Here is a 288358-nt window from a genome sequence, read left to right as displayed (position 1 = left end):
ATGAGGAGGGTCTCAAGCTTGACCCTTCCAACTCTGTTCTTTATTGCAATAAGGCAGCTTGTTTGTTTAAGCTCGAGCTGTGGGAAAAATCCGTCGAAAATTGTGACCAAGCCTTAAGTATGCAACCCAATTACACAAAGGCCCTTCTTCGGAGGGCTGCCTCAAACATCAAGGTAATTGGCCCAACTTTACCGTTCGATATCCTTTCATTGGTACTTATGGAATTGTTTAAGCATTTACATATTACGGATTACAGTTGGAAAGGTGGGAGGAAGCAGTACGAGATTATGAGGCCTTGAGGAGGGAACTTCCGGATGACAATGAAGTTGCAGAATCACTTTTCCATGCTCAAGTTGCGTTGAAGAAATCCCGCGGGGAAGAGGTTTATAATATGAAGTTTGGCGGTGAAGTGGAAGAAGTGTTAGGTCTTGAGCAGTTTAGAGCTGCAATATCTTTACCAGGTTACTCTTCTCATCTAGGATGTATAAAGAACAGAAACATCTTCTAAGCATTCTCGTCCAAAATACCATGTGATGTTCTTAAATTCTACATTTGCAGGCGTGTCCGTTGTCTCTTTCAAATCTGCCTCTGATCTGCAAAGCAAGCAAATATCTCCTTTCGTGGACACACTTTGCGGCCGCTACCCTTCCATTAATTTCCTGAAGGTAAATTGACTCACCTACTTGATTGGTAATGGCATTTCAATGAAATCTTCCGCTCAAAACTCTGCTTGGAGAGTCGAATGATAAAGGAAGAAATTTTGACGTGCATTTTCTGGTGTCTGTTCATAGGTGGATGTTGAAAAGAGCCCAGAAGTTGCAAGCACTGAGAATGTGAGGATTGTACCAACATTCAAGATTTACAAAAATGGTAGCCGAGTTAAGGAGATTGTGTGCCCAACTCGTGATGTGTTGGAACACTCAGTGAGGCATTACGGCATTTAGAACTCAATGTCTGTACGGTGATGCTTCTCTGCCCATCTTGCATTTTCTTCTTGCTGCCCAAACCCGGGGTTTGGTGGGAAATCCGCTACAGCCCTTTCAATCTGTCCTCCCACCATAAAAGGTTTATCAGATTCCTGTGACATATTCAGAAACACAAATAATCTCGTTAGCAGCCAATGCCAGGGGAACCCAGAGAGGTAGTAGCTTAGTTCCTTTTGCAGTTTTCATTTATTCATTCATTCCTCATTGTTCTCTGGTTCCATTGTTCTTCCTCCCAGTAATTTCCATCTTTTCCTTTTTGGAACTTCTTTTTACTTCATTTTCATGTAGGCCAGCCTCGTTCTTGTATCCCCCGCCACTTTCGCTGAGAGAATGTTGAGAAGTATGTACCATTTAGTTAAATTTGCTCTCTAGCTACACTTAGGGAGGGAGGGAGGGAGGGAGAGAGAGAGAGAGAGAGAGAGAGAGAGAGAGAGGTGGCTGGCTGGTAGAAGAGGATCTATGTACATGTATATGTGGTGATATATATACAAAGAAATTGGAAGCCATGAAGGAGATTGGATGTCCAGAGGGTTCTTGGGTTAGTGAAAGAAGGAGGATGAATATGTTGCTATTATATTTTGTTTATTGTCTTTATAAATCATTTCATCAATAAAAGAATTCCCATTTTTTCCCCTACAATTACTGCATCAATATATTCTCTCAAGCTCACTGTAATTCGAGCTGCATTCCTTCAATGAGAAAGGCCGAAAGCTCTCTAGCTAGCTTTCCTTCAGTAGGGAGCATTCTGGAAAAACGGTGAGGAAGTGGGAAAATACCGACTTCGTCTTTGCCGAGAGAGTGTTTCTTCAAACGTTGGTTGTTTTTTTCTTATTAAAGGTCGGACTTGGTGTTGTTGACACAATTCATTGCTCTTTTCTTTGAGGTTGACTGTTTGTTTTTTGCTAAAAATTTAATTTATATTACAAAAAGATTATATTAGAGGATTTGAAGTGTGGGGGCAGAGAGAGAGAGAGAGAGAGAGAGAGATCTCCCTGTTCTGTGACTGTGAGGTGGCTGATGTTAACATGTGGGGGGCATTTAAGTTTACAGACTCATAGTCATATCTTTATTAATTAATTAAGAAAGAAAGCTCAGAAGAAAAGTGCAATCGGTCGGTGCTAATACGTGTGACTTGATTGAGATTTTGGAGACGGTGACCGCCCCATTTTGTGGACCTTAAAATCGGGTGATGGGTAGAATTGTACGACGTAGTTGATTGAGGAGGAGGAGGGACCTAAAAAAGTGGGTGATGTTGGAATAGACTCCCCCAACTCAATCCCCTTTACTTTAGACTAGATTATTTGCTAAAGAACAAAATGTTTAGAGCATTCTCATCCGTTTCTTTCAAAAAATTTTATAATTTAGATAAAATTTATATTTTCTAAAATTTAGAACTACTCATATTTTAAAAACTTCCTACATTTCATTCTCTATTACTTTTCTCTATTTTATTAAAATAATATTTTTCTATTCTTTATTTATAATTTTTCTCATTTTTATTTACAAATTTAATTACTCAATATTTTTTCTTATATTTTGAACTATTACTAGTGAATATTTTAAACAAAAATTTAAATTATTTTTTTGCAAGTATGATAATAATATTTTTAAAATTAATTTTTTTTATAATTATTTAAGTTATTTTTAAAATTATTATTTAAAATTACAATAAATATGAGTATGATAGAAAATATAGATGATTGGAAGAAGAATTTATTTTATTTATTAAAATAAAATATTTATATAAAATGATTTAAACCGATGAATAATAATTTTTTATATTTAAAAAATTACTGTTTATATCTTAAATTTTTTTACTTAAAATAGAAATTCGGATGGAGGTTAAGCAAATCCATCTATTATAGGAAAAGGTACCTATGAGGTATCGGCTGGGAATGCTCTCGTAGGATTCCTTTATTTTATGTTTTTGCACCACATGTCAATAAAAAGATAAAAAGAAAAAAGGAAAGGAGCAAGGTGCAGAGAAAGATGCAGCTGCAGAGGTGACAGGAGATCCAATGCGAAGTGATGAATGGTGGTGGGAATCGTGGGATAGGGTAAGGTACCGTACTGTATGCTACAGTTAGTACGGTGTACATAAAATAGATAAAAAAGAAAAGAAAAAAAGAAAAAAGAAATGATATGTTGGGTTGGTGTAGGGCTAATAAAGTCTGATGATTGATATATAGCCGTTGTTGACCAGGAACGATAAGATTTATCTATCTAAGCAAAGACCTGTCGTTTTTTGGTTACTGTGGCTCTGTTTCTTTGTCTCGGGGGCACTGGACCTCAGACCTGGGTCATTGAGGTTCTTTCTTTAGGTTAATGGCGTTTTATGTTTGCATTAATTTTGTGATGTCAATGGTGTTCTTTTCTTTTAAGGTAGAGGTGACGATAAAACTTTGATACTCTTTACGTCAACATAGTAAGAGTACTAATTATAAGCAAGATGTGTAAAACGGGAGTATTTAGTCATTCATAACCTAGATGTGTAAAGACTTGTGCTACGGATTGTGTGATTATCATTTTCCTTACAGGTATTGGTGGGTGAAACTAGTTGGAGTTTGGTTTACTATGACCTATTGCTCTAAATGCTCAAAGACACCATGGCTTGTAATTATCATAGAAAGAGGCTAGAGCGGTGGGGTTGAAGGGGAAATGGCTTTGGAAAGGGTTTCATTGGTGCATGAAACTGCTGGTTTCATGGCATCCGACTCAGAGTGTGTCTCCTAATGCTTTTTGAAAGAGTTTTGGCCCTTTTGGGGTGGGGGGAGAACTATCATGGCGTTTTCTGTCGAAGAAATGGCTTCAGGCAGAAAGTTAGGGAGTGCAACTTTGGAAGTGAATGATTTGGGCTACAATACAAAGGAGATATTGGAATTTTACTTTTGTCGATGTTATACACACTCATATTCTTTAGGCCATGTAGGGCGAGCTCATTAATAGCAATACCCTTTATCCGCCCTCCGAGAGTTTGGTTGCTGGGTAGGCGATAACAGCAATGATTCACATAAACTTCGTTCTTTTTCGGATTTTTTGTTTTTTTGTTTTTTGTTTTGTGTTGGGCGGGGGGGTGGGTTTGCTAATAAGAGCAACCAGCAAGCCATGCTAAAATTTGATATCCTCATACGTCTTATGAAAGAGAGAAATTGTAAAGGCGTAGTTACTTTATTATTTTGCCTTTATGAAATAACCGAAACCGCCATTTCCGTGAGTTCGTCTTCAATTTTTTAAGATGAGGGAGACATTAGAATCAACAGAAAAGTATAAATGCTTTTAATATCAACTGCAGATGGAGCTTAATTCAAGATCAGTCATGCCTTTGTAGCACTGGTCGGTCAGAGCTACTGGCTTTTAGAAAGGGCAAAAATATATGATACATATATGATATATATATATTATATAACATTTCGCCAAATTGATGGCCAAATATATCATACAAGTTTCACAAAGGCTTCCGTGAGAGAAAAACAATTAACCAGCTACAGGAAGCTTTGGGAATACTAAAACTCCAATTGTTTGCAGATCAATTGTTCCAAATTTCCATTTAAAATCAACAGTCAATAGCATACATTTCTTCATACTATCATTCAGGGGGAGCAAAGATTTTCCACCGTGTGTCATCAGGCACCGCTTGCATATAAACGAGTCCACTCCTTTGCTGCAGGGATAGTGTAATTTGACTCCCTGAATTGGTGTTACAATATAAACTGATCTTTGAAGAAACCAAGTGGAGACCAACAACATTACCTGTTTCAACAGCTTCAGCCTCATTTGTTTTCCAATGCTTAGCAATGTTCTCAGAAAGTGGATCATCGGGGTTTGGAGCACTCAGAAGTGCTTGAATGCTAACGAGTAAAACAATGCCAACAAACTAAATAATTATTGGTTCCATTTTTTTCCCATAAACACGTGCTAAAATATAATACCAACCATATCCCCCAAGGTTTCTTTTCTTTTTTATTGGCACCAAGTATAGGGGAACAAGGCCTCAAATAATCCCAAGGAAGCACAGGTCCTTGGCAAAAAGTTTCCCATGCACATCTGATAACTCAACGGGGAATTCCCCTAGTCTAATGGCCCCAAAAGTGTGAATGTGGAGTTTCAAAATCAGGACATCCGGTTCATACGGTTCACCCCAAGACCACTACACCACCCCTTGTGGCTGCCTGATGGTAGAAAAGGAAATTATCCATATTCATATGTTCCCCCTATCTTTAAATGTATTTTCAATTTCATCATCTTTTGCCGTTCATTTAAAACTAGACTGCCAAAAGACTTTTTTTTTTTTTTAAAGCTATTCCCATGGAAATAACACAAGTAAATCAGAACTCTTTCTGATAATTGTGATAAGATCATAGCTATCTATACCTCAAAAGTACAGTTCGTATTTGGAGAGCAGGGCTCCATTTGTCCTTCAGAATATCAAGGCATATCCTTCCAAGCTGCACGAGAAACTTATTCCATAAGAGGCAAAAGATAAAATAATAACTTCTTCCACCTAAAATGAGTAAAAATGTAATATAAAGTATAGCCTACCTTGTCAATGTTGGGATGATATATCTTAGTGAGAAATCGGACCTGTTGCAAGAAATATGTTTAAACACTCAAGTAGTGAAGGCACAGAAGTGGAAAACATGAAAGCTTGAAAGCATGACAGAAACAAATGTACAGCAGTAACCATGACCACATATGAAAAGGGTATAATAAGAAGAAATATATTGACATGCAACAACTTTATTAAATTAGAGCTAGAGATACAGCAATCCATGTTCTTATAAGATGTAATGCTGACAGTCAACCTACTGAAGCCTTATTTTCTCTGGGCCCCCTACTGACTACACAAAAGGATATGAAGATAAAGTATGACAATCAAAGACCAAGTACATACACTGCAGTGGAAACAAATTATACACTGTCCAGCCTATGAGTCTCAAAGGAGTGACTTCTAGGGTGCCACTCTTCACCTAATCTGTCTGCCAACCCTATCTGTATGGGCCTAGTCCCTAGAGTTTGTTTTGCATGAAATGAAACCATAAAGCACCTCAATTCCACCACAAAAACTGTAGTCTGTACATGAACACAGAATACCAATCCAAGCCCTGACTCCTGAGTGATACCAACAAACTCCAACAGCTGTAATTTTCTTTTATACCACATAACAAACCAGGCCACCCATTAATTCAATCCCAGAGCACATGTCAGTCCCCGGCACCAAGATGGGCATACTCACAAAAAATGATCTAAAAGATGTTCAGCAAGACAGAATTCTAAGCATCACAAAAAACCATAGTCATTTCTCAAGATCGAGCCTATAAACCGAATAAGCCCCTGCCCAGTGCATTAATCATTTTGGGATCCCATTTAGGAAAGGAATATTTAAAGCAAAAGGGTGAGACAATAACCAAAATTCATAATTATTAGAAGTCAGGATGGTTTTTCCTCTTCTTTTTTAAAAAAAAAAAAAAAAGGTTTAACACTTATGTGAGCTTATCAAATCAAACTGTACCAAATTCAGTCTTGAAACACTAGATAGTTCATCTTTAAAAAATTTTCTTAGTTCATAAGCAGCACCATCTGAATCGTAGATTCTTTCTTTATCATGTATCATATCATATTGTGCATTTCAAGGTAAAGATGTTACCAGATAGAGGAAAAGAAAGAAACACGTCTCAGTAACACAAGCACAAGGATAATTCATGTAAGAAGCATATGCATTTTATAGAGCTATGCCAAGATGATAGGCGCTCCTCAGTCAGGCATTCGAGCAAATGCTGCGTCGAACCCAAGCTCATCCAAAAATATGGAAACAATCTGCAGCCCTCAGCTCCTATCTTCCTGCCCCTTTTTTCATAGACGGGTTTAGAGTGCAGAGCCTAGAAAGCTATCACAGGTCAACAGGTTAACCTGTTTTTCCCCTTTTCGGGTAAGTGCTAACCTGTTTCTTTAGGAAAGCCCTAGACTTGTGCTCTTCAACATAAGCTAGCCAACAGATTTTATGTTGAATATATATGCCAAACAATCAAGAAAGCCCCACAGACGGTAAAACCTCCAATCCTAGATACCCTCTTTGCTTTCAAGTTTTAAAAATCATGTGAATATCAATTAATAGTTTTGTAAATACAAGATCTGAGGGCATCCTAGTTCTATAACTTATAGATAGATCGAGTGAAATACAGAGATTTTGTAATTCACATTATTAAGCAAATTAAGCTATGGTGTACATTATGGTTTTAAAGCTCAGTGTTGTTTAAAGCACCAGGCTCATACAAGAATCATTTAAGTAACGCGAATTTTTCACATACATGTCAAGTCAATTTTGTGCAAGTCTGTAGGGGCATATTACAACGCAGGATCTTATCATACTTGTATACTCAATAATCATTTACTTACACTTTACAGAAGGTTCTAGCTTTTTGTAATGGAAAACATTAAATGAAATATGCTTTATATTTTTTTTATTGGTCAAATATGCTTTATATTCGACCAAAGGAAACAGCCAAATGTGCAATGAGAACAGAAACATTTCATAAATGATTTCTTTTTACAAGTCAATATTCAAAGGGTTGTGGCTGATGAAGACTGAACTAGTGTCTACTTCCCATAAAGGTAGAAAGCACCAAATGAAAATGACTCCCAAATCAAATTACCTTGGGAGCAGCCATTGGATATTCTTCGGGCAAAAATAGCTCCAACTTGAAAACTCCTCCTGCATGATTTAGTAAATGAGAACACATCATGTCTTAAAAAAAAGTGAATAATACTTAAGGCTCCCAGAGTAACAAGATAAGAACTTCATCTATTCGTTTTGCCTTTGTTTTCATTGACATTTCAAATGCCGTGATAATGATAAGTCCAACCATGCAAAATTCAAGAAACATATAGGCAGGATAAAAGATCATCATCAACATTTCTAAACCACACCACTACTCATTTCTATTTACCACCAAGCCCAAAATTATCACTCAAAAGCAACCATCATCTCTTTTAACCACCCGTAATAGCATTTATACACAGCGAGAGAGAGTCACAACCTTCTCCAAAAAAGAAGTACAGGAAATAATGAATGTGGGGGAGATCTTTTTTTATAGTGGAAGGATGCTTGATGAGTATAATGGGCTATATTTAAGATGATGACTAAGATTTTCCAGCAAGAGTAATTGAAGTTTAAGATGACTAAGAAAGGAGCATCGAAAACCAGTTTTCCAAAAATAATTCTCTATATATAGTTAGATAGAGCTAGAATTTCTATATGAAGATGAAAAATTAGGGCCCCAGTATCGTTTTTGAAAGCCACTAGCTCATATCAAAAGTAGAAATATTACCTCAAAAATAAAACGTTTATAGAATTCCAGAAATATTTCCATTCAAAGGTGCATATCTGACATCTCAAAACAACGTAAAAACATTGAAATCTTTAAGATACTCTAAGCATTCAATCTCAAGAACTAAGACATCTTCAAGAATGCGCTGCCAACCAAGATACAACACCGAGATAACTATGAAGTCCAAATCGCATGCTGTTCAGCTGATTACCTTCATACGGAGACTGTGTTGGGCCAAGGATCATTACATTAAAATATCGCATATTGTCCTCCGATGGCGATGCACTAATTCCTGGCGCTGAAACCATAGATTCTAGAATTTAGATAGTTACCCTTCCCTTACATTACCTCAAAAGGGAATTTAATTTATGATTTTTTTTCACAGTTTTCAAACGTAAAACAAAATTAAAAGAACAGACTTTAACGCAAGAGTGATAAACATAAACAGATGCAGTTATAAAAATGAAAGAGAAATTACTTACCTGGTTCACTCAGGAGGCGCTGCGTTTCCTGTTGGATCAAGAAAAGAAAATGAGCAAATACAGTGACGATCAGATACAAAAACAAACAGAGAAACCCTAAAACTCCGTTCAGTTGCAGAAGAAGATCGAAAGCAACGAAAAAAACCAGAGCAACGAAATCGTAGATTACAGCTCGGTCTAAAGGAGTCGTTCATTTTACGAAAAAAAAACTGAAGGAAAAGAGAGACCTTTCGGTGGTTTTCTGGTGTACCAAGCAGATGGAGAGATCAAAGAAATTGAGAGAGGGATCGAGGAGAAGATCGAGATACAAACCTTAATGATTCTTCTGGGTAGATTGCTGTTGGCCATGTCGAGTTCGATTACAGAGCACGCAAATGCCAAAGGGTTTACTGTCGAGATAGAGAGAGTCAGAGAGACGAAGCGACGGAGTGTGCGTGCGTCGTTGTTTAGAAATGCTTTAGGTCCTTAGGAAATGGCTTTACGATCCTCATCAGTCCTGACTTGAGGCGTTAATTTTACTTTATTATAAATATGAAATATTATAATCTGATTTATTAATATTTAATTTAAAATATTTTTATGCATCAAAATATTATTAAAAAAATATTTTATTTTTAAATCGCACACTTTAGGGCTTGTTTGGATTCACAAGTTATCTCAGCTCATCTCAACTCATCTCAACTCATCTCAACTCATCTCACTACTATTCATTACTATTCAGCAACTTTAACTCATAAATCTCACTACTATTCACAACTCATCTCATTACTATTCACAATCCATCTCAACTCATCTCAAGTCATCTTCGAATCCAAACATCTCCTAATAAAATATTTATATAACATAATTTAATTTGTAATATAAATTCTAGAATTTGATTATTACAAATTAAAATTTATTATTTAAATGATGTGAACATAATACTCTATTATATTCTTATTTAAAAATAGAATAATTTATTATTGTTTTAAAAATAAAGAATAGAATATTAAAACCGCACAAACACAAGCGTAACACTTTTTTTCCTTTTTGAGTTTAAGACTGCGTTTAAACGTTGAGGTCTTAATTTTTTTTTTATAAATAATAGTAAATTTTAGTGAAAAGAATTATATGGAACTTCTCTAAATTAAGTTTAAAATATTTTTAGGAGTTAAAATGAGCTAATACTTTCTATGAGAAGTTTAAAAAGTTATAATTTTCACGTATAAAAATGTGTCTAAGTTAAAAAAAATTATAGATTCTACGTATAAGAAGGTTTTTAGTTGAGATGAGTTTAATAATTTGAAAGTTTGATATTTAGATATTAGACTCAGTTTAAAATTAAATTGAGTTAAGCTGAATCTTATAACCAAACGTAGCCTAAGACAGATCTCCTCATACCAAAACTAGATACATGCTTTTATTAATAGTCTACTGTAATTCATTTCAACTCATTTTTAAATAGTTAAGATGATTTTAAATGAGTTGAATAAAATATTATTATAATATTTTTTTTAATATTATTATTATTTTTAATTTTTAAAAAATAAATTATTTATTATATTTTGTATAAAAATTTAAAAAAATTATAATAATAAGATGCGATGAAATTAAATGAGTTTAGTTCGGTTCCAATCCAAACCGGGCCAAAACCTTGCCTCCAAACTCCGAAGTCCTAACCTTTTCCATGTCAAATCGTAACCTTAATTCATGTCAAATCGTAACCTTAAACGCGGAATACAGCCAGCTTAATTCATGAAGACGCTATGCAGCAGCAGCAGCAGCAGGAGGAGGTATCACCCTCTATATCCCAGCTCCGATCTGGATTTAGAGAAGTTGGCAAGGTAAATAAATGCAAATGGTATGAAAAACATTGGTTTGGAATGGCATTGTCTTCCAAAGACTGTCATGAGTTTTTCAGAAGTTGGATTCACATTTTTTACCACTTTCAAGTGCTTTCAAGAGGTAGATTGATAAACTAAACCCCCTTTGAGGAAGAAGGATTTTCTCATTATTTCACAAACATTTTACAAAATTATTTTCATAAGTCATATTTTCGTATACAATGACCCATGGAAACCTCCCTCTCTTGCTAAAATGATTGAAAGAGGCCGTTTAAATAGTCCTAGATTTGCCTATATATTTTCATCATCATCCTTGAGCTAAATTTAGCTTTTCCCCTTCACCATCTGGCTTGTCTCTGTCTTCCTGATGGTCTTCGCTGATATCCTTTTTAGTTTCAGGCTCGGCTCATCCAGTTGAATTTTCTTCTTCTGAAGAAACTCGACGAGGCCTTGGAGGGAAAACTCAGCATCTTTGCTCTTCATCAGCTCTCCTGCAACTTCTGCAGGGGTGACTTTAACCTCCCCTATAAGCCCTTCAATTGCTTCAAAGAACTGATGCTGGGAAATTCTTTGATAGTTGAAGGCTAATTTCTTGAATGCAGAAAAGGTGCAATTGACATGTGAACGTGCATGTCCATGCGTCCTGGCCTCAACAATGCAGTGTCTAGCCTATCTTTGTGATTGGTCGTGAACACAACGATTCTTTCTTCACCACAAGAAGACCAAAGTCCATCTATCAAGTTGAGGAGTCCGGAAAGTGTCACCTGATTTTTTTTATCTTTACCTGATTCACTCTCAGATTCTCGGTTCTGCAGATTGATACTGCAATCAATATCCTCGATTATGAGAATAGATCGATTCGACATGCTGAGTAACAACGATCTTAACTTAGCATTGAATTGGACAGCTGTTAGATCCAAGTCGTAGATGTCATAATTTAGGTGATTAGCCATGACTGCTATCAAGCTTGACTTTCCAATGCCAGGAGGACCATACACAGTGGCGGATCTACACAGGGGCAGGGGGGCATGGCCCCCCAAAGTTTGAAAAAAAAAAAAAATTGTATTAGTCTTTTTATAATTTAATAGAATTATATTATCTCATGTTGTGTTGATTTTTTTTCTAAAATGTTATCTTAACCTCCTCTACAAAATTATTTTGATCTTATAAATTATTTTGACTCAAAAATAAAATAAAAAATATTTTATTATAATTTTAACTTTGCTCAGCCCCCTATAACAAATTTTTGTTCCGCCACTGACCATACAACAAGTACCCTCGTTTCCAAGCTTTCCCAGTTCTTTTATAGAATTCCTTCCCCTCCACAAAGTTCTTCAAGTCATCCATCAATGTCATCTTAAGCTCTGAATCCAATGTAAGCGTCTTGAAGGTCATTGGGTGATCGAGATTAATCACCCTCGAGTCCCAGCGCCCGTAAACAACTGTGTGAAGCTTTATAGCCTTGCCTTCTTCTTTAATGACCTTTGCTCTGTCCAAAATGTATGGTAAATATGAATTCAGTACCATTTCTCTATGTTTCTGATGGAAGTTTAGCTCGTACGATCTCACTTCAGATCGAAGACGCTTTCCGATCACCCCGATTTCTGATACCGGATGATTCAACCTCCTTGCAAACCAATGTCCAAATTAATGGCACATCTCCATAAACATCAACTATCTCTTCATCTCTATCCACAGTGACCACTAGTTTCGTGTCCCTCTCACCTTTGCTCGCTTTGATTCTTTGAACGTATGGGGTCACTTTAGTGCCCAAGTAGGCATCAACTTCCACAAACATCTCGTTTGTCGAATGCCCTTGAAATTCCTCTATGACGATGGTCAGTTTTGAAGAGAATTTCCGGGAAAATTTGTCGATGCTGGAGGAGAAATAACTTCGGAGTCCATTTGGAATCAAATCATTGGCAATGCTTCGAATAAGCATCGCTGTGGCAGCGAAAGAGGCTGCTGAAGTCAAAACTGTTGATGGATCAGACAAACTTTTGCGTGACAACATTTTCCAAAGCTTTAATAATACAGTTAGGTTTTGCTATCAAATGATAAAGATTGTGGAGTGATGAAATTAGCTTTTGCTTTGGATTGACCGAAAAGCTTTTTTTCTGATTTCTTGCCTCTGCGGCTCTTCCCTCGACGTGTTTTATAGCAGAGTTTAGCCACGGAAAAGACTTCTTCTATTTGTTGTGGTCTTTGGTTGACATTGAAGAATTCCATTTTAAAACAGGGAACCTTTTGATTTAAGTATGACATTGACATTTCAACTTCGAAATGTAAAAACATTTCAACTTCGAAATGTAAAACATAGTAGGCAACCTCATTATAACCTAGACACTGTTTTACATTTGAACTTCGAAATGTAAAACATTGTAGGTAACGTCAGTCATTATAATCTAGGCACTGAAACAGAAACCTAACTCTGAAATTTCATGCAATGCGTGCCCTCCAAGCAATCACGACTTCTTCGTACCTTCATGTTAGCCCTGCACGAAATGTCAATCTTCTGCCACCCCTTTAACTTAACGGTCGCGTGGAATACGTTAAAAAGGTGGTTTGGAATGGTACTCGAAGGGGAAAACGAAAAGTACTTAGTTTATATATATATATATATATATATATCTCATATATATATATGGGACCCTAACTGTACGTTTCTTGGTGCCACAATCCAACAAGCATGGCCATTTCTCATATCTTATTCACACGTCTGGAATTTAGACGATTATGTGTCTTATTATGAATACCAGTTTAAAAAACAACCATGTTATTGTCCGAAAACACAGATATAGCACAATGCTCATAGGACATTTTGTAGTAAAGCATATAAAATGAAGTTCTATCGACTTCAACTCTCGTAAGGCTACAATAAAACTGCTGGCTCTAGTAGCATTCGAGTACAGCTTTATAATATTCTACTAATAACTTGGATCACATCTCGTGGGGCCACGCAGACTTGGATGGTGATGTGGATAATAACAGAACATCCGCCTCTGGTGCATATAATTAATGGACCGAGGCAAACTTTTTGTCCAGAAAAACAGCAAAACGAAAACACTGAACTGCAGTAGTCTAACCAGTGTTCTGCAAGCCTGCAGCAATACCCTTCATGGTCAATATGAGGGTATCCTCTAAACCAGGGGCGTATTCGCTTGTTGGGTTCAGCTTCACAAGTTCGTCAGCCGCTTTGCTTGTCTCCATAATCTCCTTGGAGATGTGTGGCCGCACCTGCACATTATAGTTTGGATCCCTGATTCTCTTCAATGTGTAGGCTTGACATACATTCAGGGTAGTAATGTAGGAATCACGGAGGCGGAGTCTTTGCTTCAAGTATGGGTCCCCTTCAAGAAGATCCCTGTGTCCAGCAATCTATGAGCACAGGAAAAGGAAAACTCAGTTTTTGTTATCACCAATTCATTGGAAGGTCTCATAGGGAGAAATGTAATTGTCTAGTGAACAAAACTCAAATGTGTAAATATATTCTATCCAAATTTATTTACCTGCAGGAGAAGCCTCTTAGTTTCTTCATAATTGACCCTCAACCGCTCTCCAAATTTCCAGAGATCCTCTGAAACAAGGAGCTTGTCATACAAAGCAGCAATTCCTGGATCTCCCTTGGCAAACACCATTTCGACCAAATCAATGGTGACCCTGAAGAAAGGCCATGCATTGTACATCTCCTGCAGCATATGGAGGTTCCTAATGTCCTTCTGAATGACTTGTTTGAATGCCGCTCCAAAGCCTAGCCACACTGGAAGATGAAACCTTGTTTGTGTCCAGGCAAAAATCCATGGGATTGCACGGAGTGATTCAATACCTCCACTTGGCTTACGCTTCGATGGACGGCTTCCAATGTTCATCCGACCATATTCCAACTCTGGTGTAGCCTACGTATATATAAATAGACAATGGTTATTAAGTCAAAGATGGTCTATAACGAACTTGAAAGGAAAATAAGATTGATGCAATCTGTGCAGAATTCTTACAAGGCGGAAATATTCGACAAATCGGGGTTCGTTGAAAACAATAGAACGATATTCTTCTGTAGCAATGACGGCCATTTCATCCATCAAAGCACGCCATTCTGGTTTAGGAGAAACAGGTGGGTGCATACCATGCTCCAAAGTAGCAGCTGTGAATCGCTGGAGCGTTCTAAAACACAAGTGCTCCTCTCCAAATGATCGCTCAATAACTTCACCTTGAACAGTAACTCGGAGTGATCCATGAATGGTTTCCGGAGGTTGAGACAATATGGCAAGATGGGTGGGCCCACCTCCTCTTCCAACAGTCCCTCCACGACCGTGGAACATAGTTAGCTTTACACCATATTGCTTGGCAACCTTTATAAGCTCCTCTTGAGCCTTATATAACTGCCAGGCTGCAGAGAACCGTCCTGCATCTTTACCAGAATCTGAATAGCCGATCATAACTTCTTGTTTCCCATTAATTCGGTTTCTATACCAATCTATTGAGAATAGCCGAACTAAAGCAGCAGGAGCAGCCTCCAGGTCTGCAAGCTTCTCAAACAGTGGAACAACTCTTAATGGTTGCTTCACATGGCATTCACGTTGCAGGAGCTCAACTGCAAGCACATCAGATGGTGCAGTTGCCATTGAAATTATATATGCTCCAAAGTTGTCTGATGGAAGTTCTGCTATGACGTGAAATGTGTCCAGAACATCACAGATTTCCTCAGTTTTAGGAAGATCGGGTCCAAACAGTGGGCGCTTGCCACTGAGTTCAGATAAAAGCCATTCCTGTCGACGTTCTTCTGACCAGTCTCGGTAGGACCCAATTCCCAGGTGCTTGGTAATGGCATCCATGACATCAGTATGACGATCTGACTCTTGCCTAATATCAAGTCTCACAAGTGACAGTCCAAAAGTTGACACTTGCCTCAAGAAGTCAAGAAGGCTTCCATCAGCAATTGCCTGGTCACCGCATGCACAGAGTGATCTGTAACATAGCTCAAGAGGTTCCAGAAACTGCATGCAACTTGAACTTGATCAGTATCTAAACCAATTGAACAATAAATACATGAAAAAGCAATTTGAAACTTCATACTCAAGGAGTACCGCATTATTAGCAAATATTTCCAGTACCAAATCCACCTAATATATCTCCTTTCATTTCTTCACTTCTCAAGAATAATTAAGTACAGGATGATATCATAAAAGATTTAGGTGCCGTTTGGATAGTGAGTTGAGATGAAAGTTGAAAATTGAATAAAATATTGTTAGAATATTATTTTTTAATGTTATTATTGTTTTGGGATTTGAAAAAGTTGAATTGTTTATTATATTTTGTGTGAAAATTTGAAAAAGTTGTAATGATGAAATGAGATGAAACACTTCTTATATCCAAACAGAGCCTTAAACTCCGGGTTGTTTAAGAGGACTTGAGATGGCAACACAATTATAGAAAAATACCTGCTCAACGTTGGTGAAAGTTGCATCCTCTGGGATGTCAGAGTACCCATTGGCTAACAGATTGCGAGAGCGTTCACGCGTTTGATAAAGCCTATCCCTCACTTCACCAAGAATGACACGATAGGGTTCACTGGGAGGAACTTGTTTCCAAAACTCTGTTTTACACAAAAAGCAATGAGTCCTATAACAGTAAAATATTTCAGGCCCCTTAATTGAAAATTCACTGCACTACCACTAACAATAGGGCTGTTTTACAATCATTTTTCAAAGAGTGTCTCAAAGGGATAGAAATAAACTTGAAACAAGAATAAGCTGGATCATGGGGACATGGTTAGAAAGCACATTATCGTGGGAACCACTATTTGCATTTGTTCCTTCCATTTTACTAAAGCTGAAACATTGTGGATCAAACGTGAGGAAATTGGTAAACACTTCAGATTGGCAATTAACATTGAAACACTCAAGTGAACTATGCTTCCACAAATGGGATGAATTTATAGGAAAGACAGGAGAAAAGGTCTCATGCATTGCAGTCTACCTCTTAACAGACAGTTCAATAAAGAATTAGCATTTACGATCTAACAGACATGGAAAATACATGAAAACACCTATATTTCTTGAACTGCTGCATCATATATACAAAATATACAAGAAAAAAACACACCCGACCATAGATTGATTACCTATGTAGTGTTTTGCATCTTTCTTGGAAGACCTGTGGAGTTCATCTGCACGAACTTGAAGCTCATCACTGCAGCGCCACATAGACAACTGTAAGGGAATGAACATATATTAGCTGGTACAGATTACAAGTACGTAAACAATAAATAAGCAACAGTAACCCAATCAAGGCAATGGAGTTCTGTACAGATGATAGCAAGTAGAATACCTCAAACATAAGATCCTCTATTTGGGAATAGTACAAGTTGGCAGCCATCATTCTGGCTAGTAAGCAAACATCCCTTGTGACCTCAGGAGTCACCCTAGGATTACCTGCATCCAATGTTTTAAAACAGTTACTAAACTGAGAGAGAGAGGGAGAGGGAGCTTCTGCAACTGAAATAAACTAATTAGACCTGCCAAATTGAAAAAAACAGTCCTTTAACATTGTTCCAATTAATACCATTAAAAGTAATTAAAGGCTGACTAATTTGAAACCCATTCCAAATTTGATAGTTGAAAGGTGTTTTGTTCATCATTTTGCTCCTTCCCAAAGAACTAAATTTATTAGAATCTTACCATCACGATCACCACCCATCCAAGATGAAAATTGAATAAGTGGGGCATTGTAAGGAACTCGTTCATTAATCCCTAGATTCTTCAAAGCTGTGTCAACACGGCGTAGAAACTTTGGAACACCCTTCCAGATTGTTTCATGGAAGTAGCTCATTCCCGCCCTCATCTCATCTTGTGGAGTCGGAGGGGTCCTCCGGATCTCATCTGTACGAAATGCGGCTTGGATCTACATGATGTCAAATAGCAGAATTGAGTGAAAACTAAGAATACAGTTGAATAAGCCAATATTTGCTTCTTTTTTTCTTTTGTTTTTCGGTTTTGTGGAAAAGCTTCCTGATGTGAATCCATGTTAACCTTCAAGTTCATTCCATAACTTAAGTCTTCAGGGAGTTAACATGTCGTAGGCATTAACTTATGTGGCAATCAATTGGTTTGCTGTAAATTACAGAGACCATCTTCCAAAAATTGTGTGCAACCATGTCTAACAGCAAAATGTGATAGCAAAATATGATGTCTAGCACCAAAATATGATGGCAAGTAAACAATTTCAAAGGATGCTGATATTCACCTCCCTTTGAAGTGCCTCATCAAGCTCTTGCTTATCATCAGGGGTAATGTCTTTGGCATACAATTGGGCCAAACAATTCCTTATCCTAATCATAAAGATAAAAGGGAAAACATTAGGGAAAAACAAAAAAAAGAGAAGTACTACAAGAATGCAAAGTTCAGTACTCTTTCACTGACGTAAACCATAGGGCTTTTCATAAAGAATTCATACGTAAATTAAAGGACGTAAGGAAGTTTGAATGTTGGAATGCTCACCCAATATCTTAAAATAGAACCCCAGAGGGGGATGGAAAAGTTAAAATATCTAGTTGTAACTAATGGACACAAAACTATACTACTATAATGACTCGTGGACAAACCTTCCATGCTTCTGAAGTAAAGACCGACGAACTGATTGCGTAGGATGTGCAGTAAAGACTAGATCCACAGTCTGGTTCTTCAGAGCATCAAAAACTTCTTGTGGAGACTTGTTCAGTTGCCCCACCAGTCTCTTGAGAGTTTCTTCTAGGTCTGATTCGGTTGTTGCAGAGTTTTCATCAGCAAAATCTCCCTTTTTCAACTTGTTCCGTCTGCGGTAAGCAATCTGAACCGCCTCGGCCAAGTTGGCCAAGTTAAGCATATGGGAGAAAGACTTTGCAATAACAATAGAGTCCCCTGGATCCAAGCTTGTCAACACACTTCCAAGCTCTTCGAGCTTCTTAGGATCATGGTTACCTTCATATTCAGCAGAAAGCTCGTAACACTCTTGAACCTATACAGATATTAGTAAGAGAGAAAGAGAGGAAGGAGGGAATCAATAACACTGTTGGTTAATTGCTATAATTCATTCCAGAAACTGAAAATACAAAACAAGTCTGTTTACTTTAAATTTCGGAAGAAAATAAAAAAAAGATCCTCGTGCACCCATCTATCCATGTCAAAGATAAAATTCAAGAATCGGTGTGACCCTATCTTAAACGGCCCTTGGTCTTCCCACTTGTGACATTAATGAATCATATGCAGTAGCACGGACAACACAAACAATAGCTCCTCGACCCCACACCAAATCAGAACTGGAAAAGCCAGATGTATATTTTACTTTACATAATGGATTCTTATAATGACTTGAGACTCGTTGAAAGTTGAAACTACCACATTATGTTGCTGCAGATATTGGACCTCAATGCAAACTCAAAAACTATCATTTCTCAATGCAAACTCTAGAATTGGACCTCACGTGCGTTGATCAAAATGAAATGTAAACTTCTAAAACTGATCAAACTAATAATCGAAAAAGGCCAAAATCAATCACTTACAGTTTCCTTAAGGTCCTCCCCATGTAAATCTTGGAGAATATCCAGAAATCGATCCAATAGCAGAGCGTCATACTCAATCAGCTTGTCATCCTCACTCACTTTCCCCGGAACCAAAAGCCGAAGCTGCGCGTCGATTGATGCCAGCTTCTCAAGATTCCGATTCGCCATTGCTAGCTCTCAGTATCACCCTTTGATCACAAAACCAAGAAAAAACGTGCAAATAGAATCAGAAAGCAAACACCCAAAAAAGCGAGCCTGAAATCTCCGTTTCAATCAAGCGCCAGAAGCCACGGATTCTGATCGGGACCCATAAAAATAGAACCTATGCAATCGAGTATCTGATGGCTAAAGGCCACGTGTAAGGAGAGTCAATCCACACATAAAAAGAAAAGAAAAACAGATAATTTCTAGATAAGTGTGATTTTCGTAGGGACCCAGAAATAAACATTCCGGCAGAGTTGTTTATGGTGGAGTACCTGAATCTGGGCAAGTGAGATTTGATACAAAAGAAGACGACGAAAACTTGGATCAGGGACCGAGTGAGTGAGCGAGAGAGAGAGAGAGAGAGAGTTTTGAGATGCCAGTGGTCAGAGGATGCGACATTATATAGAGTAAAAGCCTGTCCTTGTTGATGTCTAACCAGACTAGGCCTCTAACCAGACTAGGAATCTTGGGATTTCTCGTAAAGAGAATATGCTCACAAAGATTCTTGGACGGTCGAATTATTCTGTAAATTATAAGACTTTCACAGTGAAAGAATGAGTACAATCAAGGTGGGATTGGATTTCCTAGAAAAATACGATTGTATTTGTTTTGGTAACGCCACCACAGTATTATCCATTGTTCCAAAAAAAGTATTATCCAGCTAATTAAATTTATGGTTATAGAAAAATAAACATTATTATATCGAATATTATATATATATATATATATCTTTTTTATAAAAATACTTGAACATGATTGAACTTTGTATATCTATGCTTGAATTTTGTATATTTTTATGCATTTTATACGAAATCATTAAATGTTAAAATATTTTAATCTGATATCTTTACATCTTTCCCATCATATATCTTAAATTTCGGACAAAAACTATAAAAACAAGTGGTGTAGGCTTCAACCGAGGCCAATGGTTAGTTTAGTGTTTGTACAAGAGTAGTAGCATCTCTACTAAGGTTCTTTAGATCAATTGACAACATTTTAATTTTTTGTTAAAATAATTAAAGATTGAATCTTCCTCCCACATGTATCAAAAATAAAAAAGTAATAGCATTTCAATTCATTTACAGTTTTGTTTTAAATGAGAGACAAATTTATAAAATAAAAAAACCTTATTCATATGCATTAATTTTGGAATATGCCCTTGTTTGAATTGCACTCCATCCATTTGATTTATTTTTCTAAAAGTAGTGGTTTAAAACTTTCCTTTAGGAGTTAATTTGATGTTCCTTGTTTTATAATTTCAATATTTGATCATCGCTATCGATCTATAGAGTAATAATACATCTATAACTTATTTACAACTACTCTTGTACATGTATATATACATGTATATATTCTTAAATTACCACCATTTTATTAATTTATATATTGAATTATCACTTTGAATAATTTGCATACTTGATCACAATTAATTTGCCTGCTAATATTCAGCTGATTGTTATATTTTCCATGGATCTCAATAATCATGTCTAAACTATAAATCATAAAAATGAGAATTCAGAATATAAATTAGGGTAAGGCTATTATTATTGTTTTAAAAATTAAAAAAATAATAGGAAAACGGTAAGCCTATCATTACTCTTTTATTATTTATTCAAAAAATCTACTCAACCTCCTACTATTCACACAACCTCCACACTCTACATTATTTTTAATTTTTATTATTTTATTCTTTTATTAAATATTTATTATATGAATGATGAATAAAAAATTTGAAATAATTTAAAAAAAATAAACTCAAAAAAAAAATTTTAAAAAATATTAAAAATTTAAAAAATTTAAAAAAATGTAGAATGTGGAGTGTGGAGTGTGGTAGAGGTTGTGTAGCAAAGCTCAATAATAGGTTCTCTGTTGGAGTTAGGCTTTCTCCCGTACAAATAATTGTCCTTCCTCTGTCCCGACTCACGACTATCAACTATAAACCAACTTTCAAGTTCAAACTTTGGATTGAAAATTAATTATGAGGGAAAAGTCGGTTTGTCGATACTCTCTCTCTCTCTCTCACTTTTAAGTACGAGTGGCTGCCCTTTTTCTTTTCTTTTTTCCTAATGAAAATTTTGTTAATTAGAGTAACAATGCACGTATAATATTTTAAATAATTTTTTGTATAATATATTTTAAAGTAAAATTATTTTTATAAATTATTTTATCAAATAACTTCTGATTTAAAATATAATTGTGTAAAGAGTTATATTATATATATATATTATTTTTCTTATAATTAATTCTTTGTTATTGTTCTTTCTCCCTTGATGCTTAGAAATTATTTTACAGTCTTTTGTAAATTTTTCTCGGTGGCAAAAAAAGTAAATAAATCCTTCTATCTCAAATTATTAGAAATGTAATCATTCATGTATCTTTATTGGTGGTATAGTTTCTGATGTAATCATCCATCTATTTTTTGGTCTTATTCAAAAAATAAAATTATTATTATTAATTTTTTTTATATAGGTGAGGATTTTGAACTTGATTATCTCATTTGGAGACTAAACCTTATGTCACTACACATGTTATTCGTATTTATATAATTGTTGTTGACAAAGATACGATCTACTCTTCGTAGAGACAAATTGAAAATCTGATTCATTAATTGTTATTAGATTTGAATTGGAAGAGCTTATGCAGACTAATGATAAAATTAGCAATTTTGGTGCAAGTGAAGGTGCGATCAATAGAGCTAGATGGCAAAAACCTGGAAAATAAAATTTATAAAGTTAATTGAGATGCCGCTATTCACGTACATGGAGAATATGAAAATGGGGGCTTGGAGTTGTAATTGCCTCGTTGTGTATGCCAATTTTTTTTGTCAAGAGTGCAATACTTGCTGAAGTTCATGCTTTATGGAGGTCTTTGGTTTTCTATTCTGAGATAGGGTTAGATGAGGTTAAGGGTATACATCATCCCGAACCGAACCGGACCGGACCGATTTATCCCCCTAGATGAGGTAATATTTGAAAGTAATGCTTTGTGAGTCATCAAAGATGTTGAGAAGCATGAAGAGAATTGGGCATAGTATGACTAGATGATTGAAGACATTTATAAGCACTTACTAAGTGGAAGACCAAGCTGGAGAATTCAGTATGTCCCAAGAGAAGGAAACATGGCAGCACACAGATTAGCTAGACAGGCACTTCATTATGAGGAGGAGATCGTGTGGCTTGAAGATGGTCCAGATTGGATTAAAAACTGTATTCATCTAGAAAAACCATGTCTTGATTGATTAATTTTTATGAATGAAGTGAAGTTGATTTCAATAAAACAAAATAAAAAATAAAGTAGCCCCACTAATTTTACATTTTCACCTTCAAAGCAAGGGCCGCACGACGAGTTTTACTAGAGAAATGTGAAGGTTTCGCATCATTAATGCATTAGCCCATGTATCTTGATTGTTTGTAGAGATGAAATGAGATTAAAATTAAAAAGTTAAATAAAATATTGTTAAAATATATTTTTTAATATTATTTTTATTTTAAAATTTGAAAAAGTTGAATTGTTTATTTTATTTTATATTGAAAGTTAAAAAAATTATAATGATGAGATGGGATGAAATATTTTCTAAAAACAAACGAGGCGTTCTCCCCCCTAAAATAGTTGGGACGACATGATTTTGTGGGCATCTTATACAAGTAATTTGATCAATTAACCAACACCCGATAGAACTGAAATTCGGGTCTTTAGATCTTGGAAAATGATAGGGTTACTACCCTCTTACTACTCATTTACTACTTTTTTTATATTTGATTTTTTTTATAATTTTTTATTTTACTTAATAGTTAAAGAAGTGATAATTAGTAAATTTATATATTTTTTTAATTTTTTCTTAATGATTAAGGATGTTAAAAAAATACTTAAAATAAAATGATAAAAAAATAAAAACACTACAAGTAGTAGATAGGTAGTAAGCCTATCACTACCCTTAGATCTTATTCAAGAGCATGCATTAAATAATAGCGTATTATTTTTGTGTTACGTAATCATACCTATGTGATTGAGAAAGTCAACACATGGTAGCACATGGTTAATTAGATTAATTCCATGGGCGCGCATGAACGTAACCCACGCATGCCTTCATGTGCATGATTTGAGGCACTGTCCATTTTAGACAATGACATATATATATATATATATATATATATATCGGCCTTTTATATTGCGATACCATTAGCATGATTAATAACGATCATAGAGATATTCAAAAAAAATAATAATAATGATCATATAGAAATAATTATTTTGCAATATTTAATAATTATTTATAAAATGAAAGACGGTAATTATCATGAAAAATTCAAAATTTCAGATCGTACGAAAAACTCAACATGTAAAAAAAAATTACTATTTTTTAATGAAATGGCATTGTCAGGCTGGCCAAATATTGTATAATTAAAAAATAAAAGCTACGCAAAATAATTTAAAAAACGTGCATTATTCATGTGATGCATTGAATATTTTCTTATATTATTAATATTTATTATTTTCTTTACTGAGTCACAAAACCGACTTTTTTTTCTTTTGGTAGAAAGCTCACATCACTGCCTTACTTTTTTTTTTTTTTTCGGTCGGGACATCACTGTCTTGATTAGATGTGCAATGCATGCGCAACAGCGCCTATGACATGATCTCCTTCAATTTTAATATCAATAGTAGTAATTAGGATTCAACTATCCAACATTGTGATAGCGTTATAATTTTAACAACAATATTAAAATTCATTTAATTTAAATTTTGAGAAATTTAACACGCTCTAAAAGGATAATATTATGGACAAATCTTAAATGCATAAATCTTGCACAAAGTCTTTTATAAAAAATTAGACTCCAAAAAAAATATTTTTTAACACTTTTTCGCATTTATTTTTTTATAAGAAATACTCTAACTACAAATAAATTATACAAAATTAATTCTACAAATTGATGTGGCATGATGTGATTCGTCATATTGTAAAGTTACTTTTATTAAAAAGTATATATAACAAACTATATGAAACCACGTCAATTTATAAAATTAATTTTATGTAATATTTTTGTGCTTATAGTAATACTCTTGTTGTAACTTATATATAAAAAAAGTACTCTTGTTATATATCATTAAAACCTTTATGAGTTGCAACTTGCATGCCGTTGGTTCCGACACTTTGTATATTAATTAATTGGGGGTACTACCCACACCATACGGTGTAGGGTAGCCCCTTTCTCGCCTCCCGCCCTGCATGGGCTGGAGGTGGGGTTTTCACCTCCATCCCCGCCCCCGCATCTCAGGGTCGGGAGCGAATTCTCAATCTCTCCTGAGTCCCGCCCACTTTAATAATGGACTACAGTCCATTAAGTCTAAAAATTATTTATGAGTCTAAAAGTGATTAAAAATACGTTTTTGAACTCAAATTATAAATTGTAAATTTAAAAATATGATTATAATTTAAAAATTATGTAATTTTTAAATTTGTTAGTGTATATTTTATATAAGTTATTGTGTAATACAAGAGTCTCACGTTACTTTATAGTGTGAGACTTGAATTGTTAAGATAATCTATAAAAACATCATCCTATTATATTATAATTTACATAAAATATTAAGTAAAAGTTATACTTAATACATATTAATATATTTATATATAATAAAAAAATAAATATTTATATAAAAAAAATTTTGGGTGCAGGGTGGGGTCTCGCTGGGGCCATACCGCCCCCCCCATCTCCGCCAATGTCTTCCTTGCGGGGTGGGGCGAACGGGCCGGGGTACAGGGGCCCGCTGCAGCCCTAAATTATTAATGTAGTTATTATGCGTATAAATTGATAAGGAAAGTGATAAGCTATATAATTCGAGGTAGGTGCTGCGCACAAGTACTTATCTTAAATAACTTATCAGCTGGATTTAATTCGGCATGAAACTTTGGTGATATGATAGAAATTCAGTCCTTATCTGCAAAAATTAAATATTATGTACTGTTTTGACACCCACAATGACGCAAATTGCCTTGCATCTGAGCTCGAGCCTCCATCGACATCATGAAGTTTTTTTCTTTCTTTTTTTGAAACTACTGAGCCAAAGTTAGGTCAATGGGATGAACAAATTCAGTTTTTTTGTTTTATTTTTTCAATATTTCACGTTTCACTGCATCACAAAAGAGCGTTGGGAAGAGGAGGGTATATTCAGAAGTTACATGGGAACTTTTTAAAAATGTAAAATGATTTACACATGATATTTTTTATAATATTTTATATAATTATGTTTTAAATAAATGATATTTTTATAAAATATTTTATAAAAGTAACGTAATTTTATAAAAATACTCTCATTTTATAATATTGTTATGTAATATATTATACAATATGTTTGTATGTATATCATTACTCATTTATAAATTTAAATTTATAATTTAAATTTAAAAATATATTTTTGATCACTTTTAGACTCAAAAATAATTTTTAAATCTAATGAACTATAATTAATTATTGAAGTGGATAGGGGGCGGATGAATTGGCAGTCCACCCCCAACCCCGGGATGCGAGGAGGGGCTACACCGCACAGCACCTAATGATCGATGATATATTTACAACTTTTCTATAATTTATTTTATAATTAATTAATCTAATCATGCATTCCACTGTATTAAAAATAACTTTAATTTCAATATAATAGTACCCTCTATTACAAATAGAGTAGTAAAAAAAACGGTATCTTTATCAGATTTTTTTAACAGCTGAAACCCTTGTGATTGGTGTGGAGTTTTGAAAGAGACATATCATATATAGAGAGAGAAAGTATGATCACTTGGGGGAAAGATTTATGCCTTCTAGCTAGCTAGCTAGCTTACAGGTTTTCAAAAGCCATGAATCTTGCAGGCTTCCACGCTGGATATATACAAAGAGAAAGGAACCTTTAGATAGGAATATTAATTAAGACGCCCATGTGGTTCAGGTTGGATCACGGACGTCATAATATTTGACTTAATTTCAATTATATATATATAGTACTGATCATATAATTCCAAGTGTGACTTTAATTTGTTTTTTGTTCGGTTTTCTCCTTTGCGTGCATGTGAATTAGTTTGCAGTGTGCATGATCGCGGCCTACAGAGGCACGAGTACATGCACAGCCGCGGGACGCACGGCATTTAATTTAAGTGAAGAAAAAACGGATATATAGATTGATGTCGAACACGTGGACAATAAGAATATGCTAGGTGTCTCACCCTCACACACTCTTGAATAGGATTGCAGTCACAGAGCAACTAAACAATATTCAAATTTTTGCAATCAACTCTACCTTTATTTCATTCAATCACCCCCTTTTATAATCAAGGAGATTATAGTTCAAAATTCAAACAAGCTTACATAACCAACATAAATTTAAATTACAAAAATAAACTTGAAATTTAAAAGGTAAGATTAATAGACCGAATCTTTAACCTTGACAGAGTGCTCTTCTACGTCAGATCATCCATCAATTCTCCTTGTTGAAAAAAAACTTGACTTCGACAAGTTGCTTGCTTGGTAGAACTCGTACATATCAAGATTAAGTCGTTGAAACTCCTCAGTGTGCACCCACGAACAATCATCGTAGGGGCAGTTCTTCCACTTAACCAAAAATTTATAATATCCACCGTGGTGAGTAGAAACAATTTGGTCATTAAGAACATCTTTAATTTCCTCTCTAGGCACTGTTTTTATGGGAGCTTGGGAATTGCCAATGGAACTTCAGCTTCTATATGGTGGCCCTCATACAATTGCAAATCCTCAGCATTAACAATAGGGCTGATTTGCAAATCATTTGGCAACTCGAGCACATAAGCATTACTACCCAACCTCTTTAGAATTTTAAATGGACCAGTTTTCTTTGAGTGAACTTCTAATAAGTATGTCGCAGGAAACATTCAGGCCTCAACCTCATCATGACAAGATCACCTTCAGTAAACTCAACGCTCCTACAATGCTTATCTGCTTGTCGCTTGTAAAGATCATTGATGACTGCCAAACGCTGCATAATCTCTTCATGTACTGACTAGATATGCTTAGAAAAATCTTCTCCACTTTCGCTTATCCTGGAATTAATTGGTAAGGGCATCATATCAATAGGTTGTCGTGGCCTTATATCCTAAATAACTTCAAAATGTGAAATCCCAATAGTCCGATTAATTGAACTATTGTATGCAAATTCCGCATTTGGAAAAATTAAATCCCATGAAGTAATGTGGTCACAAACTAGGCAACGAAGTAGATTGCCAAGGCTGTGATTTACAACCTCCATCTGACCGTCCATCTACATGTGAAAGGCACTTGAATACTTCAAACGCGTTCCAAGCTTCGCCCACAATGTCTTCCAGAAATAGCTTACGAACTTCATGTCCCTATCACTAACAATAGTTTTTGGTAAGCCATGGAAACACACGACTTCTCTTAGAAACAATGATGCAATGCGAGAGGCATCATATGTCTTTGAGTAGGGTACAAAATGCGCCATTTTTTAGAACATGTCAATGATAACAAACACTGAATCATGCCCATGAACAGTTTTGGGTAATCCGAGTACAAAATCCATACTGAGGTCGTCCCAAGGAGCGTGAGGGATGGGTAAAGGCGTGTATAATCCAACGTTTGATCTTGAGCCTTTCTCAAGTTGGCATGTGCAACATAACTTAACAACCTTGCTAACATCCCGCTTCAAAGATGGCCAAAAAAATCGATCTTCCGCCAAAGCAGTAGTCTTATCACGCCCGAAATGACCAGCTAATCCTCCCCCATGAAGTTCTCGAATAAAATGCTCACTTATAGATGATTCAGAAACACATAATTTGGTCCCTTTAAACAAAAATCCCTCCTGCAGTGAATATCCCACGTGCTCATCTAATTTGTTGTGATAAAGATCCAAAATTATTTGCCCAAAGAAAGGATCACCTGCATATAACTTCTTTATTTCCTCAAAGCCAATTGTAGAAGAAGATAAAATGGAGAGCACATGGACTCTCCTACTTAAGGCATCGGCTATGCGATTTTCAATCCTCGTTCGGTGCTTTAAGACAAAATTAAATTGTTGTAGCATATCTACCCAGGTAGCATGCTGTGCATTTAATTTCTTCTATGAATTGATAAACTTTAAGGAATCGTGGTCTGTAAATAAAACAAGCTCACGATGTAGCAAATGATGCCTCCAATGCTTTAGAGTTTGAATAATTGCATAAAACTTAATGTTAGACGTAGAGTATTTCTTTTTAGTCTCATTTAACTTCTCACTAAAGAAAGCAACCGGATGTCCTCCCTAGCTTAGAACTCCACCTATCCCAACGTGTGAAGCATTACATGCTACTTCAAACACCTGCTCAAAATAGGAAGCTTTAAAATAGGAACGTTAGTCAACCTTTCTTTGATTTCTTCAAAGGCACGTGCAGCTGTAGAGTTCCACTGGAAAGCTCCCACTTTCATACATTCTGTTATTGGTGCCATGATGGCACTGAAATTGCGAATAAACCTACGATAAAAAGTAACTAATCCATGAAAACTTCTTACTTCATGAATATTCGAAGGTGTGGGCCACTCTTTAATTGCTCGAATCTTCTCAGGATCCGCTAATACCCCTTCACTTGAGACAATAAATCCCAAGAAAGTGACTTGGGAGTTAGCAAAATAAAATTTTTTTCAGGTTTATATAAAACTTCTCTTTCCACAACACTCGCATCACTTGTCTAAAATGTTCCTTATGTTCTTCCATGTCTTTACTATAAATAAGAATGTCGTCAAAATACACAACAACAAATCTACTTGAGAATGGTCTCAATTTTGATTCATCACCCGTATGAATGTACTAGGGGCATTGATCAATCCGAACGGCATGACCATCTACTCATACAATCCATCCTTAAAGCGGTTTTCCATTCATCCCCGAGTCGGATTCGAATATGATGGTAACCACTTCTTAGATCTATTTTTGAGAAGATTGTAGACCCATGTAATAGATCTAACATATCATCCAGACGAGGAACAAGGAAATGATATTTAATTGTTATCTTATTTATGGCCCTACTATCAATACACATGCGCCACGTACCATCTTTTTTTAAGGTGAGCAATGTAGGACAAGCGCAGGAACTGAGGTTGTCCCTGATAAACCCTTTATCCAAAATGTCTTGTACTTGCCTCCTTAACTCCTCATACTCTTTTGGATTAAGTCGATAGGTTGGATGATTTGGTAATATTGAGCCTAGAATGAGGTCAATGGCGTATTGAATATCATGCATAGGAGGTAGTTGACGTGGAAGCTCCTTAGGTGCTATATTCGAAAAATCCTCCAAAATAGAGAAAAATCTTGATGGATTTTATCTTCCTGCATTAAAGAAACCTCACATGAAATCAGTAAAAAAATGGCTCCAAATTCCTTACTTTCCTACTCAATCGACGCACAGAAAGAGTTTTAGAGGAAGAAAAGTCATCCATCTTCTGAAAATCTACAATTCTCATGGGCTTTAGCCGAATCTTCTTATCCCCCCTATTTTAGGGAATATGAGTTTGAATATCCATCATACTGCACCTTCTTGTCGTACAACCAAGGCCTCCCCAATAAAATATGGTAAGCCTTCATTGGCAGCACATCACACCAAACCTTCTCATAGAAATCATTACCTAAAGAGAAGGAAACCAAACACTTGTTTCTAACTAGTATACATGTGTCATCAATCCAGCTGACTTGATAAGGTTTGGAATGAGGCTCCTGCTTCAACTTCATTTTCTCGACCAAATCAAGGGATACAATGTTCATCCCGCTCCCATTGTCGATGATCAAGTTCATCGCCTTGCCTTGATGCTCGACTCTGGTATGGAGGATATTCGTACGCAACCAAGACTTGTCCTCATCAACTCCCTGTTTGTGGCTCATTAAAATCCTTCGGACTACACATATTGGCATATCCGACCCTTCCAACTCAACCTCAAGCACCTCTTCTTCATCATCCCCTTGCATGGCTGCTACCTTGACCTCATTTGAAATTTCTGCAGGTTGCTTCATTAATTCATCTTCTTCACACACAAGTGCAAAGCGTTGGTTCTTCGTGAGGCATACTACAGCAAAATGACCTCTTCCACCACACTTATAACACTCAACTAGCCCTTTATCTGCAATGAGTATTTCTTTTCCCTTGGCAGCATCGTACTCCCCATTCTTCTCAACCATTTTTGCACGGTTTGTCGTAGCTTCACTTCTAGTATTCATTCTTCCAGCAAATGAGATTCCTTGAGCATTGTCGTTACTGCGACCAAATATATTGTTACCTCACCTCAGATTGGACCATTTTTGTTGGGCCTTGATGCGAAGAGCAAGTTGGTACGCCTCTTCCAAACTAAACAGTCGAGCTATAGTTAGCTCCTTCCGAATGTCCTCTCGTAACCCAGCTTTATAACAAGTTAAAGCTTGCCTATTCGTCTTTCTCACATGACTACGTATTGTAAGCTCATGGAACTTGGCAGCATAATTTTCTACTTTTTGGTCGCCATATTGAACCATTCGAAGTAATCTTTTCAATGACATTAACAAATCATGAAAGCTATTTGGATCCAAGCTCCCATGATAGTCAGGTACATCCACTCTGATTCGCTCCAACCCCTCATCAAATTGCTCATGGTCCCTTGGCTGTTGATACTGCCAAGGAAAATGGCCAAAATTGCCTCCCCCCGAGGTGCATTTGGTGGTTGATAATGACCCACCTATGGTCGATGGTTCTCACCATCATTCTCTCATCCCATGTCTATTTCTTGATTTTCATTGTTGTTATGGTTTTCTCCTTCACCACGATTTTCTTCACGATTATTTTGGGTAGGAAAGGCTCGATTTCATACGACCTCCATCTATTGGGTAAGGGCAGTGAGTTGGTTGGTCATCTGCAGCATCATCTCATCACGTTGCTCTTGCGTGAGTCAGCCACCATTGTTGTAGGATCATCCGCTTCTCATACTCATACTGGTTGGTCACCGAAAGAACTTGGGACTGATGCCAAAATTGATGTCGAACACGTGGATAATAAGAATCTGCTAGGGAGTCTCACCCTCACACACTCTTGGATAGGACTAGAGTCACACCAGCAACTAAACAGTATTCAAACTTTTGCAATCAACTCTACATTTATTTCATTCAATCGTCCCTTTTTATAATCAAGGAGATTATAGTTCGAAATTCAAACAAGCTTACATAACCAACAGAAATTTAAAAATTCAAACCAGCTGAAAACCAGCTTACATAATCAACAGAAATTTAAATTACTAAAATAAACTTGAAATTTAAAAGGTAAGACTAATAGACTGAGTCTAGCCTTGGCAGAGTGCTCTCCTACGTCATATCATCCATCATAGATATCATGAGATCATGATGAAAATATGATATCTGAAATAATAATGAATAACATTACTTAGTCTTTATTTTGCATTGTGGTCTTTGACTTGAGAGTAAAAATGAAAACGATGAATTAATTATTAGGACGTTATTGTATTCACAACTGAAAAATAAATAATAAATAAATAAAACACAAGTCAATGTGCATGCAGGTATTAGCGTCTAGTTTTTTTTTTTTTTTTGAAGATGTATTAGCGTAGGTTGTCACTTGTCCGCATCTTTTCTTTTGGGCCATACCGGCAAAAAATGTTGCACATAACCGAGCCCACAGTCCCACCCAAAGTGCTTGGGCTTTTCAGAATAAAAATGATATTTAAAATTTTAGATTGTATAACTTTCGTGTACACATTTTTTTTAAAAATAATTATATATAGGATCCATGTAAAAAAGATATTTTTTTAAGCGTGAACTTTAATCTTTTTTAAAATAAATACACGAAATTTGCATATTCTAAAACTGTATCTAGCATCACTCATTCCATAATTGTTCCATGGCTGCTGGGTCCATATATCTTCATTTACAACGAGGGAAATATACCTTTCAACCATATAATACCATTTCTAAATTTACGATTCCTTCAAAAGAAGATATATTTATAGGTTGCATTCAATGGTGTTTGGAAATCTCATAGGCCAATGTTCTCTCCCTTTTGTCTTTCTTTATGATAAATTCTTTTTTTTTTTTTTTTTCCTTTTCATTTCGTACACCAATGGTCTGATACAAACGGGGAAAATAAGAGATAAAAGACAACCCGACTTTCACCATTCTCGGCTGCTCGCTTTCCTTGAACAAATGAACAAACTAGAAATCCAAGCAATGAGGCCCAAAATTTAATTAACTATCATTTTATTAGCCCAATGCTATGAGTTTGCACTTCTACCTATTATTTTGATGGCGAAGTAAAGCCAACCATTATTTTGATGAGTTAAAATTATGATTAATTATTAAATAATATAATTTGTATAAAACTCTACTCGACTCGAATAAATTTAATTGTTATTGTTTTTAATGATAGTATAGATATAATGACAATATTTATAATATTAAGAGAGATTAGAACAAATTATGTTTTTAGTATTAAACATGTTACTTGAGTTCTTATGAATCTAATTGTTAATATATGTATATATAAATTTCATAAACAAAAAACCAAAGTCTGTTTATCAAAAGTTGTAGATAAAATTATAAAATACAATATAAATAATCTAATACATCTAAATGAAACAGCTAATGAACAAGTTCGAATATTAATCGAGCTATTTGTGAATATAAAATCCAACTCGATGAAAAGTTCGAACTCAACTCGAGTTTTAATAAAAATTAAACAAACGAGACTTAAATATCAATTACTAGTTCAAACTCAACTTGTTTGCACCCATAGCATAAATATTGCCAATTGCCAGATTGAAAATATTTTAGTCATGTTTTTATTCATGATATAAAACTTACCATCGAGAAATAGATGCATAATGTAGATCTTCTTATAACACTTATAATAAATATTTTCCGAGTGAATATTTCAGACTATATTTCATATTCAATAAATATTATATAACCCAATTTATATACTTGTTTAATCTTCCCTAGTGGTGTACTTGCTGGCAGTGATCATGTAACATCGACGCGACGCCTTCCATCATGGTAGTGGACTGGATCGCTGGCATCCTTCCTGTTTTTGCAGATATATTTGCCCAAAAAATATACTCAACCTCCTACTATTCACACAATCTTCACACTCTATATTATTTTTAATTTTTATTATTTTTTTTATTAAATATTTATTATATGAATAATGAATAAGAAATTTGAAATAATTTAAAAAGAATAAACTTAAAAAAAATTTAAAAAAAATATTAAAATTTAAAAAAATTTAAAAAAATGTGGAGTGTGGAATGTGATGGAGGTTGTGTAGCAAATATTTGCCGCTAAGGCTGTGAAGAGTGGACCAACAAGCTGGTGCACAGCATGAGGTCGCCAAAAGCTGCTATTTTGTAACACAAATTAATTACAATATTTATAACTTCGTAATGGAAATCATAATGGATCGATGGGTAAAAGTTGACCGATAAAATCAATAAAAGTGATAAATTCTTTATTTAGTTTTATTTAATAGTTAAAAAAAGTAACTATTAATAAATTGATATTTTTTTATTTTTTAAAAATATTTAAAGATAATTAATAAATAAATGCAATTTGCACTTATCCATGCATGACTTCCTCCATAAAATCCTCGGTTCGAGTAGCCTGGTCCCTTAATTATAATATCTTACGTATTTCAAAAGCTATAAAGACAGCCTTTTCATGATTCATTTATAAAAAGGAGGAACAATATGATTAGAAAAATATTCCTTTTCATTTCCTTTTATTATATTCGAAAACAAATTATGTTTTCTTCTTTCAATTCATTTATTTTAGAACGTCTAAATATAACAGAGTCTCTCCGTTTCATTTCGTTACAATTTATGCACAATACTCCCAAATGAAGTCTGAATTGACAATCTTTTTCGATTATATCTTATGTATGTGACCATTAACCATTTAGAGCGGTGCTATTGTTTATACCGTTAATTATTTTTGTAATTATTTTTTATTTTTACTTTTTTAATAAATTTAAATATTTTTTAAAAATAAAAAAATATATTAATACATATAAAATTACTTTATTCATTATTTAATAAAAAAATAAAATCAAACAGTCAAATAGGACGGTAAATATTGGGCGGCATGGTATTTTTCTTGAAAGTATTTGAGCCGCAGAAGAGATAATTAGAATTCCGGACTGGGAAAAGTCAGTATCTGAGCCCACTGACATTGAGGCAACTCGATCAAATATTAAAATCTTCACAATTTCTTTAGATTTCATACTCTATATTTTTTTTAATTTTATTATTTTTTTATCAAATATTTATTATATGAATAATAAATAATAAATTTGAAATAATTTTAAAAAAATATAATTAAAAAAATTTTTAAAAAAAATATTAAAAAATTGTATAATTTAAAAAAATATAAAATGTTGAGTGTAGTGAAAGTTATGTATCAAAAACTCATCAAATATATCCATTCATAATGCTATTTTAAAACATTTTACATGGGATTTACATAATTTAAATATTAAATGAATAGATCTTATTTGTAAGATTTAAATTTATTTTTTTAAATTAAATTATGTGTGAATAACGTATAATGTAGAGATCCTAAAATAACTTTTTTTTTTTTATCATTTGTTTAAGAGCTGTTTTCCCTCTCTGTAATCAGTCCATTATTTAAGACACCACTATAATTTGGAAGTCTGTCGGTGATCTCAATTCATTTGAATTAAGATAATAATAAACAAACCATATTAATTAACAAGCCTCATTTTTTCATCGATGGAGAACTGAAACATACAACTTTCTTAATGCCGATCTTGAATGTGTCTCATGAAAGTGAAACAAGATCAGCTTCGAACAATGGAGATGAAACGAAGTGCAAAAAACATGATGATCTTTCCCAACTCTTCCCTTTATTCTTTGCAATAACACAAAAACTTTTAACGAATCTTCTTCCTGGGTTCTAGCTTCTTAGTGATTCGGTACCTTGATATAACCTACATGTGTAGAATTCGCGACTTTCGTTAGGGTATTCAGATCATAAGCAATCCAACATTTGGAGTCCTTATTGTGGTAAAAATAGCCCAAGCATTTGCAGTCCGTCGAACATTTCTTGCCGCAATCGTTTTCACTCACGCTTTCTCCGGTGGTGAATTTGCTCATGAAATGATCCACGCCTCCAACCTTGTAATAGTGAAAGTCATTCACCCGACAAGATGTCAGCTTCTCAGGCTTGCAATCCTTACTCCAACCCAGCAACCCCTTCGACAATGGGCAGGCAACACATTGGTTGTCCTCGCAAAGACCAAACTTCCCACAACGCTCCGGCAATTGGCATTCACTCTCGGTCGAGTCTCTATCAAACAGAGTGTATGTCACTTCCCAAGCACGATAATCCACCTTATCATAGTAGGTATAGAACCTAAGATTGCCATCAATTCCGAGACGGAGGAAAGACAGAGTGCCGTTGTATTTAGTCCTACCCAAAATTCTATTCCCACTGTTTGTGGAGTTGGCTACTTCGTACTTTAAGCCTAGCTCGTAAGCATAGCCCTCATCTGTTTCAGGGGAAGAATATACTGTCACATTTTGCAGGTAACCCTCCTGAACCAAAAACCAGTCGGAAGATGAGAAGTAGAGAATTGGCCTCGGAGAGTTCTTGCTCTTATAGTATAAAGACAGTCCTTTAGTCTCCATCACCAAGCTGTAGCTCCCGTCTTTGTTGTCCCTTTCAGAAGCCCGGCTCACGAGTTTGGTTGGACCCCCGACCCTGAGAGTTTGACCCACCAAGAGAGTGTCCGTTGGGTGGTCAAAACTCTGCCAAACAAAGTTGCCCTTGGAGTTATGGAGGACCATGTTTCCATTTGGCAAAAGCTTGAAGCCAACCACGCCTTTGTTGGCCGTGTTGGTCTGCCAAGCGACACGGCCATTGGCATCGGCCAAGACGAGGTTGCCGTTGGCGCCGAAATTCAGGGTGGCGTTTTCGCCAACTGGGTTGCCTCTGTTGGCTTCCCAAACCCAACGGAAGAGCGACTCCGACCGAGTGGTGGCCATTCGTAATGCGAGCGTGAAGGCATTTGGGGTGGTGTTGTAGAAGGCGAGTTGGAAGGGGGAATTGAAAACGGGGAGAACACGGTAGTTTCCATCATACTCGACAATGTACGGCCCAAGTTCTCCTTCGTTAACATACTTGAAAGTTGCATTTGAAGGAACGGAAGCCTGGGCAGTGAAGGAAAGGAGGGAGAAGAGAATGAGGGAAAGCAGAGGCATTTTGGTCATCGTCATTCTGCAGGTAAGGTGGCTTTTGATGTTTTGGAAGAGCTAGGCACGGCTCTATTTATAGTAAGTGGCGGGGTAATATGGTCATTAAACTCTATATATATTTTATACAAGTAAAACTTTTGAATTCAAAATTTTAAAATCTTTATTTGTACTAAAACTTCAAATCATTTTTATATATTTTTTTATGCATTTTAACTATGTCATTTTTCTTTTAATATAAAATAAATGTTGAATTCTGCTACATCAATAAAATACATAAAAATAATTATATATAACAGAATTATTATACATTTTATTATCATTCTCTCGTAATAACCTATTTGCATGTTGCAATAAATATAAAAAATATATATATTTGTAACTATATATTGCGCAGATTTCGCGCATTTTCTAAAACAAAATGAGTAAATATATATTTTTTAGAATTCTCATATCTAGGAAATGTTTTGTCTTTCTTCTCTAGTAACATTATTTCTTTTTAATGGACATGTATATAGTCTATAATGATTAATTTCACGAATTCTTCATCTCTTTCAATATTATAAATTAAATTATGACACATTTATAAGGATTAGAATTCACAGTTTCATTCCCTTCTTTGTTACTAGAAGGAGAGAACATACTAGTCGAGCTATATTTTGTATTCAATCTTGTATATTCATTTGTAACCAATTTTAAATGAAAATAGTAATAACTAACTGAGAAATAATATGGAATAAATATGGAATAAGTGTTAAAAAATTATTTATCTAATGCTCGGTTATATATGTTTGTTAATTGTTCCCAAGAACACTGATAAAAAAACAAAAAAACAAACAAAAACAAAAAGTGTTCCCAAGAACTTTTTTTTTTTTCCAAAACACCCCCTAAGTTTCGAAAATTGTTTCTGAGAAACCAAATTATATTTTTGGAAAAAAATCAAAAATCGAAAACCCAAAAAAAAATGTCGAGTTGCCAAACACTTGCTTGCACAGTGGGTGAAACCCTCTCATTTATATTTCTTTTATTGTTATTATTATTATAAAAATTAAAAAAATTATATACATGCACCACAGTACTACCATTTCGTTTTTATTCAATTATGTAAAATATAATATATTTATTATTATTAGATGATTATATATTAAATAATATTTTATTATTTAATAATAATAAATATATCACATTTAATATAATAAGATAAAAATAAAATATGACGGCGGTGTATGATATTATTGTTGAATGTCCATTGAATACGAATGATGAAAACGACTAGACTTTTCTAACATTTTCCATCGTTTAATTCAGTAGAGCCTACTGCATGTCAAAAGCGTGGTTTGGTTGGCATAACTTCCCGCCTCTCAAATGGAGGTCGGGAGTTCCAAACCCCATTCCTGATAAAGAATAATAATAATAATAATAAATTCAGCCCACCGACTTGGGATGCCAACTGGGATCAACGTCCTGGACTCCTGCACACTGCACTCCTTATGTAAATGATATTTAAATCTTATTTTATGGCAATGTGTTTCTATTAAAAATAATATTTTTCTCGATTAACATAAACGTGTCAAATTTGTCCAGAATGTTTGACTAGATCTAGATGAGGAATTGGATTTCGAGTAATGCTGGATATTATATATTGTGTAAGCGTGCATTCTTTTTAAAAAGTAAAAGAATTTAATATTAAAAAATTAATTTTTTTATAAAATTATATATATATATATATTTTTTTAAAAAGTATTTGACGTTTGCATATTTTATATGTGCATGACACTAATCAAGATCAAAACCCTGACAACACGTGTGGTTTTTGTTTTTTAAATCACTGTACCAACAAAAAAGTGTTGGACCCATTTTCCCTAAATTAAGAAGAGATTTTGTTAAAAAGCCAATTAATTAATCAGAATCTAGGAATTAATTGTAGCACTCAACCTCTAAACTGAGTTAAAGGATGAGTTAAGTACATGATATTGTTCTTAAAGAAATCATTGGGTTATAAAATCATGACTTTCTTATAAGCTTGGCCATTTGTAGCAAGCCATCATAAAACATGAGTATGAGCTTCATTCTATCTTGAACCCACAGCTTTGTGGAATAAATTGTTTTCAATCGATCCTTTCCTGTGATTTTATTGTAAAAAAACAACTACAAAAGAAGTTTGTAAACATTAGATATGTGTTGTTGCTAACAAATTATTACAAGTTATTAAAGTAATAAAGGAAAAATGTTTTTAACCTCACAGTTATATATGCAAACTTACAAATCATCTGTATATATTAATAGAAAATAATTTGTAGTCTTAAAATATGTAAGTAGCACTCATTTTAAAAAAAAATTAAATAAATCTATAATTCATTCGAAAAATATATATTTTTTTATAGTGAATTCTACTGTTTTTTGTTTTTTATTTTAAATAAAGAGTGCAAAATTTGCATACTTTAACATTACTCTATATTAATATTGCTAGCTGATCACAGCCAAACAACAAAAGGCCAAAAAAATGCTTTTAGTAACGTGCATGAGTTCAAGATAAAAAAAAAAAAGAGTATAATTAAAGAGAGGTTATTTAGAAGAGGTTTGGTTGCTCATTCATTCGCACACTATATATTACATATATATTTTTTATTTTATTTTATTCCTCCTAAATTAATTGAATTATTTTATTTATCATTTATATACTACAATTTAGTAAAAAAAATTAAAAATTAGATAAATCATGTATAATATATAGTGTAAAAATGATGAATAAAATTTTTTTATTTATAAAAAATAAAGAAAATGCTAATATACCTCATGCGTTTGTCCTTTCATTTTAACTGTTTATACATTTAAATTTTTAGTATGGTCATTAAACTCTATATAGTACGTGGCGGGGTAATATGGTCATTAAACTCTATATATTTTATACAACTAAAACTTTTGAATTCAAAATTTTAAAATCTTTATTTGTACTAAAACTTCAAGTTATTTTTATATATTTTTTATATTATATTAATTTAATTGACTGTCATTTTTTTAAATATAAAATAAATATTAAATTCTGTCACATTAATAGGATATATAAAAAATACTTAAAAATAACTATATATAATAGAATTTTTATGCATATTTTTATCATTCTCTCGAAGTAACCTATTTGCATGTTGCAATAAACATAAAAAATAATATAATCATATATTGTGCAAATCTTGTATATTCTTTATAAAAAAAAAAATAAGTAAATATAAATTTTTTATAATTCTCATCTTTATGAAATGTTTTGTTTTTCTTCTCTAATACATTATTTCTTTTTAATGGACGTGTATATCATCCATAATGATTAATTTCACGAACTATTCATCTTTTTCAATATTATAAATTAAATTATGACACATTTATGAGGATTACGAACGTACCCATCGTGGTACTTTCGTACAGAATCGCTTCTTTTATTAATGAACTTCGATGCCATAATCTTTTTTTTTTTTAAACGGTGCCATAATCTTTAATTGAAGATGATTCTAGTGAGATCGACTGGTCTACTGATAAAATTTTTATTTTTTAAAAATTAAAAAAAAAATTTAAAGTTGAAGAAAAGAATAATGTTACTCATCATTTATTTTTTTATTATCATCTCATCATCTTATAATATGACAATAAATGATTGAATATTATTTATTATATTTCACTTGTAAACTTATCATCTAATATTAAATTATGAGATGATGAAAAAATAAATGATAAATATATATATATTTTTTTAAAATGAATTCTATGTATTTTTTAATATTTTAAAAAAATTGAAATTATTTACCAATTGGTACATTCTATTGGTAGAACTTTCATTCTCTAGTCTGAGTTTTTTTTTTTTTTGGGAGGGGGGAATTTTATTTAAGTAGATCTAATACACCATATAAAGTAACGTTAGTTTACGTGTTTACTTTTATAGAATTTTTTAATGGATGTAGCTCATCGTTACAATTCTCGTATCTATAAAGTATTTCTTCTCTAGCATATTAATTCTTTTTAATGTACATATATATAATTTATTATGATTAATTTTAGCGATTTCTTCATTTCTTTTAATATCATAAATTAAATTAGGACACACCTATGAGGATCATAATCCACAATTTCATCCCCCTCTTTGTTACTAGAGCATGATAGTCGAGCTATACTCAATCTTGTATATTCATTAATTACAAATTTTAAATGAAGATACTGATAACTAATAATATAGAATAGTAATATTAAATATAATCATAGAGTGGATAAGGGTTGTGTATTCTTTTTGAAAAAAAAAAGAATAAATATGAAATCTACATAAAAAAATTAATTTTTTAATAATGTATCTTTTTTTTTCAAATGGAGTATGCGACGCTTGCATAATCTATGATTGTATTTAACATTAACTAAATTATTTTCTTTTCAAAAAACATAAATATCGGATTACCAAACACTTGCTTGCATGGTGGATGGAACCCTCTCACTGACATTTCTTTTATTATTATTATTATTATTCAAAAACCTACCACTCAAACCATTTCACTAATAAATAATTCTTTTAGTTAGTTATTATTTATTTTACACACTTTATACTCCATAAAAAAAATGTAAAAAAATTTATGAGCTGAGAATATAAAATAAATAATAACTGATAGCATACAAAATTCTTTTCACAAAACACTTGTCATACATCCCACATGCCACCGTACACACACTTTTTAGATGGTTCAATATCAATAAAAAACATGCATCATCAGACCTATTGTAGAAGTTTTGAATCAAGTATTATTTATTTTTAAATTAAAAAATATTGAAAATAATAATAGTATATTAAAAATCGTATAATAATTACTTAATAATGCCCTATAATTTATCTACTATATGTGAAAGAGCGGTGATAATCTGTAGTTCAAAGTAGATCGCTATAATTTAACGTTAGGTCAAAATTATCTTTTTTTATTTTTTTCAATTTTTTATTTATATTTATTTATCATTTTAAAATATTTTTAAAAAATATAAAAATATATCAATATATTAATAATTATTTTTTAAATTATTAAATAAAAAAATTAAAATATATAAAATGAGAAACCAGTTGAATGGATACAATAATATTTTTCTATATGAAATGGTTATGAAATGAGTGTCCGTTGGATACGAATCATGATAACGACTAGGCTTTTCTGACATTCCCCTTGTATCGTTTTCAGCCCACCGATTTGAGATGCCAACTTTGATCAACGTCGTGCAGAACTCTCGATGTAGATGGTATTTAAATTTTATTTTATGGCCTATCGGATCAGGTCGATCGCGGATGTGTTTTTGTCTAAAAAACAATATTTTCCTCAATTAATATAAGCTGGTCAAATTTGTCCAGAATGTTTGACTAAATCCAGATCAGGATTTGGGTCTCAAGACCCAAATTAAAGAGATTTTACGAATTTTTTTTCCCGGTCAAACATTCCAAATTTATCAAAACTTTGACAGCACTTTTGTGCATGACACTAAACAAGATCGGGAAATAATTGTCTAAGATATAATTATGGTTTGGATAGTGAGACAAATATTAAAATTTAAAGTTAAGATAAAATATTATTAAAATATTATTTTTAATATTATTAATATTATTTATTATTTATTATATTTTATATAAAAATTTAAAAAAATTATAATAATAAGATGATATAAGATTAAACTATTTCTATATTTAAATAGGTCATAGCGGATATATTTTTTGTTTTTTAAATCACTGTACCAATAAAGAATGATTGGACCCATTTTTCCTAAATTTAGAAGAGGTTAAGATACGATTTCTTAAAAAGCCAATTAATTAATCAGAATCTAGGAATTAATTGTAGCACTCAACCTCTAACTGAGTTAAAGTATGAGTTAAGTACATGATATTGTTCTAAAAGATATCATTGGGTTATAAAATCATGACTTTCTTATATGCTTGGCCATTTGTCGCAAGCCATCATAAAACATAAGTATGATCTTCATTCTATCTTGAACCCACAGCTTTGTGGAAGAAATTGTTTTCAATGGATGTTTTCCTGTGATTTCATTGTTAACAAAAAAAAAAACAAAAGAAGTTTGTGAAACATTGGAGATGTGTTGTTCTAACAAATTATTACAAGTTATTAAAGTAAAAAAGGAAAAATGTTTTTAACCTCACAATTATATATGCAAACTTACAGATGATCTTCATATATTAATATGAAATAATTTATATAGTTTTAAGATATATAAGTTTGTAAGTCCCAAACATTCATTTTAAATAAATTATAGTCAATCCCATTAATTTTTTAAATAAAATGCTTAAGATTCGCATACTTCAGCATTACTCTATGTTAATATTGCTGATCACAACCAACCAAAAAAAGGCTAAAAAAATGTTCTTAGTAACGTGTATGACATAAAAGGAGTATAATTAAAGAGATGTTATTTATAAAATAAATAAATGATCGAATCTTTTTGGTAGAGCAGTCTCAGCTACAGAAATACTTCTAATGATGGCTAAAGCAGCCGACGCAGTCACTTTAGACATTCAATTCAATAGTCAAAACAGTTTAATATTAATTTTTGTAATTTTTTTTTTATGACTAATGTTTGAAGTAAAGGCAGTGCAGTAAAGGATAGTACAGTCAAATTAATAGAGGACCGTACACCTTATCCAGGAACGATAACTTTAAGCAGCCCAACTTGCAAGGAAAGGATAAAGCCAAACTTATCCGGAGCTTGGCATCAATATACATTCCCATTAATTATGCTTCACGTCCGGGAAATAAGACAAATTGTTTACACCTCACTATTATTTTATTTTATTTTATAAGATGTGATAATTTATAATTATTAAATAATACATAACTATCTAATAAAATATTATTTAATAATAACAAAAATATGGTATATAACATTAATCCTATAATAACAGATCACAAGATCAGCACTCAGATAAGGCTCAAATGGTATCGACGGATCGTGGAGTTTGACTGAAAACTGGATAACGTGAGAATGATTCGATCTAGGTAGGAAGATGGTGGGAAGCAGTACTGTAATGTCATTTGTGACACGGTCTGTTTTGGCGTCTTTGAAGATTGAGGGACCGGCCGGTAATGGATATGATTGTTTCCATATACAGCTAGCTGTATCCACCTTATTATACGTGTCCCCAGGCGGCCAAGCCTTTTTTGATGGTTGGCTGACTAGCCGTCTCAAAATGTAAAAAATTGGACATCCTCATGTTTTGTGTCGGCTTTTCTTTTTGTATTTTTTTCGTATATATATATATATATTTTAAAGTTTTGTATAAAAAAAAAATTTACTATATAATAATTATTATTTATTCTCATATTTTATATTTATAATTTTTTTATAAAATATGAGAGATTTTTTATAAAATATAAAGATATTTTTTTATAAAATATAATATTTGAGATAGTGAATAATAATTTATGAGAATAATTTAAAAAAAATAAATAAAAAGGAAAAAAATCTACCAGATGGATAATCACAAAACTTGTAATAATTACAAGAAAAAGAATATCCGTGTACCACTTGGTCCACTTGCCACAAGGGAACTGAATTAATTGGTCCATTCCTACTAAGTGTTAATTCACATAAATGAATCTATTCACAAGCTCAGCTAAAAAAAAAAAAGAAAAAACTAGTTGAATTCGTTGTTTAATATTTCAAACATGACAGCTAGCTAGCTAGACTGGCGTGTAAGTCTCATTGAAGAATGCACATGGCACCTCATTGTTAAAAAGTTTGGGAGGCGATCACCAGGCCAAGACCGTATTAAATATTGAATATTTCAGATCTATCTTTAGATTTTTCGCTATAATTCTGTTTTTATAGACGACATTATTATAAGGACGGCTTTAATCAGTTCGGATCCCACTTAAAAGAGTGCGTACTCCACGTGGTAATTTTGAACCTGATTGCCATGGACTTGATCGAGTACTTTCATCACCTAACTCAATCTGATCTATATATATATATATATATATATATATATATTTAATTTGGTTGGTAAGCTTTAAATTGACATGGTCCGATGCAAATTAATGGACTGATCTGTTCGTACGTACGTACCATATTGCATGATGCTGCACAGCTAATTGAAATAATGTCTCCTCATGCATTAATTCATATTTTATCAGACACACCTACCCTCTTAGAAAACAACTACACTAAAAATCTTTATATATATGTATGCATATATGCTAGCTGATCAACAAATTGACTAAGATGGCCACTCTTTCTCCCAGCTTTCTCCCAATTCGCTTCTTGCTCATAATTGGCTTCTTGGCCTTTGCCACTCATGGGCAAGTCCCTGCAAACCAAACCTTCAAAATCATAAACCAAGGTGAGTTTGGATGGTATATTATCGAATACGACGCAAGCTACCGTACATTTCAAACTGAGGCTTACAGCTTCTTTACCGTCCCCTTCCGGCTCTGCTTCTACAACACCACCCCAGATGCCTACATATTAGCCATTAGAGCCGGTATTCAACGCGACGAAAGCTTAATGCGGTGGGTCTGGGATGCCAACCGCAACCATCCGGTTCGCGAAAACGCCACACTCTCTTTCGGGAGGGATGGAAACATGGTGCTCGCCGACGTAGATGGACGTGTGGCGTGGCAAACCAACACCGCCAATAAGGGCGTCACTGGCTTCGAGTTACTCCCTAATGGGAACTTGGTGCTTCACGACAAGAACAGAAGATTTATATGGCAAAGCTTCGATTATCCTACTGATACTCTTCTAATCGGACAGTCTCTAAGAATCAACGGCCGGAACAAGCTCGTTAGCCGGAAATCCGACATGGACCCCTCGGACGGGCCATATAGTATTGTTCTTGACCACAATGGGCTCACCATGTTTCTAAACAACTCGGGTCAGCTTCTTACATATGGGGGATGGATAGGCAGTGACTATGGCAGTACTGTAACCTTTAATGCAGTGCCTGAGAATGAAAACGCTACCGGCTATCAGCTAGTCCTTACCACAAACCAAGACACTAATGCTCCACCACCACCGGCTGGCCGGCGTCGCCTCCTACAAGTACGTCCTATTGGCAATGCACAAGAAATCTTTCTAAATCAGCGCAATTACAACGCAACGTATTCGTTCTTGAGGCTTGGCTCTGATGGTAATCTCAAGGCCATGACTTACTATAACAAAGTGAGTATCTTAAGGTGGGAAGAGAGCTTTGCATTCTTTTCGTCCTATTTTGTCAGAGAATGCGCGTTGCCGTCCAAGTGCGGCGCGTATGGATTATGTGACAAGAAGATGTGCGTCGCGTGCCCAAGCCCGAAAGGGCTTTTAGGTTGGAGTGAGAGTTGCGCACCGCCGAAGTTGGGGCCGTGTAAGAGCAGATCAGCAAAGGTAGATTACTATAAGATTCTGGGGGTGGAGCATTTCATGAACCCGTATTTGAAGGATGGCGATGGCCCAATGAAGGTTGGGGAATGCAGGAAGAAGTGCGATAAGGACTGTAAGTGTCTAGGTTTCATTTACAAGGAAGATACTTCCAAGTGCTTGCTTGCACCATTACTTGGGACTCTTATCAAAGATGTAAATATTTCTTCCGTGGGATACATCAAATATTCAAAGTAGATCAGACGGCGTTAGTACTTATGTTGTACTGAGTGGGCTTTGTTGCTGCTTTACTAAAATGGGCAAGGATTAGAGTTCATTGTTCTCGTTGCCAATGAATGTCAAGTTTGTTTAATTTCTACTGAGAATAAAATAATAAATGCAGAGCAAGTGTTTGTGAAAAATTTTCGTATTCTCAAAGTTTGCATATATTTCTGTACACCTTTACAATGACTCATAAGTCATAAGTCTTATTTATACATGAAAAACAGAAATGACATTTACAGATAATTTCATTTGAAATTTACAAGCAACTTTGGACCACTTGCACTCATTTTGTTAGTGTAGAGTACGCCCAGGGCTATTCTCCTGCTGAGCTGGTAGCACAACTGCCTTAACAGTGTCCCGCGAGTCAAGCACTACAGGGCAAATTGTGAGGCTTGATCATAATTGAAAAAAGTGAGCGGAGGATAAATGCTTGATGAAAATATCTGCAAGTTGATCCAAAGTAGGTGGATCATTCAGAAATATACCAAGTTCTTTAAAAAGAGATTACAGCCAAATAAGTTCATAAGTAGTGTTAACTACTGTTTTGTATTCGGTTTTAGTAGAAGACCAAGCAATTGTAGGTTGTTTCTTGGGGCTTAGATCTCAAAGAAAGAAGATGAAAACCAAAGTAAATACAAAAACTACTAGTGGACGTGCATTCATTAGGGCAACCAGCCCAGTCAACATTAGAGAAAACAGATAATATTAGTGAAGAAGATGCACTGAAATGGAGACAAAAATGTTGAGTAAGATTAAGATAATAAAGAATACGTTTTACAGCTTACCAGTGGGGAAGCCGTGGATAATGCATGAATTGACATACTGACCTAGTAAAGACCAAGCATATACGTTTGATAGCAAATGAGATATCTGGCCCAGTAAAGGCCAGACTGCCAACTACACTACGACAAAGCTGAGGATCCTCAAAAGATGAACCTTCGAGTGCTAGGGTTTAATAGTGGAAGACATAGGTGTCATGACAGGCTTAGATCTGTGCATATTGGTGCGCAATAACAGATTTGAGATATATTCTGATTGCGAAATAGACAAACCATTGGCATTCCTAGTGACCTCATTACCCAAAAAAATAGTTTAAAGTATCGAGATCTTTGATAGGGAAATAAGAACGAAGTGCAATAATGAAGTAAAAAATAAGCAAGTTATTTGAACTAGTAACAATAGTATCATCGACATAGACTAAAATATACAAGCTTGACTACAAGACTGAAGGTTTTGGTGTAGTCAAGCCCGAGTTGTTGATGGAAACCTTTGTCCACAAGTCATGCCTTGCGACATTCAAGAGTGCCATTAGACCTACGCTTGGTTTTTAACACCCAATTGGAATCAAGAATGTTAAAATTCGAAAAGGAATGTACCAAAATCCAGGTTTGGTTTTGAAGAAAAGCTTGGAACTCGGCAGCCATGTTTACTTGCCACTCAGGATACGTAGAGGCCTCTGTATAAGAGAAAGATTCCTTTGGAATAGAAAGGGAGGAAGAAGAGGTGAGAGAAAGCGAGGGTCTGGGAGTTGGCCAGGGAATAGTGGCGTCGGATTGGATTAGAGGATCGTGGATGTTTGATTTTGACCGTGTGACCGTAAGATGTGAGGGGGTCGGATTAGAGGGCAGTGGATGGCTGTAAGTGGATGGTAAGTCAGACGAAGCAGATAACGAGATTGTTGAGACAGGAGAGGAGAAACGATTTGTGAGAGACTCAGGTTGAGAGGATGAATACGACGTGAAAGGAGAGTTAGCAAGTAGAGGAGATTCAGGAATATGACTTATAAGTCTTTTTTATACAGTATATCGCATGAAAAACAGAAATGACACTTACATAGAATTTCATTTGAAATTTACAAACAACCTTGAGACCACTGACATCCATTCTATTAGTGTAGAGTAGTTCCAGATTCTTCTAGACTATTCTCCCACCGTGCTGGTAGCACATATGCCTTAACAATCTCGTACACTATTATGATTGTCTCTTCAAAGTTCAAACTATAACATATATGCGATGTATCAACGTCTGAACTAATATTTCGCACTTAAAAGGACGTTTCTCATCGTGGCTAATAATAAGGGTTAGAAAAACTTGTTAACTTCGAGTAAAAGAGAGAGAACATGAATTAATGGTTCATAGGCTCAAACATGACGATTATCCGAATAGTATTATAAGTGTTGATCAGTAAATGTTTTAAGACCCCCTCATATTTATGGATGAGAAACCCCAGAAAATACCCCTAATTTTACAAGAAACAAACACAAATGAAGGAGTAGTTAAGCTAACTGATACGCACACAGAGCCCCAATCCGAAGTAGTTGTCGCAGCCCAGCATGGGTTCCTGAAAGTGGAATTATTAATACAAACGGGCCTGGCCCGTTGTTACTTAGCTTTGGGCTCGATCCAATCCATGCAGTTCCTCGTCGGTCCGTATGTATTCCTTTTGATAGATTAAGGATGTTATTATCATCGTCATAACATTTTCTACAAGACCATCGATCAATGGACACTGACAGACCGTCTGTATTTCTCCTATTTTGGCTTTTTTCTTTTTCCATTTCAGAAAAAAATATTAATAAAAAAGAAAAGAAACACTGATTGTACCATGAAAATAATATACTAATCATATAAGATTAAAATAATATATATTGTATATGGCTTTTTGTGGATTCTTTCAATAAACCAATTGAGATTACTCGGTTAGTCAGTTTGGTGCTCAGTGCCCTAAAATCAACACTTTCTATTAGGTGATCATGCTGACTCTAAACGAATTAATAAAGTGAATATTTTTTTTAAAAAAGTGATTATGACCCGTGAACTTAATTGTAGGAGTAATATTATATATAAATTTAAAGTGCACAACTGTTGCGTAGGCTCTTTGTTAAAAAGAGAATCCTATTAGAAATAAATATATATTTTTTTATTATGTGATCTATTTTTTTTTTATAGAAATATTGTGCAAAATTTATCTATTTAAAATTGGTAAATAGTTTCATTACCATGAATAGGAAAAGTACATGAAGTATGAAAAAAAACCCAATATTTGGAATATTTTTTTTTTTAAATAATGGAATACAAACAGATAATTAATTACAAAGAACTCTAAGCAAATAATCCCACTGTAGCATGATATTAATGTGAAGATAAATTAAAAAAAAATGTTTTGAAAGTTGGAAACCATGTTGGCTAGATTGTTCCTCATTAGCAATGACAATTGTCTCGTCATGCAAATCCCAATACATCATTTGTTGCATAAGTGGCTTTTTCGATCCATCAATATATAATACATATCTACCCAATCTCAAATCTCTCCTGGATATATGGACGATAGATGGTTGGATTACTACCTTTCTTCCCCTAGCTAGCTAGCTAGCTAGATCTACTGAATCAATATTAAAAAATTCACTACTCCAAAAAGAGCTTATCGTGGTTTGAAATCTAGATTGAATTCAGCCTAATTTTAAACATTCAAATATCTGATTTTTAAATCATTAAATTTATCTTAATTTAAAATTTTTTTATATATGAAATTCATAAATTTTTTCAATTCAACATCTTTTTTATATATAAGACTCATAATTTTTTTAATTTTTTATAAATACATCTAAATTCATCTCAATATTCAAATACATCTAAATTTATTTTAGGTAGATCCAAAAAAATCATTCCACAATCTCAACTTATTATTATTTATAAAAAAGTCGACCTATTTCATCTTAACTCAACTCAACATTCGAACAATGACTAAATTAACGTGTGGACCATGATGTTGACACTATTTTAATTTCTTGAATAGTAATAATAATAATAATAATAAAAAGAACTAGGGCATAGAAGTTTGGAGAGTAGTGCTAGGCTGCCGCCTAGTACAATTTCATTTTCTTATATTTTTTAAAATTTTTTATTCATATATTTTTCTATTATTTTTAAATATTTTTAAAAAATATATAAAAAAAATATCAATACATTAATAATTATTTTCTTAATCATTACGTAAAAAATAAAATAAAATATATAAAACGTCAAAATTAGATATCAAATTTAACACTCAATGTAGCTTTTTCCATGTTCATAATATATATATATATAGATAAATATTAAAATAGAATAGGGGGCTAATACCTCGTTAAATGTCATGATTTGCTCTCAATTATTGCAATAGGAAGTCGTCTCCTGATCATCACAAATTTCAAGAACCAAACAAGAAGGATATTGAGGAGATCAGATATAGCAGTACCGTGTCGAATTGATGGCCAAGTAGACTCGAACAAATAATTAACATATTGATCAAACATGAAGGCAATGCTTCTGTCACACCCGGTGCATCCATTGCAGGCGTATTCTTGTGGCCGCAGCTACTCCACTTCACGAAGATTTTGGGTGGCCCATTAATTAATTAGGTGAAATAAAAAGATTCCTATAATCCCATTACCTTTTCTCAAATAAGGGTAATAAGTTTAAGAATGCAAAAATCACTTTTTACTCTTGGGATGTTTTACAACATTTAAAAAAAAAAATAAAAAAATTAGGTGCAAGTTTGTGGCCATAGGGATTTAAGAAGGAGAGATTAATTAACATTTGCTAAGTCCCATATTGGAAAGATGAAGACTGATAGTACTACTGATTAGGGTTGTAATCGAGCCGAGCCAGTCTTTGACTTGCCGAGCTCGGCTCGACTCAAAATATTTGAATTTGAGATTTTTTTTTTATTCTTTATTCAGCTCGAATCGATAAGTTAAACTCTTAACTCACGACATGGTACATTAGATTATAAAATTATTTTTATTATAAAGTATATCTAACGTATCATATTAAATTACGTCAGTTTGTAAGTTTGGAATGTGAGCATATGATTAAGATGCAATATATATTGAGTGCCAAGTCTCACATTAATTAATTCTTTAATAAAAATGGAAATGGAATTTTATAGTGAATTAATGAGAATGATAAATGTTTTAGTTAGTTGCCTCTTTTTCTGGTTTGTTTGTTTTTCCTACAGTACTACTATACTATTTACTTTATTTTTTATTTTTTTATGAGTCATATTAATTTTGATACACCGATGGCGGGGAAGTACTGGAATCATATATAATATCCTATATATTATGATTATCACTGCAGAGAAGACAAATAATTCGATGGAACTGTTAAGTATGCTGACAAATCTGATCATAGACTATAAAACACATGATATTCTAAGTGATCATGTCTATGTCTTAATTAATTAGATTCTTTTACTCCGTGTTGATCAAGATATATCTTGTGCACCGCACTCGTGAAGCTCATAATTACTTGTAACGAATTCATCTTGTGACTGACCAACATGATCAGGAACATAACTACGTACATACTAAGCTTAGGAATTAACTTATAACATAGTAATGATATACGTAACAATTCTTTTTATAATGATCATTTATATAATTATATTTTAAATTTAGGTCGATATTTTTATGAAACGATATTACTTACTTTTACAAGTTATTTTATAAAATATCCCTTATCATTTAAAATAGATCAATTGTATAAAATGTTGTGAAAAATATTATACGCATATCATGAGTATCCTCGGCTTTATTTGAGCTAGCTTTAAGTACTGATTAGCCTTACTATACCTAGTTTTGAATTTTTGTTCTTCTAACGGTATATATCCATGTGAGTGGTGGACTCATCAATATGAAATTAAAGTCAATTAAATGGGTTCTTAAGTACATAAGATTCTACATGTAATTTGTATATATGATCCATTCCTTTAGCTTTGGGATCGAGCATAGCACAAAGACATATCATACAATATGCCTATACCACTACAACAAATCTCGTTTTTTCTGGGGAATGATTGTGGTCAGAAAAAGTTTAGATTTCGTGGGAAATGATATGTTTCCCACCAATTTGTGTGGTGGGAGACCCGTGGCATAAAACTGGTGGGGAAAAATTCATTTTCCACCAAACCACAAGTTCATGGGAAAAACTTTCTTTTACCCATGAACTACCGTGGTGGTTAAAAGTTTTTTTCTTCCTGGCAAATAAGATTTCATTTGGTATGATGTGGTGAGAAATAACACCATTTTCCATGGAAAGAGGTTGAGGCAAAAAGTATTTACTCATGACATGTCTTCGTGGGTAAAGATTATTTGCCCATAAAATACTTTCCTGGGGAATATATATTTTCCACACAATATTTCATCAGAAATACTTATCTATGGAGAAATGTTATCGCGGGAAATAATCACTTCTGGCAAAAAAAATTAGTATTTGCCATGAGTTGCATTCATGGCAAATGCTAAGAGATTTTAGAAAAAAAAATTGTAAAATACAAAAATGAGACTAAGCCAAAAATAATCAAAACAAATAGTCTAATAGAGGCTAAAATAAATGTATCCAAATCTTAGAGATCCAAATTCACGTTTATAATAATATAAAAAAAAATGTAAAATTGTGCTAACATAAGAATTTCTAATTAGAACCTAAGAGAGGAAATTGTCCAAACAATTTATACACATACACCATACAACCACAAAACTTTATAAGTTACAATTCGCTCTACAAAACCACAATCATACAATCCATTCAAGCTTTATGATCAGCTCTCTCTTTAGCCACACCAGCCGGACCAAAAGATCCACCTGCCATCTCCAAAAACGTTATCTTCTTCTCAGATCTCACCAATATGAAGGAAAACACAACCAACTCTTCACCCTCGAGTAATGACTATTAATGTCACTTTGCTTGAGTTGTTATAAGGTTTACAGTGCAGTTGTGTGTACAGAAGCAACTCCCCCACTCGATCTTTTCAATAAAAATACTTTTTTTCAAGTGCATAACTGGTGTAGGGATTGAAACACAACCCCCTTTTTATTAATTTGTTTGACAAAGACAAACATTGCATCATAATTACTATATTCCTTCCTTTTTTAACTGTGGATAAGTAGGTAGTCCAGTATTTTTCCAACTAATTGGATCATCTTCCATGGTTTAGCAAGTATTGCTAAATTCATTATACCTATTATTACAACAATAATGTAATATTACGTACATACATTTGTAGAGAAGATTTCCTTTTCTAGGGAAGATATAGATAAGGACTAATATTTTTTAAGATAAACCTGTATGTCATCGCCACTTTAACAAGGCAATACTCAACTTCATAGTCATAGCCTTGACATTTAAAGCATTTTTTTTTAATATGCACTCTGTGTATATATATATATATATATATTATGCTCTGTTATTCCTAATCTAGCAACATGATCATCCTATACCCCATTATATATGTAATTAACTAAAAATTAATAAATATGTAATTAAAGTTAAAGTTACCAAATTATGTAGATCTTGGTATGTTGACTTGGTTCAATTTAAATGTTTTCATCTAACAAAATTAATTATTCATGCAGGTATCTTGGAATTCGTAATGGATAACGAAGTCTTAAATGAGGTTTGAAATTAATTAGAGCTATTTTCTTTAACAGCCAACACCACCACTAGGCACAGAGGCATACATTTTAAAGAAACAAATTGTAGAATCCAATATAGAATGGTGCCCACACGGGGGGAGGAAGGGAGGGAGAGAGGAGAGAGAGGAGGATTCAAATCAGTCACTAGGTAAATACTCGAAAACAAAACAGAATAGAAATAGAAGGTGCAGCAAGGCATCTATTATCCAAAGAATTTCAAAATAGATAAAAAATATATATATATAAAGTGAATCTTAATATGATACAAAGATAGCTATGTCATGCGGACCAATGGCTTCATTCCCTATTCCAGACCTGAAGTATATTAATGCATAAACTCCAACAGTACCTTTTAGTGAGAAATTTTTCATCTATTATGTTGGAATAGAGCACAACCCTTACAGCAGGCATCGTTAACATCTCTGAACCTAACATAAATGGACCAAGAAGCATTGTCAAGAAATGATTATGATAAGCAGCATGTCAAAAGATAACTACATCAAGGTCAATTCAACAGGGATAAAGAGCACTGCAAGGGAACAAACAAACTTCTACACTATCCATAGCACAAACAAAGTTCAGTCAAAATATAATACAAAGTTACATTGTTGAAGTTGCAACTTTGCTCTGTAGTAGTAAAATGGTAGGTTCCCCACACAAACTGATACTGATCTCCAAACTCATATATGATCATAATTTAATAAACCTTCAAGCTGCCTAGAGATATTCAACATGTTTCGCAAACTTGTATTGACATGGGGACTCCATGGCATGCTTACTCTCTTATATTAGATAAGACAAAGAATACATGTAGCTGTACCTAAACACATGAATGCCTTGTATCCCTTAAGTTGTCGTATCTTTATGCACATACATTTGCATGCATTTGCTTATGTTCCTATCCCAGAACAAAGAAAATACAAATACAGTCTCTAGCAAAAACTGAATATCGTTCAAGATCCTATGGGTTTGTCGTTAAAACCGTCGGATTTGAAAGAAACAAGGGGTGTAAAAATTGAAAATAAAAAATAGAAGGGGGAAAGAAATTTGAAAAAAGATACATCTGGATATGGTCCTATAAACATTTACAAGGTTACACATTTCCTATTGCATACTTCAGAGCCATGCTACTTCTTTAGCTTTATCTTGCCAACTGTTTTCACATAGAAAAACTAGCAAGATATCCAGGCCCTCAAACTTACAGAAGCATGATCAACCCCGAAAATGTCAACTTGCATTTCCAAAGGAAAAATACTCTGGGTATTGGTTTGTTGCACCATGGGGAGGAGTTGTTTATAGTTTTGTTATGCTGATTTGAAAAAATCCCAAATCATCAAGTTCAACTCTGGGCAACCACATTATTGACCTCCAAGTGGCATCGTTGTTATTCACCAAGCTAGGGTCAAAAAAATTTAAAATTGGAACTTCAAGATGGTATAGATTTCTCTCGATTATGAAAAGAAAAGCTAAAATACTCACCCATACACTTGTTATCCAAATTTGAACAATGGACGCAAACTATCTAAAAGGATTTTGGATCTTAAAAGTGCTTTCATCTCCTCAGCTCTCTTTTCATCCACGACTAGCCTAAAACCATTTTCAAAGCAGACTCAAAACCCTGTGAGGTGCAATTTAGTTGAAAACATTTGAAATAGTAAATTTACATAGATACAAATCTGCCTAAGCCCTCAACACCACACCATACACGTCTATATACACTAAAATAATGCACTTGAGACACAAAGGTAGGATTTTTACCATGCATAAGAGCTGGACAACAAAGGAGGCGTGCGGGAGGTGCTCTTGCGTCCATGGGTTGCTCGTGGTGGTGCTACGTCTTCGTTGGAGGCAGAGATGGCGGCTCACGGCGGCAGGGAAGGCCATTGTAATAAGACAACCGTGGGGGGGTGTGCGTTGGAGACCCACGAGAGAGACCGTGCGAGGGAGACAGATGCGGGAGCTAGGGTGGAGCAACATATGGTGACTAGCGGACCCGTAGGGCGGCTGAGGGAGGTGATAGCCATGGCTGGAGAAAGCGGAGGGGCACGAATCTGCTGCGATCCGAGAGGGAGAGAGAGAGAGAGAGTCGGCGAGAGGGTCTGGAGTTGAGGAGGAAGACCCACGGTGGCTTGACAACAAGGGAAGCCGTTCGCGGTGGCGGTGGCACAGAAAGGGGGAGAGGCTCGACAGTTGAGAGGAGAGCGAGAGAGAGAGAGAGAGAGAGTCGTGGGAGTGTTTTGGGGGGGGGGGAGAATGGAGCGGGGGATTTAATTTTATTAGTATTTGCGGCGGATTCTTATCACCGCAAATACTTCTTACACTGCCACAAATACTAACAACGCAGAATTAAAATGTTGGGCCATTTGTGGAGAGAAAAAGTCGCCGGAAAAAATAATAACCTCGTCGCCAAAACTCATTACCCACTAGAGCAATACAAATCTGGTTAAGACTATTTGCGACGAGAAAATGTCGCCGGAAAAAAATAACCTTGTGGCAAAAACTAATAACCCACGAAAGGCGGATATTTTTGGTAAGTTTATTTGCTACGATTTTTAGTCGCCTCAAAAAGTGTTTATTTCGTGGAAAAAAGTTGTTTTCTCATAAAGTTTTACTCGCCAACGTTATCTCGTGGCAAAAGGCTTGTCTTTTTTTCCACGAACAGTTTTCGTGTCATCAGCTTACTATTTGCCACGATCATGTATCTTGGAAAAAGAATTCGTGAAAAAAACTCATATTTGTTGTAGTGTACATATGTGCTTTTGGGCACCAACCAGCTGAATGCTGGCAATATATATATATATATATATATAGAAAAAAATGCATATACACGGACCAAAATTATGTGACATCCACGTCAGTTAATGCTTCTTGGTTTCAACCAAACGGCTAAAAGATTAAAAGAAGAAGAAGAAGAAGAAGTTAATGGAGTACTTGTCTGATCTACTTTTATCTACAACGTCCTAGCTATATATGAGAAGAGCCAGCATGATGAGCAAGCAGCACTAGGGTTAGGGCGGGCCGGATTTCTATTATATCCCTAGAAGGCTTAAAGAAGTAATTATCCATTCTCCGGAATAACATCGATCTGTTGGTTGGTATAAACTTCAAAAAAATTAACGGCTATTAAAATTAATAGTTGGTTGCATCCCATTAGAGCTATGGAATTAAAGTGGTAGTACTATTCGACCTAGTAATTTATTGAGGTATGCTATCCGGATTACATTGTAAATCTAGTTAATTTTATTTTTAAAATTTTTTAAAATTATAATAATATATTTATCAAAATAATATATTTTTTTATTTAATGAAAGATTTGCACATACAATTTCTATTTAGAGACTATAAATAAAATTTCTCTAATTTATATTATTCATTTTACCGTCTTGATATATCAAATGTATGTGAGATGAGTAATGCTACATACAGTCGTGGAATATATAAACATCATATAGTCATTTTGAAAAAGAGTGTAATCTACTATTAAAAATTTATTTATTTTTATGTGAATCTTATTTTTATTTATTTTTTTAAAATGACTATACGATACTTACACACTCACTATTATAAGTATCATTTCTCACTTGAGATTATCAATTTCGTCTGTTTAGAGAGTCATATATGCGAGCTACTATGCTCTTAATTTTTAATGCAGACGTGTGTGTGAATATATTATATATATAATTACAAAAAAAAAAAAATTGACTTTTTACCTGCCAGCTGATCTTACTAACCTACTCTGCTGGCTAGGACCTTTCAAATTTGGAGGGGGTTAAAGAGAGCATCTACAGTTCATGAATATTCTCTTATACATGGTCCTCCCACGTCATCGTATAAAATCAAGAATTTCGGTTGCCCAAAAGCTAAGGCAGCTGATTACATATATATATATATATATATGTTATTACCTATCATGATCATGATGATCTTAATCTTAATTAAGTCGGCATTTTCCAGCTTCATTGTTGGAATTATATATATATTGCCTGCAGTCACCACCAATTATTGGAACAAATCGGTGTTAATTAACACATATTAATTTAATTAATCTAAACAATGGGCTTGGTAAACTCTTGGCTTCCCCATCCCAAGGGGTTCTCCTTGATTGGTAAATGTAAATATCATACGCTCCCTCACGCTTTTTTGTTGAGATCCTAATCCCCTAGCTGTTGGGTCGATTCCTAGATATGCATGCACATGACTCATGAGTATCTACAATAAGATTCATTATCAATTGATTGGGTACTCTATTTAAAGAGTTATTCTATTGTCAAGTCAATTGTATGTAAAAGATATCATAAAAGGGAAGTGTTGGATATAAAAAAAAAAATAAATCGTACAACTAAAAAAAGAAAAAAAGAGTACTAGCTACTAGGTGTAACGTCCACGCAACTTAATTTCACATTTCTTTTTCATCTTAATTCATTTGTTCATATTTACTTGTAGTTCATCTAATTTGTAATTAAAACGAAGGTTCTTACAAAGCAAATTCGTTATTAATATAGTAAAGATATTCATGATATGGGTTTCCATGAATTGTTGGTGGTCTAATCAAAACTACACTACAAAAAAATTACTTATTTGTGACTAGTTATTTCTTGTAAAAATTATTATTTTTTATTAAAATGAGTCTATTTTTATCACAAATAATCATTCTCATCGTAAATAATTCGTCATAAATGTCTGTTATTCTTGTAGTGGTCCATTTAGATGATGGAAGCTTTTCAACAATAAAAATTAATGCTCATACTTACGTACCCACAATCATATAAAAGAATTTAATAATATCTAAGAGTGAACTACTTTCCACATTAAATTAATAGGAAAGATCTAACAAGATCTATTTAAAGGCAGCTTTGAGCGTGCTTCTATCACAATCCAACAGCTGTGTATAATATAATATTGGAGGACAGTTTTTTCCTCTCTTTTTTTTTTTTTTTTTTTGTATTTAGTGAGCATGCAGTACTAATATTTATAATATATATATATATATCAATTAGCAGATAACTTATAAATTTGTTGCTATTAATTAAAGAATAATTAATTGGCATGCACGAACAAGAATTAAACAGCTAGATCTATGATGATCAGTATTTAAATGCGTCCAATTTTGAAAAAACAAGGTGGCCACTTGATTTGTATCGTGTTTTTTTCCCATGATAAAAACAAAGCACGAGTCTTGCTGATCTGAAAGAACACGTATGCTTGAGGTTAGCTAGCTGGAACCGTGTAAAGCAAGCGATTTTGAAGTACTTAAAGAGGATTGCTCATATCGAATATACATAACTGTACAAGATTATTGGCTTGATTGTAAGTGTTGTACGTCGCCGTCGTGATCAAGAAGATGTCTTGGTTCTAAATTCTACAGTTTCATGAGGTAAATCAACAGATAAAAAGTGGTTAATTTTCACAGACGCGTAGAGTCATGTTTTGTTCACCGCAATATTTGATCTCTACCCCTCCAAGATCAGCCCGGTTTAGATACGCAAAATCATTTCATCTCATCTTATCATTACGATTTTCTTAAACTTTTACATAAAATATAATAAATAATTCAATTTTTTTAAATCTTAAAATAAAAATTATATTAAAAAATTATATTCTAATAATATTTTATTTAACTTTTAACAAAAATTTCATCTCATCTTATCTAAACTGCATAACCAAACAAGGCAGTAAAGAAAGAAGGGTTTCTTCCCTGGACTCCAAGGACTCTGTAGTTTGGGTTTCCCTTCTATATGAATGAAGCTTGTTGGCAAAAAAAAAAAGGTAAAAGAAAGAGGGGATTTCCTTGTGTCTATCAGGTTAAGTTTTTGAAATGAGTGGTGTTACTTTGCCATCTGAGTAGCACCGCTCTAAGTGACTGCTAGGTCAAATTGGTATCTTTATTTTTTTTTCAATTTATTTATTTATATTTTTTTATCAATTTTAATTTTTTTTAAAATATAAAAAAAATATCAATACATTAACTAGTCATTTTCTTAACTATTAAATAAAAAAAATTAAAATACATAATATGTCAAAATGAGAGGGCAAATTGAGTGGGCAAAGTATTATTTTTCTTTTAGAATAAGTGATTATTTCATATGATATTAGAGTAGAGATTCTGAGTTTAAAGTTTTGAACTATAACTAAACACTTCATCTATTTGATTATATATTTCACTTATTGTGTCAACTTATTAAGAAAGAGTTTGGCCTATACATAAGTGGAGTATTATAAAGATCACAAATACAAATATTAAAATTTTCATTTTTTCAACATCTTAAACTTTTGAGATAATTCACGATTTTCACAACTTTTTTACCCAAAAGCAGAGAAGACTTTTCCTGTAGGAAATTGGGTTAATTTCTTTTCCTGTCTAAAAGCAAAGAAATCCGTACGTAAAATTGATGTTATGACCCATTTTTTCTTATTTTTCTGGCCAGATGAAGACTTTTCCTACCAATGATCTCTAGCGAATTAAGGAGCTAGACGGCCGGAATAGCTATGTGGGAAAAATTGACACATATGTTTAATATGGGCAACTTAATTATGGATTAAAATAAAATACGAGGTACTAGAAGATCGATGACGATCGACCTGCACAAATAAAATTCCATTAAAGTGAAAGACGTGGTGAGATGGAGACTTTTTTGGCCTCATGTGAAAGATTAACTGCATGCATATTAAACATATGTGGTGCGGTGAGTACATATGAGTACAGCTTGTAGGTAGAAGAAAATAATAAAATCAGAACTTTGCCAACCTGGAGGAAAAAAAAAACATATTAAAAGATAACAAATAAATCTTATTAAAAATATTATTGGGTAATTAATACGTGCAACTTTGATCTATATATGTGGACGATGGCGCAAATGGAAATACCATATATATATATATATATATATATATGAATAAGATCGATCACAAGGTCTAGCTAGCGGCCTGCAGAAAGCTGAACATATAATTACCTCGAAAAAAAAAAGCAAAGAAATTAGGAATATTATAATTTGGAAAAGTTTTAATTTAATTAGTGATACCAAGAGTTAAGGAAAAAGGTAGTAGTACTCTACTACTGTTGATCATGTGATAATTGTAACATCGTTGAGGCCGTAAAGTACTAATTAATTTGTATATAATAAATATGCCTTAGATCACATACTAATAATCATGGTCGCAACATGAGTACTAATTACGACGGTGGAAGAAGTGACAAGAGCAGGTAAAGCAATTCCCCCCCCTCCCCCCGGCCCATATATACAATCATCATTTACCACTCTACCAGGTTAATTAACCCAATTCTGTTAATTATCTGTCGTTTGATCGATCGATGCACTTTATATATATATATATATATATATATATATATATATGTTAATTATGGTTGAGCAATATCTTTGTTTGCTTCTCTTAAAACACGCCAACCGTACGTGCCTTCACTTCTTCAATGCGCTTCAAAGTCTTCCTTAAAATTGCAAGCTAATTACTAGCTCATGAGGTCGCATCGTAATTCGTATAATAGAAATATTGACGTCATGAGTACTGATCATAAGGTATATATAGCTAGCTTTTGAAGGATACGTACGAAAGATTGGCCAAAGTTACTAGTCCAAGTAGTACTTTGGGAACAGATTCCAAGAATACGTATCTGAATTCCTAAAGAATGTATGCCTGGTTTTGATAAGAAGGGTAGAGGAAACTAGCAACAACAAAAACGTTATACATCGATCTAGTACTACCTGTGGTACTTTTCCATTGGACGATTTAGTATTATCACTTAGCACTATTAGCAGTGAGATGGTGCTAGTCATGATGGTGCATGGTGGCTTTCACACATGCATTGAGAAAATTTTGTTATAGATAAGGGACAAGACGGACTATGACAGCCAGGCCAATGGTAGTAATGTGCGCACACGACGGCAAGGAGTACTGCACAAGGGTGCTGGCCGGTTACCTGTACGCAGCCTGCCAGGGTCTTGGCTCTCTATCACCGTCTCTCCTCTTTGACTCTATCTTATTCTCTCTTCTTCGTCTCCTCCTCGTCATCTGTTAGTTGTTGTACTTTTCACTCTCTCATTTGTAACTCTTTATCTCACTCTTTATTCTCTGTCTCTATCTCACTCTCTTTTCTTCTCACCATTGTCGTCACCAATGGCCCATTGTGACCCAGGATTAGCCGGACAGCTATGGGCCAATCCGTCTGCTCGTCCGGCCAGTCGGAGCTATGGACTCGATCGCATATAACAAGATCGGGTGGCGATCGAAGACAAAAATAGGACCCCTGCCCAGGAGTCGGCTACCCGCCCGCATAGGACAGGTAGCAGCCCTAGTAATGCTGTGTATATGTGTCTAGCATTTGATCTAGGTAACTACCCACAAAAACAGACTAAAAAATTGTTTGAAGTTTCTCAAGTACTGTTATGGTATTGCTGTTATATATAATACAGCTAGGGAATTAGATCTTCAAAGTCGAAATCAAATTGCTCAACATATATAATTAGAGTTTATGATGGAGTTTTGAATGATTGTAGTTTTGTATTGTTATATTTATGAAACATTCTTTTAATCAGTTACTATTTATTATCTTATATATCATATCTTATGAAAAATATCTCATATTTTAAAAAAATATAAATATAAAATGTGAAAATAAATAGTGATAATGCATAAAATTTCTCAATATTTATATGTTACTGCTTTAATTCATTGGAGGGCATATATTTAGTTGGGGCAAGCTATCCGCTTGAAATCAGGCGTTGCCTAAAACTAGTCCTAGTAATTAATTATAGAAGCATACTGGTCATCATCTGGATCTAGACGTTTTGAGAAATTAAATTCAATGCTTTGAAGTGATGGCTACTGAGGTAAAGGGAGAGGTAGGTATATAGGGTCATCTTTTTAATTTGTTGGATCGAGTTAATTAATTAATACTGGACTTTACATGATATTAATATTATTAATTAATGGACTTGTGTCTTGTGCCTATGCACACCGGCCGGACATAGATAAGCTATAGGGTAGTGATCGATATTGTAGGAAATTAATGACTAAAGCAGCAATACTACTAATTATTAAGCAAGAAAAAGTACTGTTTGATCACGTCTGTGCTTCTATTCATTTGGAGCCTTCAATATTGGATGCATGTGACGATCGATCGATGACTGTGTGCATGAACGTCCTTCTTATTTTGCTATTTATCATCATCAGATCATAGTATAATATATAGTAGACTCATGTTCATGAGGAGATCAGTACATGATAAGCTGGAAGAAGAAGAAGAAGAAGAAGAATAAACTCCATCACACATGAGCTAGGCTAGCTAGCTAGCTAGCTTGTGACTATTTCAAGTCATTCTTCATTATTTTCAAATATTTTCCCAACAAATGTAATTAAGGATCATATATATTTGCTAATTATTAATTAGAACCTTTCAGGCCGCCCCCCCTACCTGCATATATATATATATATATATATATATATATATATATATCTTCCTTCTGCAGTATATATAAGTTACAGTACGTACGATTAGTAAGACTTTTATATAATATGTTATTGGCCGGAGGCTAATTATTATTGTTATTCTTTTTCTGGGCGCGCTCCTAATTTCTGATCTGTATGTATAATTGTAGGTAGGAAAGGAATCTATACCGTCCATTTTTCTCTTCCCAAATTGGTAAATCCCTGATCACCAGCCTAGTACCCTAAACTCAGGTAAATTAATTAGACAGCTGGTTAGCAAGTCACAATTCTCGCCAATATATGCTTTAAACCACAGTATTAATTACGCTAATGTACTCGATGATGATTGGTTGAAAATGGAAGCGTAATAATAAATATAAGAAAATAAAGAAATATATACTTGAAACAAATTGTACGATTAATAAAGCAAGAAAATAATTTGAGGAGGAAGAAAAGAGGAGCCAAAGCACTTTAGGACCCATACCGTGTCTCCTCAGTAGCCCCATGATGTGATCTACAATTTTTTTCACCCACTAATATTTGTTCTCTTCTCCCTTATATTTCTTCCCTTTCTTGCTATCAAGTAGAGACTGTTTAGAAACTATTTTGCAGGCTAGCTTGATGTCAAGCAGCAAAGGAAAAGATGTAGCAGAAGGATCAAGATCTTCTGCTGCTGCTGGTAGTACTGGTACTGGTGGTGGTAGTAGTGGTGGTGGTGGCGGTGGTGGTGATCAACAGCATCAGCCACCTCAACTGAGCCGCTATGAATCACAAAAGAGGCGGGACTGGAACACCTTTGGTCAGTACTTGAGGAACCAAAGGCCCCCAGTGGCACTTTCACAGTGCAACTCCAATCATGTGCTTGAGTTCCTGCAGTATCTGGATCAGTTTGGAAAGACTAAGGTTCATTTACAAGGTTGTGTCTTCTTTGGACAACCTGAGCCCCCTGGTCCTTGCATTTGCCCACTTAGACAAGCATGGGGCAGCCTAGATGCCCTCATCGGCCGGCTTAGAGCTGCTTATGAAGAAAACGGTGGCTTGCCTGAGACAAACCCTTTTGCTAGTGGTGCTATCCGGGTTTATTTGCGCGATGTGAGGGATTCTCAAGCCAAGGCTCGAGGTATCCCCTATAAGAAGAAAAAGAAGAAGAGAAATCCAATGAAGGCCAACGACGATAACTCCAACTTTCCTATGCAGTAATTTTGGTTTCCTTGCCTATCCTAAGAAGTGGTAATTAAATTTTTCCTCTTGCTTAAAATTATATACATGAAACTTTGATTCGAATCTAGATCTAAACATAGTACAAAACTCAAAATGATGATGCAGGACATAATCCAACAACTGAAGAGTTTACAGATAATAAGTCTTGAATTACTTGATTTAAGTTGTTCAATTTATTAAATTCTCCAGTTCGAGATCGTACGTAAAGAAGAATTGATCAAGAAACACGAAGGAGGCAGCTCCTTGGCTAGAGTATATCACAGTATTGATCTTAAGATTTAGAGCATCTCTTTCCTTTGTAATAAACCCTAGAGGCCAAGGGCTTTAAAACCTAATTAATTTTCCGCGGTTCTTACTTTGGTCCAAATAGCAATATCATTTTACCAGCATCGTAACTTTACCTTAACATCGGTGACAATATGGGAAGCCGATCTCTCTCTCCCTCCCCGGCCCCCCTCTCTCTCTCATGCCGAACTACAGTTTTCTTATCTTGGGTTTTCCAAATTTAATAATCGTCATTAACATGCTTTCTTTTACTGTCCTAGCTAGCTCCTTTAGGACTCTGCTTAGGATCTTATGCCTGCCATGAATGGACACATATAACATATATCTGATTGCCATATATATGTTAAGGCATCAAAGCTGGCATAATCTCAACAAATTCTCATCTTTGAAGATCTCAGGACAGTCTAGGATGACCCAAATACCTGTTCACTTTGTTGTCGGGCTCTTGTGTATAGAATTCTCTTTTGTTTATTTTTATCTTTTCTAATTCTATGAATTTCCGCCTTTGGAATGCTATATATATATATGCAACTGACCTCTGTACATCAAGTTGCCTTGTCTCCATTGGATTTGTACTGATATTGACATCATAATATACATACATAGATACAAATATATATATAGATATGTCTGTGTGTGTAAAATACCTGATATTGTGTACGGTCTGCAGTTGACGGCTAGCGTTTTAAGGATGAGTATCTAGATCTATTCCTTAGCGAAAATAGTCATATGTAAGATCATGTCATGAGCATCTTCATAGGAGTACCGTGTAGATGGGTGACCAGCTGATTTGTGGATCAATAACTTCAAGTATCAGTACCATAACTATAACATGCAGTACATGCAGTTCAGCACGTCCAAATTATTGATAAATATGATGCTTCTAGCTAGCAGTACTACATTTATATCAAATTTTCAGTGCATGGCATTGTATACTCTTATCTATAAAATATTTGTCCTTTTAAGTCATAAGTGTATAACCCATTCAATTTCTAAATTCTGACACATTTCAGGTTCCTAAAATAATTAACTTCGATTCCGGATGTTTTGAAGCTCTACTGTACTACTGGATTGCGATATTCAACTCTTCCTTGGATCGAATCCTTTGATGTTTTTTTATAGCTCAAGCACTGTATTTAATGTTTGAATCATGAGTTAGCTTGAAGTTTATTGGAGTAAAACGTAATTATCTGGTAAGTTCCTCTATTTCCACCATGTTTAGTTTTCGTCGTTAAATCAGTACTACAATATAATATCTTCAAATGTTAGTATAATATATACCGCAAATTATCTCTCCCACGCTTATTTTTATTGATTGATGCATTGATAGCATTTTGCAAATCATTCAGAGTTTTGCAAGCTGATTGGTCGCATATAAAGCACTGCACTATTATATATATATGTATGTATATATATATATGTATGTATGCATTTGAAGCACTTCCGATTTTTATAGAATTGAAAGGATCGACCATTGACGAACAAATGCAAGGATATGTCTCGAAAATTAAGGAGACATGTCACATATGATTTTATGTCCAAGGAATATTAATGATAATGGAAACCAGACTGGTCGAGACATTTTTATTTCTCCCCTGCAGATTCCAGCTGTTGGAATTGCCCACTAATAATTGTAATGTGGGACAATGTAGTAGTTTTGTTTACCTTAATATCATTGGATTCTTCTTTGACCTTCTCAATAATTCCACTATATCTCTTTGACTCAATTAGAGATTTTCCTCGATTTCCTAAAAAAAAAACTGCCATTCTTTTCAAACGGGTGTAATTCCCACAAGCGAGATTAGTAATTCCCTCTCTGATTTAGTGAAATTGCATCATGTGAGCTTAGATCATGATATATAGTACATGAAAAGCAGCTATCATTCTCGAGTATAGAAACATCATATTCCTTTCAAATATTAGATTTTTGTATTGTCATGATGATCATGATCTGTAGGATATTTCAAGATGCAGCATGCATGCTGAAGAATTCTCTTAAGATTTGAGGATGTTTTGTGCCTGGATAGTCGACTAGGCAATATTATAATGCCCTCTAAAAAATTAGAGATATGCTCATTTGTCAATTATTGATCTAGATAAGCTACTTATAATAAGGAATGGGTCGGTATGCCTGATCTCTTAATTCCCATCCTCTCCGCTCCATTATTTCCCCATAATTACGTACCATGCACGCACCCCAAAAAAATACTCAGAAGACATAAACTAAACAAGAGCCCATAAAAGGGAGCTAGTACTATAGCTAGTTAACTATCGAATCACTGGCAAAACTAGATCGACCTAAGTCATGCATATATTCTACTTAGATGCGTATGCATGATGATGTGACTAATTAAGGAGTACTAGTACTCAAACTAAAGCTAGGATTTTGTAGAAACTTGTAGAGCTTTAACCATGGTCGATCTATGGCTGAATACGAAGAGAGAAATGTAGAGTAATCATCATTGGCAAGCTAAGGAACCGGAAGTCATGAGACTGGCATGGAGATCGTAGGAAACGAGGAACAGATTAAAGAGCTAAATAAGGGTGTGCAACTAAGGCTAGTGAGAACATAATTATATATATAATTAACAAATTAAAAAGGGCTACATCCTGTAAAATCTCGAGAACAATTTCCTTATATATATTTACCCAGGAGATCGTAGTCATGATGGGCCATGGAACATCATGGCCATAACGCAACTTGCACAAAACTTATAATTAAAAATTGCAAGTACTTTCTATCAATAATGAGTGGTTCAGCTAGTTGTATTTCGTCAAAAGATAGTTAACAATCTCTTCAGTTACAAGACAATATATAACACTGGCCTCCTTCTGTTGATCTTTGAGTTCTCAATTATTCTTCATCTTCATTATATTGATCAAGAGCCCCCACTTTATAACAATGGTGACTGATTGGTTACTATATGCACTTGATCTGTTGCATATAATTCTTTCTCCTAGTTGATCTCCTTGGTGGCCTAATAAGTAATCCTCACTTGAGGCTTTCTTCCCATCTAAATCAATTGAAACTATTCATGATATCTATATTCTAGAGTACTACTCTGTTTGTTTTCACAACCCTCTCAACTCATCTCATCTAATTATTACAACTTTCTCAAATTCTCACACAAAATAAAATAAATAATTCAATTTTTTCAAAATTTAAAATAAAAATAATATTAAAAAAATATATTCTAATAACATTTTGTTCAACTTTTAACTTTAATCTCATCTACGAAAACAAACAAGGCTAATATTGTTATTAATTATTAGCCAATTGACCGAACCCAAGAAATAAGCTGGAAAATAATTTAGCTACATGAGGATTATATAAAAATAAATCTATAAACTGACTTGGTTTGATGTGATACGTTAGATTGTAAATGTATTTTTATTATAAAATAAATCTAACGGATCTGATGAATTAAGCTACGTCAGTTTGTGAATTTATTTTTATGTAATATTCTCTTTATATTTGTAGCAGTTCTCAAATAATAAATAATCGGCCTTAATCTGATTAGCTTCTAGTACTACTGCAGCTAGAATACTAGAGAAAATAGATGTGTTTAATTGGCGGAGCCTTAGGTCATATGCGTGAAGAGTTTGAAATTATGAGCAAATATCCAGGTTAGTCACAGAGGTTTTGAAGACAAATTATATATATCATGTAGTCTCAACCTGAATATAATATTTATGTGCACATTTGGATTTATAGACTCATGATCCACATCTCTGACCTAAGTATAATTTAGGATGTTGCAATATCCGAAGCTAGCTCGTAGGCTGAAAGGCTACTGATCGATGAAACCCTGGCCTGGTCTTATTTTGAATTGTGATCTTTTTATTAACGTGAGCTCACTGCATTCTGCGTATTAATTGATCATCGTTATCTGGCTGGAATTAATATGCGATGGCTTGAAAATTGTTTGGTCTTATATATATATATATATATTGGTGATCAAGGCCCATTCCATTCTCTATCTGGAAAATGATTACCAGGTAAATTTGGGGAAAGGCTTAGCCGTTGAAAACAGGTGGAAAATGGTCCATAATTATGCTGTGCGGATGGTTGGAAATTAATGGCGGTCGACATGCTTCATTAATCTCTTATAAACCCTATTAATTTATTGCATTTACTTCAGAGTGTGTGTGTGTGTGTGTGTGTATAGTTTGGGTGCAGAGATCAGATCAGTGTAGGAAAATATGGGTTTTCCATAGCCAGATCAGTCTGAGTACTTGGAAAGCTCAGTGTGCAAACACATGATCATCATCAGGACGACACGAGTATTTCTCTGAAAAATTGAGATTGCACATTTCAATATGTATATATGCACGTGTCTGTGTGCGAGCAAAATCTTGAGTATGGCTGCAACCGAATGAATGATGAATATGCATATATAAATATATATATATATATATATATATTACAACAACCAAATGGAGTACTACCGTGCATGAGACCATATAAATATATATATATATATATATATATAAATTATTCACAAGTACTGGATGCTCCATCGGGAATTAAGTACGTACGTACCCGTAAGTGTTAGGGCTCAAATATATAATATGGAAATTTTATGGTTAATTTTATCTTTAGAAAAAGAGTAGCTAGCTATATATATATACACAAGAAGCAAGTTTAAACGGCCTGATCAATTTTTATTCGAACTCATTTGCTAACCGGATTAATGAAGACACGCACCCACCCAGATCACACACAATAATATTACTGCAAGCTGACGTCTGTATTGATTAATCAATTAATTTAAAAAATTAAGAGCCATTAATATTGTTAATTAATTTGAATGATCTGCAAAGTAGTACTACTGGAAGCTGTGGGAATTAAGCTGTCTGCCAAAGTAAGTAGCTGCTAGCTTCTTGTTCAAAATTAATAACAACTGAATCCATCGTACATATCATTATCGGCTCCTACCTACCTATATATAGAGCTAAGTAGGTAGCTAGCTGGATGCAATTAATTCTTGACTGAGATCCAATTAATTTAGATTTAATTACGTAGGTACTACTAATTCTTTGACATATAAAAAATATTAATTAATAATCTAGCTGGCAAGGTCGTTTTGCAAATTAAAGATAGAGCAGGTTCCAAAGTGATCAGACAGTACTCAACATTACAAATAGAAAGTCCTGCCCGGCCATATCATATGCATCGATCATCATCTTCTTGTTAATTTCGACTCTTTTCTGAAATATTTGCATTGTTCAAAGACCATATAATATATATACACACAATAGTCCCTCAATTAAGTTCAGATATTTGTAACCAAATTTTAGCAGCAGGTCGATTAATTAATAAATTAAGTACGTATTATAAATTAATCATATTTATTCACTTTTTTTAAAACGATTATACGGTACTTGTACACTCACGATTGCAACTATCATTTCTCATAAATTAAATTGTTTCACCCCGCGCGATATTTATAAACATGATGAGTACTACTTGATGATGAGACATTTTCTCATTGATCAAATTAATGATCAATTACGTTAGTTTGGTTAAATAGGTATTCTCAGATTCTGATTATTATTTATTATTTATTATATATATATATATATATATATATATGCGCAGTAGTACCCCGTGGTCTAGCCTATTGATCATCTCATTCCACGAACTACGTACGTACCGGCCTTTCTTTTCCTTTCTTTTTATTTTTTTCTGTTTTATAAAAGTGAAACATATATGATTCTAGTTAAAAGGTAGTACTGCTGCTTGGAGATCGAACATATTTGTTTGGAATCGATATCTTCCACACAATCAACGAGTTCAATTTTTGTCTTTGGCTTAAAGAGATCTAGAGCTAGCGGTGGCATTTAGGTCACCGATCAGACAAATTCCTGATGATCCACTTCGATTCTCAGACAGACAGGCTAAGTAGACACAAACTTTCAGCCGGATTCATACTCTTGATTTTCGCAGCACGCTGTTCAAATCCAGTACTTCTCACCTTAAACTATCTTAATCATAAGCACGCTAGCTGTATATATTCTCAAATTATCACACACACGCACACATATGTAGGATCATTGTTCAGACGTTGATCTAACCGTTATGATGGAAAAAAAATAGATGTTATTCCTTAATATTGACGGCTGAATTTAATAAAAGATCCATACAGTGTAACTTTTTAGTAGTATTAATTTGAGTGTGTAATATTATATTACTTTTGGGTGGCATTAATTAGAGTTGAGTCATTCACTAGGTTTGCATGTATCAGATCATCATTTAGATTCTTCTATTATATAATTAACTCTTGAGATCCTTTATTGCATATATAGAAGAAACACGTACGTACGAACTGAAGTGAGCTTTAACTATATATATATATATATATATATTTGGTCTAAAGTTTCTTAATTTATAATAAAAAGGACAAAATTAGGTTATATATATTCACGATCGACTCGAGGGATTTTACTTTCAATCATTTTAAATTATTTGAAATCGCTCAATTATCAAAATAGATTAATAATGTATTTTGTATGGTTTCATTAATATTAATTTGTAGATCATGGAATTAAGTTCATGTATTAAATAAACAGGTCAATCGTGTCAACTTGCGAATGACATGATCATAGATTTGGGTTAATCAAGCTAATGTCAATTAAACAGTACAAACTCGGGTGGGTTGTGGTTGCTTTACCCAACCACCCAACTCGGTCTTCGCCCCAGGCCGGGCTAAAACCTTAAGCCTGATCTTCAAAGAGTTGGCCACAAGCCCGCCAGTCAATTGGTTGTGCTGTAGAACTTATTTATTGCATTATAATTTCAAAATGTTGTGACAAGGATGAAGATTTAGCCGATTTAAGTAACTGCATGCATCTTCAATGTTTATCTTCAAACCTGGCTTGCGCTTGATGATTATTATCCTCAAACTGCCAATTTAGAAACCTCCACCTCCTGATCGTGAGAAGGTGCATATCATAGTTCAAGCTTCTTGCAACTTCAAAAAAATGTGCAACAGCAGCTTCTTCAGGCGTTCTAGCAAGAACACCATCTCTCCTAAATTAAGAATGTGTCCCCTTTGAACCCCGCACACCTCAAGACAGTGAGAAGAAACAATTCTATCAGTGCAGGATTAGCATGCTGCATTAATGGATGAATACACCATACATGAACACTCATTTTTGTGAAGTTACAAATTAAGTTGGGCAAGTCGTAACTATGTCTACAGATGAGATTCATCATGTTGTCCTTGTTACACTAGTCAATAGTCATCTTATCTAAAAACAATCCATGCTTGCAGGCTCGGGTGTCATTCAAAAATTTTCGCTTAGGAATTTTTGTCAAGAAATTATTAAATCTTTATCTACCCTGAGGGATAAACAACTCCAAAAACAGTCAACAATAAGTAAAAGGTGAAAGAAATTTGTTAATAAAACCATCTCACACACCTTTTAATTTCTTCCGTCAGAGTAGGAAGAGGAGAAAATAAGCAAGTACGGTCAATGTTGCCCCGTACGCTGATCTCCCAACCCAATTGTTTCCTTGCATCTTCCATCTCCACTGTCCAGTCAAGCCCAATCACATCGATGCCAGTCCCTTTCATACGCTCAAGAAGGCGACCATTTCCATTAACGTAGAGAACGAGTGGTGTCTGAGGACGCTTATTCTTTACTACACTAACAATCTGCAATTTAGATGACCAATGAATAGAGAGGAAAAATCAATTGTAAAAAAGTATAAAGCATTAGAAATCCTGCAATTTTGTCAACTATTGAACAGGACAAGGCATGGAGTATAACATGTATAGCACTATTTCATTAAAATGAAATGTACGCAGAGGAAAATGATGTTTTCAGTCTATGAATCACTTTTTACCTGCTACAAATTTGCTCTAAAATTTTCTTATACTGCAAACAACAATAATAATATAGATATGATGCACAATGGATGCAGAAAAATTGAGACTTCAAAACTCCACAAGTATGCATATATCATGGCAAAATTAAGTGAAACAACAAAGTAAAATAGAAGGGGGGATTGGGATAAAGCTTTGCTTCCAGTTAATTTGTGCATTGAATTTATTGCTTTCTCAACAAATCAAACATGAATTTTTTTATAGGTAAACAAATCAAACATGATATGAAGTACAGAGTGTAAGAAAATCTTGCAGCTCTCAGATTATCATAATTAATTCTATCCATGACTACAGCACAAAAAACATTATCATTCCAACTCCCATCTTCAATATATAGCTATGACCAGCGTTCCCGCAGATAAGGTGGTAGTTGTGCACCCCATGAGTCAAAAGGTTTGTATGCAATGAGCCGCAGAATCGACTTGGAAAATAATCTAGTGTGATATTGCCCGTGTCAAATGAGAAAGAAGAGCCCTCAATACATGTGGTGCTCTATGCCACATGGTCTTTATGGTTGTATATGTGCTCGTTGTACCCCTTCCACTATATAGTATATACGTAGCTATCGTCCAAGGTGCTCCTACAAAACCTAAAACAGCAGCGTGTCCACCAACCTACCAAAAATGACAAATAAATAATTCAATAGCTTAGAAACAGTTACGATTTTAATAACCAATAAATCCATTACTGAACATAAAAGTTGGAACTTTTTCTAGACGCTTTATGAACCTTTAGTTACCTCCCGCCGCAATAACCTGAGGGATTCCCCAACAAAATGAAGTTTCTCTAAATCTATGGGATGCAGAGTCTTCAGTCTCGCTTCAGAATGAATTGGTGTTTGGATTATAGGACTCCTTATTTCTTCTATGTCAAATGGGAAACCAAAGGCAGGCAGAGGGGTCAGTATGTCGGAGAAAATAATAACTCCATCAGGACGGAAAGCTTCCCAAGGCTGCAAAGAGATTTCAACAATGAGATCAGTTGTCTTTGACCTCTCCCTGAAGGAAGGATATCTCTCTGCAAGCTTTCTATAAACGGCCATATACCTTCCTGCCTGACGCATCATCCACACTGGAGGTCGACTTACAGGATCTCCTCTTGCAGCCTTAACCAAAAGCAAATCTCGAAATATAAGTAAGATGAGATAGTTTTCAAGCGTGCATACTCAGCCTAAGCATGATTGCAACATGTAGGATAATCAACCCTCAACCATGCATTATAAGAACTATATCCTTAAAACAATGACATTAGGGTGTTTATGGACGGGGTAAGTTGAATCATGGACATGACAAGGCATTTGCTAGGGGCTCAATGATAGCATGACAGATATTGGCATCTGGATGTGGAGAGAAACCAAGGTTCCAAGTATAAACTAATTTCCAAGTACCATTCCTGCCATATGCTACGAAAATAAAACTTGAGAAAGTCGCGGCTTCAATGCAAACAATATGTATTAACTACTCACTAAGTTTCAGAGATTCAAAAACCAAAAACAGTCTGTCCCATTGTTAAATACCCAGATTGAACTTCAGGTACACATTGGTCACTTGGTATTATTAGATAGGATTTCGGATAGAAGCAGCCCTTTCTAAAACGCGCTCTCCTAGTTTTAATTTCTTATTCATTTTCAAAGATACAAAATGAATTCTGGTAACTCTTGCCTGCACTTCTTAAGCAGTCCCATATGTCAAAGTGATATCAGAACTTAATCATACTTTTTCCTTTCCTTTTGGGGTTTTTTAATGTCTAAGCACAAGAGTCCTCGCATAATAAAAATCATAAATTGCGATTGTTTTTGGGCATTGCATTACCAATTGAATTTCTATGCGTGGTAGAAAATCCATTTCAAACTATAAAACATGCACCAATTCAAGGAAAAAAAAAAATCAGAAAACAGTTATCACGAAGAGACCTGTGGTTTTAAGAAAATATGCGTATATATGAGAAAAGTAAAAAACAAACATACCGAAGAAAATGACGAAAAGAATGCTACACGGAACTTTCTAGGTGGGCATTTTCTATTGAGGGGATATAAAGTTCCACTGGGACAGCCTGAGTTTAACCCCAAGTGAACGAAAACGATGCAGGACTTCCATCCCGACGAACAGCAAACCACACCGGCACTGCATATGTACACGATATAGCAAAGTACGAATCCCAAATGAGAAAAGACAAAAAAGAACCGAGAGAGACAGACAGACAGACTCACCTGGTAGGGAAATAAAAGCCCATTTCTTTCCCATAAAACCTTCAGGGAGAGTAGCGACAGAGGTTAAAAATAAAATTAAAATGTAGTACACAGAAAAGGGGGTATAAACATAGATTATTCCACGGACAATAAATTTAGAAAATAATATAATTTGATATTATATATTAGATTATAAAATTATTTATTATAAAATAAATTTAAGGACTACATAAAATTACGATGATATATAAATTTATTTTTATATAATTTTTTGTATTTATAACCCTTCTCTATTAGTAATACATGTATTAAATCCAGAGAAGTGTTTCTCTATTCTAGAAGGAGAAACTTTCTCTTCTTTCTAGAAAGTTCTCATCATCTCGGATCAGTGTTTCCACTGAGAGGAGTATGGAAGGCTGGAAGCCTCCTTTCCATTCCTTTTTCAGTTTCTGTTTGTGTATAAGATTTTCAACTAGTGCTTTTAGTCCCTCTTTTTTATTGGCTTAGTTTTGGTTAGATTTATCCACTCCAGCGACTGATGTTGTGCACGCACCCCACAATGCAACTCTCCATCCGCCAATCTACCGGGACAAAGTAAAATTGTGGCAAAAGTCCGACGGTTACACGTGTCGCATCGTTAGATTCTCTATCTCAAAATTTTTTAGACTTGACCCATTCCGTCTCACAATCATCGGTGTGTGGGAATCACCACTGGTGAGCATGAAGAAACTCGATATGCTGCAGTCTAGCTCATTTGATGTCGATCTCCTTACTATATTTTCATTTTTTTAACCGATGATTTTAATGAATGGAATATGGAATTCTTCAGGAAACATCTCAGAACAATAAACAGTAGTGCACCTTCAGCATCTATCGACTCCAGTAGTGTCATCATAGTTTTGTGCGAACTGTAAAAAGTTATCTTTTAAGATAGCGCCATCTTTTGCAAGGTATGGGTGGGTACCAAGTTTTTTTTTTTTTTTTTTGTTTTAACCTTATGACTGTGGTTGTTGTAATGAAGTATTTGTTGGGAAATCCCACCCCCTCCTTATATATCTCGCCTTTCGTTTCTTAATAAAAGTGGATCCGGATGGACGGTAAAAGGATGTAAATATTTAAAGAACTTTACACTATATACCACATAATTTTGTAAAATTTAAAAATTAAAATTTACTTTTTAAATTAAATTATATCACATGAATGATGTGTAGTATGAAAAAAAATCTCGTAGTTGAAAACGAGAAATGCTGGTCATGCACTCCTCTATGGGTGAAAAAAAAACCAGTGAACTGGACCGGTGGATTTGATCTAGTACTGAGTTTGGTCTGATTCGATACCAATTCTATTTTTCTCAAAACTGGTTGAAATTGGTCTAATTTCGATTTTCATTTTTCTAACACCAAATCGGACCGAACTAATACATATATATATATTAATTTTTATATATAATATATATTAGTATATATAAAATAAGAAAAATACTCGGGCTCCCCCTTTTTTATGCTCATTTGCTTTATTTATTTATTTTTAATTTTTGTTACTTAGTGATTAAGAAAATATTGTTTAATAATATTGTGAATTTTTTTCTTTTTTAAAAAATATTTAAAAATATTAAAAAATGATGTGAAAAAAAAGTATTCAAATTATTTTTTTCACATTATTTTTTTAACACTTTTAAATATTTTTAAAAAAGAAAAAAATTCACAATATTATTAAACAATATTTTCTTAATCACTAAATGAAAAAAAAAACTAAAAAAAAAGGGGCAAAAAAAAGGGGAGCCCAAATCGGGCTCCCTAGCATTTCTCATAAAATAATTTTGTATTATATGATAAATTACTAGTTGATATAATATTAAATTTTAAAATCTTATATAAATAACTATACATTATCACTATAGTCTATTGTGTTAATAGTTATATTATAATATATTAATATACTATAATATATCACTATAATCTATAATACAATTATAATATATATTAGAACGAGGCTTGCTAGGTACAGGCGGTTTGGTGCACCAAACTGCATACCAACACTCACATAATTTTTTTTATTGAAAAAAAATTTGAGAGAAGAATAAGGTATTTTATCTTAAAAAAATTATTTACGTCTTCAATTCGCATAATTTTATTAAACGGATGTCTTACATTTAATATTGGTACGCGGTTTGATGCGCAAAATCGCTTACAAGAAGACTTTTCCTATTAAAATATACTATAATATATTATCACTATATTATTATATACTATATAATATACCGAAAAAGTTGGACCGAAATCGATAAAATTGAAAGTATCAGTTTAGTGGTGTAACTGGTGCGGTATCGATTCTTCAAATCTCAAAATTGATATATACTGATTCGGTTATAAAATATGTCCAAAATCAGATCGACTGGCTACTCACTCATTTTCCATGACCTAGTTTTCACCTAAAAATTAATCTTGTTATTTGAAGTGGGATTAGTACAGAAAATGTTCTCCATCTCTTGTGAAACAAAAACCAGGGTTACTTTTTAGTTTTTAACGCAAATAACTTGATAGCAATTTACAACAATATCCACAAAACAAGTCTGTCTCGTAATGAGTATGGACTACATTGCACTTTTTATGAAGCAAGATGAATAGACTTGAACTCCTTAACTGTTATCAATGAAACTGGGTGCGTGAAAAAGGCCACCATGTGCTTGATCAAAGATCGAAATGAGACTGCATTCTTCCATTATATGTGTTTCCCACTTTATCGTACAGAATGGTATAGTTCGAGCTGCTTACATTCCTGAAGTAACAGGAATTGCTGTCATCATATTTGTACACTTGTTGTGTACTGCCCAATCCGCTGACTACCAAGTTGTCCTTCACAGTCATATAGCCCTGCCCATTCTGTACATTTTGTAGAGAGCTCTTTGATAATTCTAAAGCAGAAGCCTCGGACTTTTTCTCATTAAATCCTATCGTGATGTTTTCAAGAGAAAAAGAAGTTTCATTTCCTTGATCCAAGTAGTTGTAGTATAAATAAAGGGAGAATTCTTTGTGTGATTCCGCCGAGTAAACAGATGAGGATGACATCTTCGCATGAACACTGTCATTGAAATGGATGGTCTGATTCACAACCTGCAAAGTCCCATTGCTCCCCACCACCATTGAATTACTGTAACGGAGGTTTTGAATCCAATTGGTTGTGAGATTCCCATGGGAAGATCTCACCCATCCAGTCGAGGATATGGACCTGTTTGCACTATTAAAAAACGTTCCATTCAAACCCTTGAAATTAGATACCGCTGAAACAGCAAGAGGCAAACTATCGTGCTTTAAAAGCTCCGCTTCTGTTTTAGTGCTCTTGCTGTCCAACCAAAGATGCAAATTTGCATCTATGTACCAGACATTCAAGGCATTTGTCACACTAAATTCAAACGTATGGGCCTTTCCATCCAATATCTTCGCCAAAAATGGCGTGATTTCAATATTATAGGAAGGGAGATTGAATGATCCAATGCCAGTGATGGGTCTCCATAACAGAGGATTGACCCCTCCTGTATAAATCACGGTAAAAGGCCAAACTACACCGATAACCTCGTCATCAAGACTAACCACAACCTCCCTAAAAGGCCCATTTCCGGGCGTATCAGTAAGATTATTTGCCTCGATGAACTCGTTCGGAGGATTCGAATACCAAGATTCATCACTCTCATGGAATGAAACATACACCTCCAGCACAGCCCTATAAGCATTTCGAGGAATCTCGAATTCCTTCGACGCAAAATCGGTGGAGTTCTCAATTTCAAACCACAACCCATCATTCAACGGCAGGTCTCGCGAAAAGGGTAAGATCAAATCAGCCGGGAAATGATACTTGGCAACTGAGTTATCCGAGGTCGACCCAAAATCATCGGATTTTTTCTCAACGGTATAAAAACGAAGGGTTATATTCACATGGTACACCCCAGTATACGTACTATCAATCAGATTACCAAGATAAACAGCAAGAGTTTGATTCTTCATAAGCAACGAATAATACCTCGTAATGTCCTTTTCGACGCTCCAAGCAATCCCTGTAGCCCTCGGCTCCGCCGTGCAGCTACGAAGAAGCTCAACCCCACCAAGCCAAATGCCAAAGATGCGGTCGAATTGCCTGCCTTTACAGGTTGAATTCCATTCAAGGACAATCTTGGAGAATTTTCGAGACGGGCATTCCGAGGGAGGGGTGTAGTTCGCAAGCACTGGGGACTTGCCATAAGTGTAGCCAAAGTCGTGTTGGAGGATGAGGTAAGAGCAAGGCTTGGTGTTGGGGAGTTGGATGGGCTTGGTTACTTCAAAGAAGAGAGTTGGTGGGGTGTCCTTGAGGGTTGTTCTCTGGGAGAGAGCGTCTGCTCCGATGAGGCTGCTTTTGTGGAGAATGGCTGTGGAGAAGAGAGCCCGGTGGAGTAGAAGGAGAAAGAGAGAGAAAAGTAGAGAGGGGGGAGACATGACTGGTGGTTGCGTTAGAAACATTGTTGCAAGAAATACTTTTAAAAAGTGGCTAGCTTTACCATTACGAGGATCCCAAAAGACCCACTCGAATATTGAGTTCACTTTATAAGGGCTAGAAGGCTTGAAATGATAGGGTTACTATTTATTTATTATTTAAACTGTATTTAATTTTTTTTTTAATTTTTAATTTTATTTAATGATTAAAGAAGTAAATATTAATAAAATTATATATTTTTTAAATTTTTTCTATTAAGAATGGTAAAAAAATACTTAAAAGAAAATGATAAAAAAATAAAAAAATTTGAAATGTGCTTGGGTAGTAGGTGGGTAGTAACCCTATCACTATCCTAAATCGTTACAGTTTCTTCAAAATTCATATTCTATATTTTTTTTAATTTTTACTATTATTATTTTTTATCAGGTATTTATTATATAAATAATAAATAAATAATTTTAAAAAAAACTCAAAAAAAATTAAAAAAAATGTGAAATATAGAGTGTGATGAAAATTGTATAGCAAAACTCTTTCTTGCAATTATAATAATCATCCGATCAAGAGAAAAAAATAAAAATCATCTTCAGCCTATTGTGTTTCACGAAATCGTAATCTGGGACATAAGGAGAGGTCATCGATGATCCAAATCTTCAGGAAGTTGTCAACATAGAAAATGTACGAATAAGCGATCTCAGAAGTTTCCAAGAACGCTATTGGATTGGTGCGGAAAAATGCTAAAAATGTCGTGTTTTTAGGATTGGTGATGATGTTTCCAATTTCCCAACCATCATCGACATGTGATCTTCGGCACGGCAATCATAGTTCATTTACCTGTTTTGTGAATCAAATGCCCACCCAGAGAGTAAAATCAGCAAATAACTGCAAGAGGTCCCACCCACAAAAACTCTAATTTCGTCGAACACTCAATCTTGGTACAGTAACCTTCAGAGTCGGACAGTCCGAGGACGATGATGAGTGAACTGTTGGTTGGCGAGAGCGAGGGCGTGGGTGCGCAGAGGAAGTCTGAATGCTTAATTTTTTGGTGAATAATCATCCCGTCCGGCTGTTGCATCCTTATACCAAGTAGTGGAAGGCAAACCGGAGATGGAATGCACCGGATGATGACGAAGAGGACCGTAGGTGGTGATGCGGGTGAGAATGAGATTATGGATTGGATTGCGATTATGGATTTGGGTCCGACCGTGAAAGAATCTGTACAACGTTGAGACATACACGACAAAATGGTTGATAGCAATTGTTTTGTAGTACAACCGGGAGAGAGATGACCAGAATAGCCGTCAATCTGTAAATCCAAACTCGAATGATTATTGCATAATATACAATGTGGATTAGAAAAACCAACATGCTCGCTGACACTAGGTTTGTTTGCTAATAATAATTTCTGCGGAAGCCATGTCATAATCATAAAATAGCAACATTTACATCACAAACTCCCCAGCCACTCAAACCTATAGATAGCGGTGTAAAGCAGAAGACAATTCAACGTCCACGGCACCACATGTTTAAATAAACATAAATACAGCAGAATATATTTTACTCGCACGCCAGTTTCGTACCAAAGCTAGTTAGGCAAATCGCAAATGCCTGGAAAGCTGACAAGGGCTGCCTGTAATCCATGGTGAAGGTATCGTCCCCTACCTTCCCAAACTGAAGGAGAACTGTTTCCTCATCTCCTTTTCCTCCTGGCTGACTCTGATCTGCTATTGCAACCAGTTGAAAATTCTTCACCGATGCTACTGTCACCCGGCCATGGAAATTCAAACACCAGCACTGCAAATGTTCGTGCCACCTTGGAGCTTTGTTCCTCAAAATTGTACATCCAGAACCAGCAGATTCAAGTTTCTTCACATTGCATTTGCCCAGACTCAGAGACCTGTCATAAGCAGTTTCTCCCTGCGATGAACACTTCAGCGAACAAACCATTCTCCTTGGTCCTCTAGGTTTCAAAATGTTGAACTTATAAGAGACCTGCCCAACCTCAAAATTCCCAGCTGGAACTTGGGGACTAATTTGTTTGCTTGCAAAACGACGGCTGCCTCTGCTAATTGAGGGTTTTGCGCCACTGTGTGGTGGTTGGCTGTCATAAATTGCAAAATTCGTGCCAAGAAAGTCCGAACTGCAACACATTTCAAATTAAACAGGAATGCAAAGATTGTTTTCTTTTTACTTGACAGATCCTTCAAACAATTCTTAACAGAATCCAGACATCACACCATATTCTGTCATTCTACCATACAAATTAGACAACAGATTACCACTTTCAAGGGAAAAAAAAAAAATCAGCCAACAGAAATTTCCAAGGCAGGCAGACAGCATAAATTAAAGGCGCATAAGTAACCATTTTGCAAACCAGACAATCCAATAGGATGATAGAATGCTAATCTGAGTTTTAAAGTTGTTTGCAACAATCAAATTTAGCTGCATATCAGCTCAATCTCTGAAAATTTAAAAGCAAAATAGACTGCATAGAACTGTTTATAAAGTTGGTTTTGTATTTCCTTAGACAACCTAGCTTGTTTTTGCTTATATAATAATAATAAAAAGATAACCTAGCTTGTTTTTGCTCTACTTTATAACACAAATCTACCAAATGGCCCATATACCAGAACAAGTTTGACTTGAAGATGCACACCTGTAGTAAAATATTTCAAAATCCCAAAATTTATCCACTGAGAAAGTAAAGACACGTTCTATAGAACTTAAAACAAAAATAAATAAATAAATAGACTTAACAGATGACTAGAGGTGTAGTCCAGCAATTACGTGTGAGTGCACGCACTCACATGCAAAATCAGAAAATTCCTCATCTAAACTGTTTTAAACAAGAATGTTTTACCTTAACTTTCCAACATAAGCATTACTTCCTTGAGATAGGTCATCAGCATCAAGTGAAATGATATACTCAGTGTGAGCACCATTCCTATACTTTCGTGCTGCCAAGAGAAACTTTCCCTTATCTGTGAATGCTGCCAAAAGAAGAAACAAGAAAAACTTAATTGAGCCATAACTTCAAGTATTTCCACGGTGCAGTCATGAAGGTCCAACAATAAGGTTAAAAGAAAACAGGTTAATCTACTCTTTAGCTTTGGCAAATCCAAAAATCACAATCATAAGTGGTCTAAGTTTGGATTTCTCAAAATGAAAATCCTTGATTATGTTCCTATTATCTTCATAACTTTACAATCTCATCATTGATAGAACTTCAACAATGCCACCTACTTGGCCCACGACCGTAGGACCATTTGACCAATAAATCATTTGCTTAAAAAAAAAAAAATGATAGTTGCAGTCGTGAATGCGCAAGTACAGTGCAATCACTTTGAAAAAAATGACTAAATACAGGACCCACATGAAAAAATAATAATTTTTTAATAGTGGACTTCACTCTTTTTCAAAGCGACTACACGGTACTTGCGCACTCCATGACTGCATGTCGCATTACTTTAAAAAAAAACATTCAACAGTACTTCAACCCACGACCTTAGGGCCATTTGACTGAGATCCCATTGAGCAATTTCTTTGAAGTGAAAAAGGTTCCATCATAGGAAAGACTAATGAATGGAAGAAATCAACTCTATAACTAACATGGAATGGGTCAGACTCAGGATTCAAGTAAATTGTTGGGAGGATATGCATAATGCAAATGTGCCCACAGATGTACCTACTAAGCTGGAAGTCAATTTAATAGGTTTGACATCTAGCCAAAAAAAATCTACTAGTTAGACAAATTGCAATGTAGCCATTTGATTTTGGTTTTGGTGACATAAATGCCAAGACTCTCCAGTCAAAAAAGAAACTATTCCTCCAGAGGAAGAATAGAAGGCAGCTTTGACCACAAACTCGATTTCATATTTCTGTAAATCTTATAGAAAGCTATTCCACAAATATAGACTTAGGCGGTGTTTTTTTTTATAAGTCAATATACACTTACACGGTGTAAGGGAGAGATAGAGGTAAAACGTTGATGTCTTCTTGTTCCGTTTTATAAGGCATTGATGTGGCAGCTCACGTGGTCCCGGCTGCATTTAACGCAAAAGAATAAGACCACCGATCCGAATTAGAATTATAATCTCATCAACTAATAGACATCATGAAACCCAAAATATAAATAAGGAAGCTAAACCAAACCAAAAGCAACTTGATCTGCAAAACCACATCCCATCAAAATAATGACTGAAACAAGCACCACGTGTAGGGTGGCAAGAACAAAAGTTATACCTAATATTTTCTTAAACACATTGAAGAAAAAAACATGCGGATACATCAATAAACTAGCTTGAAGACTATGTTCTGAAAGCACGATATTAATTCTTGAACAAAACATGATTTCTATAAAACAATCACCAACAACACATTAGATTCCTTGTGCCCAAATACGACGCCCAATTGAAAAATAAAATTTGCAAACCAAACAAAAAGATACAATCACAAACACCCGGACAAGATACAATTCAATGCATATCACCAAAAAGATCCACTTTCTGAATATATGTGTCTGTACGATCCCAACTACGGTAATATTTTTTTATAAGTATGGTAATATTTCTACAATATTCCGTAACAATTGCATGATTAACATTGTAATCTCTCCCTTATTAGGAAATAGTGTGTAATGAAGTGCATGATACGGCAATGTCTTCATTATTAGGCAATATTCTCATAATTAGTTTCCTAAATAAGCTGCAAGCTCTCGTATAAAAGGGTGTAGATGCCATATGACAAATCACGAAGGAAAACACAATTGCCAAAAGACGTAAACAGGAGGCCCGGATCCCCCTCGAAGTGATAAACCCTCTCTCTTCTCTCTTAGTTTGTTGTTTTTTCGGATTTCCAATCGAGACGACCATAGGTCCATAGGTTGCTATTTTTCAAAACTTTCAATCAAACACTAATCCAAAATTGCAAATGGATTTTAAAAAATACAAAAAAAAAAAAAAAAAACAAGAGGAAAACAGTGATATCCCCAAGGAGAAGAAGAACCTTTTTGAGGCAAGAAGGGAAAGTGATTATGCCGGTGAGGGAAGGGGAAGGAACGATCTCTTTGGTGATCTGTCTCCACCTCTTGCAGACGCAGGCGCAAGCAACGATGTTTTGGCGGAGGTCGCCATCACTCCTCTCCACACGCTGTATGATCTCTGCCAGTAGCTCAGGGAGCATTCCGGCCCATGAGCGGTCGGGCTGGCCCGCCCCTCCTCCCCTGCCTGACCCAACGGCCTCGTCCGAGTCGCGAACGCGCCCGCTTTTCTCGTTCAGTTCCTTGAAAGACCTGGAGAATCTACGAGAGAAGGAACTCCTCAGGCACATCGCGTTGCAAACTTGCAGAGAGAGAGAGACTAGAGAGACAGACAGAGAGAGAGAGAGAGTAGTGGAGATTGGGAAACATTAATGGCAATGGAAATAGACAAATGATAAAATTACGCGTTCGTGCAGTATACGGTGTCTTACCGTAGCCGTCTGTACTGTACTGTATAAGTTTCTTGTGAAATTACGTATATATCATTGGCTGTGCTATTCTTGACTTTATGCTTTGATATTTGGGTTCTTTTTTTTTTTTTTTTTTGTTCTCGTTAATTATGCTTAAAGATAAGATTTAGGTATTTGTTTAGACAACTGATACGATGTTTGTATTGCCAAAAGGAGTTGGTGTTAGTGATCACAATGGGACAAGCCTAGAGTGGTGTTTGGCACCAGTCCTGATTATGATGGACAGTTTCAATCTCATTTTAATCTTATCATAAAACTTTTACCTCATCCTAATTTTATTTATATTAGTTCAATTTTTTTATTTAAAAAATAATATTTACAATCTTAAAATATATAAGTGTATATGCTTAACAAAAGAAAAAATATATTCATGATGTAGTATTAAATGATATATTCATAAATAAAATATAATAAATCATTTTTAATCATTTAATATTATAAGATAATGAAAAGATTATAAATAGTATTACTATTAACAAATTCGTATATCTTAATGTTGCACAAACATCTTACTTGGTATGACCAAAAAAAAAATGATGCAATGAGAGAGGTACAATGATTCTACAAGATCAAATCATGAACAGAGTGATCGCCCATTAACATGATTCTAGTAGTCATGGTTTGATGCTTTTAGCTGTCTTGGGCCTCGTCTATGTGGTGTGTGAAGCAGAATGGAGGAGAGAGATCTCCCCAGATAGCTGGTCGCATCCCAAAAATAAAATTAAAAATTAAAAATAGAAAGCTTTACTGCTAAGGTTTCTATTACATTATGGCTAATTATAATGGTCACAGGTCTCTTTTAAAAGAAATGATGAGGGAGGAGAAGAGTCGATGAGATTTGATAGTTCTATCTTATTTAAATGGACGGTGGTGAAAATAAGTACTACTTTTAGCAAAAAGTTTCATGGCTTTATAATCACACATACATTCTTCCAAATTGACTTTATAACATTTTTTTTTTTTTCCTTTTCCATCCATTTACAAGCCAAGTTATTTCGACTTTATTTAAATTCTTGTATAATTACTTCAACCAATAAATAATATTAACAATGTACCTTTTTAATTTTAAATATGAAGTTAGGGTATTTTCTAGTTAAAAAATAATATAAATTGACGTGACATATTGTAATATATTAAATTATAAAATTATTTTTATTTTAAATTAGATCAAACGTATTATATAAAATCATATTAGTTTGTATATTTTTTTATAGGATATTTTTGTGTTTGTAGTACTTTTATTTTTTTTTAAGTTCTCAAAACGCGTCGTCAAAAGAGCATAGAATTAGAAATCACGGGGGGGAAAATGAAAGTAATTCAAGGGAAGACTTTTGGGGTTCAAGAGAGATCGCATACTCTTTCTTTTCCTCCATTACTCTACATTTATTAACTTGAGCTTTCTGTCGACCAACCCAAGTCAACAAAATGGACGATAAACCATGTAACAGCGCATAGATCAAAACAGAAATAATTGCAAGGCACCCAATAAAGTCAGTAGGTGCAAAAGGGTGGTATCAAAATCTAGAAAACAAAAAATTATTAAATATTTTTAAAATATAAATACAAATGATACATTCTTTTATCCTATGATATAAAAATTATTTATATAATATTAATTATTAATGATATCTCATACAATATTTAGACGCGAGTATATATGTTCGTAACTTCGTATTTTGAGAATGAGTAATAATTATTTTAAAAAAAAAATTATTTATTTTAAGTAAAGAGCCAAACCAAACTGGACCAAAGAGGGCCCGTTATTGTGTAAAACTTATAATCATTTTGGAAAGGTAGACTATTCCAAAAGGGCCCAGAGTCAATTCAAAACCCGGCCCGTTCCAGGGATATTGAAACATATATATGCAAATGACAATAATCATTAATCATCCATTGGTCAGAAGCGAAAATGGGGGCACATGCTTTTCTTAATCTCTTTTGGCTCTTCTCCATGGCGACACATGTCCCTGCACCTTTGAGAAACCCAGGTGTCGTGTTCTTCTTGTTTTAATTTTTTTTCATTTATTTTAATTTGCTGGGTCGACCAAGATCATCCAGCCTATTGTCCATGGCGACGCGTCCTCTTTAAAAAAAGCCCAGCTATCGCCATGGATCATGCAAATAGTGTAAGCAAAATGCCATTTCGAACATTATAGGATGGAAGCGAAATAAATGTAAAGAATATAACATCTGTCTTTTATTTTTCTATTCCCATTATTTCAAAGCTTTTTTTAAAAAATTTTAATCTGAATTATTTCACGAACCAAAATTTGAATGACGCCAAACTCGACTATATTATACTCTTCCAATGTCGATGGTCGACCGTGGGGTAGCGAAAGGAGCCTAATTTAGTGCAAGAGGCAAAGAAGACGGTATTAGTGTTAATTGATAGAAAGAGAGGAGGAATTCGATGCATTAGGCTTGGAGAAATGGTGATGGTGGCGAACAGATTCTCGGTGGAAGGAGCTACATTACGGTCAAGGTAAAATCGAGAGAGAACGATTGATGTGGCGTAAAAATGATAAATCTGCTATGAAGAGTATAAGAATATATATAAATTCTTAAAATTGAAGAATAAAAATTTAATTTTTTTAATGATGTAATAGTGACGACGTAAATGTATAGAATATACGCCAACCTTGTTCTGCATTAGCCATTAGCCGAGCAGTGAGCAGCGATCTCAATACCCGAGCAGAATGGAGAAGAAGGTGGAGAGCTCCAAATTGAACATCGCCATCATCCATCCGGATCTTGGCATAGGTAATTTGTTTTTGGAAAATCTGACTGATTGGTGTGATTGATGCATAAATCTGAAATGCTTGATAGAGCTGGTGGTTGTAGAATGAGAGAGCAGGTGGTGGCGGCATTGAAGATTGTCTTGGTTGCTTTATACATTCCTTTGCTTTTGTTGCTTTTATTTGAAAGCGTAGCATTTTGTGCTCCAGTATTGATTAGAAATTTGGCGTTCTCCAACAAATAGAAATCTTGTGCTTGGCATTTGCTATTCAAACAACATCAACCCTGGCAACTACGGTCTTCCAAATTTTGAACAAAATATAAACTGAAATTCAAACCCTTTCAGATGTACAATCAGATGGACTAAACATTGTTGCATTCTGCGCCCTCCTTGTATTCGTCATGGTCTTCTTACTTTATTGACGGCAAGTTTTAATTTTGGTGTATTCCATGATTTGTGAATTCGTTGCAATCTTGCTCTCCACTCTGTCCTGTTTCAGTTCTTCTTGCAACTACCTTTTAACATTTAATTTGTCACGTGGGTACATTCACGTGATCTATAGGTGGAGCTGAAAGATTAAACTGCCGTGAACTTGCGTCCCATGAGCACAATGTTCATATTTTCACTGCACATCACGATAGAAGTCGATGTTTTGAGGAAACCATAAGCTGACGTTTTTTTTTGGGGGTTATTCTGTGTAGGTGGGAACCATCTGAACTACTAGAACCTTTTTTTTTAAAGATTTTTTCCTCTGTTTTTTCTCTCCATCAACCAATTTGAGAGAAAAAAGAATATAGACCTAGCAATTTCAGCCTTTGCTATGCTTCAAACACTTGAAGGAGATGTCTTCCGAAATTATAACCTAGATGAGGCTTCCTTGATCATTGCAGGCAAGTCTCAAATTTTTGTGACTTCCACACTATTTTTGACAGAAATGAGATACTGAGATATCTTGTACCTAGTTTTTTTATTTTTATTTTTATTTTTTTTATAAATGATTGCAGAATCACGAGTCTTTGGAGTTTGTTTTTTCATCACCACCTTAATTATGCTGAAAAAGCGTTGTGTGCTTCAAATCAAGACTAATTTTTTAGTGGTGACCAATTACGTGATACCTTGTCTTGCAATGAAGTCTGGGCACTGGGTTTCTTTATATCCTCTGTTTTACAGCTAGATAGTCTTTCTTTAACTTAGGACATGGTGGTCTTCCCTTTTCTTTTTGTAACTAAATCTGTAATTAAAGCATGGTTGGCTGTAATACAACATCTATGTGGTAAGAAACAATTCAGTTGGCGAAATAAGTCGGCAATCTGACATAAAAAGAAATTGTTCGCAAGTTAATGCCACCTCTAGCTAGATAAAATTAAATAAATTAATAATTAAAAAAATTAAATATTTTTAAAATTATTAGTTATTCGTTATTATGTAATGAATAAATATATAATCTAATGTAGAGATTTAATGCGAATAATCAAAATTAAATTTATTTTATAACTATTTCAATATAGAGATTTATGTGAATAAAATAGTTAAAAATTAAAATTTTCTTATATTTATCAAAATTCTTCTTTAATTTTGACTAATTTAACGAAAGTGCTCTTACGGAAGTGAAGTGCTTAAGCGTGAGCATTGAAGTGTTGAAGTGTTTTGGTTCGTAGTGGGCTGCTGTTGAAGAGATGAGATGACGTCGTGTGGGTTAAAGAGAAGATTTATTCTAAAGAGGTACGTTGCCGTTTGAAGCTGAGAGGAATAAAATTACTGGGTGTTTATTTTAGTTGAAGCTGTGCGTTTTGGTTTGGTCTGTCATTTTAGTACTGTTGTTTTTCTTTGTTATTTTATCGTTATTTCTCTTTTCTGTTATGGAAGATGCTGTCCGTATTGTACTGGGTAAAAGGGAGAGCAGAGAGGACGTTGAGAGGAATCATCTGGAATATTTGTAGCTTGAAGTATTTTCTTGTATGGAGGTTGGTCCTCCCTCGAAGAAGGACCTCTATCAATGAATGGTGTGGCTCTACTGCTTTTTATCAAACAGCTTGTGCTCATCCATTTACTCTCACACGCAACCTGCATATTCATCCATTTGTCATCCTGCATACAACCAACCCGCAAGGAAGAAGATATTTAGCAAGGTCTTAACATTTCTTTATCCTCTCTCTCTCTCACAGATGGTGGCTTGCTTTGCTCTTCTTCATCATCAGCAGAACATGGCTTTCGATGTAAACAACGGTGAAGATTACTTGATCAACCATACGTGCCCCAGTTTCAGGCATATGATCTAGCGGACATGGATATCTACACGACGACGACGACCCATCTCACTGCCCGCAAGATCTCCGTTTTCTTCCCCTGCGACGACTTCGTCGTCTACGACCCACATGGTGAGCTTCTGCTACGGCCCCGATTCCAGACCCGAAGATCAGACCCAAACCCATAAACCAAAACTCAAAATTATCAACGGTAACTATTGAGTCTATATCTATGTACTTCTGCGAAGGCTTCTTCACATTTTCACTTTGGTTGACTCTTTTTATCTTTCGTACTGGGATCAAGACCTGCACAAGATTTGTATTACTTGAAGATATTGGCAGGCATGAAGAGAGAGAGAGAGAGAGAGGTATATATATATGTAATAAATATCAAAGTGTGAGTTACCTTGTAATATATTCTATTTAATTCTCCACTTGGACTAGAGAATTTGATGGCTTTCTCACTGCAAAAAGCAGCCTTGTCTGTGGAGATGAAGAGGAGGCCTGCTATAGGGCCAGCTGTGGTTGACAAATAGCATTGGGTCCCATATCATCATCTGATGACGATGAAGAGGATAAGTTGATTCGGTGGGCCGAGGATGCAGCTCGTCCCCCTCTCCACCATCCGATGAAGACGACGAGGAAGAGGAGAAGTTGATTCGGTGGCGTTCATGAAAAGTTTGATGTTTAACGTGATGATACCAAATATAAATTTGTGTTTTACGATTTTGGTGCAGTATTGCTTTTCAGGATTTGGCTGTCGGACTTTGGGTCCATTTCTTCTTCCACATAACTTCTTCCACATAAGAAGGGTTGTTATGCTTTTGAGTATTGGACTTTTTAGATTTTCTTCAGTAGTTTTTTTTTTAGAAACCTTCCATTTTAATGTACTGCAATCTGTTTGTAATGTAAATGGTGAAGAAGAAAGTAAATAAAATGCTGGAAGCCACGAGAAATGGATGCACAGTAGGTGTTTGATAAAAGTCCTCAAATGATAAAAAAGGGCAGTGATGGAAAAAAGAAAAAAAAAATCAATAGTCTTTACCCAACGGTCCCAACCCGACCATTCGGGTCGGATCATTTTTCTCTTTACATGATTGCAGGAGGTGAGGTCGGGTCGGGTCGGGTCAATTTTTCCCCCCCCCCTCTTTACATGATTGCAGGCCAAGTCGGATTGGGCCAAAACAGTGGTTGGGTGGGCCAATGTGCAGGACTAGTAGGACTAGTAATTGAGCAGTTTATTACCATCAAGTACTGTACTTGATTGGCTTTTGCATTTACAGGGGCATAAATCATCTATATCTATTGTTTCAGGTGGGTATGATAAACGCCTGAAAGAGAATGTTGACTACTTGGAAGAGCTTAAAAGCTTAGCAGAAAAGGAAGGAGTATCTAATCAGGTTAAGATCATTACATCATGCTCAACAGCCGAAAGAATTGCACTTCTCTCCCATTCTCTGTGCGTAATTTATACACCAAAGGTGCGATGGCGTTTGGTATTGTAAGATGTATGCTTCCCTCATTGGCGTTTATATGCCAAATTGATTGGTTTTGGAAAAGGAAAGGAGGGTTAATAGCTGAATGTTTGATTATTGTAGGATGAACACTTTGGGATTGTTCCTCTGGAAGCAATGGCAGCTCATAAACCGGTAATTGCATGCAACAGTGGGGGCCCTGTAGAGACAATTGAGGATGGGGAGACAGGATTTCTTTGTGATCCTACTCCACGGCAGTTCTCTTTGGCTATGGCTAAACTTATGCAGGACCCCCAGATGGCTGAAAGAATGGGCAAAGAGGCCAGGAGACATGTTACCGACTCATTCTCCACGAAGATGTTTGGTCAGCGTCTGAATCAAAATCTCTTTGATGTTGCTAGGCCTAAGAGAGAGTAAAAACGGTGAACATAACATTAAAAGAAATGACAAAATGTTGGAATTTCCTACGATCTAGCAGAGTTGCTTGGAGGCCTCTGAAGGGACCGCCTCTGTCTGATTCCGACCTCAGCATCTTCTTATTGCTGTCCGTTTTCCCAATAGCAGAAACTATTTCTTTTCGGCTCACTAGTGTGTTTCTACACTCTGTACCAGCAGTTGGAAAGTAGATGAACCTGATTGATTATATTTTGTTTTGTATTTTGTTTGCAACTTTGCGTATTGAGTGACACACTTGATGGAAAGCATGCATGTGAATTGTGAGGGGCTTGCATATTTGGAAGAACATAGATGTTCTGATCTTTGAAGGTCTTTTTAAGGTCCTTTTGGAAATAGCAACAACATTACATTCGATCTCAAAAGAAATTAGGGACAACGTGGCCTGCCACGTCAGTAATAATAAAACAATTTTAAAAAGCAAATACATTTGATCATGTTGTTTAAATTTTTTTTAATTCATTTTTCTTTTTTGGCTGAAACCAACACATGCCACAATCATTCAGGCAATCGCTTGCAAGTCAAGGCATTGACGTATCATCCCAATCGTTGTAAGTTCGTTTGTTCAGGCTTCGTTTGATACTTAGACTGTTTCAATTTAATCTAATTTTAAATTGAGTTTGACATTTAAACATAAAATATCTAACTCAAATCACTAAATTTATCTCTCAACTCAAAATTTGTTTATATGTGAAATTTACAACATTTTTTAATTTCATATAAATATATCTAAACTCATCTTAACATCTAAATACATTTAAATTTATCTTAAGTGGTCTCTATAAAACTCATTCTATTATTTTAACTCACTACTATTCATAAAAAATTCAAATTATTTCAATTCAACTCAACATCCAAACGAAACGTTTGTCAACGAAGTTTGAGTTATAAATTTTAATATTATAAAATTACTCTAAAGTTTGAAATATTTATAAACGGATCATATTCATTGAGTTAAAGCCATGACAACTGAGTCATAGGCAAATAAATTGATCAAATAATTATTATTTCGCTTTGGGATACGACACCATATTTATTATTGTTGAAAATGGTCAAGTGTCTCTATCTTTTAAATGAAATCACGGAAAGATGAAGCAATGAACCATTCAAACCAACCACAATTTCAACATATTAAGGATATTCCATTGGGTTATCCTGTCCAAAAGATACTACCATTAAAAAACATAATCTTGAATGGGAAAGCGAAAGTCCAACCACTTAGATCTAGATCCATATATTTGTATCTTTTAATTTCTATACTATATACGTTAAACAGGTACATGATCTCATTAAGATGCAACGCATCCACACTTGTTGACCAACAAAATGAATGCACGTGAAATCTGATTAACTACTGTTAAAGGCTTAAATACCGGGGTGTACTACAAATATATCTCTGCATTTTTATTTCCTGTAGCTGACAAGCTCTTACTTTTCTCAAGGAAAATGAAAGTATGCTATCATATAGAGTGACAGTTAAAAATTAATTATATAATAATAATTTTATAAATTATCGTGATTTTATGTATCTATCAAATATATTTTATTATAAAAATATTTTTATAATTTAATAAATTATATCAATTTATAAAATTATTGAGATTATAAAAAGGATAAAAATTTCTTCTGCGTCACCCACTACGTCAAGCCTTGCACCGTCCCCCCATCCATGTGGTGTCCAGTTGACTTCCTAACTCTTTTTCGGGCATTTGGTGATGAGTCTTGCCGCAGAACGACCCGAGTGCAATAGCCCGCGGCGCATCTGTGTCTTTTTTTTTTTTTTTCCGGATAATGATAATTCTTACTGCCCTTTATTATTATTATTATTTTATAGTAGTTTAATTTTTTTTAAGTACTTTTTAACATACTTAATCATTAAAAATTTTTTTAAAATATACAACTTCATTAATAATTATTTTTTAATTATTAAATAAAATAAATTAAACAAATTAAAGAAAATAATAAATAAATGATAAAAAATAATAAGTTTTTTTTTTTAAATAAACAATAAAATAATTTTAAAATAAAACTAACCCACTATTTTATAAAGATCAACTAACCCACTATTTTATAAAGATCCTCGTGCATTTCTTCGTTTATTTTGTCCTAAGCTTTTTTCTTTTGTCTGTAAGAGGCTAGGATGCATTTGAATGTTTAGTTGAGTTTAGTTGGATTCAATTTTTTATGTATAGTAGTGAGTTGAGTAGTGAAAAGCGTTATGTAAGGCTTATCTAAACTGAGTTTAAAGTGTGTTTAGATATTAAGATGAGTTTAATACTTTTTATGGAAAGTTGAAAAAGATTATGGATCTCACGTGTAAAGAAGTTTTGGATTGATATGAGTTTAATAATTTGAGAGTTGGGTATTTAAATATTAGATTCTGCTCAAAATTAGACTGAATTTATCTGAATCTTGCAACCAAACGTAACCTAAACGAAAATGAGATGCAAGATGATAAACACACATTATTTTTCACAATACCTTATAAAAATAATATCATTTTATAAAAATATCATTATTTTACATAGTAATATTAAGTACAAGTCTCATTAGACAAACATGTACAAGTCTTTTGTTAAAAAGTGAATCTCACTAATAATAAATAATTTTTTACATTTTTTTAAGGTGGGGTCTATATTTTTACAAATGCTTGTGCGGATTTGTCTATTTATAAATTGTACAAATCATTCCTCTATTTTACAACATGTATTATAAAATGTATTGTGAAATATATTTTGTGAATATCATTACTTTTTAAAAATATTTTTATTTAGAGAATTTTATACGTAAGCTCTCTCAGTTTTCCTTTTAATATAATTTTCAAAACTTAAGAATATGTTTGGATGGTCAGATAAAATTTTTTAATTTTAAATAAAAGTTTAAAATATTATTTTTTAATATTATTATTATTTTAAAATTTAAAAAAGATTGAATTGAGATTTAAAAATTTTGAATTGTTTATTATATTTTATATGAAAATTTTAAAAAATTATAATGATAAGATAGAATGAGAATTTTATATTTATTACTCTTTCTTCCAAAAATATCTCTAAGGTTTGGATCTCAAATTCATCTCAACTCATTTCAACTCATCATTACAATTTTTTCAAATTCCAATACAAAATATAATAAATAATTCAACTTTTTCAAATCTCAAAATAATAATAATATTAAAAAATAATATTCTAACAATATTTTATATTCTCAACTCAATTCAACTCAACTCACTTCAACATCCAAACACAACCTAGTTGAGTTTTAAAAATGAAGTAACGTTTTGACTTAAAAGTTCAAACGTAACACCACGTCTGGGACAGTCACTCTGGTGCACGCCGGGCCGGGGCTTATGCACCCGGGCGTTCCATAGAATTTTTCTTTGGTGATTGTCTTCACGAAATGACAGAACACCTGCCTATCTTCAACTTCTACACAACCACTTCAAATTTTCAACATCAGCGAAACGCGTGCATGAAAAAGAACAGACAGCGTTAATGAAAGAAAAGGGCATGGTTTCGGTATATAGATAAATTGTTCCTTTAAACCAAGAAAATACGATAGAAAATTAAGCAAATTGAAACAGTACTTCTTGTAACGAGCATGCGCAGTGTCAACCACACAAATTAAACCACACACTGTTCAACGAATCAACATCCGAAATTACTTTAGTTTTATAATAAAACTTTTATTATACTTTATTTTTCTAGAATTTTTAAGCACTTTTTTTTTTTAACTCGTAGTCAAGATTCTTATTTAATTTAAAAATAAGAATCCGGCCAGTTGTAGAGATTTACACGAAAGATTAGCCTTAAAAAGAAATTATCTGTCAGCTAGCGTACGTTGAACAAAAATTATTGAGATCATATGATGCTGTCCACAAGTACTTCTGGCAATAATAAAAACTTCCAGGCCGGCCAGCCAGCTAGGTTTTGCTATAAATCTTTTCTCCATCTTCCTTCAGCTTGTTCCAAGTGAAAATCTATCAGTCTCTGTGCACTTGCACATTACCTTCTAGCTTCAGCTTTAAATCCTCTTCATTCTTCAACTACTACTTGGTTTCTTTCTTTTCCCGGAGATAAATCTAGCATGGCTACCGAAGAGGCTCATGCAGTACCTAAGATTGTGGGAGATAAGTATAGGTCTTTCTTACATGATGATGCAGAGAAAATCGAATGGAGGCATGGTGGCGCTCCCACATATGATGATGTTAACAAGCTCTTCGAAGAAGGCAGGACAAAGGTTGGTGGATTAATTATCCTCTTTTCTTTTCTGTTTTTTCCCCGTCTCTCTCAATAATAGCTTTTTGCTGTTATTATTATTATTATTTTCTGCAGGAATGGCCAAAAGGATCACTAGAAGAAATAGTACAAAATGCTGTCAAGTCATGGGAGATGGAGCTCTCACACAAAACTCGCTTGAAGGACTTCAAGACCATAAACCCCGAGAAGTTCAAGCTCTTCGTTAATGGTAATTAGATTTTTTTTCTTAAAAGTCAATATATCCGCATAGTAGTTTAGGGGTGCTACATGCCCATACGTGTGGGTAGCTGCCCCCTCCCCCGCCCCTCGCACTCGTATGTGCGGGGTGCTACATGCCCATACCTTGTCCATACATGGGCATACCTTGTCCTGAGCTACTATCTATCCACTCTTGTTTAACGGATTGGCAGATTTTTTAACCCACCGCTTGTTCTTCACCTAGCAAAACATTCAATTGGACAAATCCATATATTTATCCCCAAATCTTTAGATCCATACCCCAAATCTTCATATTTAAATTAAAAAATCTAAATTAGACTTTAAATACATAGATCCAACCGTAAATTAGATTAAAAAAAAAAGTGAGTAACAACTTATCCATGGCCGCCAAATCTTGGTTGTGGGTCTCACAACAATATAGACGGCGAAACCATGGTCGTGTGGGTCATGAAAACTCATGATCACAACTTGGCAATGGGTATTGGTGCAAACCCACGACCAAGTTATAGTTGAATTGGTTGCAAAAACTCATGGTCACGACTTGGATGTGGGTCTCTGAGCATATTCACAACCAAGCCTTGGCTATGGATCTGCAACCAAAAAACTAAAATGAATAGGAGAATGAGAAAGAGAGAAGGAGAATAACGGAAGTGCTAGTGGAGGAGGAGGAGAAAAGTGTTAGGGGAGGGAGAATAGAAAGTATGGAAAAAGCATAAGACGAAGGTTGAGCGGTGAGAGAGTCCGAGAGTACGTAACGTATAAAATAAAAATCGGAAAATTGATTGAACCGAATCTGACCGAACCAAACAGTTGATTTCGGTCTAGTGCGGTATCGATTCTTACGAATTAAAACCGGTAATATAATATTTTATATAACATATAATAATATAAATTTTAATCTTATAATATAAAATTAATGTAACTAAAAATTGTAATCTTAAACAAAAACATGAATATTAAGTTATTAATTTTATATATATATATAAATGATAAATACATTTTTGGCATAATAAATTATAATATATATTATTTTTGTAAATACATTTTTACACATTTAATCATATATACTCATATAAAAAGTCTAAAACTTTATATAGACTATAGTTAAATTCATTACTCTATTAGTATGTGTTAATTATTATAAAATAATGTAATTATACTATAATATAAATAGATTAAAAGTTTAGTAGATGTAATCATCATATTATTCCTAACATAAATAATCTGTAAAATCGAAAAAAGGGAACTAGACCAAATCGAAACCAGAAAAAGTAGAAGTTTCAATTTTAATAGTGAATTGGTCTAATATCAATTTTAAAATTTTTAAAAGTGGTACAAGTTCGGCTCTAAAAAAAAATTGTAAAACTAAATCCCTCAACCGAGAGTATGGGAGAGAGAATTAAAAAGTGTCAGTTTTTTCAATTTTTATAGCATGAGGCAGGCCGTTTGATTTTTTTTTTTTTTTTAAAGGATTTTGCCTACCCACAAGGGTAATGGGTGGATTGGGCGGGTGGGTCGGATTCCGGAGGCTCGACCCTACCGTGTACACTGTTTTGTGATTCTTCTTTACTTTTTGGTCAAATAACATGTAGAAAAGAGGAAGGACTCCATGATGTCTGCAAAGGACTGGATGCAACTTTCCGTGCAGCTATTTCACTCTGACAATTTACCATTTTCTTTCGCATGAACTTCCATGCTTACTCTCACGAGTGGAATTGTTATGATCCGGAACGAGGGTAGGTTAGGGTAAATCTGGAATCTAACAAACGACTTTGCACGAGATGAAAGATTGGGTCCGAGGAATTTCCCCTGAAGATGTGCTTCTTGATTTCTACATCAAGTGCATTCACATGGGACTTGTTAAAAGTCTGCATATACTATGTTAACCTGGTTCTTACAGTTCAAACTTCGCCATGCAGCTTCTTTACTTTTCTTTATTTGCACCACCGTTACATAAATCAGCAGATGATCAAAAATTTGGTTGCAGGGAGAGAGGGGCTATCCGGGGAAGAAACTCTTAAGCTTGGGAGCTACAATGCCTTGTTGAAGAATTCTCTGCCAAATGAGTTTCAATACTATAAAGCAGATGAAGAGACCTTTGAATCGTCTCATGATGTCTTTAGATCGGCTTTCCCTCGCGGGTTTGCGTGGGAAGTGCTCAATGTTTATTCCGGACCGCCTGAAATTGCTTTCAAATACCGGCACTGGGGTTTCTTCGAGGGACCCTATAAAGGGCATGCTCCCACTGGAGAGAGAGTTCAGTTTGTTGGATTGGCTACTCTCAAGGTAATTTTCACATACTTCCCAACAAGTAGATAAAAAAAAAAACTGCATAAAAGCATACACATATTTGCAAGGTTCTAGTGTACATCGATGTTCATATGTATAACTCAAAGCATGTGCCGATGACTATCTGATTTCCTTGATAGGTTGATGAATCTCTGAGAGTAGAAGAGGTGGAGGTATACTACGACCCAGCAGAGCTGTTTGGAGGCCTTCTCAAGGGACCACCTATCTCAGAGTCCGCTGCTCATGGCTGCCCGCTCTCCAAATGATCAAATCATATCTGCTTTTGCTTTAAATAGGTAATTCCAGCCATCCATCGTCTCTCCTCCATTCTCTTCTCTACTCTTCTCTTCCAGGGGTCCATGTACGCAATTGGATTTAAACTTTTATCTTTTTGTAACCTTAATGATGTTCAGCACTCTGTATTTCTGTAGCATGCTAGTCATAAATATCACAATGCTTCAGTAATAAAACATTTGGTCTTCGAAAAATTAATCGCGTCTTTGTCGGATTCTAAGAAATTCTGTGTACATGCTTTGAGCAGAGGTAAATATTCAGCACGAGACAGAGTAGGTTCCAGATTACTCAAACAAAATGGGCTTTGCTAAGCTTTGTTCAGCTACATGTCACAGACCTCGATTGATAAAGTGTACCGGTTCCAAACAATATATAGTATTGCTCAATACATATTATCTGATTTTACCAACTTCCAAACAAAATTGGAAAGAATGATAAATATAGCTTCAAACCAAAACTTCATTTCTTCAAAATTTTATTTTCGGATCTACACCATATCAAAGCATCTACCTAAAGAAAAATAATATTTACAATCATAAAACACACAAGCATCGCACAATACTTGTATAACCCATGATACAAATTAACGAAGTTTCTATAAATAGGCACAAATTAATTCTTGTAAATGCACGGAATCATGAATCGATATATATGCAATTTTACTCGAGGCAAGATTTTTTAGAATTTTAAGCATTTTTTATGCATAACTTTTTTTAATTCTAATCACTATTTTCAAATTGAATGATTATGATTTTATTTCAACGGCACTATGAAATCTTGATTATTTAATTTGGATTTACACGTTGCAGTGATTGATCCTTCAAAATATAAAAAACTAATGCTTTAAAACCAAGAATTATTATATAAAGTTAAAAAAAACGTGTAATATTTAATTAGAATAATGATAGTCTTACCACTCTTCTATTACCATTCTACTACTCTTTTTTATTTTCTAATTTCTTTTTAAAATTTTCTTTTACTTAACGGTTAAAAAAATGACTATTAGTGAAATTATATATTTTTTAAATTTCTTTCTTAATAATTAAGGATGTTAAAAAAATACTTAAAAGAAAAAAAAAAATATATATATATATATATATACACACTAAGAGTAGTAAAGAGGTGGTAAAAAGGTTATAAGACTATTATTACCCATTTAATTAATCTCAAACTTTAACTCAATTCAATAATTCTTGTTTCAGAAAAATGACTCCTGGAGAGCAATAACACTTCTCCATTAGTAATACATATATTAAAGAACAATGCTACATACAGTCTCTAAATAGAGACTGCATTGCAAGTCTAATTAATTTTATCTTTAAATTTTTTTAAAATTACAATAATATCCTTATCAAAATGATACTTTTTTCCATTTAATGAAAGGCTTGCACATACAATCCTCATTTGAGGATTGCATTAGAAGACTGCAAATAGAATTTCTCAACCCGAATAATCTCTGCAAGGTAATCTTCAGATCCCAAAAACTTATTTTCCATTAAAAAACGCACTAATGCTACAAAGTTCCAATTTTTCTGTTGGTTAAATGGAAGTGGATAAAAAGCTCCTGTATTCAGCCCCAATTCCGTGGACAATGAGTAGAAAGATTTTTTAGCAACTGCTCGACTGATCGGATAACATTTTATTTTTGGTTGCCAGGAAATTGCTTTCCTCAGACCAATAGCACCCTACAAGATATGCAGGAAACGTTTTCTTCTGTTTTTATCTTTTGAATAACATATGTTGCTTACATATACCACAGAATGGTAGTAAACTAGAGGTTAACAGTGCACGGCCTTGATTATAATAAGAACTTCTAAAAAAAAAGAGATCATTATAATAGGAACTGGAAAACCATGCCGTTTTCGCAACTATTCTGCTCCTACATCTCATGCATCGTGGTTTAACAAACTAAGCTTTAACACCCCCAAGAAAATTACCCTCTTCGGGTCCCGCTTAAAATAACACTCGGTACAAAGAAGTTGAATCCAGCCGATAAAATTATGTTTATCAAATCTAGCTTGAGCAGCAACCAAGTTTTTTCAAACCATACTTATCATCATTGAGGTTTATTTTCTCTCCTTTCGTTGGAACAGATGAAGCATCCCCATTTTCTCCTCCTTCCATTTGCTTCTTGCTTACAGAGTGGTAGATTTGAGTCAGTACTTCAGCAAAGGCATTTTCTACATTTACTGCCTCCAGTGCTGAAGTTTCCATGAAATAAAGTGATTCCCTTTCAGCATAGGATTTACCTTCTTCAGTTGAAACAGCTACTAGGTGGCGAAGATCGGATTTGTTCCCAGCAAGCATCACAATGATGCTTGTATCTGTGTGGCCTCTCAATTCTTTCAGCCATCTGTCGGCATTCTCAAATGTTGCATGACGAGTGATGTCATAAACAAGAAGTGCACCTACTGCTCCTCGATAGTATGCACTGGTGATGGCACGGTACCTATAAAGTGAAGAAGGTAGACAGAAACATAACATATCATCCAATAATCAGAGTTTTGCAGGCTGAATAAAATAGTTCCTAACCAAATTAAATGGTGTTAGTGTTTCAACAAGGCATGATGGTTCACTAGATGTAGTTACTTAAGGTAAGGCTCAAACAACTTCATGCATCTTCAAGCCTTTTTTTTCGAGTTTTCCCATAGGTAGGCCAGAAGTAGAAAACTAAAATGAGTGTTTGTGGATTATTCTTTGTAAAACTATTAAAGCAAAAGTTAATTTGAGATCAAAGTGACAAGTCCTTGGGGGAACCAGTGCAGATCATTTCATGATCCCCTCTTATTCAATTATGGTGATTTTGCCAAAAATCATAATGTCCTTTAGCAAAAGTTTATCATTAAATTACAACTTCCCAATTCTCAAACCAATTCCATTCAGTCATTCTAGAGTATCGGCAACGCTAGCCCTTGAAACATCCTTTCAAAGATTCTCTCCCTTCATGTAATCGAGACAAATTCAACCAACATCTTCTACCCCTCCCCGACCTTCTTCCTTCAAGTTGATCAATCCATTGCAAAGGGTGATGATCACATGATTGGCATCATTAAGTGCATTTAAGTTATCCATATTTGATCACATACATCAAATTGGTTTCTTCTTTTCTCTATTGAGTTATTGATCTTAAGAGTGTCTCTTTTTACAGTTTTTGTGGACTAAATAAATCGCTGAAACTATTTATTATACGGATTTTTTACTTTGTTTTGCCTGATTTGAATTAGAGTGTTGCAGATTTTTTTTTTCCATCCTCGCAATACAATTGAGTTAAATCGTCTCATTTTCTGTGTCTCAACCTTACTCCCTCTGTCTCAGACTCGTGAGAAAATTCAATATCCTTCTGTCAATGTGACTATTAAAGAAAACTAACACTTACACTTTACCTAGTCATGATTAGCACTCTCCGCAATCGTTTATATAGCCAATTGACGTATATGCACTAAATGGCTAAATGGAGCACTCAGGACAAGCTCGCTAAATGCCTTCATAATCCAAATCCACGCAATTTATACACGATCTCCGACGAACAAGTAAAAGGATATATACATGTACACAATCCCAAGGAAGCACCCAAAGCTTCAGATGTACGAAAACTCAAACTATAATTATTTGAAAAGGGAAAATTATATCTCTTTTTGTGTAAGTAAAAAAAGGAATCCAGTTTTTCCCTTAGATCTCCACAAAGAAGTAACCTATTGAAACAAATCCATAAGAGAGACTAAAGATTTAAATCTGTGTAGATTTTGTAAAAAAAAAAAAAAAAAACACGCGTAAATCCAATGAGCACAACCAACCAATATGGCACGCCAAGCTTGATAAATCTCATTCCCAACAATCAAGAAGCTAAAAGAGGAGAAACCCAGATGAGAAAATAGAAAGCTAAAGAAGAAGCAAGGACCTTTCTTGGCCAGCAGTATCCCAAATCTGGGCCTTGATGACCTTGCCATCAACGTTCAAGGTCCGAGTGGCGAACTCGACGCCAATGGTAGACTTGGACTCGAGGTTGAACTCGTTCTTGGTGAACCTGGAGAGAAGGTTCGACTTGCCCACGCCCGAGTCTCCGATCAAGACCACTTTGAACAGGTAGTCGTAGTCGTCGTCAGCCCTGTACCCCGCCATTGTTGGCTAGCTAACCAGCTCTATTCCAAAGAATTTTTTTTGGGGGGCGGGGGGGGATTGAGAGATTTGCAAGCAAACGAAGCTTTTGGGTGGAATGGTGTAGTGGGAAGCGTGAAAGTGTTTTTAAAAAGCGCCAGAAATGATGCGAGAGTGTGAGAAAAAGATGTACAATGTGGGAACCTCCATCTGCTTACAATGTTCCTTACCGACTAAATAAGTTAGCTCATGCCTCATGGCCGAGCTTCTCCTGGAATTCTCTTCTAAATATTAAAAAAAATATTTATAATAGTAAATTGTACTTTATAATGTAATTATTTTAAAAAGAATTTATAAAATATTAGATTTATATAAAAAATTAATTTTTTAATAATAAATCTCATTTATTTTTAATAAAAAAAATTTCAATTATATGTATAATTATTCAATTATTATTATTATTATTTCTTATCTTGATTGGTTATTTTTGAGATTTTATATTTTAATCATAAATTCTGAAAAAGTAGCATTTTTTATTCACATTTGAGTTGAGTAAAAATGTGATGCAATATTGTCAATGGAAAGTACAGTCAAATCACAATCACATGTTTGATATCGTCCACAAGTGCATGTTCTTTCTTCCTTCCATAATTCCTCCCGAACTGGATTACAAATTGAATAAACAATCAAAAGAAAAGATATATATGTCAAATTTGTCCGAAAGTAATCATAAAACAGTCAAATTTAGATATATATATATATATATGTATTTTTTAAATATAAGTTCATTCTTTTGGATTATTTACTCTATTTCTATTTTACATTTAGGTACAATAAATTCTTTACATGTAAAGGTTATTATTAATTTATCTAAATAATTTTTTATTATTTCTTTTTCATTTCATCTTTTTTTCTTTTTATCTTATTTTCATTTTAACCATTTTATCATTTTTGCATAGCCTCACTCTCTTATCTCTCATCTACTCTGTAATACTCTGTCTATAGTCGCTTCGATTTTTTTAAACAAAAAATAAAAAGGATGCAAAAGTTTTGATATTGTTAATAATAAAGACATATATATTTTTTTTTATCGTTTTACTCTTTTTTTAAGTAATTTAAAATATTACATTATACATAAATAAATATTACAAATATCAAAATATATAATGTATAGAGAAATATTTGAAATATATGATGTGTAAAGAATATAATATTTGAAATAAATATTATATTTAAAAGTATAATATTTAAATGATATAAAGAAAAAATAGATAAACTGATGTATTACGTATTAAAAAGTCATACGTAAAATAAAAAAAGTAAATTTTGATAATGTATTTTAAAGGATAAGATAAAGAAGCCATTGAGAGTATTCTAAGTATTGGTTTGGATAGTAAGATGAGATGAGATTAAATAATTTTATATAAATTAAATAAAATATTATTATAATATTATTTTTTAATATTATTATTATTATAAAATTTAAAAAAATTAAATTATTTATTATATTTTATATGAAAATTTAAAAAAATTATAATAATAAAATAAATTAAGTATTTATATATCCAAACGGACATAAGAAGGCTTAACCCCTCGCGGCCGCCGATCGATTCTTTTCTTCTTTCCGTAACACATGATTCTCTCCTTTTATTTTTCAAGCTCAACCCCTTAATATTCAGCTTGAATTAAGTTGTAGTCATCAATACCGTCGGTGCCATTATTTTTCCTGTTCTCATGCAACTTCTACCTATTTGTGTTTTAATTAATTTCACTTTTCCGTCTGCACGTATATAACTTGAGTGACCCCTATTATTGTATAAGACCAGGTACCAAGTGTGTGTTACGATCTATATATACTGCGCGTTTATTTTATATATATATATATATATATATATATAGCATGGTAACGAGCCCTTCAGGAATGACAGGAATAACGTTGTACACAAAGGGTTCTCCTACTTGTAGTAGTACTCTAAGATAAAGCAGCATAAAGTTTTAACGATAATGTCTTTTTGCGAAGGTATAGATCTTTAAACCAACATGATATATATATTCTGCATTGTTTGTGTGATTTTCGTTAAACGAATCACATCAATCCTTTATGAAACACTGAGGATGTAGGGCTCCATGGAAACCGGACCACGACTTCTTGTCCAGTACTTGTCAATTCAAAATTCAAATTAATGGGTTTGTTTTCCTTATCGCAGTAAAACGTTCTTCAAATTCCTTTCGTTCAGTAAAAGTTTCCTCAAATCAAAAGTAGAATTCCTATGTTATTTATATATAGCAGTAACAGTTTCTGCTTCTGGGAAAAAGAAGAAAAAAATTGTATGAGCTATGGTCCCAAAATTAATGTATATATGTAATATATACGACGGTACCCTCGTCCTTACCAACCACAATTCCACGTTCCCCATCCTATCTTTAACTTTCTCAGAAACTTCCGAACTTTTGTGTCCTCTCTCTCTCTCCATTGGGTTTCTAGAGGCATTTCAATGTCCATTTCTGAAGGCTCTTCTCCAGCTTCAATATCCCAGAGGGAAAACTCCTCCACAGCTAGTCCGAGTATTCAAATGGTTTCGAAATCTGTATCTGAGAGGCTGCTAGGGAAGTTCTTTGATGCCTCCCAATATGACTTTGATTATGAGCAGAGTGGTTTGTGGTCTCCTCCAATACAGCGTAGGGTGTTTTTGGACACTCCAGGGAGCATATGTTCCGAAGACGTGATATTCTCAAAACTAAAGAAGGCATGGAGGAGACGCATATTTTGTTTCAGTTTTGTAAGTACTTGCGTGCATTTCCTCTTTCATTATATGCGTAATGTTTAATTTCTCTCGCATTTTCCTTCGTTTCCATCTCATCATGCATGTTGTATATTTGGTTAATTGTTCTTCCCCTCGGCCTCTCTCTCGCTCTCTGTTTTTTCCTTTCAATTACGGATATTTTAAACTCAATTACAAGCTAGATGCTGTTAGGTTATATGATGCTTTTCTTTCTTTCGCAGGGCTTTTGGTGCTCTTGAAGACAATTATCTTGGTGCCACCCTCGCAATGACTACTTCGACAAAGCCATGTTTTGTCTCTATGTGTAGCGTAAAGGGCAAGAGAGACGCATCCAGCATCTACAAGTCGATCTTGTCCCCCCCACCGAAAAAAAAAAAAAAAAAAAAAAAAATTGGAAAAAAAAAAGTACTTAGTCAAAATTCTAAAAGTTTCAAATCAAAATAGATCACCTCTGAATGTGTGTGATATTTGCAGCTACGTACGTAGGTACATGCATGCATGTATTATTATTTATTTTTTGGTGGCTTTTATGTACTCAAAGATGTGTTGTGCCCTTGTTACGATATATTAATTATCTACTTACTTGAGTCTTGTGTTATGATCTTAGTTTTGAGATTTTAAAATATCCGGTAGAACTCAGCGTGACAGACATCATGCTAGCGATGCAAAGCGAATTTCAGTCTGGCTTTGCGGCTAAGAATCTGCTTTTTTAAGTCACTGCAGCTTCTGCAAGCTGCAACGGTTCTATACTTCTATCTTCTTCATCTTTTGTCTGACCTGAACTTGAATTAGATTCTCTCCCCACCTTTATGGTAATTCAAAGTTTGGTTTTATACTCACTTTAGTAGTTGCTATTGCATGTACAAGCGGTTCGGGCTCCTTTTCTTCTTCTATCTTCTATTGCATAAAATATTCTGGATTTGCAATATATAGTCATCTGTCAAATGGAGCAAGGTCTCCATTTATTAATGGACATATATATATATATATATATCAACACTGTCGATCTTATGCAACGCTTTTTGTTCACTGTTTTTAATTTCTTCCTTTTTCAAGTGTTCGACTTTCGACATGTGTGCATGCTAATTTCGAGATTCTAAAATATAAAGTCATTCAGTAGATTTGAATGGTAAAACGACACATCAACAGACATGTCCGGTATGCATGCAAGTAAAGGGAAAAAGAAAAGGTTTCAGATCATCAACTGGGTTTCTGCAAAGTCCCGAGGTAGTAGTCGATCGATTGCTTGCATTTATTTTGAGTGCCAATGTTAACTGCAAAGGGGTTCATTTAAGATCCAAATGCAAAACCCGTCTTTATGATCTTTATATATATAAATTCTCGATCCTAATTTAGACGGTTATAAACGTGAGTTAGATTCCATCCTCTTCTTTTAAGGAAACTGAGAATTAAGTGATTTGTGCTGAGCGATGCAACGCACCGAATATGACTCTCTTTTCTCTTTCGTATAATATTCTTCTTCTACGAGGGTTCTTTAGTACTACATCATCACATAGTGAAAACTAGGCTTGCACTTTTGGCCCAAGCCTCCTTACCTTACATATAAATCAATCACATTATTTCATGGTCCATAAAAAAGAAGCCGACTATAATTTCTTGAAGGTATTTAGTTGTAAATGTTGGCCAAATTTACGTCCATATTTATCCAATAAACTCAATTTTCGTTCAACCTCCTGCTTATTCTTAGGATACAACAATACCCACAAAGGGTACAAGTGCCTTGATCTCACTACACACCGACTCTACATTTCATGAGATGTCCACTTCCATGAAACATCATTTCCCTACAAACATATTACACGGCCCACTTTCACAACCCCTGCATCTTCAACTCACATTCCCTTACCAATCTTCCCAACATCTATTCTAGGCCAATTTCCTAGTTCCTCAACTCTTGGCCCACCTCCATCTGCACTGACATCACCTTCCTTACTTGGCCTTGGCCCATCTCAACCCAACATCACATCAAACCTTCCCAGTCCGGTACTATCTTCATCTTCAACTATCGACATCTCTATTTGACCCCATCCCGTACCTCCCACCATATCTCACGATCACGATTCCTCTACCACAACTCTTGTCCCTCCACGCTCCCCTATCATAACTTGCTCTACCACCAATTCTCTCCAACCACGTATTGCTACTGATGGAACCATTCCATACCCTTCTCAAAATTGTTTTATTACCATTTCTACTGTGCCTGATGACCCTTCAAGTTACTCTACAGCTTCTAAGTTCTCAGAATAGCATGCATCCATGGCTCAAGAGTACACTGCTCTCATGCATAACCATACATGGAGTCTTGTCTCTCCTGTCAATGTTTCTAACGTGCTCGGTTGCAGGTGGGTTTATAGAACCAAAACCAACGTTGATGGCTCGTTTGAAAGTAGAAAGACGCGGTTAGTTGCAAAAGGTTTTCACCAGCAACCTGTAATTGACTACAACGAGACCTTCAGTCCCATGGTCAAGCCAACTACCATACGTCTCATCTTGTCAATTGTTGTTACCATAAAATGGCCACTGTGCCAATTGGACATCTACAACGCCTTCTTGCACGACACACTCACTAATGAGGGTTATATGCAACAACCCCAAGGTTTTATAGATCCTGCCCATCGCAACTACGTATGCAAGCTTCATAAGGCCCTGTATGGTCTCAAACAGGCCCCAAGATCATGGTTTGCCGAACTTAGTTCTTGGCTTCTTAGTTATGGCTTCATTGTATCTAAAGCTGACCGATCATTATTCATATTTCATCATGATCACACTACAATATTTCTGTTGGTCTGCGTCGATGATATAGTCATCACAGCCTCTCATGCATCAGCTATACCTGCTCTAATTCATGATCTCGGCAATGCCTTTCCTGTGAAGGATCTTGGCAACTTGTCTTTTTTTCTTGGAGTTGAAGTGGTTTATACTAAGCAAGGACTTATGCTGACACAATGCAAGTACATTAAGAGTCTATTAACTCGAAGCAACATGCTTCATGCCAAGTCAATGACGTCTCCAATGGCTGCTTCCCTAAAGTTATCAAAATTTGATGCTCTTGATTTTGATGATATCAACTTATATAAAAGCCTGGTTGGTGGTTTGCAGTATCAGTCATTAACTAGACCTGACATAGCCTTCTCTGTCAACAAGGTATGTCAATTTCTTCATGCCCTAAAAGCTACAAATTGAAGTGTTTTCAAGAGAATCTTTCAATATCTTAAAGCCACTATCAATCACGGGCTCCTCTTTCAACCTCAGACCATCTTCAATCTTCAAGCCTACTCTAATGCCGATTGGGGTGGTTGTCCAGACGATGGTAGATCAACAGGAGGCTACTGCATATACCTTGGCAAGCATCTACTCTCATGGAGTTCAAGGAAACAAAATATTGTGGCTAGATCCTCAACAGAGGTTGAATACAAAGCTGTTGCTGCCTCAGCTGCTGAACTTATCTGGATCCAAACACTTATCCAAGAGCTTGGCATTTCTCTTCCTCAATCTTCAATCCTGGTGTGACAATCTTGGAGCAACATATCTTTCAGTCAATCCCGTCTATCACTCCAAGACCAAACACATGTACATAGATTACCATTTTGTCCGAGATCGTGTTGCTACCAAAATGCTTCGTGTATCATTTATCAGTTCCAAGGATCAGATTGCAAATGTTCTAACAAAGCCCCTTGTTGATAATAAATTTCTACACTTTAGGTTGACTCTCAATGTGGTTGATACCCCCTTGGATTCGAGGGGGCGTATTAGCCTTACTGATAATATCATGGATTCTAGATCATCCTTACAGCAAACACACGATGTCACGTAGCACTAGTTTTTATTCTCTTTTCTAGAATGTATTGTAGGTACCATTGTTTGTTATTCTCTGTTGTAAATAGTTAGGCACACATTCATTTTATTCTTTGTAAAGGTCTATAAATAGACCGTTATAATTATTACTCATCAATACGAAGGAAATTTGTTTCTCTCAGGCATTCTGCCAAACACTGCCCACCCCATTCTTCAGATATTGTCGAGTACTTTGACACCTATTCTTAATTTTTCAATGATTTGCAGTATTAGAGTATGTAAATCTCGTATAAACTTATTTATCTATTTTTTTAAGAGTTCTATTATATACAGTTACTTTTATATATTATTTGCGCACTTTACTAATGTGATTGATCACAACAGTGATTTTATATTAAAAAAATAACATAGTCAATCACATTAGTGGAATGCACAAGAGTACATAAAAGTGATTGTATATAAAATTTTTATTTTTTTAAAATGAATGTTCGACACTTGCACGCTCTAAAATTATATCTAACATTACTCTTCCCGTCAAGACCATCGATTAGAATCATTAGATCAAATCTGATATTTGTCACTTATAAATTATTATAATAATTATTATAATTTGTTTTGTCAAACTAATAAATTTTGTATATTTAATATTATATATTGTTTATGTATAACATAGTAGAATTTACATTCTGAATTATTGAAAATATTTAGAGGAAAACACCGTACAAAATCTCAATCGCACATACCAATATCCCTATATATGTTTAATGGGAGTGTTGCATGCACAGCTATTTATAATACATTTGAACTCTTAATTACAAGTAATGTGATTCTTTGACAAAGAAACGTCACTACTGAGGTCTTAAATGTAACACCTGTATAGTATCATTCATGTGATAAAAAAATCAGATTTTATGAATTATAGGATACGTCAATAATGTTACGTGAATATATATATATATATATATATTATATATCACACTTAAGATATTATTATGGATGACAACATGTGATACGATTCGTGAACCCAATACGAACAAGTAACGAAATTAGCGAGTTTGGATTTGATATTAACTGATTCGAGTCAAAACGGGTTGACCAGTTAATACACGATTTATTAACAGATCAACCTGCTTAACACGAAATCAACCTGTTTTGACTCGTTTAAATTTTATTTCAAAATTAAAATTTTATTATTGTTAAGTTGTAATATTAGTATTTCTTAGTATGTTTTTGTTTTTATTGTTGGAATTGTAATTTAAACCTATGTTCATATTTGAATTTTTATGTAAAATTATGTTAATCAGGTCAAATGAATTATGCGCGTTAGTTCAACCCATTTATATGAATCGGGTTAAATGAGTCGTGTTGTGTTAATTTATTTCTAATTAATTATTAAACTGGTTAAAACAGGTGATACGACACGACCCGTTATCTAAATGGATTGGGTTAAGGTCTGAAAGTTTGATGCGTTTAGCTTAACAGGTCGGGTTCGAGTTGAACTATATTGTCGAATGTTTATGACTTGGTACAGTACGAACACTATCTGAAAACACGATTTGACACCCTTAAGTATTATCGTGTATCATAAAATTTTAAAAAGAGATCGGCAAGTATTTTTAATAAGCCATGTAACGCTTATAAATTAGTATAAATTAGGAACATAGTGGGATAACTCTATTCTTAAACAATCAATAAATTAAAAACTAATTAAATTCTAGTTGTTTCTTTGAAATTGCATGTAACGCTTCTTGTTATTCTGTTGGGTGAGACTCAGAGAAAAAGGTTCATGAACTCAATTAGGGCCGAGAACGGGCCTGGGCCTAGCAGAATCCCTTAAGTATCAAAGCAGGAGCCCAAACTCTTATCTTCGTCCTTTCGTCGGAGTTTCTTCCTCCCCTTTTCAGGTCAGTCCGTACGATCCACATCTCTCAGTTTTCGTGTATATCTATCTATTCTTTTTAAATTTCTACTTCCAATTTTGTGTCTGCATTTTTACTGATCTTTGCATAAAATTACAGGTATGTTATTATTCTTGAATCTTTTGATCGCCGATGCTTTATCCTTCTTCTTAGTACTGGTTTTCTTTATTCTCTTTTCAATTTTTGTCTTCAATTACTTTTAGAATAATTGATCTCGAAAAGTTCAATCATGGTGTTTTAGTTTCAATCATAAACATTCATTTCTGTGGTTTTCCCCTTATTCAGCTTCAAAAATCCTATGGCAGCCTGATTTGTCAAAATCATTCGCCTGTATTTGGGAATTTCTGAAGATCTCGTCCTCAAATCCATAACTGAAAAGACTATAGCTTTGCTGATTCAGTGATATAAGCCTTACTAAGGATGCAACTTGTTCCTTTTCTGTCATCGGACTTTCTGGAGATTTCAAAATTTTGCTTTTAGAAAAAGTTGAACATTTCTTTGATTTCGATAAAAATCTTGCGTTATTCTATATCTAGTCTTTTGTTTGAGTTATTGGTGTAAAATATTTAGTTCCTCCTTTTCAGCCTGCATGTAGATGATATAATCTTGCTAATGTAAGTTTCTCTCTGGACGTGTATAGGTTAAATTACCGTTATATCTTACAAGATGCCTTCTGCTCAAGATCCATTTTATGTAGTGAAAGAGGAGATTCAAGATTCTGTAAGTTGTTGGTGAATTAGTTATGGTTCGCAGCACTTTTACTAAAGAAACTTTTTATTCCGTAAAGATCGGACAGAGTTTAAGTAGTGTGCTTAGATTATATTGGTACTCGCTTTCATTCAGTGGTTGGTTTTAATTTGAATTTTCAAAGCATTCTTATTCGTTTTTATGATCAGTAATGCTATGGATATCTGCTTATCTGAGAATAGATTGATACTGTTATCCTCACTTTTAGATCTGGGTTTTGTCTTTGATTAGGACTTGTTGATGATTGAATTGGTAGTTTTATAGGAGTATTAGTTATCTAAGTTTATCTTACTATTTGATTACCTTCCTGGCTAGATCGATAAGTTGCAGTCTACTTTTCACCAATGGGAACGCATCCCTTCTGATACTGGGGAGCAAGTACATCTCACGAAGGAACTGCTTGCTGCTTGCGACAGCATTGAGTGGCAGGTAATTTTAGAATTACCTTGTTTAACTCGAAATTAATTTTACATCATGTTCTAAATTCTGGGAAATATAAATCGTATGTTTCCAACTTTCCATTATGCAACTTACTCTGCAATTAAATCATTGAGAGATTACATAGGGTATAAATTTAATATATGTTTTTGTTATTCTGTTGTGATCCCATCCTGCAATGAAACCTTACTGTTTCATTTGCAAAGGGAGATCCTCTACTGAGTCCACTAGTAGTAGATCTTTTTAATGATTTTTTTCTGCATTTGTTCATGAAGTTAACCTCTGTATGCAACTACTGAGCCTGCTTTCTTGATAGGAAGGTGGATGAATTGGACAAAGCAATTTCTGTAGCAGCTAGGGATCCATCTTGGTATGGCATTGATGAAGTGGAACTTGAAAAGCGAAGAAGATGGACCAGCACTGCTCGTACTCAGGTATCAATCATATAGCTATACCTTTTAGAGAGTGGACTTGGGACACTGTATTTAGTTACTCTTATTCTTGTAAAAAAAAAAAAGTAATTTTTATTACTGTGAAAGTAGATTGACTGGTGTGGTTGTGTTAATTTTTTTTTTTATCAATAAACAAAGAGTTTTATTTATGATATAGATAGGCATGGCCCAAGTATATGGGACATATACAAAAGTTCTAAGCTCGTCCATTGGCTGCTTATGACTCATTTTAATTTAACCTAACAAAATGAAAATATCCAACTTTTCTTTCATCTTTTTTATGCTTTTTTGCACAAATAACAAGGAAACCTTTTGTAGGTTGATTTATTATGAACAGCTGCTTTTTTGTTTTTCCCTATCAGAAGAAAATGTTTTAAAAAACATTGTATTGTGTCACAAGCTTTTCCTTTATTTGTGTGTGGCTAAATGTTTGGACTACTTAATAGGTGAGCACCATGAAGAGAGCAGTAGAAGCTGGAAAGGAGTTAAATGGGACTGGCACTACTAGTGTGAGTGGAATGCGCCGAGAACTAATGAGGTTGCCAGATTCACACCAGGCAGGTAGATCTAACCGCTACAGTGCCCAAGACAATGATGACCTCATAGCATCGGAATCAGACAGACAGATGCTTCTGATAAAGTAGCACTTTTCCTTCCCCGCACTGTTACATTTAGCTTACATTAATATATGTTTTCCTTTGAACTCTCTGGATTTTGTTTGCTGAACTTCATTTTCTATGTTGGTTGTCTTGTTAGGGCATCAGTTAAAAAAGGAATATGTACTTTGTATCGAGTATTACAATTTAACAACTTAGATAAAAAGAAATCTCAGGCTTCCATCAGGTTTTGGTTATAGTATGAAAAATCTTATAGTGTCGATACACTTATAAAAAAAAAAAAATCTTATAGCATGTAACATTTGTATTTGATGACTATTATAACCCTTGCAATCAATACGTCTTATTTGGCTTGCACCTTAGAGCTGTTTTTAGAAGGTTCTGTTGTCAACATTTTTACTTCCACTGTGTGTAATGTATTTAGTTTCCTAATGCTATGTTTATTATTGCTACTACTTTAATGATATTTTAAAGTGATGCTTTTAGGACTAGAAAAGACAAGAAGTTAATATTACTTATACATAAAAGAAAAGAAAAGACAATGGATGTGGGGTCACACTATACTCTATTAGAATTGGGTTTGTTTTTTTTTTTTTTTGGGGGGGGTGGGGGGTACTTCCATGTTAATCAAGGGATCTCTTGGGGTAGATCTTTGCTTTTTTGAGAAACATCCTTTCTAATCTGATTTTCACTGTTCTTGATTTTGGATACTTGTCAATTTGGTGATTGTAGGCAGCAGGATGAGGAATTAGATGAACTTAGTGCTAGTGTGCAGAGAATCGGAGGCGTTGGGCTTACTATACATGAGGAGCTCCTTGCACAGGTAAGGGTTTTTCTTTTCAGGGTTCTTTGCAATGCCTCTACCGCAATTCTATTGGCAGAAAATGACTGGAAGATGATAATGGCAGTGCTTCCTTTAAGAATTTCGATGCAGGAGTGACATTTTTATGACTGTATCTGTAACTTGTCATTCAACTGTTTTTATCGAACTTGTTGGAGGATCGGTTTTGCTGATTTGTAGGACTAAAATCTTGTAATCTTTGGGTGCCCCAGGATAAAATTATAGATGAACTGGGTATGGAAATGGACAGTACATCAAATCGTCTTGATTTTGTTCAGGTGAGCCTCTGTAAAAACTATAGTTGTTTATATTCACTCTGCTAAAAAGGAGCTTCCTACCAGTGATCTGAAATTTGTGACTTAAGCTACACTGTCCTGTGAAAATCAGCTTCAGATTAAATTTTATATAACTTTCTAAATCTTTTTGAATGGAATAAGAGATGAGAATGTGTTTTGTCATTTTTCATTGCAGAAAAAGTTGGCTATGGTTATGAAAAAGGCTGGTGCAAAGGGCCAGATTATGATGATATTGTTTTTAGTGGTTTTGTTTATCATCTTGTTCGTTCTGGTCTTCTTCACTTAGGCTATAGAATGAGACGCCTTTGTTATGAATGTTTATACACGGGAGACTTCGAAAGAGCTATAAGAGACTCCTTTGTAGAGAGAGAGAGAGAGAGGGGAGCTTTGGGACTGTCAAGAATAGATGGGATTGAAATGATTCGATTGGTTATCTGATTTATTTAGTTAAAAAGACACGGGACCAAATGAAGAATCTACCTTTTTTGTTGTTTGCAATTTCTTGAGTTGAAAAGAATTTGTTGTTGAATCACTTGCACTTACAAATTTAGTGCAAAACGGTAGTTTATGATTTTCTTGTTTAGTAGTCACCCATGCATCCATGCTTCTGGTTTCTGAATATGCCAAGATTCAAAGACAGATATGGTAGCTATCATTACACTCAACTGCTTTGTTTTCAGGCCGAGGGTCATGCTTTACACTGCATATTTTGAAGTGTTTAGTTTATTCACAACAAAGAACAGATGTTCCATAAATCTGTCTGTAAACGTAATTGAAGTGAACCGATAATAGGTTTCCAATCGTTGTTATTCCTTGATCAGCGAGTGAGTTATCCCTTCTCTACAACTACGAAAAAACCCAAATATTTGTTAGGAAAAAATTATTTCAATTACTATTTATCATTTCACACCCCATACTTTATGAAAAATATCTCCATATTTTATAAAAAATACCTCCACACCTTATGAAAAAGCTATAGGTGAAGGGTGTGATGTGAATAGTTACTTATTTGTAGAAAAACTCTTTTGTAAAAAGTAGAGAATAACCGTTGATAAATCTCTTATCCATCTTCTGCTACGTAGTAATAAATAGTTAAATAAAATTATTAAAACGATTAACATATCAATTTCTAAATGTTGTTATTTATTCTGGCAGGTTTGTTTTTACAGATGAGTTAAAAGAAATTGTTAAAATAAACAAGGCGGGAATGTTTTTCATCCGGTCACTCTTATAAAAATATATATATATATATATATTTTTCATCCATTCATATTTATTGATGTAATATTATATTTAGAGTAACTATCAATTTAAATAATATTTATATTAAACTAATTAAAATATATTACGTTAACACGTATAATTAAAAATAACAAAACTTACAAATTATACTGATATCCTTTATCTCATTGCGTCACTGTCATTCACCTTTATCTCATCCCATCTTTATCTCTCATGCCACGTACTTTTTTAGTTACCTTCCACGGCAAGCATTATATTACATGCCAACAAAAAATCTACAGAGTATCATCATTGCCTCTTGCAATAAATTGAGAGTTCATATTAGAACATTTTTATTGAATTAGTTAAAATTAAAGAATATATTTTATGAATATAAAATAAATTTAATTTTTAATTATTTCGTTTACATAAATTTTTACATTAAAAGAATAAAGTATATTCTATTATACATGATTACTATTTATTACTGTTCACGTTATAGGTGCTATAAGGAAGATATAACACTTCTATAACACTTCTATTTATGTTATAGCACTTCTATTTTTCCCTGATATTTAAATTCCGACCAGGCCTCTCTAACTCGATTCATTTTCTCCATACAAATTAGTAAATTAAATTTCAAACCAAAACATATAAATAAGGAAAAAGAAAAAGGTTTTCTCCATGTATAATTAGAAAACTAAACGCCAATGGGTCTAATTGGTTACATCACACATTAATTGACCTACAAATATATATATAAGAAAATAACTTAATCATAAAATGATTACATAAAAATAAATTTATAAATTGATATGGCTTGATATGGTATGTCAGATTGTAAAGTTACTTTTATTATAAAATAAACTTAACGGATTTCATAAAGTCGTATCAATTTATAAATTTACTTTATGTAATTTTTTTACTTCTGTAACAATTCTCATATATATATATATATATATATATATAATATAGGTCAAAGCAGGTGGCAATTATTAGGTTCCGGTGGCTTTCCAATATCGATCCCATGCATGGGGGTGTTTCATCTAGCACGAAAGCATCAATAATGGTGTCCCAGTTTAAAAGGCGCCACCCTGATCTCCATGCTATGAATCTACATACTATAGACCCATTAATACGACATAATTGACACTTTCGAACATATGGTTTTGACTTGTCGATTAATGCCCCCAATTTTGTCCAATTTAGTTGTCGTATCCATTTTAAATGATTAAATCTGGTAAACATACAATTATATATTTATTTTCCACCAACTATAAAATATGATTATCGATGCTTATGTCACACACACATACGTGGGACATGCAATGGTTTTTTTTTTTTCTTTTTTTTTTCCCTTGGTTTATTAAAAATTATTAAGATCGACTCCTTGTTAACATCATGCATTAATTGATCTACTAAACCAATGACTTTCAGTGCAGGATCAAGAACAGTTGGCTGCGTTCTCGATCGAATTGTAAAGCCTCCGACGCAACCAATTACAACGGCACCATGCACTAAGGAACAGTACTATTTATTGTCATAATCAAGGCTTTCCTTTGCACTGATCACGATAACCATTGAATCAGGAAGAGCCTTACCCCAATAAGTGAAAACAACATGTGTTACTGATCATACATGAGTGCAAGTGTAACGATAGCAGGAAAGTCGAAAGTCATGGTCTTCTACCTAAATTCATGAGTGCTTGAAGGCTTTAGGAATGTAGGTGCAAAAAGAAAGAACTACTTGTTGAATAAGCTCTCTCCCAGGACCCATACATGTATTTGAGTGCTAAGGGCGGGCGGCCTTAGTTCATACGCACCTAACTCAACTTCCACTATCTAGTCATTTGGAAATTAGTACACTTCCAGCAAAACTCTACCAAAAGATTCCTTCATATGATCAGTCTCAAATTAACATGCATGTTTATAAATAGATAGTGGCCTCCAATTTGCCATACGTACAACACCGGCTTCCTTAATTTCCTACCTTATTTTTTTTTTACCTCTGTTTATATAGTTTCAGCAACCCTTGATTGATCTACCTGCTCTCAACATTCGATATGGTTCGTTTGAGCTCTATGCTCTTCATCATCCTCTTCGCTTTTGTTATCCATTTGCCATCAATGGATGCTCGGAGCATTCTGCGTTTGTCGATGCGAGAGGTACCTTCTTTGGAGGATGGTATCGACGTTTCAGGAGCTGTTCCCAATGACCCTAACCCAGTACCATCTTCATATGGAGCAAAGGCCACGATGGAATATCGTATCATGTCGGAGTCACATCCGAGTCCTGGAGTTGGCCATCACTACTAGACACGGACACCTGTACGTTATACGTATGTACGTTGTGTCCGTTGGTCCCCCCCGTACGTTTATATTTGGAGAAATCTGATTATGCATGAATGGCAAGAAGAAGATATATATTGACTACGTACTTCATCAATATTTATAGCTAGCACTGTCGGCCGGTTGGAAAGTCCAGATTACATATTTTAGTTGTTAGTGTTCTATATATTTTATGGAGTCTACTAATGTGGGGTTAGAGTCTTAATTAATTTCTTTCATGTTAGGAGTATTTGTCTTAGGCTATTAGTGATCGATCTTATTAAGTTTTCTATATCCACATAAGAGTCTACGTCGACATGATGTGTTTGCCTACTCCCAAGTCTTATTTTGTATGTTATTAGCTAGTTTGGCCAAAAATAGATTTTATAAAAATAAATCTATAAATTATTATCGTGCTTTGACGTGATATATTAGATTGTAAAATTATTTTTATTATATTATATGAAATCATGTCAGCTTAACTTATGAGTTTATTTTTATAGAATTTTTTTTTATGGCTCTTGTAGCACTTCTCATAATATTAATTATGATGTATTAATATTTATGCATGTCTCATGACATGTATCATATATATAAACGTACGGATCACGCATCTTATAGCACATAGATATCATAAATTAAGTTGATTAAGTAGTAATGGTATTAGCAGGTATAGAAGCCAAAAAACCGATGTGTGAAGATGATCTACAAGCAGACAGAGGTGATCATAAGAAGCAGCTTTTAATATGAAATTAAGGAAAACAAAATTAGGAAAGAAATTAAGAAAATTAACCAAACAAAAACTATATATAGTACTCCGGTCTTCGCTTGTTTTTTCTTTTCTTTTTATTGCTGTCAAATATTATATGGAGTTAGCTGAGCAGACCTATCTTTCTTATCTCAGATCATGGCCGGGTAAGATAAATTTAAAAAGAAAGCTGGTGGAAAATTGGTCACATTAACGGAAGAAAACTGTTACGGACACAAAATTAAAGATGATATAAAAATAAATTCACAAACTATTATAATTTAATACAATTCAATTGATTTATTTTACAATTAAAATATTTTTTTAATTTAACCTATCACATCAAACCAGTTGTTTTGTTAACTTCCTTTTGAGCAGAAGGCTTCGCTATCCTCAGTGAAAAAAGACCGCAATGAATATTAATTGCTCAGAATGCAACCATTCCCAGCCTCTTACATTCAGCAGTGGCCCAACACTCATCCCAGTATCCCTTTTTTTTTTTTCGCTAAGCCCAGGAAAGAGTGAATTTCTAGACAATAAGTAATGTAAATCTATCTCCATTAAGTACCGGATCCTGCAAGATTTCTTCCCATGCAAAGTCGAAGTAGTAATTACTTCTTGAGTTCTTTTCCAATATAATTTCATATAGCTAGGTATAATGATCTGACCAAAGCCAATTATAAATAGATCGGTGAGAGAGCAGGAGGATGCAATATTCATTATATCGTCCAAGGACTTGAAACAATGTATCATTTACTTACGTACGTACACCATGCATCCTGCATGCAGCATGGCTCGCCTGAAATCAGAGTTTTTCTTCGCCGTGGTGATATTGATAATATCATGCAGCTTGGCGATGGCGTCCACTTCCAAAGCCAGAAAGCTGATGTTCGCGTTGGAAGAGGAGAATAATGCTCCATCTTTGGATCAGAACACTGCTACATTGTATTTGTTCTCTCCCGCAGTTCAGAAGTCCATTAATAGAGCCGGCGGCTGGCCTGCCCTCTTCACCTGCTGCAAACGATGCTGCTGATCTGATCACAACACCACTAGATCATTACGACAGCAAAAATTATGTCCTGCACCAGTACCACTATTCCCTATTCCTTCATCGAATTTTGGATTCGGGTCCAGGAGACCGTGGAGAAGGCCATGGGATCAGGAGGAAACCATTAGAATTGGCTACTTCATTCTATATCTCTAGTACTCTAAAAATAAAAATAAAAATGCGTACGTATTCAGGTACGTTCTTACCCTGCACGAGCCAGTGGAAGATGATCTCGAATCGAATTATAAGACAATTATGATATATTGATATGAAATTATATAACAAATATTGAACAATTATATTATACTCTAAATATAACTTTTAATAATTCTACTCTTCATTTAATTAATACTGGCCAAGCACATGAAGTACTTTAATTAAAATCATTATTGAAAAATAGTTTAAGAATTATGAGGAACAAGTAGGAGATCCAAAAGCCTAAATTATTGATGTAAATTTAATTACATAAAATATTTAATTAAATAAAATAAAGTATAGAGTCAAAATTAGAATTCAAAATTACTGATTTGATATCATATGACATCAACACTTATTCTACAAATTTAAACAGATAGAAGAAATAAATTTAATTATTTATATTATATTGTTAATACTAACAAATTGAAAGAGAATAAAGTTTGCTGAGATGAAAGAGTACTTAGTAAATTTCAATATTGAAATCTAATATATTTTCACGAACTCGTATTAATTAATAATTGGTTACATGGATCGATCTAACATTGCAAAAATTTGTACGTTATTGCATGCCATGTCTTCATCAGCCGGCCCATTTCTATTAAAGAAGGTAGCAGTAATTAGAAGATGGAGGGGGACCGAGACAGTTTCTATTTTCTTCGACGGAGTCGTTGGCCAATAGATACTTTAGTACAACGGACAGTCTTCATAATGTTTACAAAACTTTCCCTTTTTTTTTGTTGGGACAGTTTCTATTAAAGTCTAATGAAGTTACACGTTTACGAACCCAATGTCATGTATCGATGCAGAAAGTAATATAAATTTCGTGCAGACCGATAAATGCTGCTGATCACTTTAAATTTCCTTAAATGTCATTTACCTGAGTTGTCTGGCACAAATCTCTATGGCACTCAGCTTCCTGATCCGTTAGATTATCTATATTACATAAAGCTATTTTTACCTACGTATTTTTGCTCTGTAAAAATAGCTTGATGTAATACGGAGCATGATACCTACACGAACTTCGAAGTGTTGAAAGATAGGATCCTAGTAACATAGTAATGAACTAATGCTTCCTACACATTCATTCTCAACAATGATATAATCCCATTTTACAGCATATTTCGTAATAATATTTTAAAATAAGAATATCTTTATAATATGATATTATTTTTATTAATTATTTTATAAAAATATCTTTCATTTAAAATATAAAGTATTGTGAAAGATGGCGTAAAATATTTTTCATTCTAAATATCCTTCAGATCCCTTGTAAAAAATTAAATTTCATTATAAAAAAATAATAAAAAATTCTGATGGGATGCTGTTTTAGTAGATTGCCCACATCTCACCAATAATATATATATAATACAGATAATAAGATACACACACTATCAGTGGTGAAGAAGAGTGGGGAAGAGTCTAGAATGGTTTGGTATAAGTATCGAGCATGGAAGAGTCTAGTGACCCACGTGGCCGGCCATACACGTCCCCACTGTCCAACACATAACATGAACGTAAATAAAATTATTTAAAAAAGTCTAAGCTCATATATGACATCACGCGACGTCCCGTAAAGATTCGAAACAGCTAGACAATCCGTGTCTTTGTAGGTCCAGACGCTACCAATAATTTCCCTGGTCAACGTACCGAGACACTTGTAATAGTTTAGAAACATTGCGAATGAACTGAAATAAAATCAACATCGAGAATATTGTTCTTAATAGTAATTAATTCTATTATTTCTAAACATGCCAGCTGATACATTACAATTAAATTAAACAGCTTTGATTGATTTATGAAACAAACGAAATATACAAAATCGGTTAACATGATTGAAAACGATCGAATTCAAGATGCATGACAGAAGCATAATTCTCTCGCATTTTGTTTACTGAAGTGCAGCTATCTCTGTTTTTTGGTGGATACTACCTTGGTTTGAACTCGAGACAGATAGACCTGGCACTGTATAACAGTTTCATCTATCCTGAACCCAGGAACAACTGTGAATGCAACCGATGATGGGTCTGATTCCGGTTTGCCGTCCGACGGAAGGAACGCTTCTTCTTCTGCTACACTTTCCATGTACACCTCTGAAAATCTACACCCCTTGCTAACTTGAAAAATTGAGACCTCATGCTTAAAAGAAAATGCCAAGCAGTGAAGGAGCCAAACCCGCCTTGCCATTTCAAGGAATGAAGCAAAGAAGGCAGTATTTGGGAATTCACCAGCATTCACCAGATTTCTTTGATCCAGATTACCAAACAACGATGATTCCAAGTTGGGATTGACAAGTCTCAAGTACTTAACAAGGCAAAACTTTGCGAACTTTGATTTAAGCTTCTGGCCTAGAAACGCCTTTAGTTTCACAGATTTCAGTTCCGTGAATCGCCTGAAAAATAGTTGTTGCTCCTGCTTCTTATCTGTCAAAGATTCACCTGTAAGAGAGAAGTATGGATAATTGAAAGACTCAAACATTTGCATGCAAACGAAGGACTCGAACGCGAAGCATTTGTGATCATCTTTCCGATAAAACACTCCCGGTACGATTGCATTTGCTGCTGCATCGATATCCCAACTAGTACCTTTCATCTCCTCCACCATCAACCTGACAAAGCTTCGAATGGACTTGACGGCGTGCCGTAGAAGTGTTATAAAATGGGTAGGAGTCAAGCCTGAATGGTGAAGATTGTCGAGCTCATGTAACTGCCCACTTTGGTTCAATCTCTTCTCAAGTGATCTGTTCTGTTTGGTGGCTTCCTGCAATTTCTCTCTGAGAAATATAATTTCAGAATCCTTGAGCCTCAACTGAGATTCCAACTTCTTCCCCATTATTTCATAAGTTTTCAGGACACTCTTCTGCTCCTGAATTTCAGCCAAAACCATTGTCTTCTCTGGTGAAGCATCGAACAGTTTCTTCGAGTAACTCTGCTTCAATTCGGACAAACTCTTCAACTCCGAGACTACTCTTTGATCAGCAGCTTGAATCCCACCAGCATCATAAGGAGACTGAGAATGCTGTAACTGAGCATACGCGGCTTTAATGGATGAAATGCTAGCAAACAGTTTGGCAAGAACAGCTTCTAAGGCCACCTTATTCTCGAGTTCTTCTTCTTCTTGATCGTCATGAGGACGAGACCGACTAGCCGCCCGGGCTGCACTCTTGCTAACATTCCAATCTTTCTTGACTGTTTCTTGGGGCTTGACCTTCTGATTTCTATCAACTGGAGCAACTCCGGTTGCCATCCGAAGGTGAAGAACTTTGGCAAACGTTCTTGCCAATTTACTTCCAGCAGGATTCACGGCCGATGGCTTAACGGAATCCATCTACAAAATGTCGTAAAAGATGATAGTGACGAAGAGAGGGATTGAGCAAAGGGAAATATGCAAGCGAAACGCAATATGGAAAGAGAAAAAACTACAGTACTAGCAGAACAAACATTTGAGACAATGATGAGCGTGCTGAACAAAAGAGAAAAGCAATATGATTTAGCATATGCACTTAGATCGAGGCCATTAATGGAGGATGGAATTTCCTTTTGCTCTTTCACCTTTCAGAATTTCCAATTTGCAGTCTTTTGAAAGAGTGAAAAAGCGGATTTAGACGCGGGAAAATAAAGAAGAAGAACAGTGAAAGTACCAGAAAGAAAAGCTGAGGAAGAAAGATTCAAAGAGACGTTTAAAGTTCGTAGTACTAATTACAACGCACTTGAACACCCGGCACACCTTCCTGATCATAAACGACATGTTCCTGAAAAGTTTATAACACGATGTACAAACAAATACTTCTTTTAAATTAAAAACAGAAAAGTAATTGGAAGAACCAAAAGTTAAAGTACAATTTCTTCTTTTTGTCTCCTCTCTCGAATCTAAGCCTAATAAATTATTTCAACAAATAATGTTAGTTTTTATTAAAATTTATAAATATTTTTTTATTTTTTTTATATTAATTAGAATGGATGATACAAGTATAATCACTGCGCCTTTTTAACTAACGAAGCCCGCATAAGAAATACCACGTTTAGTGCAAACCATAATAAAAAAAAAAAAAAAAAAAAAACTCTCCACAAAGCTAGAATATGGAACATGGTTCATTTCCGCAAAACATCGATCATGTGCACGTGCAAATGAGACTAATAACTTGTTATGATTAGAAGTTTGTATGCTAATACATTTAATCTAACACTAACATGTAATTAAACTATTATTTTATAAAAAAAAAAATTAATTATTTTAGAAGGAAATGTTGGTCCATTTTACATCCCATAGGATTCCTAGAGCCTGCATAATGTGACAAAAAGAGATAATGTCCTATATATGCAATCTGCATTGACCATATAGTAAAAAGTCATGTGGCCCCCATCATGAGTACTTTGTGCAGCAAGATTATTAAAAATCATGTGTGGTCGGCCCCATGACTACTCTGCAGCAATATTATTTTATCTTCCATCCTCTATGGCCTATGGTCCTCCTCATTTATCACACAAGGGGCTATTTCAGCACCAACCTTTCTAATTTTGATAATTCCAAACCCACCTCTCTCACACATGGCGGGTCCCATTTATATAGATTCCATCGTGTAAAGGCATTAAGTAAGAAAAAAATATATTTATTTTTTCCAAAAATAAATGCTGAAACATCATCTTTCCATAGCGGGAACATGTATTTTATCCTTACTCGCAGAAACATTCGGATTTATGTAGCAGAAATTTGTCAATATTTCAACCACTACACCTTGTAAAGCCAAGTGCTATAATCCAAGAGAACCAAAAAAAGAGAAAAAAACGACTCACAATCTGACAATCACAATCTCAATCACTTTCACCTTCATCAATTTAAGCAGGGGAAAGTACATTTTGCATACCTAAAAAATTACATTTTTTTCCCAATATATTTTATTTTTTATTAATTTGGTTTGGTTACCTTTTATTTAGTTTGGTTAGGTTTTTATAAAGAGGAAAAATAATGGAAAATGATAAATGTATTTTAGAAAAATTTACAAAAAATTTATTTATCCACATGTCAGTACTTATTAATATGTTGAAAATTATAAAATTTTAAATTTAAATACATATAACACTATTTAAAAACAAGTCTTATAAAATTGTCGCTTCTGAAAATGAGGAACAGTTAAAACTGGACCATTGAAAACTTGAAATAGAGTTTTTATAAATTTTAAATTAAAAAAAAAAAAAAATCAAAGGGGGGCCAGTGACCAGTCACCTCCACAAACCTACATTGGCCACCCGTTGGACCGAGGGCAGCAAAGCTAATGGCCACATACCACCTATGACTGCCTAGCGGTCAACTATTTTTTTAAAAAACTTTTTTAGATTGAAAATATAATTATGGTTTTTTGGGAAGAAAATTAGAATCTGAGAATTCAGAATTGTAATTAATTTAAAGTAAAACAACGTTACCACCAAATCAAAAGAATCTAAATGCATGCTCGCAAATGAGAGTAGCTAAAGCCTAATTCTAACATTAACATTTAGTGACCAAATCATTAAGAATAATGTTGGACTAAAATTGTACAATCTTAACAGACTACCCTTTATAAAATGTAAGAAAAACCATGACTCGCGTGACACTACCAACTTTTTCACGGTCGATCCCATTTTTTTAAAAAAAATTTGTATAGATAACATTACTCAATCACTAATGCCCACCCACTTAGAGACAACATTTGCAATGATGTTGATTATGAGTTCAGTTGTATATCACTTATTATGAAATCTATTAAATCTAAAAAGAAAATCGAAATATCAGTAACTTTAAGGTGCGTTTGAAAATCAAATCGAACTCAACTCATCATTATAATTTTTTTTAAATTCTAACACAAAATATAATAAATAATTCAATTTTTTTAAATTTTAAAATAATAATAATATTAAAAATTAATATTCTAACAATATTTTATCATCTCAATTTAATTTAACTCAGTTTAACATCCAAACGCAATTAATGAATGATGCTATGCACATTACCTATAAAAGTTGTTAAGACTATATTTGATAAATAAAGTAATATTTATAAATTTTTTATTATTTTTATTTTTATTATTATTTACAAATAATCTAAGATAATTTTAATATCCAAACCTGACCGTGACTTGAGTAATAGAAAATAGAACTTTTATGACTTCTAAATACTTTAAAATATATATATATTTATATAATTACTTCAATTAACAAATACGACACCAAATAAATAAAAAGATATCTACGCATAACTTGAATTTCATTTGTTCCTTATTGGTCAATCCCTTTCATGCTGACAAACTGCCACGATGGAAAGCACGCACAGTACATTATGGCATGGAAACATCATAGTCAATTTCTTACTTTTAATTAAAAAAAAAAAAAAAAACAATTTATGATCGTGTTATAACGCCTGATTTGACTGACCAATGAAACAACACCGCGAGAAATATTAACATACCGTAAAATATCTCGAAAAACTGCACGAGAACAAAGTATTGTATCAACTTCACTTCATAGCAACGTGAAGAGCAAGAAAAACAGGGCGACAGAGACGACACCTCCACAACTATCCTCGGACGGCGACCTCTACGATCCCTGCAACCACACCCCCCACAAAAACAAAATCATCGAAACCTGAAACAAAATAATTAAATTTCGACAACATAAAAACAAACCAGACAATCGAAACCAAAACTGTTGTGAATATTACTTCAATCGCAACACCTTTTTTACTTAATTAAGAGAAGAACTCAAGAGAAGAAGAAGAATCCGAACGAAAGTAGTTTGTAACACAAGATATGAACAAAAAACATCTTAGTTTTGTACACACAAAAATAAGAAAGAACAACCAAAAAATAAGTAAGAACAACCATGTATAAACAAAGACGCGTTGATGGACAGTGTTCTGAGAGTCTGCGAAATTAAAGCAGCACATATAAACTTTCCACCAAAAGAACCAAAACCCTGGGAAAACCATTATGCTCTGATTCTCACCCGAATAATAAATAAAGTCAAAATCTTCTGCTCATGGAATTAAGAAAATAAAACATGATCGAAGACTAAATAAATAAAAGTCTGAAACGAAACTTCCTCTTCCTCACTAAACCTCGCGTCACCTTACGAAGAAACTTCGCGTAATCGGAAGGAAAAAATAAATAACTAATCCCTTTTGACCCGACTTCAATAACTTCAATGCCTTGAAGCAAGGTTTTCCCCTATTTCTAGTTTGAAAGTTGGCTTTTGGAGCAGCAGATAATATTGATCATCGGCTTTACGTTCGTTTATGTTGGTCTTTCAGGGAGGGGAGAGAGCAGATAAATAGAAAGAGAGAGAGAGAGAGAGAGAGAGAGCAGGGCAGAGCTCTCGAGCGGCAGAGAAAAACAGAGCTGTGCTGCTCAAAAACGAAAGAGGTTGACAAAAATTAATTTGGAAAATACTATACAAGGCAAGTGTTGGGATTTTAAAGAGATGGGTCGTTTTCGGTATCAGTGTTTACGGTAGTGCCATCGGTTCTTTTTACCATTACGCATCAGCTGAGCGTGGGGTTTGGGGTCGGGTATGGGTAGTGTGGGTAATTCAGGAGTAAAATCTGTGACGATATTGTAAATGGATGGTCTTAAATGTATCGCTGAGAAATTTATAAAAAAGGGGGTTGCCTTCCGTGTGAACGATGAGGCCTACAAATCGTACGAGCGATGCCCCCTGGCACGAAACGTGACGACCTGATCGCCTGCGGATCCCCAAATCGGCTGATTATTTGCGGTCCAAGTTGTGACCCACTGTCACTGACTCCACAACAATTTGCGTACTCTCTTTCACAAAAATTAACAAGGATAATTATACGTAGAATCGTAAAACGTATAAATATTATATAATTATTAAAAAAAAATTAAAGTTTATTATGAAAAAATTAATTTTTATTTTATATGACTCCTAATTTTATTCATTATTTTCAAAACGATTACATAATAATTACATAATTTATAATTAAAAATATATTTTCTCTAATCGGAAAACATCACACAAAAGGAAACTAGAAAGGATCCCACACTGAGATCCTTTTGGGGTTAAGTTAATTTGGATGGCTCAGAAAAATGTTGTATTGTAGGCGTTTATTAATGAAGAACTATGAACGCACAAGTGATTGACAAAGTTGTAGTTTCTTCCTTTTAAAGCCTTGAAAATTTGCACCCAACACAAATATAAAAACTTTCCACATCGACGTGCCAAAAAATATTGTATTTTTAAATTTTTTAAAATTATAATAAATCTCACTATAAATAGTGTGTATAGCAAAACTCAACAAAGTCATAAAAGATTATATAATATACACTTATTTTCTGAGTTGAAGACAACAAAAGCAATTGAAGGACTTTTTTTCTGCTTTAGAATGAACACGATATAATTTTAAAATTAGGATATACAAGAAAACAAACAGGAAAAAGTTTGATTTTCGATATTTCCAACATCTCGTTTGTACGACACCATCCAGCCTCATTTTGGTGTCGCTTATACCCCCACCTTCGACAAAAGCGAAAGAAAACCCAAGCAGCTACGAATCAAAGAAAGGCAATTTCCATCGCATAAAAAAACAAAAACCATGCAAGGGATTCGTATAGATCCAACGGCACAGGAGAAATAAATATGGGGGAGGGAGGTAAATGTCCAAAAAGGGTAAAAACAAACAACAAATAAACGAAATGAAACGAATCTCTGTTGTACTAACAAACCATCCCTAGGCTCTAACATCTTGAACTCTGTCTTTGGTGTGGAAAGGACCTTACTACTTAAATCTCTCTGCGCACCAAAACTGCCAGGGAGCTCATTGGCACCACCAAGGAGCCAAACATAACCGGTAACAAGACATAATAAGCCTAGAAACCAAAAAAGCCGAGCTCGCTTGCTCTTTCCTTCTCGAATGTTTCAAAGTACTGGTAAATAATTGTCACTGCAAGTAGAATTCCTGTCCCCGAACCAATTGCCCCCATGAAATCGGCCAACACTGTCAATGCACCAATGCACATGCCTCCAAATGCTGCGGCAGTGGGTATGTAACGGTTCAGCTCCTTCTGTAAGTTTGACTCACGATGCCCGGGCATCACCATTTGTTGTTCCTGCAAAGTCAGCAAATTATATGAAATGACGTGCTGCCATTTTTGTAACTAAAAGGTTATCTATCACTTCAGCATCTCACTGTCTTGCACAAGTGTCCCACATTGTTTTAGTACCAAGATGCAAAACAGATGGGGTGTAATTACTGTTTCTTTTTTAGTTTCAAAAGGTAAAATGACAAACATTTTTGCTTTGGCAACAAAGATTTCAAGGTATGGCCTATGCAGACCATATGCCAATTGAATACATAAGACATATTCCAAACCCACGCCATCCATTTACCATCTGCCTCTGAAGCAACAAGTTGTTGCTCAACTATTACCCCTAAGCCTAAGTTTAAATGGTAAAAATATAGGCTGAAAACAGGGGGTGGGGGGACTTTTGAATTCTATACCTCTGATAGCACTTTCTTTTCCTTCCAACTTCAAAAAAGTGAGGAAAATATTACTTCATTCATAATAAATATCTTATTTTCCATTTTTCCCGAAAAATAGCCATCCTATATGATGGCACTAAAAAGTTTGACATTCTAACTTTCCCACATCCTAAAAAATGTCATTTACGAGAATGTCAAAGCATCAATGGTACAAGCAGAAACTGTGCAACACAACCAGCTTTAAATTGCAACCCTATCTTTCAGCCCTCCAGTATTTTTGTAACAAACTTTTATAATTCAAATTTCTATCATTAGCTTTCAAATAGGTCTCAGTAGTTTTGTAACAAACTTCTACAATTCAAAATGTTATATACAGATATCTTAAATATGAGTAGCTTGGTGGATATAGTCCAGGTGGGAAGCTCAAATGACCCAAAAATACATTCAGACAGTCGTAACAAAATCATTTTGATAGGATTACCTCACCAATTTAGAGTCATGCCAGTTTCTATAGACTATACCTTAAGATATTGCCAACTTTAAATTCAAAACTAGAAGAATTCAATCTCCATGAACACACAGACACAGATACACAGAGCCACGCACACAAAATACAGAAGAGAAACTTCAATCCAAGAATTCTTACCTTAAGCTGCTTGGCAACATCTTTAGCTGATGATCCTGAAACTTCAATCCAAGTTTTTGAGAATAATGCACATGCTGATAACATAAAGATCAGATAGAACAACGCATGGAAAGGATTGGCTGCCATATCAGCTAAGCTGCAAAATATAGGATTGTATCAAAACGGATTTAACAGCATCATTAAGTCAAGGAGTAAAAGCACACATATTTTACAAGGTAGCACAGATTCTTCAATTAGTCACCATATCCACATCTTGTACATATTTGATACAGATATGGTAGGAGACATACAGGATTCGTATCCATAGAATAAGGTAAAATAAGGAAATCAATATTTTATGTATATGATTCAGATACTGCAAAATAGGAGTCAAATACAAGACTGATATTTTTTGACAGAAACTAAATTTTCTCAGAAAAGGTTCTAAATAAAAAAATAGTTTTTTCAAAAGATATACCCTTCCGAATTCTGAATTTCCATAAATATCAAACATGGATTGTAATATCATTCTTTGATTTTTAGCTTTAGCTTTTACATTATGCCTTTTATCGTTCATTATTTATCTTTGTACTAAAAACAAGCATTATAAATATTTAAAAATACATTTATTTGATAATTAATGCTAGCTCAAATGGCACCTCTTTTTTTTTTTTGGCACATAATAATGAGTTGGAGGATAAGGATGCAGGTTGTGGACCCACCATTGGTTGTGTAAACATACTATCACACTCACATTCACACAGAGACAATTAACATATACTTACCATTTGTATCCCATGCATTCAAGAGTTGATTTATCTTATCAATTGTGTCCGTATTATATTCTTCAGAGGTTATTACCATCTGAGCTAGAGTTCACTGTCCACATCTTATTATATTGGGGTTTCGTAGATGATCAACCATATCCAAGTACAGACAAAACCTATGGCTTATAAGACTTAATTCAATCTCTATTAGGGGAAAGCTCTTAATTACCTTGACGGTGCGGTGATATAATATGCAAGACCACCAACAGGAATAGACTGACCACTTGAGTATTCAGATTCCTTCCATTTACCCAAAAGATTCACCAAAAAATTTCCACTGTATCTCCGGTAAAGTAGCTGTATAGACACAATATACATATTTTTCAGTTAAACAGTGACACAGCAGGTCAAATCCAAGTTGTGGATACAAGCATAAAGTACCCGTACCTGAGAGATGAAGTAAAGATTGGACACAAGGGCAGAGTGTAGAATGATGGGCATGTTGGAGGTATAGAACAGCTTGATTGGATAAGAGCCCTGCTGTCCTCTGGCATTCTTTGACCTCACAGGCAAAACCACACGGAAACCTTGGAAGTAGATTACAATTAGGAAGACCAATACTGTAGCAAGCAAGTTTGTCACATTTGGGAGATTCTGCCGGTAAAAGGCCTCCCGGAGAGCACGGACCTTGTCCGTTCGAGTTATAAGCAGATGGAATAGAGCAATAACAGCACCCTCAAATTCAGCTCCCCGTCCACTGTTAATAGTGGTGGGGCTAAATGCTTTCCAGATAATGTTTTCACTGAAAAAGAATCATATAAGGCTCCGTTTAGATGCAAGAAGTGTTTCATCTCATCTCATCTCATTATTACAACTTTTCCAAATATCCACACAAAATATAATAAACAATTCAACTTTTTCAAATCTCAAAACAATAATAATATTAAAAAATAATATTCTAACGATATTTTATTCAACTTTTAACTTTCACCTCAACTCACTATCCAAACGGCACCTAAATCTTCAAATATTCAGATTCATGATACACATTTCAACGAAGTAAATGAATTCCCCAAAAGATAGCAAGCTCTCAAGTTATTCGTAACCATGAGGGAAACATAAATTTTAATGCTTAGCATTGAAAGCTTATATGAATTCTATATCCAGAACAAAGAAATTACAACACTCACCAGATATTGGTAGCTATGAAAAGTGAAATTCCAGAGCCTAGACCATATCCTTTCTGAAGAAGTTCATCTAAACATATCACAATGATACCAGCAAAGCAGAGCTGAATGATAATAAGAATAGCATTTCCAACTCCAAGTTGGCCAACACTGCCGTACATCCCTGAGAGAACGTATGCAACCGCCTCACCCACAGCAATCAGGATGCCAAGTAACTTCTGTGCACCATTTCTGGGAAGAAAAGGGAAAAAAATCATGTCAAACATAGACACCAAGTTGCACAATCCAGTTGCAGTCATTGAAAAATAAAGGCCATTTAGTGCTTTGGAGGGAGCATTATGAAGGGAAAAACATCTTTAATAATCCACACACCCAACAATCTAGGAATCAAACTCGTTAAAAAAAAAAGATACATAAAAGTCACTGGTCAAAGTAAACCTAGCCTAAAAAATACAATAATTTGGATGTCTGCTAACAGAACTGGGACACAAATACACATTATATACAAATAGTTGTAGAAAGATACTTACAGGAGGGCACGATCTTCACGTACATTGTTGTCCACTTCAATGATCTTTGACCCAGCAAGAAGTTGCATCACCAGTCCAGAAGTCACAATTGGGGTGATTCCAAGTTCCATAACAGTCCCACGGTTTGAAGCAAGAATAACTCGCATCCAATAAAATGGATCTGCACCTGTTGTGGAGTGTATGCCATAGAGAGGAAGCTGACTGCAAACCAAGAAAATGAAAAGAGAGATCACGGTATAGATGACCTTCTCTCTAAATGGAATTTTTCTATCAGCGCTCTGAACTTCAGGCAGGAATGAAAGAAATGGTCTGACCAAATGGAGAACTCTAAATCCTCCTCCCATCTTACTTTGTCCAAACTAACTCAATCCAACCTGCACAGTCATTCAAGGAGTAAAATGAGTTTAACGTAGAAGATAAAAACAAGCAATAAATGTCCTCCATATAGAAAACATTCCTTGATTAAAATGAAAACTGCCATCCAGACCATTAATTTGTAGATAAATAGCAGGAGAACACAAAAAATATCATCATTGTTAGTATAGAACATGTGCTGTGGTTGAAATGAGAACAGCTGCATAGCAAAAAAAAGAAAGCTTAAAATGATGAGTGCTTCCTAGAGGTAAGAGAACATAACAGAATGAACAATACATTATACACCAGTTTGACTTTTGAAAATGGAAAAAATTGTTCTCGAACAAAAGTATGAATCCAGTTTCCGGTAATCTATAATGGGTGTCACACATACCTTCTAAAAAAGTGAGACTTTCAAGTTTCAACCAGGGTTGTAAAAACCCTGAATCAAATTTTAATGTATTATCCTAATATTTTGAAGAACACTGGGTTGTTGTCCTCAATAAAGAATACACCCAGATTATTCCAATGACAGCCAGAGTGCCGAACACCCCATGATGCAATAAGAAATACAAATTCTACCTCCTAGCTGTTAAGTGGATAAAAATAAAGAACTGGTTTCGGTTTGTATAAACTTCATAAAAGCAAGCTGTGGTATATGTTTTTGGCAATGCACCAACACCTCAAAACCTCAAAATCCCTCATATAAATTTTAAAAACTGGTCTCATTTTCAGCAAATTGAAACTTCTTTTCCAGGCCTTCAAAAAATTCTTGAGCCCTTTGTCAACTGAAGGCGAACAGATGAACAGAGATATATATTAAAAAAAAATAAACCATAAAACATGGCATCACAAACCTGTCAATTTATCATAGCAACATATAAAGGCAAAAACAACTTGAAACCAAAAATTCAAATATTCAAGAAAAAGTTCGAAAAAATCCAAATAGAAATCGTTTTAAAACAACCGAACTAATCTAATAAAATTTACAAGCAAATCAGCCACAATAAAATTTGTGAGAGCGATATACAGAGCACCAACACATGCACGCGAACACGTGATTAACTGAAGAAATTTGATAATTCACAAACTATCACCTAGAAGAAACACAAATGCATACGGAAAGTTCTGATGCGTGTTAGCATGTACCTATATACACGGACTTACACATGACCACCAACATATATAATTACATATACGAATACATTCGGAAATCGAACAGATCTATACATCTGGAATTAAGTAAAAGAGAGGGTGAGAGAGATGTAGAGGTTGAGAAACTAACCCAAGACCCGTAAGAAAAAATAAAATTCAAGAGATCGAAATCCGGTACTTGCCTGTAAATGAATCCGATGGTTTAGTCGGAGAAGAACTGGATCTGGAGGAGCTTAAAAGGGAAGGGAAGGGTTTTGGGGGGCCGGGCCTAAAGGTAATGTGGGAGGTACGATGGGCAAACGTGGCTTGGAGGCCACGGAGGCAAGCGAATTAAGAATTGACACGTGTGAATGGACGTTACGTGGATAGGAGGAGACCGTATGTTCGACAGATACTAGTATTTGTTACCTTCTAAACGACCCATACTGATGTTTGACATTACTCTTGAATTATTATTGTTTTTATATTTGTAAAAGTTTAATTATTTATTATATTTTATATAAAAATTTAAAATAATTAAATAAGATGAGTTGAAATCAACTTTAAATCTAAATCGTAAAAAATTTTAGAAAAAAAAGGATATAAGAGTTCGCAAAGGTAATCTTATATCTTATTAAAAATTAAAGAAAATTACAATTAATAAGCCTTTGTATCATAGTCATTTCATCATATTATTTAAAAGAATAATGTTTAATAGACTTGTTAACATCATTTTTTTAAAAATAAATTTAAGGATAATAGAAAAATAAGGTTTCTTTCCCATATTTAGATATTATAAATTGCACCAATATCATTTTAAATTTAATCTTCAATTTGAAAAAATAAAATTTTTACAATTTGATTGATCATATTAAATCATGTTAGGTGTAAATTTGTTTTTTGCATAAAATTATTGTCTAGACCAAACATTTTTCTAAAGTAAAAAGGATAAAAACATGAAATAAATTCTATACCATTTATTTTTTATTATTTGAATTTTTATTTAGAACATTAAAACATTCAATAAGTATTGTAGAAACACAAGTTCAAATAAGAATCGGAGGGAATATTCTTTAAAACAATCGAATTTGGAAAGGAGATACATCATGCTCACTTCGATTTACACTTCATAAAGCCTGAAAATTTCAGATGGACAACGTGAATCATAATATGTTACAAAACTTGTACGTTTCGGCTCTCAAACAATAATTTAATTTGAGAGGTATTAAATAGTTAAATGGAGGCTGTATAATAGTAAAATATTTGTAAAGGCTCGTGTTATTAAATTTTATTCCCAAAAAATGCTTAACCACCACCTTTTTTAATGGATTAGTATTCATAACTCAAAAATATTTTTTAAAAAATAAATATTAAGACAACAAAAGAATTTTATAAAAATAAATTTACAAGTTGATGTGATTTAATATAATACGTTAAATTTACTTTACAATAAAAATAAATTTAAAATCTAACGTACCATATTAAATCATGTCAATTTGTATATTTACGTTTATGAGATTCTTGGTCAAAATATTTATCTTTTAAAAATAATTGATTTTTTTTGTAGTTAAAATATTTATTTTTCACGTCTTATTATATTTTTCCTATTTTAGGGACTTTATTAGTATAAGAATGGGAATTAAACATGATAATATATTGGAAATCAAAAGATAATATTTTTCTCTTTTATTGATTTTAAAGGATAAGTAGAGAGAGAAATAAAAATTACTGTACTATAACCTAAGGTAGAACTGATATTAAGCATCAGAATCCACCTACAGTGACTTTTCTTTCTCTGATATAAAAATTCACCTTTTTTTTTTAAAAAAAAAAAGAAAAGAGAGAAGCTTAAAATGTACAGAGAAAGTAAAAAGACACGATTTAAAAAGGGTAGAGAGAGAGAGAGAGAGAGAGAGGAGCGAGCTACACTAGAATGAAGTTGAAGCTCCTAATTCCCAAGAGCTAAAACGAAAGCAACAAAACCCAGTTGCTAGTTTGCTACTGCTTGCAGCCTAAGCAGAGATGTCGAAGTAATTAATCTCTTCGATTTCTGAGCCCAAAACCTACTGATCTCTCTCCTATCTATTGAGCCTTGGATTTATTTTTATTTTATTTTTTGCGAGACCCATGAGAAATTCCCATCTCTTTCTCGTTTTCATAGCACTCGTTGTTGCTTGTACACTCCAATTTCAAGCTCATGCTGCTCCTGCAGGTAATCATGGTCTCACTACTCTCTCTCTCAAACAATTTGGGTTATATGGATCTGTTTGCTTCGTGGGTAGGCTCATTTTGTTTTTCCATTTTCTTATTTCACTTTTATTTTTTGATGAATTTCTCTCTGTTGCTTCACTTGTGTCTTGCTCTGAATAATCTCTGTACCCAGGGCCATTGATCAAACACTTGTCATCTATTCTCAAATGGACCAGGGCATCCTCGAAAATACCCCAATCAGGTTATTTAAATATGTTTTTTTAACTTATTATTGGAAATATTATGATTTACTTGCTAGTGTTTATGCACTTGTTATTTATTTATTAATTTTTATGTCATGTATATATATCATTAATCACATTCCACATACATCCTTTGATATTTGGTATGCAGATGGGAATGCTCTTCAATTTGAGAATGGTTACTTGGTCGAGACTGTCGTGGAAGGAAATGATATTGGAGTGGTTCCTTACAGAATTCGTGTCTCTGAGGATGGCGAACTTTTTGCTGTTGATGAAATGAATAGCAACATTGTTAGGATCACTCCGCCATTGTCTCAATGTATGATTATTCTTGTCCTCTTGCTTTCTAGAACTTCAATAATTTACTCTCTTTGACATTTGTCCGTTTCAAGTTTAAATTAATTATGTAAGCCTGCTTGCTTATGGCAATAACTATCGTGTTCAAGATGGTGGGATTTTTATTTGTGGAGCAGTGTGTGAATTGGTCTTAATGTTACAGGCTGATTGCCATGATCTAATCTTCATATTCTGACTTTTATGATCGATCCTTATTTGTTTATTTTTCTCTGAACCTTTTATTGTTGCAGATAGTAGGGGAAGGTTGGTTGCCGGGTCTTTTCAGGGTCATACAGGGCATGTGGATGGAAAACCCAGTGATGCTCGTTTTAATCATCCCAAAGGCATAACCATGGATGATAAAGGCAACGTGTATGTTGCCGATACCTTGAACCTCGCCATCAGGAAGATTGGGGATGCTGGTATATTCAATTCATGTTACTCTGATAATTACATCTAGGAGCTAGGTTATAAATGTGCATGTTGGTGTTTGATGGAACTTTGACAGATTCCAAGGTTTAGATTTTATAGGTTAGCGGTGAAGTAGAATATAAAGTGATCGGAGCATGTTACATGAGTCTGGGGTTTACTTGGTAAAAAGAAATGTTGCATTTGAATGGTCTCTGCAGTTCCTTGTCATTAAAAAAAAAACAAAGAATATACAGTGATACACCTATATAGCGGAAAAGAATATTAAGTTTTTTATTGTATTGGGATATTTTTATCCTTTCTAAAGCTGAAAACGTTGATCACAAATTATTCTTGAGGAATAGTGGGTGCTATATTAAAAAGCCATTGCTGAGGTTGAAAATTCTTTGTAGGTGTGACAACCATTGCTGGAGGGAAATCAAATGTTGCAGGGTACAGAGATGGCCCAAGCGAGGATGCCAAATTCTCAAATGATTTTGATGTGGTATATGTTCGGCCCACCTGCTCCTTGTTAGTCATTGATAGAGGAAATGCCGCTCTTCGGCAGATCTCTCTCAATCAGGAAGATTGTGATTATCAGTCCAGTTCAATTTCTGCTACAGGTTTGGATCCCTAATCGTGCATTTTATCCTAGGGGGCATCATGTGGTTGGTGTGCTTACTGCTTATTCAGCTGTAGGAAGCCCTTCTTTCATGCTGGTTGTAACTGCTTTTCCCTGGTGGCTTCAGGAATAAAATCACAAGTGACATGTTCATACCGTTAAATTCAAAAACTTGGTTAATCTCAGTGTATTTTGTTGCTGAATAATTTTTTTGGTAAGTAAATAACCGTCTTTAAAAAGAGCAAAAGGTATTTTGTACCTGGATTTAAATTGGACTTCTGAACATGAACCAATATTTGAACTCTGTACGACTCAACTAGATGCATGTACAAGTACAAATAAGGGGCTTATTTAGAAGCATCGACGTAAATTGTAATATTACACTGTCCTACGTTCTGCTTTCTATGTTTGGTCAAGATGCAAGCCCCTCATTGTGTTTCTTCAAGGGATAAAACGTATTTTGATTAAATATTGTACACATTTCTTCTTCATCATAATTGAGGCTTTGGTTGCATTGCCACATAGTGACTAAGTTATTTCGGATCTTTGGCAGATGTGGTTATGGTTGTTGGAGCTGTCTTGGTAGGATATGCTACATGTATGCTTCAGCAAGGTTTTGGATCTTCTTTCTTGTCAAGGATGGTAAATCTCTTACAATCAATTTTTTATGCCTTCAGACTAATCAAAACATATCATTGACATCCTCAATAATATAAAGAGAACTCTCTCTTAAAATTTAAGGTGCTTGTCAAAAAATAGTTTTAAGAGAACTTCCTACCATGGCATTGCAAGATGACTATTTTATAAGTTTATTAGTTTTGATTTACAATGGCTCTCCGATTCTCTCTTTTGTGTGCAAGTAGATTAACAAAGACCACTTAAGATTCTTCACTTCTTCAATTCTATTTCTGTTGTCTTAACAGTCTTGATTTTTTCTGTGTTGGTCTTGGAAGCTCCAAGACCATTATTTTTCTGTTAAAAATTAGATACTCACTTATGCCTACTTGCTCGTTGGCTTAACCTAATGTATATCTGATGCTGCAGCAACCTTCAGACAGTGAATTTAAGGATCATTCAAACAAAGGAAAACCCACTCCCATTGTGGAGAGCATAAAAGAAGAACCTGGATGGCCATCTTTTGGACGGCTCATCCTTGATCTGTCCAAGCTTGCAGTCGAAGCATTGGCCGGTATACCCCTTTACTTTATACCCTCTCGTTTCAGACCAGATGGCCCTAGAAATGGCCTTACTCCCTTTAAAGACTCTCTCCGGATGCCTGAAGATGAAGTTCAACCCACATTGGTTCAGAGGCAGACTACTCCTGCTCCTCTTTCTGAAAATCGGCAGTCCCATACTCCTAATAGAAGTGACAAATACTCTGAAATGAAGCCCCCAAAGATCAAATCAAACAGTTTTAAGGATCCCTCATTGTCAAGTAAGCACCGGTCTTCAAAACGACAAGAGTATGCAGAATTCTATGGACCGGGTGAGGTTCCTCCTTATAGCAAGTCTAAGAGCCAGAAAGATCGAACAAGGCATCGACAACGAGATAAAAGTGGAGAAACGGTTTATGAAGCAGTGGGGTCAGAGCCAAGGCCCTCCGAGATGAAGGCAGCGCATTATGATAATCAGAAGTTTGACCATTATAATATCAGGAGCAAGTATGGTTCAGATGATTCCTTCCGATATTAATCAAACGGTATTTTGCCGTCTTTTCAAAGTTAGCTTAGTTTCCTGCCCCTTCTATATGGAGCACCATGTTTCCTTCTGATCGAATATGTAATTGAATCAATACTGTAATCAAGGATATGTGTTTGAGAGATCAATTGCAAATGAGGTGCCAATGAGGTTGAGTTCAGAGAAAATATTTGGCAGGGTGCTACCATACATGTTGCCTCTCTGATAGAAGCCTAGAAGAAGTAGAGAGCCTTGTTTAGAAAACCTGGAAAGGTTAACATGTGTGTGTTCTCTATTTTTTTTTCCCCACTTCCAGAAGTTTGTGTAGTGAAAAAAACTAAGTATTAGTACTGCAACCAGTTAAGTTGATGTTCTTCAAAATATGCTAGTATCTTGAGTAATAAACTTGTTTTGATGGTGGATTACCAGTAAGATGTGGAGCCTATTAATCAAGGGTGGTGCTATCTGCACATTTTTTTAACACCTACTTGATGGTTGTTTGGGAAGTTCGTCTCATTTCAAAAATTTTCATTATTTCTTTTCTAAACGTGATTCAAATAAAAAATATTTTTTAATTTCAAATTCTCAACTTTTTTATTTAATTATTATAATTTTTTTAAACTTTTAAATAAAACACAAAAAATAATGTAATTTTTTTAAATTTCAAAACAAGAATTATATTTAAACAATATTTTAATTTTATAATATTTTTATTTAATTTTTTTTCTTTTCATTTTTCAGAACTCAAAAAAATATTTTAACTCAAGTTATTTTACTACTATAAACAAAATTTTCGTCTAGACTCATCTCATTAGCCAAACATGTCAAGTTTATGTAACTGGGTACATCTTCATCCATGAAAATTACATTGTGCAATATAACGTACCTTTCAGTGCAAATATCTCGCATCTCCTTCATCCATGAAAGGAATTATGCCCATATGAACTGCCTTCAATCCAAATGCAGTATCGGTATGTCATGAAATTGTGCATGTAATAAACGAAACTTTTAAGACACTTGAATATAAATGGAATCTCTTATAATTATTATACTTTGTAAAATGTTATTCATTATCTTTTAATCATCATGTAATGTAATTGATTAAAAAATATATTTATTATTTATTTATCATTTAATACATAATAAAAATAGATAATTATTAAAAAGAAGAAGAATAGTTTTTAGAATAAATTAATAATATTATTTATTAACTATTTAACACAATTTCCAAGATATTACTCGAAAAAAAGAAAGAAAGAAAGAAAGAAATAATTACCTCCTCCACCAACCAACATGAACATAGACAGCCAACCACCACAACCATGTTTATTATTAAGCAACCATTAACTGATAAAACGAAACTCTACATCAACAGCACGAGCTTCTCCGCGTCCTTTTTGACTTTTGCGTCTCAATGAAGCTTCTTATGCTTCTCTGAGCTCATCCTTTCAATCTCTCTCTCTCGCTCTCTCTCGAAGCAGCAGCGATTTCTTGTGGGAATCAGAAGCGGAATGGGATGTGTTGGATCTTCGCAGACCAAAGCCGACGGTGAGGTTACTCTATCATCTCTCTCTCTCTGATTTGTTTGTTTCGAAGAGTTTTACCTTCTGTTCGGTTGCCGAGAAAACCTGCGGGGAAAAAATTTAGAGCAGGAGTTTAAGTAAAATCCGTTTGCAAGTCATAATAAATGAACGAATAATAGGCTGGAAGCGTATGTCAAAATGGTTATTTTATGGTAGGCGGAGTCCAGCGAGAATTTAAGATTTACAGAATATCAGTTTTGAAAGTTTTTTGTTGTTTCTCAGCGAGCAATCAGTGCATTACTTTGTTTCCTCATTCTTTTTCCAATTGATTTTAATTTAATGTTCATTCATTTCTATGCTTATTTATTGCCTGAGAACTGTTTGTCTCTCTACATTCTTTGCATTTTTCGCTACTTCTTTGCTTGTAGATTGAGTGGCTGATTGTGAATCCAATCATCGGGTTGAGAATTGAGTTTCTGGAACTAAAATTTCCCAAGTCAAATTTTGAAGTAACGTCCTGAATTCTACAAATTTCCAGTGAGTTAAAGGATTAGCAACTAACTGCACTAACCTTTTTTACTGTTCTAAAACCTCCTGGCAACGCTCACCTCTTCAACAAGCGGTCCTGCCCGTTAACTATGCCTTAGAACCTATAATAGAAATATATATATATTTTTTTTGATAGGTAAACAAGAATTATTATTTCAATATAGGCCACAAAGTGCCAGTTACAAATGCCTATATGCCTTATCTACGAAGGCACGTTAGAAACTAAGAAATCATGAAAGTTCATGCTATTGAAGTCTACAGTAATAGCCCAAGTACAAAGAGTTCTAAAAAATAAAACTTTAAGCTCCGCCAAAGATCTCTCTTTGTCTTCAAATGTCCGCTCATTGCGTTCCTTCCACAAGCACCACATGATACAATTTGGAATCATTTTTCAAACCGCTTTGATCTATTGCACACCTCTAATAGAGGTCCAGCTTGCCAACAATTCCGCCACAGATTCTGGCATCACCCACGCTAGATCCATTCTATTCAGCACCTCATACCAGAGAGACCTAGCAACCTCACAATGTAAAAGTAAATGATTCACCGACTCACCCTCGCTTTTACACATGCAGCACCAATCTATAATGATTATCCTCCTCTTTCTCAGATTATCTGTAGTGAGAATCTTACCTAAGGATGCTGTCCATACAAAAAAGGAAGCTTTGGGTGGAGTCTTGTTCTTCCAAAGCCTTCTCCAAGGAAATTGTGACTCAGGTTCTTGTGTGAGAACCTTATAAAAGAATCTAACTGTGAATACCCCTCTCCCCACTGGAGTCCACCATAACCCATCTTTCTGCTGGATATTCGGACGACAAGAATACAACAGACTATACAAGTCTACAAAACTCTCCACCTCCCAGTCTTGTGCCGCCCGGATGAAGTTGATATTCCAGTGTGTACTCCCATCCACCCTTCCCATAAGCTCTGCCACTGTAGCATCTTTATCACTTGCAATTAGGAAAAGTCGAGGAAACAAACCTTGAAGGGCGTTGTTACCACACCAAACATCCTTCCAAAATCTGATCCTGGACCCTGTACCCAGCTGAAGCCGAGTGTGATGATTAAATGCCTCCCACCCTCTTCTTATATGTTTCCATAGCCCCACTCCATAGGTGCCTCTAACTTCTCTAGTACACCAACCCTCCCCTAATCCACCATACTTCATCTCAATCACTACTTTCCATAAGGCATCCGGTTCTTTAGTATAACGCCACAACCATTTCCCAAGCAGCGCCCGATTGAACAATCTCAAGTTTCTGATACCCAATCCGCCACTAGAAATAGGACGGCAGACTTTTTCCCACTTGACTAAATGAAATTTAAATTCCTCTCCTAAACCACCCCACAGAAAATCTCTTTGTAGCTTCTCAATTCTACTAGCCACACTAGCCGATATAGGGAATAAGGATAAGAAGTATGTGGGTAGGTTAGAAAGTGTACTCTTAATCAATGTGATCCGGCCCCCTTTTGACAAGTACATTCTCTTCCAACCTGCCAATCTCCTTTCTATTTTTTCAATCACCGTATCCCATATCGAGCAAGACCTCGAGTTTATACCCAACGGTAGTCCCAGGTACATCATAGGAAGAGACGCTATCTTACAACCCAATATCCCTGTTAACTCTTGGACATTCTGGACTTCCCCAATCAGCACCACCTCGGATTTATCATAGTTCACTTTTAAGCCAGATACAGCTTGGAAACAAAGAAGCAACGCCTTCACAGCCCTCAACTGGTCAGAATTGGCCTCACACATAATAAGCGTATCGTCTGCAAACAACAAATGAGAGATAGTAGTAATACCCCTACTCAAGGATCCAACCTGAAAACCACTTACAAAACCGTTATTTACCAAAGCCAAGATCATCCTGCTTAGTGCCTCCATCACAAGGACAAAAAGTAGGGGAGAAAGCGGATCCCCTTGTCTCAAGCCCCGAGAGCTCGCAAAAAAACCTTCTGGGCTGCCATTGATCAATACAGAGAATCTTGCTGTGGAAATACACCAACTAATCCATGACCTCCACCTCTCCCCAAAACCACACATATCCAGTAGATATAGAAGAAAATCCCAATTAACATGATCATACGCCTTCTCCATATCTAACTTACACAGAATCCCTGAACTCCTATCCTTCAATTTACTGTCTAAACATTAATTAGCAATAAGAACTGCATCCAGAATCTGTCTACCCTTTACAAAAGCATTTTGAGGCTTGGTAACAATCTTCCCCAACACCACACTCAACCGATTAGCTAGTACTTTAGAAATAATCTTATAAACTCCATTCACTAGACTAATAGGCCGATAATCTGCAATCTCACTTGCCCCCACCTTTTTAGGTATTAAAGCAAGGAGAGTGGTGTTAAGGCTTTTCTCAAATTTTCCAACCGAGTACAACTCCTGAAACACCTTCATAAGATCATCTTTTATCACCTCCCAACAATCTTGGAAAAACCCCATAGAGAAACCATCTTCCTTACCACCTCATACACCTCGACCTCTTCAAAAACCCTCTCCATCCTAGCTACATCCCCCCTCTCAATGGTGTCAAAAACCAACCCATCAAGAGTAGGCCTCCATCCCACTGGCTCGGTAAGGAGCTTCTCAAAGACATCAGTAACATGTTCTTTGATAACTTCCTCATCCCTACACTCCATCCCCTCAATTTTCAAAACCTCTATATTATTGTTTCTTCTATGCGAGTTTGCAGTGCTATGGAAAAACTTCGTACTCCGATCCCCTTCCCTTAACCATAATGCTCTTGACTTTTGACGCCAAGACATTTCTTCTTGCAAAATAATTCTCTCAAGATCTGCGACCACCACAGTTTTTTGTAATTGTTCCTCCTCAGAAAGTGGCCTCACCTCTTGAAGTCTATCTAACTCCTGAATCTCCAACCACTTGATATTCTTGTTCTCCCTTATGTCTCCAAACGACTCTTTATTCCACTCCTTCAGGTCTCTCTTTAATGCCTTCAGCTTGTTCGCAAAAATGAAACTAGGCATTCCATTGAACTGATAAGAAATCCACCATTGTTTAACCCTCTCCACAAAACCCTCTGATTTCAGCCACATGTTCTCGAACTTGAAGTATCGTCTCCCACTATGAATACCACCACAGTCTAGTAAAATAGGCCAATGATCAGAATTTAAACGTACCAACCGCTTTTGACACACCTCAGGAAAATGACTTTCCCACTCAGGGGAAATAAGAAAGCGATCCAAGCGAGACTAACTCCGGTTGTTTGACCATGTGGCATGGCCCCCTGCGAGAGGAAGATCTATCAAATTCAAGTCAAAAATACACTCTGAGAACTCCACACTTGCAGGCCTCACTCTTCTACTTCTGAAGCTTTCACTTGGAAATCTCACAACATTGAAATCACCCCCAATACACCACGGAAGATCCCACCAACTATGTACCCCTGCTAGTTCATCCCACAAAAAACCTCTGTCAGCATCTAGATTTGGACCATAGACACCTGCAAAAGCCCATAAGAAATTATCGAACACACTTTTAAAGGAGCACGCTACCATATAAATCCCTATATATTCCTCCACTTTTTCCACCACCCTCCTATCCCACATTACTACAATTCCTCCCGATGCCCCTATAGAGGCCAAGTAAACCCAATCCACATGAGCCCCACTCCATAAACTTCGCACCATCTTTCTATCAATCATTTTTAGCTTCGTCTCCTGTAAACACACAATGTCTGATTTCCACTCACGAAGCAAGTGACGAACCCGGTGGCGCTTATCTATCTCGTTAAGCCCACGCACATTCCAAGACACAATCTTAGGCTTCATTTGGGAACAGCCAGCCCCTTCCCTTTTACCCTATTCCTACTGGAACTTCCCTCTGAATTCATCGACCACGCTAATTTTTTCAGTTCCCGATTCTTCTTCGAATCCCCTTTCCTTTTTTGTTGATGTCCCGCTTCCATAGCCGCTAACAAAGCTATGAACTGCTCTTCATACCCTTCACAATTAATCCCCACGTAATGTTGAATCTCTTTCACCTTATTAATGACCCAGTCTGAGGCTTGGGTTGGATAGCAGTAGTTTAATGGAGTAGGAATGCCCCTCCTATCAATCTGAAAATTCTGGAACTCTTCACCCACCGGAATCCCTTCCAACCCCACCTGATCACACGCCTGAGAGAAGAAAAAATCATCCTCCACCGAATTCAGAATCTGGTCGCACGACTCAGGGAGAAACAACTCGTTCTCCACCGAGTGCATAAGATCAACCGAATCATCCTCCTCCTCAGCCACCTCAAAATCATCATACCCTTTGACAGAAACATTCGCCTGAGCAAGGCCTTCATCCCCTCCAACCATCGGCGTCGTCTGAGCTTCCTTTAGGGGAGAGAAACTCGATCCGAACTTCACCAGCGCATTTTGTGCACAACACGACGGCGGCCCATCAACGGCGACCCCCGTCTCCTCTGTCGGCGTCGTCTGTGCCACCTCCACCTGATCTTCCGTCGCCGGCACACTTTCCGGCACGAAACCAAGACTCTGAAACTCAACGGGTTTGGAGCTTACGGGTTTGGGGCTCACAAAGACTCGTGAACCTTCTGTGGACTTTGGGTTCGCCCCGAACCCAGATTCAACACATGGGCCTACCGGCCCAGGCCCAGCCCCATCACTTGGGCGCGAGCACGACTAGGCCTTCTCCCTGGCCTTAGATGGCCCAACCCGATCAGGTATGCTTAAGCCCGACAAAACCTTAGAACTTGCCTTAGGAAACCCACCCTTCTGCCTCCACAAGCCCCGGCCTTTACCCACTTGAAAACCATCACCCGAAGCCTTCCCTTTGCCTTTTAAATTCGCCATTTCATCCCTTTCCTTAAACAGAACGACAGCCTCTAAAACGTCGGACATGTCCTTCTGCAGCATGCTTAACTGTCCTTGCATCTCCTGCAATGTCCTACGTACATCCCTTACCTCCTGACATGTCGCACAACTACTGCCATGTGAGTTGCTCATCACGCCATACTGCTTCGACAGAGCTTCACGTTGCCCACCTCCCCTGACAGAACCCCTCCCATCACCGTCTCCCTTCCTCCCCCCTTTCGGCAGCGTCGAAGCGAGCACCTCCTTGTACGTCCTAGCTTGGTGTCTCATCCCCCCCTTGACAGCATCCCACTGTCCTCCACCCCGAAGCACCATTCTCGGCTCAAGCAGCATCTCTCGCATCTTCCTCCACCCCCAACCATTCTCCCCTTCTGGAATGCACAAGACATTTCTTCTCCCCCCCTGGTTATACTCAGCAACTTCAATATATCTACCTCGATGATTAGAGCATCGCTGGGCAGTAATACTACAGTATCCTTCTCTAGTTGCTGAATAAACCTCCTTTCTTCCACCTTCCAAACTCTCCTCTAACACCTTCCCAAGCCACTGCACTGAAGATGGGCCAAACAGAAGCACATGTTCTGACTTCCAGTTTCTTTCGATGACTCTCAGCATGCCACCCCCAGTCTTAGACAAGATAAAACATTTAGATTCAATCACCACCTCTACAGGATAAACCATCTTTAAAACACCCCAATAACTCAAAAACCAGTTATCATGGCACTCTAAACTGGACTACATACTAATCACCACAAGGAAACACCACTTGTCCAAATGTTATCTATTTACATATGGCCATCACTTCTTTGTCATTATGAAAGAATTACCTTCTCTCCTGTCTCCGCTTTGGTACCATAAACTTGTATTTTAGCTCCAGTTTCTTTTTCTAATCGCTTTTGATTATCACCTCCAGGCCCAAATATGAGGCCAATAAAATTGAATCCCAATATATATATATATGAACCCTATTTACCAACACCAATTAGATTACTGATGGACTTTAACCTTATTCACAAAACGTCAAGCCTAAAATTTCGTGTGCATAATTCTAATGTCCTGAATAATTGGATTTCATTTACTTACAACGTATGTCCTTCAATCCCATATCACAAGATCATATGATTACAGCTTGTTTCAAAGTTTTTGGAAGTGCTGGTGCCTGCATGAAGGTGGCTGTGTCATTTTTACTAAAGGTACATAAGCTAGCATTGCTTTTTTATAAAGGAGCTGGTGAACATTTTTGTGTGCATAATTGTTTCTTGAATTTGTCATTCTCCATTGAGACACGTGCAGCAAGTCCAGTTGGCCTAGTAATCATCACTTATTTAAAAATCCCAGTTGATTGAAGCGCTCCAAGTTTTTTTTTTTTTGTAACTAGTTTCAACCATGTGTGCTAATGATGGGCACTATCAGATTGACAATCTCGATTCAAATGTTGATATTTAAAAGTAAATCGTGATGCTGTCTGATATTCTAATGTGAAACAGGGACTGTGAAAAAGATCCGGAAGCCAAAACCTTGGAAGCATCCACAGCCAATAACAAAGACTCAGCTCATGCAGTTGAGAGATGAGTTTTGGGACACCGCTCCTCACTATGGTGGCCGGAAAGGTAGTGTGCTTCAGATTATATAAAGATTTTGTTGGAAAGCTTTTGTAATTATCTAAGGTTAGCTTGCCTAGTATAACAGAGTTGAGAAATCAGAATGAAGAAGTCTAAGACGGATAATCTCTTGTTCAATATACAATTAACCTTTTTCATGTTTAGATGACTTTCATATATTTATCTATATGTATTAACATAGCTTGTAAAAGATTATTAACATAGCTTATTGTCTTTGTTACAAAGCCATGGAGAAAAGCCTCAAGTTTTTATTGAATTTTCCGTCATTGGATTTTTGCTTGACATATTATCTCCTGGGCTTTACTATGAAAACCCCTATTAATTTGTTAGTGAAGCCATTACAAGGTTATGGAAAAGGTCAAATTGACAGTGGGTTAAAGGGCATGATGGCATATGCTCTGATAGAAGCACCATCTTGTATAGAGAAATGGCATCAGATGCTTTTATAGCCGACTCCAAATGCGTTTTTTGATAAGTATGGTAAACTTTACTCAAAGTGCAAAGGGGCACAACCCAAATACATCAGAAGTATATGATAGCGAACACCCAACTATAGAGATGAAGAAAAGGATGGCTCCAAACACTATAGGATTTGTTATGATGAGGGTTTTTTTTTTTCTCTTTGTTCCTTTTTTGATTTAGAGGTAATAACCATATCCATATTCTTGATGGGACAAGAAGGTGCAGTCATGAACTTCAGAACTTGATACAAGCCTCACAGAAAACTTATGGGATAATTCTCCAATATTCATGTAGCAATTGGCACTTCACATCAACAGCAATCAATTTTTTTTTTTACTTAATTACACTACACAATAACATTGTTGTTTTGATTGATAAGAAAATATCTTTCCAACGTATTGTTTATCGTAAGTCCTGTATCTTTTGGCTATCAATTACAAGCATCTTTGTGAGAAGATTATGAAGTTTCAAGTTCTCCAAACTAGGGTTATTTTTCTTTGACATTGTATAACCGTGGGAGTTAAAGAGTAGTAATCTAGTCTTTTGTCAAGTTCCTATGATTTTCTGCCGACCTTGTACGGGATCATAAATATCTTACTTAGACATGCTTCTAATGTTTCACATGCACAACGGAAATGTAATCTTCATTTCCTGGGCATTAGAGATTTGGGATGCACTTCGAGCTGCTGCTGAAGCTGACTTAACCCTTTCGCAAGCAATCGTGGAAAGTGCAGGGGTCATAGTTCAAAGTGCCGATTTGACAATTTGCTATGATGAAAGAGGTACTTAAATCCATGTTGCTTCCCTTTCTTATAATTACTTCACCCTGATAGATACCCGCTTGGGCCATGTGGGGAAAATAAAGTTTTTTACCAAAAAAAAAAAAAAAAAAAAAAACAACTTGAACCTAATAGTAACTTTGGGCAGAAAGATCGGTACCTTTTTCTGATGTGATACGTCCTGACTTTCACGCTGAAAAGCAAATTCTATGATGTTTTTGTCATGTTAATGTTCATTTTATCCTTCGATTCTATTTTTTCTGAAGCTTTTCTATCCTTGCCTTACAAAACTTATTGCAGGTGCAAAATATGAACTACCCAAATATGTGTTGAGTGAGCCGACCAACTTGATCCAAGACGGTTAATACCGTTGAGGATACACTGCACCATTTGTGCGGAGATTGAGTGTAAATCATGTATATCATTCCGTCATCCTCTTTCACATCTTTCACAAAGTAAACTTTTATGAATTTCTATTTGCATATTCACTTTGGACTCTTAGCTAGCTCTCAGATTCTGCGGGTAATTGAGTGAGAATGCAACATCCATTTGGATTTTATCCTCAAACTACGGGTTTTCGCGTCATTCTTGTGAATGAAAATTCTTTGGGTCAATGTGTGGTTGTATTGATCGCTTTACCCCATCCACAATTTGGAACCATTCTCTGGGTAAGAACAATCATGCTGGCAAGTAAATATAATCTTGATTAGAAAAAGCAATACCCAGTCAATTGGGTTCCAACTAATCTGCATAACTGCAAACTATGGAAGAATGAATAATCCCTTTATACCACTTGTCTGATGTTAGATTGATATTTTCTCGTCATTCTAAAGAACGATTCGTGTAGAACTGCACAAAATGTATAGAACTGCGCAAAATGCCAATTATGGTAGAAAGATATCTTCCCAGTACTGTAAAATCATCAAGTCATGCTAAATTCGTTGATTCATATCGCTAAGAGATCGACCACCAAGATGCCATTCCCAGAGCCAAATATAAAGCAAAACCGTGATGCCATCTTCTTTTAGTTTTTCTTAATTTGAAGTGTAGATTAGACCCATCAAACATAATCCTAGACTCATAAAGCAAATACATGGATTCCCCCTCAAGCAAAGATTAAGGTAATTACTAATATAGCAACATCTTCCCCCCAAACCTCTTTAAAATCCTCCAACTGAACGAAACCTTATAGTTACATGAAGACTGGCATCTGAAGAACCATCAATTAAACGTCTCTGTATTCACAGTGGTACTTCGCTCAGGTTTTTTTGTACGTCTCACACCCTCTTGAAGAATGAAAGAATGTTTCCTTGCTTAGGATCTTTCAAGTTCCCTGCTTTCTTGTTTCCTGCTTTGCCTGCTGGAATGGATGGGGCAGCATTTCCCATTGCTGGTGACTTTTTCGTTGCAGGAAGCCTAAATCATAATTCATAAACCCAATATTCAGAGCCTAGCCATATACAGAGAGAGCTATCTTTCAGCTACAGAAAGTATCTTAATGAAGAATCTACACACAACCATAATAATTTGTCTGTGATAGACAATCAACCTTAGGGTGGTATAATTGACACCCACCCCCAATGCCTCAATTACTTGTACTCACACATTATCAATACAATTGCCCGAAGGCCACGGAACTGAAACAAGTTGAGCCAAATGTTGGGTAGAAAACCATACAAACAACTTGCAGTTCTGGGGCCAATGGCCGAATGGCACTAGCCCCCGATCCTTTAGAACCATGGGGTCCAAGGTTGGGTGTTAAAACCCCCCCAACTACTAGGGGGGTTGTCCCTTAAAATTTGCCTAGCCAAAAAAAAAAAAAAAAAGAAGAAACTTTTTTTTTGATAAGTAATAAGATATTTTATTTATCAAAAAGTAGACATAGCTCAAGTACATAGGAAGTAAGAAAGAAAGAAAGAAAGAAACTTGCAGTTCTGAGGAATAGTATTTCTAGCAAAACATAATTGGCAGATATGAAGCATATAGTTAACCTGCTAATAGTATTGTCGGATGTAGAGCTGTCAAGTTTCTTTGTTGTGCTACTGTCAGATTTCTTTGCTTCTGTCTCTTCACCCTCCCAGATTACTTTAGTTACTGGAGCAAGAAAATGCAGATATTATTATAATTATAGCAATAAAAGGTGTAAAAGAGAAACTATGACTAACCGAATTGGGTGATGCCTTCTGGTTTAACAGGGCATTAATGGAAGTGAATGCAGAAGACAACTTATTTTTTTTTAATCTCCTCTCTCTCAGAAAAAAAAAGCTTATCAGAAATACAAGATTAGCAAACCTAATAGAACAAGCTTCAATTAATTTATTAAACGTGAAAAACTAATCTTCAATATGGAACGATCATTAAAAAAAAAACTCTAGTGCGAGCCAAATTGAATGGGAGTGCTTTACCAATATGGATTACCTAGTGGGAACACACACACAAAAATTTAATTACTTCAGATAGCAGTTATGGCATAAAAAGGTATCTGGAATTTATTGAACTGATTAGGATTAGATTTAGCTAGTGAATTTCCAAAGGTAAAATAATTACTACCATGCAACATTATATAACATACACAGGTCTCCTCAGAAACTGAGGATCTAATCATCTGTATACCTTCTCTTCCTCGCTCATCAATCTGTGTCTTCAACACTTTTCTCCTTTTAGGGGAATTTGGAACAGCAAGTGTTGGTGTATTCTTCCTGTTTATGTCACTTTCTGGAATACCACTTTGTACTCTCTCTTTAGAGGAAGTCCCAGCTTCTGTGGCCTTGCTGGTAACTAGAGAATTCTCTCTCACTGGTTGGTTAGATTCCTTGTTGGTAGCTATCCCTTCCTTGACCATTGGTTTATCTTCTATTTCCTTGTCAAAGTTCAAATTGGATTTTTCCGAAGCCAAAATTTTGGTACTTTGTTTCTGATCTAGAGATGATCGAACTTTTGGAATATCTGGTGATGCTAAATTGACTGCATCTTCATTTTCTTCATCTTCATCTGAGAAATTAAATACAACCCTCCTTTTTCTAATTCCTTCGGCATTGGAGGCTCTCTTAAAATTGACATCTTGGCCATCATCATCACTGCTGACAACCTCTACAGCTTCATCAGCACATATTTGAGCCTCAGCACTAGTGACTAAAACATAACAAGAACCAATAATTAATAGACCGAGCTAAGAAAATATGGTTGCAGAACAGTTGTGTCATAAATTTTAACCAAGAAAAGATCCATCATGACAAATTTCTCCGTTATAGTCAAATAAACAATCAAATTGTTAGGTTGGGCTAAGGCCGCTGTTTTAGAGGGGGTCAATTTTAATGACTTTTATTCTTCTTTTTCTTGCTCGTGGCTGTAATTGGGTATTTCTCTCTTGTATACTACCTATGTACTTGGGCTTTGCCTATTTATGAGGATCAATAGGATCAATAAATTTTCTTACTTATAAAACAAAAATCAAAATTGTAACAGCATAGGATAATTAAATGGAAACACACCGGTTGGATTTGGAATAACTGGAATAACAGTATTATCATCTGCAAGGCCACAAGGCTTTGACTTTGCAGATGCCCGACCCCAAAAATTTGCCAATGAACCTCCAGCACCAGAAGGGTTTTTCCCATTCTGGACATTCTTTTTTCCAGCAGGCAAGGGAGGGACTTTCTCTTTATCTGTAGAAAGCTTGGTATCCTGACCATGAACTCCTGTGCCCTTGCTTTCACTTTTGACATCTTTTACCACACCGGGAGACTGCAGACCAACTTTTTGGCTAGATTGCTGTACTTTATTTTGCTCAGATCGTGGAGCCATGGTGTTTTTATACACAATACCACTTTTGCATTGCCCTAGGCCTCCAGCAGTTTTGGGCAGTTGATTTGCATTGCTAACAGGAATCTCGTCCACATTCCGCTTGACAAATGAATTAAAGATCCCACAGAACCTGAAGAAGCATTGTAGTAAGCATCAAGAAAGAACTGTTAAACATTTAACTCATGTTTGTGTCCACGTAAATGGAAAGACTACGATTACTACTCACTAAAAAGAATGACCAATATTGCTTTTTATCAACTCTTTCTTTCAATTATTTTGAACATAAATGCTCAAATTAACAAGGCCAAAACAACTCATGAAGTATGTATACAGTAATAAAAGCAAAAGAGAATCCTGATTATGACTTATCATGTGTGATTGCCTTTGCTCTGACGGTTTGGGCTGGTCTTCATTGCATATTTAGTCAAAATTACAATTTGGTGCACCATGTGCAAGGATGCTTTCAGCAGTCTCTGTGTAAAAAGGGAATGGAAGAATTCTGCCAACCTGCCTAGAGGTTTAATAGCTATGGCAACTATATAATCTGAAATTGTGGCAAAATAGACTAGATAAAACTAGAAAGGCCACTGGCACCATAAAACATGGCAAACAAAGGTGATGGACTTAGCTTAAATCATAAAAATACACTAACCTGTTATCTCTCAAGCAATTGTCAGTCGAGAAGTGCTGCTTAAAAAGCTCTTCAGCTTGTACAAACTCAGCATTCCAAAGTGCAGCTGGATCTTTTGGAATGCAAGCTTGCACACTATAAACCTGAATTGAGCAATTTCCATCAAAATCTTGTTTGGCTTCTGCATAAAATCAGAAGAAACGGATCCCACATTAGTGTCTCTTCTTTAAGTTGCCAACACACCCTTATTTCATAATAAATCAGATAAATAATTTTTGTAGTAATACTCACTGCAAGGGTGCTTTAAAATGTTCTTTTGGATTAAATCTCAAAAGTGTTTTAAAAAGGGGGGAGACGTGAGTTGAAACAGTGAGAACAAAATCAAGTCCACAGATTCACAGAACAAATGCTTTTAAATAAAGCAAAAAAAGAAAAGAAAAGAAAGGAAAAGGGATTAGTTTATCAGTTTATGTTAGTAACAAAGTTTTTTCTGAGTCGCATTTCCTTTCTTGGAAAATTATTTACTCCCTGCCCCCTCCAATCTCTATCCTATACAACGCATTACAAAATTTCATTGCAAGAAACATTGAATAAAGTCTCACCTGCAAGTTTAGGGCCAGAAACAAGCCTTATATGGTAATTTGAAAGATCTTTCTTCAACCAGCCAGACAAAGTATACACTACTTCCAACCCACTTTTATGTTTTTCAACAAACTCCTGAAGCAACCTATGTATACAAGCAATCAACTAATTGAAAAACAAAAAACTATGCAAGCTCTAGCAGAGAGTCCATAAACCGATATTTGGTGAGGTCAGTTCTTACCTCTTTGCAGAATTTGATGACACTAAATAATTGCGGCTCAGCCACTTGTAGGAAACCTGAAAAAGAATTTCATATGGTAAAGTAGTTACCATAGCGTATCCTATAACAAACTCAGAAAAATTCTTCAGCTAACAGGCTGCTGATGGCAACTTCCTAAAGTAGACTACAACAAGGATATGGTCGCGTGAAGTTGCAAGTAATAAGAAGACCAGTAGAATAAGGATGAGAAAGCAGAAAACGATGGTCTCTGTTACATTAATTTTGAGGTAAATGTTGTTGGCAGGCATAGAAGTCTCAGTTCTGATCACCATATAACCAATGCTTATTAGTCCCGTTAATCTGAGGCCAGAACTAATAACACAGCCTGAGATACTAACGAGCTTGGGATTAAGCTGAAGCTCAAGGTGGATTATCAACCTCTTTTATAGCTCCGAGTCTGCGTTCCTTCCTAACCCTAATTCATGTAATCTTTTCGCCTTTCTTATCTTTCTAAAACTGGTGAATTCAACACTCTCTCAAAAAGAATAGGCAGTGCGAAAACAAAAAAAAAGGATTAACAAACACTAGGGTAATTGAAGAAAGATATCGGAAATTAGAAGCGCGAAATTGATGATGGGCTGGGCTAAGATTACATTGAATCGAGAGAAAGAGAGAGTTTTGTTACCACTTGAAGTTGATCGGAGACGAGGGATTCGATCTCTTCCAGTATTCCTAGGGTTTCGTGTTGTGCCATACTTCTTTCTCTCCTGTCCGATCGGAGAAAATATAATTTGGGTACTGATTTTGTGATGCCAAATCTTTTAAGGGCACTCATTTTCCCGCCATCTCTCCCTGCGTTTTTTGGGAGACCGATTAAAATCGGAACGACGATCACTCCACGTGGCAGTTGATGGACACTTGTATGCGGTACGCGTGGAACCGCCCAACTCTTTTCTTTGTTTTTGTCATTTCTTGTATAATAATTTTTAATGTTATAATACTGTAAAAATAATCATTAAAAAACGAGTAATTAAATTAATTATAAAATATATAAATATTACGTAATTATTTTAAAAAGAATAAAATTTATTATTAAAAAATTAATTTTTTTTTTTATGTCAACATATTTTATTATTATTTTTTTAAATAATTACGCAACAGTATATAATTAACAATTATAAATATATTTTCCTTTTAAAAAAAACTGATAGATAACGCTTATAGTGACCACGTAAACAAAGAGAAAAATCTGGAATAAAAGGGAGAACGAGATATATACCTGCTTGCAAATAAAAAAATCTTCTTTACAAATGTTCGAAGATCAATCCATTGAGCCCAAGTTGTGAGCCCAACCCAGTTAGTTGTTAGTGAAATTCATACGATCAATCTCTTGCACAAGCCCAGCCTAATCAATTCAATAGCTCAGCCTACTTTATTTAAAAAAAAAAAGAGTTTATTAATAAATTTTTTTTTTAATGTAAATCTTAAATTTAATCATTTATTTTTAAAATAGAGTATGCACTTGTACACTCTAAAACTTAAAAATCTTTATTTCAATCCTAACTTTTCCTCGATTATCCTGATCTCATGTTACCAAAAAAGTAAAAACTCCTCTTAAGGGCACCAATCATTTCGATTATATTTTGTTGTCGTAATTTCATGTATATTATTTTGATTGGAATACAATTTAGATTAGGAGATATTGTATTTATGTACTTCCTTATTTAACTTGGTCTTTTTTTTTTTTTTTTAATAAATAGGTCCTCTCACTATCTATAACATTCATCTGAATACAAGTATTTTTTTAAATTCTATTTTTACTCATCTTCTTCATTTACCAGAGAAATAGAATTGGAGCTTTACGATTTTCACCAAACATGCACATAGAATAGTATGCGTATTACCATTAGAAATACAGTTTATAATATTGGTTAAAAAGTTCTAATTATTTTTTGAATTTCATGGAGTGATAAGAGTTGCGTATAAGAGTTGATTCCATGTATCAGGGACACCAGGAAGACACCAATGACTACAATCGTTCCCCCTTTTCCCTCAAAAGCCATAAATGGATGGGTGTCCATCTTTTCTCAATTGGGATAATGTAGTCACGTCGAGCAATGTGACAAGAGTTGAGATTTTCTTCAACACACTCTTTACAACAGCTACTGCTGGTGGAGAACCCTTTGGATATGTCGAACTCCTCAAGGGTTTGGTTTCTTCATGGCACGTTGTGGACTTCGATGAATTCCAGTCTTTGCCACTGTTGAATTCAACATGACCACCAAAAATTAGAATTTTGTTGTTGACCATACCACACGGCACACACCACACACTATATTTATATTTATTTTATTTTATTCCTCTTAAACTAATTAAGTTCTTCTATTTATCATCCATACACCTTACATTTAAGAAGAAAAAAAATAAAAATAAAAATTAGAAAACCATGTGTGGCACTCATGTATTGTGTGGAGATGATAAGTATAATTTTTCAAAAAAGAAATTGTTTACTATTTAGTAAAAGTTTCTATGACGGTTTTTGAGTACATTTTCTATACGTTCGAACTTTGTAGGTGTTTTTTAAGAAAAATCTCAATTTGATATATATTTTTAAAAAATGAATTTTCAGCTTTTATAAATACTTTGATAGATTACACTTTTTTCAAAGTGATCAGTACACACCTTAAGACTCGTGTCATTATTCTTCTATAAAATTTTCAAATATCATTTTTACCTAAAAGAATTATTAGATTGATAAAATTACTTTTTTACATTCCAAAACTCGAAATTCAATATATATTACCATATATAAAACGGGTTGAGTTGTAGAAGATCAGGGCTTAATTACTTGAAATGGGTTGGAGAAATTCCTTGGAAGAATACTTTGGTTATTTTAGGATCAACGTTAGAGTCCACCCACTTTGACCAAGTAGTGAGCCCCTCCTTGAAAGCAACCAAACGATCCATATCTTTGTGTATTCTATCTCCTTGTTGAATGTAATCCCAACTGCAACTTCAAAACAATAATAATATTTCTTAATATTAGACCTACGTACGTACGTACGTTGAAGCACCAAAAAGACATGCAGCTCATGTTGTTCGAGAATCTAATTAATTACGTATGTACGTACGGTTGTTTTCTTCCTGTATGGAGCCACCAGTGCCAGGTGTTGAAGATAAGCATGTCATATCCTCTCCATGCATTACCATTGTTAATGGAGTCCAGCTTCAGGACTGCGCCCATCTTTTCTTTTACCAGATCAACTAGAAACCCATTGCGAGATAGCGCCACAGAAATGCGATATTCTTGCAACCCCATCATCCATGAAATTCCCATGTAATATGCACAGATGATAACAAAATTTCTGAAATCATCATTGTTCGTCTCAAAAACTTAAATTGATAGGAAGATGTAGATTTAATTAATTGTGGTGATTTCACAAAATCAATCAAGTTAATGGCCTTCCAATACGTTTAACATTGTACGTCGCTCGCACTGAAAAAATCCCAATCGTAGAGCATTCTGCTTTATAACAAGTAGATGGAACCAACCGGGTTGAAGAAATTAAAAATTAAAATATAATATGTAAAAAATTAAATATAAGGAGAATTTATATATGTATTTTACAAATTCAATATAAATATTTTTTTATCTTATAATCCGGAAAAATCAAAAGGGGATGCGTACGTAAAAAATTGCCGAGTATGGCTATAAATCTTTTGATTTTATAGACCAACATGATATACAAAATCTAATCAGAATGCGATATCAATGGAAAAATTAAACATGAAAATCAGGAAATGTAAATTGTAAAACATAAAGATTATGTCCCAATTTAAATATAATCCCAGATCAGTATCACATATAAAAGTTTACGGTTTTTCAGATGCCTAGCTATGCTAGCAATTCACATTTATTACACCACAGAATCCTTATTAAATAATGTGACTTTTCATTTAAGTACACCACATATATAATATGTCACAATAATTAATGCACGATTAAAGACGGCAAACTTAGCATGAAGATCAGCAGTATTGCTCATTTATCTAAACTCTTTTCTCCCAATAACTAGAATCCACGTTGATTGGATATAGATCAACAGCGGATGTAGAAGAACCCGTGAATGGATCATCCCTTAATAAACTTTGGGTCTGGCTATTTTCCGACCTACTCAGTTCTTTCTTATCTTGGAAATGCTCACATAGTGCCTTCACTTTCATTTCATCATCTATGATACTTAAATTTGGACCCAACTCTGGAATAACAGCGTCGCCCTCAAGCATGCTCACCACTGAGGACATGGTAGGCCTAACTGATGCAGAAACATTAGTGCATAGGAGAGCCACATTAATCAAACGCATAACCTCTTCCTTCATGTAGTTTGAGCCTAATCTTGGATCAACCAAATCCAATAGATTTCCTTTCTCTTTTAAAACAAGTGCCTACATAAACAAATCATAGAATAAGCTACTGACTACAGAGGAAAAATAGCTCTTTTTGACTTGAGAAATCAGTAACAACGTGATATTGGTAAGAAATTTGTACTCCAAGAAAAAAGTACTCGGGAAACAGATAATAGAAGACAGAGTTGATTCTTCATTCTTGCTCTGCAAGTGTGGCAATTGGATAGTTTATATCTATCATGAAATGTTTCCCCAGCTAATCCACATTTTTAATATTAGCAAACACAAGAAAATAAAAATAACCAAGAGTGTAAAAGCAAGAAATGCAAGACAAAAAGATATTGAAATCACCCAATCAAGAAGATGTAGAGCTTCCCCCTTAGACCGGGGACTCGTGTTGCTCTTCCCATTGACAATTTCCAAGGCGACTACTCCAAAGCTATAAACATCTGCTTTGTCAGTTAAATAGCCTCGCATCGCATACTCAGGTGCCATATAACCACTGCAAAATCACAGATCATCATGTGGCATTTTCAACATCGGGAATTTCTAATATTGCTATATAATCAACGACAAACATTTCTAATTGTTTTTTTTTTTTTTTTCGTTTAAAACAAAAGTCTTAGGTGAATTATAAAATACAACTCACTAAGTTCCAGCAATTCGGGTGCTGATGTGGGTATTATCCTCTTCATCAAGCTTGGCCATACCAAAGTCGGATATCTTAGGGTTGAGATTTTTATCAAGCAAGACATTAGTAGCCTTGATGTCTCTATGGACAATCTTCAACCTTGACTCTTCATGGAGATAGGCCAAACCTCTTGCTATACCAACACAAATCCTATGTCTTGTTGGCCAATCCAATTGTAATTGATATTCTTCTGGCCCTTCAATCAATCAAGTTAATAGAAAGCATTTTAATTAGGATTAGCATCATGCATACATGATACATGCATGTTATCATTGATTGCATGTAAACTAAAACACATACAAGTAAACAAAGTAATTCGTGCATGAAGATATATATAAAACTTTACCAAACAAAGCACGAGCGAGGCTATTATTTTCCATGTACTCGTATACCAGCAACAATTGATTTCCTTCAACACAGCATCCATAGAGCTTTACAAGATGAGGGTGTTGCAAAGCAGAAATCATGCCGATCTCATTCAAAAACTCACGATTTCCTTGCTTTGATTTGGAAGAAAGCTGTTTGATTGCCATCGTGGTGCCATCAGACAAAAGGCCCTACGTGCATAAAGAAAACATGGTACTTCTTTTCATGCTTAAACAATGACACTTCAAAAAGAAAGAGCTACACTTAAGAAGATCAGTTCAACTCGTATCAATCAAAGGAAATTATTTGCTCCACTATACCTTATAAACAGAACCAAAACCACCTTCCCCAATTTTATTCGCCGCATCAAAATTGTTTGTGGCTGTTTTGATTTGCCTTAAGGTGAATATTCCAGTTTTCAGGTCTAGGCCTCTTAAATCTGAGGATGGTGCCAAGTTAGATAGGCAAGTATCTTTAGGAAATTTGAAGAATTCTTAACAATATTCCTTATGATACAGATGAAAAATATTTTAATGAAACTTCTATATATTGATTGTAGAGAAGGAAACTGCTTGATAATAACAATATTAATTGCCTCGAAACTACCATGTTCAGTAGCACTTGATCTTTGTCCTAGACAACCTTTCCACCAGAGTATAGCCACAATAAATAATATTATAACAAAAGCTCCGGCAACGATAATTCCAACCACTCCCCCTTTAGGTATACTTGAAGGGATTTGATCAACTGTAGAAAATAAAAATAAAAATAAAATAAAATAAAATATAGAAAAGAGAAGGGAGATGGGGAGAGAGAGAATGATAGAGGCCTTGAGGCCTACATCTTTGCTATAATGAAGTGTTGAATGCATAATATGTGTCCCTATTTATAGGCCAGTGAATGGAGCTAGAGAAATGACGGAAATATAATAAATCAATTATATTAATTGATTTATACAATAAACTAAATATGATAGAAAATAAATCATATTACTATACATACTAGAATATTATGAATAAATTCCAAGACAGTTTGCATCGAGAATATATAAATTTAGGAGGGTTATAGTTTAAGATCAATATTCATGTCAAGGCAATTGATAGGAGAAATCATCAACTAGCCAACTAAGAAATGTATGAAGTCCGACAGTTTCAAAAGTAGTTAAAAATCAACACAATTATTTTGATCTTTCACTACTTAATTGGAATTTTAATAGTCTGCATGATTTGTTTTCAAACAAATTAAAGGAAAATATTGAAATGAACAGTTACATAAAAAAAACAAATTGATGGAATTTAATGAGTTTGGCATGTTGCATGAAGTATGTGCGTCATCATGCTGCCTTAAATTATCCACAGAATTAAAGAAAAGTAAAATCAAAAGCTTAATTAGATACGTGAGCAAACCAGGCCATTAGAAGTGAATGCAAGAGCTCAATATTCAACAGAAAACCTACGATAATCCACAGAAATGGCTGAAATAAGAGGACCATAGTCTCCTATCGATGGGATAGTATTTGTCCCCTTCCCAGCCCAGTAGAAACGGATCTCCAGGGTACCACTATTAGTCACGACAGCATCAAAACTTTGTATATTTGGCTTACGAACCCCACCTGCCGCCTTTACAATATCGAAATCCTTCAGCCTTCGCTCTCCCTACAATATATATATTAATGTTCGAATCCATTAATTACATGTTAATTATGCATTAACAATTGTTTCATGCTAGCAACAATGTTTACGTACGTAGGAAATTTACCTGAATGTAAACATCAAATACACGTCTTCCCAAGCTCTTATACGTTTCATCATCAGTGAACACTATCTCCGCAAAATGGAGCCTTACTCTGTACTTTCCACTTACCAAACAAAAGGCATAATAAGTAAGAGAGAGAGGAGAAAAACGCGCTGTCATGTACAGTTCGGGATTGGTCGTGTCCGTAGAGAGTCTGGATAAATTTGACAAAATGAAAGCTTTTTTAGGGCGGTTATCTAATAGGAAATGACCAGTGCTGCTAAACGACCAGTAGTAGTCTTGTGCGAGGAAGAAATTTGAAGGTCCCCCTGAATTTGTATCAGCATCAAATTTAATACTGTTATTAACAGTTACTTCTTGTCCGCCGCAATTTATATGAAGCTTGTACTGGCCATCTGAGACAAAAAGCAACATTTTAGCCACACATGTTCATCGGGTAGACAAAACATGAGGCCTAATTTCATTAAAAAGAAAAATTGGGGGGGAGGGTTGCAAAAGGAAGAAAACGGCCTTTACAATTTCAGATGAGTTTTTTTTTCTACGTCATTTTTTTGTTTGTTTTTAAAAATCTATATATTTACAAACTGTAGGAAGTTTTGCTAAGAACATGAATGTCGTATTGCTGATCAAAAATTATACCACGCACTGATGACCCAAATGTAACCACGAGAATTTATCAATCTAGAGGAAGTATATATATGACATTTCAACTTACTTTTGGGACAACGCGAGCTGATCCTCAAACACGAAACAATATTGCTACTGGTACGTACGTAATACAATGAAGGTCCAGATCAACAAGTTAGCATTAATATATATAACATGAACGAATTAAATTGGATTTGTGTCATATTTCACATGAAAGTTGACCTTAGAAAAACTTACAAAACAAATTGATACTTACGTCTCATTGTCCATCGAAGAGCTTGCGAACAAGTTAATCCTGATGAGGAAAATGCATGACACCAAGATAAAAGTTCATGAGTGAGTATATGTGACCATGCTGCATGCAGCATGTGCGTCTCATATTATTAGATCATGAAAGTCTTACCCTTTCCCATATTGACAATTTGATGATGATAATTTAGATCCTTCAGGAATTGTAAACTTGTTATATGAAAGATCGCTGCACACAAAAGAAGCATTGCGTTTCATCGTCTTCCCTAATGCAGCACGATCAAATTATCACAAGTACTTTTACTTTACATGACAGATCATCAAATTCTTGGGAAGATGATCACATCAGATTCAAATTATTCTTCTTATTCTTCGTATAATTCATTCTTGTGTATTGGCCAAAAGATTCAGCTTATCAATTAATTATCTATCATAAGCTAATAATAGTTAGCAAATACTGCCTAAAATGATCATCATGATCTTCTTCATATATAGTCATAATTATGTTTGCTACTAATGCCATAAACAAATACCAGAACCTTCGATTCGAAACCAGTAAGTAGGCTAGTTCTTTCCCTTCAATTCGAAACAAATACAGCAATATATAATACAAATATATGAGTCTCGAATTTGAAAGAAGATATTGGAATTAGTAAATTTGTGCAGAACTAATTGGTTTCGGTGATCAGAACATTTTTTCATTCATCCATTTTTAAGCTGATATGCAGATGAAAAATAACACACGAGTAGACTGCAGTGTCAACTGTCAAACCAACAGCCTTATTAGTTATCATCATGCTAATTAATTATAGGAAAATGCTACATGCCCGGGAGCTTGTAGCATTCTTTTATCTATTTTTTTTTAGTTTTTTTTTATATAAATATTTTTAATAATTTTAAATATTTTAAAAAATAAAATAAAAATTATAATATTATTAAAAAATATTTTCTTAATCACGAAATAATATTTATTCTACTTCGTGATTAAGAAAATATTTTTTAATAATTTTTTTTACTTTCTGATTATAGAAGTGTTTTTTAATGATATTTTAAATTTATTTTATTTTTTAAAAGTGTAAAAAAATATATATATAAAATAAATTAAAAAAATACATATAAAAAAGTACATGTTAAATCCAACGAAGCTGTAGCATATCCATTTTAAATATTAAAAAAAAATAGTATTATTAAAAAATATTTTCTTAATCATGAAATAAATTTTGTAATTAAGAAAATATTTTTTAATATATATATTTTTTTCTTTCTGATTAAAAAAGTATTTTTTTAATAATATTTTAAATTTATTATAAATATTTTAAAATATTAAAAGATTTATATAAAAAATTATTTAAATAAAAAATATATAAAATAATCCTACAGCTCCCCGCAGGAGTCCCAGCGGGAGCTGTAGCATCACCCTTAATTATGTAGTCTTAAATGCCAGCCTAGCCTACCACGCATTCCAAGAAAGCTCAAATATTGATATGGAATTTGGCCGAGAATTTGCTTACATATTTTTTCCTCCATCCAGTATCCAATCAGGTATTGGTCCAGTAAACAAGTTGCGGGTTAAGTATCTGTACAGAATCAGTATTAACCAGCTGTCAGCATCATTACATACGTAGTTTTGTGCATTACAGCTGCTAGCGTTGGTAAACTTGCTCTGAGACAAATATCGTAAAGATGAATATAAATAATTAAATTTATTTCTTTTTTTTTTAATTTAACTTTTTGGAATTAGATTTTATAAATTTTTAAACATATTGAAATGCCTAAATCAGTATTTATATGTGATGAGCTAAGTCATTAATGCGGGTACCTCATTATGCAGATTTTTTAACACGTTGAAAACGCTAGCTAAATATATCAATAATAATTCACGTACTAATAGTGAGATATTTTAAGATATTGTGTTAATAATAGTAAAAATAAGAATAAAAAAAATAATGATAAAATATTTAATAATAATGAAAAATAAGTAAAAAATAATAAGATATTTCCAATATCCAAATTAAACGAAAAATTGAACAAACTGGAAAAGTAGGCTGAGAAATTGCTTAATTGATCAGGCTATTCTAAATTAATGGGACTTCTACATCCCCAATATGCCAATACTTAGCTAGTTGATCTCAGCTTTAATTTGAATGAAATCAATCTATTTCTGTCTGCAATATTGCTTACATGCGTGGTACATCTCGTAGTGAACTTCCAAAACTCTCTGGAATTTCTCCACTTAGACTGTTGAAGCTGAGATCTCTGCATGAGGAGAATTTATAACTAACTGAATTAGATTCAACTCCGGTCCTTTCAAGCGGTACAATTAGTTTCACGAAGGTTTCTAAAATATATATCAGAAAACGGGCTGGAAAATAAGTGGAAGATGATCAAAAAGTACTATACGAACAAGGTTAACAATGATATCCCAACCCCGGGAGATAATATTGGCTCGGGTAGCGGTCCAGTAAGATTGCAATTCCTCAATATCCTTGCAAAAAAAAAAGAGTAACTAATTATGTAAAACTTGAGTAAAGTAGCTAGCCATAAGGATCGTACATTACTTTGGAAAATTATGCTGCTGAAACATTGGACTCACAGTGTTTTCCATCGTGCCACGTCAATGTTTTTCAGTGGAAAATTAGTTACTTGATCAGATCCATTCAAGTCACTGATCATCCTGTATGTCAAAATTCAACAAATAATAGTCGTTCAAATCATATTATATATATGTTCCATCTCCATATATACCGAGATGATTATATATATATATATATATATATATATAGCTGTGAGAATAATAGGCCAAGAATATTCATACTTACAAGACAGTTAACTTTCCCAAAAGATCAAGGGGAGGAATTGGCCCCTTCAAACCACTTGCCTGAATATATCTGTTCATGTTGCCATATTTGGATTTTATGAGTCATGATAATATACGATTTTCGTAATATAATAACAACAAAATCTTTTCAAAAAAGGAATATATTATAAGGTTTCACAATTTAGTGAGATTTTTCCAATTTTGAATATAACTGGAAATCTGTCCAGAAAATTGATTGTCACTGATCCGACTGCATTTACGTTTGATCAATGATGGACAAGACCAAAAAAAAAAAAAAAAAAAGTGTCATAGGTATCTGATCAAAAGGCAAATATTAGTAACTTATAATTTCAGCACATGGAAATAAAACTCGATATAGAAAGAAATAATTAGAAGCTTACAACTCTGTCATTGAGGTCAAGTTTGCAAATGAAGAAGGTAGCTCCCCAGTAAAATTATTCGACCTGAGTTTACTACGATCGAAACAATAGATAAATTATATAAATATACAAGTAAAAGTACTAATCCATCCAATGGCTTAATTATCAGAAATATCTATTAAAAAAAATTATCAGCAATATCAGGATTCAACATTTTTTCCTACAGAAAATCCAATCCAATTAATTCTCACTGCAAATAAGAGAAATGGAACTCGCAATTGATAATATGAAATTCATCTTACAGTACTTCTAAGGAGGACAAACTCCCAAGCTCTAGAGGAAGATTTCCAGAAAGTTGATTGTACTCGACCGTCCTGCGAAGAACAAAACCGAATTGCTCGCTAACAATAATCCTCTCAAAAAACTGTTAAAATATAGAAACGAAATGGGTGCGATCGAAACTCACAAGCTTGTCAGAGTTGGGATTTTCGCAAGATCTCCAGGGATAGGACCCGTTAACCGGTTTCCTGAAACGGAACTGCGATAAGACCAGACCATTGTGTTAAAATTGAAATATATAATATTAAAAAATTATATTCTCTATATATTCATTTTCATAAACTCTAATGTAATAGTTATTTTAAAATATATTTTTATTTAAAATTTTCTCTTTTTCTTTCTAAAATTTAATCAAATATTTTAGTTCAAACTGTTTTATTATTATTCATAAAATTTAAAGATATTTTAAATATTAAATATGCTCTAAAACTTAAAAGCCACGAATAATTACTTACAATAATATATTAATATATATTAACGTACAATTAGCTACGTACATCCACATGAGAACAACGTTAACCTAAACAGACACATCAATAGAGAAATGGTTTTTAGAGGAACCTAATTCTTTATAAAAAATTTACAAAATTTATCTATTTAAAACTTATATCTAACTCTTATGTCTAACATTATTCTAATATAAGAGGGAGTAAGAGTACATATTGACAAGCTGCTTTAAGGAGCCCCAAGCCGAAGGGATTGAACCGTTAAGGTAGTTGTAAGAGAGGTCACTGCAGATACGATAGAGGGAGACGAAGAAATGAGTTCCAGTATATAGATAAGTTAGTTGATGAAAGAAAATAATACACATATAATACACTTACAATACTTGCAGGCAAGGTAACTTCCCCAAATCTGGAGGAAGAGTGCCTGGTAGATTTTGTCTCATGAAATATCTGAAATTTCAGTAGAAAATCATTTGTTTTTAAAGGAGAATGATAAGGACAAAAATGTTTTTGTAAAAATAATTTTACCTGTATAAGGAGCATATATATGTATATATCATTATTTCTAAAAATGTCATCAAATATTTAAAACAAAATTGTAAAGTAATTATGTTTCAATCACGAGAAATTGATAATAAAAACAGAACCATTTTTTACAAGTACTGTTTCATAACGTCTTTATCTTAAATGGAGGACATTTTAATAAAATAAGCTTAAGTATCATTATTTAATAAAAATTATATCAATTTAAAATGAAAAAAATACTCAGCCATGTCAAGCGGGATGAAATAACGGAACATTAGAGCGGGGCTAGCATTTTCCATTTTGTAAAGCTCAAAAGAAATAATTATTGAAAAGACATCCGCAAAAATTGTGGTAGGTTAATATTGTATTTAGATAGGGGGTGATTTCAGGTTTTTTTATGAATAATAATAAAAAATAACTAAATAATAATAATAATAATAATAATAATATATTTTCAAAATACTCTAATGCCGAGCCTAAGAAACCATACATAGTCACCGAACTCACTGCATGCAGTTTGGGCAAGCGGTCGTTAGTTTGTAATTCAGCGGTTTGCAACCAAGCCATTATTCTAACCTTTTAACTTCACCGCTTGAGAATTGAGTTCATAAGGAAAACGAATTATATATTTTTAATTTTTAGTTTTTTCGCAAATATTATTATATTTTAAAATAGTGGCTAGCAAGGGAGTTTAAAAGCATTTAAGAATCATTTGGAAACTTAGAACATTTCAGATTATTTAAAAATTGTTTGATTTAAAATATTTTATTGAGTTTTGAAACATGAGATGAGAAAAAAATTGAATAAAAATATTATAAAATTAAAATCTTGTTTGAATATAAATTTTTAATAAAATTTTTATTTTGAGATTTAAAAAATTGTATTATTATTTATGTTTAGTTTGAAAGTTTGAGAAATTTGTAATGATTAGATGAAAAAGTTAAAAATTTAAAATTGAAAAATATTTTATATTTGAGTGATGTTTAAAAATAAAATATCTAAGAATACATGTTTACACAAACAAGACCTTAGTTACTTTTTTTTTTTGAAAAAATAATTTAATTTTACAAGTTTGTGAATAAGTTAAATTATAAAATACATTTTACTGTAAAATAAATTGAGCATATATCACGTTAACAATTTGTAATGTTTTTCTGTTAATGGTATCATGTGCTTTTCTATAAAAGAAAAATTTGAGACATAAGAAACAGCTCGTCATTAAGATATCAGAGAAAGAGAGATGACAACGTACATGCCCACAACGCGGTACGACTCGTTGCCATTGCCAAAGGTGCAGTTGCTGCACGTAACAGCAGCAATCTTTTTTGTGTCGTCCGTTGGTGGTACAGTACTATTACATGGGTTAGAGAAGTCCCAGTCCTTCTTCCCCAACGTATGCAATATGTCACGTAAAGCTTGCACTGTAAATTAAACTCCACAATTATATATTAAGCAAACCCAATTAATCAAATTCACTCCTGTATTAACGGACTATATATATATGTAAATAGATAAAAATAAAAAAAATAAAAATAAAAAGTCTTTGAGATATCTGTGTGTGTGTGTGTGTACCTTCATCATCGGGCAGTTGGTCAAGGGCTCCGGAAGCAAAAGTTGCAAAGCAAACGGTCATGACGATTGAAGCTGGAAGAAGAAGCCGAACAAGAAACATATTTATTTTCCAACTTCACAACATGCCCAATTAACAATTGAAAGTAGTACACAAATGGCTCATGAATAAGTAGTACGAAGGAGTTCAATTATAAGAAAGAGACGATAGAATGTGTAGTGACGAAAGTTGTGAAACTATGTCTTTTACCCTAAGTTCCAGTTTTCTCTAGATCCTTTTTTCTCAATTATTTAGAATTACTCTTCCCCGTGAATGGCGAAAAGGACAACGATAGCAGTACAACTTTAGTGACGGCAATATGCATACATGTGATATGGGTCCACGTCAGCTACTGTAGTGTTGGCCGATTGATCAGTTGATACATTTCATTACTTGCGTAGAATATTTTTCTAGAATGGCGCTCCTTGTCTAATTTAGAATATTATTATTATTTTAAAATTAAAAAAAATATATTTATTATAATTTATATAAAAAAATTTAAAAAATTATAATAATGAAATGAAATAAACATTTTTACTGTCTAAACTGATCTGATAACTATTCGAGTGACGTTCATTGGAACTTGAGTTTACATATTAAAAAGTTATATATCTTATTGCTAAAATGAATGAAATTAATTTATATAAGAAATTTATAATTAATATTTTTTTTATAAAACTAAATATTATCATGTCAATATTATACTGTATGTATTCTTTACTTGTCGTTTTTTACTTTTGTATATATGTATTTAATCATGTAAATTAAGTGCAAAAAATGGTTTTATTATTGAATGTTGGACTTTAGGGTGGCGTTACAGCCGGCCACGGCTCTCAGTTACTGCTAGAGCTACCGTCAGTTATAAAATTTTTTTTTTTCATATATGTATTTTTAGCACTTTTAAATATTTAAAAAAAATTAAAAAAATAATAATATTATTAAAAAATACTTCTTTAATTATTAAATAAAAAAAAAAAGATAAAATAGAGCGGTATAAGTAACGGTGAGAGTAGTATTTTTGTAGTTATCCTGCTTATCCAGTCCAGAGCAACTTGTGCTGTTTTGGTTCAATTTCATCGACTTTAGTAAAGTTGAGGCCCTAGTTGATTATGTCATCTAGCGACCAGCAATAATAGAGTTACTTACAGGTCTCTTATATATCATCAGTCAATGCATGTAGACTGCAGAAAAAGTTTCTGTCCATTTTCGTTGTATAGACAGATAATGATAGGCTGCCTCTTACTATCCATAAAAGATTATTTCTATTAGTCATGATTGTCTATATTTTTTAAAAAAATTAATTTAAACTCTTATATTTTTTATGAGCCTTTTTCCACTGTATAAGACTGGTATTTTAATTATTATATTTACTGATGGATATAAATAATATATAGAATACCACATTATTTAGGAGAGAGATATATGTTCTTAATTTTTATAATAATTCTACCAAAATTTTAATTATACTATTTATTAATCTTTTTAAAATATAGACTTGGATTACGTGAGCTTACCTCTTTCTCTTAATTTTGAGTAATTCTACATACAACCGTGAAGTGCGTAACCGCCGCGTAATCGCTTTGAAAAAGAGTGGGGTCCACTATTAAAAAATTAATTTTTTTTATATGGGTCCCATATTTTATTCATTTTTTTCAAAGCGATTACGCGACGGTTACGCAATTCACGGTTGTAAGTATATTTTCTCTACTAGTAAAGGGCACACGTGCAATTAAAGGGCAACACGTGCATTGCACGTGTGCCCAATTGTGAAAATATAAAAAATATTTTTAAAAATAATATTTATGAAATCTAAAGATATATAATAATAAAAGATAGGTTAATATATATAATTATAAAATGTAATAATTTTGTCTATATTTTAAGATTCTCAATTGATCACAAAAATAATCACATATATTATTTACAGAATATCTATAATTATAACATAAGAATTTGCACTAACTAGGGGTGATTAAGACCGGACCGGACCGAGACTTAGACCGGTCCAGTCCGGTCCATATTTTAGAGGACCGAAATCATTCGGTCCGGTCCACGGTCCACAGTTTTTTCAGACCGGACCGGGCCGGACAGGATCGAATGAAAAATTTAAAAAAAAAATATTTTTTATATCTATTTTATATATAATAATTGTACAATTATCAATATAAATTTTTAAATATATTATTAATACTTGTTAATATTCTATAAATTAACAATATTTTATATATATCTTCATTTAACCTATCACTATTAACAATATAAAATTTTAAATATACTATTAACACTTGTTAATATTCTATGAATTAATAAATATATAATATCAATTAGTTAATTATATAGTAATTATATAAATTAATAATATAATTTTCATCTAATTTATTATTATTGACCATATAAAATATTTTTTTATTGAGTTTGTTACATAATCCACATTAATAAGTCACTTAATTTAATTTAGTATTTTAAATAAATTTTTTTATTAATTATTTAAAAAAAAAAAAAGGGCGGACCGATTACACAATTTTCTATTATAGATAAAAAAAAAGTGACTATTGAAGTTAATGCGCTATCATCATAATTACAAATAAAAAGCAAGAGCTATCTCGTAATTTTACATATGAATTTATTATAGCTGTAAATTATAATAACTGGAAGTCTAGAAGGAAATTGAAATAACTATTCTGCTGTCTTACGTATATCATTGACAGATAATACGTTAAGTTTGTTTTGGCGCAGTTTCCCAAATTCATTCATAAATGCACCCAAAACAATCATCAACTCTTTATCTTCAATCCTATTTGTAATGTTCTCTATGTACGAATGATCCTCCCGTAATGGCAAAAACATATAAAAATAATAATTTCTTAAATTTCTTAAATGTGCGTAAAAGTATAAATCTTACCTGCTCTACATGCTGCACAATATCTTTTGTTGTACAATCAAGAATTCGTTCTGCTGTAGGTTCAAAGGCTACCATTGCGATTGAGGCACTGTCATCGAATGCCTCTAACCACAAATGTTGATCGCTGCATTAAAATTGACAATTAAATGTATCAATAAAAATTTAATATTACCATATTAATTTAAGCTAATAAACAATCAATATCCTAAATCCAGACATATGAAATGTTCTAAATTCACAACACAAAAATCACAAGTTCTTATCTTCTATTTTCATTTCATTAAAACTAACCTCCAATCTCCATATTTCTAAAAAGGATAAAAAAAAAAAACAAGTGTAGAGAAGTTATTTTAATTGATCTAATAAAATGACTAATGTAAATCACACATCATAAATCTGACTTCGATCATGTATGTATTAAATGTATCAATAAAAGTTTAGTATTACTACATTAATTGAATTATAACAAACAATCAACATTCTAAATTTAATCACATGCATTTTTTCAAATCCACAACACATATTTAACAAATTCTTATCTTTCATCTTTATTTCATTATGATCAACCTCTAATCTTTATATTTCAAATCCACAATACCTAATTTAGAAACATGCACTGTTTCAAATCCACAACAGACAAATTAGAAGTTCTCATCCTCCATCTCCATTTCATCCCAACCAACCTCTAATCTCCATATTTTTTTAAAATCCATAATACACAATTTAAAAACATGCATTGTTTCAAACAATTTTTTTCAAGTTGATTTAGAGAAACAATATTATAATTTGGCGATTTAAGCGGCAATTCGTCATATTCAATATTCTCAATAATGGTTCGAAAATTAATTATCCACTGAAGCTCATATGCCTCCCTTCTATGTTTTGCATCTAATGGTTTGATGAAAGACATTAACAATGTAGTAGGTTTGAGATGCATTCATCTCACTTTCCACTTTCCATACATGGCCTAAGTATTAGTTATGATTTCGTGCAAGGCTTTTAGTACGTACTTCAGAGCTAGGTAGTTCAATATTTGCAGCTAAAATCTAGGATAAATATGCTAGAAGATATTGTCAACAATTATGTGAATAAGTAAAATAATTATTACAAAATATAAACACCAGACTTTTTTTTTATATTAAAAGGGATAAGGACAAATCAAAAACTAAGGGATCAATAAAAGGCAAGCAAAAATGCAAGATTCCAACTATCGCGATGGCACATTTGAAATAAAGATATAATCAACATATATGTTTAAAAATAATATATAAAAGACAGAATATAATAAAAATATAATTATATTTATACAATTTAACTATATTAACATATTAGGGATAATAATAAGTACAATAAATTGGAACATATTATTTACTTTATAATAGATATATGAATTGATTTGAATTATCAATAAACTATATTTCCATGTGTTATTAGGTTCCGTGTACAATTCATATACTAAGTAAAAAATTTAATAAATCATGTGCTAGTAGCTAGGTCAACAAACATGTAACAATGTGTTTTTTTCTCATTTCAATAAAAAAAAAAAGTACGATTTATTAAATCCAGCCGATGATTTTTAAATCGATTAAGTATTATAAAATCTTCTAAATATTTTATCAAAATCATTTTAAATGAAGTATTTGTAACGTTATTAAACAATGATTAATTTTCAAGTAAATATTTTTATATTTTAGAGTTAAGAAAATAATATAGTTTTAAAAAATTAATTAATTTAAATAATTTTATTATTTTAAGAATATTATTTAATATTAATTAATTTATTTTACATTAAGAACTCATTATTTAGATAGATCTCTAGATCTGTAAAAATGGCAACAACAATTTTTCGCATAAATAATTTTCGCATATATAATTTTTTCTCAACACGCACTGATCTGAGATTCTATTTTCTAAATTTTATTTTGGTTGCAGGTCTATTTTTCTTCAAATGCATATAGATCTCTAGATCTGTTCTTCGGATCTCCCTTTGCAGTTGTTTTTTTCTTTGACAGGTATTTTTCTTCCCAATACATATAAGAATTGATTTCTTTGATTTCATTTTTTTTTTTGCTATTTTGTTTTATTTTTGTGTTTTGGGTTGCAGTGCTGTTTTCTTTCGTTGAAGGACCTTTTTATTTCAAGTGGTTCTATTTATGTGATTTATGTTTTGTGATTTTGGGTTCTTCGTCTCTTTAATCTCTGTTTCTCTTTGAACAGATGTTCACAAATTTGAAGAGATTATTTTCAGATCTGATTTATTTATTTATTTTTTCTTCCATGTTAATTTTTTTTTTCAATCTGGTTTTTTCTCTTCTTTTACTCTTTTTTTTGTTCATTCCATCGTTTATCTGTATGTAAATGAACAAACTTTGTTTATTTCCAACAGATCTCAGTTTATGTAGAAACTTAGGGAGACAGTATCGTTCCTATGTGCACAGAAAGAACTAAAGTTGTTTGCTGTGTTTTTTTTTCTTGCTACAGATTTGAGTGGATGTATATATATATATTTTTTAAGTTGGTTTATTTGTGATTTTTTTTTTCATGTATAGATCTGAACAGGTCTTAGATATTTTTCTCTTATATTATATCTAAGACCTTTTGGTGATGAATATATGTTATATCATCACAAAAATATGTATGTTATATGAATAGACCTGTATATATCTTATAACGTATATCTTTTATGATGAATATATGTCATATTTGAACATAGATTGTTATATCTATGTTATATCTTCTGAGCTTTACTCTTCGTGATCTATTTTGTCATTTTATTTTATGCATTGAGCTGTTGTGATGAATATATTGGCTCAGTTTTTTTTTTAATGTTTATAAAGCTTTACTTCTCTGTTTCTCATTGTCTGATTTATTATATATGATTTTATCTTGTTTTAGCATATTTTACTGTATCTGATATTTGATTAGATATGATCTGAACATGTGTGAAGAATTTTTTTTTTTTTCTAAGCATCAGTTTTCTTTTGAGCTTAATGAATATCTGTAGATGTACATATATATGTTTTTATTTCTTATCTTCTGAATTATTTCTTATATATGTTTTTCTGTTGTTTTAGCATACTTTACTATGTAACTACATGTTTTGAAGTTTATAATTTTATTTCTCAGTTTATTTCTTGTATTCTTTTTGCCAGATACCGTAGACATAACTGAGAATGAAACGTAAAAAGAGCAGAAGGGAAATTTCCAGATACTATATATACAACAGAGAATGGATTTAAAGAGAGCAGAAAGAAATCGATATCCGTTGTTCATGAAAATATTATACATATAAGTAAAATATTGCTATATTCGTTTCATTTTTTTTCAAATGAGATATCTGATAAGTAAAATATTTAATTAATTTAATAAAATATAGAATGATGATTGGATTACGACCTCTTATATAATATTATACATATAAAATCACGACTTAAATTAATATAAAAAGATAAATTTTATTATTTGTTTTATATTTTATACCCAATGGCGATTTCTTTAAAAAAAAAAATTATTGCACTCTGTCGGTATCCGTACCCAGTTCTCATACAAAGTGTGATTGTATTGCACCTGCCTGTGTGGCTGCATGAAGAACCACAAGTCCTCAACTCGATATCCACAGTTGTTCATGAAAATCTGCGCCAAGTCTAGCGCACTTCCTATATTATACATTTTTCTTTACAATATAAAGAAATTTTCTTAAAAATGACCTCCAACGAATCTTATATTTCTTCTTTTATTTTACATTCTGTTATAGTATATGTTAGATGTGAAACGAGCTAATCGCCATTGTAAATATTTTAAATTAATTTTTCTCTCTTACTATTTAATTTTTTTCATTTCCTTAAAAGTCATTTATTTTTATTTAAAATCCTCTCTTTTATTTTTACACTTTCTTTTTTGCTAGACGCTAATGGCAAAATTTGAAGTTGAATTAATTTCTTCTTTTTATTTTTTGAATTAATTTATATCTTATTTTAGTTTATAAATTTGAATTAATTTAAAATAGAATATAATTATATAAAATTACATATGGAGAGATATTATAAATATCAAAACATTTGATTAAATTATTGATAGTTAGAAAAAAAATTTAAAATAAAAAAAAAATATTAAAAAGTATAATATTTAATTGGTATAAAAAAATTGATAAATTGATGTATGATATATTATAAAAATTAATATGTAAAATAAAAAAAAATATATTTTAAAAAATAAAATAAAAAATTCATTGAAATATCTTTTTTCTTGAGAATTATAAGAGAGAGACGATAGGATCAGTTTGAATTTAATTGGGACGTAAGCAGTAGTGGGAGCAAAAAAAATATATTTTATATATTTAAATTTACTAATCAATTAGAGACCAAGTCTTCTTTGCATAAATAAAAAAATTCATAATTAATAGATCATAATGTGATCAGGTTATCGTATTATCACACCGGCCAATTTTAATTATATATATAGGAGGAGAAATGCTCGACACACGGACAGAATCGACAGATTACACGAAAAAGTATACTATTTCCAATTAATCATTTTAAAATTATAAGGAAAAAAGAAATTCCAAAATCAAACTTTCCAAAAAGAGGATTAATATAATATATTGGATAATGATAAATACCAACTGCTTTACAATTTATCTATAATTTCATATTAAAAATTTAGTTCTTTTCACTTTAATTCAAAACTATTGTCCTATTAACAGTTTAAAGTATATGAAAAAAAAAATTATTACATACTAAGTTGCAAATGGAATATGATATAGTTGTTATTATATTATTTTCTTAATATATTATAATTACAAATTTAAGGTCTAAAATTGGAAAATCACGACTAATTGTCGACATTGGTGGTTGAAAATAGATTGTGAAATAAAATGGGTTAAGATAATAAGAAAATGTTGATTTTATTATTTATTTTATATTTTAATATTTTATCTTACATGTGAGTCTAATTCTTTCTTAAATAAGAGATTTGATAAATAAAATATTTAATTAATTTAATGAAATATAGAATGATGATTCGATTAGGACTTATACATATGAAACTACGACTTACTTAAATTAATACAAAATGATAAATTTTATTATTTGTTTTATATTTGATACCCAATGGCCATTTCTTAAAAAAAAAAAAAAAAAATTATTGCACTCTGTCGGTATCCGTTATCAGTTCTCAACTTTGTACGATTGTATAGTACCTGCCTGCGTGGCTGCATTAAGAACCACAAGACCTCAACTCCATGTCCACGGCTGTTCATGAAAATCTACCCCAATCAGTACTCCCAAACATCTTTTTCCCTGAAATCAACGTGAGAAAAAAAGATATACAACGAGGGGTCAATGATATTCGTCGTTTCCTTTGAGTCAGTACTTATGAATTGGGCACTGCTATGGGTCCCGAATTCGGGACCCATTTTGTGTCCCGAATAAGCTTTTTATTTTTTTTGTTTTTTTGTTTTTTTTTTATGTATTTTTTTAATCATCATAAATATTTTTTTAAAAAATAAAAAAATCCCAACATCATTAAAAAATATATTTTTAATCATTCAGTAATAAAAAAACAAAAAAAAAACAAAAAAAAAAAACCTTTCAGGACACACTTTGGGTCCCGAATTCGGGACCCAAAGCATTTCCCTTATGAATTACGCATACTTTGTTATGGATTTTGACAGAGTCTCATTTAGTGGGCCAGATACTAAAAAATGGGCCTGTAAGTGAGTCAGTAGTCACGTGGGTCAGTTAGTATCGTTGGGTCATGGTAAATGTGTAGAAGTGGTCTATTATGTAATTGCGTATTTAAATTAGTACACAAATGACTCATGAATAAGTAGTACGAAGGAGTTCAGAGAAGTATAAGAGAGAGACGATAGGATCAGTTTGAATTTAATTGGGACCTAAGCAGTAGTGGAGACCAAATGCAAGGACGGACCTTTCGTTGGAGATAGATATATAGGGACGAGCTGAGAGAGACTGTAAGGACTTTATGAGTCGCACAATATTTTATCTACAATTTCATATTAAAAAATTATTTCTTTTCACTTTAATTCAAAACTATTGTCCTAATAACAGTTTAAAGTACATGAAAAAAAATAATTATTACATGCTAAGTTGTAAATTGACTATGATATACATATTGTTATTATATCATTTTCTTAATATATTACAATTACAAATTTAATGCCTAAAATTGGGAAATCGCGACTAATTGTTAACATTGGTTGCTGAAAATAGATTGTGAAATAAAATAGATTAAACTAATAAGAAGATGTAAATTTTATTATTTATTTTATATTTTAACACTTTTCGATATCCTTACGTATGAGTCTAATTCTCCCACAATGAAAAGTTCGATAAGTGAAATATTTAATTAATTTAATGAAATGTAGAATGTTGATTCGATTAGGATCACCTCTGTTATGCTATTATACATATGAAATCAGTACTACTTACTTAAATTAATATAAAAAGATAAATTTTATTATTTATTTTATATTTTATCAAATGTGAGCTCAATGACCATTTATTTTATAAAAAAATATATTCCATATTTATTTTTTTATTATCAACTTATCATTCCATAATGTGACATTAAATGATAAATTCACAAATGAAATATAATAAATAGTCTCTAATTATCTTATTTCACTTCATGAGATGATGAGAAGATGATGATAATTGAAATGATGAGTAATATTACTCTTATTTTATATAGTCCCCCGTGGCTGCATGAAGGACCACAGGTCCTCAACTCGATGTCCACAGTTGTTCATGAAAATCTGCCCCAACTACTACTCCCAAACATCTTTTTCCCTTAAATCAATAGCTCAGCCTACTTTATTTTAAAAAAATAAATAAATAACCGTTTATTATTAAATTTTTTTTTAATGTAAATCTTAGATTTAATCATTTATTTTTAAAATAGAATATGTGGAGGTTGCAATTTGCATACTCTAAAATTACAAATATCATTTCTCTTTATTTAAAAATCTTTACTTCAATCCTAAATTTTCCTCGATTATCCTGTTCTCATGTTACCAAAAAAGTAAAAACTCCTCTTAAGGGCGCCAAACATTTCGATTATATTTTGTTGTCGTAATTTCATGTATATTATTTTGATTGGAATACAATTTAGATTAGGAGATATTGTATTTATGTATTTCCTTATTTAACTTGGTCTCTTTTTTTTATAAATAGGTCCTCTCACTATCTATAACATTCATCTGAATAGAAGTATTTTTATAAATTCTATTTTTACTTATCTTCTTCATTTACCAGAGAAATAGTATGCGTATTACCAATACAGTTTGGTTAAAAAGTTCTAATTATTTTTTGAATTTCATGGAGTGATAAGAGTTGCGTATAAGAGTTGATTCCATGTATCAGGGACACCAGGAAGACACCAATGACTACAATCGTTCCCCCTTTTCCCTCCAAAGCCATAAATGGATGGGTGTCCATCTTTTCTCAATTGAGATATGTAGTCACGTCGAGCAATGTGACAAGAGTTGAGATTTTCTTCAACACACTCTTTACAACAGCTACTGCTGGTGGAGAACCCTTTGGATATGTCGAACTCCTCAAGGGTTTGGTTTCTTCATGGCACGTTGTGGACTTCGACGAATTCCAGTCTTTGCCACTGTTGAATTCAACATGACCACCAAAAATTAGAATTTTGTTGTTGATCATGCCACACACCACACATTAAATTTATATTTATTTTATTTCTCCTATAGTAATTGAGTTCTTCTATTCATAATCCATATACCATACTACATTTATGAAGGAAAAAAAAGAGAAAATATTTATAATTGTGAATTGTGTAACCACCACGTAATCGTTTTGAAAAAAATGAATAAAATATAAAATTCACATGAAAAATTTAATTTTTTAATAATGGATTCTACTGTTTTTCAAAACGATTACACGATATTTACGCACTTTACAGTTGTGCATAGAACTACTCAAAAAAAAATGAAAAACCATGTGTGGACGTACCATGTATTGCGCGGAGGTAGAATTTTTTAAATAAGAAATTGTTCACTGTTTAGTAAAAGTTTCTATGATGGTTTTCGAGTACATCTTCTATACATTCAAACTTTGTAGCTAGGTGCTTTTCAAGAAAAATCTCAATTTGAGTACATGCCCACAACGTAAGAAACAGCTCGTCATTAAGATATCAGAGAAAGAGAGATGACAACGTACATGCCCACAACGCGGTACGACACGTTGCCATTGCCGAAGGTGCAGTTGCTGCAGCTAACAGCAGCAATCTCTTTTATGTCGTCCGTTGGTGGTACATTACTATTACATGGGTTAGAGAAGTCCCAGTCCTTCTTCCCCAACGTATGCAATATGTCACGTAAAGCTTGCACTGTAAATTAAACTCCACAATTATATATTAAGCAAACCCAATTAATCAAATTCACTCCTGTATTAACGGACTATATATATGTCAATCGATAAAAATAAAAAATAAAAGAAGGCTTTGAGATATATCTGTGTGTGTGTGTATACCTTCATCAGGGGGCAGTTGATCAGGGGCTCCGGAAGCAAAAGTTGCAAAGCAAACGGTCATGACGATTGAAGCTGGAAGAAGAAGCCGAACAAGAAACATATTTATTTTCCAACTTCACAACATGCCCAATTAACAATTGAAAGTAGTACACAAATGGCTCATGAATAAGTAGTACGAAGGAGTTCAATTATAAGAAAGAGACGATAGAATGTGTAGTGACGAAAGTTGTGAAACTATGTCTTTTACCCTAAGTTCCAGTTTTCTCTAGATCCTTTTTTCTCAATTATTTAGAATTACTCTTCCCCGTGAATGGCGAAAAGGACAATGATAGCAGTACAACTGTAGTGACGGCAATATGCATACATGTGATATGGGTCCACGTCAGCTACTGTAGTGTTGGCCGATTGATACATTTCATTACTTGCGTAGAATATTTTTCTAGAATGGCGCTCCTTGTCTAATTTAGAATATTATTATTATTTTAAAATTAAAAAAAAAATTAAATTATTTATTATAATTTATATAAAAAAAATTTAAAAAATTATAATAATAAAATGAAATAAACATTTTTACTGTCTAAACTGATCTGATAACTATTCGAGTGAGGTTCATTCGAACTTGAGTTTACATATTAAAAAGTTATATATCTTATTGCTAAAATGAATGAAATTAATTTATATAAGAAATTTATAATTAATATTTTTTTTATAAAACTAAATATTATCATGTCAATATTATACTGTATGTATTCTTTACTTGTCGTTTTTTACTTTTGTATATATGTATTTAATCATGTAAATTAAGTGCAAAAAATGGTTTTATTATTGAATGTTGGACTTTATGGTGGCGTTACAGCCGGCCACGGCTCCCAGTTACCGCTAGAGCTACTGTCAGTTATAAGATTTTTTTTTTTTTCATATATGTATTTTTAGCACTTTTAAATATTTAAAAAAAATTAAAAAAATAATAATATTATTAAAAAATGCTTTTTTAATTATTAAATAAAAAAAAGGATAAAATAGAGCGGTATAAGTAACGGTGAGAGTAGTATTTTTGTAGTTATCCTGCTTATCCAGTCCAGAGCAACTTGTGCTGTTTTGGTTCAATTTCATCGACTTTTGTAAAGTTGAGGCCCTAGTTGATTATGTCATCTAGCGACCAGCAATAATAGAGGTACTTACAGGTCTCTTATATATCATCAGTCAATGCATGTAGACTGCAGAAAAAGTTTCTGTCCATTTTCGTTGTATAGACAGATAATGATAGGCTGCCTCTTACTATCCATAAAAGATTATTTCTATTAATCATGATTGTCTATATTTTTAAAAAAAATTAATTTAAACTCTTATCTTTTTTATGAGCCTTTTTCCACTGTATAAGACTGGTATTTTAATTATTATATTTACTGATGGATATAAATAATATATAGAATACCACATTATTTAGGAGAGAGATATATGTTCTTAATTTTTATAATAATTCTACCAAAATTTTAATTGTACTATTTATTAATCTTTTTAAAATATAGACTTGGATTACGTGAGCTTACCTCTTTCTCTCTCAATTTTTGCTTTTAATTTCCTTTTGACCCGGATGATTCGTAGATTTTATTTAACATACGTACGTGTATATATATATATATATATATATATATATATATAGATATACTAGCAGTGGTAAACTATATATATCTTAGTAGTAAAGGACGTTTGCCACATCTGTCAAATTGAAGAAAAAAATAAAGTGTGACTTCAAATATTAAAATAATCTAATACATAAGAATGAAATTATTATTTATTCATGTTCATCATTTATTATGAAATTTAAATTATATTAAAAATTCAAATTAATTAGATAGTTTTTTTCTCTTAAAAATGTTCAGTAAAATTTTATCATTTATTTAATGATGAAAAATTAGTATTTTATAAATTAAAGTTGATTTTAAGTATATGATATAATATTTATATTTTAATTATCTATTTTATGTTAGTTTAAATTAATATTTAAATTTTTACCGTTAGATTAAATATGAAAAATTTAAGATGAAGGATTGGGATTTAAAATCCAAAAACTAACATTTTCTTCCACTTTTCCTTTCTCCCTCTCTCTCATTCTACACGCATGTTTGCCTAATTTAATTAATTAAGAATATTATCATATTTAAATTATGTTAAAACTTTAATTATTTATATGGTTTTAATTTCTTAAAAATATTTAGTAAAATTTCATCATTTATTTAATGATGGAATATTAGTATTTTATAAATTAAATTTGATAGTTTATGTATGAAATGTTATTTATATTTAAATTATTTAAATTTTAAATTAGTTTAAATCAGTGTTTTAATAAAAGAAATTATTTATATATAAATTTTAACAAGAGAAATTATTTATATAATTTTAAAGCGTGTAAAATATGCACAATATCTTTAAAAAAATTTGGTATATTTGAGATCCACTGAGAATCTACTTTTTACAAAATAGTGATAAATATTTTAATGATTTTATTTTATTTTTGTATATAATAGTGATAAATATTATAGTGATTTTATTTTTTTATTTATATATAATAATGATAAATATTATAATGATTTTTTTTCTCACTTTCTTTCTCTCTCCTATGGCCCGATTATTCCCCCACGCCCCATCCTCCTTCAGCCCAACCCAGCGCCGCCGTGCGCCAGCAAGCCTCACCGCCACCACAGCGAGTCTCCCTCATGCCGGCGACCAACCCAGCCACCGCCGATCTCCCCCACGTGCAACCCTCTCTCTCCCCTGAGGTAAGTAACCCAACTGAAATGGGTTTTTCCCATTTCTCTCTAGTTGCGCTGCCGTACGGGGCCACCCAGCCTCACTGCCACCACCGACGACCAACCCAGCCATCACCGATCTACCCCACGGTCAGCACTCTCTCTCCCTTGCGGTAACCCAACCAAAATGGGTTTTTTTCCATTTCTCTTTAGTTGTGCCGCCATAAGCGGCCACCCAGTCTCACTGCCACCATCGGCGAGTCCCCCTCACACCGGCGATCAACCTAGCCACCACCGATCTCCTCCACGCACCGCAGTTCTCTCTCCTGCGGTAACCCATTTCTCATGACAACTCTCACTCTCTCTTCGAACCAAAAATAAATGAATAAACGAAGAAGGAATAAAAAGCGTAAAAAGATAATACTATTAATTACTGTTGATCTCACTATTCATATTAGCATAGCCTCTTTTAAGATAAAGGAGACATGCGGATTACCAATTTATTTTGTTAATCAACAGTGAAAGCTCTCGAAGCAATATCCACAAAATTACAGAACTTAAATTGGAGGATCGACGAGAATTTTTGTCATGATACAAGGGTCAACATATCCAATATCGACGGTATCGAAACTCTGAGCAATGTCACATGCGATTGCACTCTAAAAAATGGCACTGTTTGTGGAATCATGAGCAAGTATATATATGAGCTTTCCTTTTGCTATCCCTGGCCACATTTTCCTTAATTAATAAACATGAACCTAAATGTTTGTTGATATCAGCACTTTTTTCATGGATTTTATATCTGTCTAGCAATCTTTTCAGCATTGATATATATTAATAGGTGTGGTATACATGATCTATATATATAATATTTATATAAGTATGCAAAAATATGTATGACCACATGATGATATTTTCCTGTTCTAAACAGTACTAGAACTTTGATATATTTTTATATAAGTCATTTTATGATTTTTTTTTTTTGACAGCCAGCTGAAGGATCTTGCTTTAAGTGGAGTCCTACCGGCTGAATTCAGAAATCTAGCCAATCTAATACAATGGTAAGAGAAACATGCGTGCTTTAATTTTCTGCATTAGAGAGCTCAAGTGAAAAATTGTTTCGCTTACAAATAAATCTTTTAAAAATAAATTTAACTTGACATAATACGTTAGATTCTAAAACTCTTTTATTGTACAGTACTAGATTTGGCATCTCATATCGAGTGAGTCATATCAGTTTTTAAATTTACTTTATTTATTTATTTATTTTTTGTAAAGCTAACACTTCTTGTTCAACTAAGCTCTCATTGCATCACGAGTAATTTGCTATTTTGCCATTTCAGAGTCTTTGATCATGGGTTCTCGGTGCATTCGAGGATAGGCCATTGCGTTCCGGAGACTATGAAATTTGACATAGGATATGTTAAGAGATGACTTGAATCTAGTTGAAATAGCACCTCGAGCGGTGTTTCTTCAGCTCGAGCGAAATGCAAGTCCGAGACTTTGCTCAATAGTCAGCTCGAGTCGGGGTGCCAAAATCCTACGTTCGCTCGAGCGCTGCTAGACTGTTCACTCGAGCCAATGTTCTCATAAGTGAATCAACACATTTCTCTATAAATAGAAACGATGCATCTTATTATTTGTACTTCAGTCAGTTTGAGTTTCATGTGAGGTAGTGAATTTGTGAGAGAGACGTGAGGGAGAGTTAACTTCTCAGTGAAGAAGTTTTGTATTAAATCTCATGTATTCCATCTTTGTTTATAGTGAAATATATGATACCGACCCCGCCAGTGGACGTAGGCTCACATTGAGCTGAACCACTTAAATCTTGGTGTACTGTGTGTGATTGTCATTATTTTTCTTGTATTTATTTCTGCTGCCATACTTCAAATTAGTCTTCGATATCAGGTTATTCCCAACAAACTGGTATCAGAGCGTGGCTCTGTGTGAGATCTTGTGGGATGGCTATAGCTAAGTTTGAAGTAGAGAAATTTGACAGTCAGAACAATTTTAGTTTATGGCGCATCAAGATGAAGGCTTTATTGCGACAACAGAGCTTGTCAAAGTAGTAGAAGAGAATGTGTCTGATGATTCTTCGACTCCTTCAAAAGAAGAAGAAGAAAAGGTACATAGTACTATTCTTTTGTCATTATCAGATGGAGTTTTAAGGGAGGTTGTTGATGAGGAGACTGCAACTGGTCTTTGGTCTGCACTTGAGAATCTGTATATGAAGAAATCTCTCACCAACCGTTTGTATTTGAAACAATGGCTATACACTCTCAAAATGAAGGAAGGCACTCCTATCTCTGAACACTCAGATGAATTTAATAAAATTATTATGGATCTGAGGAATTTTGACATTAAGCTTGAAGAAGAGGATCAAGCATTAATTGTTTTGTATTCATTACTCATGTCATTTGAAAATTTTGTGAATTCCATGTTGTATGGTAGAGATACAATTTCCTTGGCAAATGTGAAATTTGCTTTGAATTCTAAGGAATTGAGTGTGAATGGCACTGATGAACAAGCTAGTGGTTTGTTTGTTAAGGGTTCCTCAAGCAAGGGTAGATCCAATGACAGGGGTTTAGAGAAGTACATGGATAAATCCAAGGGCAGTTCACAGTCGAAATTTAACAAGAAAAATGTTAAATATTATTATTGTCATAAGTTTGGTCATTACAAAAATGAGTGTCCTAAATTAGAAAATAGAGAGGAAGGCACTAGTTCCTCAAATGTCGTTAGCGTTGCTGATGAAAAGTCTAACGGCTCAGATATTGTCTTAGCAATTAGCGACTCCAGTAGTCGCTCCAGTGACAAGTGGGTCATGGACTCAGCTTGTACATTTCACATGTGTCTCAAGAGTGATTGGTTCACTAATTATGAACTAGTTAGCGGTGGTTTCATTCTGTTAGGAATGGATATGGCTTGTAAAATTGTTGGGAATTGGTTCAGTCAGGATAAAGATGTTTGATGGGATTGTCAGGACATTGTTTAATGTCCAACACATCCCAGATTTGAAGAAGTACCTTATTTCTTTGGGCACTCTTGATTCTTTGGATTTTAAGTACACTGGTGAAGGTGGAGCTATTAGAGTCAGTAAGGGCTCCATGGTTGTGATGAGAGGAGATAAAACAAATGATCTTTATTTCCTTCAGGGCATTACAGTGACAGGTGCAGCTGCAATGTCTGTTTCAGATGATCCAGACTCAGATATCACCCGTTTGTGGCACATGCATTTGGACCATATGAGTGAAAAGGGGATGTCTATTATGAATAAGTAAGGTTTGTTATGTAACCAAAAGATAGAGAAACTTGTTTTTTGTGAACATTGTGTGTTTGGAAAATAGTGCAAGGTTCATTTTTCTATAGGGGTTCACAGAAGTAAAAGTACTGTAGACTATATTCATTCTGATCTTTGGGATCCATCTTCTGTTTCATCAAAAGGTGAAACTCAGTATTTGCTTACATTTATTGATGATTTCTCACGAAAAGTTTGGGTTTATTTTCTGAAGCAGAAAAACGATGTATTTGTTAACTTTAAACAGTGGAAGGTTTTGATTGAAAATCAGACAGGCAAGAAAATTAAGCGACTTCGAATTGACAACGGAATGGAATTTTGCGAATGTGAGTTTGATGAATTCTACAAAAATGAAGGTATTGCCAGGCACCGCAGAGTTAGACATACTCCACAACAAAATGAGGTAGTTAAACGGATGAACAAGATTCTCTTGGAGAGAGCCTGCAGTATGCTTTCTAATGCAGATTTGTCTAAAGATTTTTGGGCTAAAGTAATCAACACAGCTTGCTTCCTAGTCAATCGTTCTCCAGCCACAACTATTGGCTTAAAAACTCCGAATGAGGAGGTATGGTCTGATACTTATGCTGATTATTCAAATTTGAAATTTTTTTGATGTCCTGCATATTTTCATATTAATGATGAAAAATTTGAGCCAAGGGCAAAGAAAGACATATTCATTGGATATGCCAGTGGGGTGACGGAATTTAGGTTGTGGTATACTGATCCTAAATTAGCTAGGTTTGTAATCAACAGGGATGTTGTATTTGATGAAAAATCTATGCTTAATCCAAGAAAGGAGTTTACTGTATCTACAGGTAAAGAACAGGATATTGGTAAGAAGGTGAAGTTTTAGATGGAAGCGCCACAAGGGCTGCCCAGTGGCGCCCAAGATCATGCTATTGTAGGTGAGCATGATTCTGATTCTGATAGCGGCGCACAGGGTGAGCAAGACTACAATATAGCTACTGGTAGACAAAGGAGACATATTATACCACCTCAGAGATATGCTCATGCAAATATGGTAATGTATGCTCTTACTAAGGCAGAGGATAATGTTGGTCAGGAGCCTTTCAGTTATTCAGAAGCTATTAAGAGTGAAGAATCTGCACAGTGGTGCGCAGCTATGATTGAAGAGATTGAGTCTCTTCACAAAAACCAAACATGAGATTTGGTTATGTTGCCAAAGAAGATTAAAAATGTTGGTTGCAAATGAGTGTTCAAAAGAAAAGAAGGAATCCAGGGTGATACAGATGCAAGATACAAGGCACGCTTAGTTGCTAAGGGCTTCAGTCAAAGAGAAGGCATCGACTTCTCTCTCCAGTTGTGAAATATAGTTCGATCAGAGTGTTACTTGCTATAGTAGCATTGTATGACTTAGAGCTACAACAACTTGATGTTAAAACAGTGTTCCTACATGGTGAGCTTGATGAGACCATTTACATGCATCAGCCAGAGGTGTTCATTGTTGAATGTAAAGAAGATCATGTGTGTAGATTGAAGAAATTATTATATGGTTTGAAACAGTCTCCAAGGCAATGATATAAACATTTTGATTCCTTTATGATTGATCATGGTTATTTGAGAAGTAACTATGATAGTTGTGTTTATTATAATGAGTTGTAGGGTCTTTCATTTATTTGCTACTATATGTTTATGATATGCTTATTGTTGCTAAAGGCATATCTGACATTGGTTTGTTAAAAACCTAACTCAGAAATGAGTTTGAGATGAAAAACTTAGGTGCTGCAAAGAAGATTTTGGAGATGGAGATCTACAGAGATAGGAAAGTTGGAAAGTTGTACTTGTCCCAGGGAAAGTACATTGAGAAAGTTCTTCAGAGATTTGGAATGTTTGATTTCAAACCAGTAAGTACACCACTTGCTACTCATATTAAACTTTCAGCTTCCCTATCTCCTCAGACAGATGAGGAGGAACGGTTCATGGCTAGTGTTCCTCTTTCCAATGCAGTTGGCAGTATTATGTATGCAATGATTTGCACTCGTTCAGACATTTCACAGGCAGTGAGCGTTGTTAGCAGGTATATGGCTAATCCAAGTAAGACTCATTGACAGGCTGTGAAATGGATACTCAGGTATTTGAGAGGAACTTTGGACTTTGGGTTAATATTTGATATAGATGTTGATTTCAGTTCCAAAGTTACTAGTTATGTTGATTCTGATTATGCTGGGAACTTCGATAAAAGAAGATTATTGATAGGTTATGTTTTCACTTTGTGTGGGTCTGCTATCAGTAGGAAAGCAATACTGCAATCCACTGTTGCTTTATCAACTACAAAGGCAGAGTACATGGCAGCAACAAAGTCTGTTAAGGAGGCCATTTAGTTGAAAGGCTTGATCAGTGACTTGGGACTACAACAAGATGAGATTTCAGTATTCTGTGACAATCATAATGTAATACATTTGACCAAAAATAAAATGTATCACAAGAGAACAAAGCACATTGATGTCAGGTATCATTTTCTCAGAGAGATTGTTACAAAGGGTGTTATAGAGATTCTGAAGATTGCTACTACTGAGAATCCAGTAGATATGATGACAAAGCCAGTTGCAGTGTATAAGTTCAAACTTTGTTTGGACTTGATTGGTGTTCGGGGTTTGTGATTCCCTTAGGGGATTTGGTGGAAGGGATCGGTTATGTGGTCAGAGGTTTTTTGTGTTAGGCTTGTTAGAGTTCAAGCTAAGGTGAATATTTGTTAAGAGGTGGCTTGAATCTAGTTGAAATAGCGCATCTGGTGTATGTTCGCTCGAGCGGTGTTTCTTCAGCTCGAGCAAAATGCAAGTCTGAGACTTCACTCGACATTGCTCGACTGTTTGCTCAAGCGAAATGCAAGTCTGAGAGACTTCGCTCAACACCCGCTCGACAGTCAGCTCGGGCCGGGATGCCTAAACCCTATGTTCGCTCGAGAGCTGCTAGACTGTTCGCTCGAGCCAATGTTCTCAGAAGTGAATCCGCACGTTTCTCTATAAATAGAAATGGCGCCTCTTATTATTTGTACTTTAGTCAGTTTGAGTTTCATGTGAGGCAGTGAATTTGTGAGAGAGACATGAGAGAGAGTTAACTTCTCAATGAAGAGGTTTTGTATTAAATTTCCTGTACTCCATCTTTGTTTATAGTGAAATATCTGATATTGACCCCGCCAGTGAATGTAGGCTCACATTGAGCTGAACCACTTAAATCTTGGTGTACTGTGTGTGATTGTCATTATTTTTCTTGTGTTTATTTCCGCTGCAATACTTCAAATTAGTTTTCGATATCATGTTATTCCCAACAAGATCTGAATTGGTTTTTCTTATAACTTTTAAATTAAAGACAATAGCGTTATTTATTGTAAAAGAGATAGATGGTTATAAATAAGGTAAATGGTGATGCGATATATTACCAGGCAAGCTGCCGATGAGGGCCATGACAATAGAAAAATTGCATTTCTACGGGATATTCGAAAACCAGCTTAGTAAACAAGTCCATTGAAATTGCATTATCAGTGCAGATCACTTTTTTTATTCTAGAATATATGAAGTCCGTTAACATTTCATTAGATTTTGACAAAATTTCATGGAATATTGGGATCCTTTTTTTTTTTTCAATGATTCGAAGTTGAGAAAGAGTACTAAGTAGTGAAGTTTCTGCCATTAAACAGTGATCTCACTCGCAATTATATCAATGGATCAATTCCTCTGAGTTTTGCTCAGCTCCCACTTGTCAATCTGTGAGTAATTATTTGCATTTTGTATCTACGAAAGCATATCTTTTATTTTCCATGCAGGTGTTGGCCAATGGTCAATGGGTTGGTCAGTTTGTAACGGTAATTGGTACTCTGCAAGTCTCTTCTGGGAAACCGGCTAAGTGGTACAATTCCAAAGGAAATTGGTGACATTACTTCACTTGAGCAGCTGTAAGTCCTGAATTAAATTTTTGTGTCGAACTGAAAGAAGATTAATAATTTGGATTACAGTTGAAGTTGCATTTTTTTTACAGGGTCTTGGAAGATAATCGGCTCAGTGGACCTCTTCCGAAAAGCCTCAAAAATTGAGCAACTTGAAAAAACTGTAAGAATTCAGTCTTCATCCTCCCTTAATTCCCTTGTACTTTATTGTATGCAATGTTGTTTCATCTTTGCAGTCATTCTATTTATGTACTTCTTGCACTTCTTTCTGTTTTTTTACACCTTTTGGAAACAATCATTCAAATATAATGCTTTAAGTCCTCTATCAAGTATCAAGTGTGTACTAGTTGGAATTAGGCTTTAAAATTATAATCCTTCGATAATTATGACTCAACTCTTTTGGGTATTAGGTAGATGGGACTAAGACTTCGTATCCATGCTAAACGTTGGCACCACTGCCCACACTTCGTATTTCATGAACACTTTTTGCCATATTGCTTGAAGTAAATGAGTGACTTAATATTTCAGTATCTTGCAACATTCTTTCTGCAAACGACTTTAACGCCACAATACCAGAAACATTTGGCAACTTAAAGAACTCGGTGGGTTTGTAAGTGATTCTATTCGACATTATTATATGGAGATATAGCTTTTAGAATTAAGAGATTTTTAAAACTTAAGCTACTCACTGCAGTAGGATAGATGGGAGCAAAATATCAGGGAAAATACCTGATTTTATTGGGAATTGGACGGAACTTGACAGACTCTGAGTGTTGTACTTCATTCCTTTTATCTGTCATCTTTTCCCTCTTTGATATATGAATTTGATTTTTTTTTTTTATTATCTAAGAACTTTGTTTGCAGTGATATGCAAGGCACGTCCATGGAGGGCCCCATCCCTTCTAACATATCCCGTTTGACAAACTTAACTGAACTGTGAGTACATGTTCCTTTACTAGAAATTGATTAGAATTGGGAAACGTAGAAGATGGTACAATTATTTTTACTGATCTGTCAATGTTTTTCAGGAGGATATCTGATTTGCAAGGATCAAGTATTGGATTACCTGCTTTGCAAAATTTGAAAAAATTGAAATATTTGTAAGTTCTATATATTTACTTTGTTTTCTGCAACGATTAATCCTGTTGTGACCAACTTTGTGGTCTATTTTTTATGCTCTTACTCTTGTGCTGTGCCCTCAAGTGGCTTAGAAATTGCTTAATCACTGGTCCAACCCCAGATTATATTGGAGAGTTGACAGCTTTGAAAGAATTGTAAGTTGCTTAAAATGACCCTACTTCTCGAGATGTTTTTACTTATGAAATTCTTTTTCTATGTATAGGCTGAAATCCTGTTTAATTTCCTACAATATGCTATTTATGCACTTGCTTTTGAACAGAGACTATCGCATATAAGTCACACAACACATGTCCATTTTTTTTTTCCTGTCAGGTTTTTCTGTCCAAAATTGTAATATCAACTACAATGTACGCTCGTATGAATTTTTCTTTTCTTGTAGAGACCTGAGCTTCAATCGTTTAAGTGGTCCAATTCCAGAGTAACTTGGGAACTTGGATCTAGATTACATGTAAGCTGATAAAGCACATAAAGTAAATTTTTGGTCAATCTTTCAAATGTTGTCTTTATAATGTTTTTCAGATTGTCTCCATGTTTATACTTCTCTGAGACTGCTCTCTTGGCAAGAAACGAGATGACATACATTTTATGGATGTAGGTTTCTAACCAACAACTCATTGAATGGGGAAGTCCCAACTGGGATATTGAACAACCCAAATAAGTTGTAAGACTCCTTTAAGCTGAGAATTTTCATTTTATTTGGCTGTAAATCTGTCTATACACAATGATGACATGTTTCTTTGTATTGCAACAATTTTTCAGGGTCGCCTGATGTTAGTTGCGGAGTACAGTCACTTGTGTAAGTTTCTTTAATTCACTAATCATAGATTGTCCTGTCAAAGACCGAAGAAAATACATCTAATATTAGTTTCTCTTATCTCCATGCTAATCTATACATACACATGACTGACATATTCATTTCTCTTGCATTGTTCTAACTTGGTTTAATAATCATACAGGAACTTGATTTCCAGTCATTCATCTCTTGACAGCAATTCGTAAGTTCTTTGCCATTTTAAGACACATTTATTTTGCTTGTTTGAATTGCATTATGACCAAATTTATTTGACTGAACCTAAATTCTCAACTTCTAGGAGTCGTTGGTGTTTACAGAAGAACCTCCCCTGTTCTGGAAAAGCAAGTTGTATGCATTGATGCATATATGATTGTGCTTTCATGAACTGCAGTAGCTTACGAGTAAATATTGTATGTCGCGGTTACTTCTATATCGGCAGATCATTCCTTGTTTATTAACTGGGGAGGGCAAGAGATGAGCTTTGAGGGGAATGAATATGTAGATGACTTAAGCAAAGAGGGCGGGTCGCACTTTAGTTCTGTTTCTGAAAAATGGGCTTACAGTAGTACAGGGGTTTACATGGGTAAGTCTGAGGCTTCCTACCTTGCAACGAATACATTTTCCTTGAATGTGAGTGGACCAGACTTCTATCAAACGCCCGAGTTTCCCCACTATCACTTAAGTACTATGGTCTTTGCTTGCGGAAGGGAAGCTACAAAGTAAAGCTCTACTTTGCTGAAATAATGTATTCTGATGATATGAAATCTAGCAGTTTGGGGAAGCGCATATTTGATGTCTCAATTCAAGTGAGTTGATAGAGATCTTATAAGATGAGGCTGTGTAGTATGTCATGTGATTTTCTTCCAAGGTTTTGCTTAGCTTTAAAAGAGGAAGGATGCCATTTTTTTTTTAAGTTTACGAGGTTTAAGTTTTATTTTATTTTTTATTTTTTTTGTTCTCACAGGGAAGAAATTCTACTCATTATCCCCATACTACACACCAGTATTTTATTTAAAAATAATATTATGTGCTTGTGTTGAGAGAGATCTATAGAGAGAGAGAATGGTTAATTAGGACTTGAAAGGTGTGGAAAGAATGATGCAGAAATATATATAAATATATATACACAAACATACACACATATATATATATATATGTATATATATGTCATACACACGCATGATCATGTGTATTTTGATAATCTAGTGCGTACTCGAAGGCAAAAGAAACACATTTTCTCTTTAACAATCTCTTTTCGGTTTCTAATATTGTTGTTGTTGGGACATTATGAATATATATATGGACCAAACACTGATCATTTCTCAAATAACAATTTTTTTAGGACCAAACTTATAATAATATATTTAGGACCTGGTAATGATCAGTTGGAACTACTGGGATTTATTTTTCCAAATATTTCTAAGTACATATTTGGTGCGCATTAGGGGTAAATAGTAATGATCAGTAGTACTTGGTCCATGTTGGGACTTGATTGCATGTAAATTAAGGCTGGCTGGCACATTATATTTCATGCGGTAGATTAATTATATATTTTTTTATAGTTTGAGGAGTGATTCAAAATTAAATGATAGTTTAAGGAGAATTTATGTATGTATTTTACAAATTCAATATAAATATTTTTTTATCTTATAATCCGGAAAAATCAAAAGGGGATGCGTACGTAAAAAATTGCAAGGTATGGCTATAAATCTTTTGATTTTATGGACCAACAAGATATACAAAATCTAATCAGAATGCGATATCAATGGGGAAATTAAACATGAAAATCAGGAAATGTAAATTGTAAAACATAAAGATTATGTCCCAATTCAAATATAATCCCATATCAGTATCACATATAAAAGTTTACTGTTTTTCATATGCCTATGCTAGCAACTCACATTTGTTACGCCACAAAAAGACTTCCAACTACAATCGTTCCTTTTTTCCACAACTCTAGATTCCAAGAAAACTTATTAAATAATGTGACTTTTCATTTAAGTACACCACATAATCTTTCATATTTTTAAGGGGTTTTTCATGTAAGTGCTTGACCTATGCAACACTTAAATATGTCACAATAATTAATGCACGATTAAAGACGACAAACTAAGCCTGAAGATCAGCAGTATTGCTCATTTATCTAAACACTTTTCTCCCAAGAACTAGAATCCACGTTGATTGGAAATAGATCAACAGCGGATGTAGAAGAACCCATGAATGGATCATCCGAGACGGTTAATAAACTTTGGGTCTGGCTATTTTCCGACCTACTCGATTCTTTCTTATCTTGAAAATGCTCCCACAGTGCCTTCACTTTCATTTCATCATCTATGATACTTAAATTTGGACCCAACTCAGGAATAACAGCGTCGCCCTCAAGCATGCTCACCACTGAGGACACGGTAGGCCTAACTGCTGCAGAAACATTAGTGCATAGGAGAGCCACATCAATCCAACGCTTAACCTCTTCCTGCATGTAGTTTGAGCCTAATATTGGATCAACCAAATCCAATAGATTTCCTTTCTCTTTTAAAACAAGTGCCTGCATAAACAAATCATATAATTATAAGCTACCAATTACAGAGCCAAATTAATCTTAAAATATCCAATTGCTCTGCAAGTGTGCCAATTGGATATTTTATATTTTGTCGTGAAATATTTCCCTAGCTAGTCAACATTTTTAATATTAGCAAACACAAGAAAATAAAAATAACCAAGAGTGTAAAAGCAAGAAATGCAAGACAAAAAGTGATTGAAATCACTCAATCAAGAAGCTGTAGAGATTCCCCCTTAAGCCGATGACTCGTGTTGCTCTTCCAACTGACAATTTCCAAGGCGACTATTCCAAAACTATAAACATTTGCTTTGTCAGTTAAATAGCCTCGCATCTCATACTCAGGTGCCATATAACCACTGCAAAATCACAGATCAACATGTGCCATTTTCAACATCAGGAATTTCTAACGTCAATCATTTCTAATTGTTTTTTTTTTTGTTTAAAACAAAAGTCTTAGGTGCATTATAAAATACAACTCACTAAGTTCCAGCAATTCGGGTGCTGATGTGGGTAGTATCCTCTTCATCAAGCTTGGCCAAACCAAAGTCGGATATCTTAGGGTTGAGATTTTTATCAAGCAAGACATTAGTAGCCTTGATGTCTCTATGGACAATCTTCAATCTTGATTCTTCATGAAGATAGGCCAAACCTCTTGCTATACCAACACAAATCATATGTCTTGTTGGCCAATCCAATTGTAATTGATATTCTTCTGGCCCTTCAATCAATCAAGTTTATAGAAAGCATTTAATTAGGATTACCATTATGCATACATGATATATGCATGTTATCATTGATTGCATGTAAACTAATACGCATACAAGTAAACAAAGTAATTACGTGCAGGAAGATAAAACTTTACCAAACAAAGCACGAGCGAGGCTATTATTTTCCATGTACTCGTATACCAGCAACAATTGATTTCCTTCAACACAGCATCCATAGAGCTTTACAAGATGAGGGTGTTGCAAAGCAGAAATCATGCTGATCTCATTCAAAAACTCACGATTTCCTTGCTTTGATTTGGAAGAAAGCTGTTTGACTGCCATCATGGTGCCATCAGACAAAAGGCCCTGCGCATACAGAAAACATAAACATATTTTCATGCTTAAACATTGACACTTCAAAAAGAAAGAGCTACAATTAAGAGGAGTTCAACCCGCAACAATCAAAGGAAATTATTTTCTCCGCTATACCTTATAAACAGGACCAAAACCACCTTCCCCACGCCGCATCAAAGTTGTTTGTAGCTGTTTTGATTTGCCTTAAGGTGAATGTTCCAGTTTTCAGGTCTAGGCCTCTTAAATCTGAGGAAGGTGCCAAGTTAGATAGGCAAGTATCTCTAGGAAACTTGAAGAATTCTTAACAATATTCCTTATGGTACAGATGAAAAATATTCTAATGAAACTTCTATATATTGATTGCAGAGAAGGAAAACTGCTTGATAATGACAATATTAGTTGCCTTGAAACTACCATGTTCAGTAGCAGTTGATCTTTGTCCTAGACAACCTTTCCACCAGAGTATAGCCACAATAAATAATATGATAACAAAAGCTCCAGCAACGATAATTCCAACCACTGCCCCTTTAGGCCGTATACTTGAAGGGATTTCATCTGTAGGTATACTTGGAGGGATTTCATCTGTAGAAAATAAAAACAAAATAAAAAAATAGAAAAGAGAAGGGAGATGGGAGATAGAGAGAATGAGAGGGACCTTGGGGGCGCTACATCTTTGCTAGAATTGTTGAATATATAATATGTGTTCCTATTTATAGGTGAATGGAGCTAGCTAGAGAAATGATGGAAATACAATAAATCAATGCATGATACTAATTGATTTATATAATAAATTAAATATAGTAGAAAAAAAGTCATATTAATATACATACTAGAATATTATGAATATATTCTAAATATGGTAATATTCTAACATAATATTATTCTAACAGCCAGCATTGAAAATATATAAATTTAGGAGGGTTATAGTTTAAGATCAATATTGTCAAGGCAATTGATCGGAGAAATCATCAACCAGCCAACTAATTAGAAATGTATGACGTCCGACAGTTTCAAAAGTAGTTAAAAATCAACACAATTATTTTCTTTAATTCACTACTTAATTGGAATTTTAATAGTGATCTGCATGATTTGTTTTCAAACAAAGGAAAATATTGAAATGAACACCATAAAAAAACGAATTGATGGAATTTAATGAGTTTGGCATGTTCCATGAAGTATGTGCATCATCATGTTGCCTAAAATTGTCCACAGACAGAAAAGTAAAAGCAAAAGCTTAGATACGTGAGCAAACCAGGCCATTAGAAGTGAATGCAAGAGCTCAATATTCAACAGAAAACCTACGAGATTCAACAGAAATGGCTGAAATAAGAGGACCGTATCTATTTTATAGTGTTAAAAAAATATATGTATAAAAAAGTAAAATAAAAAAATACTACATTTTACACTGAACGGGACCGGGAGCGAGACAAGGAGCTGGGGCCGTAGAGGTGTCCTAAAAAGAAAAGAGTACTGCTACGGCTACCCAAAACGTAGCCTTTACCGAATAGTTCATTTCATTTTTTTATTTTTATTTTCTTTTTTTAATGTATTTTTTAATCATTATAAATATTTAAAAAAAATAAAAAATTAATAATATTATTAAAAAATATTTTTTTAATCACTAAATAATAATAACAAAAATCATTCGGGATACTTTTTGAGTCCCGAATTGCATTTCTGAAAAGAAAAGGAAAAAAAAAAAAAGGAAGAAAACGGCCTCTACAATTTCAGACGAGTTTTCAACCTATGATTTTTCACCTCTTTTTTTTATGTCATTTTTTTTTTCAAAAATTTATTTATTTACCAACTGTAAGAAGATTTGCTAAGAACAAGAATGTAGTATTGCTCATCAGAAATTATACACATTTTGGCTATAAATTAGGATGGTCTATACAGTACTATTGATGACGACCCAAATGTAACCACGAGAATTTATCAATATTCTAGAGGAAGTATATGACATTTCAACTTACTTTTGGGACAACGCGAGCTGATCCTCAAACACGAAACAATATTGCTACTGGTACGTACGTAATACAATGAAGGTCCAGATCAACAAGTTAGCATTAATATAACTTGATTAACGAAATTGGATTTGTGTCATATATCACAGGAAAGTTGACCTTTGAAAAACTTACAAAACAAACTGATACTTACGTTTCATTGTCCATTGAAGAGCTTGCGAACAAGTTAATCCTGATGAGGAAAATGCATGACACCAAGATAAAAGTTCATGAGTGAGAATATATATGTGAAGTGCCATATTCATCTAAACCGAGAGAGCAACACCACTACATCAGCTGCCATATTCAACAAAAACAAAACCGAGAGAGCAACACCACTACATCAGCTGCCACACAAAAGGAGCAGGACAGAGGGCGCAACACCACTACATGCCCAACAGATTCTCAACAGAATGGATAGCGATATTTTGGGCTGTACACACTTGGGGACAATATTGTACATTCATTTATTTTTCATGTATAGATGGTTATTATTCCTCTTGTATAAATAGATTACTGTACAGTTTACGAAGGGAAGGGAATACAAAAACAGAGTATTTTTCTCTTCATCCCAATTTAGAGATAGATGTTTATAAATACGGTAAATGGTGATGCGATATATATACCAGGCAAGCTACTGATGAGGGCCATGACAATAGAAAAATTGCATTTCCACGGGGATATTCGAAAACCAGATTAGTAAACAGGTCCATTAAAATTGCATTATCAATGAAGAACACTTTTTTATTATTATTATTATTCTGGAATATATGAAGTCCGTTAATATTTCGTTAGATTTTGACAAAATTTCATGGAATATTGGGATCCTTTTTTTTTTTTTTTTGCCCAATGATTCGAATTTGAGAAAGAGTACTAAGTAGTGAAGTTTCTTCCATTAAACAGTGATCTCACTCGCAATTATATCAATGGATCAATTCCTCCGAGTTTTGCTGATCAGCTCCCTCTTGTCAATCTGTGAGTATTTATTTGCATTTTGTATCTACGAAAGCATATCTTTTATTTTCCATGCAGGTGTTGACCAGGGTCAATGGGTTGGTCAGTTTGTAACGGTAATTCGTACCCTGCAGGTCTCTTCTGGGAAACCGGCTAAGTGGTACAATTCTAAAGGAAATTGGTGACAGTACTTCACATTTTTTTTTTTTTTTTTTCCGTAAACTAAACTGCTTTTATTCCTCCTCACTTAAGGTGGAGGGCAGACCTTATTACAAAAGTGATATATATAGATTTAACAAGATATGGAAGATAGTCTTCTCTCTTTTCTCTCTCTGAAAAGGGGTGGAGTGGGTAATAGAGTGAGGCAGTTATAACGGCCTCGGTGGTGGTCCCAGGGGGAAAACACGTCTGAAGACGGAAGTTGGTGCTGGAGAAGAAAAAAACAGTGGTGGTGCACTGCAGAGTACGGTGGAAGGAGTGGAAAGAATGGAGGAAATGGAAACGAAGTGGGCAAAGCTCCACCTTACGGAGGAAGAAGACTATGAGGTTGTGGTGGATGATATCAGTCTGGATGAGTTGAGTGATAAAGGGGAAAGGAGTTTGGTGGGAAGGGTGACGACAGAAAGAAATATAAGGAGGGGAGTGATTGAAACAACTATGGCAAAAGTTTGGAGAATATCAAGACCTGCTTCCTTTCGGGAGGTAAGGTCTAACGTGTTTGTGATAACTTTTGTAACAGTGGCTGATAAGCAGAGGGTGTGGGATGGGAAACCTTGGCTATTTGATAACTGTTTGATTGTGCTTAACCTATATGATGGATTGACCCAACCAGATGCTTTAGTTTTTAATGTAGAGAGGTTCTGGGTTCAACTCCATGATCTTCCCTTGGCATGTATGAACAGAGATTGTGGAATGCAGATTGGTGGAAGGATAGGGAAGATAATCGATGTTGACACTAATGTGGATGGATGTGGATGGGGTAAGTACTTGAGGATACAGGTAGAACTGGATATTTTTAAGGTTTTGGCAAGGGGGAAAATGGCTCAGGTGAAGGGGAAGAGTATTTGGATACCTTTTAAATATGAAAAGCTTCCGAGGATTTGTTTTGAGTGTGGAAGAATCCTACATAAAGGGGGAGTGTGTCCAAATAAGAACGATGGGACCATGAAAAAACAAGGGGGGGAAGGGCAGTATGGCCCTTGGCTAAGAGCAGATCTAGCTGAGAGGAGGTTCTTTGGGCCTTATAATAATGTTAAAAAGGGACCTGTTGAGGAGTCGTGTAATGATCAAGTAAAGAATTCTGTAGTTGGTGAGATGGGGTCTGAAACCAATCAAATCCTTGAGGAGACTAGTAGGGAGGAAGTTAGAAGCATGGAGGATGGAAGGGAGCAGGGGATAGAGGTGATGAATAGAATGGGAGAACTAGGTAAGTCATTTGGTGAGGTTGATGAGGGTAATAACTCAAAGGCTGAACAAAATGGTGATCCTGTTTCTTATCCTGCTGCTTATGCTGGACAAAAGATTGGTATTACTGAAGCTACTGAGCAATGCTCTAAACTAGTAGCTAGTCCTATCATTAGTAATTTTAATAAAGGTGGAGGGAGATGGAAGAGAAGGGCAAGGGAGAACAAAGAAGTTTCTGAAGCCTGTATGACACAACTTTTGGTAAAACGAAGGAGGGAAGGAAGTAAGGGGGAAAAAGGGTTGGGTGGTGTGATGAAAAAAGGCAGGCATGAGGCTGAGGCAATTGATTTTGAACTACTAGTGGCGGAGGCTGTGGAACAGCCCCGCCAATCATCATGAAAATCTTAAGTTGGAACTGCCGAGGGCTTGGGAACCCTCGGACAGTTCAAGACCTTTGCTTGTTAGTAAAGGAAAAGAGACCCAATGTTGTCTTCTTAATGGAGACAAAGTTTGAAAAAAGGTAAGAATGAGTGGTTGAAGAGGAAGTTGGGTATGGAAAATTGCTTTGAAGTAAATGCTGTTGGCAAGGGGGGTGGTTTAATGCTATGTTGGGAAGGGGATTTGCTGGCTGAAATCTACAACTATTCTCAGAGGCACATTAACTGTTGGATAACAAACTCTGTGACTAAAAATAAGTGGTTGTTCACTGGCTTTTATGGCCATCCTGAATTGCACAAAAGGAAAGAGGTATGGAGGCTCTTAGGGTCTTTTAAACCTAGGTATGGGAAGGGGTGGTGTGTAATGGGGGATTTTAATGAAATAACAACACGTGATGAGAAGAAGGGAGGTAGACAAAGGGGAGAACTTCAAATGGCTCAATTTAGGGAGGTGCTAGAAGAAAGTGAACTGCATGATGTGGGTTGGCAAGGTGATAAGTTTACTTGGAGTAACAAACACGTGAATGAAACTTTCACTAAAGAAAGGTTGGATAGGGCTGTGGCAAACTCTAAATGGTTTGAAGACTATCCTGACAAGATGTTGGAAGTTCTGCCAGCAAGATGTTCTGATCATAGGCCCATAGTGTTAAGGTTTGACAAGCAGGCAAGGAGGGGGAAATTTATGAAAAACAAAAGACAATTTAGATATGAGGCATCCTGGGCTTTGGAAGAGGACTGTGGCAATGTAATTGGAGCAGAATGGGGTATAGTAAGGGCTAGTTATTCCCACACTTCCCAGGTTCAGAGAATGCTGGAAAATTGCAGCAAGGCCTTAACCAACTAGAGTTTTAGGAAGGAAAGAAACAGAGGAAAAGAAATAAAAAAGAAAACTGCAGTATTAAAAGGCTTACAAGCTGAGGAGGGTATGGAGAATATGGAGGATATTAAAAAGATTCAAGAGGAAGTAGGGCTGTTATTGGAACAAGAGGACATTAAGTGGAGACAAAGGGCCAAGAAAGACTGGTATAGGCTGGGAGACAGAAATACCAGATTTTTTCATGCTTGTGCTAACCAAAGGAGGAGGAAAAACTTGATTTCACAAATTCAAGTTGGCCACGATAGGTTTTCTTATGATATTGAAGAAATAGAAAGGGCTTTTAACAGATATTTTGCAGATATTTTTACTTCCTCTTGCCCTACGATGGAAGCCATTGAGGAGTGTATTCAGAATCTGGTTCCCAAAGTCTCTATGGAGATGAATGTGAAGCTCAGCCTACCTTTTACAAAAGATGAGGTTGAGATAGCCTTGAAAATGATGGGGCCTTTGAAGTCCCCTGGGCCTGACGGCTATGGGGCTAGTTTCTTTCAACAACACTGGTGCATTGTGGGTGAACAAGTGAGTGCAGCAGTGCTGGAATGTCTGAATAGTGGTAATATCCCTCAATCCCTCAACTATACTTACATTGCTTTGATCCCTAAGGTTAATACTCCTTTATTGGTTAGCGAATACAGGCCTAGTAGCCTTTGTATTGTAATGTATAAGTTGTGCTCTAAAGTTATTGCTAATAGGCTTAAGCATGTACTGCCTAGTGTCATTTCTCCTAACCAAAGTGCATTTCTTCCGGGAAGACTCATTTCTGATAATGTCATGGTAGCTTATGAAGTGTTACACACAATGAAGACCAGGCCGAAAAGTAAGTTAGGGAGTATGGCACTAAAGTTGGACATGTCAAAGGCTTATGACAGGATTGAATGGAAATTTTTAGAAGTTGTCTTAAGGAAGTTGGGGTTTAATGAGAATTGGGTCAAGCTTGTGATGAGCTGTGTAAGCTCAGTGACTTATTATGTTCTTTTGAATGGTAAACCTGGTGGTAAGGTGATCCCTTCTAGGGGGTTGAGGCAAGGAGACCCAATTTCTCCCTATCTATTCATTTTGTGTGCTGAAGGTTTGAGTTCCTTGCTCAATTATGCTGATCAAAAAGGGGAAATTAGGGGTGTTGCAGTGGCTAAAGGAGGTGTGAGAGTCAACCATCTGCTTTTTGCAGATGACTGTGTGTTGTTTGGAAGAGCAAGAAGGGATGAATGGAGGAGATTGAGCTGTATTTTACAGAAATACGAGGTGGCTTCAGGCCAAGTGCTAAACAAGGAAAAATCCTCTTTGTTTTTCAGCTCCAACACTGATGAAACTGAAAAGAAAATGATCATTTCTGAAGCTGGAGGTGTAGTCTGTGGCAGTTATGAAAAATACTTGGGCCTTCCTGCCATGGTGGGGAGGTCAAAGTACAAAAATTTTAGAGGAGTTAAAGAGAAGGTGTGGAAAAAAATAGAAAGCTGGAAAAACAGATTCTTATCACTAGCTGGTAAAGAGGTTCTCATCAAAGCAGTCTTACAAGCAATTCCATCCTATACAATGGGTGTTTTTAAATTGCCAATCTCTTTGTGTAAGGAGTTAAACTCTTTGTACTCTAAGTTTTGGTGGGGTCACAAGGAAAATTCCAAGAAAATTCATTGGTGGAGCTGGGAGAGATTGGGTGTGCAGAAAGCAAGAGGGGGGGATGGGGTTTAGGGATGTGGAGTGCTTTAATGCAGCCATGTTGGCTAAACAAGGTTGGCGTATGATTAAAAATTCCTCTTCTCTTGTTGCTCAGGTGTATAGGGATAAATATTTCAAGAATTCAGATTTTCTAAAAGCTAAACTAGGTATAAATCCTTCTTATATATGGATTGGGAATGGGAATAACATAAGAATTTGGGGAGAGAAGTGGCTGCCTACCCCATCTTCAAAATGTGTGCAATCCCCTGTGAAGAGATCCTGGGAAGATATGAAGGTGAACAAGCTGATTGTGTCTTCTACTAACTCTTGGGATGAAGATCTTATTAGAGGGTTATTTAAACCAGAAGAAGCTGAAGTTATTGCTCGAATTCCTTTGAGCAAAAGGGGATCCTCTGATGTGAGGTATTGGGGTTATACAAAAGATGGTAACTTTAGTGTTAGGAGTGCTTATCATTTGGCAGTGAGTATGAAAAGAAAAGATAGAGGGGAAGCATCAAATGGAGGCAAATAGGAAGCAGTGTGGAAATTTGTATGGGGAATGGAGGTGCCAACAGTGGTCAAAATGTTTTTGTGGAAAGCTGCCAATAACATCATCCCAACCAAGAGGAATCTGTTTAACAAAAAAATTGGTGAAAATTCACTTTGTCCAATATGTGGAAGAGATGAGGAGACAGTAATTCATATACTTTGGAGCTGCCCATCTTCAGTAAATGTGTGGGCAGAGCCTAGCAGTCCAGTACATAAGTGTGCAACAGATGAAGTGGATTTTCTGGAGCTATGGTCTAAGCTAATGAACAGATTACAAAAAAGGGAGATGGAATGGGTTGCTACCATAATGCGTAGAATCTGGTTGAGAAGAAATAAGGTGGTTTTTGAGAACCAATTCTATAGCCCAAGCAAACTTATACAAATGGCTGGTGAGGGGCTGGAAGATTATAAATCAGCACTGGTATGCCAAGAGGGTTCTGCTACTGCTGTTAATCACAATGTAATGTAGAAGAAGTGGAAAAAAACCAGGTGTTTTTGAGGTAAAGGCTAATTGGGATGTTGCACTTGACATGGAGGCTAAGAGAATGGGTATGGGAGTTGTCATAAGAGATGAGGAAGGGGAAGTACTTGTGTCTGTTTGTGATGTCAGAAACCATGTTGATCACCCTGCTCTAGCAGAAAGTTGGGCATTATGGAAAGCATTAGAAATCTGTAATGAGCTAGCCCTTTCAAGGGTGATTTTCGAAGGAGATGCAGAAGTTGTCATCAAAGGGATAAATAGAGAGGAGGAAGATCAATCATGGATGGGGCATATTACTGAAGATATCAAGCAGGTTTTTAAAGCCAAAAAGGACTGGAATGTTAGGTTTGTGTCAAGAGTGGGCAATCAAGTGGCCCATCTGTTAGCTAAATATGCACTGGAGCTAGGTGAGGAAAAAATATGGATTGAGGAGGGGCCTGTTGTAATTTGCAATGCAGTTTTGCATGACAAAATTTGTAATACCCAAAATGATTAGTAATACAATGAAAGTTTGAATTCAAAAAAAAAAGGAAAACAGAACAAAATAAATCCTTCCTCCAAGACAACAAATCAATTACCAAACTACACTTCCTTCCTAATATACGGAATACCCATCTTATCAGTTCGTACCAATCCCCAAAGACTACCAGGAATATTATCAGTCAACTGCCAAGAAGCATAGACCTCCTCTGAACCCATACTTGCAAGGAAATCTGCAGGCGCATTTCCTTCTCTATACACGTCGAAGGGAGAATGTCATGTCCCGTAGCATAAGAAGCAGTTCATCCCAGTAATCTTCAAGGTACTAGACAGGGCAAGTAGTTCTTTTGAGCCAGTTCACCACCGTGCTAGAATCCAATTCTATCTCCACCTTTAACAAACCTAGCCGACGAAGATGTCTCACCCCATGAAACAGAGCCATGAACTCTGCCACATTACTGAAGCCGTGGCCAATAAAATCAAAAAAGGCATAGACCAGATTTCCTAAGTGATCCCTTATGAGACCTCTGACCCCCACATTACCTGGATTACCTCTACTACTCCCATCTACATTTAACTTGAACCAACCCTCCTTTGGTTTCTGCCATTTCACAATCTGCCACTGCATACTCCTTTTCTCCTTGTTAGTTACTTGCAAGTCCTTCAATATTTGTTCATCACGCCAAGACAAAGGATTCTTGGCAATGATTTTCTCACTCAACTTAATAATCCTAAATTTAATACTTTGCCAAACCTCCTCTACCGTTTCACATATGCCTTCCATCCACGCTTTGCAACGCCGGGACCAGAGCTTCCATGTAACAATTGAGGGAATAATCCCCATCAGCTGCCCCTTTATTGATGATTTAGATGCTCGATGAAACCAAGCTAGAACTGTTTCTTTCCATGAGACATTATGATGTCGAAGCAAACCAATATGAATTGCACATAGTGACCATACCTTATGCGCTATCTCTCCTGTAGCCAGAACGTGGTCTAAATTCTCATAAGCCCCTTTCTCACAACAATTACATTTAGACACCAGTGGAATGCCAGTTCTACATATTCTATCATCTACACTGAGAGCGTTGTGGAAACTTTTCCACACAATGTTCACCATGTTCTTTGGAATAATAGGATGCCACACCCAGTCCACCCAACAAACTTTCGGTGCCCTTACTCTTACACATTCCCAGGCACTTTTAGTGTTGAACCTACCATCTGCTTTTGCTGTCCAGATCAACATATCAATCCCTTCCTTTTTGCTTCTCATTTCTCTCATAATCTCTTCTGCCTTTTGAGAACCCACCAGCCTAACCAATAGCTCCATATCCCACCCTTCCTCCAATCGGCAATCTTTCACTTTAATCATAGGCTGGGAAACATTATGGACTACACCAAGAGGATCCTCACTGAACCATTTATCATACCAAAATGAAATCTCCCCTTCTTTTAGCCTCCATTTCGAATTTTCCACTATCCCCGGAATGCACTTCAGGATATTTTTCCAAAAACGTGACCCTTTGCTTCTATCAATTAAAGAAATGTGACTTCTTTTCACATATTTGGCCTTACAGAAATTAGACCATAAGGAGTTTTCCGTTAAAATCTTCCATGCAAGCTTCATATGTAGGGCCTTTTCCACATCTAGTAGCTTCAGAAGGCCAATTCCTCCTTCTTGAATCGGTATGCACATTGATTCCCAGGCCTTCCAATGCTTTTTTGGTCTTCCTTCTGTATAACCCCAATAGAAGTTACTCATATATTTATTGAGGGTCTGAATGCTAGATTTTGGAACCTGTAAAACCGATAAAATGTGAATAGGAATACTCCCAAGAACATGTTTAAGTAATAACAGTACTTCACTTGAGCAGCTGTAAGTACTCCTGAATTAAATTTTTGTGTCGAACTGAAAGAAGATTAATGAAGTACAACTTGGATTACAGTTTAAGTTGCATTTTTTTTTTTACAGGGTCTTGGAAGATAATCAGGTCAGTGGACCTCTTCCAGAAAGCCTTGGAAAATTGAGCAACTTGATAAGACTGTAAGAATGCAGTCTTCATACTCCCTTAATTCCCTTGTATTTTATTGTATGCAATGTTGTTTCATCTTTGCAGTCATTCTAGTTATGTACTTCTTGCACTTCTTTCTGCTTTTTATACCTTTTGGAAACAATCATTCAAATATATTGCTTTAAGTCCTCTATTAAGTATCAAGTGTGTACTAGTTGGAACTAGGCTTTAAAATTATAATCCTTAATTTGATAATTATGACTCAACTCTTTTGGGTATTAGGTAGATGGGAATAAGACTTCATATCCATGCTAAATATTGGCACCACACTTTGTATTGCACCAACACTTTTTGCCATATTGCTTCAAGTAAATGAGTGACTAAATATTTAAGTATCTTGAAGCATTCCTTCTGTAAACGATTTTAACAGCACAATACCAGAAGCATTTGGCAACTTAAAGAACTTGGTGGATTTGTAAGTGATGCTATTTGACATTAGTATATGGAGATATAGCTTTTAGAATTAAGAGATTCTTATAACTTATAAAGCTACTCTCTACAATAGGATAGATGGGAGCAGAATATCAGGAAAAATACCTGATTTTATTGGGAATTGGACGGAACTTGATAGACTGTGAGTATTGTACGTCATTCATTTTATCTGTCATTTTTTCCCTCTTTGAAGTTTGATTTATGAATTTGAATTTTTTTTTAATCATTTTTTTTATTATCTAAGTACTCTATTTGCAGTGATATGCAAAGCACGTCCATGGAGGGCCCCATCCCTTCTAAAATATCCCGTTTGACAAACTCAACACAACTGTGAGTACATGTTCCTTTACTGGAAATTAATTAGAATTGGGAAATGTAGAAGATGGTACAATTATTGTTACTGATCTGTCATGTTTTTCAGGAGGATATCTGATTTGCAAGGATCAAGTATTGGATTCCTTGATTTGCAAAATTTGAAAAAATTGAAATATTTGTAAGTTCTATGTATTTACTTTGTTTTCTACAATGATTAATCCTATTGTGACCAATTTTTTTGTTTATTTTTTATGCTCTTACTCTTGTGCTGTGCCCTCAGGTGGCTTAGAAATTCCTTAATCACTGGTCCAATCCTAGATTATATTGGAGAGTTGAAAGCTTTGAAAGAATTGTAAGTTGCTTAAAATAACCCTACTTCTCGAGATGTTTTTACTTATGAAGTTCTTTTTCTATGTTCAGGCCGAAATCCTGTTTAATTTCATGTAGTATGTTATTTGAAAAATTCTTCTTCACACTCTACTGTGTGAAGAAGCCCCAGCACACCTAACGTGCTGGGTTGAGAAAAAAAAAAAAAAAATTCTTCACAGTGTGCTGCGGCTTCCGACTGTTCCCCAACATTTCCCATGTTATTTATGCACTTATTTTGAACAGAGACTATCGCATATAAGTCACACAACACATGTCCATTTTTTTTTCCTATCAGGTTTTTTTGTCCAAAATTGTAATATCAACTACAATGTATGCTCATATGAATTTTTCTTTTCTTGTGGAGACCTGAGCTTCAATCGTTTAAGTGGTCCAATTCCAGAGCAACTTGGGAACTTGGATCTAGATTACATGTAAGCTGATAAAGCACATAAAGTAAATTTTTGGTCAATCTTTCAAATGTTGTCTTTATAATGTTTCTCAGATTGTCTCCATGTTTATACTTCTCTGAGACTGCTCTCTTGGCAAGAAAATAGATGACATATATTTTATGGATGTTGGTTTCTAGCCAACAACTCATTGAAAGGGGAAGTCCCAACTGGGATATTGAACAACCCAAATAAGTTGTAAGTCTCCTTTAAGCTGCGAATTTTCATTTATTTGATTGTAAATCTGTCTATACACAATGATGATATGTTTCTTTGTATTGCAAGGATATATCTTACAACAATTTTTCAGGGTCGCCTATGTAAGTTTCTTTAATTCACTAATCATAGATTGTCCTGTCAAAGACAGAAGACACGGCTGACCAAGAAACATACACATGTCTGACATATTCATTCCTCTTATAAAGGAAGATTCCACAAATCAAGCCAAGAATCAATCATCAGCCAGCTAGCCTAAAATCATGCTTGTAACAGTCATCATATCTTTGAAATTAATTCTGTTATTTTTGTATAGTCATAACAGTAGCTAGTTTCCTAGAATAGAGCTTGTAAAGTTTCTATTTAAAATGTATACGAACCCTTGTAAAGGCAAGTTGGACAGTTTGTCATTTTTTACAGAGAAATAAAGATTTAGTTTCTCTCTCAATTCTCATCATGGTATCAGGAGAGCCATCCTCTCATGAGAATTTGATCCCCATATCCTCTAATCCCACTCAAAACCCTTCCTCCCCCACAGATATTCCCTTGATTGCACTCAACATTTCTGCACAAATCAATGACAAACTTACTCCCTCAACCTTCCCACAGTGGCGTGCCCACTTTGAAGCTCTTCTAATTGGGTACAATCTTCTCAACTATGTCACTGGAGATAAGTCTTGCCCCCTCAAACCGACACTCCCACATCCTCCCTTCAAAAAATCCACTGGGTAAGGTAGGATAAACTCATTCTAAGTGCTATCCTCGCCTCCACCGCACCAACCATTACCCCCCTCATTTCGGTTGCCAAAATTTCTAAGGAAGCATGGCAGAAATTACACATCCTCTATGCTAGCAAATCCCGAATCAGGGCAATGCAACTCAAAGAGGAAATCACATTATTCAAGCAGGGGAATCAAACCATCCAGGAATTCCTGCACGTCGTGAAGTCCCTTGCCGATGAAATAGCTCTCATCGATCATCTCATTTTAGATGATGATCTCACTTTATACATCCTCAATGGCCTCGGTTCAGACTATCAGGAGATTGCTGCACCGATTAGGGCTCGGGAAAAATCGCTCACCTTTGAGGAACTTCATGATCTCCTCGTGAGCCATGAGGCCTATCTGTGTCGTCTCGAAGTTTCCACCCAGCAGCTGCTAGCCACGGTCAACTACACGAACCGACGTCCAGGTTTGTCTTCCTCCTATGGAAACAATGGCAACTCCTTTCAGAGTTCAGATAAGTCCCAACTCTTTAAGGGTTCTTCGGGACATTCATGCCCAAACAATGGGCCTCGTGATAACAAAAAGCCTAACAACTTGGGCAAGTCCAATGGTCAGCGACGTTTCCAACCCAAATGTCAAATTTGTGACCAACTGGGTCACATTGCAAAGCAGTGTCCGCGAGTGATTTTTTCCAAAGCTACTGCAAATTGTGCTTCCATCTCTCCACAACAGGATACTAAGTGGCTCATTGATTCAGCCGCTTCACATAATATTACAGGTGATTTGACTAATCTTTCAGTGCATTTAGAATATGATGGGACAGATGAAGTTGTAATTGGTGATGATTCTGGTTTGCGTGTCTCACACATTGGTTCTTTGGTTTTTCAACCACCATCACATACCTTTCATTTAAATACACTTTGTGTTCCAAATATTCGTAAAAAATTAATTTATGTTCACCACTCAAAATAATGTTTTTCTTAAATTTCATCCCACTTATTTTCTTGTCAAGGAACAGACCACGGGGGCTATTCTACTCAAAGGTGCATGTGAAGACGGTGTTTACACGTTCCTGGGCTAACTGGTGGACTCTCCCTAAAAAATGATTGCAAATGTGCATGAGCGGACCTCGATTGATGGGTGGCACAAGCGGCTTGGACATTCATCTCAAAACATTGTCCATTATCTTATCAAATCTTTTTCTCTTCCAATAAAAAAAAAAAAGACCAAGTGTCTCACATTTGTACTTCATGTTCAATGAATAAAGCCCACCAACAACCTTTTGGTTCCACTAGTTTAAAAAGTAATGCACTGCTTGATCTCATATACACCGATGTTTGGGGTCCTGCGCATACAATTGGTCTTGATGGTTCCAAATATTATTTGATTTTGGTCGACCATTTTACCAAATATATGTGGTTCTACCCTTTAACAAACAAATCCGGAGTAAGCACCATTTTTCCACAATTTAAACATCTTGTGGAAAACTGTTTTCAAAGAAAAATCAAATGTCTTTATTCCGATAATGGTGGTGAGTTTATGGCACTCAAAAAATATTTTTCAATTCATGGAATTAGCCACTATACCACTGCTCCTCATACTCCATAACAAAATGGGGTATCCGAATGTTGTCATCGTCATCTTGTTGAAACAGGTTTAACCTTATTACAAGATGCTTCTCTACCCTTGTCCTATTGGCCCCATGCTTTTCAAACAGCTGTTTATCTCATTAACCGACAACCAACACCATTGTTGAATAATAAATCACCATTTGAAGCCTTATTTCAACGTCGTCTAAATTATCTCAAGTTAAGAAAATTTGGGTGTCTTTGTTTTCCCCTCACCCGGCCCTATAACTCAAATAAACTCCAGCCCAAATCCCTTCCGTGTCTGTTCGTGGGCTACTCCCAAACCCAAAATGCTTTCAAATGCCTTGATCTCAACACAAAACGCCTCTATATCTCTCGGCATGTCATCTTCGACGAAACCAGTAGCCCTCTCAAACCCAAGCCATCCGCACCGAATCTTCAACCGCTATGCTGCCCATCTCGACGGTACCCCTGCCGCAACCACCGCCAGTGTAGAGCGCGAGCCGATCGTCTTCCTCTGCACCTTTAGGTAATAGCCCTAATTTCTCTTCTCCCAATTTTCCTAATTTGAGATCTTGTTCTTTAGTCGCACCACACGAGTCACACATGAGTGAGTCTACTCATTTCATGCAATCACAACACACGGGTTCACCAAATCCTTGTGAAACTCTCACTGAGTCTGTGGTCAATAACATGCCTCCTCCAACAACCCGAACCCACACCATGACCACTCGGTCCATGGACAACACCCACAAGCCGAAACAGTTCAACTCAGTCACCAAACAACCATCCCATTCAACCCACCATTGAACCAACTTGTGTCAGTCACGCACTTTGTGATCCAAAATGGAGACATGCTATGTCTGAAGAACTCATGGCCTTGATGAGTCATGGTACCTGGGAATTAGTTCTCCCTCCTACACACTGCAAACCAGTGGGCTGTAAATGAGTTTTTCGAGTCAAGAGAAAAGTTGATGGGTCTGTTGAACGTTTCAAAGCAAGGCTTGTTACCAAAGGGTACAATCAACGCCTTGGCTTAGATTACAAGGAGACATTTAGCCCAGTTGTGAAGCCAGCAACCATAAGAACTGTTTTGTTTATTGTTGTTATGCAGGGGTGGATTTTAAGACAACTTGACGTCAACAATGCATTCTTGCATGAAATGTTGACTGAAAATGTTTACAAAGTTCAACCTCCGGGCTTCAAGGACATGTTTAAGCCTAACCACATTTGCAAATTACACGCCATTTATAGCCTAAAACAACCACTAAGAGCCTAGTACTCAGCTCTCAAGAACAACATTATAGAGTTTGGGTTTGTGAATTCTAAAGCAGATTCTTCATTATTTATATACAAAACCAGCTCTGTTACATGTTTTCTGTTGATATATGTGGATGACTTAGTCATAACTAGAAATGATACTCACTTTGTTGATTCCATAATTGCAAAACTTGGAAACTGCTTCTCTTTAAAAGACATGGGACAACTCCATTTCTTTTTGGGCATGGAAGTTATACCTACACAATATGGCCTCTTATTGTCTCAGCACAAGTACATTAGAGATATTCTGTCCAAAAGTAACATGCTTGGTGCCAAAGATGTCTCCATCCCATTGTTAACCACAACAGCCCTCAAGCTCATTGATGGAACCAGTTCAGTTGATAGCACCGAATTCAGGAATGTTATAGGTGCTCTTCAATATCTCTCCCTTACAAGGCCAGACATCTCTTTTGTAGTAAATAAACTCTCTCAGTTCATGCATAAACCAACTACAACTCACTGGACAGCTGCAAAGAGGCTCCTTCGTTACTTGAAACACACAATTTTTCATAGAATTCACATCAGAAAAAACAACCTCTCGACTCTTACAACCTACACTGATGCATATTGGGCAAGGAACTTTGATGATAGAACTTCAACTTCCGCTTACATAAGTTTCCTTGGCACAAATCCTATTTCTTGGAGCTCTAAAAAACAAAGGGCAGTTGCTAGATCATCCACCGAGGCTGAGTATAGAGCCTTTGCAAATGCAGCCTCTGAAACCATTTGGCTACTTTTTTTTTTCTTAAAGAACTCGGCCACCCTCTATCCACCACACCCAAGCAGCTTTGTGATAACTTGGGTGCCACACAGCTGAGTCTAAATCTAGTCCAACACTCGCATGAAGCATATTCAAATTGATCTACACTTTGTGCATGATATAATTCAGAAAGGAACACTCCAAGTTCATCATGTTAATACTTAGGACCAGCTTGCAAATCTTCTCACAAAATCACTATCAAGGCAACGTACGGAACAATTGAGAAATAAGATTGGTCTTGCCGATGGCAGCCCCATCTTGCGGGGGCGTATAAAGAAAGATTCCACAAATCAAGCCAAGAATCAAACATCAACCAATTAGCCTAAAATCATGCTTGTAACAGTCATCATATCTTTCAAATTAATTTTGTACAGTCATAACAGTAGCTAGTTTCCTAGAATAGAGCTTGTAAAGTTTCTATTTAAAATGTATACAAACCCTTGTAAAGGCAAGTTGGACAATTTGTCATTTTTTTACAGAGAAATAAAGATTTAGTTTCTCTCTCAATTCTCATCACCTCTTGCATTGTTCTAACTTGGTTTAATAATCATATAGGAACTTGATTTCCAGTCATTCATCTCTTGACAGCAATTCATAAGTTCTTTGCCATTTTAAGACACATTTATTTTGCTTGTTTGAATTGCATTATGACCAAATTTATTTGATTGAACTTGAATTCTCAACTTCTAGGAGTCGTTGGTGTTTGCAGAAGGACCTCCCCTGTTCTGGAAGCAAGTTGTAAGCATTGATGCATATATGATTGTGCTTTCATGAACTGTAGTAGCTTACGAGTAAATATTGTATGACACGATTACTTCTATATCCGCAGATCATTCCTTGTTTATTAATTGTGGAGGGCAAGAGATGAGCTTTGAGGGGAATGAATATGTAGATGACTTAAGCAAAGAGGGCGGATCGCACTTTAGTTCTGTTTATGAAAAATGGGCTTATAGTAGTACATAGGTTTACATGGGTAAGTCTGAGGCTTCCTACCTTGCAACGAATACATTTTCCTTCAATGTGAGTGGACTAGACTTCTACCAAACAGCCCTAGTTTCCCCTCTATCACTTAAGTACTATGGTCTTTGCTCGCGGAAGGGAAGCTACAAAGTAAAGCTCTACTTTGCTGAAATAATGTATTCTGATGATCAGAAATCTAACAGTTTGGGGAAGTGCATATTTGATGTCTCAATCCAAGTGAGTTGATAGAGATCTTATAAGATGAGGCTACAGTATGTCATATGATTTTCTTCCAAGGTTTTGCTTAGCTTTAAAAGAGGAAGGATACCATTTTTTCTGAAGTTTACGAGGTTTAAGTTTTATTATTTTTTTTTTGTTTTTTGTTCTCATAAGGGTAAAATTCTACTCATTATCCTCACACTACACACCGGTATTTTATTAAAAAATAATATTTTATTTAACTTTCATCTCATCTCAATTTACTATCTAAACCTCTCCTTAGCTAAATGAAACAAAACACAACTGCTAAACGCCACCAAAGAACTGTAGATAATTTTCCAAAGTTCTCAACACGATAACGCGATTGTCTGAGTTATATAGCATCATCCATTATATTTTTTTAAAAACATAAAAATCTCAAAGAGTTGTTGAATATAGATTTAACTTCACCGGTATTCTGATACCCATATACGATACCAATTCCTCCACATAGCCATGGCTCCCACCATACCCAAGTTCTCCAACACAGACAGCACCTGACCATCTGTTTTACCATGGGTCTCAGAAATCATCACTTGCACGGGATTCTAAAGCTCAAGCTTCGCGTCAATGGGGAAGAGAATGGACATTTAATTTTTCTTTTATCTCAACCCATGCAACTTCGATCATGCAACATCAAAAGTACCTAGCTACTCACCTGCAAAGTAAACGTGGAGAGAGCACCTTTTCTCTCGAGAGTGTAGTTTGTTTGGGGCACTGAAACATGCAACATGTATTGATAAAGTGTCAAAAATTACATGATTAAGCTGTTAAAGCGAATGAATTGTTTAATCAAGAAATTGAATTAAGCACTTAATTATGTAGTAATTTTTTATACTTGACTCAATGTTAAATTTTGATATTTTGCACTTGAAAAGAGTTGTGTTGCAGTTAGTCTACACTAAAATTTATACTCCCAAATTTTACTCTTCTCATATCTTATTTATATTGCTGGACATTATGGAAAAGATGTTAAAACATATGGATATTCTTGAAATTATTCAACTGGCACGGCAACATCCAAAAGAAGGCACTAGAACTCACACACACGGGACTGAGTGGAGAGAGGTGGCCTTACCTGGTATGGAGATGAAATGACGGGCAGACCAACTCACGCGAAACTGCAGGGATCGTGGCCTCCATTCAGCAAGACCTGGAGAGAAGCAGCACGAGGGATGAAACGCTGGGCTGAAGACGTGGGCAGAGGTCTGAAACGCAGACCTGGATGCAACGCAGAGGCTGGATCGTGGCCTCACAGCGTGGCTCACAGCAGGGCGACTCAAAACGCATGGCAGGAGACTTGCAACGCAGGAACCTGAGCTGGAGACGCGTAACGGGAAGGCTGAAATGCAAAGGCTGAAACGGGGGGCACTCAGAGTATAAAAAGAGCATTTCTCCGTGCGGGTCTCTTCTCTTCTTTTTTTTTTTCGGCAATCTTATTTTTTTCTGGGGTTTCTTAGTTCGCTTTTCTACGAGGGGATTTTCGGTTTCAGACTTTTGTTTTCTTTAGAGGAATTTATTTTATCAGCTGTGGAGATTCTCGATTTTTTCAACAGTTTTGTTATGCACAAAACAGTTTACTTGTTTTAATTTCTATTTTCTTGAGAGAATGATGTTAGGCTAAGTTTACAGCGTGAGCTACAAGATATGGACTCTCTTGCACTAAATTACTGATTAGAGTGTTTATGATATGATAAAAATCCATTTTATAATTTTGCAAGTTGATTTTGTTGAGATAAGTCAAAACCAAAAACTCTTGTTCTTGTTCTATTGTCGACGTAAGGCACAACAAAAACTTGGTAATATTTTCAAGATTTTTCATGGTTAGTATTCATAGTAAATTTATTTGCACTCTATAGATACTTTAGACTAAAAATCTGGTGGTAAATCTTCATTTTCCGATTGTTAATGCTTAGACAAGATTGACAATTGAGTTATAGAGTTAGACCTCTTAATTAGAGTTTGAAAAAGGAGGAAACATTCTTGTAGCCCAAGTGTTTGACATATTGTGTCACTTGTTTTGATATTACTGCAATCTCTACATTACTTGCACTCATTTCTCTAGCATTCAATTTCTTTTCTCATTTCTTTCTATTTCCATTCATTTTTAAGTCTACAAGCATTCAGAAAATTATTCAAAAAAATACAGAAAAGATCCAAACCATTCTTCATTAATACACTTCAAATCAGTACATAAATATACTTTTCTTGTTTCTCTTCTTGGTTGCATAAATACCCCTTTCACCAACAAGCTCCTCACACAAAATACACTTCATTATATGTTTGCTCAGCATGAATACTATTGTCCCTGAGGAAATGACCATGAAACTTATCCATGTACCACTTTAATAGCTTCGGTACTTGGAAGAAAGATTTAGAAAGCCATCATGCATGTGAGAGATTTCCATTGATTAAGGCTTAGAGAGTCCCCTACGAACAATATTCTCTTCCCCTTAAACCTTCTCAAGAAATCCCGACCATTGAATCTGCATGCATATGTACAAGACATGCAAAAAATGATCATATATATAAATTAAGACGGACGTTATGTACCGGCCTGCAGTTAGGACATTAGATCATGGACACAAGATGCAGGTTTGTGATGGAATTATGCACACATATTATTAATGCATGCATATATGGGTACCGACTGAATTTGGCAATTTACAACGGCGAGGCTTCCATCTATATTTGAGATAATCAGTATCAGGTCGCTCATTTGTCTGGCAGTCAAATTCTTTCATAATGAAGGGGCAGGATGTTGAGTTGTACAAAGGATAGGAATCATCATGAACCCATCTTGGAATTGCATTAATGGCGAATGCCTGAAAAGAGTAACATGACAAAAGCAAATGAACAATAGCTTTTAATCCAATGGCTCCGTTTTGGAATTGCATTAATGGCGAATGCCTGAAACGAGTAACATGACAAAAGCGAAAAAAAAAAAGCTTTTAATCCAATGTTTCATGGCGTACGCGGTGTAGGTGCTTGTGTTGAGAGAGATCTATAGAGAGAGAGAATAGTTAATTAGGACTTGAAAGGTGTGGAAAGAATGATGCAGAAATATATATATATATATATATAAATATATATACACAAACATACATATATATATATATATATATAACGGTAGCAACGTGCAAAGCACGTTTGTCTAGTTAGATAAAAATTATCTTAACAAAAATTATATGATCTTGTACAAAAGAAATTGATTAATGAGTAATTTAATGCATAAAAATACATATTTTAGCAAATAATTTTTAATAGTGATAGGTTAGTAAACTATAACACTTAGATGTTTGCATAGATTAAAAAAATTAGTTCAAAATATATCATAATTTAATACAAATTTTGCAAATTGATCATTTTGCTAAATTTGTTTAATGCAAGTTTAACAAAAAAATTAGTTCAAAACGCTGCATAGCTGGCTTGTGGCATAATTAATAATTATGTGTCATGATCAAAGACATTCGAAACACCACCTAATTAAACACATTCTTTACATAAATTGAACAACATACAAATTCAGCATTCAATTGGCAAGCTCTTATCATGAGAATTGCATATTGAAAATCAGCAAGTTTATAAACATCATTATTTACATAAATATTATTAGGTTTGACATCTAGGTGAGCAATTCCTCTTTCATGTATAAATTGCAACGATTTCTGAGTGCAGTCCTGTGCAATCTTCATGACCTATACATATGAAGAGAATCATAAAAAGAAGAAATTTATCCTAATATGAAAATGAAAAAATGTTATAAAAAATAAAAATAAAAAAACTGAAAATAGAAAATTACAATCTCAGGTCTACAACCTATGCACTAAAAGTTGTAGGAGACTTAAATTGGCTAAACAACAAAAATTTCACTTCTATCTTATTTATTATTTATATAGACAGAAAATCATATCTTTTTTTAACGAAAAAAATTGTCCACAGAAAATCATATCTAATCATGAAAAATATTAACATATTACTTACTTCCGCAGCTCTTCCATCAGAACTCCTCTTGACCTTCTCAATGGTTGGCAACGACCTCTTAATCATCAAATTATTATGCAGAGGAACTTTTTGAACATCCTGTCAATATCAACAGTTTCCGTTATTGCACTCCAAATTACAACATTGATATTGCACCCTCAAAAGTACTAAAAAATTGGAATGTACACCCTTAGTCAATATTCGAAGATCAAGATTGTGTCATGTCGCCCTACTTTCACCCCATTTTCATTCAATAGGCAGAACTGAGAAAAGAGTTTCTTTTTTCAAGTTTTAATAGTTGAAGCGTGCAATATGTGAAACACCTATTAGCTGAAGGATGGAAACTGTATTTTCTCTAAAAGAAAACAAAGCTTATATACATGAAAATTCAATCATCAATCACAAATCCTAACAATTATAAAGAGCACATCAACCAACTCACCAAAAAAAGTAATAACAAGCAAACAAAACAATGGAAAATACACTTTCCTTCAGCAAACCACTGGGTCATATTCCTTTAGCAATACCTAATAAATTATCTGCTCAATGAAAAATACCAGTTTTTTTTTTTTTTCTAGGTGACAGGTAGGGAAATCCAGCTCAGCTCTTACCCCCGAGGTACAGGGGTCATTGCCATTGGTCAAAGGCCAGTGGGAAAATGAAGTTTTGATTATAAATACAGATGTATATACTCAACATGCCTTGTACATGTGAACGGGTGAGAATAACAAAGATGCTGGATTCTTTTGCACGTTTTCACTCTAAATTTTGGAGAAACAGTTTATTTTTAATATTTATTGTTACAAGATAATGCATCAGCAGAAAAAATTTATTATGGCTCAGGTTATAGATAGACATCATATTAGAGTAACACAACTGGACCATACAGCTATCTTCGGAGTTCAAATCATTTATATTCGAGCTAAACCAACTCAGATCTATAGAATAAGCAGTTCCAAGTAAAAAACTGATGAAGAGAGCCGAAAACAATGGCCATGAACCAACAATCCATCCAAGCCAAAAACTTTGTTAGAAAAGAAAGGAGACAATAAGCATGCATTCAGTCAAGAATCCAGATCAATGCTTAAATCTTTCAAACCATGGAAAATGTATCCTGAATAATGGAATAAAGAGAGGAATCACAAAATTTTACATCTTAAAAATGAAAATTCAGGAGTATTCTAGTAGACTGTGAATTACATTTAAAAATATATTGGCCACCAACCTCTGTCTTTGACATCTTTTAATTAGTAGTTTGGTCTCTACAAATTCTGCACTAATCTGAGGTAAGATCTCTCGGATCTGGGATTTAATGTAAAAATAAATCCAGATTCTAAAAATTAGAATAAAACTATAGATCTGCACAACAAAAAAAAAGGATCAAACTTTGTACAATAACATATATCATATTTCTCATACCTATGATACGAGGTCCTGAGCATGTTACGAATTGCAAAACAAAAATTGCATATTGTTCGCATTATAACTTGTATCTGAGTTCTGAATCTGATAATATATTTTTTTATCAGTAATTTTTTTTTCTGTCATATTTTTTTATAAGTAACTGAGAATTTTATTGAACTCAAAAGACATAGCTTAGATAGGACGTATACAAAAGAAACACCTAGCTGAAAATAGAAAAAGATCACCTACTTCAAAATAAAAAGAGATTGAATCTAAAAATAAAAAGGTAATCAAATTATGCAACTTGAAACAAATACAAGTTATAAAACAGCAGACAAAACAAACAGAATCCAAAAGAATTCAAATCATTTATATGCGAGCTAAACCAACTCAGATCTATAGAATAAGCAGTTCCAAGTAAAAAACTGATGAAGAGAGCCGAAAACAATGGCCATGAACAAACAATCCATTCAAGCCAAAAACTTTGTTAGAAAAGAAAGGAGATAATAAGCATGCATTCAATCAAGAATCCATATGAATGCTTGAATTTTTCAGACCATGGAAAATATATCTTGAATAATGGAATAAGGAGAGGAATCACAAAATTTTACCCCTTAAAAATGAAAATTCAGGAGTATTCTAGTAGACTGTGAATTACATTTAAAAATATATTGGGCACCAACCTATCTGTGCAATGAACGGAGCCACTGATTAAGTCATCATCACAATTAATCACTGCTCAAAGAACTTTTAACTATGCACCATATAACTACACATTACCTTCATCAATAAATTAAATAAAGGCAAAACGAAGTATAGAATTAGGGTCACCACATATTTGGTAGTCAACAACCTTCAAGCATAAAAGCACTTGTTCAAGACCAAAATCTCCTCCCCAAAAACACTTCAGTCCAAAACAAGTCTTGCAAAAAGAAAAACCTACAAACGAATCTGAGATCAAAAAGAAAAATGAACCATAAGTTCCAAAATTAAGATAAGGGCTTAACACAATTAAGCAAAGTACAAAAAAGTTTATACCTTGTTGGGCCTCAAAAGCATCAACAGCAAAACCGTGCACCAGATTCAACCCCTGCCTCAATGTTTCCCATTAATTTTTCCAAAGTTCTTTGCAAATCCAACATGTTTTTCACTTGAAAATGAAACTAAAATGGTCGACCATCAATTTCAGGTCTTGGTCGATTCTATATCATGTACTCAATTTCAAAATACTTGAAACAACTCCGGATCACAAAATTCAAACAAACCATATCAGACATCATTTCGAGCATTATCCTCATTCAATAAATAGGAAGCTAGAATATCCTTCGTTTTCATTGAATTAAACAGCACTACCCATATCTTTCGTGAACATTCAATCCAGAATTTCTCCAGTTTCGCCTCACAATTGAGTAATTTGAGACCATGGGGAAAGGTAGCCAAACAAAGAAAAATGGGGTCAGTCAAACAATCACATCCAAACTCCACCACCCTAACATCTAATTCAAATTACAACACAAGTTTTTTTTTTTTTGGATAACCAAATCAATGATTATTGCATTACTTATTATTCATTAAAGGAGAAAAATGGTCTCTATGTAAAGATTGTTTTTCTTCTTTTATTTTTTTTTCTTATTTTTTTTTCTTCATATTGACCCTCTCCTAGTTCCCAAAATCCAATAAATACTCTATTCTAGAAGCTGATATTACGACGGTATTTCTTGGTCAACATGCAAAAAGTACGAAAAATTAGGATGGAAAAATGAAATTTACCCCGATTGCATGCAGATGTTCTTGAATCGAATCAACTTGTGAAGTACTCAGCAGATCAACTCATTCAGTTTTGTCATCTACCTCAAGGGTTGCATGGGCATGTTCCTCGACAGAATCCACCTCTCCACGGTGCTGGGTATATTTTTGTTGGTCTTTGCAGTACCGTGCTGTCTGGCTTGCTCCGCTACTACTGATGTGCGATCACTGGAAGCGACCCCGTGCTAGCCACGGGAAAGATAGAGGCAGAGGGTAACAGATATGGGAAAAATCGACTGTGACACGGCGTCAGTGAGGAGGACGCCATGCGACGGCGAATCTAAGTGGCTGGTTGAGTGCTGAGCTGCAGTGGGTGGCAGATCTGAGTGTCGAGCTGCAGTGGGTCCAAATCGGCCACATCTAAGGCGTGGTGGAGGAGATTAATTCGGCGATGACCTTCGTTCGGCGACATCGGCTGCAGAGAAGGAGAGAGGGCTCGGGGTGGGGTGTTTCAAAGAAGAGAAATGAGGAAAAAGAGAAAAGAAGAGAGAGAAGAAATAAACAACTTTAGGGTTTTAACATCGAGATATGCTGGGAGCAACCGGAAGCCGCAGCATACTGTGAAGGAAAATTTTTTTAACTTTTTTTTTTATTTTTATTTTTTCACCAAGTACGTTGGGTGTGCTGGGACTTCTTCACACAGTAGAGTGTGAAGAAGAATTTTTCTTTAACATCAATCAATTAGCCTAAAGAAACATGCGTGCGTGCATATATATATATATATATATCTATGTCACACACGCATGTGTATTTTGGTAATCTAGTGCCGAGTGCGTACTCGAAGGCAAAAGAAACACATTTTCTCTTTAACAATCTCTTTTCGGTTTCTAATATTGTTGTTGTTGGGACATTATGAATGTATATATAGATGGACCAAACACTGATCATTTCTCAACTAACAATTTTTTTACATACTCAAAACGGCCTCTACACGATCATTAATGTTAGCCTTAATCATGACTCAGTTAATTTTGATTTTAACTTCTGAAATTAATCAAACAGTGCATCAATTTAATTGTAAAACTTATAATAATATATTTAGGACCGGGTAATGATCAGTTGGAACTACTGTGATTTATTTTTCCAAATATTTCTAAGTACATATAATTTGGTCATGCGCATTAGGGGTAAATACTAATAGTAATGATCAGTAGTACGTACTTGGAATTGGGACTTGATTGCATGTAAATTAAGGCTGGCTGGCACACTACATTTCATGCGGTAAATTAATTATACATATATATTTTTTATAGTATTAGGAGTGATTTAGAAATTAAATGATAGTTTAGGGAGAATTTATGTATTTTTCAAATTCATAAATATTTTTTTATCTTATAATCCGGAAAAACCAAAAGGGGTCGATGCGTCAAAAATTGCCAGGTATGGCTATAAATCTTTTGATTTTATGGACCAACGGGATATACAAAATCTAATCAGAATGCAATATCAATGGGGAAATTAAACATGAAAATCAGGAAATGTAAATTGTAAAACATAAAGATTATGTCCCAATTCAAATATAATCCCATATCAGTATCACATATAAAAGTTTACGGTTTTTTAGATGCCTAGATATGCTAGCAACTCACATTTACTACGCCACAGAATCCAAGAGAAGTACTTATTAAGTAATATGTCACAATAATATTAATGCACGATTAAAGACGGCAAACTAAGCATGAAGATCAGCAATATTGCTCATTTATCTAAACTCTTTTCTCCCAATAACTAGAATCCACGTTGATTGGATATAGATCAACAGCGGATGTAGAAGAACCCGTGAATGGACCATCCGTTAATAAACTTTGGGTCTGGCTATTTTCCGACCTACTCGATTCTTTCTTATCTTGAAAATGCTCCCACAGTGCCTTCACTTTCATTTCATCATCTATGATACTTAAATTTGGACCCAACTCAGGAATAACAGCGTTGCCCTCAAGCATGCTCACCACTGAGGACATGGTAGGCCTAACTGCTGCAGAAACATTAGTGCATAGGAGAGCCACATTAATCAAACGCATAACCTCTTCCTTCATGTAGTTTGAACCTAATCTTGGATCAACCAAATCCAATAGATTTCCTTTCTCTTTTAAAACAAGTGCCTGCATAAACAAATCATAGAATAAGCTACCAATTACAGAGGAAAAATAGCTCTTTTTGACTTGAGAAATCAGTAACAACGTGATATTGGTAAGGAATTTGTACTCCTAGAAAAAGTACTCGGGAAACAGATAATAGAAGACGGAGTTGATTCTCATTCTTGCTCTGCAAGTGTGGCAATTGGATATTTTATATTTTGTCGTGAAATATTTCCCTAGCTAGTCAACATTTTTAATATTAGCAAACACAAGAAAATAAAAATAACCAAGAGTGTAAAAGCAAGAAATGCAAGACAAAAAGTGATTGAAATCACCCAATCAAGAAGCTGTAGAGATTCCCCCTTAGGCCGATGACTCGTGTTGCTCTTCCCACTGACAATTTCCAAGGCGACTATTCCAAAACTATAAACATCTGCTTTGTCAGTTAAATAGCCTCGCATCGCATACTCAGGTGCCATATAACCACTGCAAAATCAAAGATCATCATGTGGCGTTTTCAACATCGGGAATTTCTAACATTGCTATATAATCAACGGCAATCATTTCTAAGTGTCTTTTTTTTTCGTTTAAAACAAAAGTCTTAAGTGCATTATAAAATACAACTCACTAAGTTCCAGCAATTCGGGTGCTGATGTGGGTATTATCCTCTTCATCAAGCTTGGCCAAACCAAAGTCGGATATCTTAGGGTTGAGATTTTTATCAAGCAAGACATTAGTAGCCTTGATGTCTCTATGGACAATCTTCAATCTTGATTCTTCATGGAGATAGGCCAAACCTCTTGCTATACCAACACAAATCCTATGTCTTGTTGGCCAATCCAATTGTAATTGATATTCTTCTGGCCCTTCAATCAATCAAGTTAATAGAAAGCATTTAATTAGGATTAACATTATGCATACATGATGCATGCATGTTATCATTGATTGCATGTAAACTAATACGCTTACAAGTAAACAAAGTAATTACGTGCATGAAGATAAAACTATACCAAACAAAGCACGAGCGAGACTATTATTTTCCATGTACTCGTATACCAGCAACAATTGATTTCCTTCAACACAGCATCCATAGAGCTTTACAAGATGATGGTGTTGCAAAGCAGAAATCATGCCGATCTCATTCAAAAACTCACGATTTCCTTGCTTTGATTTGGAAGAAAGCTGTTTGACTGCCATCATGGTGCCATCAGACAAAAGGCCCTGCACGCATACAGAAAACATAAACTTCTTTTCATGCTTAAACAATGACACTTCAAAAATAAAGAGCTACAATTAAGAGGAGTTCAACTCGCATCAATCAAAGGAAATTATTTTCTCCGCTATACCTTATAAACAGAACCAAAACCACCTTCCCCAATTTTATTCGCCGCATCAAAGTTGTTTGTGGCTGTTTTGATTTGCCTTAAGGTGAATGTTCCAGTTTTCAGGTCTAGGCCTCTTAAATCTGTGGAAGGTGCCAAGTTAGATAGGCAAGTATCTCTAGGAAACTAGAAGAATTCTTAACAATATTCCTTATGGTACAGATGAAAAATATTTTAATGAAACTTCTATATATTGATTGTAGAGAAGGAAAACTGCTTGATAATAACAATATTAGTTGCCTTGAAACTACCATGTTCAGTAGCAGTTGATCTTTGTCCTAGACAACCTTTCCACCAGAGTATAGCCACAATAAATAATATCATAACAAAAGCTCCGGCAACGACAATTCCAGCCACTGCCCCTTTAGGTATACTTGAAGGGCTTTCATCTGTAGGTATACTTGTAGGGATTTCATCTGTAGGTATACTTGTAGGGATTTCATCAGTAGAAAATAAAAATAAAATAAAATATAGAAAAGAGAAGTGTTGAATATATAATATGTGTCCTTATTTATAGGTGAATGGAGCTAGAGAAATGATGGAAATACAATAAATCAATGATACTAATTAATTTGTACAATAAATTAAATGTAGTAGAAAATAAGTCATATTACTATACATACTAAAATATTATGAATATATTCTAAATATGGTAATATTCTAACATAATATTATTCTAACAGTCTTCATTGAAAATACATAAATTTAGGAGGGTTATAGTCTAAGACCAATATTGTCAAGGCAATTGATTGGAGAAATCATCAACTAGCCAACTAAGAAATGTATGACGTCGTCCGACAGTTTCAAAAGTAGTTAAAAATCAACACAATTATTTTGATCTTTCACTACTTAATTGGAATTTTAATAGTCTGCATGATTTGTTTTCAAACAAAGGAAAATATTGAAATGAACACCATAAAAAAACGAATTGATGGAATTTAATGAGTTTGGCATGTTCCATGAAGTATGTGCGTCATCATGCTGCCTTAAATTATCCACAGAAAGAAAAGTAAAATCAAAAGTTTAATTAGATACGTGAGCAAACCAGGTCATTAGAAGTGAATGCAAGAGCTCAATATGCAACAGAAAACCTACAAGAATCCATAGAAATGGCTGAAATAAGAGGACCATAGTCTCCTTTCGATGGGATATCAGTTGTCCCCTTCCCAGCCCAGTAGAAACGGATCTCTAGGGTACTACTATTAGTCACGTTAGCATCAAAACTTTGTATATTTGGCTTACGAACCCCACCTGCCGCCTTTACAATATCGAAATCCTTCAGCCTTCGCTCTCCCTACAATATATATTAATGTTCGAATCCATTAATTACATGTTCATGCATTAACAATTGTTTCGTGCTAGCAACAATGTTTAAGTAGGAAATTAACCTGAATGTAAACATCAAATACACGTCTTCCCAAGCTCCTATACGTTTCATCATCAGTGAACACTATCTCCGCAAAATGGAGCCTTACTCTGTACTTCCCACTTACCAAACAAAAGGCATAATAAGTAAGAGAGAGAGGAGAAAAGCGTGCTGTCATGTACAGTTTGGGATTGGTCGTGTCCGTAGAGAGTCTGGATAAATTTGACAAAATGAAAGCTTTTATAGGGCGGTCATCGTTCATGAATCGACCAGTGCTGCTAAACAACCAGTTTTGTGCGAGGAATAAATTTGAAGGTCCCCCAAAATTTGTATCAGCATCAAATTTAGTACTTTTATTAACAGTTACTTCTTCTCCTCCGCAATTTATATGAAGCATGTACCCATCTGAGACAAAAAGCAACATTTTAGCCACACGTGTTCATCGGGTAGACAAAACATGAGGCCTAATTTCATTAAAAATAAAAATGGGGGTAAAAGGAAGTTTCAGACGAGTTTTCAACCTATGATCTTTCACCTCTATTTTTTACGTCATTTTTTTTGTTTGTTTTTAAAAATCTATATATTTACTAACTGTAAGAAGTTTTGCTAAGAACATGAATGTAGTATTGCTGATCAGAAATTATACACATTTTGGCTATAAATTAGGATGGTCTATACAGTACTACTAATGACGACCCAAATGTAACCACGAGAATTTATCAATCTAGAGGAAGTATATATATGACATTTCAACTTACTTTTGAGACAACGCGAGCTGCTCCTCAAACACGATACAATATTGCTACTGGTACGTACGTAATACAATGAAGGTTCAGATCAACAAGTTAGCATTAATATAACATGAACGAAATTGGATTTGTGTCATATGTCACATGAAAGTTGACCTTAGAAAAACAAAAACTTACAAAACAAATTGATACTTACGTCTCATTGTCCATCGAAGAGCTTGCGAACAAGTTAATCCTGATGAGGAAAATGACAGCAAGATAAAAGTTCATGAGTGAGTATATGTGAGTCCGTGACCATGCTGCATGCAGCATGAGCGTCTCATATTATTAGATCATGAAAGTCTTACCCATTCCCATATCGACAATTTGATGATGATAATTTAGATCCTTCAGGAATTGTAAACTTGTTATATGAAAGATCGCTGCACACAAAAGCAGCACGATCAAATTATCACAAGTACTTTTACTTTACATGACAGATCATCAAATTCTTGGAAAGATGATCGCATCAGATTCAAATTATTCTTCTTATTCTTCGTATAGTTCATTCTTGTGTATTGGCCAAAAGACTCAGCTTATCAATTAATTATCATAAGCTAACAATAGTTAGCCTAAAATGATCATCATGATCTTCTTCATAACAACACAAGAGTAGACTGTAGTGCCAACTGTCAAGCCAGCAGCCTTATTAGTTATTATCATGCTAATTAATTATATAGTCTTAAATGCCAGCCTAGCCTACCACGCATTGCAAGAAAGCTCAAATATAGATATGGAATTTGGCAGAGAATTAGCTTACATATTTTTTCCTCCATCCAGTATCCAATCAGGTATTGTTCCAGTAAACAAGTTGCCGGTTAAGTATCTGTACAAAATCAGTATTAACCAGTCAGCATCATTACATACGTAGTTTTGTGCATTACAGCTAGCGTTGGTAAACTTGCTCTGAGACAAATATCGTAAAAATGAATATAAATAATTAAATGTATTTCTTTTTATTAATTTAAATTTTTTGAATTAGATTTTATAAATTTTTAAACATATTGAAATGCCTAAATCTTGTATTTATACGTGATGAGCTAAGCCATTAATGCGCGTACCTCATTATGCAGATTTTTTAGCACGTTGAAATCGCTAAATATATCAATAATAATACAGGGCACGCGTTTTAATGATTACGTTATATTAGTGAACCAACTGGAAAAGTGGGTTGAGAGATTGCTTAATTAATGGGCCTTTTACATCCCCGCCCAATATGCCAACACTTAGCTAGGCTATGTCAGCTTTAATTTGAATGAAATCAATCTATTTGTGTCTACAATATTGCTTACATGTGTTCTACATCTCGTAGTGAACTTCCAAAGCTCTCTGGAATTTCTCCACTTAGATTGTTGAAGCTGAGATCTCTGCAGGAGAATTTATAACTAAATGAATTAGAAAATAAATACATAGAATTAACCCTAAAAGATTTTGCAAATAACTCCGGTCCTTTCAAGCGGCCGTACAATTAAATTTTCTTCCAATCAAGGTATTAACTTCACGAAGGTTTCTAAAATATCAGAAAACGGGCTCGGAAATAGTGGAATTGATGATCAAGAAGTACTATACTAACAAGGTTTCCAATGATTTCGTAGCCCCGAAAGATAATATTGGCTCGGGTAGCGGTCCAGTAAGATTGCAATTCCTCAATATCCTTGGAAAAAAAAAAAGTAAATAATTATGTAAAACTTGAGTAAAGTAGCTAGCCATAAGGATCGTACATTACTTTGGAAAATTATGCTGCTGAAACATTGGACTCACAGTGCTTTCCATTGTGGTACGCTAATGTTTTTCAGTGGAAAATTAGTTACTTGACCAGATCCATTCAAGTCACTGATTCTCCTGTATGTCAAAATTCAACAAAGAATAGTCGTTCAAATCATATTATATATATGTTCCAAGATGATTATATATATATATATATATAGCTGTGAGATTAATAGGCCAGGAATATTCGTACTTACAAGTCAGTTAACTTTCCCAAAAGATCAAGGGGAGGAATTGGCCCCTTCAAACCACTTGCCTGAATATATCTGACGACGTTGTTGCCATGTTTGGATTTTATGAGTCATGATAATACATAAGGAATATATAATAACAACAAAGTCTTTTCAAAAGTTCAGAAAATGAATATATAAGATCTCACAGTGTAGTAAGATTTTTCCAATTTTGAATATAACTGGGAATCTGTCCAGAAAATTGATTGTCACTGATCCGACTGCATTTACGTTTGATCATTGATGGACAAGACCCAAAAAAGAAAAAGAAAAAAGTGTCATAGGTATCTGATCAAAAGGAAAATATTAGTAACTTATAATTTCAGCATGTGGAAATAAAACTCGATATAGAAAGAAATAATTAGAAGCTTACAAATCTGTCAATGAGGCCAAGTTTGCAAATGAAGGAGGTAGCTCCCCAGTAAAATTATTCGAGCTGAGTTTACTACGATCGAAACAACAGATAAATTATATAAATATGCAAGTAAAAGTACCAATCCATCCAATGGCTTAATTATCAGCAATATCTACTAAAAAAAAAATTATCAGCAATATCAGGATTCAACATTTTTTCCTACAAAAAATCCAATCCAAGTAATTCTCGCTACAAATAAGAGAGATGGAACTCGCAATTGAGAATATGAAATTCATCTTACAGTTTTTCTAAGGAGGACAAACTCCCAAGCTCTTGAGGAAGATTTCCAGAAAGTTGATTGAACTCGACCGTCCTACGAAGAAGAAAATCGAATTGCTCGCTAACAATAATCCTCTCAAAAAACTGTTAAAATATGGAAATGAAATGGGTGCGATCAAAACTCACAAGTTTCTTAGAGTTTGGATTTTTGCAAGATCTCTGGGGATAGGACCCGTTAACCGGTTTCCTAACAGGGAACTGCAATAAGACCACTATGTTAAAATCCTCCTAGTACAAGGAAGTATTAGTTCAAGAATTAAGAAAACTAACTTAGGGCATGTTTAGTACAGTAAATAAGAATTCTTAAAATTCTTAAAATCTCTAAATTTTAAGTAACTTCGTTTCTAAACATTGTTAAAATAAAAAATCATTTCAAATTTTTAATTTTTAATCTAATTATTACCTAATCATGAATGCTCAAACACAAGATTTAACAAAACTTTTACAAATCTTAAAATAAAAAATTATATTAAAAAATTATATTCAAACAAGTTTTTAATTTTATATATTCATTTTCAAAAACTCCAGTACAATAGTTATTTTAAAATATATTTTTATTCAAGATTCTCTCTCTTCCTAAAATTTAATAAAATATTTTCAGTCATACCATTTCATTACTATTAACAAAATTTAGAAATACTTTAAACATCTAAATATGCCCTTAAACTTAAAGCCACGTGGCTTTAAGTATATATATAGTACAGTTAACTACATGCAAATGAGAACAATGTTAACCTAAATTGACACGTGAATAGAAAAATAATTTGTACAAATCTCACATATACAAGTTCTACATAATCAATTTGTAAAAAAATAGACTCTACTTCAAAAAATGTAATAAAAAAAATCTATTATTTTTTTAGTAGAACCCACTTTTTAATACTAAATTAATTTATTTAAAACTTGTATCTATAATTACTCCACATAAATATATGAAACAGTGGGATTACACATCTCGCAATTGCTGCAGAGAGCTCCATGCCAAAGGGATTGTACCGTTAAGGTAGTTGCCAGTGAGGTCACTGCAGATACAATAAAGGGGAATGAAGAAATGAGACGTTCCAATATATAGGAAAGTTAGTTGATGAAAGAAAACAATACACCTACAATACACTTACAGAACATGAAGGCAAGATAACCTCCCCAAATTTGGAGGAAGAGTGCCTGATAGATTCTGTCTTTTGAGAAGTCTGAAATTCCAGTAGAGAACGGTTTTTTTAAAGGAGAATGATAAGGACAAAAATGTTTTTATAAAACATAATAACGGTATAAGGAGCATATATCATTATTTTTAAAAATGCGCGCCATCAATTTAAAACAAAATTGTTAAATAATTATGTTTCCATCACGAGAAAATGATAATAAATACAGAACCATTTTTTACAAGTACGGTTTCATAACTTTATCTTAAATAGAGGACATTTTAATAAAACAAACTTAAGTATCATTGTTTTATAAAAATGTCATCAATTTAAAACAAAGTTGTAAAAGATTTTTCTATCACTACTCTTTTTTCAATAATTGTGCTTAACTTTCACAATACGCAATGCATACATATATATATAGCAACGAAATCTTGATTTTTAAGACTATGGCCATATTAAAAGAGTAATACTATTCTTTATCTTTAATTTTATTAAATACAATTATACTTTACGTGACATGCGTTGAATGATTTCATTACTTAAATAGATAATTACTTAAAATATAATATATCTAAAGGTGTAATTGATGATGACAAAATCTATAATAAACAGCATGCATCTCTACGTAAAGCAACTATTTTGTAATATATAATGAAATAGGATAGCAGATATAAATTTAGGATAATACTAGATACAATTATAGATTGTGTAAGCACTACATATTCTTTTTTAAAAAAAGTGAGGTATACTTCTAAAAAATTAATTTTTTCACGTTGGTCTGGCATTTATTCATTTTTTAAAAAAATGAATGTATAGTACTTGCATATTCTAATTCTATGATTACAAATATCATTTCTCTAAATTATAATTAGCCAATGAAGTAAGAAAAATTTTAAAATTTAAATTTTAAAAATTAAATTTTATTATTTAAATAGTATGAATGGTGTATTCCGCATACTAACTTGAGAACAAAATGACTAAAAAATAATATTTTTAGAATTGAACTTAATAAAATCGTACTTTTTAAAAAAATCAACTAATAAAATCGTACTTAGGAATTATTATTTGGTAAGAAAAATAAAATGGAGAGTAGCCGTTATCTTTTAAAAAATATATATAAGGCTTCGTTTGAACAGTCAATGAAATAGAAATCTGTAAAAAATAATAAAATTATTTGAATTAAGATGAAAAAAGTTGATTTGTAGAAGTATGTGTTTAGAGGTAGAAGCAATGACTAATGTAATTAGTAGTTTTGTAAACTAATACTTTTCAGCGTGGAAAGCTAAAGCTAGCCTACCGACAGAACGAGTCGTTGACTGAAAAGATAGGTGATAGATTTTGAAAATTTTTTAATTATATATAAAAATTAAAAATTAAATAAAATCTTATTTTTTAATATTATTTTTATTTTAAAATTTTAAACAATTAAATTCTTTATTTTGTACAGCTCAAAAGAAACAATTATTGAAAGGGCTTCCACAAAAATTGTGCTACGACTCGGGACCATACATATTGTAATTCGGTGTCGGCGACTCACTTCATGTTTGGGCAAGCGGTCGTTAGTTTATATTTCAGCGGTTTGCAACCAAGCCATCATTCTAAACTTTTTAACTTAACCGCTTGAGAATTGAGTTCATAAGGAAAACGAATTATTTATTTTTAATTTTTAGTTTTTAATTTATAAATTGTCTGATTTAAAATATTTTATTGAGTTTTAAAAAATAAGAGAAAAAATTGAATAAAAATAAAATATTATTTGAATATAAATTTTTAATAATTTTTTTTTAAATTAAAAAAATTATATTATTTTTTATGTTTAGTTTGAAAGTTTGAAAAACTTGTAATGATTAGATAATGATTAGATAAAAAAGTTAAAAATTAAAAATTAAAAAATATTTTATATTTGAATAATGTTTAAAAATAAAATATCTTAGAATACATGCTTACACAAACAAGACCTTATTAGTTACTATTTTTTTGAAAAAATAATTGAATTTTACAAGTTCGTGAATAAGTTAAATTACAAAATACATTTTACTGTAAAATAAATTAAGCATATCACGTTAACAATTTGTAATGTTTTTCTGTTTGTGTTTTCCTATAAAAGAAAAATTTGAGACTAATGAAACAGCTCGTCATTAAGATCTCAGAGAGAGAGATGACAACGTACATGCCCACAACGCGGTATGACTCGCTGCCATTCACGGAGCAGCTGCTGCAGCTAACAGCAGCAATCTCTTTTTTGTCCGATGGTGATGTACATGGGTTGGAGAAGTCTGTCCAGTCCTTCTTCCCCAACGTATTGAATATGTCACGCAAAGCTTGCACTGTAAATTAAACTCCACAATATTATATAATAAGCAAACCCAATCGATCAAATTCACTCCTGTAGTTACGGTATATATAAATATATATATATATACGAGTAATGTTAAGTACAAGTCTTAAATAGATAAATTTTATACAAATATTTTGTAAAATAATAGATTCCATTAATAAAGAATAGTTTTTTTTTATACTTTTCTAACGTGGGATCTATTCTTTTACAAGGGCTTGTATGAGATTTGTCTATTTAGAATTTGTACAAATTATTTCTCTCTATATATATTTGTCAATCAATAAAAATAAAAAATAAAAAAGGCTTTGATATATCTGTGTGTGTGTGTACCTTCATCAGGGGGCAGTTGATCAGAGGCTCTGGAAGCAAAAGTTGCAAAGCAAACGGTCATGACGATTGAAGCTGGAAGAAGAAGCCGAACAAGAAACATATTTATTTTCCAACGAAAATACCAACCTCACAACATACCCAATTAACAAGTGAAAGTAGTACACAAATGGCTCATGAATAAGTAGTACCAAGGAGTTCAGAGAATTATAAGAGAGAAGCGATAGGATCAGTTTGAATTTAATTGGGACCTTTCGTTGGAGACAGATAGGGACGAGCTGAGAGAGACCGTAAGGACTTTATGAGTCGCACAATTTATCTACATTTTCATATTAAAAAATTATTTCTTTTCGCTTTAATTCAAAACTATTGTCCTAGCTAGTAACAGTTTAAAGTACATGAAAAAAAAATAATTATTACATGCTAAGTTGTAAATGGACTATGATATATATAGTTGTTATATCATTTTCTTAGTATATTTCAATTACAAATTTAATGCCTAAAATTGGGAAATCGTGACTAATTGTCAACATTGGTTGCTGAAAATAGACTGTGAAATAAAATAGATTAAACTAATAGGAAGATATAGATTTTATTATTTATTTTATATCCTAAATTCCTAACACTCTTCCTTACGTGCATGTGAGTCTAATTTTCCATCAACAAGAGGTCTGATAAGTGAAATATTTAATTAATTTAATGAAATGTAGAATGATGATTCGATTAGGATCACCTTTGTTATGCTATTATACATATGAAATCACTACTTACTTAAATTAATATAAAAAACTAATTTTTATTATTTATTTTATATTTTATCAAATGTGAGCCCAATGACCATTTATTTTATGAAAAAAATATATTCATCATTTATTTTTTTATCATTATCTCATCATTCTATAATGTGACATTAAATGATAGATTTATAAATAAAATATAATAAATAGTTTCTAATTATTTTTTTAAATCTCTAATCACTTAATATTATATTATGAGATAATGAAAAGATGATAAAAAATTAAAATGTTGAATAACATTACTCTTATTTTATATAGTACCCTGCTTGCGTGGCTGCATGAAGGACCACAAGTCCTCAACTCGATGTCCCCAGTTATTCGTGAAAATCTGCCCCAAGTATTCCCAAACGTCTTTTTCCTTGAAATCAACGTAAGATAAAAAAGATATACATCGAAGTCGAAGAATCTGGTTCGAGGAAATTAAGCTGACAATGATATTTAGGTTGTGTTTAGATGTTGAAGTGAGTTGAGTTAAGTTGAGTTGAAATGATAAAATATTATTAGAATATTATTTTTTAATATTATTATTATTTTGAGATTTGAAAAAATTGAATTATTTATTATATTTTGTATTGAAATTTAAAAAAATTATAATGATGAGTTGAGATGAGTTGAAAGGAGTTAAGGGACCAAACGAAGCCTTAATTGTAATTGGCAAATGAAGACCACGTCCCATATATAATGACATAATGCTCATAGCCACCATCCAGAGAGACAGGTTAGAAAAGTCATTTGGAGGCCATGTATATATATCATGCATTAATGGTAGACAACTACTAGTTTTGCAAATATTCAATCAATCAAGGTACGTGTGGTGACCGGTGAATGTGATCATGTTTTGACTGTCAATTTGGTAATCAAGCATACTTGTGGTTCTTCAAATATAATGACATAATGCTCATAGCCACCATCCAGAGAGACAGGTTAGAAAAGTCATTTGGAGGCCATGTATATATATCATGCATTAATGGTAGACAACTACTAGTTTTGCAAATATTCAATCAATCAAGGTACGTGTGGTGACAGGTGAATGTGCTCATGTTTTGACTGTCAATTTGGTAATCAAGCATACTTGTGGTTCTCCAATAGATGTGTGCGCTACCGCAAATGGATAGGTACGACTTTTCCCGTACGTTTGAGTGCCAGAGATGCAATTCGGGATCCAAATTTGTGTGGTATTTTTTATTTTTATTTAGTGATTAAAAAAATATTTTTTAAAAATATTATGAATTTTTTATTTTTTAAAAAAATGTTTATAATGATTAAAAATATATATGAAAAAAAAGAAAAAAAAATACAACTGTTTGAATATACGGTCTTGGCCTGTACGTTCGTAGCGTAAAAAAAAAAATACAAAACAAAAACAAAAGCAAACAAAATTATTCGAAAATTTGTTAATGTGTTGACTATTGAAAATCATAAAAAATTTAAAATTTAAAGTTTAAATTAACAAAATACGATAATAAAATTATCACTTAATAAATACATAAAATATGTACATATATATAGCACGAGTCCATCCTAAGATATTGGATCCGGTGCCAGTGGTGGTTCTAAACCAAGAGACAAACGATAGAACATATTAAAGAAAAAAAAATGCAAGATGGACAGATTGAGGTGTGATTTGAATTTAGAGATAAGTTGAAATAGTTTGTAAATAATAAAATAAAAATTAAATTATTTATTATATTTTATATAAAAATTTTAAAAAATTATAACGATAAAATAAAATAAATTAAAATAAGTTTTGATTGGAGAAGGATTATCTCCTACGTAACCAATTCTCGACCCTTTCAATCTGCTTACGGTCGTACTTAAACGACTTTTCGCGTTCCAAAGTGCTTTTTTATAAAAGTAAGAACCTGTTTGGGGTTGGATTTGATAATTTAAAAAGTTGTTTTAATTGTTTAAAATCTTTTTTATAAAAAGAATTATATGTTTGATAAATTTATAAAAATATTTTAATCATTTAAAAAAATTAAAAGTCTATTTAAAAAAAAACTAAATTAAATTTTTTATCGAAAAACTCACACACATAACTGTATATTTTAAAAAAATTAATGTAACTAATTTTAAGAGTATTTTAGATACATGTTTATCAAACAATAAACATCTTTTGAAATATAAAGCTTATTATTTGAGTTATAAGTTATAAGTCCTAAAGTTATATGTTATATTTCTTACCACGCACAATCCTAAACATGCACATTTTATCATCTTTATTTTTGTATTTGATATATATAATATATTACGTTTTCTAGACGATTTGTTTTTATAATTGTTATAATTATAAAGAAATTTTATAAAATTAATTTTATAAATTGATATAATTTCGTATTATTCCTTAGATCTATTTTATAATAAAATAATTTTACAATATAACGAGATTAGTTTTATGTAATTTCTTTATAATTTTTTTTTTTTGAAGAGTTCGCTTCACGTACGTTTAACATTTGCATGTTTCTGCTTTATTTAAAAAAAAAAAAAACATTTGCATGTTTCCAATTCTCTGTATTATTTAACAACCGATCGTCCTCTTATTCTTAGCCACCAATGCTCCAACCGCCCTGTCTCTCTCCTCTTTGGGCGTTTGTTTGTGTTTCTGCTCTCCTTCTCGTTTTTCGCCCACAATGGACCTTAATTAGCACTGGCATGCAGTTTGAGTTAATCGTGGGAGGAAAATGGGGTTCTTGATCTCAAATAAGATTGTCTATCATGTTCTTGTTCTTGCCATTTCGGTTTTGAATTGCCTCATTGAGTTTGGAACAAACGCTCAACCTTTGGCGCAGAATATTGAAGGTACTTTTCTCACGCTACACTGATCATCTTGGGCATCTGTTTAATATTCTTCCGCATGAATAGCGAAAAGGATAAGGATAGCATGCATGTGATATGGGTCCACGTCAGCTACTGTAGTGACGGCCGATTGATCAGTTGATACTTTTCATTATTTAGAGCACTCTTATTAGATTAGTCAAAATTAAATGATAGTTTTGATGAATATAAGAAAATTTTAACTTTTAACTATTTCATTCACATAAATCTCCACATTGGAATAGCTATTTTTGATTATTCACATTAAATCTCTACATTAGATTATACATTTATTCATTATATAGTAATGAATAACTAATAATTTCAAAAATATTTAATTTTTTTAATCATTAATTTATTTAATTTTATCATATTTTACTATTCTACTTATTATATGTTAATTAATAATCATGTTCTTATTAAATTAATATATCATTAAGTCAAATTAATATATTAATTGTGATAAAATATATGATAGAAAGAAAGGAAGAGAGAAATAATTAATAAAATATGTATTTGATGTATGTACAGTAACATTCAAATTTGAAAAACTTTTGAAAATCACTGTAGCTAAATTCCAAATATTTAGAATTTGACTAATCCAATATGAGCATATTTTACTCTTTGATAGCTATATACTCATTGTGCTCTAGGTGGAATATTTTCCTAGCTAAAATGGCCCTCCATCTTTTGTTAGAATATTATTTAATATTATTATTATTTCAAAATTTAAAAAAATTGAATTATTTAGTATAATTTATGTAAAAATTTTAAAAAATTATAATAATAAGATAAGATAAGATGAAATATTTTCACTATTTAAATAGGCCTAATAACTATTGATTGAGGTTCGATGGAACTTGAGTTTACATATTAAAATGTTATATATGTTATTGCTAAAATGATTGAAATGAATTTATATTAGAAGTTTATAATTAATATTTTTTTATAATACTAAATATTATCATGTCAATATTATACTGTATGTATTCTTTACTTGTCGTTTTTTAATTTTGAAAACATGCTATATATGTATTTAATCATGTAAATTAAGTTGCAAAAAATTGTTTTATTATTGAATGTTGGACTATAATTAGTAGTTGTCCAGTCCAGAGCAACTTGTGCCATTTTGGTTCAATTGGGAAGCGCTTCAGACCGGTTCGGCTGTTAATCCCACAAAAACAATTCTCCATTCAACTCAAGACACGTAAGAAAAAACACTGAAAGAGAAAACGCTAGACCACATAGAATCAAGCTAGCTCCTTTCTCATTTGCACCATCCAAGACACAAGCCCCTCCTTGCATCAGTTCTTCTTTCCCCTTCCACCAAAACCCCAACCCCAAAAATTCCTCTACCTAACCTGTGCAACGGAGATCGACCAAGAGCCGCAACGGAGCTCGACTTGCGGCAGGAACTCGACCCCTAGCGTGTTTCTCACGATGCGACGTTTCTCACGGTGCGGCAGGTCATCCCTTTTTCTTCTTCCCTCTTCCACCAAAGCCCCATCCCTAGAAACTCCCCTACCCAACCTGTGCGACGGAGATCGACTGTCAGCACCCCCACCATTGATTCAGTTCCAAATTCAACGGTCAAAGACCTTTCTCTTTCTTTATACCAACAATTCTTCATTTTTTTTATTCTTTAAACCAATGATTCTTCATTCTTTATCTTTGGTTCGTTCAATCCACTTTTGTAAGCTTTTATCTCAAACGATTTGATTATTCACAACATCAACAATGCAAAATTATTTTCTTAAAATCAAATATATTTGACAGATTGTGGTTTGAGGAGAAGGGTGAATGTTGGTGGACTGGTGGATGGGCTTTGGGTTTCGTGAAGGCACAGGGAGAAGATTTGGGAGTTGAGATTCAGGGGTTCTGAATTTTCTTCGGGTTGAGCTTCGACAAAGGGTGTGCGATTTGCGATTCGTGGGGAGTTCTCCTTCGGGTTAAGATTCGACGAAGCCAACGCGATTTGTGGAGAGTTCCTTCGGCTTGAGATTCGACCAAGGGGAGTTCCTCTTGGTTGAAATCGCGCAGACGAGATATTGTCATTTTCTGATGTTTGCTGGTTTAAGACAAGTGTGGTGGAAGTCATACATGTAACTATGTGATTGACAGGTTGTTATTTGGCTAATAACAGTCGAACCGGTTTGAATGAGTTCTCTTTCATCAATTTTTGTAAAGTTGAGGCCCTAGTTGATTATGTCATCTAGCAATAATAGAGGTACTTATAGGTCTTATCTTGAGGCTACGTTTAGATGTTGAACTGAGTTGAGTTGAGTTGAGTTTAGATGATAAAATATTGTTAGAATATTATTTTTTAATCTTATTATTTTAAAATTTTAAAAAGTTGAATTATTTATTATATTTTATGTTAAAATTTAAAAAATTTATAATAATAAATTGAGATGAATTTAGGATCCAACCAAACAATCAATGCATGCAGACTGTAGAAAACGTTTCTGTCTATTTTCGTTGTATAAAAGGATAATAAAGCCTCTTACCACTCATAAAAAATTGGTTCTGTTTAACTGAGAAGAATCATGATTATCTAGATTTAAAAAAAAAATAATTTAAACTTTAAAATTAATTTAAACTTTTTTTCTTTTTTATGAGACTTTTTCCAGTACTGTATAAGACTGGTATTTTAATTATTATATTTACTGATGAATATAAATAATATATAGAATACTTAGGAGAGAGATACATGTTCAATTAATTTTTATAATAATTCCACCAAAATTTAAATTATACTATTGATTAATCATTTTTAATATATAGACTTAGATTACGTGAGCTTACATCTTTCTCTCTCAATTTGTGCTTTTCATTTCCTTTTGACCAGATGATTCGTAGATTTTATTTAACATACATATATACATGCGGATTACCAATTTATTTTGTTGATCAACAGTGAAAGCTCTCGAAGCAATATCCACAAAATTACAGAACTTAAATTGGAGGATCGACGAGAATTTTTGTCATGATACAAGTGTCAACATATCCAATATCGACGGTATCGAAACTCTAAGCAATGTCACATGCGACTGCACTCTCGAAAATGACACTGTTTACGGAATCACGAGCATGTATGAGCTTTCCTTTTGCTATATCCCTAGCCACATTTTCCTTAATTAATAAACATGAACCTAAATGTTTGTTGATATCAGCACTTTTTTCATGGATTTTATATCTGTCTAGCTATCTTTTCAGCAATATTGATATATATTAATAGTTGTGGTATACATGAGATATATATATATATATATATATATATATATTTATTTAAGTATGCAAAAATATGTATGACCACATGATGATGTTTTCCTCTTCTAAATAGTACTAGAACTTTGATATATTTTTATTTCAGTTATTTTATGGATTTTTTTTTTCTTTTTGTGTGACAGCCAGCTGAAGGATCTTTGCTTTTAGCGGAGTCCTACCAGCTGAACTCAGAAATCTTGCTAATCTGATACAACTGTAAGAAAAACATGCCCACTTTAATTTTCTGCATTAAGAGAGCTCAAGTGAAAAATTGTTTCGCTTACAAATAAATCTTATAAAAATAAATATAATACGTTAGATTCTAAAACTCTTTTAATGTACAGTGCTAGATCTTACATCTCATATATATCGAGTCATGTCATTTATACATTGATTTTTTTTTTTTTAAAACCAAACACTTCTTGTTCAACTAAGGTCTCATTGATTCACGAGTAATTTGCTATTTTGCCATTTGAGAGTCTTTGATCATGGAGACTTATGATCATGGGTTCTCGGTGCATTCGAGGATAGGCCATTGCGTTCCGGAGACTATGAAATTTGACATAAGATCTGAATTGGTTTTTCTTAGAACTTTTAAAAGACAATAGCATTATTTATTGTAGAAGAGATAGATGGTTATAAATACGGTAAATGGTGATGCGATATGTATACCAGGCAAGCTACCGATGAGGGCCATGACAATAGAAAAATTGCATTTCTACGGGATATTCGAAAACTAGCTTAGTAAACAGGTCCATTAAAATTGCATTATCAGTGAAGACCACTTTTTTTTTTTATTCTAAAATATATGAAGTCCGTTAATATTTCATTAGATTTTGACAAAATTTCATGGAATATTGGGATCCTTTTTTTTTTTTTTCCATTGATTCGAAGTTGAGAAAGAGTACTAAGTAGTGAAGTTTCTTCCATTAAACAGTGATCTCACTCGCAATTATATCAATGGATCAATTCCTCCGAGTTTTGCTGATCAGCTCCCTCTTGTCAATCTGTGAGTATTTATTTGCATTTTGTATCTACGAAAGCATATCTTTTATTTTCCATGCACGTGTTGGCCAAGGGTCAATGGGTTGGTCAGTTTGTAACGGTAATTGGTACTCTGCGTGTGTATATATCTGTGTGTGTATACCTTCATCAGGGGGCAGTTGATCAGGGACTCCGGAAGCAAAAGTTGCAAACCAAACGGTCATGACGATTGAAGCAAGAAGAAGTCGAACAAGAAACATATTTATTTTCAAATGAAAATACCATGAACGACTTCACAACATACCGGCATACCCAATTAGCAAGTGAAAGTACGTAGTACTGAAGATCATCAGCAAATTAAAGGAAGGACCTCTGATTGGAGAAAGATAGGAAGAGAGAGCGAATGAGTGAGAGAGAGAGAAATTGTGAAATAAAAAGGGGACGCAGGTGGTACACGAGCAAATGAGCGAGAGAGAGAGAGAGAGAGACTGTGAAATAAAAACGGGACGCAAGTGGTACACGAGCAAATGATCAAAGGAATGACATTTGATATTGTCTATTGCCTACCGTGTTATGCTACTCAGCATCCCACGTTACATATCATATATATTTTATTTTTATTAAATTAATTAAATTATTCTACTCATTATTTATACACTACATATTTATTATAAAAAAAATTAAAAGATATATATTGTATGGAATGCTAAATAAAATTATTCTTGCCTAAAATTTAGAAATCGCGACTAATCGTCGATATTATTTGTTGATCCATATAATTGTAAAATAAAAAAGGTTAAATTGATCGAAAGATGTGAATTTTATTATTTATTATATATCTTAACACTCATCTTTATATATGGATCAGACTCTCACTTAATGAGTAAGTCTGACAAATTAAATATTTAATTAATAATTAATATTAAGTATAAGTCTCAAATAAATAACTCTAGATTAAGTTTTTTTGGCCGCATGAAGGACCACGGGTTCTCAACCCGATGTTGTCCACAGCTGTTCATAAAAATCTGCCCCAAGTTGCATATAAAAGAACTCCCAAACATCTTTTACCCTGAGAGAAAAAAAGATATGACATCGAGGGATCAGAAGCTGGTTCTCAACCCGATGTTGTCCACAGCTGTTCATAAAATTATTGAACTCTGGCTGTATCCGTACCAGTTCTCAACTTTGTATATATACAGAGCACCTGCCTGCGTGGCTCCACATTCAATAAAGAAAAAATATTCGCATCATCTCGAAGTTGCTGCACATTCAAAAAAAAAAATACATTAAATGAAAAAAAAAATATTTATATATATATATATATGAGATGTGTTGCAACTTCCGACTACAGCTCTTTCATAAAAATCTGCCCCAAGTTGCATATAAAAAACTCCCAAACATCTTTTACCCTGAGAGGAAAAAAGATATGGGATTGAGGAGCTTCGAGGAAATAAAGCAGTCAATGATATTTAATTGTTATGGGCAAATGAAGTCCGCGTCCCATAATGTCATATGAATGCTCCTAGCCACCATCCGCAGGTCGACACAGGTTAGAAAAGTCTTCTGGAGGCCATGATACACTGATTTAGAAAAGTCCCCTTTGATTTAATCATGTGGGCCATGCACATTCATGATCTTCAAGTTCTAGCTTGCCTGATTACTTTCGTACGAAGCTGCATTAATGGTAGGCAACTGCTAGTCTTGCAAGGGATCGTTAGATTGGACAAGGGAGGTTTATCTTATATCACGAAATGTAGGAAATAATATTAGAAAGTAGGCTGGGTTGTTTGTTTTATTTGATTTATCTCTTTGTTCATTGTTTTGTATTTTGGTAATCTAGTCGAAGACAAAAGAAACACATTTTCTCTTCAATAATCTCTTTTCCGTTTCTAATGACATTGTTGTTGGGACATTATGCATGAATGGAGTGTGATTGCAGTGCCACGTCACATATATCTTAGATATCTAGCTTTGACTCGCCTAATTTTGATTTGAACTTCTGAAATTTATCAAACAGTACATCAATTTGTAAAACTTATAATAATATATTTAGGGGTAATGATCATCAATTGGAACTACTGGGATTTATTTTTCTAAATATTTCTATGTACATAGATATATTTGGTGCGCATTAGGGGTAGATAGTAATGATCAGTACTTGCAGGTCCATGTTAGGATTTGATTGCATGTAAAGGCTGGCTGCCACACTACATTTCACGAGTAGAGTTTTTCTTAATTATATATTTTTTTATAGTTTCAGGAGTGATTTAGAAATTAAATGATAGTTTAAGTAGAATTTATGTATTTTTCAAATTCATAAATATTTTGTTTATCTTATAATCCAGAAAAATCAAAAGGGAATGCGTCAAAAGTTGCCAGTTATGGCTATAAATTTTTTGATTTTATGGACCAACAAGATATACAAAATCTAATCAGAATGCAATATCAATGGGGAAATTAAACATGAAAATCAGGAAATGTAAATTGTAAAACATGATAAAGATTATGTCCCAGTTCAAATATAATCCCAAATCAATATCACATACTTTATGGGATTTTTTTTATTTAAGTACTTAATTTACCTATATATGCAACAGGTACTTAAAATATGTCGCAACAATTAGTGCGATTAAAGACTGACACCCTAAGAATGAAGAGTAGTATTGATCATTTATCTAAACTCTTTTCTCCAAATAACTAGAATCCATATTGATTGGATATAGATCAACGGCGCCGGATGTGGATGAGGTACCTGTGAACTGGTCATCCGTTAATACGGTACTTTGGGTCTTGCTATTTTCCCTACTCGATTCTTTCTTATCTTGAAAATGATCCCACAGTGCCTTCACTTTCATTTCATCATCTACGGTACTTAAATTTGGACCCAACTCAGGAATAACAGCACCGCCCTCAAGCATGCTCACCACTGAGGACATGGTAGGCCTAACTGATGCAGAAACATTAGCGCATAGGAGAGCCACATTAATCATGCGCATAACCTCTTCCTTGTTGTAGTTTGAGCCTAATCTTGGATCAGCCAAATCCAACAAATTTCCCTTCTCTTTCAAAACAAGTGCCTGCATAAACAGATCAAACAATAAGCTGCCAATTATAGAGGAAAAATGGCTCATTTTGACTTGAGAAATCAGTAACAAGTCAAAATAAGCCATTTTGTAGACTCTTAGAAAAAAAAAGTAGAAACAGATAATAGAAGTTGGAGTTGATTCTTCATTCTTGCTCTGCAAGTGTGGCAATTGGATATTTTATATTTTTCGTGAAATATTTTCCTAGCTAGTCCACATTTTTAATATTAGCAAACACAAGAAAATAAAATTAAACAAGAGAGTCAAGAAATGCAAGACAAAAAAAGTGATTCAGATCACCCAATCAAGAAGAAGGAGAGATTCCCCCTTAGGCCGGTGACTCGTGTTGGTCTTCCCACTGACAATTTCCAAGGCAACAATTCCAAAACTGTAAACATCTGCTTTGTCAGTTAAATAACCATGCAACGCATACTCAGGTGCCATATAACCACTGCAAAATCACATATCAACATGCGGCATTCTCAGTATTAGGAATTTGTAACATTGCTATATAATCAAAGGCAATCATCTCTAATTGTTTTTTTTTTCCTTTAAAACAAAGATCTTAGGTTCATTATAAAATACAACTCACTAAGTTCCAGCAATTCGGGTGCTGATGTGGGTATTATCCTCTTCATCAAGCTTGGCCATACCAAAGTCGGATATCTTAGGGTTGAGATTTTTATCAAGCAAGACATTGGTAGACTTGATGTCTCTATGGACAATCTTCAACCTTGATTCTTCATGGAGATAGGCCAAACCTCTTGCTATACCAACACAAATCCTATGTCTTGTTGGCCAATCCAATTGCAACTGATATTCTTCTGGCCCTTCAATCAATCAAGTCAAAAGAAAGCATTTAATTAGGATTATTACCATTATGCATACATGATACATGCATGTACGTTATCATTGATTGCATGTTATAAATACGCATGATACAAGTAAACAAAGCAATTACGTGCATGAAGATAAAATTTTACCAAACAAAGCACGAGCAAGGCTATTATTTTCCATGTACTCGTATACAAGCAACAATTGATTTCCTTCAACACAGCATCCATAGAGCTTTACAAGATGAGGGTGCTGCAAAGCAGAAATCATGCCAATCTCATTCAAAAACTCACGATTTCCTTGCTTTGATTTGGAAGAAAGTTGTTTGACTGCCATCATGGTGCCATCAGACAGAAGGCCCTACGCGCATACAAAAAACATAAACTTCTTTTCATGCTTAAACAATGGCACTTCAAAAAGAAAGAACTATAGTTAAGAAGATAGAGTTCAACTCGCATCAATCAAAAGAAATTATTTTCTCTGCCATACCTTATAAACAGAACCAAAACCACCTTCCCCAATTTTATTCGCCTCATCAAAGTTGTTTGTGGCTGTTTTGATTTGCCTTAAGGTGAATGTTCCAGTTTTCAGGTCTAGGTCTCTTAAATCTGAGGAAGGTGCATGCCAAGTTAGATAGGCAACTAGATATGCTTGGGAAATTTGAAGAATTCTTAACATTCCTCGTGATACAGATGAAAATATTTTAATGAAACTTCTATTGATTGTAGGGAATTAGGAAAACTGATTGATAATAACAATATTAATTGCCTCGAAACTACCATGATCAGTAGCACTTGATCTCTGTCCTAGACAGCCTTTCCACCAGAGGATAGCCACAACAAATAATATTATAACAAAAGCTCCGGCAACGAGAATTCCAACCACTGCTCCTACAGATATACGGCCTGATGCGTCTGCATTGAAAATATATATATATATATATATATAGGAGTTGTAGTTTAAGATGAACGTCAAGGCAATTGATAGGAGAAATCATCAACCATCCCACTGAGGAATATATGACCGACAGTTTCAAAAGTTAGAAATAAACACAATTGTTTTCTTCCACTACTTAATTTGGAATTTTAATGGTTTGCATGATTTTTTTTTCGAAAAGAGGAAAACATTGAAATGAACACCATTAAAAAAACAAACTGATGGAATTTAATGAGTTTGGCATGCACCCATCAATGTTTTCCGTAAAGAAATTAAACTCTTTATAAAGGATCATCATGCTGCCTTAAATTATCCACAGAAACAAGTAAAATCAAAAGCTTAGATATGTGAGCAAACGAGGCTATTAGAAGTGAATGCCAGAGCTCAATATTCAACGGCTAGAAAACCTACCGGTATCCACAGAAATGGCAGAAATAAGAGGACCATAATCTCCTGGGGATGGGATATCAGTTGTCCCCTTCCCAGCCCAGTAGAAACGGATCTCCAGGGTACTATTAGTCACTTTAGCATTAAAACTTTGTGTATATGGCTTACGAACCCCACCTGCCGCTTTTACAATATCGAAATCCTTCAGCACTCGCTCTCCCTACAATATATATATATATATATATATATCATGTTCGAATCCATTTATTACATATTCATGCATTAACAACTGTTTCATGCTAACAATAATATATGTTAACACAGGAAATTGGTTAAGGAAGAAGATGTTGCATGGAAGTATCATGTGGTAATAACAATTAACCTGAATGTAAACATCAAATATACGTCTTCCTAAGCTTCCGTACGTTTCATCATCAGTGAATACTGTCTCCGCAAAATGGAGCCTTACTCTGTAATTCCCACTTACCAAACAAAAGGCATAATAAGTAAGAGAGAGAGGAGAAAAGCGTGCTGTCATGTACAGTCTTGGATCGATCGTGTCCGTAGAGATTAGTTCGGTCGAATTTGGCAAAATGTAAGCTTTTTTAATAGGGCTCATGAAATGACCAGTGCTGCTAAACGACCAATCTTTTGCAAGGAAGAAATTTGAAGGTCCCCCTTGATCTGTATCAGCATCATATACAGTACCTTCATTAACATCTACTAATTCTTTACCGCCACAATTTATATGAAGCCGCGTGGACCCTGAGACAAAAAGCAACATTTTAGACTGCTATTCATCGGGTAGACAAAACATTCCTAATTTCATTAAAAAAAGGTGGGGTAAGAGAAAAAAACCTCTACAATTTCAGACGAAATTTCAACATATGATCTTTCGCCTATTTTTTCCGTCATTTTTTTTAAATCTATATATATGCTAACTGTAAGAAGTTTTGCTAAGAACATGAATGTCGAATTGTTGATCAGAAATTATACAAATTTTGGCTATAAATATAAGGTACTCCTAATCCCTTCATCCACCAAGACAAGGAAAAGCAAATTAGGATGGTACACTACAGACCCAATTGTAACAGGCCACGAGAATTTAACAATCTTGAGGAAGTATATGACATTTCAACTTACTTTGTGGACAATCCGGAAAGCTAGTCGCCGAACACGAAAGAATGCTACCGGTACGTACGTAGCACAATGAAAGTCCAGATCAACAAGTTAGCATTAATATAACATGAACGATCGAAATTGGACTTGTGACACGTATAATATATCACAAGAAATTTTACCTCAGAAGAATTTACGAAACATGTTTTCGATAGGTGAAGTTGATATATACTTACGTTTCACTGCCCATCGAAGAGCTCTTGAACAAGTTGATCCTGAGGAAATTAAATAACACCAAGATAAAATTTCAGTGAGTATATATATGTGACCATGCATGCATGAAGACGCATAATTAGATGAAGTCGATCTTACTGGCCGCTATCTTTATTTTGACTGCAACTTGATGATGATAAGTCCGATTTTTCAATTGTAAAATTGTTAAATGAAAGATCGCTGCACACAAAAGAAGCAACATGTTTCATCATCTTCCGTGATGTAGCATGATCAGATCATCAGAACTTTTACCATACATGATAGATCATCAAATTCTTGGAAAGATGATATCATATTCAATGTATTATATATTGTCCAGAAGATTTGCAAATACTGCGCCTAAAATGATAATTATGTTTGCTTCTAATCACATAAACAAATACCAAAACAACCTTCGATTCGAAACCAGGATAAGGAGGCTAGCTTTTTCCTGACCTTCAACTTGGATGACCAAATACAGCAAAATGAGATATTAGAATTGATCATAAAATTGTACAGAACTCGGTTTCTGAGAACACTTTTTCTTTCATCCATTTTTTTAAGTTGGGATGTGATACTGATCAGTAGTGTATTTATGATGTAGAATTTTCAAATGCTAGATCTAAGAACTCTTCTTTCATGAGCTTAGAAATCAAGTCTTAAAATATAGTCTTAAATTCTAGCCTAGCTAACACGTAATTAAGCAATATTCCAAGAAATTAAGCTCAAATATAGATATGGAATTTGGCAGAGAATTAGCTTACATAGCTTTTCTTGAATTCAGTATCCAAGGAGGTATTCGTCCAGTTAACAAGTTGTGGGTTAAGTATCTGTACAGAATCAGTATTAACCAGTCAGCTTACGTACGTAGTTTTGTGCATTATTACAGCGTTCATTGGGTAAACTTGTCCCTGATGAAGAAAATCTCTGAACAGATCATCATTGAAATGGCTAAATCAGTACTTATATATAATGTGATGAGCTAAGTCAATGCTGTACCTCACGATGTAAATCTATTACCGTGCACGTTAAAAACGCTAAAAATATCATTTATAGTACAGGGCACGCATTTTGATGATTACATATTATAAAGATTGATCAATACGTTGATCAATTACATAAAATGGCATCAGAAAGTAGAGTGGATTTAGACCATGTTTCCAAGCCACAAAATTTTCAAAATTTTCTATAACATTTTTATAAACATGTTTATTCAAACATAAAAAATAATAAAAAAATCCATTTTAAATTTTAAGATTTTTATCTAATCATTACCTAATTCATTACTCAAATACAAAAATCAATACAAATTTCAAAATAAACTAATATTAAAAAAGTAGATTTTTTAAAAAATATATATTTTTAACTTTATTTATTCACTTCCACAAACATCTATACAATATTTATTTTTAAAAAAAATTATTTAAATTTTTCTCTTTCATTTCTCAAAACCTATATATTCTCAAACAAATTCTCACAATTCTCAAATATTTCTAAATTAACTTTCTTATTGTTCAATTGGAAAACTTTCTAAACCTTTTACATCCCCATGCCACTACTTAGACGATGTCAGCTTTTGAATGAAATCCATTCTATAATATTGCTTACATGTGGTCTACAGTATTTAGATGTAGAAAACTCTCTGGAATTACTCCACTTAGACTGTTGAAGCTGAGATCTCTGCATGAGGAGAATTTATAACTAAATGAATTAGAAAATAAATATATAGAATTAACCCTAAAAGATTTTGCAAACAACTCCCGGTCCTTTCAAGCGGCCGTACAATTAAATTTTCTTTCAATCAAGGTATTAATTTGATCGATCACGAAGCTGCATGGTTTCTAAATATATATATATCAAGAAGTACTATACTAACAAGGTTTTAAATTCTGTTTTCCCGCCGGAAGGTAAGAATATTTGATCGGGTAGCCGTCCAGTAAGATTGCAATTCCTCAATATCCTTGCAAAAAAGTAAATAATTATGTATGTAAAACTTGAGTAGCCATATATATAATAAGATAGATTGTTACTTTGGAAAATTAATATGTTAGCGGTCAAAACATATAATATGAATATATATATATATATATATATATTTAACTCACAGTATTTGCCATTGTGGTACGCTAATGTTTTTCAGTGGAAAAGTTACGTCATGATCAGATCCATTTAAGTCACTAATTCTCCTGTATGTCAAAATTCAACAAAGAATATTAGTCGTTCAAATCATATTATATATATATGTTCCATCTCCATATATACCGAGATGATTATATATATATATATATATATATATATAGAGCTGTGAGATTAATAGGCCAGGAATATTCGTACTTACAAGTCAGTTAACTTTCCCAAAAGATCAAGGGGAGGAATTGGCCCCTTCAAACCACTTGCCTGAATATATCTGACAACGTTGTTGCCATATTTGGATTTTATGAGTCATTCTAATACATAAGGAATATATAATAACAACAAAATCTTTTCAAAAGTTCAAAAATTAAAGGAATATATAAGGTCTCACAGGTTAGTGAGGTTTTTCCAGTTTTGAATATAACTGGGAATCTGTCCAGAAAATTGATTGTCGCTGATCATACTGTGCATTTACATTTGATCATTGATGGACAAGACAAAAAAAAAAAAAAAAAAGTGTCATAGGTATCTCAAAAGGAAAAATATTAGTAACTTATAATTTCAGCACGTGGAAATAAAGAAATAATTAGAAGCTTACAAATCTGTCAATGAGATCAAGTTTGCAAATGAAGGAGGTATCTCCCCAGTAAAATAATTCGAGCTGAGTGAACTACGATCGAAAATAACAGATAAATTATATAAATATGCAAGTAATAGTAATAATCCATCCAACGGCTTAATTATGATCAGCATCAGGATTCAACATTTTTTTTCTACAGAAAATCTAATCCAAGTAATTCTTGCGAAAATAAAGATCAGATGGAACAATCTTACAGTTTTTCTAACGAGGACATACTCCCAAGCTCTGGAGGAAGATTTCCAAAAAGCTGATTGAACGTGACCGTCCTACGAAGAAGAAAACCGAATTCCTCGATAACAATGTTAATCCTGTGAAAAAACTCTTCAAATATAGAAATGAGGTACGTGGGTGTAATCGAAACTCACAAGCTTCTGAGAGTTCTGATGTTTGCAAGAGCTCCGGGGATAGAATACGTTACCCGGTTTCCATAAAGGGAACTGCGATAAGACCCCATATGTTAAATATATAACGTACAGCTACGCGCACACATGAGAACAACGTTAACCTAAATAGACACATGAATATCAGAGGGAGTGAGAGTACAGGTTGACCAGCTGCTGCATGGAGCCCCATTCCGAAGGGATTGAACCGTTAAGGTAGTTGCCAGCGAGGTCACTGTAGATACGAGAGATCGGGGAGACGAAGAAATGAGCTCTATAGGTAAAAGTTAGTTGATGAAAGAAAACAATACACGTACAATAAACTTACAAGTCTTGTAGGCAAGGTAACTTCACCAAATCTGGAGGAAGAATGCCTGATAGCTTCTGTCTTTTGAGAAATCTGAAATTCCAACGATACTTTTCTTGAAAGGAGAATGATAAGGACAAAAATGTTTTTATAAAACATAATTGTAACTGTATAAGGAGCATATATCATTATTTATAAAAATGCGCACGATCATTAATTTAGAACAAAGTTGTTAAATAATTATGTTTCTATCACGAGAAAATGATATTAAAAACAGAACCATTTTTAACAAGAAATGTTTCATAAATTTATCTTAAATAGAGGACATTTTAATAAAATAAACTTAAGTTTCATTATTTAATAAAAATGACATCAATTTAAAACAAAGTTGTAAAATATTTTTCTATCACTACTCCTTTTTAAGATAATAGCCATATTAAAATTATAGTAATACTATTCTTTAATTTTATTAAATACAATTATACTTTATGCGACATGCGTGGAATGATTTCACTATTTGCATATATAATTATTTAAAATATATCATATCAAAAAGTATAATTGATTATGACAAAATCTATAATGAACAACGTCACACATCTCTATATAGAGAAACTATTTTGTAATATATAGTTTAACCAAATTTTAAATTTATCTAAGAAAGAAAAACCTTTATCTTCAATTTAAAGTATGGGCTTGGTTTTGAGCCCATCCAAACCAATTGGAGTTGTGATACAATTAATGCATTTTAAATTTTAAAGCTTCCCTGATATAATGTTGCGGGATTTTCGGTAATGTGGAATCCAATAACACATATTAAAATTTAACATGGCTTGATTTAATTTTAAGGAAAAATTTTAAAATTCAAATTTTACAAATCACGATTTAGTTAATGTTAACGGTGTGGATTTGAGAATAAAATGGCTCAAAAAATAATATTTTTGAAATTAAACTTGATAAAATTGTACTTACGAATTACTATTTCGTAAGAAAAATTAAAGGGTTAATAATTAATGCTTATTGAAGGACGAAGGACCGATGCATGGTTTTGACCGATTCTTTTTTGTTTAATTTTTTTTGTGTTTAAGAAAGTGAATAATATTGAATATATGTATTTTTTTAAAAAAACTAAATAAAAATATTAAAAAATTATTTGAAAAATAAAACTGAAATTGCAATTTATCGATTGATCATCGGTTGGGACATCGGTCCATTAGCATGATCTAAAATTAAATGCCTAGTCATGTTTATCTTTTAAAAAAGGAAAATGATAAGTAATTATATAATAAAATAATATTATTTAAATTTAAATTTAAATTTAATTTTAACTTTTACTTTTAATTTGATATATGTTTAAATATAATAAAAATACTATTATATTTAAAATTATTGTGAATTGATTGTTAGCTTATCAAAATATAAAAAAATTAGAAAAGAGAGGAGATTGATTTGAAAATTTAGAAGAGTAATGATAAACATACAACACTTTACACAATATTTTACACAATATATATTATAAAATAGAAATATTTTTATAAAATAATATTAATTTATAAGATATTTTATAAAAATATTCTTACTTTTAAAATATTATTGTATAAAATATTATATAAAATATTGTGTATTTATTATTTTTCAATTTAGGAACCGGAAAAGTCGTGGTAGTCATCAGTACCCAAATCAGACTCTGAGATCTGACAGGTGTACGTGTGTGGACGCGAGAATAAACATGTGGTCAATTCTTGTACAGCTCAAAGAAACAGAATTAATGAAAAGATTCGAAAGATATCGAGAAAAAAGTTATGGTATGCTAACACTCAGGACCATGCATGTGTCGGTGTCGGTGTCGGTGTCGGTGTCTCGCTGCATGATTGGGCAAGCTATCGTTAATTTTACTGTATATTTCACAATTATATTTTAAAATAAGAATATTTTTATGAGATATTTTACAAAATATTCTTTATTTTAAAATATAATTATACAAAATATTATAAAAAGTGTTATGTGTTTGATCCTTTCTCTAATGTAAGCGTGCAGCTGTTTGAAGGCAAGCATGATTCTTACCTTTAACTTCACCGCTTGAGAGTTGAGATCATAAGTGAGAAGCAATCAAAAGAAAAATAAATTATTTATTAATTATGAAATAAAATAATATATATTTTACAATTTTTATTTTGAAAATTACTTTTGATTTCATGAGTTTAAAATTTTAGAAAAATAGATATGATTTTATTTTAAAATTGTCAATTGTGAATGATCAGACGTTGTTATTCTTTCACCTAGTCATGTCCAGTAATTAGGGAGTTTAAATGCATTATTTAGTCAATTTTTTTAAGAAAAATGATTGATTTATACAAGTACTGTACGAATACCTTAAATTATAAAATATCTTTTATTGTAAAATAAATTAAACATATCACGCTAACTCGTGTTATAAGTTTATAAACTTATTTTTCATACATCTAACAACTGATCTCTAATTTGAGACTTATGAAACAGCTCGTCATTAAGGTGATCAGAGAAAGAGAGATGACAACGTACATGCCCACAACGCGGTATGACTCGTTAATGCCATTCACGACGCAGTTGCTGCAGCTAACAGCAGCAGTATCCTCTTTTACGGCCGATGGTGGTACAGTACCATTACATGGGTTAGAGAAGTCCCAGTCCTTCTTCCCCAACGTATTGAATATGACACCCAAAGCTTGCACTGTAAATTAAACTCCACAATTATATATTAAGCAAACCCAACTAATCAAATTCACTCCTGGATTAACGGACTATATATATATATATATATATATATATATGTTAATCGATAAAAATAAAAAAGGCTTTGATATATGTGTGTGTGTATACCTTCATCATCCGGCAGTTCAAGGGCTCCGGAAGCGAACGTTGTAAAGCAAACGGTCATGACGGTTGAAGCAAGAAGAAGTCGAAAAAGAAACATATTTATTTTCCGATGAAAATACCATGGACGACTTCACAACATACCCAATTAGCAAGTGAAAGTACGTAGTACTGAAGATCAGCAAATGAAAGGAAGGACCTCTGATTGGAGAAAGATAGGAAGAGAGAGCGAAAGAGCGAGAGAGAGAGAGATTGTGAAATAAAAACGGGACGCAAGTGGTACACGAGCAAATGATCAAAGGAATGACATTTGATATTGTCTATTGCCTACCGTGTTATGCTACTGAGCATCCCACGTTACATATCATATACATTTTATTTTTAGTAAATTAATTAAATTATTCTACTCATTATTTATACACTACATATTTATTATAAAAAAAAAAATTAAAAGATATATGTAGTGTGAAATGCTAAATAAAATTATTCTTGCCTAAAATTGAGAAATTGCGACTACTCGTCGACATTGTTTGTTGGTCCATATAATTGTAAAATAAAAAAGGTTAAATTGATCGGAATATGTGAATTTTATTATTTATTATATATCTTAACACTCATTTTTACGTATGGGTCAGACTCTCACTCAATGAGTAAGTCTGACAAGTTGAATATTTAATTAATGATTAATGTTAAGTATAAGTTCCAAATAAACAACTCTCGATTAAGTTCTTTGTAAAAAAATAGATTTCACTAAAAAATAATTAGTTTTTTTATATTTTTTTTAAGATGGAGTCTAATTTTTTATAAATACTTGCTCGGAATTTATTTATTCGGAATATGTGCTGACAAGATTCGATCATGACCTTGATATGATATTATACGAAATTATCACTTATTTAAAAATTTTAAATTAAAAAAAAGAGATAATTTTATTATTTATTTTATATTTTAAATATTACTATCAATAGCCAATTTTTTTTTTTTTTAAGAAAAAATTATTGAACTCTGGCTGTATCCGTACCAGTTCTCAACTTTCAACTTTGTATATATACATAGCACCTGCCTGCGTGGCCGCATGAAGGACCACAGATTCTCAACCCGATGTTGTCCACAGCTCTTTCATAAAAATCTGCCCCAAGTTGCATATAAAAGAGCTCCCAAACATCTTTTACCCTGAGAGCAAAAAAGATATGACATCGAGGGATCAGAAGCTGGTTCGAGGAAATAAAGCATTCAATGATATTTAATTGTTATGGGCAAATGAAGTCCGCGTCCCATAATGTCATATGAATGCTTCTAGCCACCATCCACAGGTCGACACAGGTTAGAAAAGTCTTCTGGAGGCCATGATACACTGAATTAGAAAAGTCCCCTTTGATTTAATCATGTGGGCCATGCACATTCATGATCTTCAAGTTCTAGCTTGCCTGATTAGTTTTGTACGAAGCTGCATTAATGGTAGGTAACTACTAGTCTTGCAAGGGATCATTAGATTGGACAAAGGGAGGTTTATCTTATATCACGAAATGTAGGAAATAATATTAGAAAGTAGGCTGGGTTGTTTGTTTTATTTGATTTATCTCTTTGTTCATTGTTTTGGTCCTGTTTAGTGAAGCATGTTTGGATGTTACCACCATTTTTTTCTCTACCATAAATAAGGACGATTTATAATACGGAAGCCTGCCTTCCATTTAAAAAAAAAAAACTAGTCTTGCAAATATTCAATCAATCAAGGTACGTGTGGTGACCGGTGAATGTGCTCATGTTTTGACTGTCAATTTGGTAATAATCAAGCATACTTGTGGTTCTCCAATAGATGTGGGCGCTACCGCTAGGGGTGTGCAGAATTCCGAGAATTCCGACTCCGTCCGACCTCCGCTCCGATGCCGACTCCGACGGAGTCGGAGTTGTCGGAATTCGGAGCTACTCCGAATAATTATTCAGAGTCGGAGTCGGAGCTCGAAGGAGCTCCGACTCCGACTCCGAATTTTTTTTTTAAACCCAGCTCCAAAACGACGTCGTTTTGAAGCTGGGTTTAAAAAAAAAAATTTTGAACGACACCGTTCCACTTAATATGGAACGGCGTCGTTCCATATTTCCAAGTTGAAGGGGCTTCTTCTTCACGTCAAGCGTCCTCTTCCTTTTCACTTCTTCTTCTTCCTTCTTCCTTCTTCACTTCTTCTTCCTCCTTCACTTCTCTCTCGCGTCTCCCGTCCCAGTGACTGAACCAGTGAACCAGTGAAGTTCAGAACACCGTTCGTCGTTGCTCCTCCCTGCCGCCGTCCCTCTGTTCAGCTTCCAGCCTTCCACCTACGGTGAGCCCTAAATTTATGAGCCCTAAATTTAATTCAAGCACGTCTCTTATGAATTGGAGCCAGTAGTTGTGATTCTTGTGATTCTTGTGTATTGAATATTCAATATAGTCCCCAACACGGCGCTCAAAAACATGAATTTTACATTGTTTTGAAGACTTGCGCTCGAGCGATGTGTCGAGCGCAAGTCGAGCGCACGTTGTTTTGAACATTGGCTCGAGCGATATGTCGAGCGGAAGTCAAGCGAACCTCTCTGGAAGAGTTCTGCTCGAGCGCTACGTCGAGCGCTCATCGAGCGAACCTCTCTGGAAGAGTTCTGCTCGAGCGCTACGTCGAGCGCTCATCGAGCGAACCTCTCTGGAAGGGTCTCTGCTCGAGCGCTACGTCGAGCGCTCATCGAGCGAAACTCTCTGTATGGATTCTGCTCGAGCGCGACGTCGAGCGCAGGTCGAGCGATCCTCTCTGTATGGATTCTGCTCGAGCGCCACGTCGCAGTCGAGCGAACCTCTCTGTGGATTCTGAGCGAACATCGAGCGAACCTCTCTGTATGAGTTCTGCTCGAGCGCCACTTCGAGCGCACATCGAGCGAACCTTTCTGGATGGGTTCTGCTCGAGCGCTATGTCGAGCGCACGTCGAGCGAACCTCTCTGTATGGCTTCTGCTCGAGCGCACGTCGAGCGCACGTCGAGCGAACCCATCTGGATGGGTTCGTCTGAGTCAAGCGCACATCAACCGAACCTCAATGTAATAATACATCGATACATGTATTATTATGATACAATAATACATGTCCTATTGTATAATACAATAGCCTAGTTTATTTTTAAACTAATTTTTTGCTTCTAATTTAATTTTTTCAGCTTCATTGATTGTGATATGGATCCTAGACATAGTGGAGATGATCGTCCACAAGGGGATGTAGCGGATGCCAATGCTACAACTCCTACACCGGTGGGTACTTCCACCCCTAGAGCCACATCTAGGGCAGCTACATCTAGAGCAGCTACATCTAGAGCAGCTACATCTTGTGCGAGTAGTCGACTCCCACTCCCAGTTGATATAGAGGATGAAGATATGTCAACGAGGAGGAGGAGATGCCCATTGAGCAAGATCAACCACCACGACATTCTAAAAAGAGATCGTGGACATGGGAGCATTTCACCAAAATACCTGGTGAAATTGCGAACCCAGTGGCAAGATGTCATTATTGTGGATCACTTTGTGGATGCCATTCGAAGAAGCAAGGTACCAGTGTGTTGATAGCACATCTAAATGGTTGCCAACGATATAAGATAGCGAAGGGATTGCAAGCCACTGATCAGACCAACCTCAGTTACCAAACTTCTACAGCCACTGATGGTACACAGACTAAGAAATTGGTCATCCCTCAATACAGTGAGAAGATGTTGAGGGACATGCTTGCAGAGATGATAATTACTGATGAGATGCCATTTACCACAGTCGAGAAAAGAGGCTTTCGAAAGTTTCTAAATTTTGTTGAGCCACGATTTCCCATTCCATCACGGTATACAGTGATGCGAGATTGTATGAAGAGGCATGCGAAGGACAAGGAGGAGATGAGGAAGATGTTTATTACCACTGGCCAAAGAGTGTCTTTTACGACTGACACATGGACTTCCATACAGAACGTCTGCTACATGTGTATCACGGCACACTACATTGACAGTGAGTGGATTTTGCATAAAAAAATTATTGGTTTTAAAGAAATTGTGGATCATAAAGGTGCATCCATTGGGGCGAAGATGGATGATTGTTTAAAGGACTGGGGAATTCGAAAAGTGCTGTGTATTACAGTTGACAATGCCAGTGCGAATGAAACAGCAATTGATTGGTTTAAGCGGAACACGACGGTGAGAGATGATGTCATTCGGGCCCACGAGTTTATTCACGTTCGATGCTGTGCTCATATCATTAACCTCATAGTTGTTGAGGGATTAAAAGAGGTTCATGATTCCATAACCCGAGTCCGCAACATTGTACGATATGTGAGGGGTTCCCCTCAAAGGCTTGCCAAGTTTAAGGCAATAGCAGAAGATTTGAAGATTGAATGTTCTAGTATGCTGTGCTTGGACGTTCCGACTCGATGGAATTCTACATACATGATGTTGGATGTGGCACAGAAGTACCAAAAAGCATTCGAGCGGATGGAGGTCGAGGATGGGGGCCTGAGGTATGCTTTGTTGGAGCCAGCAGGACAGGGGCTCGGTGCGCCAGACGCACATGATTGGACCAGTGTGAGTTATTTTGTTGAATTTTTAAGAACTTTTTATGAGATAACCATGCGACTATCTGGATCCAAATATACGACTGCGAACTCATTTTTCAGTGAGCTCTCAGAGCTTCACTTCCAGTTGGAAAATAGTTGTACTGACTCTGCTGGATTGTTATCTGATATGGCTACGAGGATGAAGATCAAATATGATAAATATTGGGAGAATATTGAGAAGATAAATAGATTGCTATTTGTGGCTGTGATCCTTGACCCTCGAGTTAAGTTGGCCGTTCTAGAATTTTGGGTAAATTCCGTCCTCGGGGCAGTGAAGGCTGGAGAGTTTATTAGATTGCTAAAAAGTGATGTTGATGACTTATATCATCACTACAGTACTAGTGCTCAGCCTTCATCCGCAGTTGGTAGCTCCTCACATTCGAGGCCGACAGGATCGACAGTTCCCTCAGGTGATACTGACCCATCTGTAGGGGTTAGAGGCAATCGTGTCATACGGCAGTATCATCAACTCATGTCAACAAGGAATATTATGCATTGTACATCTGAGGTTGAACGATATTTTATGGAAGCTGTCGAGGCACCTAGTGATGTATTTCAGTTATTAACTTGGTGGAAAGTTAATTCCACCAAGTATCCAGTCCTTTCCCGTGTGGCCCGAGATGTGCTAGCCATTCCTGTCACTACGGTTGCCTCAGAGTCGGCATTTAGCACTGGAGGTCGCGTGTTGGATGCTTATCGGAGTTCATTGTCACCGTCAACCGTGGAGGCCCTCGTTTGCACATAGAATTGGATAAGTGAAACGCCCATTGGACTAGATACCGTTGGCGTTGATGCCGAGAGCTATAGGCTTGAATCAGGTAAGTTTATATGCTTTTTAATGATGATTTAATTATTTTTAATGTTTCTAACTTCTACTTTTTATGATTTTATAGATCTAATTGTGAACCCTAACATAATTACCGATGATTGAGAGTTTGGAACGGACGCTACTTGAGAGTTGTGATGGAGTTGAGAGAACCTCATTTCTTGGTAAGAATCAAATTATTCTTTTACCGTATATAATTTTTTATTATCAATTTTTTTTCATCTATTGATTGCTATTTTCTATCTTCATTTCAGGCGTGACCAATGGAACATTGGGGTTTGAGTGAAACCCGTGTTTAATTTTTATGTAATTATATTTCAAGACTGAGTCATATTGTTATTACGTTATAAATGAGACTGTTATAACTTATGGCTGCATCATACATGTTATTTACTTTTTAAACTATTTATATAGTTATATTTATGTACTTATATCCCGAGCAAATACGTGGGATAAGTACTCTTTATTCTATAATTTCTATTAGTACTTATCCATCATCTCTCAAAAGTTTATAATTTATTATCCAACTGAAATTAATCGAATTATACAAATTCGTACCATCATTCTTTTCTATAAAATTTTAAATTTGTGTAATTTTCAACTCATGAGTCATGAGCACTTTTAATGCTAAATTTCAGGCGGACATAAAACAAATTAAAGATATAATCAAAATTCAGTAACAAAATCAGAACGAATATTTAAATTATTGAAAACTCTTGAATAAACTAAATATTTGTAAATGGTTAACTTTTAAAAAAATATATATATGTTGCCCACTATCTGAAACGAAATTGAACAACAAAATTTAAATAATAATAATAATAAAAAATTCTGAAATTGAGTTCGGAGTCGGAGCTCCGACCTCCGTTCGGAACTCCCTCCGAACTCCAGTCGGAGATCCGATCGGAAGTCGGAGCTCCGACCTCCATTCGGATCGATCGGAATCGGACTCCGACTACGTTCGGAGTCGGAGTCGGAGGAAAGTTTTGGCTCCGAATCCGGTCGGAGTCGGAGGTCGGAAATGACAACTCCGACTCCGTCGGAGTCGGAGCCCACCCCTAGCTACCGCCAATGGATAGGTACGACTTTTCCCGTACGTTTGAGTGCCAGAGATGCAATTCGGGATCCAAATTTGTGTGGTATTTTTTATTTTTTATTTTTATTTAGTGATTAAAAAAATAATTTTTAAAAATATTATGAATTTTTTATTTTTTTAAAAAATGTTTATAATGATTAAAAATATATATGAAAAAAAAAGAAAAAAAAATACAACTCTTTGAGTATATGGTCTTGGCCTGTACGTTCGTACCGTAAAAAAAAAAAAAACAAAACAAAAACAAAAGCAAACAAAATTATTCGAAAATTTGTTAATGTGTTGACTATTGAAAATCATAAAAAATTTAAAATTTAAAGTTTAAATTAACAAAATACGATAATAAAATTATCACTTAATAAATGCATAAAATATGTACATATATATAGCACGAGTCCATCCTAAGATATTGGATCCGGTGCCAGTGGTGGTTCTAAACAAAGAGACAAACGATAGAACATATTAAAGAAAAAAAAATCCAAGATGGACCGATTGAGGTGTGATTTAAATTTAGAGATGAGATGAGTTGAGATAATTTATGAATAGTAAAATAAAAATTGAATTATTTATTATATTTTATGTGAGATTTGATAAAAATATTTTAAAAATTTAAAAAAATTGAATTATTTATTATATTTTATATAAAAATTTAAAAAAATTATAACTATGAAATAAAATAAATTAAGATAAGTTTTGATTGGAGAATGATTATCTCCTACGTAACCAATGATTATCTGCTTACGGTCGTACTTAAACGACTTTTCGCGTTCCAAAGTTCTTTTTTATAAAAGTAAGAACCTGTTTGGGGTTGGATTTGATAATTTAAAAAGTTCTTTTAATTGTTTAAAATCTTTTTTATAAAAAGAATTATATGTTTGATAAATTTATAAAAATAGTTTAATCATTTAAAAAAATTGAAAGTCTATTTTAAAAAAAAAAACTAAATTAAAGATTTTATCGAAAATCTCATACACATAACTGTATATTTTTAAAAAATTAATGTAACTAATTTTAAAAATATTTTAGATACATGTTTATCAAGCAATAAACATCTTTTGAAATATAAAGCTTATTATTTGAGTTATAAGTTATAAGTCTTAAAGTTATAAGTTATATTTCTTACCACACACAATCCTAAACATGCACATTTTCTCATCTTTATTTTTGTATTTGATATATATAATATATTACTTTTTCTAGACGATTTGTTTTTATAATTGTTATAATTATAAAGAAATTATATAAAATTAATTTTATAAATTGATATAATTTTGTATTATTCTTTAAATTTATTTTGTAATAAAAATAACTTTATAATATAACGAGATTATTTTTATATAATTTCTTTATAATTATTATTATTATTATTTTGAAGAGTTCCACCACGTACGTTAACATTTGCATGTTTCTGCTTAATAAAATAAAAAATAAAAAATTGCATGTTTCTAATTCTCTGTATTATTTAACAACCGATCGTCCTCTTATTCTTTGTCGCCAACGCTCCAACCACCCTGTCTCTCTCCCCTTTGAGCGTTTGTTTGTGTTTCTGCTCTCCTCGCCCACAAAGGACCTTAATTAGCACTGGCATGCAGTTAGTATTGTTGGGTCATGGTAAATGTGTAGAAGTGGTCTATTATGTAATTACTTATTTAAATTAGTACACAAATGGCTCATGAATAAGTAGTACGAAGGAGTTCAGAGAATTATAAGAGAGAGACGATAGGATCAATTTGAATTTAATTGGGACGTAAGCAGTACTAGTGGAGACCAAATGCAAGGAAGGACCTTTCGTTGGAGATAGATACATAGGGACGAGCTGAGAGAGACTGCAAGGACTTTATGAGTCGCACAATATTTTATCTACAATTTCATATTAAAAAATTATTTATTTTCACTTTAATTCAAAACTATTGTCCTAATAACAGTTTAAAGTACATGAAAAAAAATAATTATTACATGCTAAGTTGTAAATTGACTATGATATATATTGTTATTATATCATTTTCTTAATATATTACAATTACAAATTTAATGCCTAAAATTGGGAAATCGCCACTAATTGTTAACATTGGTTGCTGAAAATAGATTGTGAAATAAAATAGGTTAAGCTAATAGGAAGATGTAAATTTTATTATTTATTTTATATCTTAACACTTTTTTATATCCTTACGTATGAGTATAATTCTCCCACAATGAAATGTCTGATAAGTGAAATATTTAATTAATTTAATGAAATGTAGAACGATGATTCGATTAGGATCACCTTTGTTATGCTATTATACATATGAAATTAGTACTACTTACTTAAATTAATACAAAAACATAAATTTTATTATTTATTTTATATTTTATCAAATGTGAACCCAATGACCATTTATTTTATAAAAAAATATATTCCTCATTTATTTTTTTATCATCAACTTATCGTTCCATAATGTGATATTAAATGATAAGTTCACAAATGAAATATAATAAATAATCTCTAATTATCTTCTTTCACTTCATAAGATGATGAGAAGATGGTGAGAATTGAAATGATGAATAACATTATTCTTATTTTATATAGTCCCCTGCCTACGTGGCTGCATGAAGGACCACAAGTCCTCAACTCGATGTCCACAGTTGTTCATGAAAATCTACCCCAAGTACTACTTATAAGGAATGATAATAGAATTCAACCAGCTGTGCTTCAATCAAGCAACACAGCAACAGCTGTGCTTCAATCAGCTGTGCTTCAATCTCAATCGAGCAACACAGCACAAAATCAGCCGTGCTTCAATCAAGCACCACAGCTCAACACAGCACGTGATCCCAGCAAGTCAACTAATGGCTATACTTAGGAAATAGATCAAATCTGTCAGCTGTATATAGCTGTGTATTTAATTTATATTTTCTGTATAGCATTCTTTCTATATTTTGTACACTTTCCATAGATGGATCAGCTTGTATATGCTACTATAAATATGGAATGAAAGCACACTCTCTATCTCAACTCGTGAGATAGTAGTTTCTCAAAACTTCTTTATGGTATCAAGAGCCTATACGGGTTGATAGAGAATTGTGTGTTTTTTTTTTTCCTTTTCAATGGATTCCTCTGCATTCTCTGGTTCTTCTACCAACTCAGACCCCTATCCTTATCCAGCATCACAAAATGTCGCCAATTATGTATCTCTCAAATTGAATTCAACCAATTTTCTGCTTTGGAAAACACAAATGCTAAACATACTCGAAAGTTATGATCTTCAAGGATTCATAACAGGTGATGTTTCAGCACCATCTCAATTTCTTCAAAATGACTCATCTCAGCCTAACCCACTGTATCAAAAGTGGCGCAGGTCTGATAGATTGGTTAAAGGCTGGCTTACAGCTACACTTTCTGAAGAAGTGTTAGGCATTGTTGTTGGTCTAAACACAGCTTCAGAAGTGTGGAATGCTCTTGTTCATGCATTTGCAAGAGTATCCTCTGATCGAAGTCTTGCTCTTAAGCACAGACTCACCTCCATCACAAAAGGATCTGATTCCTTAAGTGATTACCTAAGGAGGTTTAAGACCATCTGTGATGAACTTGCTGCTATTGGCAAACCAGTGGCAGATCACAAGAAGTCTTGGTGGCTTCTCAATGGCCTTGGCAAGGAGTTTGAAGTTTTCACAGCAACCATGCTCAGGCCACCAGTTCCAGCATACTCAGAAGTTGTCACCCTCTTGGAGAGCTACACAGACAGGTATAAAATTGATGCTAACCCTTCACCTGTGGCCTTTTATGGACAGAAGTCCTATAAGCAAAAGAAATCCAATGCAAATCCTGGCTCCTTTACATCAAAGGGTCGTGGTTTTGTACAAGGACAGTCCACTGGCTCCAAAACAAAGGCTGAACAAAGCTTTAACAATCACTCTCGTGGCTCCCCTTCCAACTTCAAATCTGCAAACAAAGAAGAAGTTTTCTGCCAGATTTGTAACAAAAGAAATCACACTGCTTTAAGGTGTTTTAATAGGTTTAATCATTCTTTCACAAATGATAGCCTCCCTCAAGGTTTTGCAGCATTCAAAATGGAAGACAACTCTGAAAATTCTACATGGAATCCTGACACTGGTGCTACTGACCATATGACTGCAAATGAAGGTATTCTTCACTCACTGACTCCTTACACAGGTCATGATGGTATAATGGTAGGTAATGGGAAAGTATTACCTATCACACATGTTGGTCAGGCCATGGTTGGCCCCCCTACATCTCAGATTATCTTAAATGATGTTCTTGTAGTACCTGCTATAAAAAAGGACCTATTGTCTGTTAGCAAGTTAACTACTGATTACCCTCTGAAATTTGAGTTTGATGGACATGGTTTTGTGATAAAGGACAGGGTAACACAGAAGATAGTGGCAACAGGAAGGAACCAGAAGGGCCTATACACTTTTGATGCTGCCTCAAGTTTTCCAAATAAGGAGAGTTTCTATTCCTCCAGATTTCGATCCACAAATAAAGTTCAATGGCATCAAAGGCTTGGACATCCCAACTCGAGAATTTTAGACTTTCTCTGTAACAAAAAGTTTATTACTTTTGAGTCAAAACAAACTTCTACACAAATTTGTACTAGTTGTCAAATGGGGAAAGCCTCCAAGTTGCCTTTTCTTTCTAGAGACAGCACTGTTAATGTTCCTTTTGCAAAAATCCATTGTGATTTATGGGGACCAGCTCCTACTCCTTCTAGGGAAAAATATAAATTCTATGCTGTTTTTGTTGATGAAGCAACCAAATTTTCATGGCTGATTCCTCTCAAACATAAATCTGATCTCCATTCTGCTTTTGTTCAGTTTCACATGCTTGTACAATGTCAATTTGATGCCAAAATTCGTGTCTTCCAAACTGATGAGGGTGGTGAGTTCAATAACACTACACTCCTTGCATACCTTCAAAGTCATGGCATTCTTCATCAAGCTGCCTGTCCCAAAACACCTGAACAAAATGGAACAGCAGAAAGAAAGCATAGAAGTATCACAAACTTAGGTTTGACTATGATGTTTCATGCTAAACTCCCACCTAGGTTCTGGCTAGACTGTTTTTCTACTGCTGTTTTCTTGTTAAACAGATTGCCAACTCCTGTGCTTAACATGGACTCTCCATTTTTCAGACTTTATGCTAAACACCCTGATTATAGCATACTTCGAACTCTTGGATCTAGATGTTTTCCATATCTTGGAGAATACAGGTCTAATAAGCTTGAACCAAAATCTTTGCCGTGTGTCTTTATTGGCTACAGCAACAAACACAAAGGCTACAAATGCCTTTATCCACCAACTGGTCGTATTTTCACCTCAAGACATGTTGTGTTTGATGAATCTGTCCTACCTTATTCTGAACCAACACTCCTCTATGACTCCCCTACAATTGAGGGGGAACTTTCAACCTTCACTGAATGGCAACAGAATATTTCTACAGAACCTGCAAAGCAGCCATTGCCTTCTGCTTATGCTTTCCCTACAGCCATTCAAATTGAGACCATTTCCCCTTCATCTCCTATGGTTTCAAACTCTACTCCACACACAGAAAATCTGCCTCTGCCATCATCACTCATTTCTGTTCCAGCTACTGAGCAGCCAACTCCTCCACCTCATCCTATGCAAACAAGGTCTAGGTGTGGTATTCACAAACCCAATCCTCGATATGCAGATTTGCATGCTTTAACTCCTATTCCTTCTGAACCAAAATCCATAAAATCTGCCCTCAAACATCCTGGTTGGTCTGCTGCAATGGAGGAAGAACTTGATGCTCTTGCCAAAAATAATACTTGGGAATTGGTTCCAAAAACTGAGGGGATGAATATAGTTGGTTGCAAGTGGGTCTATAAAACCAAACTAAAGGCAGACAACACTCTTGAGAGACTTAAAGCAAGACTGGTTGCAAAAGGTTTTAGTCAAGTTGATGGGGTGGATTTTACAGAAACTTTTTCACCAGTGGTCAAACCTGCTAGCATTCGCATTGTCCTTACACTTGCCACTGTTAAACACTGGAAACTGCACCAATTAGATGTTAAGAATGCCTTCTTACATGGTTTTCTTAACACTCCTGTTTACATGGATCAACCACCTGGTTATGTAGATCAAAATAGATCTCAGCATGTGTGCAAGTTAAACCGAGCATTGTATGGTCTCAAACAAGCTCCAAGAGCCTGGTTTGATAGGCTAAGTGACTTTCTTTTGCAGCTTGGTTTCTACTCAAGCTCGGCAGATCCCAGTCTTTTTATATGCCACTCAGATCAGGGACTCCTTATTCTTCTCCTTTATGTAGATGACATGGTAGTAACTGGTGATAATCCAAAGAAAATTCAATGGTTGATATCTCAGCTCAGCCAACAATTCTCAATCAAAGATCTGGGTTTTCTACATCATTTTTTGGGAATCCAAGTTCTTAAAGTGGGTACTGATCTTTTTCTATCTCAGCACAGGTACATCATGGACTTGTTGACTCGAGCCAATATGCATGAATGCAAACCCTTGGCAACACCTATGCCTTCCAAAGCTCAACAATCCACTGCCTCTGAGGAGCTGTTTCATGATCCAACAACTTATAGAAGTCTTGTGGGTGGTCTGCAGTACCTCACATTCACCAGACCAGACTTGTCTTTTAGTGTGAACTATGTCTGTCAATTCTTGCAAGCACCAACACTGCATCATTTCCAGCTTGTCAAAAGGATCCTCAGATACTTGAAAGGCACTGCACACCTAGGCATTCACATCATGTCCAGCAGCTCACTCGACTTATATGGGTTCTCTGATGCAGATTGGGCAGGTTGCCCAACCACAAGGAGATCCACCTCAGGCTATTGTACCTTTCTTGGAAGCAATTGCATCTCTTGGAGTGCAAAGAAGCAACCAACAGTTGCAAGATCAAGTGCAGAGGCAGAGTACAGGGCTATGGCAGCCACTGCAGCTGAATTAACTTGGATTTCAACTCTACTCAGAGACCTTGGAGTGCCCTTACTGAAAACACCATCTCTTCACTGTGACAACATGAGTGCCCTGTATATGACAGTCAATCCAGTTCTACATGCTAGAACAAAGCACATAGAACTTGATTACCATTATGTCAGAGAGAAGGTGGCACTCGGCTCCTTGGAAACAAAATTTGTTACCTCTCTTGCTCAACTTGCAGATATCTTCACAAAACCTCTGCTCAAAAATCAATTCAAGTTGTTGCGTGACAAACTTGGTCTTTGTTTTCTTCCACAGCCAAGTTTGAGGGGGAATATAAGGAATGATAATAGAATTCAACCAGCTGTGCTTCAATCAAGCAACACAGCAACAGCTGTGCTTCAATCAGCTGTGCTTCAATCTCAATCGAGCAACACAGCACAAAATCAGCCGTGCTTCAATCAAGCACCACAGCTCAACACAGCACGTGATCCCAGCAAGTCAACTAATGGCTATACTTAGGAAATAGATCAAATCTGTCAGCTGTATATAGCTGTGTATTTAATTTATATTTTCTGTATAGCATTCTTTCTATATTTTGTACACTTTCCATAGATGGATCAGCTTGTATATGCTACTATAAATATGGAATGAAAGCACACTCTCTATCTCAACTCGTGAGATAGTAGTTTCTCAAAACTTCTTTACTACTCCCAAACATCTTTTTCCCTAAAATCAACGTGAGAAAAAAATATATACATCGAGTGTCGAAGAAGCTGGTTCGAGGAAATTAAGCTGACAATGGTATTTAATTGTTATTAGCAAATAAGGTCCACGTCCCATAATGACATATAGCCACATGCATCCAAAGAGACAAGTTAGAAAATTCTTTTGGATAATGATATACTGATGCAGTCCACTTTGATTTATCATGCATGTGGCCATGCACCGTTACGTACGTGCTGCTAGTGTTTCAATATTTTCGTTCTATTGTGTAAGTGTTGTCCTTATTTAAGTGTCGTTTTGTTTGAGTCGCTAATGAAGTCCACGTCTCATAATGACATATAGCCACCTGCATCCAAAGAGACAAGTTAGAAAAGTCTTTTGGATGATGATATACTGATGCAGTCCACTTTGATTTGTCATGCATGTGGCCATGCACCGTTACATACGTGCTGCTAGTGTTTCAATATTTTCGTTCTATTGTGTAAGTGTTGTCCTTATTTAAGTGACGTTGTTTCGTTTGAGTAGAGCCGGCTCAACGGTAGGCAACTAATTAAGGCCACCGCCTAGGACTTGTAAGAGTTCTATTTGAATTCTATATTCCACTTACTCATATCATGATAGAGTTTTGAATAGTTCAAAGAGTTATAATGGGATAAAAACTCTTAAGAGATAAGATTGACTCTTGATCTCTAATTATAGTCAAACCCAAAGACTTAGATTTCATGATGGCTATAAATCTATAAATAATACTGACGGATTAAAGGATTCTCACCTATAACATTAGAGTACCTCTAGCCATCGGGACATACTAGTGAGACCAAATTGCTAGGGTGATCATTTTCTAATAACCAGATTCATTTCTTCATCAAACAGATGGAGAAATGTATGTCTTTTACTACTGTTGTTTATTATTGTGGATCCTAGAAAATCAAAAATCCAGTTATTAATGTTCATATTAAAATATTTAACATGTGGTATCAGAGCCAGGTTATAGATTTTTTAGGATCTCAATGAAATATACAGCAAACATGTGCTTTCATATATTGATTTTATCATATTGCGAAAGATTAAAAAAAACATTGGTTTTACAATCTGAGAGAAAAAATTTATAATCATTGATTCTGTGTTATATGAAATAATGTTTTATAATCTGAAATAAAATTTTTATAATGATTGATTATGTTATATGAAATTACGATGCACTGACAACTATTAATATATTTCGGTTTTGTACCTGTTTCTCCTATTACGATAATTTGCATCTGTTTTTGATTGGATGTATTTCAAAGATTGTGCATTGTTTATACTGATGTGTGTTGGGTATTATTTACCAAAAAAAAAAAAAAAAACCCGATAACACTATGGGAAAAAGTTGAGAAACCGTGTGGCTGAGGTTGAGGAACCACCGTATATGGTGGAACCACTATGAGTGGTGGAACCACTATGAGTGGTGGTCGGTGTCATGACACGCGGTTGTACAAGAAGGTGGACGGGATGGCACAATGGGGCTATGAACAATGTTTTGAATACCGTACCGGACGTCGTACGGGTCAAGGCACTGGAACGAAATATTTCGGTACTGGTACCGTTTCGGAATAGCGTTTCGGGATAGTCGATATATAAATAAATTATTAATATAAATATATATAAATTATATTTCAAAATAATAGTCTATATATAAATAAATTATATATAAATACATATATATAAAAATTATAAATAGTCTAGTCTGAATTAGGGGTTAAAAAATAAATTTGTAGTTTGAAAAAATGAAAAAAAAAAAAAAACCATACAAGCCGAAATTTAGTCCTAAAGGGCCGGTATTTTAACCGGTACGGAACAGATATAGTACCTATACCGGCCAGACAGCCAAAACGAAAAATTTCGGCCGTACCGGCCGGTACGGTACGAAATTTAAAACACTGGCTATGAAGTCCCGAATGGGTCCTGCCCCTGCCTAAATGAAGACCTGCCGGATTAAGGGTAGAACGGCGCTGCAAGGAGGTTGAGAACCTCCTCGCTGGCATCTCTGCGACGGCAGCAAAGGGCTCTCAAGCCCACTGGCTGCGGCGGTTTGTCGAGATAATAATAATAAAAAAAAAAATAAAAAAAAAAAGAGAGAGAGAGAGGGGGAAACTGTGAAAGGAGGTTGACCTCAGCGGTGGGAGGAGACTGGGGAAGCCATTGCAAACTAAAGGTGTCCACCATTGTAAACCAAAGAGGTGACAGGCGTTGGAATGTTGAGAACTGAGGGTGCGGCGCCGCTGTGTGCTGTGCATCAATATGTATTGATCAAATAGAATTAAAACCTAAGGGTTTTCTTCTGATTCCAAGGGGATTGGGCCATGGGCCTTGCCCAGCCCAAGGGAAAAGCAATGGGCCACTATTGTGGCCTAGCCCGGTAATAATAATAATTAAAAAAAAAAACAAACAAACAAAATCGGGCCAATGCTATTATACATATGAAATCACTACTTACTTAAATTAATACAAAAAAACTAATTTTTATTATTTATTTTATATTTTATCAAATGTGAGCCCAATGACCATTTATTTTATGAAAAAAATTTATTTATCATTTATTTATTTATCATTATCTCATCATTCTATAATGTGACATTAAATGATAGATTCACAAATTAAATATAATAAATAGCCTTTAATTATTTTTTTAAGTCTCTAATCACCTAATATTATATCATGAGATAATAGAAAGATGATAAAAAATTAAAATATTGAATAACATTACTCTTATTTTATATAGTACCCTGCTTGCGTGGCTGCACGAAGGACCACAAGTCCTCAACTCGATGTCCCCAGTTATTCATGAAAATCTGCCCCAAGTATTCCCAAACATCATTTTCCCTGAAATCAACGTGAGATAAAAAAGATTACATCGAAGGTCGAAGAATCTGATTCGAGGAAATTAAGCTGACAATGATATTTAATTGTTATTGGCAAATGAAGACCACGTCCCATATATAAGGACATAATGCTCCTAGCCACCATCCAGAGAGACAGGTTAGAAAAGTCATTTGGAGGCCATGTATATATATCATGCATTAATGGTAGACAACTACTAGTTTTGCAAATATTCAATCAATCAAGGTACGTGTGGTGACAGGTGAATGTGCTCATGTTTTGACTGTCAATTTGGTAATCAAGCATACTTGTGGTTCTCCAATAGATGTGGGCGCTACCGCAAATGGATAGGTACGACTTTTCTCGTACGTTTGAGTGCCAGAGATGCAATTCGGGATCCAAATTTGGTAATTAAAAAAATATTTTTTAAAAATATTATGAATTTTTTATTTTTTTAAAAAATGTTTATAATGATTAAAAATATATATGAAAAAAAAAAGAAAACAAAATACAACTCTTTGAGTATACGGTCTTGGCCTGTACGTTCGTACCGTAAAAAAACAAAAACAAAAACAAAAGCAAACAAAATTATTCGAAAATTTGTTAATGTGTTGACTATTGAAAATCATAAAAAATTTAAAATTTAAAGTTTAAATTAACAAAATACGATAATAAAATTATCACTTAATAAATGCATAAAATATGTACATATATATAGCACGAGTCCATCCTAAGATATTGGATCCGGTGCCAGTGGTGGTTCTAAACCAAGAGCCCACAAAGGACCTTAATTAGCACTGGCATGCAGTTTGAGTTAGTCGGAGGAGGAAAATGGGGTTCTTGATCTCAGATAAGATTGTCTATCATGTTCTTGTTCTTGCCATTTCGGTTTTGAATTGCCTCACTGAGTTTGGAACAAACGCTCAACCTTTGGCACAGAATATTGAAGGTACTTTTCTCACGCTACACTGATCATCTTGGGCATCTGTTTAATTTTCTGTGGATATGTTTTGTTGTTTTCAGAATTGTGAAAGCAGTTTCTTTGAGATTTTTGTTTCATTTCCGAAATTCAGGGCAACTTTCATGATGAATGTGTAGTGACGAAAGTTGTGAAACTATGCCTTTTACCCTGAAGTTTCAGCTACTGTAGTGTCGGCCGATTGATCAGTTGATACATTTCATTACTTACGTAGAATATTTCTCTAGAATGGCGCTCCCTGTCTAATTTAGAATATTATTATTATTTTAAAATTTAAAAAAATTAAATTATTTATTATAATTTATATAAAAAATTTGAAAAATTATAATAATAAAATAAAATAAATGTTTTTACTATCTAAACGGATCTAATAACTATCGAGTGAGGTTCATTGGAACTTGAGTTTACATATTAAAAAGTTATATATCTTATTGCTAAAATGAATGAAATTAATTTATATAAGAAATTTATAATTAATATTTTTTTTATAAAATTAAATATTATCATGTCAATATTATACTGTATGTATTCTTTACTTGTCGTTTTTTACTTTTGTATATATGTATTTAATCATGTAAATTAAGTGCAAAAAATGGTTTTATTATTGAATGTTGGACTTTAGGGTGGCGTTACAGCCGGCCACGGCTCCCAGTTACCGCTAGAGCTACTGTCAGTTATAAGATTATTTTTTTTTCATACATGTATTTTTAGCACTTTTAAATATTTAAAAAAATCATAATATTATTAAAAAATACTTATTTAATTATTAAATAAAAAAAAGGATAAAATAAATCAGCGGTATAAGTAATGGTGAGAGTAGTATTTTTGTAGTTATCCTGCTTATCCAGTCCAGAGCAACTTGTGCTATTTTGGTTCAATTTCATCAACTTTTGTAAAGTTGAGGCCCTAGTTGATTATGCCATCTAGCGACCAGCAATAATAGAGGTACTTGCATTGCATGTAGACTGCGGAAAAAGTTTCTGTCCATTTTCGTTGTATAGAAAGATAATGATAGACTGCCTCTTACTATCCATAAAAGATTATTTCTATTAATCATGATTATCTATATTTTTTAAAAAAAATTAATTTAAACTCTTATCTTTTTTATGAGCCTTTTTCCACTGTATAAGACTGGTATTTTAATTATTATATTTACTGATGGATATAAATAATATATAGAATACCACATTATTTAGGAGAGAGATATATGTTCTTAATTTTTATAATAATTCTACCAAAATTTTAATTATACTATTTATTAATCTTTTTAAAATATAGACTTGGATTACGTGAGCTTACCTCTTTCTCTCTCAATTTTTGCTTTCAATTTCCTTTTGACCAGGATGATTCGTAGATGTTATTTAACATACGTACATATATATATACTAGTAAAGGGCAAACACGTGCATTGCACGTGTGCCCAATTGTAAAAATATAAAAAATATTTTTAAAAATAACATTTATGAAATCTAAAGATATATAATAATAAAAGATAGGTTAATATATATAATTATAAAATGTAATAATTTTGTCTATATTTTAAGATTCTCAATTGATCACAAAAATAATCACATCTATTATTTACAGAATATCTATGATTATAACATAAGAATTTGCACGAACATATATTTATAATTACACAATTTTCTATTATAGATAAAAAAAAAAGTGACTATTGAAATTAATGCGTTATCATCATAATTACAAATAAAAAGCAAGAGCTATCTCATAATTTTACATATGAATTTATTATAGCTATACATTATAATAACTGGAAGTCTAGAAGGAAATTGAAATAACTATTCTGCTGTCTTACGTATATCATTGACAGATAATACGTTAAGTTTAGTTTTGGCGCAGTTTCCCAAATTCATTCATAAATGCACCCAAAACAATCATCAACTCTTTATCTTCAATCCTATTTGTAATGTTCTCTATGTACGAATGATCCTCCCGTAATGGCAAAAACATATAAAAATAATAATTTGTTAAATTTCTTAAATGTGCGTAAAAGTATAAATCTTACCTGCTCTACATGCTGCACAATATCTGTTGTTGTACGATCAAGAATTCGTTCTGCTGTAGGTTCAAAGGCTACCATTGCGATTGAGGCACTGTCATCGAATGCCTCTAACCACAAATGTGGATCGCTGCATTAAAATTGGCAATTAAATGTATCGATAAAAATTTAATATTACCATATTAATTTAAGCTAATAAACAATCAATATCCTAAATCCAGACATATGAAATGTTCTAAATTCACAACACAAAAATCACAAGTTCTTATCTTCTATTTTCATTTCATTAAAACTAACCTCCAATCTCCATATTTCTAAAAAGGATAAAAAAAAAAAAAACAAGTGTAGAGAAGTTATTTTAATTGATCTAATAAAATGACTAATGTAAATCACACATCATAAATCTGACTTCGATCATGTATGTATTAAATGTATCAATAAAAGTTTAGTATTACTACATTAATTGAATTATAACAAACAATCAACATTCTAAATTTAATCACATGCATTTTTTCAAATCCACAACACATATTTAACAAATTCTTATCTTTCATCTTTATTTCATTCTGATCAACCTCTAATCTTTATATTTCAAATCCACAATACCTAATTTAGAAACATGCACTGTTTCAAATCCACAACAGACAAATTAGAAGTTCTCATCCTCCATCTCTATTTCATCCCAACCAACCTCTAATCTCCATATTTTTTTCAAATCCATAATACACAATTTAGAAACATGCATTGTTTCAAACAATTTTTTTCAAGTTGATTTAGCGAAACAATATTATAATCTGGCGATTTAAGCGGCAATTTGTCATATTCAATATTCTCAATAATGGTTCGAAAATTAATTATCCACTGAAGCTCATATACCTCCCTTATATGTTTTGCATCTAATGGTTTGATGAAAGACATTAACAATGTAGTAGGTTTGAGATGCATTCATCTCACTTTCCACTTTCCATACATGGCCTAAGTATTAGTTATGATTTCGTGCAAGGCTTTTAGTACGTACTTCATAGCTAGGTAGTTCAATATTTGTAGCTAAAATCTAGGATAAATATGCTAGAAGATATTGTCAACAATTATGTGAATAAGTAAAATAATTATTACAAAATATAAACACCAGACTTTTTTTTATATTAAAAGGGATAAGGACATATCAAAAACTAAGGGATCAATAAAAGGCAAGCAAAAATGCAAGATTCCAACTATCGTGATGGCACATTTGAAATAAAGATATAATCAACATATATGTTTAAAAATAATATATAAAAGACAGAATATAATAAAAATATAATTATATTTATACAATTTAACTATATTAACATATTAGGGATAATAATAAATACAATAAATTGGAACATATTATTTACTTTATAATAGATATATGAATTGATTTGAATTATCAATAAATTATATTTCCATGTGTTATTAGGTTCCGAGTACAACTCATATACTAAGTAAAAAATTTAATAAATCATGTGCTAGTAGCTAGGTCAACAAACATGTAACAATGTGTTTTTTTTTCATTTCAATCCAAAAAAAAAAGTACGATTTATTAAATTCAGCCGATGATTTTTAAATCGATTAAGTATTATAAAATCTTCTAAATATTTTATCAAAATCATTTTAAATGAAGTATTTGTAACGTTATTAAACAATGATTAATTTTCAAGTAAATATTTTTATATTTTAGAGTTAAGAAAATAATATAGTTTTAAAAAATTAATTAATTTAAATAATTTTATTATTTTAAGAATATTATTTAATATTCATTAATTTATTTTACATTAATTAAGAACTCATTATTTAGATAGATCTCTAGATCTGTAAAAATGGCAACAGCAATTTTTCGCATAAATAATTTTCGCATATATAATTTTTTCTCAACACGCACTGATCTGAGATTCTATTTTCTAAATTTTATTTTGGTTGCAGGTCTATTTTTCTTCAAATGCATATAGATCTCTAGATCTGTTCTTCGGATCTCCCTTTGCAGTTGTTTTTTTCTTTGACAGGTATTTTTCTTCCCAATACATATAAGAATTGATTTCTTTGATTTCATTTTTTTTTTTGCTATTTTGTTTTATTTTTGTGTTTTGGGTTGCAGTGCTGTTTTCTTTCGTTGAAGGACCTTTTTATTTCAAGTGGTTCTATTTATGTGATTTATGTTTTGTGATTTTGGGTTCTTCGTCTCTTTAATCTCTGTTTCTCTTTGAACAGATGTTCACAAATTTGAAGAGATTATTTTCAGATCTGATTTATTTATTTATTTTTTCTTCCATGTTAATTTATTTTTTCAATCTGGTTTTTTCTCTTCTTTTACTCTTTTTTTTTGTTCATTCCATCGTTTATCTGTATGTAAATGAACAAACTTTGTTTATTTCCAACAGATCTCAGTTTATGTAGAAACTTAGGGAGACAGTATCATTCCTATGTGTACAGACAGAACTAAAGTTGTTTGCTGTGTTTTTTTTTTCTTGCTACAGATTTGAGTGGATGTATATATATATATATTTTTTAAGTTGGTTTAGTTGTGATTTTTTTTTTTCATGTATAGATCTGAACAGGTCTTAGATATTTTTCTTTTATGTTATATCTAAGACCTTTTGGTGATGAATATATGTTATATCATCACAAAAATATGTATGTTATATGAATAGACCTGTATATATCTTATAACGTATATCTTTTATGATGAATATATGTCATATCTGAACATAGATTGTTATATCTTCTGAGCTTTACTCTTCGTGATCTATTTTGTCATTTTATTTTATGCGTTGGGCTGTTGTGATGAATATATTGGCTCAGTTTTTTTTTTTAATGTTTATAAAACTTTACTTCTCTGTTTCTCATTGTCTGATTTATTATATATGATTTAATCTTGTTTTAGTATATTTTACTGTATATGATATTTGATTAGATATGATCTGAACATGTGTGAAGAATTTTTTTTTTCTAAGCATCAGTTTTCTTTTGAGCTTAATGAATATCTGTAGATGTACATATGTATGTTTTTATTTCTTATCTTCTGAATTATTTCTTATATATGTTTTTCTGTTGTTTTAGCATACTTTACTATGTAACTACATGTTTTGAAGTTTATAATTTTATTTCTCAGTTTATTTCTTGTATTCTTTTTGCCAGATACCGTATACATAACTGAGAATGAAACGTAAAAGGAGCAGATGGGAAATTTCCAGATACTATATATACAACAGAGAATGGATTTAAAGTGAGCAGAAAGAAATCGATATCCGTTGTTCATGAAAATATTATACATATAAGTAAAATATTGCTATATTCGTTTCATTTTTTTTTCAAATGAGATATCTGATAAGTAAAATATTTAATTAATTTAATAAAATATAGAATGATGATTGGATTACGACCTCTTATATAATATTATACATATAAAATCACGACTTAAATTAATATAAAAAGATAAATTTTATTATTTGTTTTATATTTTATACCCAATGGCGATTTCTTTAAAAAAAAAAATTATTGCACTCTGTCGGTATCCGTACACAGTTCTTATACAAAGTGTGATTGTATTGCACCTGCCTGTGTGGCTGCATGAAGAACCACAACTCCTCAACTCGATATCCACAGTTGTTCATGAAAATCTGCGCCAAGTCTAGCGCACTTCCTATATTATACATTTTTCTTTACAATATAAAGAAATTTTCTTAAAAATGACCTCCAACGAATCTTATATTTCTTCTTTTATTTTACATTCTGTTATAGTATATGTTAGATGTGAAACGAGCTAATCGCCATTGTAAATATTTTAAATTAATTTTTCTCTCTTACTATTTAATTTTTTTCATTTTCTTAAAAGTCATTTATTTTTATTTAAAATCCTCTCTTTTATTTTTACACTTTCTTTTTTGCTAGACGCTAATGGCAAAATTTGAAGTTGAATTAATTTCTTCTTTTTATTTTTTGAATTAATTTATATCTTATTTTAGTTTATAAATTTGAATTAATTTAAAATAGAACATAATTATATAAAATTACATATGGAGAGATATTATAAATATCAAAACATTTGATTAAATTATTGATAGTTAGAAAAAAAATTTAAAATAAAAAAAAAATAAAAAGTATAATATTTAATTGGTATAAAAAAATTGATAAATTGATGTATGATATATTATAAAAATTAATATGTAAAATAAAAAAAATATATTTTAAAAAATAAAATAAAAAATTCATTGAAATATCTTTTTTCTTGAGAATTATAAGAGAGAGACGATAGGATCAGTTTGAATTTAATTGGGACGTAAGCAGTAGTGGGAGCAAAAAAAATATATTTTATATATTTAAATTTACTAATCAATTAGAGACCAAGTCTTCTTTGCATAAATAAAAAAATTCATAATTAATAGATCATAATGTGATCAGGTTATCGTATTATCACACCGGCCAATTTTAATTATATATATAGGAGGAGAAATGCTCGACACACGGACAGAATCGACAGATTACACGAAAAAGTATACTATTTCCAATTAATCATTTTAAAATTATAAGGAAAAAAGAAATTCCAAAATCAAACTTTCCAAAAAGAGGATTAATATAATATATTGGATAATGATAAATACCAACTGCTTTACAATTTATCTATAATTTCATATTAAAAATTTAGTTCTTTTCACTTTAATTCAAAACTATTGTCCTATTAACAGTTTAAAGTATATGAAAAAAAAATTTATTACATACTAAGTTGCAAATGGAATATGATATAGTTGTTATTATATTATTTTCTTAATATATTATAATTACAAATTTAATGTCTAAAATTGGAAAATCACGACTAATTGTCGACATTGGTGGTTGAAAATAGATTGTGAAATAAAATGGGTTAAGATAATAAGAAAATGTTGATTTTATTATTTATTTTATATTTTAATATTTTATCTTACATGTGAGTCTAATTCTTTCTTAAATAAGAGATTTGATAAATAAAATATTTAATTAATTTAATGAAATATAGAATGATGATTCGATTAGGACTTATACATATGAAACTACGACTTACTTAAATTAATACAAAATGATAAATTTTATTATTTGTTTTATATTTGATACCCAATGGCCATTTCTTAAAAAAAAAAAAAATCTACCCCAATCAGTACTCCCAAACATCTTTTTCCCTGAAATCAACGTGAGAAAAAAAGATATACAACGAGGGGTCAATGATATTCGTCGTTTCCTTTGAGTCAGTACTTATGAATTGGGCACTGCTATGGGTCCCGAATTCGGGACCCATTTTGTGTCCCGAATAAGCTTTTTATTTTTTTTGTTTTTTTGTTTTTTTTTATGTATTTTTTTAATCATCATAAATATTTTTTTAAAAAATAAAAAAATCCTAACATCATTAAAAAATATATTTTTAATCATTCAGTAAAAAAAAAGCAAAAAAAAACAAAAAAAAAAACCTTTCAGGACACACTTTGGGTCCCGAATTCGGGACCCAAAGCATTTCCCTTATGAATTACGCATACTTTGTTATGGATTTTGACAGAGTCTCATTTAGTGGGCCAGATACTAAAAAATGGGCCTGTAAGTGAGTCAGTAGTTACGTGGGTCAGTTAGTATCGTTGGGTCATGGTAAATGTGTAGAAGTGGTCTATTATGTAATTGCGTATTTAAATTAGTACACAAATGACTCATGAATAAGTAGTACGAAGGAGTTCAGAGAAGTATAAGAGAGAGACGATAGGATCAGTTTGAATTTAATTGGGACCTAAGCAGTAGTGGAGACCAAATGCAAGGACGGACCTTTCGTTGGAGATAGATATATAGGGACGAGCTGAGAGAGACTGTAAGGACTTTATGAGTCGCACAATATTTTATCTACAATTTCATATTAAAAAATTATTTCTTTTCACTTTAATTCAAAACTATTGTCCTAATAACAGTTTAAAGTACATGAAAAAAAATAATTATTACATGCTAAGTTGTAAATTGACTATGATATACATATTGTTATTATATCATTTTCTTAATATATTACAATTACAAATTTAATGCCTAAAATTGGGAAATCGCGACTAATTGTTAACATTGGTTGCTGAAAATAGATTGTGAAATAAAATAGATTAAACTAATAAGAAGATGTAAATTTTATTATTTATTTTATATTTTAACACTTTTCGATATCCTTACGTATGAGTCTAATTCTCCCACAATGAAAAGTTCGATAAGTGAAATATTTAATTAATTTAATGAAATGTAGAATGTTGATTCGATTAGGATCACTTCTGTTATGCTATTATACATATGAAATCAGTACTACTTACTTAAATTAATATAAAAAGATAAATTTTATTTTTTATTTTATATTTTATCAAATGTGAGCTCAATGACCATTTATTTTATAAAAAAATATATTCCATATTTATTTTTTTATTATCAACTTATCATTCCATAATGTGACATTAAATGATAAATTCACAAATGAAATATAATAAATAGTCTCTAATTATCTTATTTCACTTCATGAGATGATGAGAAGATGATGATAATTGAAATGATGAGTAATATTACTCTTATTTTATATAGTCCCCCGTGGCTGCATGAAGGACCACAGGTCCTCAACTCGATGTCCACAGTTGTTCATGAAAATCTGCCCCAACTACTACTCCCAAACATCTTTTTCCCTTAAATCAATAGCTCAGCCTACTTTATTTTAAAAAAATAAATAAATAACCGTTTATTATTAAATTTTTTTTTAATGTAAATCTTAGATTTAATCATTTATTTTTAAAATAGAATATGTGGAGGTTGCAATTTGCATACTCTAAAATTACAAATATCATTTCTCTTTATTTAAAAATCTTTACTTCAATCCTAAATTTTCCTCGATTATCCTGTTCTCATGTTACCAAAAAAGTAAAAACTCCTCTTAAGGGCGCCAAACATTTCGATTATATTTTGTTGTCGTAATTTCATGTATATTATTTTGATTGGAATACAATTTAGATTAGGAGATATTGTATTTATGTATTTCCTTATTTAACTTGGTCTCTTTTTTTTATAAATAGGTCCTCTCACTATCTATAACATTCATCTGAATAGAAGTATTTTTATAAATTCTATTTTTACTTATCTTCTTCATTTACCAGAGAAATAGTATGCGTATTACCAATACAGTTTGGTTAAAAAGTTCTAATTATTTTTTGAATTTCATGGAGTGATGAGAGTTGCGTATAAGAGTTGATTCCATGTATCAGGGACACCAGGAAGACACCAATGACTACAATCGTTCCCCCTTTTCCCTCCAAAGCCATAAATGGATGGGTGTCCATCTTTTCTCAATTGAGATAATGTAGTCACGTCGAGCAATGTGACATGAGTTGAGATTTTCTTCAACACACTCTTTACAACAGCTACTGCTGGTGGAGAACCCTTTGGATATGTCGAACTCCTCAAGGGTTTGGTTTCTTCATGGCACGTTGTGGACTTCGACGAATTCCAGTCTTTGCCACTGTTGAATTCAACATGACCACCAAAAATTAGAATTTTGTTGTTGATCATGCCACACACCACACATTAAATTTATATTTATTTTATTTCTCCTATAGTAATTGAGTTCTTCTATTCATAATCCATATACCATACTACATTTATGAGGGAAAAAAAAGAGAAAATATTTATAACTGTGAATTGTGTAACCACCACGTAATCGTTTTGAAAAAAATGAATAAAATATAAAATTCACATGAAAAATTTAATTTTTTAATAATGGATTCTACTGTTTTTCAAAACGATTACACGATATTTACGCACTTTACAGTTGTACATAGAACTACTCAAAAAAAAATGAAAAACCATGTGTGGACGTACCATGTATTGCGCGGAGGTAGAATTTTTTAAATAAGAAATTGTTCACTGTTTAGTAAAAGTTTCTATGATGGTTTTCGAGTACATCTTCTATACATTCGAACTTTGAAGCTAGGTGCTTTTCAAGAAAAATCTCAATTTGATATATATTCTTAAAAAATGAATTTTCAGCTTTTATAAATAGTTTGATACATTATACTTTTTTTCAAAGTGATCAGTACACACCTTAAGACTCATGTCATTATTCTTCTATAAAATTTTCAAATATCATTTTTACCTAAAAGAATTATTAGATTGATAAAATTACTTTTTTACATTCCAAAACTCAAAATTCAATATATATTACTATATACAAAATGGGTTGGAGAAATTCCTTGGAAGAATACTTTGGTTATTTTAGGATCAACGTTAGAGTCCACCCACTTTGACCAAGTAGTGAGCCCCTCCTTGAAAGCAACCAAACGATCCATATCTTTGTGTATTCTATCTCCTTGTTGAATGTAATCCCAACTGCAACTTCAAGACAATAATAATATTTCTTAATATTAGACCTACGTACGTACGTTAAAGCACCAAAAAGACATGCAGCTCATGTTGTTGGAGAATCTAATTAATTACGTATGTACGTACGGTTGTTTTCTTCCTGTATGGAGCCACCAGTGCCAGGTGTTGAAGATAAGCATGTCATATCCTCTCCATGCATTACCATTGTTAATGGAGTCCAGCTTCAGGACTGCGCCCATCTTTTCTTTTACCAGATCAACTAGAAACCCATTGCGAGATAGCACCACAGAAATGCGATATTCCTGCAACCCCATCATCCATGAAATTCCCATGTAATATGCACAGATGATAACAAAATTTCTGAAATCATCATTGTTCGTCTCAAAAACTTAAATTGATAGGAAGATGTAGATTTAATTAATTGCGGTGATTTCACAAAATCAACCAAGTTAATGGCCTTCCAATAAGTTTAACATGGTGCGTCGCTCGCACTGAAAAAATCCCAATCGTAGAGCATTCTGCTTTATAACAAGTAGATGGAACCAACCGGGTTGAAGAAAACTCATCAAAAGTGCCACGCATGCAACTTCGATCATGCAACATGTAACATCAAAAGTACCTAGCTAGCTAGCTACTCACCTGCAAAGTAAACGTGGAGAGAGCACCTTTTCTCTCAAGAGTGTAGTTTGTTTGGGGCACTGAAACATGCAACATGCATGTGAGAGATTTCCATTGATTGAGGCTTAGAGACTCCCCTACGAACAATATTCTCTTCCCCTTAAACCTTCTCAAGAAATCCAGACCGTTGAATCTACATGCATATGTACAAGACATGCAAAAAATGATCACACATATAAATTAAGACGGACGTTACGTACGTACCCTGCAGTTAGGACACTGGATCATGGACACATGCAAGATGCAGGTTTGTGATAACACATATTATTAATGCATACATATATGGGTACCGACTGACCTTGGCAATTTACAACGGCGAGTTTTCCATCTGTATTTGAGATAATCAGTATCAGGTCGCCCATTTTTCTGGCAGTCAAATTCTTTCATAATGAAGGGGCAGGATGTTGAGTTGTACGAAGGATAGGAATCATCATGAACCCATCTTCCTCGGAAGAAATCACAGCTGCCCGTTTGTAAATAATGATCTTCATGACCTATTAACATACTCAATTGCTCCGTTTTGGAATGGCATGAAACGAGTAACACGACAAAAGCAAAAGAACAAAAGCTTTTAATCCAATGTTTCATGGCGTACGCGGTCAGGTATGTACTTGTGTTGAGAGAGATCTAAAGAGAAAGAACAGTTAATTAGGACTTGAAAGGTGTGGAAAGAATGATGCAGAAGTATATATATATATATGTCACACACACGTACGCATGATCATGTGTATTTTGGTAATACACATTTTCTCTTTTACAGTCTCTTTTCCGTTTCTAATGTTGTTGTTGGGACATTATGAATATATATATGGACCAAACACTGATCATTTCTCAACTAACAATTTTTTTATAAACTCAAAACGGCATCTAAACGATCATTAATGTTGGTCCTAATCATAACTCAGTTAATTTTGATTTTAACTTCTGAAATTAATCAAACAGTGCATCAATTTAATTGTAAAACTTATAATAATATATTTAGGGATAATGATCAGTTCGAACTACTGTGATTTATTTTTCCAAATATTTCTAAGTACATATAATTTGGTGCGCATTAGGGGCAAATAGTAATGATCAGTAGTACTTGGTCCGTGTTGGGACTTGATTGCATGTAAATTAAGGCTTTCTGGCACACTACATGCATTTCATGCGGTAGATTAATTATATATATATATATATATATTTATAGTTTGAGGAGTGATTCAAAATTAAATGATAGTTTAAGGAGAATTTATATATGAATTTTACAAATTCAATATAAATATTTTTTATCTTATAATCCGGAAAAATCAAAAGGGGATGCATACGTAAAAAATTGCCAAGTATGGCTATAAATCTTTTGATTTTATAGACCAACATGATATACAAAATCTAATCAGAATGGGATATCAATGGAAAAATTAAACATGAAAATCAGGAAATGTAAATTGTAAAACATAAAGATTATGTCCCAATTCAAATATAATCCCAGATCAGTATCACATATAAAAGTTTACGATTTTTCGGATGCCTAGCTATGCTAGCAATTCACATTTATTACACCACAGAATCCTTATTAAATAATGTGACTTTTCATTTAAGTACCACATATATAATATGTCACAATAATTATTGCACGATTAAAGACGGCAAACTTAGCATGAAGATCAGCAGTATTGCTCATTTATCTAAACTGTTTTCTCCCAATAACTAGAATCCACGTTGATTGGATATAGATCAACAGCGGATGTAGAAGAACCCGTGAATGGATCATCCCTTAATAAACTTTGGGTCTGGCTATTTTCCGACCTACTCGATTCTTTCTTATCTTGGAAATGCTCCCATAGTGCCTTCACTTTCATTTCATCATCTATGATACTTAAATTTGGACCCAACTCTGGAATAACAGCGTCACCCTCAAGCATGCTCACCACTGAGGACATGGTAGGCCTAACTGCTGCAGAAACATTAGTGCATAGGAGAGCCACATTAATCAAACGCATAACCTCTTCCTTCATGTAGTTTGAGCCTAATCTTGGATCAACCAAATCCAATAGATTTCCTTTCTCTTTTAAAACAAGTGCCTACATAAACAAATCATAGAATAAGCTACTGACTACAGAGGAAAAATAGCTCTTTTTGACTTGAGAAATCAGTAACAACGTGATATTGGTAAGAAATTTGTACTCCAAGAAAAAAGTACTCGGGAAACAGATAATAGAAGACGGAGTTGATTCTTTATTCTTGCTCTGCAAGTGTGGCAATTGGATAGTTTATATTTATCATGAAATGTTTCCCTAGCTAATCCACATTTTTAATATTAGCAAACACAAGAAAATAAAAATAACCAAAAGTGTAAAAGCAAGAAATGCAAGACAAAAAGTTATTGAAATCACCCAATCAAGAAGATGTAGAGCTTCCCCCTTAGACCGGGGACTCGTGTTGCTCTTCCCATTGACAATTTTCAAGGCGACTACTCCAAAACTATAAACATTTTTATGAGATAATGAAAATATGATAAAAAATTAAAATGTTGAATAACATTACTCTTATTTTTTATAGTACCCTGCTTGCGTGGCTGCATGAAGGACCACAAGTCCTCAACTCGATGTCCCCAGTTATTCGTGAAAATCTGCCCCAAGTATTCCCAAACATCTTTTTCCTTGAAATCAACGTAAGATAAAAAAGATATACATCGAAGTCGAAGAATCTGGTTCGAGGAAATTAAGCTGACAATGATATTTAGGTTGTGTTTAGATATTGAAGTGAGTTGAGTTAAGTTGAGTTGAGATGATAAAATATTATTAGAATATTATTTTTTAATATTATTATTATTTTGAGATTTGAAAAAATTGAATTGTTTATTATATTTTGTATTGAAATTTAAAAAAATTATAATGATGAGTTGAGATGAGTTGACAGGAGTTAAGGAACCAAACCAAACCTTAATTGTAATTGGCAAATGAAGACCACGTCCCATATATAATGACATAATGCTCATAGCCACCATCCAGAGAGACAGGTTAGAAAAGTCATTTGGAGGCCATGTATATATATCATGCATTAATGGTAGACAACTACTAGTTTTGCAAATATTCAATCAATCAAGGTACGTGTGGTGACAGGTGAATGTGCTCATGTTTTGACTGTCAATTTGGTAATCAAGCATACTTGTGGTTCTCCAATAGATGTGTGCGCTACCGCAAATGGATAGGTACGACTTTTCCCGTACGTTTGAGTGCCAGAGATGCAATTCGGGATCCAAATTTGTGTGGTATTTTTTATTTTTATTTAGTGATTAAAAAAATATTTTTTAAAAATATTATGAATTTTTTATTTTTTTTAAAAATGTTTATAATGATTAAAAATACATATGAAAAAAAAAGAAAAAAAAAACAACTCTTTGAGTATACGGTCTTGTCCTGTACGTTCGTACCGTAAAAAAAATAGGCATAATTTTTCAAAATTTTTTTTTTTTTATATATTTAAATTTACTAATCAATTAGAGACCAAGTCTTCTTTGCATAAATAAAAAAATTCATAATTAATAGATCATAATGTGATCAGGTTATCATATTATCATACCGGCCAATTTTAATTTTATATATAGGAGGAGAAATGCTCGACACACGGACAGAATCGACAGATAACACGAAAAAGTATAAAAATATACTATTTCCAATTAATCATTTGAAAATTATAAGGAAAAAAGAAATTCCAAAATCAAACTTTCCAAAAAGAGGATTAATACAATATATTGGATAATGATAAATACCAACTGCTCTACAATTTATCTATAATTTCATATTAAAAATTTATTTCTTTTCACTTTAATTCAAAACTATTGTCCTATTAACAGTTTAAAGTATATGAAAAAAAAATTATTACATACTAAGTTGCAAATGGAATATGATATAGTTGTTATTATATCATTTTCTTAATATATTATAATTACAAATTTAATGTCTAAAATTGAAAAATCACGACTAATTGTCGACATTGGTCGTTGAAAATAGATTGTGAAATAAAATGGGTTAAGATAATAAGAAGATGTTGATTTTATTATTTATTTTATATTTTAATATTTTATCTTACATATGAGTCTAATTCTTTCTTAAATAAGAGATTTGATAAATAAAATATTTAATTAATTTAATGAATTATAGAATGATGATTCGATTAGGACTTATACATATGAAACTACGACTGAATCATGATTATCTAGATTTTTTTAAAAATTAATTTAAACTTTTTTTTCTTTTTTATAAGCCTTTTTTCACTGTATAAGACTGGTATTTTAATTATTATATTTACTGATTAATATAAATAATATATAGAATACCACATTATTTAGGAGAGAGATATATGTTCTTAATTTTTATAATAATTCCACCAAAATTTAAATTATACTATTGATTAATCATTTTTAATATATAGACTTAGATTACGTGAGCTTACCTCTTTCTCTCTCAATTTGTGCTTTTCATTTCTTTTTGATCAGATTGATTCGTAGATTTTATTTAACATACATTTATACATTCGGATTACCAATTTACGTGAGCTTACCCCTGCTTGCGTGGCTGCATGAAGGACCACAAGTCCTCAATCCGATGTCCACAGTTGTTCATGAAAATCTGCCCCAAGTATTCCCAAATATCTTTTTTCCTAAAATCAACGTGCGATAAAAAAGATACATCGAAGTCGAAGAATCTGGTTCGATGAAATTAAGATCTCGTTTGTTTTGGAAAAACTTTTCATCTCATCTCATCTCATCTAATCATTACAATTTTTCTAACTTTCAATATAAAATAAAATAAACAATTCAATTTTTTCAAATTTTAAAATAAAAATAATATTAAAAAATATATTCTAACAATATTTTATTCAATTTTTTAACTTTAATCTCATCTCATCTCATCTCCAAAAACAAACGAGACCTAAGCTGACAATGATATTTAATTG

The 288358-nt window shown here is 33.9% G+C and overlaps 23 protein-coding genes, 1 non-coding gene and 4 pseudogenes across 40 annotated transcripts in view; 10 read left to right on the top strand and 18 right to left on the bottom strand.

Moving 5' to 3' along the window:
• The window catches only part of LOC108992163 (TPR repeat-containing thioredoxin TTL1-like), a 4352-nt gene extending 2727 nt beyond the window's left edge, over positions 1 to 1625 (top strand). The window contains exons 4-8 of one of the 2 annotated variants that reach the window (XR_004802434.1): positions 1 to 173; positions 257 to 461; positions 559 to 665; positions 792 to 1141; positions 1275 to 1625. The exon at positions 1 to 173 is cut by the window's left edge and continues 161 nt beyond it. Coding sequence is in view for 1 of the 2 variants with exons in the window: in XM_035694194.1 (XP_035550087.1) it covers positions 1 to 173; positions 257 to 461; positions 559 to 665; positions 792 to 944 (638 nt within the window). In the remaining variant the exon portion in view is untranslated. Of the gene's footprint in view, positions 174 to 256; positions 462 to 558; positions 666 to 791 lie in introns of both variants that reach the window. The other variant, XM_035694194.1, reaches the window with a different exon arrangement.
• A 2733-nt stretch (positions 1626 to 4358) lies between these two features.
• LOC108999437 (ubiquitin-conjugating enzyme E2 36) lies at positions 4359 to 9282 on the bottom strand. Its single transcript, XM_018976327.1, has 8 exons — positions 9106 to 9282; positions 8794 to 8821; positions 8523 to 8609; positions 7637 to 7695; positions 5526 to 5567; positions 5358 to 5431; positions 4737 to 4834; positions 4359 to 4647 (listed from the first exon to the last, which is right to left on the bottom strand). Exons 1-8 carry the CDS (start codon positions 9139 to 9141, stop codon positions 4610 to 4612), a joined length of 462 nt encoding a protein of 153 aa, XP_018831872.1. The 5' UTR covers positions 9142 to 9282; the 3' UTR covers positions 4359 to 4609.
• Positions 9283 to 10940: 1658 nt separating this feature from the next.
• On the bottom strand, positions 10941 to 12630 carry LOC108991869 (annotated as a pseudogene).
• A 784-nt stretch (positions 12631 to 13414) lies between these two features.
• On the bottom strand, positions 13415 to 19737 carry LOC108992417 (phosphoenolpyruvate carboxylase, housekeeping isozyme-like). The gene is made up of 11 exons (XM_018966976.2): positions 19629 to 19737; positions 19153 to 19340; positions 18217 to 18608; positions 17859 to 17943; positions 17294 to 17516; positions 16944 to 17047; positions 16738 to 16825; positions 16055 to 16209; positions 14612 to 15610; positions 14126 to 14512; positions 13415 to 13994 (listed from the first exon to the last, which is right to left on the bottom strand). Exons 2-11 carry the CDS (start codon positions 19318 to 19320, stop codon positions 13698 to 13700), a joined length of 2898 nt encoding a protein of 965 aa, XP_018822521.1. The 5' UTR covers positions 19321 to 19340; positions 19629 to 19737; the 3' UTR covers positions 13415 to 13697.
• Positions 19738 to 35078: 15341 nt separating this feature from the next.
• LOC109005808 (epidermis-specific secreted glycoprotein EP1-like) lies at positions 35079 to 36645 on the bottom strand. Its single transcript, XM_018984849.2, has one exon. It carries the CDS (start codon positions 36621 to 36623, stop codon positions 35310 to 35312), a length of 1314 nt encoding a protein of 437 aa, XP_018840394.2. The 5' UTR covers positions 36624 to 36645; the 3' UTR covers positions 35079 to 35309.
• An 8104-nt stretch (positions 36646 to 44749) lies between these two features.
• Positions 44750 to 46401, top strand: LOC109005809 (EP1-like glycoprotein 2). The gene has a single exon (XM_018984850.2). It carries the CDS (start codon positions 44841 to 44843, stop codon positions 46212 to 46214), a length of 1374 nt encoding a protein of 457 aa, XP_018840395.1. The 5' UTR covers positions 44750 to 44840; the 3' UTR covers positions 46215 to 46401.
• A 17185-nt stretch (positions 46402 to 63586) lies between these two features.
• Positions 63587 to 65851, top strand: LOC109005810 (protein LIGHT-DEPENDENT SHORT HYPOCOTYLS 10-like). The gene is made up of 2 exons (XM_018984851.2): positions 63587 to 64369; positions 65659 to 65851. The coding sequence occupies exon 1, from the start codon at positions 63761 to 63763 to the stop codon at positions 64337 to 64339; it is 579 nt and encodes a 192-aa protein (XP_018840396.1). The 5' UTR covers positions 63587 to 63760; the 3' UTR covers positions 64340 to 64369; positions 65659 to 65851.
• A 5342-nt stretch (positions 65852 to 71193) lies between these two features.
• Positions 71194 to 74777, bottom strand: LOC109005811 (annotated as a pseudogene).
• Positions 74778 to 77191: 2414 nt separating this feature from the next.
• Positions 77192 to 79248, bottom strand: LOC109005812 (peptide-N4-(N-acetyl-beta-glucosaminyl)asparagine amidase A-like). The gene has a single exon (XM_018984852.2). The coding sequence runs from the start codon at positions 79213 to 79215 to the stop codon at positions 77416 to 77418; it is 1800 nt and encodes a 599-aa protein (XP_018840397.1). The 5' UTR covers positions 79216 to 79248; the 3' UTR covers positions 77192 to 77415.
• A 1247-nt stretch (positions 79249 to 80495) lies between these two features.
• LOC109005813 (tubby-like F-box protein 7) lies at positions 80496 to 84638 on the bottom strand. The gene is made up of 4 exons (XM_018984853.2): positions 84191 to 84638; positions 83142 to 83229; positions 82047 to 82176; positions 80496 to 81326 (listed from the first exon to the last, which is right to left on the bottom strand). Exons 1-4 carry the CDS (start codon positions 84512 to 84514, stop codon positions 80744 to 80746), a joined length of 1125 nt encoding a protein of 374 aa, XP_018840398.1. The 5' UTR covers positions 84515 to 84638; the 3' UTR covers positions 80496 to 80743.
• Positions 84639 to 89301: 4663 nt separating this feature from the next.
• LOC109005814 (alpha-1,3/1,6-mannosyltransferase ALG2-like) lies at positions 89302 to 91931 on the top strand. Of its 3 annotated transcripts, XM_018984854.2 has the most exons (4): positions 89302 to 89434; positions 89597 to 89888; positions 90992 to 91158; positions 91276 to 91931. In XM_018984854.2, the coding sequence occupies exons 2-4, from the start codon at positions 89807 to 89809 to the stop codon at positions 91567 to 91569; spliced, it is 543 nt and encodes a 180-aa protein (XP_018840399.1). In that variant the 5' UTR covers positions 89302 to 89434; positions 89597 to 89806; the 3' UTR covers positions 91570 to 91931. The 3 variants fall into 3 exon arrangements, with proteins under 3 accessions (XP_018840399.1, XP_035549678.1, XP_035549679.1); XM_035693785.1 differs by having other exon boundaries at positions 89302 to 89888; XM_035693786.1 differs by lacking the exon at positions 89302 to 89434 and having other exon boundaries at positions 89873 to 90893.
• A 3532-nt stretch (positions 91932 to 95463) lies between these two features.
• On the top strand, positions 95464 to 98857 carry LOC108999583 (pathogen-related protein-like). The gene is made up of 4 exons (XM_018976482.1): positions 95464 to 95841; positions 95937 to 96069; positions 98068 to 98366; positions 98510 to 98857. Exons 1-4 carry the CDS (start codon positions 95689 to 95691, stop codon positions 98633 to 98635), a joined length of 711 nt encoding a protein of 236 aa, XP_018832027.1. The 5' UTR covers positions 95464 to 95688; the 3' UTR covers positions 98636 to 98857.
• A 1640-nt stretch (positions 98858 to 100497) lies between these two features.
• LOC108999586 (ras-related protein RABA1b-like) lies at positions 100498 to 102968 on the bottom strand. Its single transcript, XM_018976484.2, has 2 exons — positions 102562 to 102968; positions 100498 to 101112 (listed from the first exon to the last, which is right to left on the bottom strand). Exons 1-2 carry the CDS (start codon positions 102780 to 102782, stop codon positions 100677 to 100679), a joined length of 657 nt encoding a protein of 218 aa, XP_018832029.1. The 5' UTR covers positions 102783 to 102968; the 3' UTR covers positions 100498 to 100676.
• Positions 102969 to 105212: 2244 nt separating this feature from the next.
• On the top strand, positions 105213 to 105904 carry LOC108999585. The gene is made up of 2 exons (XM_018976483.2): positions 105213 to 105538; positions 105763 to 105904. Exons 1-2 carry the CDS (start codon positions 105254 to 105256, stop codon positions 105778 to 105780), a joined length of 303 nt encoding a protein of 100 aa, XP_018832028.1. The 5' UTR covers positions 105213 to 105253; the 3' UTR covers positions 105781 to 105904.
• A 5280-nt stretch (positions 105905 to 111184) lies between these two features.
• LOC109005817 (syntaxin-61-like) lies at positions 111185 to 115196 on the top strand. Of its 2 annotated transcripts, none has more exons than XM_018984856.2 (8): positions 111185 to 111261; positions 111917 to 111996; positions 112339 to 112452; positions 112782 to 112895; positions 113360 to 113553; positions 114263 to 114353; positions 114584 to 114649; positions 114843 to 115196. In XM_018984856.2, exons 2-8 carry the CDS (start codon positions 111943 to 111945, stop codon positions 114951 to 114953), a joined length of 744 nt encoding a protein of 247 aa, XP_018840401.1. In that variant the 5' UTR covers positions 111185 to 111261; positions 111917 to 111942; the 3' UTR covers positions 114954 to 115196. The 2 variants fall into 2 exon arrangements, with proteins under 2 accessions (XP_018840401.1, XP_018840400.1); XM_018984855.2 differs by having other exon boundaries at positions 111260 to 111375.
• A 6710-nt stretch (positions 115197 to 121906) lies between these two features.
• On the bottom strand, positions 121907 to 127625 carry LOC109005818 (protein GRAVITROPIC IN THE LIGHT 1-like). 4 transcript variants are annotated; one of them, XM_018984861.2, is made up of 4 exons: positions 127305 to 127625; positions 126647 to 126783; positions 123846 to 123956; positions 121907 to 123532 (listed from the first exon to the last, which is right to left on the bottom strand). In XM_018984861.2, the coding sequence occupies exon 4, from the start codon at positions 123530 to 123532 to the stop codon at positions 122111 to 122113; it is 1422 nt and encodes a 473-aa protein (XP_018840406.2). In that variant the 5' UTR covers positions 123846 to 123956; positions 126647 to 126783; positions 127305 to 127625; the 3' UTR covers positions 121907 to 122110. The 4 variants fall into 4 exon arrangements, with proteins under 4 accessions (XP_018840406.2, XP_018840403.2, XP_018840402.2 ...); XM_018984858.2 differs by lacking the exon at positions 123846 to 123956 and having other exon boundaries at positions 127276 to 127625; XM_018984857.2 differs by lacking the exon at positions 123846 to 123956.
• Positions 127626 to 128745: 1120 nt separating this feature from the next.
• LOC109005819 (protein transport protein Sec61 subunit alpha-like) lies at positions 128746 to 134564 on the bottom strand. Of its 2 annotated transcripts, none has more exons than XM_018984863.2 (7): positions 134477 to 134564; positions 132786 to 133159; positions 132259 to 132486; positions 131516 to 131870; positions 131298 to 131425; positions 130323 to 130458; positions 128746 to 129302 (listed from the first exon to the last, which is right to left on the bottom strand). In XM_018984863.2, exons 2-7 carry the CDS (start codon positions 133127 to 133129, stop codon positions 129063 to 129065), a joined length of 1431 nt encoding a protein of 476 aa, XP_018840408.1. In that variant the 5' UTR covers positions 133130 to 133159; positions 134477 to 134564; the 3' UTR covers positions 128746 to 129062. The 2 variants fall into 2 exon arrangements, with proteins under 2 accessions (XP_018840408.1, XP_018840407.1); XM_018984862.2 differs by lacking the exon at positions 134477 to 134564 and adding an exon at positions 134425 to 134475 and having other exon boundaries at positions 128748 to 129302.
• A 1539-nt stretch (positions 134565 to 136103) lies between these two features.
• LOC109005820 lies at positions 136104 to 140201 on the top strand. Its single transcript, XM_018984864.2, has 7 exons — positions 136104 to 136485; positions 136657 to 136725; positions 136878 to 137045; positions 137314 to 137484; positions 137884 to 138093; positions 138646 to 138734; positions 139137 to 140201. The coding sequence occupies exons 1-7, from the start codon at positions 136401 to 136403 to the stop codon at positions 139782 to 139784; spliced, it is 1440 nt and encodes a 479-aa protein (XP_018840409.2). The 5' UTR covers positions 136104 to 136400; the 3' UTR covers positions 139785 to 140201.
• Positions 140202 to 141107: 906 nt separating this feature from the next.
• On the top strand, positions 141108 to 150183 carry LOC109004850 (ubiquitin domain-containing protein 1-like). 2 transcript variants are annotated; one of them, XM_035693939.1, is made up of 5 exons: positions 141108 to 141317; positions 147835 to 147899; positions 148194 to 148316; positions 149453 to 149572; positions 149870 to 150183. In XM_035693939.1, the coding sequence occupies exons 1-5, from the start codon at positions 141286 to 141288 to the stop codon at positions 149932 to 149934; spliced, it is 405 nt and encodes a 134-aa protein (XP_035549832.1). In that variant the 5' UTR covers positions 141108 to 141285; the 3' UTR covers positions 149935 to 150183. The 2 variants fall into 2 exon arrangements, with proteins under 2 accessions (XP_035549832.1, XP_035549833.1); XM_035693940.1 differs by lacking the exon at positions 147835 to 147899 and having other exon boundaries at positions 141112 to 141317.
• Positions 150184 to 150565: 382 nt separating this feature from the next.
• Positions 150566 to 155738, bottom strand: LOC109004847 (nucleolar and coiled-body phosphoprotein 1). Its single transcript, XM_018983553.2, has 8 exons — positions 155492 to 155738; positions 154828 to 154883; positions 154607 to 154731; positions 154026 to 154185; positions 153061 to 153503; positions 152183 to 152701; positions 151561 to 151663; positions 150566 to 150985 (listed from the first exon to the last, which is right to left on the bottom strand). Exons 1-8 carry the CDS (start codon positions 155639 to 155641, stop codon positions 150847 to 150849), a joined length of 1695 nt encoding a protein of 564 aa, XP_018839098.2. The 5' UTR covers positions 155642 to 155738; the 3' UTR covers positions 150566 to 150846.
• A 939-nt stretch (positions 155739 to 156677) lies between these two features.
• On the bottom strand, positions 156678 to 158216 carry LOC109004846 (annotated as a pseudogene).
• Positions 158217 to 158638: 422 nt separating this feature from the next.
• On the bottom strand, positions 158639 to 169215 carry LOC108987565 (probable leucine-rich repeat receptor-like serine/threonine-protein kinase At3g14840). 3 transcript variants are annotated; one of them, XM_035693732.1, is made up of 24 exons: positions 169003 to 169215; positions 168683 to 168851; positions 167284 to 167355; positions 167119 to 167190; positions 166587 to 166658; positions 166423 to 166494; positions 166142 to 166213; positions 165919 to 165990; positions 165742 to 165810; positions 165516 to 165596; positions 165327 to 165407; positions 165104 to 165178; positions 164434 to 164499; positions 163077 to 163151; positions 162930 to 162968; positions 162741 to 162787; positions 162029 to 162420; positions 161727 to 161925; positions 160877 to 161017; positions 160591 to 160709; positions 160251 to 160461; positions 159863 to 160100; positions 159565 to 159715; positions 158639 to 159252 (listed from the first exon to the last, which is right to left on the bottom strand). In XM_035693732.1, exons 1-24 carry the CDS (start codon positions 169100 to 169102, stop codon positions 158857 to 158859), a joined length of 3081 nt encoding a protein of 1026 aa, XP_035549625.1. In that variant the 5' UTR covers positions 169103 to 169215; the 3' UTR covers positions 158639 to 158856. The 3 variants fall into 3 exon arrangements, with proteins under 3 accessions (XP_035549625.1, XP_035549627.1, XP_035549628.1); XM_035693734.1 differs by having other exon boundaries at positions 166142 to 166210; XM_035693735.1 differs by lacking the exon at positions 165919 to 165990 and having other exon boundaries at positions 169003 to 169214.
• Positions 169216 to 179213: 9998 nt separating this feature from the next.
• Positions 179214 to 180683, bottom strand: LOC118349388. The gene is made up of 3 exons (XM_035693742.1): positions 180455 to 180683; positions 180143 to 180311; positions 179214 to 179576 (listed from the first exon to the last, which is right to left on the bottom strand). The coding sequence occupies exons 1-3, from the start codon at positions 180552 to 180554 to the stop codon at positions 179405 to 179407; spliced, it is 441 nt and encodes a 146-aa protein (XP_035549635.1). The 5' UTR covers positions 180555 to 180683; the 3' UTR covers positions 179214 to 179404.
• A 13579-nt stretch (positions 180684 to 194262) lies between these two features.
• Positions 194263 to 197302, bottom strand: LOC109005975 (annotated as a pseudogene).
• Positions 197303 to 209628: 12326 nt separating this feature from the next.
• LOC118349520 lies at positions 209629 to 209770 on the top strand. Its single transcript, XR_004802475.1, has one exon. It is a non-coding gene; the product is annotated as a small nucleolar RNA Z247 (small nucleolar RNA).
• A 13291-nt stretch (positions 209771 to 223061) lies between these two features.
• Positions 223062 to 241733, bottom strand: LOC109005807 (probable leucine-rich repeat receptor-like serine/threonine-protein kinase At3g14840). 3 transcript variants are annotated; one of them, XM_035693730.1, is made up of 24 exons: positions 241598 to 241733; positions 233078 to 233234; positions 230881 to 230952; positions 230713 to 230784; positions 229889 to 229960; positions 229725 to 229796; positions 229442 to 229513; positions 229218 to 229289; positions 229036 to 229104; positions 228833 to 228913; positions 228645 to 228725; positions 228364 to 228438; positions 227832 to 227897; positions 227380 to 227454; positions 227229 to 227267; positions 227042 to 227088; positions 226306 to 226688; positions 226013 to 226211; positions 225169 to 225333; positions 224882 to 225000; positions 224546 to 224756; positions 224164 to 224401; positions 223871 to 224021; positions 223062 to 223559 (listed from the first exon to the last, which is right to left on the bottom strand). In XM_035693730.1, exons 1-24 carry the CDS (start codon positions 241692 to 241694, stop codon positions 223164 to 223166), a joined length of 3081 nt encoding a protein of 1026 aa, XP_035549623.1. In that variant the 5' UTR covers positions 241695 to 241733; the 3' UTR covers positions 223062 to 223163. The 3 variants fall into 3 exon arrangements, with proteins under 3 accessions (XP_035549623.1, XP_035549622.1, XP_035549624.1); XM_035693729.1 differs by lacking the exon at positions 241598 to 241733 and adding an exon at positions 233576 to 233798; XM_035693731.1 differs by lacking the exon at positions 241598 to 241733 and adding an exon at positions 233576 to 233798 and having other exon boundaries at positions 227042 to 227085.
• A 2158-nt stretch (positions 241734 to 243891) lies between these two features.
• On the bottom strand, positions 243892 to 254676 carry LOC118349387 (probable leucine-rich repeat receptor-like serine/threonine-protein kinase At3g14840). The gene is made up of 24 exons (XM_035693737.1): positions 254365 to 254676; positions 254047 to 254215; positions 251527 to 251598; positions 251362 to 251433; positions 251184 to 251255; positions 251013 to 251084; positions 250777 to 250848; positions 250570 to 250641; positions 250384 to 250452; positions 250151 to 250231; positions 249922 to 250005; positions 249654 to 249725; positions 248810 to 248875; positions 248166 to 248246; positions 248030 to 248068; positions 247818 to 247861; positions 247057 to 247439; positions 246699 to 246894; positions 246131 to 246265; positions 245841 to 245959; positions 245501 to 245711; positions 245110 to 245347; positions 244818 to 244968; positions 243892 to 244511 (listed from the first exon to the last, which is right to left on the bottom strand). The coding sequence occupies exons 1-24, from the start codon at positions 254456 to 254458 to the stop codon at positions 244110 to 244112; spliced, it is 3066 nt and encodes a 1021-aa protein (XP_035549630.1). The 5' UTR covers positions 254459 to 254676; the 3' UTR covers positions 243892 to 244109.
• A 26847-nt stretch (positions 254677 to 281523) lies between these two features.
• LOC109005773 (protein trichome birefringence-like 41) lies at positions 281524 to 284173 on the bottom strand. Of its 4 annotated transcripts, XM_035693741.1 has the most exons (6): positions 283716 to 284173; positions 283379 to 283550; positions 282866 to 283041; positions 282589 to 282745; positions 282459 to 282460; positions 281524 to 281879 (listed from the first exon to the last, which is right to left on the bottom strand). In XM_035693741.1, exons 1-6 carry the CDS (start codon positions 284003 to 284005, stop codon positions 281579 to 281581), a joined length of 1098 nt encoding a protein of 365 aa, XP_035549634.1. In that variant the 5' UTR covers positions 284006 to 284173; the 3' UTR covers positions 281524 to 281578. The 4 variants fall into 4 exon arrangements, with proteins under 4 accessions (XP_035549634.1, XP_035549631.1, XP_035549632.1 ...); XM_035693738.1 differs by lacking the exon at positions 282459 to 282460 and having other exon boundaries at positions 281525 to 281879; positions 282659 to 282751; XM_035693739.1 differs by lacking the exon at positions 282459 to 282460 and having other exon boundaries at positions 281525 to 281879; positions 282659 to 282745.
• Between the last annotated feature and the right edge of the window lie 4185 nt (positions 284174 to 288358).

This window comes from Juglans regia, chromosome 9, assembly GCF_001411555.2.
Source record: "Juglans regia cultivar Chandler chromosome 9, Walnut 2.0, whole genome shotgun sequence".
NCBI classification, from domain to species: Eukaryota; Viridiplantae; Streptophyta; class Magnoliopsida; order Fagales; family Juglandaceae; genus Juglans; species Juglans regia.
The sequence above is the reverse complement of the archived record's forward strand: the minus strand, read 5'-3'. Positions and strand labels throughout refer to the sequence as shown.

Excerpts from the sequence above, each read along its gene's own strand:
- LOC108987565 (XM_035693732.1), bottom strand. The coding sequence starts at position 169,102 with ATGTTTCTTGTTCGGCTTCTTCTTCCAGCTTCAATCGTCATGACCGTT. Across the intron at positions 166,214-166,422 it reads TTGTCCTCCTTAGAAGTACT|TAAACTCAGGTCGAATAATT; the intron begins GTAAGATGAATT and ends TTTCGATCGTAG. Across the intron at positions 159,253-159,564 it reads CTCTACATCTTCTTGATTGG|GCACTTGTTTTAAAAGAGAA; the intron begins GTGATTTCAATA and ends TTGTTTATGTAG.
- LOC109005812 (XM_018984852.2), bottom strand. The coding sequence starts at position 79,215 with ATGTTTCTAACGCAACCACCAGTCATGTCTCCCCCCTCTCTACTTTTC.
- LOC109005818 (XM_018984858.2), bottom strand. The coding sequence starts at position 123,532 with ATGGATTCCGTTAAGCCATCGGCCGTGAATCCTGCTGGAAGTAAATTG.
- LOC109004847 (XM_018983553.2), bottom strand. The coding sequence starts at position 155,641 with ATGAGTGCCCTTAAAAGATTTGGCATCACAAAATCAGTACCCAAATTA. Across the intron at positions 152,702-153,060 it reads AGTTATTCCAAATCCAACCG|TCACTAGTGCTGAGGCTCAA; the intron begins GTGTGTTTCCAT and ends GTTATGTTTTAG. Across the intron at positions 151,664-152,182 it reads TGATGAGCGAGGAAGAGAAG|TAACTAAAGTAATCTGGGAG; the intron begins GTATACAGATGA and ends TTCTTGCTCCAG.
- LOC109005807 (XM_035693729.1), bottom strand. The coding sequence starts at position 233,675 with ATGTTTCTTGTTCGGCTTCTTCTTCCAGCTTCAATCGTCATGACCGTT. Across the intron at positions 229,290-229,441 it reads TTGGCCTCATTGACAGATTT|TCGGATCAGTGACAATCAAT; the intron begins GTAAGCTTCTAA and ends ACGTAAATGCAG. Across the intron at positions 228,914-229,035 it reads TTGGGAAAGTTAACTGACTT|GAGAATCAGTGACTTGAATG; the intron begins GTAAGTACGAAT and ends TTTGACATACAG.
- LOC118349387 (XM_035693737.1), bottom strand. The coding sequence starts at position 254,458 with ATGTTTCTTTTTCGACTTCTTCTTGCTTCAACCGTCATGACCGTTTGC. Across the intron at positions 251,434-251,526 it reads TTACCTTGCCTACAAGACTT|TGACCTCGCTGGCAACTACC; the intron begins GTAAGTTTATTG and ends TCGTATCTACAG. Across the intron at positions 246,895-247,056 it reads TATTTGATGTTTACATTCAG|GGAGAGCGAGTGCTGAAGGA; the intron begins GTTAATTGTTAT and ends TATATATTGTAG.
- LOC109005810 (XM_018984851.2), top strand. The coding sequence starts at position 63,761 with ATGTCAAGCAGCAAAGGAAAAGATGTAGCAGAAGGATCAAGATCTTCT.
- LOC109005808 (XM_018984849.2), bottom strand. The coding sequence starts at position 36,623 with ATGACGATGACCAAAATGCCTCTGCTTTCCCTCATTCTCTTCTCCCTC.
- LOC108992417 (XM_018966976.2), bottom strand. The coding sequence starts at position 19,320 with ATGGCGAATCGGAATCTTGAGAAGCTGGCATCAATCGACGCGCAGCTT. Across the intron at positions 17,517-17,858 it reads ATGAGGCACTTCAAAGGGAG|ATCCAAGCCGCATTTCGTAC; the intron begins GTGAATATCAGC and ends GACATCATGTAG. Across the intron at positions 17,048-17,293 it reads GATGGGTGGTGATCGTGATG|GTAATCCTAGGGTGACTCCT; the intron begins GTAAGATTCTAA and ends CATTGGATGCAG.
- LOC109005773 (XM_035693741.1), bottom strand. The coding sequence starts at position 284,005 with ATGAAACATTGGATTAAAAGCTTTTGTTCTTTTGCTTTTGTCGTGTTA. Across the intron at positions 283,551-283,715 it reads CGCCGTTGTAAATTGCCAAG|ATTCAACGGTCTGGATTTCT; the intron begins GTCAGTCGGTAC and ends ATATGCATGTAG. Across the intron at positions 282,746-282,865 it reads CATACAGGAAGAAAACAACC|TTGGGATTACATTCAACAAG; the intron begins GTACGTACATAC and ends TTGAAGTTGCAG.
- LOC109005817 (XM_018984856.2), top strand. The coding sequence starts at position 111,943 with ATGCCTTCTGCTCAAGATCCATTTTATGTAGTGAAAGAGGAGATTCAA. Across the intron at positions 113,554-114,262 it reads AGACAGATGCTTCTGATAAA|GCAGCAGGATGAGGAATTAG; the intron begins GTAGCACTTTTC and ends TGGTGATTGTAG. Across the intron at positions 114,354-114,583 it reads ATGAGGAGCTCCTTGCACAG|GATAAAATTATAGATGAACT; the intron begins GTAAGGGTTTTT and ends TGGGTGCCCCAG.
- LOC108999583 (XM_018976482.1), top strand. The coding sequence starts at position 95,689 with ATGGCTACCGAAGAGGCTCATGCAGTACCTAAGATTGTGGGAGATAAG. Across the intron at positions 95,842-95,936 it reads TCGAAGAAGGCAGGACAAAG|GAATGGCCAAAAGGATCACT; the intron begins GTTGGTGGATTA and ends TATTTTCTGCAG. Across the intron at positions 98,367-98,509 it reads TTGGATTGGCTACTCTCAAG|GTTGATGAATCTCTGAGAGT; the intron begins GTAATTTTCACA and ends TTTCCTTGATAG.
- LOC109005813 (XM_018984853.2), bottom strand. The coding sequence starts at position 84,514 with ATGTGCCTGAGGAGTTCCTTCTCTCGTAGATTCTCCAGGTCTTTCAAG. Across the intron at positions 83,230-84,190 it reads TCCCTTCTTGCCTCAAAAAG|CCGGGACCACGTGAGCTGCC; the intron begins GTTCTTCTTCTC and ends CGTTAAATGCAG. Across the intron at positions 81,327-82,046 it reads GCTTATGTTGGAAAGTTAAG|TTCGGACTTTCTTGGCACGA; the intron begins GTAAAACATTCT and ends AATGTGTTGCAG.
- LOC109005814 (XM_018984854.2), top strand. The coding sequence starts at position 89,807 with ATGGTGAGCTTCTGCTACGGCCCCGATTCCAGACCCGAAGATCAGACC. Across the intron at positions 89,889-90,991 it reads AAAACTCAAAATTATCAACG|GTGGGTATGATAAACGCCTG; the intron begins GTAACTATTGAG and ends CTATTGTTTCAG. Across the intron at positions 91,159-91,275 it reads GCGTAATTTATACACCAAAG|GATGAACACTTTGGGATTGT; the intron begins GTGCGATGGCGT and ends TGATTATTGTAG.
- LOC118349388 (XM_035693742.1), bottom strand. The coding sequence starts at position 180,554 with ATGTTTCTTGTTCGGCTTCTTCTTCCAGCTTCAATCGTCATGACCGTT. Across the intron at positions 180,312-180,454 it reads TCAACTGCCCCCTGATGAAG|TGCAAGCTTTACGTGACATA; the intron begins GTATACACACAC and ends TTTAATTTACAG. Across the intron at positions 179,577-180,142 it reads TCGTACCGCGTTGTGGGCAT|TGGCAAAGACTGGAATTCGT; the intron begins GTACGTTGTCAT and ends TGAATTCAACAG.
- LOC109005819 (XM_018984863.2), bottom strand. The coding sequence starts at position 133,129 with ATGGGAGGAGGATTTAGAGTTCTCCATTTGGTCAGACCATTTCTTTCA. Across the intron at positions 130,459-131,297 it reads TATATCACCGCACCGTCAAG|CTTAGCTGATATGGCAGCCA; the intron begins GTAATTAAGAGC and ends TATATTTTGCAG. Across the intron at positions 129,303-130,322 it reads ATGTTGCCAAGCAGCTTAAG|GAACAACAAATGGTGATGCC; the intron begins GTAAGAATTCTT and ends CTGACTTTGCAG.
- LOC109004850 (XM_035693939.1), top strand. The coding sequence starts at position 141,286 with ATGTGTTGGATCTTCGCAGACCAAAGCCGACG. Across the intron at positions 141,318-147,834 it reads TTCGCAGACCAAAGCCGACG|CTTGTTTCAAAGTTTTTGGA; the intron begins GTGAGGTTACTC and ends ATATGATTACAG. Across the intron at positions 147,900-148,193 it reads CTGTGTCATTTTTACTAAAG|GGACTGTGAAAAAGATCCGG; the intron begins GTACATAAGCTA and ends AATGTGAAACAG.
- LOC109005809 (XM_018984850.2), top strand. The coding sequence starts at position 44,841 with ATGGCCACTCTTTCTCCCAGCTTTCTCCCAATTCGCTTCTTGCTCATA.
- LOC108999585 (XM_018976483.2), top strand. The coding sequence starts at position 105,254 with ATGTCCATTTCTGAAGGCTCTTCTCCAGCTTCAATATCCCAGAGGGAA.
- LOC109005820 (XM_018984864.2), top strand. The coding sequence starts at position 136,401 with ATGAGAAATTCCCATCTCTTTCTCGTTTTCATAGCACTCGTTGTTGCT. Across the intron at positions 137,485-137,883 it reads CAGGAAGATTGGGGATGCTG|GTGTGACAACCATTGCTGGA; the intron begins GTATATTCAATT and ends AATTCTTTGTAG. Across the intron at positions 138,094-138,645 it reads CAGTTCAATTTCTGCTACAG|ATGTGGTTATGGTTGTTGGA; the intron begins GTTTGGATCCCT and ends GATCTTTGGCAG.
- LOC108999586 (XM_018976484.2), bottom strand. The coding sequence starts at position 102,782 with ATGGCGGGGTACAGGGCTGACGACGACTACGACTACCTGTTCAAAGTG. Across the intron at positions 101,113-102,561 it reads GATACTGCTGGCCAAGAAAG|GTACCGTGCCATCACCAGTG; the intron begins GTCCTTGCTTCT and ends TTCACTTTATAG.
- LOC108999437 (XM_018976327.1), bottom strand. The coding sequence starts at position 9,141 with ATGGCCAACAGCAATCTACCCAGAAGAATCATTAAG. Across the intron at positions 7,696-8,522 it reads AACACAGTCTCCGTATGAAG|GAGGAGTTTTCAAGTTGGAG; the intron begins GTAATCAGCTGA and ends TAAATCATGCAG. Across the intron at positions 4,648-4,736 it reads GGCTGAAGCTGTTGAAACAG|CAAAGGAGTGGACTCGTTTA; the intron begins GTAATGTTGTTG and ends CTATCCCTGCAG.